Here is a 288358-nt window from a genome sequence, read left to right as displayed (position 1 = left end):
AAAATGACGTTTCGATTCCTAACATCACTGAAGAGACATTAATTTTCGAAGTCCGGATATGATGTACACATTTTTGCACCTAATGTTTGCGGTATACCATCTTTTCCGCAAGTTTATAGTTTTCTGTTTGGTATTAAATTGATAATTAAGATCCATTTTTTTTTTACATCTGGTGATCCGTTTATTTGGCAACCGCCATGGCAGTCAGCAGTATTTAAGAACATCCGTTGTTCAACCTGCTAGTCAAATGCGTTTTGTTAAAATATACTTTTTCACTTTTTTGGTCTTTTGGAAAATGTTGTTTGTGCTATATTTAGACCCCTCTACCAAGAAATTTGTTTTGCATGCACACTTATAAAAATTGCGGTTTTTATCCAACGCAATCATAGGTTTGAACGTTGTTTTCAATTTAGACTTGTCTATATTCTTTCGTTTGGGCTTGTATTATATTTGCCTTCGGGTTTATATAATCCGTTCATCCTATTTCGACTCTTCAACATTTAAGAGTCAATCCTAAATTGAGGTAAATTATATGGCCTTCCAAATAACGTTTCGATTCCTAACATCACTGAAGAGACATTATTTGTCGAAATCCGGATATGGTGTACAAATTTTTGCACCTCATGTTTGCGGTATACAATCTTTTCCGCAAGTTTATTGTTTTCTGTTTGGTATTAAATTAATAATTAAGATCCATTTTGTTACATATGGTGATCTGTTTATTTTGCAATCGCCATGGTAGTCAGCAGTGTTGAAGAACATCCGTTGTTCGACCTGCTAGTCAAATGAGTTTTGTTAAAATATACTTTTTCACTTTTTTGGTCTTTTGGAAAATGTTGTTTGTGCTGTATTTAGACCCCTCTACCAAGAAATTTGTTTTGCATGCACACTTATAAAAATTGCGGTTTTTATCCAACGCAATCATAGGTTTGAACGTTGTTTTCAATTTAGACTTGTTTATATTCTTTCGTTTGGGCTTGTATTATATTTGCCTTCGGGTTTATATAATCCGTTCATCCTATTTCGACTCTTCAAAATTTAAGAGTCAATCCTAAGTTGAGGTAAATTATATGGCCTTCCAAATAACGTTTCGATTCCTAACATCACTGAAGAGACATTATTTGTCGAAATCCGGATATGGTGTACAAATTTTTGCACCTCATGTTTGCGGTATACCATCTTTTCCGCAAGTTTATTGTTTTCTGTTTGGTATTAAATTAATAATTAAGATCCATTTTGTTACATATGGTGATCTGTTTATTTTGCAATCGCCATGGTAGTCAGCAGTGTTGAAGAACATCCGTTGTTCGACCTGCTAGTCAAATGCGTTTTGTTAAAATATACTTTTTCACTTTTTTGGTCTTTTGGAAAATGTTGTTTGTGCTGTATTTAGACCCCTCTACCAAGAAATTTGTTTTGCATGCACACGTATAAATATATATATATATGTGTTTTGATCTCACAATACCATGCTATCTTTATTCTGGTAGGTGTAAATTCTCTGGAAAATTTAATCGTAATAGAATGCTTTTTTATGGAGCAGGATCTTCTTACCCTTCCGAAGGACATGAGATAAACCCCGTCTTTTTGGTGGGTTTCATGTTGCCCAGTCTTTAGTTTTCAATGTTTTGTTTTGTATACTGTTATTTGTCTTTTGGTCATTTTTCTTTTTTTTGCCATGGCATTGTCAGTTTGTCTTTGGTACCTTTTGCTTCTCTTTTAGTGCGCATGACGTGCTCAGATGAATTAAACCTCTTTAGGTACGGTAAAGAAGAAAACACCAATGGGACATTCAACTCCCATTCGGCGCACCTCGGCAGATCTAATAATCTAATGTTTATGTACGATAGCGGAATATGCCGTGGTTTGTCGATTTGTTTAAGCTCGGTTACATTAGTCGGAGAAAGACAGGCAACTGCATGACTAAGGAAAAAAGACGAACAAACAAGATAACGCTAATAATAATAATGAACATATTCAATAATGTAAGCAAAAAAAATACACCAACATGGATCCAAACAGCACGATAAGGCACGATCACAACACAAAAGAATAAAAATCAGCATCAACATTTTTGCTTCTTTGGCGTTCATTTGTCGTTATGAAAGTAACTTAGGCTGGTCAGTTTTTAAACTAACATATCTTGATAATTAATTTTTTTGATAATGTTGATCATGACTTCCTGGTAACGTTTTCTCTCATCATTAAGACCATTTATACCATATTATGTAAATACCAACCTTGCAGAAAAGTTCACATGTTATTGTGATTTCAAACATTCTCCGTTTTATTAAATAAAATAATTTTGGTCATTTATGTATTTAAATATAAATACATAATTATATAACTTTACATAGTTAATAAAGCTAATAGAGAACTAAAATTACATAATATGTCATGCGTCAATATAATAAGTTATGACTAAAATGATGATAAATGTTAATGAGGCCTTCGTCTGGATCTAGCTGTGTTTAGACAATTGTTTTTTATTATAAGGAAATACTCGGTCAATAAAACTAAATTTACATAACAAAAACATATCAAAAGATACATCAAAGTGCAGCTGGACTCTAAATGAACGTCAAATCGTTCGTTATTTTAGTAGAAAATGAAAATCATATGGATCATATTTAGAGCTTATAATAACAAGTGTTGGCTATACTGAGAGCAATTGAAAGATTGAAATACCGTGTGTTGATGTAGAGATTGCCATACCGTGAGCTGTCTATATCTGGGGCGATTAAGAGCTTGTCATACCGTTTGCTGTTTGTATCCGGTGCGATTAAGAGCTTGTCATACCGTTTGCTGTTTGTATCCGATGCGATTAAGAGCTTGTCATACCGTTTGCTGTTTGTATCCGATGCGATTAAGAGTGTGTCATACCGTTTGCTGTCTGTATCCGATGCGATTTAGAGCTTGTCATACCGTTTGCTGTTTGTAATTGATGCTATTAAGAGCTTGTCATACCGTTTGCTGTTTGCTGTTTGTATCCGATGCGATTAAGAGCTTGTCATACCGTTTGCTGTTTGTATCCGATGCGATTAAGAGCTTGTCATACCGTTTGCTGTTTGTACCCGATGCGATTTAGAGCTTGTCATACCGTTTGCTGTTTGTATCCGATGCGATTAAGAGCTTGTCATATCGTTTGCTGTTTGTATCCGATGCGATTAAGAGCTTGTCATACCGTTTGCTGTTTGTATCCGATGCGATTAAGAGCTTGTCATACCGTTTGCTGTTTGTATCCGATGCGATTAAGAGCTTGTCATACCGTTTGCTGTTTGTATCCGATGCGATTAAGAGCTTGTCATACCGTTTGCTGTTTGCTGTTTGTATCCGATGCGATTAAGAGCTTGTCATACAGTTTGCTGTTTGTATCCGATGCGATTAAGAGCTTGTCATACCGTTTGCTGTTTGTATCCGGTGCGATTAAGAGCTTGTCATACCGTTTGCTGTTTGTATCCGATGCGATTAAGAGCTTGTCCTACCGTTTGCTGTTTGTATCCGATGCGATTAAGAGCTTGTCATACCGTTTGCTGTTTGTATCCGGTGCGATTAAGAGCTTGTCATATAGTTTGCTGTTTGTATCCTGTGCAATTAAGAGCTTGTCATACAGTTTGCTGTTTGTATCCGATGCGATTAAGAGCTTGTCATACCGTTTGATGTTTGTATCCGATGCGATTAAGAGCTTGTCATATAGTTTGCTGTTTGTATCCGATGCGAGTAAGAGCTTGTCATACCGTTTGCTGTTTGTATCCGATGCGATTAAGAGCTTGTCATACCGTTTGCTATTTGTATCCGATGCGATTAAGAGCTTGTCATACCGTTTGCTGTTTTATCCGATGCGATTAAGAGCTTGTCATACCGTTTGCTGTTTGTAATTGATGCGATTAAGAGCTTGTCATACCGTTTGCTGTTTGTATACGGTGCGATTAAGAGCTTGTCATACCGTTTGCTGTTTGTATCAGATGCGATTAAGAGCTTGTCATACAGTTTGCTGTTTGTATCCGATGCGATTAAGAGCTTGTCATACCGTTTGCTGTTTGTATCCGATGCTATTAAGAGCTTGTCATACCATTTGCTGTTTATTCACGGTGCGATTAAGAGCTTGTATTACCGTTTGCTGTTTGTATCCGATGCGATTAAGAGCTTGTCATACAGTTTGCTGTTTGTATCCGATGCGATTAAGACCTTGTCATATCGTTTGCTGTTTGTATCCGATGCGATTAAGAGCTTGTCATACCGTTTGCTGTTTGTATCCGATGCGATTAAGAGCTTGTCATACCGTTTGCTGTTTGTATCCGATGCGATTAAGAGCTTGTCATACCGTTTGCTGTTTGTATCCGGTGCGATTAAGAGCTTGTCATATAGTTTGCTGTTTGTATCCTGTGCAATTAAGAGATTGTCATACAGTTTGCTGTTTGTATCCGATGCGAGTAAGAGCTTGTCATACCGTTTGCTGTTTGTATCCGATGCGATTAAGAGCTTGTCATACCGTTTGCTGTTTGTATCCGATGCGATTAAGAGCTTGTCATACCGTTTGCTGTTTGTATCCGATGCGATTAAGAGCTCGTCATACCGTTTGCTGTTTGCTGTTTGTATCCGATGCGATTAAGAGCTTGTCATACACTTTGCTGTTTGTATCCGATGCAATTAAGAGCTTGTCATACCGTTTGCTGTTTGTATCCGATGCGATTAAGAGCTTGCCATACCGTTTGCTGTTTGTATCCGATGCGATTAAGACCTTGTCCTACCGTTTGCTGTTTGTATCCGATGCGATTAAGAGCTTGTCATACCGTTTGCTGTTTGTATCCGGTGCGATTAAGAGCTTGTCATATAGTTTGCTGTTTGTATCCTGTGCAATTAAGAGATTGTCATACAGTTTGCTGTTTGTATCCGATGCGAGTAAGAGCTTGTCATACCGTTTGCTGTTTGTATCCGATGCGATTAAGAGCTTGTCATATAGTTTGCTGTTTGTATCCGATGCGATTAAGAGCTTGTCATACCTTTTGCTGTTTGTATCCGATGCGATTAAGAGCTTGTCATACCGTTTGCTGTTTGTATCCGATGCGATTAAGAGCTTGTCATATCGTTTGCTGTTTTATTCGATGCGATTAAGAGCTTGTCATACCGTTTGCTGTTTGTAATTGATGCGATTAAGAGCTTGTCATACCGTTTGCTGTTTGTATACGGTGCGATTAAGAGCTTGTCATACCGTTTGCTATTTGTATCAGATGCGATTAAGAGCTTGTCATACAGTTTGCTGTTTGTATCCGATGCGATTAAGAGCTTGTCATACCGTTTGCTGTTTGTATCCGATGCGATTAAGAGCTTGTCATACCGTTTGCTGTTTGTATCCGATGCTATTAAGAGCTTGTCATACCGTTTGCTGTTTGTTCACGGTGCGATTAAGAGCTTGTATTACCGTTTGCTGTTTGTATCCGATGCGATTAAGAGCTTGTCATACAGTTAGCTGTTTGTATACGGTGCGATTTAAAGCTTGTCATGTTGATACTGTCCATATATGTATAAAGGCGGTCTATTTATAGTTTTTTATAATGATTCTTGTCTATACCTGTGGCCATTTAGAGGTTGTCATACCGTGAACTTTACATATCCGAGACGTTTTAGATATTTCGCGATTGCGAACTTGTCATCGACCGAAAAGAAAGCGTGCTGTTGCGTGCAAACCTAAGTATGATATCCTTGAAATGATTTTAAAAATAAAAGAATAACTCAAATAATATTGATAATAAATGCAGAATTCCTTATTTGTCTTGCAGATATAGTTTCCATTAATTGACTCAAAATAAACGTTGCTATAACAGTCACGTGGTTTATGTTACAATTTTGTATCTATATATAATTCTCTGTCGATGCATTCTTGGCTTTGTTTTCGCTGGAGAGTGGCGTATGATTTTGAATGCTAACAAAATACGAGAATGAATAAAAAAGTGCTGAACTTTAAAGTCTGTTAAAACATAATATCTTTATAGTAAGTATTGGCCTTGGAATATCGCTTCAAAAGCAAATCATTGGAACAATCTGCGATTGATCTTTATATTTCTTATCTTAAAATGCGCCCTTTGAAAATAATGATTGTTCTTATATATATATATACTGTTATGAATCACAGTTTATGGCCAAACTCAATAAAGATCCGTCTAAATTACATTTAATTGATTAATTTAAAAACATTTACCGTTACCTTGATAATATTTTTGCTTTAAATAATGGAAATTTGTTTTTGTTGCACTTCAGTGTTCCTGTTGTTCCTTTGTTTTCCTCTTTTAGTTGATGTGTTTCCCTCGGCTTTAGTTTGTAACCCGGATTTGTTTTCTCTCAATCGATTTATGACTTTTGAACACCGGTATACTACTGTTGTCTTTATTTAGATACGACCCATGTAAAATCATTGATCCTTTGAATGAACTTATTCTTAAAGGTTATCAATTTAACACCGTTACGGTAATAAAATCATTAAATATTGTGTTTTTCGATACTAGCCTTGATTTTCGTTTTTGAAAAATTGATGTGGTGTGTTCTATACAGTTTTATATCTAATGTTCTAAAGAAATAGCATTGTGTAAGCTACTCATATAGCAAGGTAAACCTGTCGACAAAAATGTCGTAACTTATCATGCTTATGTATATCAAACTGAAATTTCCTAAGATTTGACTGATCGGTGAAGAAATGAAAAGTTTTGTTACTTATAACAGGTGTGTATATAGTTTTGACTCGTATGTTCTAAAGAAATAGTAATAGTTGTGTTGTAACTCATAAAGCAAGATAAATTTTGCTTATTTTTTTAGAAATTAATTCATTGACCGATAAATACAATTAATAGATTTGCTACATGTACTCATGAATGATGTGTTCGTGATAGTTTTATATCTACTGCTCTGAAAAATACTTGTTGGTACTCATATAGCAGACTGAAATTTCCTTATTGTATTAAAACTGACCATCTGGTTAAGAAAATGAAAAGATTTGCTATTGCTACCTACATGTTGCAAGAATGTTGTATTCTATTGAATTATACTTCTAATGTTCAAAAGACATAGTAAAATTTTCGAGCTCTCAAACATGTTTATTACCGCCACATTCTTTATGTACCTGTCCCAAGTCAGGATCCTATAATTCAGTGGATGTCGTTGGTTCATGTCTGTCATATTTGTTTTCCGTAAATTGTATTGTTATAAATAAGGCCGTTAGTTTTCTCGTTTGAACTGTTTCACATATTTCATGTCGGGCCTTTTATAGCTGACTAAACGGAAGGGGTTTTTCTTATTGTTGAAGACCGTACGATGACCTATAAATACTTATAAACAGGTTATTTGAATTATCTCATTGAAAATCATACCACCTCTCCTCATGTTTATATATTATATGTTGAAGCTATCATGCGAGGTATAATTAACCACTTATATTATGTTTTAACAGACTTTAAAGTTCAGCAACTTTTTATTCATTTTCGTTTTTGTTAGCATTCAAAATTACACGCCACTCTCCAGCGAAAACACAACTAAGAATGCATTGACAGAGAGAATATTTAGATATGAAATTGTAACATTAACCACGTGACTGTCATAGCAACGTTGTTTTTTTTTTTATATCAAATACCGCAAACCCGGCTTTTTTAATACATTATTAATAAGTCCGTTTTACCCTGCAATATTAATAAAAGGACTTCAGCCTTTTATTATCCATATTATTTTGAGTTATTATTCTTTTACCGTTGTGATTAAAATCACTTCCAGCAAGTCATAAGTTTGCACGAACCAGCGCGCCTTATTTTCAGTTTATGACACGGTCGTAATCGACTGGGTATAGACAAGACACAGCTTGAAAAGCTCTAAAACGTTTTTGATTTTGACAACTACACGGTATGGAAACCTCTTAATAGCCGCGGGTATAGACAGTAAACGGTATAACAAAAACTAAATCGACCGCCTGTATACACGTATAGACAAAACAAGCTCTAAATTGCACCGGATACGGACAGCAAACATAATGACATGCTCTTTATCGCAACAGGTCAAGCTGCACTTTGACGTATTTTCGTTTGTGTTTTTATGTAAATTTTGCTTTATTGCACTAGTAAAATCCAGACGAAGGCCTCACTATTTATCATCTTTTTATTTATATTGTTTTAGTTCTCATTTAACATTATTAACTGCGTTATGTAATATAATTATGTTTTAATACTTCTTTACATAAATGAATAACAACTATTTCTAGATATTTAAACAGGATAATGTTTGAAATAACAATAATATAATTATGTACTTTCCCGAAAGGTTGGTATTTACATAATATGGTATAAATGGTCTTAATGATGAGAGAAAACGTTACCATAAATGAACAACAACTATTTCTAGATATTTAAACAGGATAATGTTTGAAATAACAATAATATAATTATGTACTTTCCCGAAAGGTTGGTATTTACATAATATGGTATAAATGGTCTTAATGATGAGAGAAAACGTTACCAGGATGTCATGATCAACATTACCATAAAATTAATTATCAAGATATGTTAGTATAAAAACTGACCAGCCTAAGTTACCCAACTAAGTTATTGTCATAACGACAAAAGTACACCAAAGAAGCAGAAATGTTGACATGGTTGATGCTGATTGTTTTTCCTGTGTGTTGTGATCGTGCCTTATCATGCTGTTTCGATCCAGGTAGGTGTAATGTTTTGCTTACATTTATATTATTATTATTATTATTATTATTAATATAAGCTTTGTGTAGTTAGTTTGTCTTTTTTTTCTTAGAAAAATAAGGTTGCCTGTCTTTCTCCTACTAACAGAGTTGAAGCAGTCGACAAATATCGCTACCATACATCTACGTTTGATAGGCAGATCTGCAAAGGTGTGCCGAATGGGAGTTGAATGTCCCCGTGGTATTTTCTTATTTAGCGCCGCACCCAAAGAGGTTTATATCAACAGAACGTGTCATGCGCACTAAAAGAATTCTATTACGATTAATTTTTCCAGAGAATTCACACCTACAAGAATAAAGACAGCATGATAATGCAAAATCACAACACACAATTATATATATACAATGTACCAGGATTTTTGTTTGATTTTTGATATTGGAAGGTTCATTATTTTTATCCATTTTGTTCCTTTTTAACTATTCAAAAGACTGATACCATGGAACACCTTGTACAACTAACAAAACATTGTCTTATGTGTATCACTCAAACAGTTATTGCAAGGCTTTTCGGACGTCCAAAGACCCTTGTAATATTGTCCAAACACGATGCATTCAATTTGGCTCAACCTTCAGTATGACAGAATATGGTTTCTCATTTGAACATCTCCCAGATGACATGTGAATATAGTTCTATACGTCAGTCATCATTGGGAACATTTTTGGAGGATGCTAGATATAGAACAAAACAAAAAATAAAGAAAAAAATAAAGATTAAAATTAGTTGCAGAAAAAAATCTTTGTAAATTAATTTGAAAAAAAAAGAAATCACTGTATGATACGAGTAAAAGATGCTACAAAAACAAAGGTACCAACAAAGTAGTACCAATATAACCTCAACAAAAAATGAATGCAGTTACAGATATATATAGAATAATGCCGTGTTTGTTTTTGATACTTACTTTATAAGCAAGATTATCAAGCGACCCCGCTAGGGTAAGCTGATGTTCGAGCTGATGAAATTAAAATGCCATTAATCTTTTTTCAGCAATCATATGTCTTTAAATACCTATTTCTAAACATGGTGTAGAATATGAAATACCATGATGTAGTTAGAAAAACTGTTTTTATGCGTACAAAATTGCGATAGTTGTTCAGTTGTGTGAATAAATGTCGCTTGCATTTCATGATAAATTGACGCGGGTTGACACGAAAACGTGACGTTGCTTCATTTTTACGTGGCGTTATTACTGAATATTTTCGAACATCACGTTCTATCCATGATCTAAAAACAGTTAGGTAGTAGGATGGAAAATGTACAAATTGCCGATCAATAAATTTTTCTGTGAATTTGCAGTACATTAAATTATAATAGTTCGATATGAATTAGTGCGTCGGATTAAACTTCACCAGGAACGCTCAAACGTTCAACATGTTCAACCCACCATTTTTTCTTAAAATGTCCAGTACCAAGTCAGGAATATGGCAGTTGTTATCAAATAGTCTGTTTCTATGTATGTTGGCGTTTGTTTTTTTAGCATTTCAGTGTTTCTGTTGTTCCGTTGTTTTCCTCTTATAGTTGATGTGTTTCCCTCGGTTTTGGTTTGTAACCCGGATTTGTTTTCGCTTAAACAGCGGTATATTACTGTTGCCTTTATATGTTTACATAATAACGTTATGTGGTACATGTGTAATATCTTTTTCGTTTTGTGCTTATATCTTTACGTTACATGGTTATATCTTTACTTAATGTGGTTATATCTTTACGGTATATGGATATATCATTATATCATATGGTTGCATCTTTACGTTATGTGATTGAAACTTTACTTTTGTGGTTGATGTGTACGTTCTTTTTATTGCTTTTACGATCTTTGGTAGACTGCATTTTATTACTATTAATGTTGAGTTATTTCAAACATTTCTATTTAGTTCCACCGACTCCAAGCAATTTACAGCTACTACTACGCAATCAAACTAGTATTGCGATCGGTTGGGATTCTTCAGATTTTGATATACCCGTTAAATTCAACATCTACTACGGGATTACTCCTTCAACGAATTACAAAAAAGTAGTCACAGCGCCTGGTAAAATCTTCAAAGCTCATGGGCTAAAGGCTGGCACTGAATACAAGTTCCAGTTATCTGCCAGTTCTGCAGATGGGGAAAGCCAACTTAGCGACCCATTATTCATAAGCACTCTGAAAGACCGTAAGTATAAACATCATTTTCTTTTTTTATAACATGCATTACCCATCGTGTATCGTACTTAACACATGGTAAAATCATAAAACATTGTTGAAAAGTCTTATAATGTGACACCTTTGGTTTTTTTTTAAAACACAATTACAGTAAGTTAAATGTGGACTAACACTAAGATAACTATACGGTTTATTTTTCCTGAAAGAAAGTTAACTATTTATACATTATAAATTCAGAACCTTTAATGAGCAAGCTCACATACCACACAAAAGGGGGAAAGACTTGTCTGATGGTTTTTTCCTGTTTAGTTAAGAAATTATTCATTTCTTACATAATTTATGACAATTATATTGTCTTTCACAATCTGTATAAAAAAAATAGTTTTGGTGACATTAGACCAAGACTTCAAAAATCAATCTTCTACTCATTACATAGATATAAGAAGATGTGGTATGAGTGCCAATGAGACAACTCTCCATCCAAGTAAAAATTTATAAAAGTAAACCATTATAGGTCACAGTACGGTCTTCAACACGGAGCCTTGGCTCACACCGAACAGTAAGCTATAAAGGGCCCCAAAAAATTACTAGTGTAAAACCATTCAAACGGGAAAACCAACGGTCTAATCTATATAAAATCGAGAAACGAGAAACATGTATATGTTACCACAAATCAAAGTAATGTACAGTGACACTAAGACCAAAGGAAAAAAGAAAACAAAACTACACAGAAAACGATTGAACAAGCAAAAACACATCATAAAAAGGGGTTTAATTCGGGTATTTAGGAGTTTAAAAACCAACATTTCCCTAAAATAAGCAGACATATATGATTAGCTATGAAATCGGCAAATAAAATTTACATTAGAAATAAACGTCCTTCTTATATGATAAAATCTTAGATAAATATAAATAGTTTATATACAGTATGAATTCCGTGATCACACCAGGTGTTTCATGGATAATCTCAACCAGATAGTACCATATTTTTGGATAGGCAAAAAAATAAAACGCCTGGGATCATAAAAACTAAGATGGTATTAACAGAATAGACATAAATTAAGGTCAACTTTACCTGGGGCATTCCATTGTGTTTTTTTGTATAATTATATATTCTATGTACAGAAAGTGTTCAGACAAAAGCTTGCATTTAAATCACAAGCCTTTACATTTTGGCCTAAGATCAAATATTTGGTAGGCCCAACCCCACCTACATTTGTACTATAATTGGAGAATAAAAATCAGAAGATCTAAACAGAAACGACATTCTATATAATGTTAACTCGATTATGGCATTGAATTCTATCATCACCTTCATCGGGAGCGCCAAGACCAAATGGGTTTAAAGCAAAACTTATAAAACTAAAACAGCATAAAACAAAAATGGTTTAATCAGAAAAAACCAAAGGTAAACTTTTCATTGGTTTGCAAACTTAGAAGAAAAACATAATTCTTGAAGTGGAATCTAATAAAAGAAAGGAAAAATTAAAATCATGTCATTTCGGAAGCAGCGCCGACTGCAAGCGGATAATTATGACCTTTCGAATTGATAGTCCACACCAACTTTTCAACCGATGAAATTCAAATCTGGGGCCAATAAAAATAAATAATAATTGCAATCGAAAACTTCCAGACTTTACACAGGAATATTTCAGAAAAACAACAATAAGTGAAAGCGAATTCACTAGGCCTGACAATGCAAGCAAAAAAAAAAGAACTTTAAGCTATATTTTCTATCATAATAGTTTAATAAAATTGAGAATGAAAACGGGGAATGTGTCTAGAAATTAGTTAATGTCATCTTTCGTAGCCACTTTATATTTTAATAACAAAAGGAATTGCCAAAAAGGGGGGGGGGGTCTTAAAGTTTTGCCCCTCACCTTTGCAAGTGTGTAATGCGGTTATGGTCCCCTTTCCCGGCTCTTACGCCCCTGCGTCTATATAAACCCCTCCACACCAAGAAAAAAAGCATACATACTTACAAACAAACAAAGTCGAAGAAATATGTTTCGCCTCCTCCATCCCCCATTTTGAAAGTGGGGGGGATTGCCTCTTTCCACGGTTTCATACTATGACGTCAATAGTTCAAGTGTCGCAAATTCTGAGGTCAAGTGTCGCAGGTTCCGAAATAGCGATAAGGTCTATACTTTTGGGGAATGGTTATCCTGAATATGGATGAACTCATGATTGTAAAAATTTGGAGGTGGGATAAAGGTGGGTTTAGTGTACACGGGGTGCTCATTTCCCAAATCCTGTTTTTCTTGTCAAATAGTAATTTTTTCCAATTTCCCAATTTTACCTTATTCTTCCCCCATCCAACTTTTGTTTACTCCCTATATCCCACATCCTAACTGTTTTTCCTCCTATAACCCACATCCCAAAAGCATGTCACCCCCTTTAAAGTGTATTGACAAAAATACAGAACTCCAAGGTAAACCAAAAAGGGGGTAGTCTTTTATCCTGATAAAAAAAACGCTCAGCTATATATAGATATTAACCAACAGAATGACGAAAAAACAACCGTCATATTCCCGATTTGGTACAGGCGTTTTTTCAGAGAAAAAAATGTTGGTGAAACTTAGTTTGATAGCTAGCTAACGTGAAGGTACCCAATGTTCACCTATTTCACAGTTTTTTTTAATCTTACTTTATTTATTCAGACAAAAGTTTCCTTTCTGCATTCATGTAGGAGTTGTATCCATATTTACATAACGTGCGGATACCTAAAATTACACCTATTTTGACCGTTTTTTTCCACCTTCGTTTATTTGTGAAACAGACACAACTTTACAATTAGTATGATTTGGGGTCAATCATTCACCTACATCCACCCAAGTCACGTGACAGCTTAATCCTCTTAACTATGACGTAATGTCCTGTCTTTAATCTCTTAATCCTCTTAACTGCTACTTAACATCCTGGTTATAATCATCTTAACTGAAGTGGATTAATCTATTAATCCTCTTAACTGCTACTTAACATCCTAGTTATAATCCTCTTAACTGAAGTGGATTAATCTCTTATTCCTCTTAACTGCATGCTACTTAACTATGGAAAGCCAACGGGGTCAAAATTCTTACTTCGTAACTTGTCAGTTTGTAACTTGTAACTGTGTGATTTGTCAATTTGTATATTGATGTTTTGTAACTTGTCGATTCGTAAATTGTCGATTTGTAAATTGTCAATTTGTATATTGATGTTTAGTAACTTGTAGATTCGTAAAATGTCGATTCGTAAATTGTCAATTTGTATATTGAAGTTTTGTAACTTGTCGATTCGTTAAATGTAGATTTGTAAATTGTCAATTTGTATAATGACGTTTTGTAACTTGTCGATTCGTTAAATGTCGATTTGTAAATTGTCATTGTTGTATTATACTAACGATCATTATGACGACAGATGGCGTTCGGTTTCTTCTTCGGTGAATCAGCCTTCTGTAAGTAGGAGCACCTCCATATGGAGTAAATATATATACCTAAGTAATTTAAATCAATCATATATGTACAGCAAATGCATCTAAAAGAACACATTAGAATAATAACATTTTTATTTGTATATGGCATGTACAATGTATACAGAACATTTTGTTTTCTGAAGACGACAGGTTGCCGTATCGTTCGAGAACGGAAACTATATAAAAATACAACCCAAATAGTTCATTCCTTCCACGTTAATCGATTTCTCCTACTTGCGAGGTTAATGGTGTAATTGTATATTAGCGGAACATAGCGAATGAATTATTCGGATAAATAGATATAAGGAGATGTGGTAATAAACAGAATGATTGTCAATGAGACAACTATCCACCAAAGTTCAAATATAGAAGTCGATGTAAGCAATTATAGGAAACGTACGGCCTTCAACAATGAAAAATAACCCAATCCATATAGTCGGCTATAAAAAGCTACATCAGTACGTAAAAATCCAGGTAAAAACGGTTTCTATTAATCCTAAAATGCTATTATCGGACCATTTTATTCTGACTGAGTCCTCAGGGGGAAGGGCTGACAGACATGTATATATATAATATATTAATATTCATTTGTACATGCCTTCTAAATTTTTTCTGGTCATGAAGCTAAGGATTGCCACAACCTGATTTTTCGTTCTATAAAAATTTACAAAACAAAAAGAACAAAATTTTCCCGATTCCCTCATTATCAACTGCTGTCGATCGGATCGTTAATTAACAGTTGATTCACGATGTTAATCAATAACGTTTGTATTATATAAGCTAAATATTTTGAAATTTGCATTTCATATGAAATTAAAAATAATTTTATGAATCATTCTAATATCCAATTGACGAAACCATGTTGTTGTATTCCGCCTGGCTCTTCTGTCGAACAGTGAGCCAGGATCCCAGGCTACCCCGTCTCACAGTTTGCCACCTTTTTACTCTTCAAAATATTCCATGACAGCCCTCCCCCGCAACCCCCAGCCAAAACCCCAAATCATGTTCAAAGATTTTCATGGGGAAATGAAATTAGGGTAAGCAGATTGGAGATAATTGCTTCGGTCATGCAAATGGCGAGATCTTCTATCTGACAAGTCAAAGCGGCAGGGTGTCACTTTGGTAAAAAGGTGTGTAAAAAAAAAGAAACTGTTTCATAGTTTTACGATCATGGTCATTGACAAAATATTCAGAGGAGACAACTCTAGTATATGTCGATCCAGTACCATGATCATTCTAGATCTGTATCTGTATCTGTAGGAATACGTTGTGGATGCCAATACTGGCTTTAATACAATGGTAATAAAAAAGAAACTGTTTCATAGTTTTACGATCATGGTCATTGACAAAATTTCCAGAGGAGACAGCTCCTAGTATATGTCGATCCAGTATCATGATCATTCTAGATCTGTATCTGTAGAAATACGTTCGGGATATCGATTCTGGCTTTAATACAATGGTAGAGAGAGCGCAGATGATTTATTGACGGTGCACGCGAGCAGTATCTAAAGCTGTCAACGCTCGGTGTGCTACAGTGTCTTCAAGGAGGTTCCACTCGATTACTGTTTTTACGAAAAATGAGTTGGAATGTGGGATTTTGATCGCTGAAATCTCAAAACACTTTGTGTAGTTCTTGATATCTTTTTCCACAATATTTATTGACTGATAATTGTCAAATCCCTTGGCAGCAATTGTTCTTTTTGGACGAGCTTTTTTTTTAAATTTGTCAGGTTCTATAGCAAGAACCAGTCCCTCAACCACTTCGTACAGAAATACTAGCTTCTGGCTTAAGCGTTTTGTCTGTTTGCCTTTGGTGAGCGTGTTTGAGACGCAACCCATCTTCTCTGGATTTGTGGCCTCCTCGTTATAAAACTCACAACTTGTCGCTGTATTCTTTCAAGCTTTTTGATGTTCGTAGGGGTCCCATATACTATTGCTTCATACTCAATTATTGACCAGTGAAATATATGCAGTTTTCTTGCATTCTGGTCGGCAATATCTCAAATTCCTTATCAGGAATCCTAGTCACGGTTGAGTTTGCATTCTCAGTTGGCTACGATTGAAATATGGGTAGTCCTGGTTATAATCCGGTGGAGTTTGGTGGAGCATTAACGGAAGTGGTTTCAATCCCCTACCCTCCTACGTATGATCTTGTAAACGTTGCATACACGTTGACCTATCCACGTTTACATCCTGTAGTATAATCTTGTAAACGTTGCATACACGTTGACCTATCCACGTTTACATCCCTTAGTATAGTCTTTACGAATATGAAATATCTTCACAAGGTTCACAACTCGTTTATTTTCAAAGAAAAGAAACCTAGATTATATATTTTATTACTTTCAATTGATAAACACACATTATTTCAAATAACACAACATTATGATAACAAAAGTTTTCATATTGAAAATTGGAAATTACACCTTCTTAATGAAATACTCCTAGAAAATATAATTATATAGTTTTGTGTATATGAAAAAAAAATCATTTTATTTAAAATGTTAGAGAGAATGAGCACAGAAAACTCTCAAATAAAGTGGTGTTTTTTCGGGCAGAATGTACCAAAAGCAGAGATCGTGTATTTTTGTCAGATGACAATAGTTTTCATAATTGTCATTGCAGCAGTTGTTAGTTTGTCAACACAAAATGGAAGTATAGAACTATGGGTTAGTTTGTTAAGTGGTTGTACGGGTTACATTTTACCAAACCCTTCTATAAATAAAATATAAATGAGATTCATATTAAAAAAAGGAGGAAAAAAGAGCGTTCTAGTGACCCCCCTCCCCCTCACGTGACTGAAACGTTTACCATACGTTTCGTTAATCTTTTTATGGATCATCATGAACAATTTAATCCGCGATCACAACTATAAAAGCACATAATTATATCAATGACACAGGCATAGGTTGATTTATCTAAGGGCCGGGGTGTACAGTTGTGACTTTGAACAGTTGTATACTGATTTGTTCAAGAAACAGGTTGAATGTTTAATTGATGAAACGACAAAAGTGGTGGTGAAGAAAAGAGGAAAACATACCCGATTACAGCTTGTTGTTAAACGGAAAAAGATTCTGCTCAGTAAAGAAAATTGGACGAAACTGTGTCATCTAAATGAAAGCATCTTATTTTTCCATTCATTTATAGACGAACACTGATAGTATAATGGTGGAAATTAAAGACGGTATGGAAAAAAAACTACTTTCAACTGTATTACTATATTCTTTTGCTGAATTATTAGAATAAATGGTGCAACAATTATCAAGGAAGTTCTGTCAGGGATGCTAAGTTGAACATGGATCACAACATAGACACGATTGTTAAATGGATAGTGAACTTGATAAACTTGAAACACATTTTGAACAGGCGTATTGCGAATTTAGATATTTTCACATACTAGGAAAAAACAGAGAAAATGTGAAGACATTGAACTTATCGTTTTCAATTTTTTCATTCTTCGTGTGTTGTTCCTGGATACACTTCGGTCAGAAAAAATGAAAGAGACTGTTTATAATTTAATGGAATGGAAAGTAAAACTTGAAGGACGTTTCACAAAATAAGATTGTATTATATATATATATATATTTCATTGAATAAATTTATATACTGATATTAAATCTTTCGTTGTGTTTTTTAAAAAAAAAGAATATCTTTCCGGCAATAGTCGGAAATGACTTCATGTTCGTTTATATCCGTATGTGTAATCATTTCGATAGTTTACGTAATCATTCGTTTATTTCCGTATGTATAATTATTTCCGGTAATAGTCCGAAACATTCGTTTATTTCCGAATAAAAAGTCATTTCCGATCATTTCCGGAGTCGTTCGTTAATAACCGCTTTTTTATTCCGGAATTATTAGGTTGCTTCCGTATTTTATTTCAGTTGTTGTATTTTATTGTGTACTTGATTCTTTTTTTCTGGTGATGTATTTTCTCTCTCTAAAAAAAAAAAAAACAAAATAAAAAACAAAAAACAAAACAAAACAAAAACAACCTAGAAATAGCAGTTTATAAAACAAACAAATGCATTGAAAAATAAACACTGTTCATAAGACAATTAAGGTATAGACAACAACAAAAAAAGTGTGAAGACCAGGAAAAAGTGCTTTTACCGTTTCAGTCACCGTGTTGTATACAAATAGTTGGACCTACTCAGTCAGGAAAAACCATGCTAACGTATAAAATCCTAGCTCAATCTGAATACCTGTTTACAAAAACACCAAAGAAAACCAGTTATTGCTACTCTGCATATCAGGATTTATTTTTTAGAGATGGAAACAAAAATATAAATTTTCATGAAGGTTTACCAACTAGTGAGGAAATTGATAAATGGTCAGAAAATAAAGAACATATGATTCTTTGTCTTGATGATTTACTATGTCAGGCTTCAAACTCTAGTGATGTATTAAATCTATTTACCGTCAAATTACATCATTGTAATGGAAAATGCATACGTACCATTTCGTTAAATGCAACATTCATAATCTGTCTTTAAAACCAACGTGACAAACACCAGTTATCAGTTTTAGGAAGACAGATGATCCCTGGTCAATTGAACTATTTCATGTCAGCTTATGGAAAGGCAGTTTCTTGTAGGTTTGGTTATTTGATAATTGATTTGTCAACACATGCAGATAAAACATATTTATTGAGAACAAATATTTTCAAAGGAGAAGATCCAGTTATTTTTGTTCCGAAATTAGTAAACAAGTTTTTGCCCATGTACATTTTTTGTCGCTTTTAATTACGTGTGACGACGAACAGAAAATTGCATTGTTGAAGACCATGAATGACAAATAATTTCAGATTTTAGTTGAGTGTTTTTCTAATGTATTATGCGGGATATTTCACGTTAGTCAAACAGTTAAAAAGAAATTCACGAAATATAAAAGTATCATTCGTAAAATAACAGATAGAGAGACATCACGTATTCAGAGAAAAAAGTTGTTTCTGAAATATCGTTACATTATTCCTATTATTGTAAAACCAATACTTAAACAGTTAAATGATGACAAGAGAAATGATTCTTCGTCCTAAACAAAGATATGAAAGTATTTTACAAACAACAGAAAACAATGAAACGAGTAAAAAAACTTGCTCTAAGGAAGAAATTTCACTCAAGGAGGATATTAAAACAGAAAAAGATAATTCAAAGCATGATTTGAACACTTTGATTGAGCTTACCATACCAGTGAAATAAAGAGAAAAGGCGAAAAAACTATCGAAATTTCTTCAGAGGCAGCCTATAATTAGTTGGAAGTAGCATGGAAAAGTTAAGATCAACAACGAATCTGTACAAACTCTCATATTGTTGACTTATTGCGGGATGTTGTCATTCTTTATGGATACAAACAACTACCGAATGGACATGAACATTTTTATGATTTTCTTAAAAATGTTTACATACCAATGGGATTAATTTCAGATAGAATGAGAAGACAACTGCTTCAATCTAATATACAAACAACAGAGGAAAATGAACCATTAGCTGAAAGTGAACCCGAGAAAAATAAGAAGAAGAAGATTAATAAACTTTTTGTTAGAAGGGAACTCTCGAGACTACTTGAAGAAAAACCTATACTTAAATGGAAAAGATTCAAACTATAACATCCTTTCTAATGAATAATTGATAAGATATGTTATTTTTTATGTCAAAATAAAGATGAAATTGTTTTTTTGATTTCATTTCCTTGCTACAATCTTAAATAGTCTGAACTATTACTCGACCAGTCTGAAACAGTCTTAACCCATTCTCGACCTGTACTCAACCATTTTTTTCAGTCTAAACCATACTCGACCAAAGGTCTGAACAATACTCGACCAGTCTGAACCATACTTGACCAAAAAACCTATACTTTTTTTTAATTTTAGCTGTTAAAATTAATTTCTTTTTTTCGGACATGACAACAGCCACAATAAAATAAAGATATATATAAAAACATATTTTTACATCCTTACATCATGTACATGATTCTCAGATTTATCAAATAGAGATAGTTAAATTAAATTATCTTATATAATAATTGAATCATATTAATTTTAAAGTTTTAGAGTTTTGTTAAAAAAAAGATTTTCTTTTAACTAAAAACCCCACCTTTACTGAGGATAATAAAACCTTATTAAGGTGCTTCTTGTTTGGCATGTGTGTTGTTTTTTTTTTAAACTTCATTTTCCTAAATTCCTAAAGAAAAACTATATAGGTTTCATGGTTACATACAATAGTTATATAATTATCTTTTTAATGAGGTAACAACAGCCAAAAAATCATTGAAATTGTTTAACCTTATATTAGAAATATATCTATTCTTATTATAATTTGGGATACATTATATATAATATATATCAAAAATGGATAAAAAAATTAAAGAAATAGATAAAATTTTTCTTCTGATTAGTGGTAAAGTATAAAGTAATACCTCCTGCTTGGGGCAAACTCATTAAAAGATCACACCTGGTCAGAGAGTATTAATTTCTAATTAACATTCATTAAAAATTGCCATATCCTGTAAAACTTAAATCGCAAGTCCTTTTGATTTCACTAGATAAGTAATACACGAGTTTAAGAAAAAAAGGGCTTTCTTTTTACCTGTAAAACACACATGTCCTGAGGTAAATAAACCTTATTAAAGTGCTTCTTGTATGCCATGTCTTTAATTTTGACAAAAGTTATTTGAGTTTAATTGAAATAAATTTTTTCTGCAACTTTGGAACACATTTATTTTTTTAAATGGTTATCAAGGATTGCTATGGAAGTTCTATTATCATGATTATATTAAATTCTTGGTTTTACAAAATAAGGTGTTATTTTTAAAATTTATTAAGTTGCTTTATATACTATTTTAAATATATTTTAATAAAAAAAAATGTTCACTGCATTATTAACTAAACTCAACTGACACCATAAATCTATACAAGGCTTAAGTAAATGGTGAAAATTGTCCAGTAACTATAAAATATATCTGAAACATTAAAAAAATTTGAATAACATTGAAAATATAAGTCACAATTCAGTTTTGAGATTATTTGATCAGCTTGTTTTATTTTTATTTTAAAGGTGATATATATATGTAAGTGTTGATAAATATGGTGTTGAATTTATATTATGTTTATTGTGAAATTTTGGTTTCAATGCCATATTGAATACATTTTAAATTTCAAATTGTTGTTCAAATTTCTAGCCAGGGGAAATAGCTGTTAAAAACAGTTCCTAAATTGATGAAATACAATAGATAGATACAAAAATAAGGTCTAGGTTGGTTAAGACTTAGTCGAGTATGGGTCAGACTAGGTCGAGTATGGTTCAGACTAGGTCGAGTATGGTTCAGACTAGGTCGAGCATGGTTCAGACTAGGTCGAGCATGGTTCAGACGAACATGAAATGGTTAAGTACTGGTCGAGTAAAGGTCGAGTACAAGTTCAGACTGTTAAGTATGGTTCAGACTACAGTCGAGTATTATCAGGTAAATTTCAGACCAATTCAGACTGGTCGAGTAAAAATTAGTACAGTCGAGTACAAATATAGGCCATTTCAGACTTTTACTGGTTTGTAGTGTATGCAGCAAAAAAAAAAATGGTATTCATCCTTAAACTAATTTGAGTTATATACTTTAATTTAAAAATAATGTTCACTATGTAAAAGAAAATTTGAAAAAAATGTATTTCATTTACACGCTATAATCTTAAAATTATTTTGATCATCATCAGAGTTGCTCGGTATACTTCAAAAAAAAAAAAAAAAAAGAAAAAAAAACAACAAAAATACTTTGACTACACAAAAAAACAAAAAAAAAAAAAAAAAAAAAAAAACACAATTAAAATACTGTCACTGTAAACAAAAACCAACCAAAAAATGTTTTTCATTTCCAGGCTACAACCTCAAAACTAATTTGAATTATATACTTTGATGTGAAAAAATTTATAAAAAACTAATCTTATTATTACTTTCAATACCATTCTTGTAATTGTAAGAAGTAACATCATATCAAAATAACCTCAGTATGAATGAGGACCTAGATTATCTCCTGAGTAAATACTATTATGATGTTGGAGGACCAGCTTCATATGCTTCTGCCGAAAAACTGTATCATATTGTAAATGCAGATGGCAAAAAAGTTGGCAGATATAAAATAAGACGGTGGTTAAATTCACAAGATAATTGCAGTTTACAAAAAACACCTCGTCGTTCTTTTAAAAGAATAAGAGTTTACACTACGGGAATGAATAATTTGTGGGATGCTGATTTAATGGACGTAAAACAATTTTCCAAAGAAAATGAAAATTTCAAATACGTGTTAGTTGTTGTTGATTGTTTTTCACGCTACCTTTGGTTACAACCATTGAAAAATAAAACGGGAGATGAAGTCACATCTGCATTTAAAAAGATTTTTACTGAGGTTAAACCGGATAAAATTCGAACAGATAAGGGACAAGAATTTCTAGCCAAAAAGATACAGTCTTATTTAAAAGTAACGGTGTCCGACATTTTTCGGCTCAAAATGAATTTCATGCAAATGATGCTGAAACGGTCTTGCAAACTATAAAAAATTTTTTTTTTCGCTTTTTCACAAAGAATAGAACTCACATATATATTAACAACTTGCAAAATTTTGCAAAAAGCTATAATGGTACTCCGCATAGAAGTTTACAAAACATTGCATCCAAAGATGTTAATTCAGACAACGAAAGTGATATCTGGGGGGAAATGTATTTAAGTAAAACAGAGAAGAAAACGAAAAAAATAAAAATACAAACAAACAAAAAGAAAGAAAGAAAAGGAGAAAAAACAATACAAATACAAAATCGGTTCTTTAGTTCGACTGTCAAATATTGCTCATATTTTTGATCGATCCTATAGCCAAAGATGGACAAACGAGATATTCAAAGTGGTGCAAAGATTCAGACAACAATATATTGATCTTTAAAGGCTTTCAAATATAAAAGGAGATGAATTTATAAGGGGGACCTTTTATGATAGCGAGCTTCAAAAGGTAGACAAATAGTCTCTGGTTAATTTAAAAAATTTTAAAGAAGAGAAAAAGACGAGGAAAAAGTGAATACTTAGTTCGTTTTCAAGGGTGGCCTCCTTCGTATGACGAATACATACCAGAAGAACGGATTCAATCTTTATCATAATGGAACATATAATTTTCATTCGAAATGATCAATCAGATGCATATTACCCTAATAATTCACCGTTCAAGTTCGAAGTGTATTTAAATGAAGTTTTACAATTACAAGGTGAATGGAAACTAGGAATATAAGATTTTTACTCTGATCAAAAAGTTACAAAAAAGAACAATCATCAATAATACTTGCTTTGTGATGCATGCAGTGGAGTAAATGAAGAATTTTTCCCACGGATATGAATACATGGAATTATTTGTTTTCTTTTCCAATTTATTTACCGGTAAAGAAAAACGAAATTAAAGTCTTAGAATTCGTGAACACGGAGAAAACGCATCATTTTTGAAAAATAATTTGTATTTTACACTACAATTTATACCAAGCTTATTTTAGAGTAGAGAAATACTGATCAAATGTACATTCCTAATGTGAATCAATGGACACGATATTATCAGAATGTAATTACTGGTCAATAAAATGCTTACGTAGCACATATGAAATCTGGATATGACAAAGGATCGCAATCGGGATCATTTAGTATGATTCCGATTTCGAATAAATCTTACCCAATTCGTGCAGAAAAAGAAAACAACTGTAGCGCGTTTAGTGTCACCTAGTGAACAAATTGTTAATCAAGCAAAAGAAGAGATAAAAAATGAGGGTGAGAATAAAAAATAAAACGGATAGAAAGAGAAAGTATCATCATTCTTCACAAAGCAGAAGAGGTGAAAAGAAGACGAAAAAAAAAGAAAAAAAAAAGATAAAACTGTTAAAAAACATAAAAGGGATATATTTTCAACATAATGTCCTTGTAAACTAAAGAAAATTTTATTGAAGCACAACCGTCAGAGTAACAGATTTTTGAGATACCTCCATATCAAGTAGGTGTTGAAAGTATAACATACGAGTAATGCAGACCTGATAGTCAAATAACAGCTTACAATCCTATAGAATTTGATCTATGTGCAAACAATGGTATAGATTATATAGATCTTAAAAGATCGAAACTATACGTTAAAATAAAAGTGAAAAAAGCAAATGGTGAAGATTTACAAGATGGAGATACGGTAGGACCTGTGAACTTATTTTTACAGTCGCTTTGGTCACAACTGGATGTTTATATACAAGGACAAATGGTAACGTCTAGTAATACGTATTACCCATATAAATGTATGATGAAAACATTACTGCAGTATGGACAGGACGCAAAGAGTACACAATTATCTTCCAGTCTGTATTTGAAAGACAGATATGGTCACATGGATGAAATATCGACTAACACTGAACTCTATGAACGCAGAAAATTTATTTCTAATTCGAAAACATTAGAAATGGAGGGACCAATTTTTTCAGATATTTTTGAGATGGATAGATATTTGCTAAATATGCTATCCCTTAAACTAAAACTATACCGCAATGATCCAAGATTTTGTTTTATGTCTGGAGAAATTGATACTAACTATCATATTTCTTTGGAAGATGTCGTTGTAAAGCTTTGTAAGATCAGACCTAACCCAGCTATACATGTAATCTGGCGCAATAACCTACAGGGTAGTCGTTATTAACCCAAATTAGAACTGAATTAGAATTAGAATTAGAACTGAATTAGAATTAGAATTAGAACTGAATGTTGGTGAGGTCGTAGGTGTTTCTCGTTTCTCGTTTTTTTTATATATATTAGACCGTTGATTTTCCTGTTTGAATTGTTTTACAATTGTCATTTTGGGGCCCTTTATAGCTTGCTGTTCGGTGTTAGCCAAGACTCAGTTTTTTTTTTAATACCAATTATCAATATTGGAATTTCTTCATTTATCAGTACAAAAAAAAAAAAGAAAAAAAAAAAACACAATAGACAACACAAGCCGACCGATACACAAAAAAAACAAAATAAAAAAAAAAACAAAAAGCTATTTTACATGTTTTTTCTGGTGAAAAGTTTTCATTTTGTCTTAAATATGATTGAAATACACAAAACAATGGTTTTTGTGCCTAATATTTACTTATTTATTCACGGATTTGACAAATATATTTGGACATTTTATTTGAAAATCATCATTTGTATCGACTTACTTTGCTGCAACGAATGAAGACTTAAGGAGACCTTTTATGTTCAAGGTCGTATGAACAATATTCTTCAACTGCTATAAATGTCAAGGATTTTTACTTGCGAACTAACGAAATATTAACAAAAATTTGTGCTTTATATTTTTACAGAGATCGAATACAAATTCCCGCCATTATGGGACATAATCTTTAATGATATAATTTACCAAAAAGAAGTAAAAAACATTAAATATTTTATGTAAAAGTCATTTTTGATCATGAATAAATCTTTCTATGAGAAAACTTGCTATATTTTTTATGAATGCAAAATAGTACATTCGATATCAAAACATGAACAAATCTATCTTTTTGAATATTTAAAATTGCCAAACGGATGCCGAAATCGTACCACATGACTGAAAAACTTTGCGCACAGCACCTAGGCTGTCGTCCATCCTCTGGTCTGATTGATAGACGAGGAAAGCTCACATTTAGTTATCTATGGCATGAAAATCTTCTATTTTACAAAAAATTCAGAGATTGACAATAAATTGACGTACTCTATCTATAGTTTTGATATTTTATACCCGAAAATCTCAACAGGAAGTCCAAGTAAAGTTTTTTTTTTCTCGCTTAACCATTTCGTTGTGATTCGATGGTTTACCAGGCGTGTATAATGTCGTACATTGCTTTATCATTTATGCAGTCAAGTAATAAGGAAAGTTATCCTTTTTAACGATAGTAGTGGTAATTCATGTTTTTTTAAAAGAGTTATTTTACGTTCACTGGCTCTCTTAAGTAATTTAGAAAAAAAAATGTTCCAGTCTATGGAAGATTTTCGAAGCATCTTGCCCTCATAAACAAGAAATATGCCAAAATAGAAACTCAGGTATTATTTTCAAAAAAGGATACATGTCCTGAATGTGACACACATGCAGTATGAAATAGTACACTTATAGTTTATGACCCATCCGGTGGTAAAACCCATGCTAATTTAAGAAGATAAAGTAAGACTTTATTGGTGTAAAAGCCAGACAATAAGATTGTTGCTAAATGAAAAAAAACCTTATTCTTGACGTGTTGTCTATAAGTGTAGTCGACAATCGTGTCAAGTTTCTAGTAATTACAATAAAGCAAAGTACTCAAGATACAGATCGGATAAGATTGTTGCACACAGTAAACGAACAAGTAAATGATTTCATGGTCCCTCAAGATATTTCCCATATCGCAGTCAAATAAATATCAATTTCATACATGCGATGAGAAATATAATAATGACAGGGTTTTTTTTTCAATATTACCCTGCGCGACCGCGTGTGGTTGTGCGTGTGTGCGTGAAACATTTTGATTTTTATCTGGAAAAAAATATTACAAACACCTTTGTGTACCAAAACTATCCGGGTTGTTTGCACCTGTAATATTAATTTTGTTGACTAGACTGGCCTATTATAATTTTTAGTTTTCACTTGTTACAGTATATAGAATTAATCTTTTCAGTAAGGTTTCGTTTCGTAATTGAGCACAGTTTGGCCATTTTTTTTTATCTTCGGGATAGATAAGATTTTCGAATGTAAGTGATTTTTTGTTTTCAATTTACTTTTTCCCTTATGTTAATAAAAAGTTTTTCAAATTTAAATTTTGATTTGAAATTATTATATATTGACTATTTGAAAAATTGGATTAGACTTGGCACCAATTTTGTACTTAAATGAGCAACACGACGGGTGCCACATGTAGAGCAGGATCAGCTTACCATTCCGGAGCACGTGAGATCACCCCCGGTTTTTGATGGGTTTGTGTTGCTCAGCCTTTATGATCTATATTGTGTTTAGTGTAATGTTGTTTGTCGTTTTACAGAGATCGAATACATGGCATTGTCAGTTTGTTTTCGACTTATGAATTTGAATATCCCTTTGATATCTTTCGCCTATCTCTTCGATAAGTTCACTTTGTGGAATTATATGAGTGACGATCGATTATTAAATTTCCTTAATTGTTCTCCTTAATTTGAATGTCTTAATTATTGTCTTACTGGACTGGTTTTCAAGACTTTTCATCATACATTGGAGGATCCAACATCAGCTTTAGCCCTGTTGTTTTTCCTGATTGTCATTGACACTTAAGTTTTAATTCCTAATGATTTTTTTTCCAGGTTAACTTCTCATGGCATTAAACGATCAACTCTTTTGTGAACCATGCTCGAGAAGTGATACTGTCTCAACAGGTGTTATCTGGTGTTCTGACTGTGAAGAAATATTATGTGCTGTTTGCGACAAATCTCATCGAGTAGGTAAGCTAACACTGTCACACCATGTTACCGAGATACACGACTTAACGTTTATTCCGAAAGAAACTTTCATCAAATTACGTTTCTGTGATATTCATTCAGAAAAGATCGTTGTATTTTATTGCTCAATCCATGACGTAGTTTGTTGTCAGACATGCATTCTTCAAAGACACCGGGCTTGTGAACAGATTTAATTAATTGATGACGTGTCTGGTGGAATTAAATCGTCGGTTTTAGTTGAAGATGTATCGAAAGCAATTGATTCGTTATTGCAAACATTCGACTCACTAATAAAAAACCGCAAAAATAACAAAGAATCAATATACTCGCAAGAACCAATTATTAAAGCATCAATTGTTAAGCTAAAACAAAGTTTACTGCAATCTATTGCTTCTCTTGAAAAATCTCTCCTCTCTGAGTTAGCAAAACTAAAAGACGAAACTTTATCACAGCTTGATATTGAGATAACAGAGGCAAACTCAATGCATGAATATATGCAGAAGACTAAGCAAGATCTTGACTTCATTATAAAACATGGTTCTAATAGCCAATTGTTTCGTTTAGTTGAACAATCGAAAAATAAAATATCAGAAATTGAAGCGAGACTGCAAGACGACTTAATAAAAACGATGAATGTTGCTCTGAGATACATTGTCAAAACAGACGTGTCCAACATTATTTCAGCTCTTGCTTCAATAAGTAAACATAACCAGTCGTGTGATATCAGACCTGTCTCTCAGTTGCAAAAGAAAGCTCAGTTTGTACCTGTCGTCTTATCATTTACGTTTAATGAACCTATTGATTTAGTGTTACACGAAACTGGTTCAATATCGGGAATCGAAGTGACAAGCGACAATTTATTACTCTTATGTAGATATTTTGAAAACACAATTCTTCAGTATAATGATGATGGAACTTTTATACAGAAAAAGGACTTAGATAACCATCCATATCAAATAAAAATTATGACCAATTATGCACAAGCCGCAGTAACAATGCCATTAAAGAGTAGCATTTTGATCGTCGATGCTGTCAGTATCCATTCGGGAAATACATACTGAGAAAAAATATTGTGCTATAGAAACACTCAATAACGCATTTATTGTCGGTGGAGATCGTATTTTGGACATGATTACAATGGACGGTAAAGTTAATCGCACGATTGAAGTGCTCGAAAATGGCACCAGAGCGTTTGAATACAACATGACAAAAGAAGCACGTGGAATAGCTGAAGATAAATATGGATGTATATATGTTGCAGACAAACTAAGCAAGAAATTACATCGGCTTGTACCAGATGGTTCATTCATTGACTTTGTTGTAAACGACAATGAAGAAGATATTGGTTCCCCGCTTGCCTTGCGATTTAATCCAGATTTAAGTAAATTGTATGTTGGATTGAACGAAAATAATATGTTATTGGTTTATAAGTGCAAATAGTTATTGGAATATGGAGTTGCTTTTGTTTCTAAGAACAGGTTGTATAACCAGGTAGAATAATCTGTGTAAAGATATTTGATTTGTTCAGTTTTAATCTTATCGCAACTTGTAAAGACCAGGACACTTTAGAGCTTGGCATATTGTATAGACACCTGTGAATTGATGAAGAATATAGCATGCCCTCTAGATATATTTTGGATGTGATCTTGTAGTTGGCATACCGTTTCATTGTCGTTTACCTCAAAACTCTTGTTATTCATTAAAAAAGTCCTCTTTCATCTGACCTAGCTTAAAGGCGTTAATGTTAGATGTACAATAACTATCACTTAACGTTATCCCAATCGTTCGTTTATGTTTAAAGAATAAGAACAGAGAGCATTGTTGTAAAAAAAAAAGAAAAAAAAAACAAGAAATAAAATACTTATTAACCATTACGCAGAAAACTAAACAAACAAAAGTCACTTATAAAAACTACACACAAAACCGATAAAACCCGAGGATGTCGAACTCATATGCTCTGGAAGAATAAGGCTTTTAAAAGTTCAGGACCATCATACAAATAAGGATATGTGGTATGATTGCCAACGAGACAACTATCCACCAAATGATGAGCATGTAAATAAACTCATCATAGATACCAGCAACTATAGACCGTCGTCACAACATGTAACCTTTGTTATCAGCTTTCATTGCTGATATTGTAGTTGCTTTACAGTGTAATCATATATAAATGTTAGTGACAGATTACATCTAAGTTTCGTTCTAATGTCTTGATTCAATTGTTAGTACGATCGTAGCAGTCGACATTTTTCTGCTAAAGTTTTTTTTACCATCCTTGCGAAGTTTTTGTCTTATTTTATGTAGCTGAATGAGTAATTATGAAATTATTAAGAAACTAATGTTCAACTAAACTTTCGGTCATATAGCTACGAACATTTCTACGTTATTAAACGTCCATGGCTTTTAAATGTTCAGGTTTGAGATTTTCTGATGAATATAAATCCAGAAAATCGCTTTCATTTAATAACAGATCTTATTTAAGTTTTGTTCATTGCCTAAAACACTGTACAGACAATTTGAGATTGGTCAACATGAACCCTATTTTAAAAAACCATTAAAATCCTAGTGTTAACTCGGGTGTTCCGGAAGGGTAGACAGTTACTGTTTCACTGGTGCATTCTCGTGTTGCTCGTGGAACGCTTATATCTGATAATAAGTCGCATCCTGTAATGTCATATACGATGACAGGAGAAAAGAAAGACAGGAATTTTCGTAATTAATTTTTATAATATACTATAGTTAAATTAATTAAGTTCAAAATTGTCATTTGTTATGTCGTTGTGGCGTCATACACATATTCCACTTTTCGACTTTTAATAAAAACGTCTGACAGACTATGAACATTTGAAGGTCATATGATTGATATATTGTTTTTTTTAGCTTCGATTTCATGTGGCAAACAATGTCCTTACCATACCTTATCATTTGCTATATGTGTTTTTTTCTTCAATAATACTATTGATCGAGTACTAAAGGCAAATTATAAGAAGTTTAAAACATTCAACAGCTTGAAATTAACTTGACTACATTGGCACAAAGGTTTACAGTGTAAACATTGGCTTTTGCCAGTTGAGAGATTATGAGATATACATGTAAAAAAGATATTTCGAATTTGGAAATTGATAAAAATAGAACTTCATAAATTTCGTGCTTCTTATCTAAAGCACTTGTCTGGATATACCTTCATCAGGAACACTAATGTACAAATATTTGAAAGCTAAAAAAGTATAAATACGTAGAAACGTAAGGAGCTGTATGACCAAAATGTGCATAAAAAGGATAAACAAATTCATCAAAGGTCGGAGTTGCACTGGAACCTTTACCTTAACTTTGAAGTCTCTAAAACGGAGTCAACAAAGCGAGACATATAAGTGTTATTTTATTCTTAGTCGCTGTACGGATGACATCATCGAATCAAGTGTCAAGTTTTGTGATTATGTCTATTACAGATTTTAAAAGTACTTCTGATAGATATTATGTTATTGGTATACTGCTGCATAACTTTCCATTATTCCTAGCTGCATGCAGAATATGAGGTCACAGTGTCTGAGTTTTTGAAACAATAAATTTTCTGAATAGGCATATTTATAAATTATTTACATTTGGATCTACATTTAGTATTTTCTATGTAGATGCGTAAAGCTGAAAATGTATGTTAACTTTAATATATAGGCGTTTAAAAAAAACCCAACACTAAGTCTTGTATTATGCCATTGATATTTGGCATGTTGCACCATCAGCAACACTAAATTTTAATTTAATGAAGCATTTTAGGCTTCAACTCCTTATCAATGCATTAAAATTCTTCCATCATTGCTTTCTATATAGATTCTAATTAGAATTAAAACGATTATTTCACGTACACTACAGCCTGAGCCATTATGGATTTTACATGGCTACTCTTCATTGTGAGTTCAATTGCACATCCCACTCATATTACCGTATTTTAAAAAAAATAATGGGAAACCGCGTAAGTTTGAAGAGAAGCGAAAGATACCAAAGGGATATCCAAACTCATCAGTCGAAAATAAACTGACAACGCCATGGCAAAAAAAGGAAAAGACCAAGAGACAGTATAAAAAACATAACATAGAACGTTAAAGACTGCGCAACACGAACCTCACCAAAAACTCGGGATGTCTCTCAGGTGCTCCCGAAGGGTAAGCAGATGTTGAAGCTACATATCTACTAAACAATGATTTAATCAAATAAGCGTTTTGAAAATAAAAACAAGTATATATCAAAAAACAACATTCAAACTCCAGTACCGATAGTTGGCAAGAAGGAAATGCAGATTCTATATTGACTTTATAGTGTATGTAAAAAATAATTCACAGTGCTAGTATTTTTTTGATGCATCAGCATATGCACATCAATATTTCAAATCCAGTATGCCCAAAGTCAATACACACCATAAGACCCTATTCGTTGTTGAGAAAAAAAAATATGTATCCTACATTGAAGTTTTGATGTGGTCCCTAACCCAAAATAAATAATCATAAGGGAAGATAAAAAAAAATACAGTTTGCATACCACCTTTAGGGTAGATAGCCATATTGATCGATTTGATCGGGAAGACGCAAAAGCGACACACAGAAACGGGTCTCCCCATTAAGTATCCTACATGGTGTCCGTCGTATATTTTTTGGTTTGATAACCCGTTAGCCTGTTTTTTTTGTATGTCAATCCATAATATGAGTGGTTTACGCAACTCCTATTTACTGATACATGTCATTTTTTAGCCAAACACATACCATGTCTTGCATGAGTAGGTACTTGTGCATGTATAAGGGTCTATTTAGTTAAAGAGAAAAAGGGAACGGGGCTGGATATTTGAGAGCCCCGGGTTACCGGATTCTAGTTTTCTCTAAATCATTGCTAAAATTGGTACCACTGCTCAATGAATATAAATGACCGATTCAATATGAAAATATCAACTTTTGATTCCTACGAAGTCGTTTCTGAATAAATCCTCATTTGGAACGCTGAAACCCCAAAATTTCAAAGCCCCAATTATACAATTGCTTGAATACATTTGGAACTAAATGATCAAAGAAGACCTACAAATAATTGCAAAATGCACTTTAATTTGGTGTGTACGAAGCACAAAGTTGCCCACTGATCGATAGGGGCTGTTTGCAGACAGTAGTATAAAAAGCTCTATATATACATATTCAAGTTAGATAATACTTTGTCATATTTTATGAATACCTCAAGGGACAGCCGAGGGTATTTCAAAAATGTGCATGAAATAGGACTAATTATGTTGGACCAATTTAAAAAGTATTCCATTATTAAGCAACATAATATTGAGTTTCTTTGTAATTTATCAAGCCTGAATAGGAGTTTACATGGGCGTATTTCTAAAAGAATTTAAATTGCCATTATTAGTTTGATGGAATGAAGTGGTACTTACATATTTTAAACAAGTACAATGAATGCTATATTAAAAATAAGGAGATGTATGGTATGATTCCAAAATGAAACTACTTTCCACCAGAGTAAAAATGACGTGGATGTGAGCAATTGTATGTCAACAATTAGCAAAAACCATACCGTACAGTCAGATATTAAAGGGCCTACATGACGAAATGTGAAACAGTTCAAACGAAAAACAACGACCTAGTTTATGACAAAACAATATTAAAATGAAAAACAAAATTGAGAGCAACATTCACTACAAAAGTCAAAAAGTCTGAAAAGACCAGTTTTTGTCTGAATTTGCATGAATTTTTACTCGACATTCTTAATTTGTCTGAATAATTTTTTAAAATTCTTGACATAGTATGAATTTGTCTAATAAGGTTCTTGATTTTTCTTGACAAGTGTCTTGACAGTATGAACATTGTCTTAAAATTTCTCGACACTTCCTGTATCATCTGATAAGAGTCTGGATTAGTCTCGACCAATTCTTGACTGTCTTAAATTTGTCTCGATCTGTCTTGACATATTCTTGACATTCTTAATAATGTCTGAATATGTCTCGACATATTCTTGACATTCTAAATAATGTCTGAATATGTCTCGACACATTCTTGACAGTCTTAAATATGTCTTGACATTATCTCAACAGTATAAATTTCGCCTGAAATGTGAACAGACTTATTCTGCACTGTTTATGACATTCTATTGCTGTTATATACTCCTTTTTATTATGGCTAAACTAAACTTTGAAGAATCAAGGATTAATTTGGTATATATAGTAAGATACCCTTTTGGTGCAACTAAGTTGTAATACCCTGAATAATCCCCCATGTAGTTTAATTTTGATTTATTTTTATTAAACATTTAAGTAATTGTTTTCATTTGGAATATAAGTAGAAGGTATTGACAAACAGCATTTAGATTTTTGCCGTTCGCAAAACTGCCAGTCAAATTTGCTTTACTAAAATAGGTGTCTTGTATCTCTTTTGGACCCCACAATTCATCTTTTGGGTTTGTGTAGCTAAAAAAAGACGGGGGGGGGGGGGGGGGGGGGGGGGGGGGGGGGGGCTTTCGTTTAGGTCAAAGAATTTGTTCCCATCTTGATTCAAAAACCTTATTAATTTTTTAGAACAACCCAAAAACATATTTTATTCAAATTTGAGTGTTGAATTTTATAATTTTTTATCAAAAATAAATATTAATAAATAATAAAAAAAACTCCTTCCTGAAAAGAAAAAAATGTTTAGATCTATATTATGCATGTCTGTTTGAGAACCATTTCTATAGAAATCATTGATGGGACCCATTATAAATACATTTTTTTTATTATTCCTGGAGTAGATAATAATTTTCTTTTAATCTTCGGGAATTATTCAATTTGTTTTTATGTTAAAATAATTAACTTCATAATTTTGATGAAGAAAATCCATTTCAATTCAATTTTTTTTCATCAAAATGATGATTTTCATTTTCATCTATCAACAAACTTTTTAAATTGTAGTGGCATGGTCGGTCAACTGATAAGTTGTATGGCTGATTACAGGTAAAGCAATAACTTCTATTTGACAGTTGTGTGTACTCTGGGGTGTGGAATACCTTAATTTTATGGGGAACATCCTGTCAATGTTTAATACTTAATGTATTCCAACAGATGACATTACACAAATTTTTCTTCTGTTAAATGAATGATTTGTATATCATCATAATTTGCTATTTATATAAACCACATTTTGGTATAATAATTATTTACCATATCAACATTGAATATTATGAATGTAGAATGAAATATGTCTACAGTATGATTGGTTTGAATCATTTAATGTATAAGATTTAGGAATCAAAATTTGTAATTATTTAAAAACCCACATTGAAATTGTTTTATATCAACACAACCACATTTGAATTATTTAATACTTTAGATTTCATAGCCATATTTGCATTTGTAAAAATATTTATATACCCAAATTTTCAATTATTTTACATGCCCAACTTTTATTTTTGTTGTAAAGAAGTGTAACTTGAAACAACAGTATATCTTATAAAGAGAAATAAAGATTAAAGTTATATCATGAATATTGGTCATGATTTGTAAAACTCAGAACTGTCAAGTAAATTTAAGACACGATTCAAAATGTTCAGAATATGTCAAGCCATACTGAGAAAAAATAAGAATGTCGAGAATATGTCGAGAAATTTCAAGACAGTATTCAAATGTCAAGAATTTGTCAAGAAATTTTAAGACCATATTCAGAATGTCGAGAATATGTCGAGTAAATTTCATACAAATTTAATATAAATGAGAATTTGTCAAGAAAAATTAAGACACAAGTCATACTTTTGGAGAATGTCGAGTAAAAGTTCATGCAAATTAAGACAAAAACTGGTCTTTTCAGACTTTTAGACTTTTGTAGGGATTGCAAGGACAAATTTTTTATATCTTTTAATTTTTTTCTTGAAAATTGCATTTATTTTATACTTTAAAAGTTCGTTATTCCTTACATAGTTTATTTTATTGGGGACTATGATGGATTGATTTGTGAATGTTGAATGCTAAGTGGCAACTATTACATGCAACTTCAGAACATTCACATGCTTATTGAATCTGAATATGCCTAGCTTTAACAAGACCGATCAAATTAATGTCAAAACTGACATATTTCTGATGTTTTTTTCACACAAACAAATCTGACCTTTTTACAACAACATAAACCCACGCCAATGAGACGAAATACAACAACAAAACTAATAAAACATTTAAAAGACATCAAAGGGTAACATACATTATCCAACAACAGACAGGTGTCTATGCAATAAGTCAATTTCTTAATCATCCCTAGTGTATACAAATAATGTTGAAAATAAATTAAACAGAAACAATAAAAAAATTCTTCCATCAACACCAAACTCTCTAAAAATGACATTAAGATAAGACAACTCCTGGCGGGGTTCCTGACTTGGGAGAGGTGTATGAATGTGTGGCCGGGATGAACTAGTTTTTATTAGTTCTCAATCCTCTCCGTTTTCAATATCCATCAGTTGACTACACGAAAGAACATGCAATACAAACAATTAGTACAGGAAAGGCACTTAGCAGATTTTATTAAGTCCAGAATTAAAGTTCATTCTGCAATTTAAATATCTTCGTTTGCGACGTTGTCACTTCAGTTTTATATCATTGTTTTTTTTTATATAGTTTCCTGTTAAATTTTGCGACATAAAATGGAAAACGGAAAAAAGGAGTCTGAAGGTCGAACTGGAGATAAATGATACTACAGATACAGTTAAGTCTGCCTCATATCTTGACTTACATCTAGAAATTGACAATGAGGGTCGGTTGAAAACAAAACTTTACGAAAAAAGAGATGATTTCAGCTTCCCAATTGTGAACTTTCCATTTCTATGTAGCAACATTCCAGCAGCGCCTGCATACGGAGTATATATCTCCCAATTGATACAATATTCCCGGGCTTGTGTTTCCTATCATGATTTCCTTGATAGAGGATTGCTGCTCACAAGGAAGCTATTAAACCAAGAGTTCCAAATGGTGAAGTTGAAGTCATCCCTTCGTAAATTTTACGGACGCCATCACGAGTTGGTTGACCGTTATGGAATAACCGTTTCACAGATGATATCGGATATGTTCCTTATGTCGTAACTACAATACCCTCCCTTTTCACGAATGTGACTTACCGAATTAGACTATTTACCGGATTTGTAATAACATAAGCAACACGACGGGTGCCACATGTGGAGCAGGATCTGCTTACCCTTCCGGAGCACCTGAGATCACCCCCAGTTTTTGGTGGGGTTCGTGTTTCTTAGTCTTTGGTTTTCTATGTTGTGTCATCTGTACTATTATTTGTCTGTTTGTCTTTTTATTTTTGGCCATGGCGTTGTCAGTTTGTTTTCGATCTATGAGTTTGAATGTCCCTCTGGTATCTTTCGTCCCTCTTCTCGAATAATATCTCATTTGATAAATTGGAGTATTAAGTGCGAAAAGTTTTAAATCAGAATCTTAATTGTTGAATAGATCAAAGATTATTGTCATTTGTTTATGCAATGCGCGTTTGAATACGTTTTAGTCAATTTTAAGTTTGAACTTCCCTATAACAAGACGATAAACATTCATGGAAATAAATATGAAATAAAATACCCAAATCGCGTGCGCTTAATTTTTCTTGTTCATGATTTAAAAGTATTGAATCGATTTAGTAGTTTACTTCATACATAAGAGTATAAAGGAATTTCGAAACCAAACCGATCATCTATCAATCAGTTTTTTTCTCTCACAAATTATGATAGAGGGATATGGAATTTCAACAATTGCTAATGTGTGAAGATTTTGTGCTTTTAAATAAGATAACAGCAGACTATTACATGACAGTTTTCATATCATATGTATAATCAGCCCTAAGTCATGATACACTATTAAGCTCAAGAACCGAAGGCTCGAGGGCTGATATTGACGGAAGGCTGATAATTAATCTGATTTATAAAATGTCATGTTATAATCTCTTTATCATATTCTTCCACGTGGAAAAATATCTAATTACATTTTAGATATATTGAACTGTATAATCAAACATCCTTATATTTTCTATGGATTTCATACTGATTGTTTTGTACGATAAAAATGTATTTAGACATTTTAGACACACCTTAATTTGTGAAATAGTTCGGAACTTTGATACACTTTCATAGAGAATATAAAAATATTAAAACTTGCTATATCAAATCATTTGAAGATTTTTTTTATCAATCTAGAAATAACTTTTTCATAATCACCCTTAAACACTAAACCAAAGTAATAATCTAAATATGAAAAGTGTGATTAATTCAAGATAATTTCTGACTTGTTTTCCTCATAAAGTTACAACGAAGCACATAAGCCATTCTATCGGAGAAACGAAACACATAATTACCATAGCCTTCGTGAAATAAAGGAAGGGGTTATTAGGGACCAGAGAGGTAAGACTGATTGATAAACATGGAAAATATTACATACCTAGCTTTACTTTAGATATATATATATATAGCTTTGGATAAGAATTTCTTTTCTTTTCCGAGATCAACCCCGGTTTCGTGTCGCTCAGTCTTAATATCTCTGAATAGTGTTTTTATATTGATGTTTATCTATTCGTCGTTTACCTTTTTTGTCATGGATGTTTTTATCTGAATTTCTTTAACTAATTATTTTTTTAATGAGCCCTTAGTATCTACCGCCACTTTTAATTCACAACTTGTTGTATGTTAAGAAATACGTCCAAATGTAGTTTTACCCCCCCCCCCCCCCCCCCCACCCCCCCAAAAAAAAAAAAAACAAAAAACACAAAGTGTGAGACAGAACATTGTAGTTAAGAGTGAGATATGTTAGATTTCCTACCTCTTTAATCTCAAAAGATTTTATGAACGCCCTTACACCAATCTTGAATTTTGAAAAGACGATTCACCAAAGTTGTCAAAGTGGTTAACAGTTTTTCTCGTACAGTTTTTAATTCTAAAACCGCATAATTATATGCGAAGTTCGTTTCATTCAACATTTCGAAATTCGGTACTATCACTTGTACCTGTTCAGTGGGTACTTTTAAGATATTTGGTATTCTTTATCAGATATATTTTCGATAAGTAACCCTCTCGCCCATCCCTAATTTAATTGTGTGTTAATGCATATACCTTTTAACTTCATATATCTCTTCAATGTCCTTTTGTTTTTTGCTGTGTATTATACAGGAATTATACATTAAGCTTACAGTTCCGAAGGATGATGACAATGTTTTCAATATTTTTCAGTATGGTTATATGTTCACCGTTTGGTGTAAACTATGGAATGAACAAATATGAAAAGGATGGCAATAAAGTAGGGAAACGATGTGATCGCTTAAGAAATCCTGATCATTACATATCAGGATTGTCATTTGCTATTGCTTTTGCGGTTTATGTATTTTTCGTCGTGCTGACCCTTTGCATTCTTTATGGAATGATAGGGTTGAAGGTGTTGAACCATATCAGAGTAAAGAAACCGACCCTTTCTGTAACATCTGCCGACATAGTGGACGAGGTTGAGGATGAAGAAACTTGTAATACAATTATTAGAGAAACTATACCGGATAGTCAAATGATTTCGTATGTAATGGATGGAAAAAGTACGAATAAAGACTCTTCCCGTAAAACTGTAGAAGCTAAAATTCAAGGAGAAGAAAAAGAAATGATAATACCAAGTGGTATGACCAAGTCACTGTTATTCAGAAAGGAAAAGCAATGCGTCTTGGAAAGCCAAGCATACGAAGCATCTACCAATGCTGTTTGTTCTCTATCAAAACCTTCCAATGAGGACAATCATCTTTCGAAAACAACAGTAACTTGCATTTACCAATCTAACGAGAGAAATAAGCGCATTAAACGGAATTTCTCCCTTATGTTTATAGCCATCACTCTTGTGGCTATTATATGCTATTGTCCAATAGGAGCGGGTGTTCTTTTGGAAGGAATATTTCCAGATTTTTGGGAAAATTTAACATCAACAGAAAGTCATGTTATTTTATGGTTTTATCGAACATTTATTATAAACAGTATCGTTAATCCTTTTATCTATGCTTTCTTGGATACAGAGTTTTATAAAGCTTGCAAACGTCTTTTCAAGAAATGAACAATACATTGACATGTTAGAATGGAAACTGAAATCTACAAAAGGATTATGATGAACACCCTAACATTTGCACGATCGAAGAAGCTTTCAAACATCCTAATGGATGATTAACAAATTTGAATGTAAATATAGGAGGTAAATGCCATAATACATGTATATCAGGATTTACTTCCGTAAATCGAAACATGACCGAGTGCTAAAATAATTATCATTATGGTGTACCATTTGGTTCAAAATGTATTTTTATCGGTTAACCGCTATCTATATATCGGTTTACCGCTATTTTTATCGGTTAATCGCTATTTATATATCGGTTAACCGTTATTTTTATCGGTTAACCGCAATTTTTAATTGTTAATCACTTCTAATTTATCGTCTATGCACAAAACAACTTATTATTTGAAATGAGTAAGTGATTGATGGATGAAGTTTATCGCTTAACCTGTTAAAACAGTAATTTGGAATGCTTACTCCTCCCCTATATTTATTGTTGATCAATCAATCCCACCCTAGTTAAAAATTGTTTGAAAAACGCCCACATGTTTCAAGTATTGAACAAGTGGCAATTCTATAGCACATTATACTATTGCACGACAGCAATCTTTATTTTATTTATGACAAAATCTATTGGTTTGCATGAATTAAACACCAAGCATGGATTCATCTACCTCTCGGCTTCCCCTCTTTTCCCACCCTCATCTCTTTTTTTATATTTACGCGACATAATCACGCGGTAGACGCTTTCCCTGATAGTAGAAAAAAACGATGGTTGCGTTGTCGAAGTTACAATTTTACCCACTTTATTCCTAAAAAAATCCAGCTTAATTTTCATATCATATTGTATTTAATCGATTTATGAATTATTGTTTGTTTTGTACATTCTTTTTAAAAAATCATTAAAAAAAATATCATGCACTGGTTGTTATTTTGGCTTTTCAAGCGTTTTGAACACTTCATCTGTGATTTGCGTAGCTGTGTGCTCATCTTGAATATTAGGGAGTTCGTGAATATGATCCTCTATCGATCAAACCAAATATGTACTGTGAAATTGATATGTTCTTCATTTTCGCTATAACCAATGATGTATGAGAAAAATCACCCCAGAGAACTTCTGAGAATATTAATTTTGGTTGCTCAGGGTAAGTAATTGGAGACTGATAAATTTCTGTGGACTATTATATTGTCAGCCCGTAAAATATTCTTGTATATATTCGTGCGACTTTATTGCCCTTTATATGCACATAATATTAGTCGCTGGACGTTCACCATATATCAATCAATCAATCATTAATTCAACTTCTTTAACGTTTGCAATTCGCGCGATCGAAGCTGAAATTTATATTACTTAACCAACTTAGATATGTTTGATATAATCCAATGTTTGTAACCATAAGCTTTGTTTAAAATAAGACAAACAAGTATTAAAGATATGATGTGTTTTATTAGTTGTTATTGGCTTTGAACTAGCTGTCAGTAACTGCAAGTACTCTCAGATCTGTACTTAGTGTCTTTTTTTTGTTTTTGGGATGTATAAGTACCCGTCCACGTCCATTCACGTTTTTGTTAGATGTATTCCTATTTGTATCGATCTGATGAGTCAAGCCTTTTTCAACTGATTTTTATAGTTTGTTCTTATGTTGTACTGTTACACCACTGTTCAAGTTTAGAGGGAGGGTTGAGCGCTCACAAACATGTTAACCCCGACACATTCTTTATGTGCTGTCCCCAATCAGGAGCCTGTAGTTCAGTGGTTGTCGTTGGTTCATGTCTGTCATATTTGCTTTTCGTATACTGTTTTGTTATGAATTATGCCGTTAGTTTTCAAATTGAAATGTTTCAGATTTTTCATGTCGGGGCCTTGTTATGATATTATAACTATCATGTTTATTTAGTTGGCCTAATTTGTTTTGTGTGGCATTATAGTTGTTTACAAAATAATATTGTAACTGTGCAGTTTAGAAATCACTAGAACAATCATAGAGACTGATGGAATGATTAGAACTTTCTATTTGACTTCCATAACTATTCCAGAATGATCATAATAAAAGATGCGTAATTTAAACTTCCTATATTGTTCTAGAAGTTTCCGTTCTACAGTTTTCAAGGAGTTTCCTTTCTACAGTGTTCTAGAAGTTTCCGTGACAACTATATATACAGATACCGAAATTACAGATCAGGCATCAATATTCTCAGAAGTTCTCTGGAGTTTTTTTTACATTGACATTTTTATTCACGTTAACTACATCATACTAGATTGTGACCTATTTGACGTAATATTCTGTTTGGATTTCTGCGAAGAATTCTGGATAAAATTAGACAAAAGATCGGACATATATTTTGACAGTTAAGTTGACATTTTCTATTTGTGTAATGCTTCTTGTAAACTTGTGTATAATAAATCTTGTTGAATTTTATTATTGATTTGTGTCTTTTGTTGACTACAATTTAAAGGTGATTTCTAGCCGTAACAGCCTTTTTTAGCCGAACATACGGTATGGGTTTTTCTCATTGTTGAAGGCCGTACGGTTGCCTTTAATTGCTTACATCCACTACACTTTGGTGGATAATTGTCTCATTGGCAATCATACCACATCTCATTATTTTTATATTCACACTTTGTTGTACTTTTCATTCACTTAAATGTATTTACTTTATAACAATAACTATATTTGTGATAAAACTTGATAAAACCTTTGTTAAATTTGTATCTCAACTGTAATTTTGGTTAGCTAAAATAATAATTTCCTTCAAATCTTTGAAATTATAGCAACACGTGCATATCGCACCAATGATATACTCTGAAAAATAATAATAATAATAAAAATAATAATAATAATAATAATAATAATAATTTATGGAAAAGTGTAACAATTTTGCATGAAGATTTCGGTGAGGAATTCTACTATGAAAGTAAAAAAACGATAAGGATGACGGGTTTGGTAGTTTCAGAAAGTCCAAAAGGGAATATTTCATTTAAGTATTTAGAAAAAAAATCTGGATTTTTTAAAGACAATAAACTATTTTAATCTCTGCCAGTATAAATGACAACGTCTATCAATCGGTATGTCCTTTGGCTTTTGTAAAAAACAAATCTACGGTTTTACAGTTTTAAGAGCAGCACAATCATGACAATTATACCTCAAATATAGAATTCTCTTAAAAAAAAGAAGAAGAAAGAGTTTCAAAAGTATATATATATATATAGTTACTCTAAATATCAGCACAACAATGTTAAATCTGCAAATCTGCGAAAGCAAATTTTTGTTCTTCCCTCGTCAGGATTCGAACTCATGCTATCGGGATATCGAGACAACACCTCCTGCTCTGTGTCCAGCGGTCTAGACCATTCGGCCACCTAGAACAAACTAAATTCATTAAAAAAGAAAAGCAACACGTGAACCAGAGACAGCCGACTGGTAAAAAAAAATTGTTCCTGAATGTTTTTGTTTTTTGATTTGAAATCTATGACTGTGAGTACAATGAGGTAATGGTGATGTTAAAACACATACGTTGAGAATATGTTATTGTGTGTGGATTCTTGCAAAAGTCAATTGAAAGCTTTGTTGGATTTTAGTTGTAAATAGAAAAGTGTATACAGATACAATTTGAATTTACCTTTTAAGACTTGACCATTTTATTTATTTCTTAAAAGTGTGTGTACTAGATATTTTTTTCTTCGTGTTTAATATACATAGACCTAGTAATCCTAATGCGATTCCCAGTTTCTGCAAACTGGATGTCTATAGCAAATTGCTATATAAATTTCAGCACTCAGTTTGCTTATTAATTTGGATGCATTTATTCTATCTTTTATATTATCATATTTGTTTCCTGTACGCCTTCAATTATTATTATACTCATATTGAAGCAGTCTATACTCATGATAGTAGTGGTATAGAGGAATTGAAAGTCCAATTTCATTGTGAAGTGTAATTCTGTGTCATACAACTTATAAGAAGGATTCGTATTTTTTTTCTTGAGAGTAACACACCAGCTTCGTTAGCACCTCATTTCTACCGACAATATTTTGGTCTTATAAAACATCTCAAATTTTAAGGAATTCCTGCAGTTACTTTAATCAATCCAAATAATTAACAGTAAACACTTAGTTTTGAAGAATTTCTTGTTTTCTATGTTTAATGGATACCTGGACATGCTCTCAATGGAACCAATTTATATAAAAAGATATGTTAGTAAAAGTCAATAAACTAATCATAGATACCAGGATTTAAATTTTGTACACCAGACGTGCGTTTCGTTTACAGAAGACTCCTCAATGACGCTTGAATGGAAAAAAAAAGTTTAAAAGGGTCAAATAAAGTACGAAGTTGAAAAGCATTGAGGACCCAAAATTCCGAAATTAAAAGTTTTCCCAATTACAGCTTAGGTAATTCCTGGGGTAGAAAACCCTAAATAATTTGAAAATTTCAAAGTTTATAATAGGAAAGTCACTCAAAACAAAAAAGAAAAAAACTGGAGGTCAGAATACCAGGCATGGGGCGAATTACACTGCAATGTAATGCATTATATTACAATTACTTTAACAAAACCATGCTTTAAATTACAATTACAATTACATGCATTTATCAAAGTTTAAAACTTATTTTAACTTAATGTTAACTTTACTTTTATAAATATACATTTGTTTTTTTTAATTTCAATCAAAATATTTACTGAGAATTTCTTTCCTAATTATATAATGAACACAGAGCTTAATTTATGACCAAGTGTCAAAATGGTGAAAAGATTGATTGTCAAACAAGCTAATTAGTGTTTTATGACAATGTTCAATTATCTATTATTTAATCATGATATTCATTGATCTGTTGACAACAATGGAATACAGTAATGCTTTTCAAATATCAATCTTTTTATGCAGGAAAAGTATGAAAATGTATGAAATAAAATGAAATAAAAAAAAAGAACTCAATCTGATCATGAACAATAGATATACTGTTCCCAGATCTGATATACAGTGTTGTGTTATTCATTTAGAATTGTAATTTCGTCATTCTAGTATTTATACCAATTTTTCTCAAGTTCTTCCTGGAGCAAGGCTTAATCTCCAAATTCCCTCTAGTGATTTATGTAAAGGGTGAAAAATAAAAATAAAATAGTAAAATCAATATTCAAATGATTATGTTCTTAGTTAATCAAGAAATTTTAAATTCTGCTTTAGTTAGTTATTCAAAAAAAACTTTTTGCTTAAGTAATGCATTAAATTACAATTACATGTAATGCAAAAATTGCTGCATTACACATTACATACAATTACTTGGAAAAATGTAATGCATTACCATGCATTACAATTATAAATTTGCATTTCCCCATGCCTGCAGAATACCTTAATGATAACCATGCTTCAAAGTCACATGTCAAGCTCTTACTGCCGTGTCCTGAATTTTGTTAAGAAAGGCGAAAATTCACATTCCGTGAGTGAAATTAATATTTATGCAAGCACATGGTTTTCTTGCGCAAGAAATAGTATTGCTTGATTGATTGACTATTGGTTGCTAAACGTCCAGTGGCAAATATTCATATATGTTCAGGACGAGAACAAATTAACAATAAATACAATATGTAGGTCCGTCATATATTGGATAGGGACACAAATTGTGCCTTGCAACATGTCACATACGGATTCTTTAAAGAATTTTTGCAAAGGTTTTTAACGTGCAATAAGCGTGGAATTTTCTTTACACAAAGCATCGTATTTAACGTTCAGTCATTCAGACGGGACGTGGCTGTGTACTTTTACATCCAGCACATACAAACGGACGCACCATTTTGGCAAGGGTTTTACTGCCGGTTGGAAGAAGATCAAGAGTGACCATATTTCTATTCTCCAGTCACCCTTGGGGATTAGAAAATTGAAATCGTACGCACTAACATTCTGGAATAAAGATAAAAATATGCATTTGCGTTATCACGTTTATTTATCCTAGGCTCAAATCTAATGAAACTTAGTTGAATTCGGATGTCAAACTATCTACCTCAAGTGGTTTGACTCTGGATTCTTTGTCATTTAATCCGGCATTTGTGTGAACGCAGACTGATATTGTTGTCAAATCGGTATTGTTGTGTTGTGGGAACAGGTTGCAATATCATTGAAATCAATGCATATAATTTTCAAAATTGCACCATTTTGCAAAAAATTAGAACCTGCAAAGTTGAACTATTAAAAACAAAACAAAAACAAAAAGAATTGAAATTTAATTAACATATAATCCTGCGAAGAAAAAATTTCCGAAAATTTTAATTTCAGTATCAATAAACACAAACGTCAAGTATTTTTTAATGATGGATATTTTCTGTCAACTTATTATCTTCATTAAGTCCAACTTTCCATTTCATGAATTTATTGCTACTAGTATACAAAATATGAGCAGAGATTTATAAAACCATACTTAAATTGTAAGAAATAATTAGCGTAGTAATTAATTAAATGATTATTGTAAAATAATTTAATTTTGGATGTAACGCGTCTTCTGATTGGCTGACGTTGTTTTGTTTATCAGCTCATAGACATAATTTTGTCATGTGACCGTGACGTCATCAACGTTTTTTCATGGTTTACTCCGGTTTAAAATGAAATTTAGAATTAAATTATAAGAAATGACTGTAATATTTTTTCTGTCTATGCGAAATAACATAAAAAATATGGTGCACACTTTAAAATAACCCGCTACGCGGGTTGTTCAGTGTGCACCACATTTTTGATGTTATTTCTTCATAGACAGAAAAAATATTACAGTCATTCCTTAAATATTAATTACGTCTTTAAACATCGTGTAATTTCTAGAACTGAAATGCAGGAGTGTCGTGAAATCAACAACGAATCTTGTTTCTTGATGCATGACTTACAAAGCGACAAACGATACAAAATGGTATTTACAGCATGTAATATATACTATTGAGGAATACAACAATATTTATATTGAATAATTAAATATATAATGCGTATTTAAAAAACGATTTTCATTAACATTGACGATCTCGAAAAACATAAAGTTAACGAGTCTTCTTTTTTTTTCATCTATATCCGCATACCCCTACAAAATATAAAAAAATAACAAAATTATTTGTATATTTGGCGATGTAATGTATGTAATAAAAACGCCAATGAGTCAGTTTTATTTGAGTATAATATTAAGCTGAGAGAAATAATCATTTATAGTATTATTTTGTATATTCTAACTAATCGGATTCTTCAGAATAAGTCACATGTTAAACTGTATTTTCAAAGGTAGACTGAAAACAGTAGACAGTGTAGAAACGAGATATTGCACAGTTATTTTTCGAATATCTATAAATTGAAATCTAAAAAATTCAAACCTTAATATAACACAATAAAAACAACCAATCAAATGAATCTCTATTTCAGGCGTATTGAAAATAATAATATAACAATTTAAGCCTTAGAATGACACGAGGCTACATCGACACGAAAGAAATATATCGACTGAAGACAGCCTCTGTATGAGGTCAATACCTACGAGGATATATCGACCTAAAGAAGTATATCGACCTAAAGAAATATATCACCCTAAAGAAGTATATCGACCTCGGACTTCGTCTACAGTCGAAATACTTCTTTCAGGTCGATATATCCTCGTATCTGCCCCATACAAAGACTATAATAGTATATGATTACTCAATTTCTACATATTTCTGGTAATGTAAACCACGATTATTCTTAATAGGTGTGTGCAAAGCCAGAAACCCATAGCCCCTAGCTGGTTGTCGCAATCTTAGTATTATATGGGTCATTTTAAAAAAATGTCGAATTTTCAGTACACCCATGCTAAATTTTTTATTTCTAATGGAAATTTCAGTTGTAATTGTTTAAATGAAAGCTTGTAGGATTTATGATTCAGAACATTAATAATAAACACGATTTACATCTATTTTCATAAGATTAAAATGTATTTAAGTCCGATTTTTGGGTAATTTGTGTGCGTACAGTTTCAGAAAAACACATTTCAAATGATTTTTTTCCGATTTTCTGATTGCCTTGATATCTGCAAAAGGGACTTTTTAAGAACGTTAATAATTACTCTAACGAAAAATCGTAGCTTCTTTATCATTATATGTAACATTTTATCTACAAACTTAATTCAATCCGCGTACATGAAGTTCATGTCCATCCTGTTACCGCTACTTAAATCAGCCGTTAGATTATTCTCCCTATGAATATTGAATTAGTCAGTGTTGATTTCAAAAGTGCAAAGTAACCTTTACATTTAACACAGCACGTTTCTTGAACGACAGTGTAGAGAAAAGAAATTTCAAGACATTTAGTGAAAAAAAATAGAGGGTACTTTTTTTCATGTCTATGCTGTTACCAACAATTTTGATTAATTACGCCAAAAGTATACTTGTAAAAAGTGCAATAACGTGTTGGAAACCAAATTCACAACAGAAAAACATTATCACCTCACCAAAGGGAGTAGTTCTTTCACAACAGCATTCGAAAATGAAGAAATTTGTCTATCCTGTTATGTCTATCCTGTTACTATGGTTGCTATGGTTACAGTAACAGGATAGACAACTGTAGACAGAAACGTCGTTAAAAAGTTTATCATAACATATAGTTGCAAACAGAATGAAATCTTTTGTTGTTTGAACTCATATTAAGGTTATAACGTCTTAATCTTCCCAATTTAGTATTTGCAGGTGCAATACTGATATCGGTAACAGGATAGACAAAAAGGTAACAGGATAGAACTTTATATAGCGATATATCATTAACGTACGTTCCTGTTACCGATAAAATAAAGACAAAAGTAAACTAGCATGTGAGGGATTTACTTGATGTTGGGTTTATTTGAAAAAGAGAAAAAATGCCGAACAATATGAATTGCTATCTTAGACTTGCATTACTGGTGGTAATTTTTACAACCTTTGAAAACCAATTTTTAGAGGCATTTTTCAGTACAACCTGGAAAATTTGCAAATAATCTATTATTTCACAAAATGAATATATATAGAAGTTTATTCTCTTGAAAACCATATAATTGGCTACGAAAAACAAGCTTAACATTTTATCTAAACCTTTTCTTAATAACCCAAAATTTCTTTTGAAAATGGTAACAGGAGAGACAAAATATTGTACTGACATTATTAAGATTGCATCTTTTAATATGTTGTTCTATAAGTACTGTTTGTTTTGATTTGCTTATGTAGAGGGTTGTTTGAATAAGTAACTTTTAGTAAATTTTTCAATTTCAAAATTCGACAGTTTTTGAAAATGACCCATATAGTGTTTGTAATATATAGTTTATACGATTGACTCCGTCACATAAGATCGTTAATTGTCTTTCTATATCAAACTTTAATACATAATTAAAATTTTAACATTATCTAAAATTTACCCTAGGTCTACCTCTTTAAAAGAAAAGAAAATATATACTTTATATATTGAGATTGATTGATTGATAGATTGCTATGTACGTCCATACATGTCATTGTCATATTTTTAATGAGCTGACGGAAAAAGGTAAATAACCTTTTTTTCTAATATTTAGGTACATGTAAAAATACCAAGATTTAAGATATATCATTTTTTTAGAGGTTAATTCATTCACTGGGTTTGATATTCCAGTATATGTATACGCTTACCATGTTTTTTTCTCTTCATATAAACATATATCCATGTTAATTACTTTTCATTTTGTGGGCCAAAATTTTATGACAACGATCGAATCATAGTATATCATGACTGGCAATCATTTGATATTGAAGTCTCATCTTTTTTCTCTCAATTTTGTCTCTTTATATATGTTTTTTGAAGCAGAAAAGTGATGAAACCTGTCAGGTCAAAATGCAATCTTCCAATATCAAATCGTCTTATATACTACAAAAAAAAACCAGAATGTCTCACCTTTATCACAAAAAAGGAACTTCAATAAAACCTGTTCCAATACATATATTTTACAAAATTGCTAACCTTTTTCACCAAACGGTGGTTCAATTATTCCTGTTCCAATACAATCTAATGGGTATCTACATGGACACCAACCAAGGAACACGACGTTTTTAGCATTTTGGTTTCTCACTGCACATTCTATAAATTAAAACATACTTATGTCAGAATACGGAGACTATACATTGAAATGTGGTCAAACATGTGTCATATTTTCACTTTTTATTTGAAGTGAATATAATATATGTATGGCAGCTGTAATTATGTTTAAAAATTAATTTGTAGGTTATGTATTTAACAGAAGTTCAGTTGCAACTCATTAAGGTTTTATTTACCTTATATGGTCTGAGTAAAGCCATTTCAATTGATATTTTATAGTGTGTCTTTCTATGTTTTGAGGATACACTATTGTTTCAGGAAGGATGAATGTTGGCGCCTATTAAAACGTTTAAACCCGCTGCATTTGTTTGCACCTGTTCTAAGTCAGGAACCTGATGTTCAGTGGTTGTCGTTTGTTGATGTGGTTCATAAGTGTTGCTCGTTTCTCGTTTTTTATATAGATTAGACCGTTGGTTTTCCTGTTTGATGGTTTTACACTAGCCATTTTTGAGGCCCTTTTTAGCTTGCTCTTCGGTGGAGCCAAGGCTCCGTGTTGAAGGCCATACTTTGACCTATAATGGTTTACTTTTACAAATTGTGACTAGGATGGAGAGTTGTCTCATTGGCACTCATACCACATCTTCTTATATCTATTGGATATACACTTGGTTCAATAGCTCCTGTCGCATGTTTCTACAGCCGCCTATCTAATTATTAAATGATTTTTACTAATTAACTTGTTTCAAACACAAACGTATCTGACCGTAACGGAAATTTGAAATATATTTTTTATGACCTCTTTAAACTAAATCCGTTGGATGTGTACTTCTTGATACTTGAATCCGGGAGAATATTTGGAGAACATGAGTTATTTTAGTTGGAATTGACTTGGAACTTGTTTTCAGTAACAGCAAGTACTCTCAGATTGGTACTTTGTAAATTTTGCCTTTATGTTAATTGTTTTTGTGATTCGTGCCAATCTGATAAATCAAGTCATTTCCAACTGATTTTAAGAGTCTGCCTTTATGTTATGCTGTTCCACTGTATCTAGCTGCGTGAGAGTTGAGTGCTCACACACATGTTAACCCTGTCCACACTTTTATGTGCCTGTCCTAACGTTGCTGCTACCCGGCATATTTTTTTTCGTTTTTATTGGTTTGTCATAAATCTGGTTGGTTTTCTCGTTTGAATTATTTCATATCTTTCAAGCCTTTCAATTACTAGACTTAAAAATACGTGACTAAACGGTCTGACAATTCGTGGAAACGATGTATAGTACTACCAAACACGTGCACTTTGAAGGTAAACAGAACAAAATGCTGTTCTATAGTTATATCACTTTCTATAAGATCTATGACTAAAGTATTTTTCAGCTACATCAGTGCACATATTTACATTTACTATATCTGGTTAGATTCAAATGCCATAACTGCTCTTATATTTTTTTGTTATTAAACTAGGTATGACATATAAGATAGAAAATTTTCATAAATTGATTTTAAACATGTATTGTGATAATGCAACTAACACAATTATACATCGATAGTTTACAAAAGAACGTAAAAATGTTGTACCTGATTTCCGTTGGCCATATGGTTTACAAATTCCAGCGAAACGCATGGATCTTTTCTTTCGTCCTCTAACTTGATCATTGGCACAGCATTGATTAAAGCCACATTCCTTTGAATTATTGCATTCTTTAGGCTGAAATGCGTATTTGTTTCATTAAACATAATTAAAAGACAAACAACAAAATTCGGTCGTGTAGGTGGTTGTACCAAAATGAAATTTATGACAACATTTAAAAATATCTTAAATGTTGGACATCACTATTATATAGCAAACCAGTTGCGTATGCAGTGACTGTTTCTTTCGGAATACTTTCCAAATGGTTTGTATAATGTATTGGTGAGAAAATCCAAAGTCTTTTAATTAGTCAAATTAGTCCTATCAGCTCTTGATATATTTTATAAACACTTGCATTGACGACTGTTTTCTATTTAAATGTTTATTAGCTATTTATTTTGGGATTGCTGCCGCGTTGACGTAAAGCCCTTATCTCCTTATATTCGTACCTATACAACTATTTTGGGATTTTCCTGCTGTATTTAGGGAGATTTTAAACAAGACATGAGATATGGAATATTAATATTTGAATGGCACTTCTACTATACTTGATATTATAAGTCATCCTTTTGGTTACTAATTCTAGTATCACAATTGAACATGGTATCTGGTTTTTTCGGTAGCAGTTAAACTAGTCTGTTTTGTTTTTGGGCGACCTCATCTAACGATATGTTGGAAAATGAATATTACATTGTTTTCTTTTTTAATTCAATGCAATAAATTTTAAATTAGCAGTACGTTTACCTTCTTTGTCCTTAATGCTTCGCCTGCAAAAAAGTTTCATAAATGTGAACTGTCAATATAAATTATTATAAGTTTGTTTTGCTATGAAAGAAACTCAATTATATGCACGTATAACATCAAAAAGCCAAAACAAAAATAAACAATCGAAAATATATACATTCACACAAATTAAACTAGGAGAGACATATTCTATAAATTCATAATTAAAAAAAAAATCACCAGAAAATAGTGGATACCAAGGTGACACGCCAGCTCATTATAAGTCGATGAGAAACTGACAACGCAATTACAAAAATTAACAAAAGGAGATGACGAAAAGACAAATAAAGTCCACAAATTAGTTTAACACTACATGCAAAACTGATGACTGATCAATATTGCTAAATTCATAACAACTTAAACATGTAATGTTATTTGTGCATTTTTATTTCATTATATAACTCATATTACCCGTTGAGATAAGATATACAAATAAAAATTCTATTTTGACCCTTTTTTGTTGTTCAGTTGCTGTCTTATGGATGTTTGAACACACTTTCAAATCAGATTGAATGAATCTGTATTGCAACAATATTACTGTAGCAAAATAAAAAAAGTAAATACATATATGACAGAATACAGAGAACAAACAGATATAACTTATTATAACAAACACAAAATAGTAACTGATTATCTGTGAATTTAAATTCCAATGCCGCCTTTAAAAAGTTACATAGATTCTTTGTTAAGCTTTTTGACCCAGCTTGTAACAAAAACTGTTGCGTTTGTGTTTTTTGCCATGAAATAATAATATTCTGGCAAAAAGATACATCTAAGGGTTGTATATACAGGACAAATCAACACAAATTGATATATTCTATATTGTTCATATTAAAATGTCTACAAAAACGATATTATATGCTTTAAATTTAAAAAAAATCTGAAATACTGATTTCTTTGTACTGACAATACGCATTAGAATTCATATATTTTTATCACAACAGATTCATTTTGAACATAAAATACATTTATTTTCATGTTGCGAAATTTGAATTATTTGTTGGATTATAGTTCGTCATAATTTTCTTACTATGATTTTAAAAAAACCCAAATAATTTGCATTACAAAAAGTCATTTCTAAATTAAACTTTTAAAAATCAAAGGCAAAATAGAAACTTCGGCATATCTAATGGCATAAATTTCAACAAAGTATACATGTTTGTGCATTTGCATATTAAGTACTTAACAATGTTCGTGACACCTTAAACCGTAAGAACATTTTCTGACTTTTGGAATATGCTTTATTTAGTGAGAAATTAGATTTTACATCGCGCCATTCGTGCGTTTCAAAAATGCAAATGAAATTGCTAGCTTGTCAATTTAAGTAACTAGACCGACTATTTTATATCAGTTTGTTGTAGATAAAAAGAAGGAAAATACTTGCCAATATATTATATTTTTGACTTCTTAAAATTCTTGTTTAATGACAATACCTAAATTCTAAATTAAAATGTATGCCATGATTAAAGAAATACATGTATACAGACAAATCAATTCATTTTTCAAACTAATGTACATTAAATTTCAAACTCACTTTTTCCTATTTGTTCGAAAAGGGTAATAGTCACACAGAAACAAAGTACCAGCAGTCCAATACGAGCTTCCATCTTGACAAACAAGTATAAAATATCAGTACTGCAATTATTTACCTTTTTATATATAATGTAATAACTATTTTTTCATGACATTCTACCTGAACAATGTCGTATAAGGATGTGTATGTTTATTTGTTATTTTTTTTAACAAATAAAAAAAAAACAACAGTAAACAGGATATGTTTTTATAACGTTTTTAATGTATTTGTAACATGGGGGAGATTACCTGAACGGTTATTAAAGTCAAGCGTATTTTTTTATTGTGCGATTAAGTAAAGTAAAATTGATGACGGGCTATCAATTCCAAAAACAGATGAATTCAACATGGATTTTGGTCACTTAATAGAGGGTTGCCTACGTGGCTATTACTAAATACTTTAGTATCAAGCATTGGATTAAAAAAAAAAGATAACTTAGTCTTTGGGGAATTGGCCAGAAAGAGTGCTAAGATTTGCATGGCGGGTGATGCATGCATCCTTTTGGAGTTCATGCGATTCCCTCATTTTTAGATTGTGACCTTAATTTGTCTTCTTAATTGATGAGATTTGAGCGGTAAACTACAGTCACCTAAATATACACCAACGATACTATTTCTAGAGACGACAAAGAGTAATAAAAAACCATGTACAATAGTTCATTCGACTTTTTTTGTGAAAGTGTGAAGATATCTACACTTACCCTATGTATATATTATAGTACTTCTGATTGGGTAGCTAATCATACAACAGATAACCACTACAGTTTTGAGTGCTGTAGTTGATTGGCTAACCAATCAAAATCATAATCTTCCGATATTCATTTATAGATAACCTCACAGTTTTGAATCTGAAATTATTCAAATACAAACGAAAAACAAAGTTGACGTAAGCATATTCCATTTCACACATAAACTGTGAATATCCATCTTGAATTTGAAATTAATTCTCAAATAATCCTTCACTATTTCATGTAAATGTATTCTTTTTCGTAGCTTCATTTGTATATCATCCATTACACTTAAAAACACTTCCTGACTCAAGAATGTTTGATATTTTGTTGAACGGGTCTTTCTAAATGTCTTGCTCTGGAATACCGGATTGGTACAGCTTCCTGACACTTGACTTTTTTTTTTTTAAATAACCTTCTATCATAGCCTCAGAATACATAGTTTTCTTTAACCATTGTTGACACTGTATTAATAATACAATAGTCGTGTTTTACGGGGTTCCATTAACGACAATTCGAGGTTTCTTTGACGTCACTTTATTACATATAAAGTAAACGTAGGAAAATAACCCTGCAATAACAATAGCATATGCTTATAACATTTATCAATATCATAGTCTTAAGAAAAGTCTTATACTACAACAATACAAATACTGTTGTAAATAACAATGTTACAAGATCGTATGTTTTTTTCATTTCATAACATGCAACAAACTTGCAATTATATTTCTACATACAATTACATGTATCTGATAAGTCGTATCAAATATCATAGGATTATAATCAACCAAGCGTATTAAAAACAAGTCGCATGTATCACTAGTGTCAAGCTATCCAGCAATTCGGCATCCTGCAATTGCGAAAGTACTTGAGCGACAATTTCATTTTTTTCACAATGATGGTTTTTAACTTTTTTGTTAAAAAAACCTCTTATATAGAGAATCAAAGATTGTTATATCCCATTAACAAAATTTATAACTTTTGTTTACAGATTTCTAACTCATATTTACGGTTTTGTAACTAGCATTTACAATAGAAAAAAAAATCATGATGACGATTCAAACTAATTGCTATCTGTTAATTCCATGATGTGATTCGTATTAACACCTATTTAATCCACATTTGCGATTCTAAACTCGTAGTAACGACTTTTAAATGTAGAATTTTGATCTAAAATTATTTTTTTCGTATAAAACCGCCAAGACAACTTCTATTTAAACCTTCATAACTAACATTTGCGATTATGTAACTCACATTTATGGTTTTACAACCTGCTATTTTAATAGAAAAATAGTGATGACGATTCCAATAAATTGCGATATATCTAGTCCATGATTATGTTCGTATTTACGCATATTAATCCCACATTTGCGATTTTCTTACTCATCTATTACCGACAATAAAATTTCTGTTCACATCAAAACTCATATTTGTGACCTTATGAAAATTATTAACGACTTCACAACTTACAATATTGAGTCGAAACAAAAACTTGCAACTTTTGAATATTCCGGCATACCTGACCAGTAATTCACATTAACGATGTGTAAAAAGCAATTTATTTCTCGGTGTAATACCACCAAATCATAGTATTTACTCAAACATACCGGAATAACAGTATTTTTAAATCTACCTAAATGTGAACAATTAATTTAATGGATTTTATATTATGGTAGGGGTAAGCATTTTAAAAGGCCGAAATATCTCGTCCGAAACATTGAAAAAGTCATATCCTATAAAATGGGCATTGGGGGGTACCCACTTTCTAACCCATTGTCTTGACAGATATTTATGACTAATTATTATAGACTTTGCTTTAATAAATAGCAATAGCTATCGGATAGTACTACAATGGGATGGTATCGTCTTTCTAGGGTTAGCATTTTTAAAGGCTGAAAAAAATCGTCCCGAACCACTGAAAAAGCCATATTCTATAAAATAGGCATTGAGGGTACGAACTTTCCAACCCATTATCTAGGCAGATATTCATGGTTAGGGATTACAGACTCTACTTAAATAGACAGCTTTTGAATAGTAGTACAGTGGGATGGTATCGAATATCTGGGGTATGCATTCTTAATATCCGAAAAAAAAAAATCGTCCGAAACATTGAAAAATGCCATATTGTATAAAATGGCCATTGGGGTTACCAATTTTCCAACCCATTTTGTCGCCAGATCTTTATGGCTAGGGATTATAGACTATGCTTTAATTAATAATTGTAGGATAGTTATACAATGTGGTAGTATCGAATTTTTTTAGTAAGCATTCTTAAAGGCTGAAAAATTTCGTCCGAAACATTGAAAAGGCCATATCCTGTAAAAAGGGCATTAGGGTACCCACTTTCCAACTCATTGTCTAGGCAGACCTTTATGGTTAGGGATTATAGACCCTGCTTTAATAAATAGCTATTAGATAGTTATACAGTAGGATGGTATCGATTTTCTTGGGTAAGTACTAGTTCTAAAGGGCCAAACAATTTCGTCTGAAACATTCAAAAAAGCCATATTCTATAAAATGGGCATTGGGGGTATCCACTTTTCCACACATTGTCTACGCAGATTCTTATAACTAGAGATTATATTAGACTCTGCTTTAACAAATAGCTTTTGTAAAGTACTACAGAGGGATTGTATCGAATTTCTGGGGTAAGCTTATCCAGAAAAAGAATCGTCCGAAACATTGAAAAATGCCATATTGTATGAAATGAGCATTTGGGGTACCCACTTTTTAACCCATTGTCTAGGCAGATCTTTTTATGGCAAGGGAGTATAGACTTTGCTTTAATAAATAACTATTGGATAGTATACAGTGGGATAGTATCGAACGTTTGGGTTAACAATTCTAAAAGGCTGAAAAATTTCGTATTAAAAATTGAAAAAAAAAACATAATCTATAAAATGGCCATTGGGGGTACCCACTTTCCCACCCATTGTCTAGGCAGATCTTTAAGGCTAGGGATTATAGACTCTGCTTTAAAAAATAGCTTTTGGATATTTGTACGATAGAATGGTATCGAATTTCTGGGGTAAGCATTTTTAAAGGCCGAAATATTTCGTTCAAAACATTGAAAAAGTCATATCCTATAAAACGGGCATTGCGGGTACCTACTTTCCAACCCATTGTCTTGACAGATATTTTTAACTAATTATTATAGACTTCGCGTAAATAAATAGCTGTTGGATAGTACTGTAATAGGATGGTATCGACTTTCTGTGGTGAGCATTCTTAAATGCTGAAAAAATACGTTCCGAAACATTGAAAGATGCCATATTGTATAAAATGGGGTTTTGGGGTACCCACTTTCCAATCCTTTGTCGGCTGATCCTTATGGCTAGGGATTATAGACGCTGCTTTAAATAAATAGCTTTTGGATAGAACTACAGTGGAATAGTATCGAATTTTTGGGGTAGGCATTCCTAAAAGGCCGAAAAAAATAAATATTTTTTTCCAGTCATACTGTGAAATGTTAAGTTTATGTCTATATTGACTGCGAAGATGATATCATCTATATTTTAACAAATGTGTTGTAAAACAATGCTGTACGAGTGAACTACGCCCGTTTTGTACCAGTGGCTTTCAGGTTTATGACCCCTTCTATAGCCATGTGTATAAAGAAATTTTCAAAGTGCAATAATATGAAAACAGCAAAGATAGTGAATTTATAGAATAATAGAGATATGCCATTTTTTACATTTACCAACACGGGAAACTTAGTTCAAAGCAATATTATTTATTGTTTAATTGCATTTAATAGAAAATGGGGATTTTGTGGCAAATAAAGACACGATTTTTGCAGAAAATGCACAGACTTTAATTCAGAGATTTTCGTTATAAAATTTTAAACATAGATTACGCAAATGTTTGCCCATGATGTGCTAGCGTTTATTGTTGACAAAAGGCTTGAACAACCGTTACATTCCAAAAAACCTCGACCTGAGTCACTTAAGTCGAGCGCACCCCAGAGGTGTATTTGAATTGGTCCATATTTATATACAAAAAAATAATAATATCTGTTCAGCAAAGATTAAGAGTCCAGTTCATGCAAGAACGGTCAACAGAAATGAACAATTCGCCCAAGGGGCTGTGTTATAGATTGTATAAAAATGTTTTTAAATTTGAGCACTATTCATCAGTTCTACCATTTAATTTATTAATAAACTTATATAAATTTAGATGTGGAAATAACCGTTTGCCCATTGAGACGGGAAGATGGCGCAACATTCCAAGACCTGAAAGATTGTGTCACCTTTGCGAGTGACGACTCAGCTGACATTGGTGACGAAAAATGAGCTTCCGATACATGGACGAGGTGACAGTGCAAAATTCCGCTCTTCAGAAAACGCAATATTTTGGTGCTTAAGCGCTTTTTTGTTTGTAGAAAACTTGCATGGATGCATCTGTTTGAACATTTCACGTATCACGTATCGGTAAGAAAAATTTTGCATAGAGAGCTCTTTTTCTAACAAATATAATATAATTTATCAACTTCGCTACACTTGTTACTGAGTGTTGCCTTAACGCAACGTCACAGATACTAAGAACAATAGAGAACAAAGGAGAACAGATAGCAAACGTTCAAAGAAAATAAAATGGACGATATCGGAATATTCGATCTACAAAAGATTAAATCAACGCTAGTAGGCAAAGCCGATCAGATCGAAACAAAAACTGTGCTGATCGGAATATTAAACACCCTACTCCATCTGAACGATATTATCATCAAATCGAAAAAATAGAGACAGATGTTAAGAAAATAGAGGACATTAACGCAAAAATATCATCAGTAGTGGCACGAGTACAAGAACACGAAGAGCTGCTAAATGACATAAAAATCAACAGCAAAGTAATAGAAGAAAGTGTTGAAAGTATAGGAAAAATTGTACATACTGCTTCAAACCATTGTATAAATAGGAACACGGACACAATTGAGAACATCGAAGATAGACTCCTGGCTATAGAAACCGATGACCGATCAGAACACAAGGAAAAGGAAACAATCAAACAAATGCAAGAAACAATCACAGATTTAAAATGCAGAAGCATGAAAAACAACCTAATCTTTTCTGGCTTAAATTTCCAACAGAATGAAATATGTGAAGTGAAAATTCAAAATTTGTTAGAATCGGAACTAGGGATAAATTATCGAGTATCATTTGGAAATGTTCACCGCTTCGGCAAACCAGGTCTAAATGGCGTCCGTCCTATAGTGGCACGTTTTATTTACAGAAGAGAACTCGAAAACGTCCTTAGCCAAACATATAGATTAAAAGGCAAACGATATGGTATTTGTGAACAGTTCCCACCAGAAATTGAAAATAAAAGAAAAGAACTCTATCCAGTTATGAAAAAGGCTAAGGCAGAGGGCAAAAAAGGAAGCTTGTCCGAGACAAGCTTTATATAAATTTAAAACCGTACAATAACACAACAGCATCCAACAAACAAACAACAGAATATAGAGATGTTCTTCTTAACAACAAATCTTCTTTGACAGTTAATGGATCCCTGCCAATACCACCACGTCGGTTTAAACGTTCGAGAAATGACTCTGTCGGTGATGAAAACGAGAAAAGTACTGTCAATATCAACCCATATGTAGGATGAATCGAGAGAATCCTTTCAAGAGGAAGTCCATATAGAAAATGAGCAGAACATTTTAAAAATACTATGTATTAACTGTTGTGGTCTAAAATCAAAAATCAACTACCCCGAATTTAATGAACTTATTTACAAAAATGACATTATTTGCTTTGTAGAAACTAAAACTGATGATTTAGATGACATTCGGCTAAAAGGGTATAAATTTATCTTGAAAAATAGGAAAAAAGTAAGTAGAATAAAGTCCGGGGGCATAGCTCTAGGTTTTAAAGAACACCTTCATGAAAATATTAAGGTTTAAAAAACTGATTGTAAATTTGTTTTGTGGTGTAAAATTTCAAAAATTATATGTTCTTACCAAGACGTGATCCTACGTATTATCTACTTGTTATATACCACCGGAATATACATCATACTCTTCGTCAAGTGCTCTAGATGAAATAGGAAATGAATATTTAGATCTCTCAAGCAAAGTTGAAAAGGTATTTTTAATCGGTGACTTAAATTCGCGAACAGCAGAAGACAGAGATTTTATTTATGTCAACGAAAATGAAATATGCACTGATGGTGAGGGTGTGACTGTAAACAGGGTGTGTGAATTAGACGCGAAAAACTTACCTCGGAAAAGGAACAATAAAGACAAATGCAATAACCGTTTTAGGAACCAGTTATTAGATTTTTGTAAAGGTAATAATCTTTTTATTATGAATGGCGGAACAACAAAAGATATGGAAGGTAAATTAACATGTCGAAATGCTAGCGTGGTCGATTACTGTATAAGTAATGTAGCTTTTGTAGTACAAAACTTTTTAAACTTAGAAATATTAGATTTTTCCCGTTTATATTCTGATGTTCACTCTCCTTTACTTATATCAATTAAGTGTTTAAATTCAGATAAGGAAACTGATGATGGAATTGATAATGTCAAAGATGAGAAAATTCAGAAATTGGACCCGGCAAAATTATTGCTTTTCCAAGAAAATATTGATACTGTAATGATCGCTAACTTATTAAAAGGAATTGAATACACTAAGAACTTGTCTCGATTTAGTATAAATTCAATTGTACATAAAATAGGAAATAGCCTATTAGATTCGGCTAAAAAGACTTTTGGTACTAAAAAACCCACCGAGGCACGCAAAACAAACCTTGGTTTGATTTTGGTTGCTCAAAGGCAAGACAACAATTCCGGAAATTTAAACGCAGAAAAAGCTTATCTGCACATTACTGCAACCTCGCAAAAGCAAGCGAAAAGCAATATAAAAAAGTTATGAATAAAGCGCAAAAGAAATATAGAAAAGAAGTCAGAAAAGAATGAAATCACTAAGAAATAATGATACAAAAGAATACTGGAAAATTTTGAATTACCCGTGATGGCACGATACAACCAAATATAGATTTTGAAAAATTTGCTTACATTTTTCAAGGAATTAAATACAGTGAAAGACAATATAACAGATACAATAGACACTTCTCAAGTTCATTGCGATTTCGTTAACACCAATGAAAGCCTTAATATGCCAATAACTGAAGATGAAATTTTAAAGTGCGTTTAAAAAAATAGAAAAACAACAAAGCCTGTTCAGATGATAAAATTATCAATGAATACAATAAAAACTTCTGTTGGTCAGTATATGGAGCTTTATGGCAAATTGTTCAATCTTATCATTGAATCGGGGAAAATTCCTGAATCATGGTTAATTGGGACCATTAAACCCTTTTACAAAAATAAAGGTGATAAATACAACCCTAAAAATTATCGTCCGATTACAATTGTTAGCTGTTTTGGAAAACTATTTACTTCAATCTTAAATGCAAGACTAAATAAATTTTCAGAAGAAACATTGTTGATTAAGGAAAATCAATGTGGTTTTCGTGAAGGTTATTCGACAACTGATTGCATGTTTGTTTTGCATTCATTTTTTGAAATTCTTAGAAATAAGAAAAAGAAGCTCTTTTGTGCATTTGTTGATTTCGAGAAGGCGTTCGATACTTTTCGACGGGATGCTCTGTGGTACAAAACGCTTTTAAGTAATATAAATGGCAAAATGTACAACATTATTTTTAATATGTATCAAAATATTAAATCATGTTTATTATATAATGGATAAAAATCAGATTTTTTTCCATGCGAAACTGGTGTTCGACAGGGAGAAATTCTATCCCCCTTCTTATTTTCTCTTTTTTTTTAAATGACTTAGCGATTTTCCTATGCAAAAAAAATGTTATTGGTCTAGAAACAATAAGCAAAGACATTGAAACAAAGTTAGATATTTATTTGAATCTATTTGCTATACTTTACGCTGATGGCACGATCATACTTGCAGAAACTGCGACTGATCTCCAGGCCTCCTTAGATAATTTTAATATGTATTGTAACATATGGGGACTCAAGGTAAATGTTGAAAAAACAAAGATAGTAGTTTTTACAAAGAGAAGATTACAAAAGAATTTGCTATTTAAATACAATAACTCAAATATCGATATTGTTAAAGACTTTAACTGGGAGTTTTAAAACGGGTAAAATTCATTTGGCAGAAAAGGCTACTAACGCAGGGTAACTGTAAAGTGCAAAACGAAATAGAAACGGAACGGAACAAAACAAAACAAAATAAAACGAAACGAAATAGCGCAAAACGAAACGAAATACAGCAAAACGAAACGAAATGAAACGAAATAGATATTTTGTTTTACAATTTCAACTAAAATGTCCGCGTTCAATGTCTTTATATGTACCAATATAGGGAAAGACGGTGTGTACTGGTATATTTGAAGTGGAATTTATCTTAGGTTTAAATCTCCTTTCCTCCGCCGAGTGTGCGTACACTAAGTAATCTTACTGTATATAGCTATAGTACAGTCTGCTGGTGAAGAAAAATGCGGTTTAGGAACATTTGAGTAGCCATAATCAACATTTCGTAATCATTTAACTGCATACTTTTTCTTTTCTCTTAAAAGAATGGTTACATTTTAATGAAATTTCATGTTGCGTTTCTGTTATATATGGTATACAGCATTTAGCAACGTGTCGACGTCACTAACGTACTTTTCAGTGATATTTTTCAATAAGGCAATAACGAGCAGGTCATCTTTACATATTCCATAGCTGATACAACCTCGGAGTTAAGTAAGATAGTAACTCTATAAGTGGTTGTTCTTTTTTTTTTTGGCATAGAATGCTAAATACGAATATAACTCTGTAGAGGAGATAGATGCACCAGATAAGTTTAATGAGAATTCTTCAGGTCAGAAAACAACAATGATGTAAACATACGTGATATGCACCTTTATAAATATATATATACGTTTCCCGGATATATTTGTTATGCAATGCTTTTGAACTTTTTTCGTATTTCCTGTCTATTTATATTACGATTTTTACATTGGTACGGACATATTCCATTGTGTTCTAGCAATGTGCAATGTAATATGCATGTCCTATACTGAAAAATCTAAGTTCATTGCCTCCTAGCAGTGGGCAATTTACTACCCATGTCCGTATACTGAAAAAAATCCTAGAATTTAGACATGGATAGTAAGTTGCGCATTGCTCGGAAATAATGAACTAGTATTTTCCGTTTACGGACATGGATTCACCGTTTATCTTTTTTATTTATTACAGGAGCGACATTTTAGTTGGTCGACGAAATCTAAGTTCATTCATAGTTTGTGTCACAAGTATGATAAGTTTCAACTGCATCGATGGTATTTTAAAGGTTACGGATGACGACGGACGAAAAGACGACTACAATAGCGACAATGCCTCCAACATCAACTTGATCTATGTACTTAGATATTGAAAAATAAAAAAAATACACTTACCGAACTATAATCAAAGATGATTATTTCATTAAAGTCAATCCGCGCCGTCATTTTTCAACTGAGGCTTTGAAATCAAATGAATAAAACTGGTCGCGCAATGGATTTTTATACGATCTTGCGAAATCGAATTGCACGAGATTTTTTTCGTACTGAAAACTTTTAAGTAACAAGAATCCTTTAAAGTCCTAGGAACTTTATAGTTCAAATAAATTTGTAGAAACTCATTGTTAAAACATCAAAGGAACTAATTATGCCGCATAGTGTATTAAAAAAAAAGGAAAATCCGGCTGGCACTTAACAGCTTACATTTTATGACACCATATGTTTGATCCTCCGGGGAGTGGAGGTCGATCTAAACATGGAATTTTGGGTACTGTAGTGCAGCTGGGAAAACACCAAAAATTTCACAAATTAAAACCTTGAGAAAAAATCAAGAACCTTAATATGTTTCCGATGGCAAAATCGTGACCCATTCATAGTTTTCTCAGTTATCACATATTATACAATATAGAGACAACTCTCCATCCAAGTACAAGTTTTGATATCTTAATTTGAATAAAAACTACAAAACAGCATTTAAACAAACATCTATTATAATTCGGAGGATGAAAATTACTGACCAAATGATATTTGACCTCAGTGAAATTCAGTGTATATGCCATTAATGTAATTTAAATATAAAAAGGAGACCCATTCCAACGGCACGTCTGTGAATACCTTCATTTAGTCATAGAACCCCAAATCTAGATTGAGATCCACGTGCGTGTCCTCAATATCCCAGTTCTGAAACATAGTCTCATTTATATTATTTATCTCAGGTGTACCACCCCTTTTTTCTTTCTAGGATAATATTTTACCGTAAAAACTGTTATCATTCAAAATGACGTGTAAAAACTTAACACTTAGGCAGTAAGCACCGGTATGTACGACCCCCCCCCCCCCCTCCCCTGAAAAAAAAACGTTCGCCCCTCTGTCGGTTTCATTTGATTTGTTCCAACTAAAACAATGAAATTCAGATGCATGCAAACTCTGCAGTACACAAACATATTGTATTATAAGACATTTGGCATATATTTAAGTTACAATTATAAAATAAATATTTTTTTCGTTTCATTTTGTTTCGTTTTGCTGTATTTCGTTTCGTATTGCGCTTTTTCGTTTCGTTTCGTTGCGTTTCATTTCGTTTCGCACTTTACAGGTACCCACTAACGGAATGTACGATGTGATACGAAAAAGAAATCTTTCTATTACATGTATTAGCTGTCAACTTAATCTTTTTGACAAACTTGTTAAACTAATTCTTTTATATGGCTGTGACATATGGGGATATGAAAACAATGACATCCTAGAAAAAGTTCCGTTCCGTTTCTATTTCGTTTCGCACTTTACAGGTACCCACTAACGGAATGTACGATGTAATACGAAAAAGAAATCTTTCTATTAGCTGTCAACTTAATCTTTTTGTTAAACCAATTCTTTTATATGGCTGTGACATATGGGGATATGAAAACAATGACATCCTAGAAAAAGTTCATTTAAAATTTTGTAAACTCCCTTTTCCATTTAAAATCCATTACACCTAACTATGCGGCCGATACCCTCTTAATATAGATATCAAAATCAGAATGATAGCATATTGGATAAGAACAGTAAAAGGCAAACAAGAAAAACTATGTTACATTTTGTATAATCTATAGCTGAAATTAGAAAGTGATACCACTTTAAGATCTGCCTGGCTCAATCATATTTCCAACATTTTTAATGAATGTGGTCTTTCTTTCATATTTTTCATATGGACTTGTCAAAACTTTAACAATTATGATTGGCTAAAATATGCGATTAAAACAAGCCTTCAAGATCAATTTATTCAAACTTGGAGTTTAAATATTAATAAAAGTCCCAAAACTGTTAACTATTGCATTTATAAAGAAAGTTTCGCTTTCGAGAACTATTTCAATAAACTAGACGATAAAGACGTTTTCACTCTTTGCAGATTTAGAACCGTAAATCACAAGTTTCCAATTGAATCTGGAAGATGGAAAAACATACCCAGAGAAAATCGAACATGTAACCTGTGTAATAGAAATGAAATTGGAGATGAATTGCACTATATTTTGGAATGTACATATTTTTTAGAAGAAAGGAAAGGATGTATAGATAGAAAATACTGTACCAACATTAACACCCTAAAGTTTAAAGCCGTAATGAATCAAAACTTAAAAAGTTGTGTAAGTTCATTAGAATCATGAATAAAAATATGGATTCTCTCTGATAAAAGTATGCCTTCAAACCTATGCATTCTTTTTTTCTCTTAGAAGTCTTTATTTGCTGCTACCTCACCACATGTACATGTATCATATGTCTTATAATATTATTATGTATGTCTATGTGTTTCTGTATACCATTGTATCAACAAAGGTTTTCTCAGAATAAATATATATATAGACGAATACCGTTATATCATGTCATGTAATTATTTCAAAGATGAAAGAAGCAAATACTTACCACAATATTGTAATAAAAATATAAATGTTATTTAATTCAAACAAGTATGTTCTGTTGATGATCAATTTAATGTATCAAGAAAGATAACTCTAGTGACTTTGTAAAGAACTCTTTTGTTTTAAAGATGCTGATAGCCTCTTCTATAAATAAAATGGTGTAACTAACATGTGTTAACAAATGGTAACAGAGCAAAACATGAATTTAAGAGTTAGTGTATCCAGTGCAGTTGTCAAGAGTGTAAAAGAACAATAATATAAGGTGTCAAAAGTGTATCTACCATAACAATCTGATTTCCTGAGGGTTTTATATGCATAGAATTTCCAGAAAAAAACAGAAAAAAAGGGGGAAAAGTAAAAGATATAATGGCAACAAGAATTAACCTGCCATCTTTCAGCAAATCAAAATCATATGAACTCTATAAGCAAGAATTAATAGCATGGAGTGAAATTACAGACTTAGATAAAAAGAAAAGAGGCATAGCTGTTGCACTCACTTTGCCAGAGGATGATGAAAGTAAAATTAGAGAAAAAGTATTTGATCAAATTGATCTTGAAGATCTGAAAAAAGACACAAGTTTTACTACATTGGTAGAATTTCTTGATAAGCATCTTGCTAAGGATGACCTGGGTGACAGCTTAGAAACGTTTGAAGATTTTGAATATTTTACAAGACCCGAAGGTCAGTCAATTCATGAGGATGTTGCAAATTTTGACAGCAAATATAGAAAAATTGAAAAGAAAATATGAAACTACCATCAGAAATCTTGGCTTTTAAATTGTTACATAAAGCAAATATCACAAAAGAGGAAAAAAATGCTAGTCTTGACGGGAATGAACTATGAAAATAAATTGACACTTTATGAAGAAGCAAAACGTTCATTGAAAAAATTCAAGGGAGAAGGAGGTCAAGTGAAAGATATAGGTCAGAGTACAAAAATTGAACCAACTTTTTTAGCTGAAAACGAGGAAGCTTTGTGGGCTGCAGGTTATGTAAAAAGGGGTAGCAGCTACTATTATAAGCGTGGAAGATTATAGTAGAGGTGGAGGACGTGGACAAGGATTTCAGTCATCACAAAGAGGGGCAAAGAATCTTAACCCTACAGGACAAGATGGAAAACCATTAACATGTAGATCTTGTGGTTCTTACAGGCATCTTGTTGCAAAATGTCCGGATAGCTGGGAAAATTTGTCAAAAGTTAATATTACAGAAGAGGAAGAACACGCTGTTTTATTCACTGGTTATCAAAAACAAGACATTAAACAGCTAGGAAATGATGCTCGTAATTGCGCAGTATTGGACACTGCATGTAGTAGTACAGTATGTGGAAAAACTTGGCTCAATAGTTACATTTCTTCACTGAATGAAGAAGAATGAGGAAAGGTTGTCAATCACAGCGGAATAAAGTATTTAAGTTTGGAGGAGGGACAAGACTAAAATCAGTTGGAGAGTATGATTTACCTATTTGTATGGTTGGTGAGCAAGTGAAGTTAAAAACAGATGTGGTTGACTCAGATATTCCTCTCTTGCTTTCAAGGTCAGCTATGAAAAAGGCAGGAGTCAAAATGGATTTAGAGAATGACACGGCAATATTAATGGGAAAGGAAGTATCATTAAACCTAACATCATCAGGGCATTATTGTATACCCATAGATAAGACAGAAACGTTGAAAGTAGAAGTAAATGCCGTCAGGTTAGTTGATCTGATTGTTGAAAAAAGGATATCAGTTTTATTGAAACTTCTTCGCCAGTTTGCACATCCACCAAAGAAACGTCTTGTAGCATTGCTGAAAGATGCTGGAATTTGGAAAGAAGAATATGACGAGGACCTATCAGAAATTCAATCTAAATGTGAACTTTGCAAAATGTATGCTGTGACACCACCAAGGCCAGTAGTCTCAATACCTATGGCAAAACAATTTAATGAAAAAATTACTATAGATTTGAAACAGTATAAGGACCGTTGGATTCTACATATGATAGACATGTGGTCAAGGTATACAGTGTCTGTCTTTATTAATAGAAAGAAACCTACTAATGTAATAGAGGCATTTATGAAGAACTGGGTAGGAATCTTTGGAGTAATGGGAGCACTCATGTCTGACAATGGAGGAGAATTTAGTTCTGATGAGATGAGGGAGGTAGCATCTATTTTAAATGTTAAAGTATGTACAACAGTTGGAATGAGTCAATATCAGAATGGACTTTGTGAACGTGTACATGCTATAACTGATATTATGTTGATTATACTTGAGGCTGAAAACAAAAATGTAGAATCAGGAACACTTTTATCATGGGTAAATATGGCACGGAATTCACTACAAATGTGGAATGGTTTCAGCAGTCACCAGTTAGTGTTTGGTAAAAATCCCAATTTGCCAAACTTGATGCAAGCACAACTACCAGCGTTAGAGTGAACAACTAGTAGTGAAGCATTTGCCAAACATTTAAATACTTTGCATGAGACACGGAAAGCATACATTCAGACTGAGGCAGATGAAAGAATCCGCAGAGCTTTGCGTTCAAAAGTAAGAGCAGCTGAACAAGTATATGAGAATGGTGACATGGTATTTTATAAAAGAGAAGGGAAAGAGCGTTGGCTTGGACCGGGAAAAGTGGTTTACCAAGATGGAAAAGTTGTTTTTGTCAGACATGGCGGAGTATTTGTCAGAGTATCCCCAAACAGATTGCGCAAAATTAATAATAATTTGGGAGAAAATACTGAACAAGATAACATAGCGATAAAGAATAGTGACACTTTTGTTGGCAAGAAACTTACAGAACCAAATATTGCACAAAAGAAGTCCCTTGACATTATTGCAGAAACTACAACAAGTACACAAGAGGATCTATCTCATGAAGCAACAACCGTCAATCATAACTTGAATCTCATAAAGAAATGTGATAACATTCGATATAAACTACCAGGCTCAGATAAATGGATAAGTGCAAGTGTGCTAGGAAGAGCTGGAAAAGCAACTGGAGGGAACAAAACATGGTACAATATGAAAGATCATGTAAGCGAAGAAAAAAAAAGTGTAGACTTGGGCAGTCTAGAATGGAATATTTTAGAAGACCAGATTAATGACACTGAAGTTCATACAACTGATGAAGTGGATCAGACAGATAGTGACATTGCAATGCAACTAGAATTAGAAAAGCTGAAGCAATTTAACACTTATGAGGAAGTTGAAGATGGTAGCCAAAAGACAATTTCTACTAGATGGGTGATTACAAATAAAAATGGAGACACTAGAGCTAGACTAGTAGCTCGGGGTTTTGAAGAACAATCTTTCATTTCTAAAGATAGTCCTACAATAGGAAAAGGATCTATTAGAATATTCCTTACATTTGCTGCAAGCAAGAAATGGACAATAAAAACTACCGACATAAAATCAGTATTTTTACAAGGAAACAAGTTAGAACGTGATGTACATATTAAACATCCAGTTGAAAGTGATACACCAAAAGGATTCATTTGGAAACTTAAACATGGATTGTACGGACTAAAGGATGGAGCTAGGCAGTTTTATATAAGTGTTAAAGATGAACTCATAAATTTAGGATGTAGACAATCAAAACTTGATCCTGCTATGTTTATCCTGACAGTTAATGGATCTGTGCAAGGTATTTTCTGTTGTCATGTTGATGATTTTCTTCATGCAGGAAATGAAGAATTTGAAAAACTAATGGAAAAATTAAGGAAAAGGTTCATAGCAGGAAAAATTGAAGAAGAGGATTTTCATTACATTGGTTTCGGTATAAAGCAAAACAATGAAGGTATACAACTAGATCATTCAATATACATGGAAAAACTAGATCACCAACACATAGAGCCACAGCGTGCGTTTCAGAAATTAAAACAACTTACACAAGAAGAACAAACAGATTATCGCAGAATAGTAGGGCAATTGAACTGGACAGTTCAAGGATCAAGACCAGATTTAGCCTTTGAACTTGTTGATTTAAGTACTAAACTGAAAAGTGCATTAGTATGCGATCTTCTACGTGCTATTAAAAACATTGGAAAGTTAAAGGACATAAGGCCTATTCAGTTTTTCCCATCATTATAAGGAAATGTGACAAAAGACTGGAAAATTTTTGTTTTTAGTGATGCAGCTTTAGGAAATATTAATGATGGTAAAGGAAGTACAGGAGCTCATATTGTTTGGATAAAAGATTGAATTGGAAAATGTTGTCCCATTTCATGGCAAGCCAATAAGATAAAAAGGGTAGTTCGGTCTACCATAGCAGCGGAAGCTTTAAGTTTGCAAGATGGTTTGGAAACTGCATTATATTTTCGGAAAATAATTGAAGACATTTGTGGAGTTGGGGAACGGATACCTATTACAGCTTTCATCGACAACAAAAGTGTCACTGAGGCACTAAAATCCACCAAATTGGTAGAAGATAAAAGACTAAGAATAGACATTGCAGCTATATGTGAAATGATTCAAAACAATAATGTGGAGGTAAAATGGTGTCCAGGAAAAGTTCAGCTTGCAAATTCTATGACCAAAAGAGGAGCTTCTGGATTTGAACTTTTAAATGTTCTGCAAAAAGGACAAATGCCAGAAGAATTTGTGTGAAACAATAATACAATTTTACTTTCGCATTTTTAATTCTTTGTTTTCGGAAAAGGGGCAGAATAATCCCCGTGATCTGAGGACAGTCTAATCCAATGACGATCACTTCAAAAATATTTTTTTACTTCTTTGTTTTCGGAAATGGGGCAGAATAATCCCCGTGACCTGAGGATAGTCTAATCCAATGACGGTCACTTCAAAAAAAAAAAAAAAAAAAAAAGAAATGTTGTTTTTTTGTCATGTTCATTCAGCTAGAGAAATATGATCTATCTTAAAGACTGATTCATGTTACAAAAGAAGACATTTTAATTAATGTTGATGATCAATTTAATGTATCATGAAAGATAACTCTAATGACTTTGTAAAGAACTCTTTTGTTTTAAAGATGCTGATAGCCTCTTATATAAATAGAATGGTGTAACTAACATGTGTTAACATGATCTAACATGTTCAACCCAAAATATTGTTGAGCTTGAGAAACTTTGTAGATTTATTAAATCTATTTCTGTGAGAGTCTATCCTCCTGGTTACGTAAAAACAACTATATGTTTATTTATCATCTTTTGTGTAAATATTTATCATATTAATTTGTATTTCACACATGCTATATTTAATATTTGTTATTATTGTAATATCTTCTCTGTAACTATGTATTTGGTTTATGAGAATAAAGATCATTCATTCATTCTTAATTTCAATTTTGCAATCAGCTATAACACTGAGACATATTACCACACTTTTGAATTGCAGTTTGCCAGTCACTATAAAAATCACCACACAATTATATATTAATGATTGTCTTTTATTGAGAACATCTGTATAATTTTTATTTTTTGATGTGTATCTTTTTTTGTTCATGAACATTAATAATTGGTTAACTGTCAATACATGTACACGTATTTGTAGTCTTCTTTTCGTGTGAATACCGATGTCACACTAATTTAATTATTGTCAGTTTATTGTCTCAACTTTTAACTGTATGCCATAACCACTTAATGTAAATGTGTTTGTGCAAATAAATATTGTCTATTGTCTATTTATATGTGTTTTAACCAATTTTCAATTTATAAACTTTGTTTAAGGAAATCATTGCTAGCACTGCATTGCAAATTCCAATAATCCTCTGTCTTTCAAGCACCGAATTGTCAAATATTAGAGTACAAGGGGAAAGGCTGTGGATTTTCTATAAATTTCCATATATTTAGCATTGAAACAACAAAAGGGTACATAATCCTTCACTTGATTTTTATTAGATGATGAGTTTAATTTTAGTTATCAAAGTATTAAAGGAAAGCAAGTCATAATTAAGTAAGTTTTTTACTTTTGGTGTAAAACTGTCTGACGAAATTTCCGGCCTATACAGAGAATGCTTACACCAGAAATTCGATGCCATCCCATTGTAGTACTGTTCAATAGCAATTATTTAACTTTTAATAATTTTTCTTAATAAAAAAAACCCCTGTCTTAGTCAATTCAGTTATTATATAGAATCACTGGCTTTGTTTTTAGTGATTATGCATAATTCCCGAAAGTTTCAGGGATTCTACATAATCCCCAATTATACAAATTTACTGCAACATGAAAAGGATAGGATCCTTCCATATGAGCCCCACAACGATCTTACAGGTATCTTACAAGTATGTATACTGACAGTCACACGCATGTACGGAACAGATATCGTATCTGTGACGGAGATTTTAACTTATATTATATTTACGGGTTACACTAAAGACCTGAACGTGGACCTGAAAAAACCTGAATAGACCTGAAAATATACTACTCGATTTATTCAAATTACAATAATTTCTTTATTTTACAATTGATTTTCTTCAAGTTAGAATTCTATTAAAGGTTAAGATCCACATTTTATAAGAAATAAAATGTTTTAAATAAAAAACAAATTTTTGATGCCAAAACCTGGACCTGAACGGAGAAATGAAAAGACCTGAACGGACCTGAAAATCTATAGTCGGACTTATTCAAACTTCAATAACTTTTTGAATATTCAATGGAATTCCTTCAACTTTAGATTTTGTAAGATAAAAGAAATAACATTGTGTTACAATTATAAATTTAATAATGAAAAATATGTTTTGGGTGCCAAAACTCGGACCTGAACGGATAATTAAAAACCTGAATGGACCTGAAATTCCAATAATATATTTTTCCAAACTCCATTTACTTTTTTTCAAGGAATTTCCTTGAAATATAAATTTTGTTAAAGTACAAATTAAATATTATACCAAAACGAAAAAAAAAAAACATTAACGAAAAATATTATTTTGGTTACAAGACTTGGACCTGAACGGAGAATTAAAAGACAAGAATAAACCTGAAAATACATTCTTGAAGGCCGTACGGCGTCCTATAGTTGTTAACTTCTATGTTATTTGCTCTTTTGTGGAGATTTGTCTCATTGAGACCAACCCACAACTTATTTTTATAATATTTTATCAAAAGAAAAAGTTTATAGTAAAATTAGTAACTTAGCAATGTTTAGGTCGTGTAACAAGATTAAATGATCAGATGATCCAATTAAAAAATTAAAATGATCAGATGATCCAATTAAAAAATTAAAATGAAATGTTTATTTAGACCAATGATCCAATTACCACTAATACAAGGTGCATGTGAATTACAGCTGCCACACGTTCATGTAATTAATGCATTCCAATCGACGAACATACGTCTATTAGATTACATGGTTTATGTGCAAAGGATACTTTTCAATATACACATGATATATAAATATAACAGTTTAAAACCTGTTTTATAAAAGTTTATATAAATACAATTAGTCTGAATAATTTTCTACGGACAATCCTGTGTTCCCTTCACGGTCCAGGTTTCAACATCAACATTTTACAAGGTGTTTGTCTCTGAGGTATTTGTTATTTAAAAATTTTCCTGTATACATAAAATCAGTCTTTCTCTTTAATATAATTTAATTTAAAAAAAAATCAATTGAAAAATAAAAAAAGTTCTGTCAGTTTAAAAACGTATTTTTCAGGTCCATTCAGGTCTTATTATTTTTCCCGTTAAGGTCCTATTTTTGGAACAAAAAAAATAGTTTTCATAAAATTCTTTATCATTTCAATAAAACATTTTACCTTTTCTATAACAAAGTTCAAATTACAAGGAGATTGATTGAAAAATAAAACAGTTATTGAAGTTTGAATAAACCTGATCGTAGAATTACAGGTCCGTTCAGCCGGGTCTTTTCATTTCTTCCTTCAGGTCCGAGTTTTGGCATCAAACATTTATTTTTTATTTAAAACATTTTATTTTTAATATCATGTGGATCTTTAACTTTAATAAAATTCTAACGAAGAAAATCCTTTAAAAAATAAAAAAGTCATTGAAATTTGAATAAATCGAGTAGTATATTTCGGTCCTACTAAAAAGCGCCCGGGAAAAGAAAAAGCGCCCGGGGAAAAGAAAAAGCGCCCGGGGAAGGAAAAATAGCGCCCGGGAGAATAAAATAATAATATTTTATAACAATAAATGTTTTCCTAATATAAATGGTGATATGCACGATGCTACATCTAAAGTGTGTAGATAGTGTTGGTGCACTTTTACATTTTAGATTTCAAAATTGTATATAGTAAGTAAGTAAGTATAAACAATAGTATATAGAAGAATCATGAACGATATTGTCCTCGATCAAAACGTATACTTCGTTATTTAAAAATAATCAGTGCCTGAGGTCTAATATTCGCAACTGCATGGCGAACACTTTTCAAAGTTTTGTATTTTATTAAACACACTTGAATTGACGGTGGAAGATCGTGGAAGGGTTTCAACATGCCTGCCACTAAGGAAAGAAAAGTTAAACCCACTGCTAAAGCTAAAGCTAATATGATATTCTGGCCTTGTGGAATATGCCGCAAAAACTGTAAAATTGCTAGCATCTGCTGCGACACTTGTGATACGTGGTACCATCTACGATGTGAAGAGCTGGAATTGGCAGACTTTGAGATGTTCCTCACAGACAAAAATGTGAATTATTCATGCAAAGGGTGTTTTTCCCATGACCAGTCAGATGAATACACATACACATCAGCTTTATTACGATTGACAGAGGTGAGATTTGAAATATATTTTATAAATAATAGAGAGAAAATAATATAACTTTTTGTTCAGCCAAAATGTACGCTTATGGAATTTTAATATTTCATTATTCTACCCCCGTTTTCATTTTTAACAATCATATATATGCTTAAAGTAATAAAGAATTGAAATGATATGTATATATATATAATAAGCTAAGACTAATTAACAATCGTTAACTGTACACACGACACGCTGATTACGGTAATCCGATAAACCACAATCATTAATATACAAAACCATTTGTGTGTATTTCATATCTGGTAATATAATAAGATACGACTAATTAACAATCGTTAACTGTACACACGACACGCTGATTACGGTAATCCGATTAACCACAATCGTTAATATACAAAACCATTTGTGTGCATTTCATATCTGGTATTTATAAAGAAATTGATTACTTTCAGGCTGGTGAAAAGGGATTTGATTACCTACGATTTTGCTGTAAAAGAGAAAAGGGAATGCTACCCACAATGACTGAAGCTGAGTACAGCGAAGAGAAGTTGGCGGTACACTTGGACCATGCTACATCCAAACTGCTGTTGGAACGATACAATATGAACGAGAATGGTGAGAGATTCTTGGTCCTATAAAGAAAATACCGGAAACCTATATTTATAATAACATTTTAGCTTTAAAATATATAATATAAGAAAAAGTGATGTCTGGTTCATATGAAGCATTTGAATTCACTGTCTCGTTTGTCATATAATAAAAGACAGCAAAATAACTGGACAATAGTGAAGTCACGTGCTTTCTAAACTTTTAGTCTATCGGTCACCGTACGGCCTTCAACAATGAGCAAAGCCCACACCGCATAGTCAGCTGTAAAAGGCTCCAAAATAAAAATGTAAAACAATTCAAACAAGAAAAATAGGGGCTAATTTATGTAAAAAATAAATGAACGAAAAAATAATATGTAACACAGCAACAAAGGACAACCACTGAATTACAGGCTCCTATTTTTGGACAGGCACATACATACATAATGTATGTTTAAAACATGTTAGCGGGATCCCAACCCTCCCCTAACCTGGGACAGTACAACATTGGAACGATCTATAAAACTCTATTATTTTGGTTTCAGGTGTCCCATTGACGTCTTTAACAGATGGGCGTTGTCTGTTCAGTTCTGCTTCCATGGCCCTCGTGGGTGACAACAGTCTTGTGACCGAACTCCGTGTCCGTACTTGCATTGAAATGTCATTAAACATTATGTTTTTGGCGTAGATGGTCTCCTCTCTTCTCCAGATGATGTTGAGTTTGACCTAAAGGTAATGGAGTTGGAAGCGAAGTATGAGCACAGTGTTCCCGCGTTTCAAAGTTATTTTAGCAGTAATACATCATCTCTGAAGAGCTATGTCTGGGAACCGGCACAAAAAGACATTGCCCCAATTAACTGGAAGCTTTTGAAAAAATAAATATTTTTTTTTTAAATTTATGTATTCAATGTTGAAATCTAATTAAATTTCAAATTTGAAACAAATCCTTCGAGAAATAAAAAAGTTATTAGCATTTTCATTTGGTCCTGTCATTCTCGATATTGGTCCTGTCATTGTCATCGTAGGTCAGGTCACGTTTTCGCAAGCTTCTGAAAAAAAAAATTTTTTTTTTTAAAATTTATATATTAAATGATGAAATCTTATTATATTTTAAATTTGAAATTAATCCTATGAAAAATAAAAAAGTTATTAGCATTTTTCATTTGGTCCTGTCATTCGGTCCTGTCATTCGGTCCAGTCATTATCCCGTCATTAGGGAAGGTCTATTAACAGGACAGATAAAACCAGGACAGTTATTTTCGATACGTTTTCATCTGTTACTTTTGTTTTAACAAACATATTGTTAAAATTTAAACTGTATAATAAAGAATTGGGTATATACTTACATTATTTGTAAAAAAAATTAAAATAAAAAATTAATAAGTTAAAAAAAATCTGCCAGGACAGTTAAATTTTAAGAAAAAAATGGCTGAAATTGCCGAGAAAAATTTACTTATAATTGAAATCATTTCTCCAAAACAACTGTCTGGCATAATATTTTTGTACGATTATAAAGTTTAGGGAATATTCATTCTAAAAATCTAGAAATTAATATAATTTTCGATTTTTAAAGGTAAAAAAATCTGCCAGGACAGTAGCCTATTACGTTAGAAATTTTGTTGAAATCAGCTCAAAATCAAAATATAAAGTTAAATATCTTCTTCAAAATGAATGTCTGGTAAGCAAATTTTGATTCATTGGAAAGTTTGAAATATAAGCTTTAAGAAAAAATAAAAAAATATGGACTTTTATTACATTAACACAAAAAAAATCTGCCAGGACAGTAGCCTTTTGCGTCAGAAATTTTGTTGAAATTCGCTTAAAATCAATGGATAAATTTGAATATTTTTTTCAAAATGCATGTCTGGCAAGAAAATGTGTGTTCATTGGAAAGTTTGTATTATCAGCTTTATGAAAATATAAAATTTTATGAACTTTTATTTTGTAAACGTAAAAAAAATCTGCCAGGACAGTAGCCAACTATGTTAAATGTTTGAATAAATGGCGGAAATCAACGTAATTTTTTAATTATAAATGAAATAGTAATTTTAGGTAAACGGACAGAAAGTCACAGGACAAAAAGTCACAGGACATAAAGTCACAAATTTGATAGGACAAAAAGTCTGGCATACTTTTTTGATATTATTAGGACCAAATCATTCAAAAAATCTATAAATTTATTTTTTAATCATTTCTTAAAGTAAAACAAATATGCTAGGACAGTACCTTGTTACATTGGAACTAGTGAAGAAATTTGTTTTAAATTTAAAATAATTCTCAAAGATTTTTTTGTTTTTTCTATTCAAAGTTTGCAGTTTAAGCTTTATCAGTGATATATTCATGAAAGTGAACATATTTAGAAAACATAATTATTGGTGTGTTCATTAAAAAAATATTTACTTATTTCGTTATGTTGATTAATTTGATCTCTTTTCAGTTTATTAAAGGTAGCAGACAGATCATTGAAAGGGCATGGGATTATATTTTATTAATCAAAAACATTTCATACACATACATGCATATATATAAATAATCATACAATACAATAAAAAAAAAAAAAACACAAAAATTAAAAACTGTAAAATCTCCTTTATATCGGAAGCAAACTCTTAACAAATTAAATTAAGTTTTGACAGTAATAAAAACTTCAAAGTCACTGATTGGTGTCAAATCCTCATAGGTGTTTATTCACTAATTAGTAATGTGTTTAGAGCACAGGAATGTGTCACCTTCTTTTATCCCCGTACACGAAACGTGTTTCCAAATGTTGCATTTTTTAACTCCTTTCTGCCATTCACACCCTAAAATGTCTTCTACTGAATCACATTTGCCACACTGACAGTTACATTCCACCACACTAGTTTTATATGTCGGTTTACCTTTCATGCCAATTTTTTTCTTTGGAAATGGAATAAATTCACCTTTTTCTAAACAAATCACAAGATGTTCTCTAAAAATTTCTGTGTCAAATTCTACATGTATTCCACCTGAAAAACTTGTAAAACAAAATTCTACAGCATTTGCAATTGCAAACAACCCACAATCTATGGAATTAGTCTGTTTCTGAACTTCTGGTATCTTGACCAACAGACGTTTTTTACCATGTGAATATATTTGTGAAAGTTGTATTTCTGAAGATGCTGTAAGTGTGTCGTACATGCTGTCCAATATATAAACTTCATTTGATTGTTTGGTTAAAGAAGTAACCCAGTGTGAATGTCCTGTATGATGAATTTGTACAGCCGGACCCTGTGTAGGTGTAAAACTTGTCTCAGAAAGCCATTTTTTTTGTTGATTACAGAAAACTGGAGCATAACATGTGTTCTGGAAACCCTGGATTAATGGAAACTGTTTTAAAAGAATGTTTTGTGCATAATTAACAATGTCGGAAGTTAAACACTTTCTATCTGAAATTATTTTTTTGTCTACTTGTGTAAGTGTACCTACCCATGGTTTTTTTTCCTGTTCAATTTCAATCGAAATCGGCGGAGTTGGAAATTCAAGTTTCATTTTTTTACTTGGTGGTGTCTCATCTAATGTAACTATGTTATCTTTTTTTTCGTCTGGTGAGATATGACATGAATCATTGTCGTCCTCGTTAACGGTCTCCAAATTGAAGTGTAGTTTCTTTTTAGAATGTGGTGTTTTTTATTTTGTTTTTAATGCGGATTTTTGTAGTGATTTTTGTGTTGAATGTCCTTGTGACGGTGTTTTTGGTGTGTTGACTAAATAAGCCGAGTCTGGTGCTGGTTCTACAACAGGATCGTAATCGTTCTGTCTAGGTTGTTCATGTTTGCTATTACCATGTGCCATAGGGGTATATATCGTCTCATCGCCAGTGTAATGTACCAAAACTAATGTAGGTCTATTTGTCAACCAATAGCCTACCTTTTTGAATTTTAATGAAAACCTCGGTCTTACACGTCCAGATTTGATCTCAGTACCTGAAATCCTTACTTTGTAAAAAACTTTACCTATTTCAACATCATTGGCCTTAATTGTTCTACCTCCATCACGAATCCACAAGTACTGATCACACTTCCAGTCCTCCGTGTTGATAGACTCAATAACAAAAACATCACCTGCTTTAGGTTTTATTGGTGGCAATGAAGTGACCTTACTCATGTCAGGATATGACAGAATACTTACGATTGTCTCCTTGCTTTTAAATATACAATCAATTAGTGTTTCGATGTGTTTTGTTTTCAATTGTATTCCTAGTAAATAATTAGAACATAAAAAACTAAATATCTTCTCATAGGTACTCATTACCACTCGCTCGGTTTACGGTTGACATAACAGAATACACAAATACACAGATTCAATGACAGGTCTTAAGTTTGGCACGTGCCAACCAATTATTTAATTAGCTATAGGACGACTGTTGGGCAGATTTTTGAGGTTTTATTATCAAATGAATATTTTTTTTTCTTTTCACAAAATTTATTGTTCATACTTTACAACGAATAACAAAAATAATAATATTCTATTCAACTTTCTATTTCGATTTGAAAAAAAATTCCTCACAAGTTAAGACAAATAAGTTACTATCCTGGCAGATTTTTATCTACTTTAAGAATGAAAATTGATCAATTTCTTTAGTTTTATATTATAATTGTGTCTGTTACTTTATGATAGTATCAAAATAGTATGTCAAACAATCGAAATAAAGAAAATATTTCATTTATAGTTAGAAATTGTGTTGTGAATTTCCGCCATTTATACAGAAATTTAACGGAGTAGGCTACTGTCCTGGCAGATTTTTTTTGTGTTAATGAAATAAATGTCCATATTTTTTTATATTTTCTTAAAGCTTATACTTTAAACTTTTCAATGAACCAACATTTGCTTACCAGACATTCATTTTGAAGAAGATATTTAACTTTATATTACGATTTTGAGGTAATTTCAACAAAATTTCTAACGTAATCGGCTACTGTCCTGGCAGATTTTTTTAGCTTTAAAAATCGAAAATTATATTAAATTTTAGATCTTTAGAATGATTATTCCCTTAACTTTATAATCGTACAAAAATATTATGCCAGACAGTTGTTTTGGAGAAATGATTTCAATTATAAGTAAATTTTTCTCGGTAATTTCAGCCATTTTTTTCTTAAAATTTAACTGTCCTGGCAGATTTTTTTTAACTTATTAATTTTTTATTTTAATTTTTTTTACAAATAACGTAAGTATATACCCTGTTCTTTATTATACAGTTTATATTTCAACAATATGTTGAGTAAAACAAAAGAAACAGATGAAAACGTATCAAAAATAACTGTCCTGGTTTTATCTGTCCTGTTTTTAGACCTTCCCCAGTCATTAGTGTAACCCACGTTCAGGTTTTTAGTGATACCCTGCCTTTATTTACACTTATAGGATACAAAAACAATTTCGTGCGAAATTTAAACTGAACATTGATTTCTCAACATTAGCGTCCATGGGTAAATTATTTGCTATTGCTAAATAGGCTATTCGGATCTCCTGTAGTCTGGTAGTTGGCGTTCCCAAATACTGTTATAACAATACTAGGCCTATAGAGATAGTTTACGACTTCTGTTATGAAGTTCTGAAAACAATTTTGTGGCTCCTTCTTCTTCCAAATTATACCAGTGCAGTATTTAGCATTGATGTTACACTGCTGGTTTGTTGGTAGTCGTTCATTACAATCAAGGCTGATCTTCTTTGTACACTTTCTAGTTTCTGTATATTATTATTATTAAGGTTGGTAAACGGGCCCCAAACTGAGCATGCATTCTCAAGCAACATGCAATGGTCTAACTAGTGTGTGTAGCATACAGCTTTTGTTTATTGTGGACAGTGGTGCAGGTTTCTTTGGATGAGCAGAGGGCCCTAGTTGAATTTGCCTTTTTAGTTATGCTTTGTCTGTACATGTGTTTGTTCCAATTAATGGTTTTATGGATTGTTACACCTAGGTATTTTGCGGTATCAGGTCTGTTCGCTCCCAATTCACTTTCGCACCCTACACATTGGCACCTCGCACGTTCGCCCTATAGGTCCATTCACACCCTATACGTTTGGCTTTCATGTCGATCCAGCCCCAAGTCGATCTGTCCCTAGTCGTTCCATCCAAAGTCGATCCGTCCCAAGTCAATCCGGCCCCATATTTATAGTCGATCCGTCCCCAATATAAAAAGATTTTTAAGGAATAAAAATAAAGATCTATAGGAATTCAGTCAGGCATTCATAAAATTGAGAATGGAAATTGGGAATGTGTCAAAGAGACAACAACCCGACCATAGGACAGACAACAGCAGAAGGTCACCAACAGGTCTTCAATGCAGCGAGAAATTCCCGCACCCGCAGGCGTCCTTCAGCTGGCCCCTAAACAAATATATATACTAGTTCAGTGATAATGAACGCCATACTAAACTCCAAATTGTACACAAGAAACTAAAATTAAAAATAATACAAGACTAACAAAGGCTAGAGGCTCCTGACTTGGGACAGGCGCAAAAATGCGGCGGGTTAAACATGTTTATGAGATCTCAACCCTCCCCCTATACCTCTAGCCAATGTAGAAAAGTAAACGCATAACAATACGCACATTAAAATTCAGTTCAAGAGAAGTCCGAGTCTGATGTCAGAAGATGTAACCAAAGAAAATAAACAAAATGACAATAATACATAAATAACAACAGACTACTAGCAGTTAACTGACATGCCAGCTCCAGACTTCAATTAAACTGATTGAAAAATTATGTCTTCATCATATGAATATCAGGCACAATCCTTCCCGTTAGGGGTTTAGTATCATACCATCATAACATATATGAGAAAAACATAACCCGTGTCATGCCAACAACTGGTTTTTTAATAAATGTGTTTAGTGCCGATGCAAAGACCCTATAAGTGAATCAATATTAACGCCAAAATATGCAATCTTTAATGACCTGACAACAGTATCGTACCTATATACAACCTATAAATGTTTATAAATTTAATTTTATAATAATACAAAAGGTGGACGGTAAAAAAATTGGCCTTTGACATTTGAGTATTAAATTTTCATGAGATGAGACATTTATTTAAATATTTTTTTTTGCCCCCGCCGTAGTGGTGGGGGCATTAAGTTTTACCCTTGTCCGTCTGTACGTACATTTGTATGTACGTCCCAAAATTGGTTTCCGTTCTCTCACTTGAGTTTGCCTCAACCAAATGTTATGAAACTTAAACATAATGCTTATTACCACAAACCACAGATCAAGTTTGAATTTTGGTGGCGTCACTTTAACCGTTCTAGAGTTATGCACCTTTATAAATGGAAAAATTGCAAAATGTTTAGTTTCCATTCTCTAACTTAGTTTGCCTCAAACAAATGTTATGAAACTTATACACAATGCTTATTACCACAAATACAGATCAGGTTTGAATTTTGGTGGCGTCACTTTAACCGTTCTAGAGTTATGCCCCTTTATAAATGGAAAAATTGCAAAACTTTTAGTTTCCATTCTCTAACTAACTTAAGTTTGCCTCAACTAAATGTTATGAAACTAATACACAATGCTTACTACCACAAAACACAGATCATGTTTGAATTTTGGTGGCGTCACTTTAACCGTTCAAGAGTTATGACCCTTTATACAATGTAAATGGAAAAATTGCAAAATTTTTATTTTCTTCTAAATATCAAGTAATTTTTAAAATTGGGTTTTATCTTCTTTTGTCCATGATTATAGTTGAATCAACTACAATCAATGCTTTATACAATGCAATGTTTAATTTTGACTTCCTCTGATAAAACACAGATCAAGTTGAATTTGGGTAATGTCACTTTAACCATTATTGAGTTATGCCCCTTTATAAATCGAAAGATTGCAAAATTTTTAGTTTCCATTCTGTAACTTAAGTTTGCCCCAACCAAACATTATGAAACCTATATACAATATTCATTACCACAAAACTAAGATCAAGTACAAATTTTTCATTTCTGTTCTCTTAACTTTAGTTTGTCTCAACCAAATGTTATAAAACTTATACACAACCGTTCTAGAGTTATGTGTGTTTACAAAAAATAAATTGCTGAATTTTATAGTTTCTGTTTTCTTATTAAGTTAGCCTCAACCAAATGTAATGTGACTTACACACAATGCTTATTACCACAAAACTCAGATCAAGTTCAAATTTGGGTAGCGTCACTTTTACCGTTCTTCAGTTATGTCCCTTTATAACTATATGATATGCAAGCGGGGGCATCATCTGTGTCCACATGTGGACACTATCCACATTTATTGAAATTTATATTAAGATTTCATATAGAAATATAATATTATTTTTATATAAAATATTTAAATTCAAATCAATTTATCACCTTTTAAAAATGAATATGGATGATTATGCAGTATAAAACAATTTTGTTGATTATGTTTGTATTACAAGTTTTCAAGACTATTGGGTATGCATAATTATCATAAAACATATATATATATAACAGAATTTAGTACCATCAACATTAATCATCAGTAATTAGCATTTTTTCAATTGATTGTGATTTTAACTGTCTTTCAACTGATGTAATAACAAATCATTACAAGCAGATCCCCAAGCTGATGCATATACAAATTTTTGTTTGTTTAAAGTTATAAAAACTTCTCAAATTGAGAATTGTTATTTGATTTGCCGAATCCTTGTTATAAAAGAGGAGACAGGATGGATTGTTCTTTTAATATCACAATTTGATGGTACAAAAAAAAAAAAAAAATAGAACACAGAGAAGACAGTGGCAAAAAGAAATAATAGTACATTTCTTCTTCATGTTACCTGAAAAAGAACTATAACAATTAATTATTAGAACTTCAAATAAAAGACATTGTTGTTAGCCATAAGTAAATTTTATCAATGATTTTATTTGAATTAAGTGATAACGACTGGCGTAAATTTGGTTCACGGTCATTAGACATTTGTTGAATAAACAAACCAAATATAGACTAATGATTTGATTTAAACAAGTCATTATGATGATTACATAATTATATGTTCCATTGGATTGTAAATATCTATTTATCTCTTCTATGTGTGAATTAAATAAAAACTTTTTTCCCCGTGATATTCCAAGTTATTATAGAAATAACTTCATATTTATATGCTGATGCTGCTTTTCAAACAGTACCAATCATACTAATTATCGTATCGATTTAAAATAATTCATCTGATGTTACTCAAATATTAGGCTTACTTCACTTACATGAACTGTCATTTAGCATCGATACTTTTTACAAATTCCATTTATCCCGATTCAAATATGTCACCAAATCCTCCGAGGTTAATATAAATTATCCATTATTTTATTATGGGGCCTGATCGACATTGGGCCGGATCGACTTGAGACTGATTGACTTTGGGCCGGATTGGTTTGGGGCCGCACCCAACTTTTATTCAAATTCCAGTTGAATTATTAGATATTTTTTATATGTATATATACCAAAATATTTATATTTTCCTGAATAAAAATTGGGGAGTTATTATATGAAATGTTTTTTTTATTAATTTGATGATTAATTACATGTATTAAATGTTAATTATGTATGATTACTGTTAATTGATGTTTACACAGCTAAATTTGGTATTATTGTTATTACTTGCTTTGATGTAAATACTGCAAGTAGTTAGCTTGGTATGAGTAAAAACAAAGAAGATTTTAAATGAAAAATATGAAAGATAATTGTTTTTAACTGCTTGGCCCCTTTGATCTCATGTGTTATGAAACAATGAAAAAAACGGACTCAGATTCGTATTTTGCTGAGTCAACCAATTCTAAATTATTCCCATGAATCTTGCAATGTGTGGGATGTGTTTTGCGCTTGTTGGTTACACATAGAAGTTAGCGTTTGCTGGGATGGAATTCCATTTGCCAATCATATTCCCATTTGAGCAAGTTATTCTTGGAGTAGTTTTGAGTCTGCATCATTTTGGATCCTTCTGTATTGTACGCAGTCATCTGCAAAGAAACGAACTGTTTATGACTGTACATTATCATAGTCTAGTACATGTAGGCTTTTGATAAACAGTAGTAACATGAGTGCACTGCCCTATGGTACTCTGGAGTCGGGATTGGACAGGTGTACTGCAGTGTGAGATGTTTTACCGTCCACAATGACTCTCTGGCTTCTAGAGCTTAGAAAATCCCTGATCCATTGAAGTGTTGGTCAGCTTATACCATAGTAATGGGCTTTCTAAAGTCATCTCTCATGATGGACTTTATCAAATGCCTTTGAAAAATCAAGCAAGATAATGTCAATTTGTTCACGGAGGTCTATGTTCTTAGCCAAGACCTTTATTGTAAGGATCAGTTGTGACTTGCAGGAAGGGTTCTTTTTAAATCCATGTTGAGTTTCACCACCATCCAAGCCACAGGTACTTGTCTATGGAAAAAAAATTATCTCTATACTTTAATAGTGAATATTAAAGTAGAATGGGTGGCCAATATTCGCCGTTGACACATTTTTGCCATTTTGCATTTTTCTCTGGATGCATGTCAAGTTAGGATGTGTATGCTATTTGTTAAACAGTGATCCATAGTATACGCATTTGATGTATTTTATCATTGGCATGATAAGTTTTCAGAAGTTTTCAGAGGAATATAAGGCCAAATAAAAATATATATGTGGTTCCGGTTACCCAACCGACCCTAGTTTTTTGTGGCCGTCTTGCTGACCCTAACATTTTTTTTGTGATTTTGGAAATATTTTCAACTTCCGGAAAAAAAATGGGTCCATTCCGATTACTACTGGGGTTTTATATTTATCAAAACGGCATGTTTTTTTTTAATTTATAAAGACATTCAGAGATACAGAAATTTATTTTTTTAGAAATTTGTTAAATCCATTGATTATGCAAACCAGAGACATATATATTTCTGTCTCTGTTCAAACTAATCAACATATTTTCTTTCACTTCTGGCACTGGTTACTTGAGCGTTGATCAAAAGATTCTAATTTTCACTAAAAAAATTGTTTCTTCATTAAAACATGATTGACATTGCCTTAAGCATTTGTTAAGTTAAAGTTTGAATCATTTATTGCATATTAAAAACATCATATCCCATTCCAAATCACTTACACAAGGTTGTTATTTTGCAATCTTTCTGCGGATGTCAAGTCGTATTTACATTCCGGAATTTAGGTTGCTCTTTTGTGTACCCTACTTAAGTCAATGTTTCTGAACAGTGTGTTTGGACAAAAAATACAGTTTCCACTGAACATACTTTCCCAAACTGAGGGATGAATAAGATGTAGAGAAATATGAAATAATTTTACATACACATGATACAGGTGAAAATGAATTTTTAAGAATTTTTTTAATTTTGTATTTACTGCATGATAAAAGACCTAAAAGCACTAGCGGACTTAGGTTTATAAAGATAGCAAAAAAAGAAAAAGGTCATTATACATATTCAAATTAATTTCTGTATATTATAATGAAAGTACTTCAGTTAACTGTGTATGTAGAATATTAGGCAGTGTTAAAAAGTCGTGAAAATTCAAAAAAGACTATCATTATCCCTATGGGCCAGGAAATACTACCGTGCCACCTTAACTGTTATATATATATATGATGTAACTTAATTAATTAAAGTAATTTTTACGTACTCAATTTGTAATTTTATCAATAAAAAGTTGATTAAGGGCAACAAGAATAAGAACAGCCCTTAAATTCCACCCCTGGGAGCGAAAATTGCTGATTCAGCAAATTTTGCCTTTAGAATCTGTTGGTAATAATGTCAAAATTTACCTAGAAAGTAGAACTTTTTAATTTAAATGTAACTTGCAATAGACTTGATTATAAATGATAGCTTTAACTTTTTGCAGTGTCAGACACATGTGCAACCACTTGAATTTGAGTCGCAACATATTTTTGTTGCCAAATTCTCTCATTTTCATGTATTTCACTGCTCATTTTTTTTGCACTCATGCAGGTTGTGTCTGTAATATACCTTATAGATTTTTTAGGGTGTAATCTAAGCCCCAGCTCCTGGATAGTTTATTTATTCATTTCAAATTTGTGCATGGGCTCTTTTGAACAAAAAAATGTTGCTCAGTATGTTTATATAATCTGATTAATGTACATGATAATATCTGGAATACATGTACTATGCATGCACAGTAAATAAGCAAATATTTTTGCCAGTTTTCGATTTCTATAATTTGTATATTGGTTTCGAGCAAATTTCACACATAAATATGAGGTTAAATATAAGAGGGTTAATGAATATTTTTGAGTCATAGATAACAGCGAAAATGTGTCCTCCATGGTCATGATGGTATGCAGAATGCTCGATTTCTTCTCGAGTTTGTGTTAATCCCAATATAAAAAATAATTACAAGTAATAAAAGTGATATATATGTATATTTGACTTGTAGTAAAATAAATGGGGAATGTGTCCATGGGACACAGATGATGCCCCCGCTTGCATATCATATAAAGTTATAAAGGAACATAAGTGAAGGACCGTAAAAGTGACACTACCCAAATTTGTACTTGATCTGAGTTTTGTGGTAATAAGTATTGTGAAAAAGTTTCATAACATTTGGTTGAGGCAAACTTCAGTTAGAGAACGAAAACGAAAAATTCAGCAATTTTTCCATTTGTAAACGGGCATAACTCTGGAACAGTTAAAGTGACGCCACCAAAATTCAAACTTGATCTGTATTTTGTGGTAATAAGTATTGTGTATAAGTTTCATAACATTTGGTCTAGGCAAACTAAAGTTAGAGAACGGAAACGAAAAATTCAGCAATTTTTCCATTTGTAAAGGGGCATAGCTCTAGAAAGGTTAAAGTGACGCCACCAAAATTCAAACCTGATCTGTGTTTTGTGGTAATAAGCATTGTTTGTAAGTTTCATAACATTTGGTTGAGGCAAACTAAAGTAATAGAACGGAAACCAACTTTGGGATGTACGGACAGATGTACAGACGTACAGACAGACAAGGGTAAAACTTAATGCCCCCTCCGCTACGGTGGGAGCATAAAAATGTTGATGCATTTGATTAATGATAGCAATGGTGGATGTAAAAAAATTGTGTCTTTGATGCACATTAAACATGTTAAAATTTATTATTTTCATTGTAGATGAGATTTTTTGAATTTTTATTGGGCTTCTGTTGGTTTTCAACCAGGGAATTACTTGAATTTTAAAATCACTTAATCATTCAGATTAAGTAAATATTACAAAATGGAGTTATCTACCTTTAATTTAAACAAGTCTAAAATCACTTTATTGAGTAGTACATTTATTGAACTAAAACAAGAGATTTTGTTACCTATTCTACAAGATTCAAAACTGAGCTGTTTTAAAGGATATTCTAGCTAACCCTGTTTGGAAAAATATGACGAACATTATTATGTCATAGTTGTAGCATTTGAAAATAAATTCAAACCAAAAAATGTATAAAACTGCTGAAAATGGAGTACATCAAATTTTTCTTTGAGTGTTTTATTTAAATAAACCTAAATCTGATTTATCATTTTAACAGTTTTTTCATAAAAAAATGTGAGACTTTTTATATAATTGTGAAGTCCAATTTATGTCTTATTTCTGGGAATGAAGAGATACTTCTTAACAAGTGAATAAAAGATCACTTATTTAAGTAATTCCTGTGACTGGTTCTGGATGATCTCTTTCTGCAATAACTCACTTCCTTTAAACTAGTTCTCAGTTTCAGTTTTTGTCTTTTTGTCTTAACTGTATGCTCTGTAGTCTACTAGATTCTGTAGAAGCAATTTGAACAGCCCTCTTACTTTCTTACATGGATGGGTAATGACGCCACAACTTAGAGGTCACATCTAGAGATCCTTTACTGAAGTTACCACCAGTGTAGTTTATTCTATATTCTAACATTCATGGAAATAATCTTTCATTTGTTATTATTTTTCATGTTCATTTGTATAATTTTTGTCAGTTAATTTTTTTTATAACTTTTGACTTCTGTAATTTCAGAGCACCAGCATAACAGCCAGATTGTGGAGCAGGAGGACATTGAAGATAATTTCCACAGAAGAGGTGCTGATTTAGCAGAAGAAAATGCTGGAAATGGTATAGTAACTATTATCACATATGACTTGTTCAGTTAGCTATTTGTAAATGCATCTGGTCATATATAAACTAAAAAATTCTTAATAATAGATAGTTATCTTTATTTTAACATTCAACTATCACTGTCTAAGGATAAACAGCATAATGGAAAATGTCAAGTTAATATTAACAATATTTTGAATAGAATGTATTAAAATAGTTTATAATCTGAATACCAGATATAAAGGGAGATAATAATATCACAAACCAAACATTCTACTATTTCCTTAACCTTATTGATGATATAGCCCTCTTGCCTCTTCTAAATGACTTGACAAATCAATATCAATGAAAACCAGAAATACATCAGTCCACTGACTAATATTTACAGTTGATGATTTTGGTTTAGATTGTAGGACACCATCTTTTATTATTAAAGTATTGGAATTATCATCAATTGGTACCAGTTTTGACAATAAACAACCCAAATCAACATATTCACCATATAAGATTTTTTGTCTAATATTGCTTGAAATATTATTACCCACATCATTGCTGATGCTGGGAATTTCATGTACAGAATTAACATTAGATTCAAATTTTGTTATGAACCTTGTCCATTGATGTTTTGTGAATGATACACAGGCACTACTTACTCTTCATTGATTGCCAAGTCCTCTGAACTGGTAGATGGTCCTGGTGCACTAGTTGTTAAAAGTTGCATCCAGGGCACTACATCATGTTCTGTTTGGGACGGTGATGCCGTCCTGTCATTCACAGCAAAATGTGCTGTTCTCCTTCTTTCAACTCCTTTTTCCCTTGTGACAGTTTTTTCCCTAGGCATCACTAAGCTTCCAATAAATGAACACAGTATAAGTAAAAATGATAATAGATGAAAATCTTAAAATAGATGTATAACTAAATTTAGAAACAAACAACCCAATAACTATGACAGAAAAGAATGGGTAATAAAGACAATTAATTAAATGTACGATGAATGTTTTCGTCAAAGTTTTCTTGGCATCTTGAAAAGGGAATCATTTTTTATTTGGTCAGCTGCATGACAATGTTAAGTTGTAGCATGTAAGCAGTTTTTACATCAGCTGTGCAGCCACTTCCGGTTTACTAATATTTTGAAAGTTTACAAAACTCAATTGTACAAAGAAAATTTTCTTCAGGGGAATAATTTTATATTTGGTCTTGTACTGTATAATGTTGCAGCTTCATGATAATTTTTGTAAATAATTATATAAAAAAATTGTTCTGAAGTAGTATATTGCTACATACATGGAAATAATCTTTTATTTGTTATAATTTTTCATATTCTTTTGTACAAATTATGTCAGTTCATTTTATTTACAATTATTGACCATTGTTGTTTCAGAGCACCAGCATAACAGCCAGATTGTGGAGCAGGAGGACATTGTAGATAGTTTCCTCAGAGAAGGTGCTGATCTAGCAGAAGATAATGCAGGTATAAGTATAGTATCTTTACCTACATATGACTTGTTCAGTTAGGTGTTTGTACATGTTGTAAATGCATATGGTCATATATACACTATAGACTTTCTTAATAATAGATATTTATCTTTATTTTAACTTGCAAATATCACTATTTAAGGAAAAATAGCTTGTAACGAAAATGTCAAGTTAATATTAACAATATTTTGAACTGAATTTATTAAAATAGTTTATAATCTGAATACCAGATATAAAGGGAGATAATAAAATCACAAGCCAAACATTCTACTATTTGCCTAAATTTAATCTACAGTATGATTTGTTCAGTTAGCTGTGTTTGTTAATTAATGCATCTGGTCACAAATAGCAATAGGTCAGCTATATTTAGTTTATGGAATAATTGTAAGATGTACATGTCTGTCTGGCAGGTATAATCTGACCTTGACCTCATTTTCATTGTTCATTGGTCAATGTTAAGTTTTTGTGTTATGGTCGATTTTTCAATTACCATAAGCATGATAAGCAATAGGTCAACTATATTTGGTGTATAAAAAAAAATATAAGGTGTATCCAGGGCTCACACTAGTAAGCGACTGGGGCGAAAAAGTCGCTTTCCCTTCCGTCACTTTGCTTTGCCCGACCGTCAAAAGCCATATCTAGTTGCCCTGTTGTTCACAATACTCGCTTTCAGTTGCTTTCATCATCGGCAATTTTCAATTTTTACCAAGTCGATGAAACAGCAATTTTTCATTTATAAGTAAAGAAATTAAAAGACATAAATGATTTATTTTCTGTAGAAAAGAGGTTAAAGCATCAACTTTACAGTTGGTTGCAAGTTATTTCATACAGACGTTTTTTTTTATCTCTTCTGATACTAGCTGTGGAACTGTAGCTCTTAGGTCCTTATGATATTTTTTGACTATTTGCGGATAGTCTGCAAATAGTCAAAGAATATCATAAGGACCTATGAGCTACGGTTCCCCAGCTATTCTGATACTTGTTACTCGAGAGCGTACCTCAAATCATTCTAACTTTAGGCAAAATAAGTTTGTTACTTATTAAGGATGTGATGAAAGTTGCCTTTAGTAAATGTTTAATCCATTTATTGCATTAAAAAACGTCATGTTCCTTTCCAAATAGCTTGTCAAACATCGTTTATTTTTGTAAATTTTCTTTGTCTGCCATTGAAATATTTGTACGAACTACGGATCGGAGACGGGATTCATGGGAAACAGACCAGATATGACCGAAATCCGTATATTTACTATAATAACTACAAACGCATGAATGGCACAGCTGACAGAAGAATATTGATCCCAAAAGGAAAAATTACGCATTACACACGCAATAACAGACTTTAAGTTAGATCTACTTGATTAATGTATATATTTCCATGTATATGCATTGTTTCAATTTATTGATTCAAGTTGTTTAACTCTGGACTATTATACTAATATCAATTTATTATGTCCCGGCAGCTTAACTTTGTTAAATTTATATATCTTTTTAATGAGAAACACTGAATTTTATAAACATGATAAACAGAATAGTTTTTAATTGAATTTGAATTGTGATATTATACTTTCTTTTCCTTTTTGATATATAAAAAAAGTGCTAGATATTTAGTTGTTAGTTTCTGAGAAGAGGACTAAGATATGATAAAACTTAAACAACTTTGAATTTGAACTGTTCCTTTAATTGTATACTCACTACTCATGTATGAATTGAACAATTAAAAAAAAAGATCCATATGGTCCTTTATATTATAATAAAAACCAAATAATGTAGCGCCTGCGGGCGAACGAGCACTTCTCTTTCAAATCTCACCACTTCTCCCTATCATTTTCAAAAAGAGAAGTCACTTCTCCCTATGATTCTAAAGTAGTGTGAGGCTGCCCTGTGTATCTGTGTCTGTCTGTCAGGATTTATATGAGGCCATAAAAAAGAACATGTTTGTTTGCCCTAAACCTACCTACCCAGAAAATAGCTGCCTACTCAAAATCTTTTATTATCCTTATGTGAAAAAGTTTTTTTTTTAATCAGATAGGCATGAAGACTAAAAAACATCTGACACTTCAATTTCTCTTTGCCAAAAAAAAAGAAGAAAATACCTACCTAACTACCCACTGTCTCTACCTTTGGATAGGGTTTGGGCAAACCAAAATATTTTTAAGTGTGGACTGACCTTGACCTCATTGTCATAGATCTTTAAAAATGTTAAGTTTATGTGATACTCTTAGTAAACCTTTATCATTAAGACTTTCAACATAAAATCATTGGCCAGTAAAGCAAGCGAGACATTTCAGCATATGCACTCTTGTTTTTTCTTGCAACTTTCAATATTTAAAGATAAATAGCTTGTTAGGAAAATGGTAAGTTAATATTAACAATATTTTAATAATTTATGCATTACTGTGACTTGACTGTAAGTGTTGCTCTCCACGTATTGCAATTTATTTAAAATTCTGACCAAATTGCAATTTGTGTTATAAAACCAAATTGTTCAACTGGTCAGAAATTTGAACAAACTGTGTGGATAACAAGTCAAGTTGTGAAAGTGCAAGGTGATAAAATAAAGCATACTTACAATCCTATAAGACTTAAATTCCACTTCAATGATATTATGAAAAATCAGTCTAACAAATTTTATTGTAATTGCCATGCAGCTAAAGGTAGTAATTTTGAATTGCTATTAAAATGTCCAAATTAAGCTTTCGTACAATTTTTCCTTAGAATAGTCTTCTAAATTCATAAGAAAATAGAATAGGATTGTAAGTATGCTTTATTTTATCACCTTGCACAGCAGTTTGTTCAAATTTCTGACCAGTTGAACAGTTTGGCTTTATAAAACAAATTGAAATTTGGTCAGTCAAGTCACAGTAAAATAATTACATGAATACATGTACCAGATATAAAGGGAGATAATAAAATCACAAACCAAACATTCTGCTATTTCCTTAATTTTATTGATGGCATTGTTTTGGATACTGAAAATATATGCAGTTCACTGATTTCTGCATTTATTTTACACCATATTCATAAGACACATTAGTTAAATGACCTGCAGAACAATTTGAACTTCAGCTTCTGTGCTATGTATGATAAAGTCTTAAGATATTTGTAACTTATAACATTACAGATAAAAGATGAAAATACATGAAAAAAATTTAAAAAATCATAGCGACAAATATTATATCTCAACAAATGGCCTTCATCAGTGTTAGTCCCTTTTCAAAATGGGATTAAATGCTCTTTGTGTGTTAAAAAAGCTGACTCATACAGGTAAACTTGTGTTTTGCTCTATAATCCTGCACTTTATCAATAAGATAAAATTCAATACTTAGTACAGTGAAGTAGGCCTGAATGCATATGTATACATCCCTATACTCTTAAGTAGATGTGAAAGTGGACCTGAAGCTGTCAAATGGAATAATTTTTTTAAGGATTTGCATCAATTGTTCTTCTGAAATGAATGTTAAAATTAACTGTGTTCTAGGATAAATATGTACTTTTGACATCCCAATATTTTTGTTCAATAGTTGTTCATATTGGTAAAGGTGGAAACAGTGGCGGATCCAGAAATTTTCAGAAGGGGGCCCACTGACTGCCTAAGAGGGGGCCCACTCCAGTCATGCTTCAGTGATTCCCTATATAATCAACCAAATTTTTCCCACAAAGGGGGGGGGGGGGGGGGGATGGGGGCAGGGCAAATTTTCAAAATTTTTTTGGGGGTATTTTTTTTTTTCAATTTTTTTTTGGGGGGGGGAGGTTCATACTCTTTTTCTTCAAGATTTTTCAAAATTTCAGATTTTTACAATTTTTTTTTTGGAGGGTACAAATGTTTTTGGGGATTTTTTTTTCCATAATTTTTTGTTTTTTTTTTCCCCAAAATTTTCCATTTTTACATAGATTATTTCTGATTTAAATATAAAAGCAACAAATACTGATATGGCAGGAGATGCACACCAAACAGGGTGTGTAAATTATTATATATAACAGATTAACTAAGTATTGTGCAACAGCACAGTATTGCGCAATAGCAAGAAATCTTCAAATGAAAATAGATACAAATCTTTTAACCAATTTCAATGGGATTAATTTAAAGTCTTTAATTTTTGGGGGTTCTAACCTTGTATTACTATTTTGGATATTGGGCCCCATTTTTAAATTGGTCTACATTGAGGTCCAAAAGGTCCAAAATTAAACTTTGTTTGATTTCATCATAAACTGAATTATTGCGGCTCTATGATATACTGGATCTTATTGTGCATTTAGATTTTTTATTTTGGGCCCTGTTTTCAAATTAGTTTATATTAAAGTTTAAAGGGTCCAAAATTAAACTTTATTTGATTTCAACTAAAATTAAATTTTTGGTGTTTTTTTATATGCTGAATCTAACCATGTTGATAGATTTTGGATATCAGACCATACTAGGTAAATTAAATGTCCCATTTCAAATTTTTACGATCTTTGACCACATTTATTTTGTGTCAGAAACCTATATTATGTCAAAAATTTGATCACAATCCAAATTCAGACAGTATCAAGCTTGAATATTGTGTCCAAACTTGCCCAAACTGTTCAGGGTTCGACCTTTGCGGTCGTGTTTAGGCTGCGCTTGTCGAAGCATTTTTTAAAACTTTTTTTTATAATTTTTTATGCGGCGCTATCCCTTGCCTATTGATATTTTTTGTTGAAAAGTAAAGAAAATTTTATATAGAGAATCAACAAAAATATTTGTGGGTGAGGGTTTGGGCAGCTGTTATTTTCAGAAAACTGTAAAAAATTTTGCCAAATTATGCACACAAGTATAATCAGGTTTTAACAAAATTCCCCTACATTTATGACCATATAAATACAACACCAATGAAGCCATTGGTGAACATCTTTTTTAACAGAAGCACTTGGACATATTAACATATGTTTTCATCAAATTATCAAAACAATATCGCAGTTACAAAAATTCAGATTTTAAGGGCCAAAATAATGAGTAAGAGAACCACCTCCTTTACCAGTAGTGCAGCAATCTTCAAAATACAATTAAAGCAACAAATTCAACTGTGATGTTAAGCACATGTACCCAATGTTTTCCTGAATTAAATCTTTGATAAAACAGCTACTAAATAATATACAGTACACAAAATCAAATGCTATTCAAATTGTCTGGAGATCAACATTTGGTCTGAAGCAATAGACAAGTGTCTATGGAATATGTCAAGGTATGAAAGCCTTGATTCTTGAAATGTTATGAATGAATTAATCAGAGAATATCGAAAGATCTGCCATAAATGCCAGATTTTCTGTCAGGAATGAAAATGATTGAAATACATCTACAGGCAACCATTGATGAGGTTCCTGACTTGGGACAGGAAAATGAACATGTGGTGAGATGATAAATTTGTTTTTTTCAGCACTCAGCTCAACCCCTACATCTTCATCAGTAGAATAATGAAAGGTACATTGATAAGAATGTTTAGGAATAATCCATTTGTTAGTGAAAGTGTGCTAAAGAAGTTTTATTGTATTTCAGGAAATGATGATATAGAATCTTCCTCAGATTATGAAACAGATGATGAGCAGTCATTTTATGAACAATTTAAAGGTGAGAATATAACATTTGCAATGCATGTATTTTGTTTAAATATATATTTGATTCACAAGAAATGATCACTGGTATGAAGGCATCAATAAATTCTTCATGTATGATGTCCTGTTGTATGTTCCATATTCAAATATTCAATAAACCTATAACTCCTGACAGACAAACAGACAGTAAAGATAAAGCCTGATAAATTTTAATGATGTTTGTCAATTGCAACAGTTCGGCTGGCAGCTAGCCTTATACTTTAACAGATAATTTTGGTCGATTGCTGTGAATTTAGAAATTATTGCGATGTTCTTATTAATGCAAAAAATGTGACTGCATGAGTATAGCAATATTAAGAACACGAATTATGATTTTGGATACATATATTCGTATGCAGATTTTCCTGGAATCCCAATAATTGATCTTAGATTTGTATCCTTTCTATAAAAATCGCAATAATAAATGCACACAATAATTTCTGAATTTACAGTATCTCAAGTTATTTCTGAAAAGTTTCTCATTAAATAGAGCTCTAATATATAGATAGATGTATTGAGGCTACTTTTAATAATTTCAATCTTGATACAATACATATAGAACAAATTTATAGGTATTACATTAATCATGTTAATTGTAACAGTTCTGGATGAATGTAACAAGATATTTGGTGTTACAGAGGTTTATTAGTATTGTCATATTCACTAATTTGCAAGAATATCAACAATTAGTTGGTTGAAAATAAAACAGTAGAAAAATTAGAAACAATAAGTGTTTTAAACAAAAAAAACATGATATGACTTTAAATTGTTAATGCTACTTCTCCATCAAGCACTCAATGTATCGTTTGGTAAGTTCTTAAAAACTTACTATTAAAGACCAAACAGCCTATTGTTCATGCACATCAACTAACGCAACTTGGTAGTGACATAAAAGCTCTATGACGTTGTTTCTAGCCATGAAAAAAAACGTCAAATTATAACGTCCTATTTCGCGTTTTTCACGGATTCCAACATGGTGTACGCTTAAAACTACGTCTTCCGAGAAAAGTGGAATTAAGCGTCGCACTGATACCTAGTGGAAATTAAACACAAATGGACACAAAAGATACTACACTATCTGTAACCTCCGTTCTAATAAAAATAATAATAAAAATATAAATTTTGAACTCGGCTTTTTGCATTTGCACCGATCTGCATTTCACTTTTTTCTTTCACTTGCACCGATTTTGTCTTTCATTTGTGCCGATTGTGTACAGGTAAATTATAGGTGAAAGTTATTTTTTTATTTATCATATAAACCTCTTCCGTTAGCCAGTTGTACATATGTTATGAATTGTCAATTATAACATGTATATAACTGTTGTCCCCTGCTCACAAAGGGGAGGTGGGAGTATAGTTTCGAGCAGGATAAGTCAATTTAAAAGATATTTGTACACTCTGTTTACATCTACTAAAATCACGAAGTAAAATTCTATTTACAGCATTTCAAAGCACCACAATAAAATCCTTAAAAATTTAATACTAGTACAATGAATTATTATCTTGCCGAGAATTTATATGCCACACATCTGATATATTCCTTTCTTGTCATTTTATCTTTTCTATACTTGTTGTACTTTCCCAATAACGAACGGAAGTCCATCTTTTCTTTCTCGTGTCAAAACGAAGTTCTCGAACAATATGACCAAAATTATCTTAAACATAAGGGAACACTATTTATATCCATATATTACCATGCAATATACATTCTAGGTTTACTACATGTACATGTATTTACTCTTATAGCAAATAAAGTATTGGGGCTAGTGATAAAAAAAATGAAATAGGCACTAATGAAAGAATCAAATCGGCGCAAATTAAAGATCGAAATTTTTTTTAAATCAGTGCAAATCTCGTACGCCCGTGTAACTTTACACTAGTAAATTTATATGACTTACGCTTAGAATTTTAACTTAATATGGGATTTTCAAAACTGAGTTTTCAGAAGGTTAGGCCGATAAACAATACTTTCTAGAAGTTTCGATATACTGGCATGTTGAGATTAACTTATTTCTTTAAGATTCTCGTAAAATAATGGTGATCTTGAAATGAAGTTAAATTTTATCTATACTGCTTAATTGACAAAATCTTATAGTAAAAATAAAAATGATAAAGGTTCAATGTCTTTTGTCATTTGTTTCATTTCAAATTGCCTCAAGGAGAAATGATAAAGATTTCGCCTGTTCTCACAGAAGCTTAAGGCAAAAAATATAAGAAATTTATATACTCAGTGAATGTGAATTAAAATAAAAATTTACGGTTTTTAAAACTAAATTTGTTGTAAATTTAACTTATGACAAAAAACAATTGCTTCAAGAATAAGATCCAACATCAAATTTCTCACTTTCAAAAAGCTACAATGACCGGAAAGATTGAAAACAAATTTCGATTTTCAATGCCAGCAATCTATACATACAACCTTGTCTTTGTTTTAATTTCCAAAATGAGCTATTTAGATTCATAATATTTCATCCTGTTTTGAGAAATACTTTATAGTTTTCAACGGAAAATTATTTCTTAGATTCTAAATCAATTTTTGAATTAAAAACTTATTTGTATTTTATATTTACTGTCTCGTTTATTCAAAACACGTGAGGTAGTAATAACAGGGATCGTATTTTATGATAGGTTAAATGGATGTAAAACGTTTTAGAATCAAAAACTTTAATTCATATATTATACCTATAATTTTAATTTTCTTATATTTTAAATATTCAGAAATAATGAATCCACAAACTAGATGGAATAATTTGTATACGCTCGTCTTAGTAGGGACACATAATGGTATAAAAAAGTCCATCCGTGCTAATGTGTGTACGTCTGTCAACAGTAGCGAAAGAGTGCGCTAGGGCAAAGTTCTGAAATTGATGCGACAAAAAAACCCACACATCTAGTCTAATATAGTCAAATAGTCTGTAAGTTAGCCAGTGTCATCTTTCATTTCTCTTTTTATTTTCAATGATTTTGCTAATGAGAGGGAGAGGACAAAAACAGACTTTCCTTTCTAAAGCGTCGTAAAAGGTTATTTCGAACAATTTTTCATTCCGATGGATGGTGTTTCTGAAGGTTAATTTTGTGCGGCAACAACATCATGAGATCTGATACTGATACATACATGTGATCTCTTGTATTATCGGATAATAAAGTAGGTGAAAATAGTTGTTATTCTTGATTCTTGAAAATTTAAATGTGAGTTTCAAACGTCCAATTTGCTATTTTTTCAAACAGTACGACAGCAAGGAAAACTTGTACTATGATGTCAGATTCAATGTTCTGAAGAAAGACAACTCTTTTCTTAAAAACGAACGAGAAAAAACGTGAAAATTAATCATAACTTTTTTGAAAGGTCGGTGACATATACATTTTTTTGCTTTATTTTGAAGAGTACACATGGCACTTTCCTTCTTGAAAATTTTATGAAAAAATCACTGGTAGATATTTTTTAATACTTGAAACGTTTTTCATTCTTGCGTTTTATTTTTGGCGGGAATGAAATAAATCATATTTTTAAAGATCAAAACAATAAGAGTCTTAAACTCTTGAACCTGTATTTGATAGACACAAATCTACTGTTTAACATGAAACAAGAATTATGCTTGTAGGTTTGATATAATGGGATTTTTTGAGAGTTTAAATAACAAGCAAATATCATGTTAATATTCGGGAAAACACGAAACTGAGGTTGCTATAGTGACAAAACTAAGTCGGTGACCCCCAAATTTTTTTTTATCATATTTTGTCCCTCAAATCATGAAATACCTTCACACAAAATTTTAAGGAAAAATCACTGGTAGAACTGAATAGGCTGTTTGGTCTTTAAGTACATTTTTCCTTTTAATGAACACGATTTAGTTTCGTTGTGAAAATTATGAATCTCTTTTTTTTAAAACAGAATGAGACAGGACAGTATTTTCAATTGTTTTAATGATAACTAGTTTTATGAAACATGTGTTTTGAATAGATTTTTTTTCCATTTTGTTTAAAAATTGATGATTATTTATCATTAAAGACCATGTAAATGCTCTTGTATTTTTAGATTGGCATGCTTTGACAGAGGAAGAGCAGAACAATGCAAAAAGGTTCCTTGAAGAAAATTATACAGTTGTAGAACTTAAAGAAACATTTGATATTTTTTATGCCAAAAGAGGTAATAAAAACATGAAAAATTGTAACCTTGTTCTTGCAGGTTAAGATATATAATTACACAGTCAGTAACTATGTAATTGCATTGTTTGATTTTTTTATATTTTAACACATATATATATATATATTGTTTATAACTTGACATATAAACATTTTTAAAGGTTAACATTAAACTTTTGGCAAAATAGATAATAGGCAGTTGAAATATACATGTATAATAAACCATGGTAATAATTTGATGCCCATCATATTGACGTTTATCCTGTTTTTCAAAAAATCTGGCCGTCAGCACTCAGCGTGCTTTGATTTTAGATTCTATACTCTTTAAAACTGTCATTATCTTTTCAGTTATGATCAATTAGTTTCACTGGACATCTGTTGGATAGTCAAAACAGATAACAATGGACTTGGAGAAACATCTTTGCCGTGATGTCTGTCATTTTTGAAGTGCTTTGTTTTTGTTGTCCCATTGGTTTATTCTTATTTATATTTCAAAAGTTATATCAGGAATAATGCCTTAGTTTGAGTATTAAATTTCAGTTTACCTGCATTTTAATATTACATTATGACTAAATTCATTTTTTTATTTAATCTAGGAAAACGATCAAAGATGTCACAATTTAGGAAGTTTATACTCAGACAACCAGGTATGCCACGGAAGAGAAACTCTTTAGGTAATCCCATGAGTTCCCAAAGAAAAAAAATCATCTTATTTTGGCCTGTTTTCATTGAGTTGCCTGTTCTGTGTGGAATTAATGGGCAGGTTGGAACACATAAGGGATTACATATTTTGCCTAATCAGGAACTCTTCCAACAGCTTTCATCTTAGAGCCTTCAAACTTCTATAATGTTTGTATGTATGGGACGATTATACTATTCATTTTAGTATGAAAAAAGGAGATATGGTATGATTGACAATGTGACAACTATCTACTGGTGTCCAAATGCAGTGGATGTAGCAACTATAGGTCACTGTATGGCATTCTACAATAGCAAAACCCATAAAGTATAGTAAGCGATAAAAGTCCCTGACATGAAAAAGTATGAAATCAACAGCCTGATTTATGAGAAAGCAATTAAAAGTACAAAAGTTACAGACAGCAACCAACAAAAACTACTTAGAATTGCAGGCTCCTGACTTTGCACATAAAGAATGTGATGGGGAAAACTTGTTTGTGGTTCCTCAACCTTCTCCTTACCTGGGATAGGATTGTAACAGTACAACATAAGAACAAACAGACTGTTAAAATAAATTTGAAATAGTTTGACTGATTTTAAGTTATTTCATCAACAAAAAATTGGAAATCTGTTAAAGGGGTAATAAGGATGTAAAGTATTGCCTGTTTTCACCAGGGAAATATTGTAGATCTAGGAAATTCTGATATCACAATAAATTAACATTTAAACATGTTAAACAAGGAATTATTTGAATTCTGGAAAATTGATAAGCATTGTATGATGAAAACTTACCCAAATATTGAGTTTAGCCATGCATGCATGGCTAAGGGGGTGTTAGTTAGTTCATATTGAAATATCAGTGAAAGTAACTTGAACCTTAGCCATGCATGCATGCATGGCTCACCCTCTTTAGTTTGATTACATTTCATCATAAATTTCTTATCAATTTTCTAGAATTCAAAATTATTCCAGATTCAAATCATTCATTGTTTTAAAATCAAATTTAGATGAAAAAAGTTTCAAAACCAAATCTTGAACTCTCCATTTATGTATGACAGTGTTCCAGCTAGGTCGTTTTCACAGGGCGGTCCGGCCGCCCTTTCCCGAGTGACGCACTGTGTCCTTTTTCTGACGCCTTGTGCCCTTTTTAAGACGCCTTGCCCTTTTTCTGAAGTCCATAGATATAAGAAGATGTGGTATGAGTGCCAATGAGACAACTCTCCATCCAAGTCAAAATTTATAAAAGTAAACCATTATAGGTCACAGTACGGTCTTCAACACGGAGCCTTGGCTCACACCGAACAGTAAGCTATAAAGGGCCCCAAAAAATGCCTTTATTGCCATAATATTTTGATGAAAATACAATTATTCTACCTGTCTTCATGTTTATGACAAGTTTATGACCCTCAGCTAATTAACATTTACAGCAGGTGTAATAAGTTGTGATTACAGATAATCCGCTTATTGACATGGGATGGGTCATTAATCCGTCAATTAAACTTCATAATTGATCATTGTAATAATTTTTCTCATTAAATTCGGTCAGTCAGCATTTCAATTTCAATATTGCTCAAAAGATGACAATTTGCGTTTGATGTATCCGTACATCGTCTGTTGTTTATATGTCAAAGATTTTTTTTTTTAAATTGATCTTTTAAACTATTTTTAATCCAGAAGAAAGTAAAAACAATGCTTGACTGTACCTTTCATTGAATATCTATATCCAAATTAAATTAATTAAAGCTGTAATCCATGACCACAAATTGACTGCTTTGTTTACATTTGTTGAAAGCCATGTGCTTTTTTGGTGGGAAAATTCGGAAAACCCCTTTAACAATGTTTAACAAGAAACAGTTACAATTCATTGTTATGTATTGACAGTAAGATTTTCATTTTGATTAACTGCTAAGATTATTTCCTTTAAGATGAATACTTTCTTGGGGTGAAACTGATAATAATTTGATACTCTACATTTAGGGGGTTGTAAAATGGAAAAGGGGGGGGGGATTTCTTTTTTATATATTTTTATATATAATATTACAAATATAAGTTTAACAGTCTGAAAAGACATGGTTGAATGGATTTTAATTCTGAAAAAAAATCAATGTGGTTTATTATAATTCTTTTATTATTTCTATCATAACCAGAAACACTGGGCTACATGTATTAGGCATTTCAAACATATATTATTGCCTTTATAAGTACATTCAAGACTATTAACAAGTATGTACCTGTAGTAAAAATACCCTGGTAGGGCCTTAAAATTTCTACTGGGCCCTTGGAAAAAAGTTTTGGGATCCAGGTTGGCCCCTGGAGAAAATGTAAGGTATTGTTCCTGACTTTATTGCAGATCTAGTGTAGTATTTTAACTGACATGCACAAATCATTTCACTAATGAAATACAAATAATTCTACAAAACACCACTGAACCCTGCATTGCAACTTAGACTTAGACCTACCATGCGTCAAAAAAGTTCTAGGGAAGACTGAGCTAGTAATATACGTCCTTGCATGGTCCCTTTAATACTGTTACCCAAAATAAGGTTGATTTTTATCTAACGTAAAAGTGACTAAACCCCTCAAAACTCCTAGCTGAAACCCCTGCAGTTAACATAAGACAATGTTTGACATGCCCTTTTTGAAATATCAATCATCGTGATAAAGTGCCCTTTTCATGGTTGGCTCCCTGCCCTTTTGAAATCCTAGCTGGCACACTGTATGAACCAATGTTGTTTCCCTAATTAGGTTACATTATACAAATTCAAATTGACACATGCTTTGGTAGAAAGAATGTCATACAGGACGAATGTTTATTTTTTTTTAAAATACTCATGTGCAAAAGAGACTTTAAAGTATTTAAATACTGCTTTAACTTTAAAATATTGAAACATTTTGTTGAGGTAAGCCTGTTGTCTTAACAATGATGGTGGCATCAATGATTGTTAAAGATTGCTCTCTGTACTACTTTCATGACTTAAAAGAAGATGTGCAATGAATTTTTAGGAAAGTCTATATTTGATGTGTTGTATGGCAGAGCTGTTACCTTACCAATTTTTGTCGTGTTATCAGTGGAAATGTACCTTTCTGCTAGAATAACCAGTTACAGATTGACCATTTGATATATTGTTAGATTATTCTTGTCCTAAATAGGCATGACATATTTGGTGACAAAATTAAGTGTATCTTTACACAGTTTTGGTTTATCTGTATATTTTTGTTTTACTAAAAAGTACTTTTCTCACAATTTTGCAGTAAAATGTATCATTGCCCTTTTTTCTTATTGAGCTTAATGATTGTATTCAATGTAATATACACCATTGTTAATGAATTTTGTCCTTTGATTTGAAGCAAACACATTAAATTTTAGTTTTATATTCTTTTATACAGATGAAATGAACAAGAAAATGGAGGAAAAAGTGGATGAAGCAGCTGATTTAAGGATGAAGTTAGATATAAATGAAAGAGAATTAAGTAGTTCAAAAAGGATGATTGATCAGCAGAAGTATTTTCTACAAAAATTTGCAAATTGGGATTATACATTGTTAAAAAAATGTGAAGATAATGACAAATTAAAAGATCAAAATCTGAAATTACTTGAATCATACAATCACATGAAGAAAACATACAGCCCTGTTGTTAGAGACAGCCAGATAATTCTTTCCCAATTAATAGGAAAGGATGAAAGCATTAAAAGCCTTTCAAAACAGAACAATGAGAAGGATGAAAGCTTTAAAAGCCTTTCAAAACAGAACAATGAGAAGGATGAAAGCATTAAAAGCCTTTCAAAACAGAACAATGAGAATGTTGAAAGCATTAAAAGCCTTTCAAAACAGAACAATGAGAAGGATGAAAGCATTAAAAGCCTTTCAAAACAGAACAATGAGAAGGATGAAAGCATTAAAAGCCTTTCAAAACAGAACAATGAGAAGGATGAAAGCATTAAAAGCCTTTCAAAACAGAACAATGAGAATGTTGAAAGCATTAAAAGCCTTTCAAAACAGAACAATGAGAAGGATGAAAGCATTAAAAGCCTTTCAAAACAGAACAATGAGAAGGATGAAAGCATTAAAAGCCTTTCAAAACAGAACAATGAGAAGGATGAAAGCATTAAAAGCCTTTCAAAACAGAACAATGAGAATGTTGAAAGTATTAAAAGCCTTTCAAAACAGAACAATGAGAATGTTGAAAGTATTAAAAGCCTTTCAAAACAGAACAATGAGAATGTTGAAAGCATTAAAAGCCTTTCAAAACAGAATAAAAAATTGAATGAATTGAAAGTGAAGCAGAACATAGAGCTTGAAGATATGGATAGAAAATTAAAGAAACAAATGCTAATTTATGATGAATTGAAATGGGACACAAATAATAGGTTAGAAATATTAGAAAAAGAACTAATGACCAAAAATTGTGAGATCAACTCAATAAAATCAAACCAAAAGGAAGAACATCTTGAAATGAAACAACTACAGGCTCAAGTAGCTGAACTGAAAGAAATGTAAGTATTATATATGTCTCATTATGTTGAATTAATGGAGAAAAAAAGCCTCAAATAAAAAAAATGTTATTTTATCAACAAAAATGAAGAAAGAAGTATGAATTTATATCATTATTATGAAAAAATTAGATATGGCATAACATGAATAAGACAGCAATCCAGTAACAAAACAAAACATAACAGAAGGCAGAAAGAGGTCATAATAAAGTCCTCTAGAATAGACAAGGGTATAAACAATATGACAAGCTTTAATCTACAAAGTTCTAAATATATAAACAGAGATGTATACTTTATCTCTCAGAAAGAAAATAAATATAATCAAGCAAACAACAACCATCATAATCATGTGACAATAAAAAACATAGAAAGTTACCTTTCAAAAAGTTGTTTTTTCAACTAAAACCTATAACTTGAATGTGGAGAAGAAACTTCTCTTTGCAAATTCAATGATCACTGATAATTCCTCAATAACAAATATTTTATTTTGATTATTTTTTTGTGCAATATTGTATATGTTCTACTTGCCAAAAAGATATGTTTTCTTTTAAGGTTAAACAGTAGAAATGCAGTAGCAGAAAATGGATGGTCAGCCTGTACCATTCTTTAGATACTCTCCTTACAACAGCATTAATATGCTGAGTATAAAGTGTACATATTCATTACCTTATGATTTTATTGGGGTAAAGATTGCATTTAATGCAATGGAAACCTGTAAGTCAATGGCTTGATAGCTACATCTGCAATACTTCATTCTACCTTTATGGGTTCAAACAACAGAGTGTAATGACATGAATGAGGTGAACATTCTTAAGATCATATCCATGTCCATGTCTAGCAATTTATATATGGTATGCATACTCATAAATTAAAGTTACCAAATGATGTGTATGTGTATAACCTCACTTGTCAAAAACAATTTTTGATTAAAAACTAAAAAAAGTTGTGCATGGTGAATGAATCTATCTGTTATAAAAATTGGTTCAAGTTTATCTACAGTTAAGACATGTAAGAAGAAATGAAAATAACCCAAATTCAAATATTGCCCAAATGTGTTCCATTCACCTAATTGCAATTTAATGTATAATATTTAACTTCACATTGCAAAATAAGAGCAATCTTTATCCTTGAGTACCAGTAGTGCTCACAACAGGGATGGGGTAATCTGTAATCTGTAATCGTAATCGATTGTAATTGATTACATTTTTTCCAGTAATCGACAGTAATCTGTAATCGAAGACATTTTCGATTACATGTAATCGTAATTTAATCGATTACAGCAAAAATCATGATGTAATCATCGATTACTTTCGATTACTTTAGTAAATTAGTTTGATGAAATATAACCTAGTATTTTAAATGAAAACATGTATGTATTCATCACTTTGAAGTACTGATATGACTTAGAGTTTATCAACTGCCTTTATATTTCTATCTATTGTCTCAAGCTGCATTATGATCAACCAGATCCCCTACCATAATTTACTTTATATCTAGCTTTTGAAACAAATGGATTTATGTGCTTGTCAATAAGTCAACACCTTTTACATTAAAATAAGAAAATAGATTTGAAATAAGAAAATAGATTTAAAATAAGAAATGTGTCTTAAGTTAAGTTCTGTACTTCCTTAAAGTAGTAAGCTTATTTGTATTAAATTTCCTAAAAGCATAATTTTCAATAAGATTTAAGCTTAGAATAGATAAAACAGTTGATTTCTTATAATGTTAAGATATACATGTATATAAAAAATAAGTACACAAAATCCTTTTAACAATGGACCAATGCCTATGCATTGAAATTCTTTTCAGAAAAAGATACATGTATCCCTCGTTGACACTATAAATATATACTGTTTATAATTTTATTATAGAATAAAAAAATCTTAACAAACTTGTCTTTACTAATCAGATGATCAAAGTCTTCTAATCACTATATAAGACACATACTTTGTTTTTATTTCAATTACTGTTTGTCTAATTAAGATGGAGATTTACATTATTTTGCCCCAGGTTATAAATTGTACTCCATTGGCAGTTTTATAACCTATAATTAATTTGTTTTTTTACAAAAGGATTAAATCATGTTTGTCATTATAATTATAAATTTTGATCCTTAAAATTAGCTGAACTAATTAATAATTCTACTTTTTTTATATTTTCTTCTGAGAAAACTTCCAACATTGTAAATAACTATGCTAAAATATACCTGCTTTTAATGAATAAAAACAAAAAAGCTAAGTTAAGTCAGTACGAAAGCAAAATTATTGAAAAAAAACTTTAAACATATATATAAGTGATTGATGGAATGCAATGTCATCTCTAATTCATGTTGAAAGTCAAATTTCAAGATTTTTTTAATAATTCTGATCCTCAGTAAGAGATTCCATCTAGATAACAACTGTCAACTTATAATTTGGAAACAATGATTTAAATGCTGTTTTTTTTTTGGTAAAGTTCTAAACATCTACTATACAAACGTTGACCAACATGATAGTGTTTAACTTAATTTTTTTTTTTTTTAAATTTTGAAGCATGTAATTGACAGTAATCGAAAAGTAATGTAATTACTTTTGATAAAGTAATCGATTGCAATCGATTACATACAAAAATCTGAGTAATCGATTATTAATCGATTGCACAAAATACCTTCATGTAATCGATTATTAATCGATTAAATTTGTCAGTAATCGTGCCCATCCCTGGCTCACAATCACTTTGATTTTTTTTTGTATGTAATTAAATCTTCAGTAAGTAATTAAAGAAGAAAGCTAAGCTAGAGGCTTTCAAAACAAATATTTGAAAACCTGGAAATAATTGAAATATTTTTAGATGAATTGTATATTTATAGGCATGTATATTTACAAAGATGTGCTATTTTGTATATTTGTATATTTGATACTATTACAATCTTCATAACATGTATATAGCATATTAACTCAGTTGTTAGATATACATTTCATAATGAAGGAGAAGGTATCAAAATGCCCCTTACTGGGAAAACTACAAAGTGTAGTAACTATCATTTTCAGATGATCATAGGAAATAACTTTATCAGTATTAACAATACTTTATATGCATTTCTTTTTTCACGTTCATCCCTTTTTTTACACATTGTTTATACAGGAATTTAACAACCAAAATTTTCATGGTCAATCATGTTCATCCCTCACTTACACTTAGAAATATGCAACAGTTTTACTGAGTTTTTTATATTTGAATGCAATGGGTTCCCAAAAAAAAAGTTGACAAAGAACGTAAAGTTTAAGATAAAACACTTCCCTGTAGGTCTAAGTAGAAAAATCTGTCATTCTTTTTCACAATTATGAAAATGATCATGGTAAGGAAACAGTGATTGCTATATAGTCTAGAAGTGTCATTTCTGATGTCCATGTTATGATGAAATTATGTCAAATAGGATATATTTGACAAACAGTGGTCCTTTTACTTATAATGTTTGATGAATTTAATATGAGCAACACTCTTACCCAAATAGATATTTGACTCATATTAACATTTTTATAAAAACAAATTTGTGGCAACATGATTTTGGATAAGGCTGTTGCTCAATAATGAGAAGGTTTCAAATTGAGATAGTGTTGGAAGCTTTATTAGATAATTGTTTAGTGCAAGTGCAAGAAGGCCTAAAATACATATGTTACAAGAACTTAAAGTATATTATTACTCATATCTGACAGACTAAAGTGTTATGCTCATCTGATGTATGTTATTGACAGTTTTTTTTTATACAATGTAATTTTTTTTATTAAAGGGACCAATAATTTTATGTTATTTCACCTTCTTTGCATTGTAGCCAAATGATATCTAGCCCAAATAAGTGTATCAATAGTGAAAACTATGTTTATATGTTATATTTTTATAAATTAAAATTAATTTTAAAATCAACCAAAATGTGATACAAATTTAAATATTACCCATAAGAACTGTGTTTATAAATATATTTTAAATCATGAATGTCGTATTTTTAGGGATTAGATGACAGTACACATGTTAAATTAATATTGGAAAAAAATGAAATAATAAGAACTTTTTCATTTGAACATAAACTTTGCATATAATAATAGACTGTCACAGAGTTGAATTTTGATTTTTACCAAGGATGCAAAGTATTCCTAAATGCATTCCTGAGATGTGGTTTATATTTAGATAGAATAGTCCTAACATAAAATATTTTATTGTATAAATTAAGACAATCATAGCATATTCAAACACGATCGTTTTGAAGGATCATTTAAAAATATGGATAGATTTGAACAACACACTAATGTAAAATCCATGAAAATTCTTAGGTAATGCTGTTTTATATACCGGTAATATTTTACAATGCTTCCATAACAAAAAATGACATTAAATTTTATTCATATCAAAAAACCCTGTAAAAACATATTTCTGTTATATTTTAAGATGAAATTTTTATCTTCAATGGCAGCTAAAACATCTTTATTTTGAAGATCTTCAACTCAGGAAATCATTTTAATTTTCTCATTTTTGTCTTTTTTAATTTTTTGAGTTAAAAATATTTTACCCAAATATAATTTTTTAGACAGAGCTTGTTAATGAAATTCTTAACCTTATTAAATTTTATTGACTATATTTTTATTTCACTCACTGGAGTCATAAAGATTGGTTCATGTCATGCATATGATTATATGGTTCTCATTAATTCATTTTTTTAGATAGAATAGTCCCAACTTAAAATTTTTTATGGAATGATATAAACACATTGTGTAAAATTTCAGTAAGCCTTTGGTAAGGCTATTTCATATTTTATTCTATGATGCTTCAGTAATAATAAATGGCATCAGAATTTATTCATAAAAATAAACCCAGGTAAAAACATTTGTCAGTTATTTTTTTTTTTTTTATATAGTTTTTACCTTCAATGGCAGTTGATAATTTCTTTATTTAAACCCGAATTCCTTTTACTCAACACATTTGTCTTTTGCTTTATACTTTTGGTTTTTAAAATATTTTTATCCAAAGACATATTTTTAGGCAGAGCTGGAGTATGAAATGCTAAAAAACCTTATAAACTAATAAAGATTGATTATCTGGTTTTCATTTATTTATTTAAAAAAAAAATCCCTGTGTATGTTTATGATGAGTTTTTATGTGCATATTTGACAAGTTAATTATCAGGACTGATTTGAATCTTAACCAATTTTTTTTTTCAATTGATCAAGTTTTTGTTTTCATTTTTATTTTCATGAAATAAGTCAAAAAACACATTCCAACTCATTTTTAAAATACAATTATTTAAATTTTTCGAACTTGATATGCTGAAAGCCTTTGGTTTGAAAAAGAATGGAGGATGTTAAGTTTTGGATGGATTCCTCATATTTTTAGAGCTGTAAAATCAAACATGAAGTTTATTTATAGTTAAAGAATTAAGACAATTTTTAAAGTAAGGACCCCACACAAATTAGTGCCATATTGTGAAATATATGAAAGAGTGAATAAAGGTTAGAAATAGGTTGTATTATAATATTAAGTATTTGTAGTAGGCAAGATAAGTAATTTTGTTTCATGCTTTATTTATTTTGATCTGTAAAATCAGACAACCATTTGTTCTGGTGCTTATAGATGCCCAAAATTTCAATGATTCTTTTCTAAATGCAAACAAATGTATGATTGTATAATTTGTGACCATTCTATTTATCTAAAACATTTAACATTTAAAGAATAGGCATGACATGTATAAAAGTTTAATTATTTGATTAATAAGATATTGTGTGAGTGGTTGTAAAATTGAGTACAGTATAACAAAGAATTATATATATTATCAGGTTAAGCAACTGGTTCATGCCAGATATATATTATCAGGTTAAGCAACTGGTTCATGCCAGATATATATTATCAGGTTAAGCAACTGGTTCATGTATTTTATTTATGAAACTACATTTACTCATAGTTTTAAAAACATCCAAACATTCAAAAAGAGTAGGAGATTTTGTTTGTAATGTCGTATTGCATAATATTTGTGATAATTAACTTGTAGGCAAACAACAATAGAATTAGTGAAAAAACATCCTTTCCAAAACCAATTTTGATTTTATTAATTATTAGAAGTTAGAAAGATTATTTTCTCTGTAATGTATAATTTGTTTTATGTGAAATGTGTGATGCGATTAGATTTTTTTTCATCACAGAATGAATTTTTTGAATTGTATATTAATATTAAAGGGTCATGTTTAAATTCAGAAATTAATTCAAACTTTTTAAATTAAGTGTAAATTATGACAAATATTCCAATAGTGTTGAATATTGCATTATATACTGCTCCAACCTAAAATTAACCACGTTAATAAATCTTGCATTATTGTCACTTGTTGAAGATACAATACAATAAATATATTGATAGATTTAGTTCAAAAAATTAAGGATGTTTGCTCCTTTTGTTTTTGAATTTTTGCCAGATATTCAGAATCCTCTGGTTTATCTATGTAGTGCCATTAAAAATTTTGCCAACAAACCCCTACTTTTCTTTCCATAATTTTATGACATATATTTTAAAAAGCCATTTTTGAAAATCTTCTAAAATCCTTGTTATTTTTTCATAGTTTTTGAAAGAAAAAAGGTTAAATGTATGAAAAAGCTAGAGAGAATCACTTCCCATCAAATTTTCAATGGCTTATATCTCGAAAACAAGCACATGAATCCTTCTATATTTTCTGCTTTTTAAATTCCTTTATTCATATACTTTCAATTTATAACAGTCTTTTCAAAAACTTTTTATTTTAAAACAGAGTAGCAAACATCCTTAAATTATATAGGCAGCATGATAATTTCAGCAGATTTCACCAAATTGTGTTCTTAATTGTTGATATGCAATAGTTGTAGGGAGATTTAAAGATTCATATGTTTGCACTGCCATTTAACAAAAACATGTTTCTATTTGTACACCCTTGTCATAAACAGGACCTTTTATGCTATACTGTTGTCCATCTGTCAGTCAGATGTCTACATGTCATATAATAGCTAGAAAAATTATGAAACTTGTATGGAATATTTGATTCATTTAAAAAAATTTTTTTTTTAGGTTAGTCTTTATAGAATTATTGGGTATTAACCGTCAGATTTAAGGTAATTTTTTGCAAATCAAGCTTTTACTTAGCTCTAAACTGAGTATTCTTGGGTGTATTATTTAGTAACTTTAAACTAAGCTGTTTGTTCTGTTTAGTGTTAGTAAGCAACTTTTTATTTGGAAAATTTTCTGGTTTGAGGTTTTTTTTGCAGGGCCATCTTAATGAATGGAGTAAATGCCTTCTAAAGTATTACATTTTATTCTTTCAACAATTTTAATATGCACAGGACAGGCGTATCTTGTTTGTTTGGCATAGTTGATTATTATTTTTGTTATAACACATAAAAAATGACTAATTTATTGGTCAACATATGGAATCTTATAAATGTCTTGTTTTAATTCGCTAGTAAACAGACAACAAATGGAATCTTTTATATGACTTGTTTTATTGGCTAGTCAACTTTTGACCAATGGAATATTTTATAAGACTTGCTTAAGAATCTGTTATGACTTGTTTTTATTTGCTAGTCTACAGTCAACAACTGGAATCTTTCATATGTCTTGTATTTTTATTACTTGTCAGTGATAGGTGAAGTATGAAAGTTTGTAAAAAAAATAAAAGAAATAATTCCATTTTGTGATTTATTTGATCATACTTAAATTTAAGTCGTGTAAAAGACCAAACAAAGAAATAAAGTTATTTCTACAGCAAAAACTCTTGCCAGTGTTATAGTCTAACAAAATGCTTTAGTTTCATTTTGTTGTTAATACTTTTTAAGAATGTAATTAAATTTAATTAAAGTCTATCCAAACTGAATAGGTGATTTCCTTCTTATGAAATTTTGGTGTGCGAGATTTGCTCTAGAACCTACTATATGTTGCTTTTTTTAAAATTATTTTATCAAACCTTTTGCTGTTAAATTATTATTTAAAAAAAACCCTTTAAACACTGTATTTTTTCAAATACATGTAGATCTAATTAAAAAAAGTATTAAACAACTAAAACAAAACTGCAGGTAACTTTGACACATTCTTTTTTTTAAATAATGTTTTAACAATGTCAGTTTTGTTTTAAGGAAATACAACTGCTTATCATCGAATGAACTAGGATATTTATTGTTCATGAGGAAAGATTTAACCTTTCTCTGAAGGGCATTATCTTAAGAAAGATATTTCCAAATTTATGCATATACAATAACCTGTTTTTTTTATTGAAAGGTGCAATATTGTTCTGATTTGTATATATATTATTATTTACAAAACTTTGGTTTGTAATTTATAAAATGTTGTTGTACATATTTACTTTAAAAACTATGTATTTGAAAAACTATTTTGATCTGCAACATTGTAGACATACATTAATTCTTTTTGTGTATAAGAATTTTGGCGCATGTCTGCGGTACAAAATTTGCATCCTGGTATCTATGATGAGTTTATTTTATAGCAGTATGTTGATTACATTTCTGCCATTTTAGGTTAAGGAGTCTAAAAAGGTTATAATTGATAATTTTGTAATTATTTAAGACTAACAGGTCTTATTATTTTCAGGACTCTTTGAGCCTCTAATTATGAATAAATAACTACCATCTATATAATATTTGGCAATAATGTAGTTTTATTCATAGATATGTTAACATGGTCTATTATGTAACTTCCCTTTTTTTCATTCTGTTGCTTTGTAAACATTTTGCATTTGTATCTTCTTCCTTCCTTTCATTCATTTCTATTCTATGATTTCTATCACTATGTTATGTATGTACCATTAAGAATGGTTCAAATAATGTTTGTTAACGATAAAGAAATACATTTGATTTTTCTGCATGTCATATTATTTTGTCCATAGTAATAAAAATTAAACACAGAAATGCTTGCAGTCTATTCACCAGAAATCATATTTAGATATTTATAATGATATAAATAGAAAAAGATCAAATGCTGTTTGTTCAAAGTCCAGTGGCAATTTTATTTTATTTTCAAGCCGTTAACAAATCAATATTTAATGCAATCTAGGTTTTGCAAAATGGGCAGATTTAGATGAAGGGAACATATCGACAGCGGCATGAAAAAAGTTGCACTCTCCCTGCAGGATGCATCCGATATTATATTCCTAATCTGGAAGTGGTTGCATATATTTATACATCTCACAAATCCATAGGGACACTCATTTTTAGCTTGAAGCTTCCTGCCAGTATGGAGAAGTCCTTGAGACCACATTTCTGCAGCCCATTTAACCTTTGGAAAAAGAATGCATATTTAGTTATGTCAGAAGTAAATATGATATGATTCTTTCATTAATGAAATTACAAAATAATTTTATCAACATCTTGATTATTAACAGGTTGGGACTACTAGCATCCTGACGTCATAATACTTCTGCATAGTTATTTCCCAAATACAAAATGTAAACATTGTCTGTGAGAAATTGACTAATAGACACAATGAACCACACTGCATTGTGGACTACTACGAGTGAACTATCACACATGAAAACGTGGAATTTGGTTGAAAGGTGTCTTTTTGTATTGTATCTCGGAATCTCTTGTTTATTGTTTTTTATTCATCTAAAGTTATAAATATAATGTTTATATCATAATCGTCAATTTGCATGCTCAGATTTAAAAACATTCATGTTTATTTTCGTCTTGTCAAAGTAGTAAAGAACAGGTTTTCTATATTGTTATGCACTGTAGCTGTGCATTCATTTCACGTGAAATTAATAAGTAACTGTCCATTGTCCAGTAAAACTCCAAGCTCTTTAAAACTAGTTAACATAATTTAAAGGAATGGGTTACATGATACTGATTGCTCTTGGAATTTTCGTATCAAATATTCTTAATTTTTCCCATTAAAAATGAATGCTATTTCATGAAGGACAGAGAATACGACACAGAAGTCCTACTTGGTATCGAGCATTACAGGCTGCAAAACACCATGGCTTTAACATGTTTAAAGACATGCGCATAATTCATGTGCACAGACTATATATGTATGTTATATCGACTGGGAAACCTGTCTATTGTTGAAGACTTTATGATTACCCTTAGTTGTTTTTTGGTTTATTTTTATGGTTTCGTTGCTGTCTCCTTGGCATAAAACCACACCTCATTTGATTCCTATTCCGTAGTTTTAAAAATGTCAAATGACCTCATATACTTGTACACGTGTATTTGGCACAAGTAAGGGATATTAAATGGGATGGTTTATTATTTAAAGACACAAAACGTGCAAAAGTTAATAAAATAAAATACTTGTTATTAATCTCAAGTCTGAAAACTATAAACTCATAAACTTATTACACAGTTACAAAGACAATTAGTATTTACAGTAAGACAATGGTAGTGCAATTTTCAGTGCATGTGGTAACACTAGAACACACTTTCTCATGAAAACACTTCCGGATCATCTCTAGCTTGCAGCACTCGTTTTTTGGACAATGGCCCTTGTGTTGACCTTTGCAATGATGTAGGTTATATATCATTAAATCTATTTGAATTTTGTTCAAAAAAGAAAAAAAATTGTGAGTGCGTCACACGGATACTTGACACTCGCTTTCCAAATTTTATGAGATCTGAAAAGTTAGGAGCCTCCCGTTTTCGAAATATGAATGCAAATACAACTGTTTCTAAATACTAGATATTTCAAATGTATTAAATTGTGAAAATTTATCTAAAAAAAAACATTGTTTAAACGAGGTACAACTTATCATCTTTTAAAGTTTGGTGTCGTTTGGTTGCTATAGTCCCATGAATGAATGTCTGAAATCTCAAATGTATAAATATATAGATAGATGATAATTATATAGATAGATGTTGATTATTTATAGTGGGAGTTTTTTTTCCGCATTTGCATTTCCCCGACAAATGAGACTTTAAAAATGTCTGAAACCTTTGTTTATCGATTCGAAATATAAATTGCTAATGTTCGAATATTTCAAACACTATTTTCTTAGGACTGAAACACTTATTCAATAATCTTAGCACAGCATTTATACTTTATATCATGGTCTGTAAATGCAATCACATAAGAAGAAAATATAACTTTTCCGGCATTCTGTGAAAAAAATCGTTGCATATTAGCAAGACACATGTAATCTCAACAAGTTGTAAGCACGTAGTAGTCCATCATGCATTGCAACTCATTACTTGGATTGGTCGTTGACCCAGCTAAAACAAGTTGAGTATTATGTAAACAAACAATTATATATTGGCGGAACATTAGTATTCTAAATTATGCATACCCGTATAAGGTAGTGTACACGACCTGATTAAGCATTGTTAAATTTTCCAGTTGCACTGACCCTTGAGTGCTAAAATATTTTTCTAAGAGCATTTATTAGATGAGGACACACAGAAGATGCAAAAAGATAATAATTATTTGCATTAGTTTATGTTTATTTCTGGCAATTAAGAATATCACAAGTAATATTATGCAATGGTAACAAACTGCATATAAGGCTTGAAAATATACACCAGATTACAATTGTCTTGTTTTGTTACCTTCCTTAGTCTAATGGTTACAAAGGGTCAAAGGAAAACAGATATGCATATTCTTGTGTTATTAAATGTTTTGTTATGCAATCTTTATTTTTACCATGGGAGCAGAAGAAAGAAGTACGCAGTTACAATGTATTTATAAATGTTGCTCTTGAACACGTGTATTTGTTTACTTGAAGCAAATGTGCTTAGTTCAAAGCTTGTTTATGTTTAATTTAATTGTATACACAGTTAGGTATTACCGGTTCAGGTAATACGTTTACTTGTCATGACAATTTCATGCTAGAATTTGTAAGTGCTAAATTATTGTATTGGAAGTATAGATTGTCATTCGAGGTTCGCCTTTACGATAATACAGTATCGTTTTTTGAACTAGTCGTAATTTGTCTGAATCGTCTTAAATGCTTAGAACTGAACAAAGAGCTTCTCCTTGCAGGAAATATATATCCCAACAAAAGGATTCTGCAGCAGCTAAAACTTATTTTATTTTCGTTGATACCTCATACCACTTCAAGACAATTTTATAGATCCGGACAGTCTCAAACGAAAGATTAAGGAAGACATCTCAAAAAAAAAATCAAGACACTCATAAACCTAAAACGAGGATGTATAAGAAACCTATTATAAGCAATGCAAAGTCATTCTATCTTCAAATACGCACGCCTTTAGAAATGTTCTTGAGCTTATAGACAAGTTAAAGGAGACATGACACGATTTTTTTTCTGAAAATAAATCAATACACATTTGTCTTAAAACACGTTTCATGTAATTTGGGTATGTCAAAACCTGACGAATCGGCATTTTGTAGGTTATAGAATCCAACGCGTGTCATAATCAATGATTTTTAATTACATAGCGATCACGTGGCCGTGATAAAGGCATTGGTACCGAAAAAATGTTTCAAACATGACAATGTCGATAAATTATCTGCACAATTACATGCTACACGGTGTTGACAGCAAAATTTCCGATTACTCCCAAACTTCAGACACTTGACATCATCAATTCAGCCATGTGTGTGAAAAAAAAAAACCCAAGAAAAAGACATTAATTTTTCATCCGACCTGTCCAACATCGACGATTTTTCAGCCAATACCGATTGGCTTGTGACCACACAGATTGGTTCGTATGATGATACATTTTATAAAGCTCATTATTGTTATAAAAAACTACCATAAGAATAGAAAGTATAAAAAAGAGGTGAATAAATTTCGAATTATTGATGATATCATATAATCCACAGAAAATAGGGTTACAGCAACGTTATACACCAGTAGCAGAAAAAACCCCAGATTTAAACTCATACAAGACGCGTGTTTTGTCTACAAAATATTAATCAAATGCCGCTCGAAAAAAAAAAAAGTTAAAAAGGTCAAATAAAGTAGGAAGTTGTAGAGCAATGAGGACCCAAAATTCCGAAAGGTTTTGCCAAATACAGCTTAGGTAATCTATTCCTGGTAGAAAATCCTTAGTATTTCAATCTGTGAACACTCGACAAGTGCAACTACTGCACACAACTTTAGATTCAATAGTTTATTAAAGTCTCACACAGCAAGATCATTGGTTTACCAACCTAATGAAATCCATAGCAGCTCCCTAACCTTTCAGAAGTCATCGTAATGCAGGTCTTGCACTTACTCTTCAACCGTTGTCATTGATAAGTTTTTGATTAACTACTACTACAATGTAGTAACTTTCAGTCTGTTATTATGATAATGATTTTATAGAAAATTTCTGATACAAGTTTCTTTTTAGACAATTGTCAGTCATAGGACTAATTTAAAACAGAAAATGTAGATTAGTTGTGCTGTAAATTATATGGAGAACGTACAATGTAGATGAGAGTCCTTTTGTTCTTGGCGCTTTCAAGGACGGTTATGTTATCCCTGTTATAGAGACACCTTTTAATATGTAGCATAAAAATAATAAATCAGCACTGCAGAATTCTGCGTTTGTCACAACGGCAAGCACACCGCTACTCAAAAGTTAGAAACGACTTATTTTAAATATGAGTCAATTGAACAAACACATTAAGTACTACAAAATTTTTTTCAAGGACTGGAAGATCACTTTACCATATTTTGACAAAAAATGTGTTTGACCTGAAGTCTGGTTATTTTCACATGAATATCTGCCCACAGCAACATACATTCTTAGGGTTTCAGTGGGAAGGTAAATTTTACTGTTATATCGTATAAGCTTTTGTAATTACAACTGATTCGTAAATTTTCAGCCAATTGTTTAAGGCCACTAGTAAAATTTGGCGTAAAAATGAAAAAAAAAGTTGTTTCGAATTTAGATGATGGATTCGGCATGGGTCTCTTTGGGAAAAAAAGGTAATGAGCAGTCGCCCTTTGTCAAAAGGTCCTTGGTGGGTCCTGGATTCCTTATAAACGAGGAGAAGATTATATACAACACTGCTACTGAGCTAGAATAATTAGTTATATTATGGAAACCAAAATAACTCAATTTATCTATCAATCAACACGTAGTTGACAATTTATTTTCTTCATTTAATGTTTTTTTGGCTAATTTCCCGTATATTACGGCTTGATATTTAGCTCAGCTTATAGGCAGAGATATTTCTATGACTCCAGTAATCGGAAATGTGGCAAGAATCGTTTTAAAATTTTATTATATCGAAATAGAAAATAGAACGGGATTTGATAAGCTCATTTCAGGATGCAAACCATAAGAAGTTTCATCAGAGTTCTGGTAAGAAAATATCACCGTGATTGATGGCTCTAAATAAGGTTATTACAGTGAATCAGCTGCTGTTATTCAAACAGATGCCATTGATATAGCCACTTCTGCATATACTGTTGAGATAGAAAGCAAGATTATAAATGAATTATGAAATTAGTGAAATGGAACAAAGCTCTACTTGGTGAAAGCTTAAAGCAATGGAGTATGCGATTATTTTCTTTCATCAGTTTTCCTCAGGAAAAACTGTAAAGTTGTTTATTGACATTAAAAAATGTGTCAAAATTGTTACTTCGGAAAGTATAAACAGAAAATGTTAGCATAATCGCAAAATCTTTTTTTTTTTTTTTCATTTTCAATCGCGAATGGGGTATCAATTGATATTCATGAATTCCTAGAGAAGAAAATGAATAAGATGATTACAGCATCAAATCAAGGCAACAACAGATAACTGGTGCTCAAATATCATGAATCGATCAAGAAGCAGTCAACCAATTCGTGACGGTGATCGTAAAACATATGTCGTGTCGATATCAGTCGTTCTTCTTCATGAATTTTTTAGGAGGCATATTTGTGTAAGGAACATACTCCTGAATATGAAATCAGTAGTGTGACATTGCACTGGCGTAACGTATTAACCGAGATATGTCAACGCCATTCGATGGAGCAAATTGTATATTACTGCTGAGGAATGGGAATTTAACAATTGAAAGTTGTAATCATTACGTGTGTAATAGATTCTACTTTGAAGTCATCCATTTGTGTCAATATCATGGCAAAAAAAAAATCAAAAAATAAAGCATCGATCGTATCATTAAATTCAAGTTCACTGGAATATATGAGAGGTAGGCACTTATTAACTTATTAAAATGTGGGAACTTGGGAGTAACATAAATATTTTTCAAATGTGGTATCCATTTTTGATTGACATATTTGCTAGGGATTTGAATTGAAATGTTTTTAAAATCAACTCATCATTTTGGTAACCTTAATCTGAAGCATTAGATGCGTTTTTCCCCAAGTATGGATCATTTCAAATAATTGGTTGTTTCCACCATCTGATAAACATGATAAACATTTGATGTTCTGAAAAGAATACGATATTCAACGGTTTGGTTCGCTGAATGTGGCTGTTTTGCTTGATGCGTCTTAGACAAGGCCTTTATATCTATAGAGATATTTAAATAAACATGAACTGTTTGGGATGTAACCTTAATATTTGTTTTTATATTGTAGCAGGCCGGTTTGGATGTTGACACGACACTAGTATCTATAATGTTATTATATCTGACACGGTCAGTTATTCAGTTGTTGGCTCTAGTTTCGGCAATGATATTGTACCTAATATTGTAACATTGAATATTATTAGATTTTACTATGTTTACACTAGTATAACATGTATATGTTTGAAATAGGCGAAGACTTTTTTGTACAAATAATATATTACAATTTAACTTTTTTCATATATATTTGCAGCGGGATAGTGGTCAAAATTAAATTATCAAGTCACCCCTTATAATGATCCGAACAGTTTGTTCAGTAAAGTTACCGGGTTTCCTCTTTCATCTCAGGCTGCGATTACTCAGAAGAAACGTAGATATTCCTTCCATTCATGGTGTATTAAAGTGGACTAGTCAATATTCCTTTTCATAGCTTCTGGCATCTCAATTGCACATTTCCTTATAGACAGGTTTATCCATGTCTTATCTCCAAAACATGTGCACTGCCATTAAGAGGTCACGTGGTACGTCGGCCATAGCACTCGTGAATGATAACGCACGTGCAATCAATAATCTATATAGTCTATATAATTATCGGTCATTTATAACGTTTTTCTTTCACATATTTCATGTACATATGACCATGGCAAATAACGATAAATATACGAAAGGGGGTGGAAATTCTTGTGCTGTTAATGGAAGTTCTAATAATCGTCGTAAATTAAATGATTGGAAAGTATCCTTTTGTGAATTACATGGACAAAATCACGAAGACTGTTCTTATTTGGTTCCATTTAAACTACATGTTATGTCTGCTAATGAGACAAAACGATTGCAGTGGATAAAAGCTTTAGATAGAAAAACACTTCTAAAACAAGTATTCGTATGCTCGGATCACTTTTAGACGGTGCTCCGACTGAACAAAATCCTTTTCCGAAATTAAATCTTGGGTATGAAAGCCAGAAACCCCCCGTAGACCTAAACTGTCGAGACAAGAACCCGAAAGTAGAAAAAGAAAACGTTTACCGGTGGAAAGCAGTAGTACCGAGATGTGTGTTGACATTAATCAGGCTGAAGGACCGTCTAATTCTGAACAGCTTCCAGAAATTTTTTGTGATTTTAATGTTGTTAATCCACCTACGGCATCAGTTGGAACACAATATGTCGATTCTGATTATATGATTTCACAAGATCACATGTATTCAAAACCCTGGACGGACACACAGAATACCTTTACCCAAACGAATACGGTGTTGACTGAAGAAAAGGGGGTTCAAGTCAAAATTGAAAGCAGCGCTATGTCCGCAAAAATAAGTATAGTAACGGACAGTGACTCTTTGTTATATACTGGTGTAAGTAAAGAAGTGTTCTTTACGTTAGCAGCGGTTATGTCAGAAGTAAATACATTTAACTTTCAACTTGAACTCGCCGACCAGTTACTCCTAGAGTTGATGAAACTTAAATTAAACTTGCTGTTTGATGACTTAGCTCGTAGATTTGGAATTTCTAAAAGTTTAGCTGTAAAATGTTAATGCTTGGATGCCAGTCCTTGCAGAAAAACTTAAGGATTTAGTCGCATGGTTGCCGAGGGAAACAATACGAGCATGTTGTCCCGAATCTTTCCGAGGAAATTAACCTCGCACCACTGTCATAATAGACTGTGCCGAAACATTTATACAACGAACTACGAACTTGAAAACTAGAAGTGAAACTTTCAGTAATTACAAGTCGCACAATACCGCAAAATATTTAGTTGGAATATCTCCACATTGACAAATCATGTTTATTTCCGAAGCTATTAGACGTATTGCACATGTACGAATACATGTAGAGCGTGCTATTAGGAGACTGAAAGTGTTTAAAATTTTAAGTGGAACTGTACGAGTGTCGTCTTTAAAGAATTTTGATGACATTCTTTTTGTTTGTGCCGCATTGGTAAATTTGAGATCAGATTTAATACGGGATGTCAATGTAGATACGGATTGAATCTAATTACATTGTAAATTGTGTTTTTCGTCCTTCGTTTGTTTTTTATTACATTTTTATTCAACCCTCAAAATGTTTTATTTTAATTAATTGATTTCCATAATTGACTTGAATGAAATAATTCAGGAAGTGTGATATATATCAATGAGACTGCAACCCAACAATAAAAGTTAAGATTAAATCATCAAACAGTCTTCAATGAACAATGGACCCAATCTCCTGTCTTGGAACAACATTAAATGTGAGTGTGTAAACTAGCTTGGAGACGATAATTCCTGGTCTTTCCTTATTATTATTATAATTATTATTATTGTTATGAACAAGTGAAAAATAAAAGATAATTGTATATTTAATCATATATACTGGTAATTCTAGACCTGTTCATAACTTTTTATTATTAAATTGTATCGAATTATAAGCATATGGACTTATCAAAGTCGGAATTGTGGGTCTCCTGAAGTGAAACACTGTTTGCCTTTCCAACTGTGATTATCCCTAGTAAATTACACACATGTCTATGAAGTCTTCTTGTTCAAACATCAACATTGCATACCAATGTGTTATCTCATTAATATGAGATAATTATTAACATAAGAAGAGAAATTTAATATTTTTTTTTTCAGAAGAGTGTTTACTAAATAAGCATTTAATTCAAAATGAATTATTTACTCACTAGTTTTATAACGTGTGTGATTGATTGAGCTATTATGCACTACAAGGTACATGTAAACCTAACCGTATACCAAAAACATAAGTATTCAAGTTCCAAGTTTTTCCTTTTTGTGTCATTAAGTTCAATATATTTGTTGAAAAAGGCATAACATTTCCTACATGCACTAACAGAAATATGTTCACCATGCTCCTCTTGAATAATCACATTTGACATAGGTGTACAAGTAAAACTTTTGTAAACAGTTGTTCCCTTCATATCGAACAGTTTCGACATAGCTGCTTTGAATTCCGCATCTGAGGAAAATAAAGGAGTTTCACGAATGTTTGGCACAGAATCTTCATTATTTTCCATGACAGTTTCACCAACCTTGGGCTTCTTAAATGTTATATTGGAAAGTGCCTTTGGTTCCACATTCCTGGTGGTCCCTTTATTCCATTGTGCACTTTCATCAGTGCAGGCAATCCCCGTAAGACTATTTCTCACAGCATGTTCCAATTTCCAAAGAAGAGCCCCAACATGACTACACGAATGACATCGGCCTGTCATACACGAACACCGTCCATTTATCACTGTGCCATCTTGTGTAGAATGTACATATACACTGTTCATTCTCGATACTGTTTGAGAAGAACGGACTTCTGCCCTCATTAAAAACGTATTGTCAGTATAAACATGGTGCATTATAGATCCGACATTTCAACTTTGAAAGTAATTATAACTGTGCAGGCTTTTGAAATTCTTAATTTCTTGACCATCGACAGCTTTTGACGAAATTAAAAAGTTGTACACATCACCGTCCATAACATTTGGCCATAACCTCATATCGTCTGCCCATGTTGTTATTTTATCTTAGCCTGGTGGATTCAGATCATTCATTTTGGTTGTATCAACAATAACATTGTGCGTGTTCAGATAGCGTGCTTTCTCTAATGTTTACAATGTTTCACGACCTTAATGGCGACCGGACACCGATGACCTCGTGCGGACACGTGCAATACTAAGGGGGATAATTAGAAAGACCCGTCTATATTTAAGTCATTTATCTGAATCTGCAAATTTGTGTTTGAACTAAATGATGCTTTTTATTCCATAAAAAATGGGCACAGAAATTAGCTGGCACTGATAACCCTTGTGAAAATAATATAGTTGCATCTGTTCTTGAAGAGGCTCATGGGTCATTCGATTGTTAAAAAGGAGCCTATAACACCACAAATTGAAAAAATAAATATTACATGGACAAATGCTTATACTAATTGTAATTTAAAACACGTCAGAATAGCGTGTGAAAAATTCTAATCAAAGACCTAACATTTTGTAGGCTAGACGCGCGTTTTTGTCTACAAGATGCACTAGTGACGTTCGAATCAAAAACTTTCAAAGGTCAAATATAGGTTTATTAGCTTGTGCAGATTTTTACAGATTATCCGGGTAAGTTATCTTGAGAAGGTCTGAAATACAGTTATCCTTACTTACTTATCATTTCATTTAGAGATGAGCAAAACTGATTTTTACAGGGATGTAAATATAGAGAATGTTACATGCCAGAAAGCTGTACTTCAGCGTTATTCAAAGTTGGCTATTATTATGGAAGAAGCTATGCATTTATTTGTAAATCAATTTGTTTATGTTAAACCATTGAGCATATTAAAACTTGAAAACGCTGGTAACATTTTTTACACTTGAGTCCGAGAGATTTTGTTTTTTTTTGTTTTGTTTTGTTTTTAAAATAAAAATAGAAATATAAATTCTTTTTTGAACCAATCATGGACCTTGCGGGTTTTAAATTTCGTACAATGATTTTTTTAATGACAATGAAATAATAAAATATAGCATTATAGAACAATGAATAGTCAGTGCATATACATGAGAGAAATGTTAATAGGGTAAGAGTGTTATTGTCATCAGCATTTGCAAGTTTATAGTTTTAAAAAAGACGATTTTAATTACACAATTTGAGGTCAGGTATGGCTACTGACGCGACAGAAAGTGTGGTAGATAATCGATTGTTTAAGAAACACGGGAGATGGAAAAGTGATAAAGCCAAATAGTGATAATTCAAAGACCCATGTTGTCTTTTCTTGAAATTAAGGCTTGTCAAATTTTTAATTTCAATACATCAATATTTTTTATCATTCGAACCTTCTGTGCTGTCCTGGCGAGCTGATAACCAAATTACGCGATTAAGTTTACTTAATATATGATTTGTGTTAGCTTAAAGATTTGAAAAAACATGTTTATTTTTAATTTGATTGGATAAACAGTTATTTATAACCTGTTCAGGTCATAAGGATCATGATAATTTCATAGTTTGAATTTATGTACCAGCCCGTATAAAAATCATGCAAAATTTGATTCGTTGTTGGAAAGCCTACTAATGATTTTTTTATATCTTATTTAGGATATAAAAACTCATTAAGGATAACCGGCTTATAATGCAGAAGACCAGACGCGCGTTTCGTCTACCTTAGACCAACCAGTGGGACTCAAACCAAAATATTTGTAAAGCCAAATGAAATATTACGAAGTATATTATATAAAAGGATTTATATTTTTATAACCGAAAATTGTGCGAAACACGGCTAGGGTAATCTAATTTTTTTTACGAACAGTAAAATTACAGAAAATGAGCATATTAATAATATTTCATGTCAGCACAAAAGTGTTGACTACTGGGCTGATGTTACAGGTACCCTCGGGTTTGATTTTGACAAGACTTAAATCTTATTTTGAATCTAACATTGCAAATTCAATAGAATTGGGCAAAGAATACTATTCAATTGGATTTGTGACACCTATCTTAACTTTGGACATCCATTTGACTGTTTCATTAGCCTTTTCATATAATCGAAATTACATATTACTTAAAAAGGTAAAAACTCCAACTTAACATCAGATGTAAACATATTAAATTAAAATATATGTATGCAGTTTAATCCTTTTGAAATTTATGATATTCCTTCAGTTTTTGTATGTTTTTTTAATTTTTCTTCTTAATCGATTTATGAGATTTGAACATCGGTAAACTATTTTTGTCTTTATTTACTAGACAACAAACTATTTTTAATGTTCTATCGAATCAGAATTATCACCAGGTGTGTACTTACACGAGCAACACGACGGGACCACATGTGGAGTTGGATCTGCTCAGCCTTCCAGATCACCTTCTATCACCTACGTTTTTGGTTGGGTTCATGTTGCTCAGTTTTAACTTTTCTATGTTGTGTTTTGTGTACAGTTGTTTGTCGTTAGGTCATTTTTTGTTTTGTCATGGTGTTGTCAGTTTATTTTCGATTTGAATGTCCTTTTGGTATCTTTCACATCTCTTTTAAAAGCTGTCCTAAAAACATAAGTCAAAACTACATCTAAAACGACATAAAACTTTTGTTCTTTTTTACTTTGATCTGTGTCTCATCTCACTAGAACTTTTCTTGGTATTAGATCTTTCTATGAAGGGGTCGCAGAATAAGCTATCCTATTGATGTAATCTGACTGTCGTTGCCTCTAATTAACCCTTACTATATACGTTTTCTCCAAGAAATGTCCTGTTAGAGAATGTTCTGTGCTGATGATTTGGTCCTGATCGGTGCCAGTTGGTCCTGATTCTGATGATTGCAGGAACGCTCACACCTTTGACCTTTTAAATGTTTTTTTTTTCGAGCGTCACTGATGAGTCGTTTGTAGACGAAACGTGCGTGTTGCGTACAAAGTTTTAAGCCTGGTATCTTTGACGAGTGTATTGACTAAACATCTAAAAGCCAGGGATGAGTAAAAACGCAGCAATTTTAAGATCTATATTACCTAAAAGGAACTTAACAGAATAACAGTATTATATCAAGGCAAACTTTCCCTGAAGGAGGATGAAGAGTGTAATAGACAGACAGAAACTGTAAACGGCAAAATGATCGACAATAAAAGATTATGAAAATGTCATAACATTTGAATGCAAGGCCGAAAATCAGTTTAAGAAATTCACTTATATAAACAAAAAAAAATTATTCATTAGGTCGATGTTAAAATTCAGATTCGAGAATAAATTTATATGATTCATAGTGTTTGCACATATAATAAAGGTATGAATATTTACCAGGAATAGAATACTTCCGTTCCAAAATTAACCTAGGTCATCAATAAAAGCTGTAAGCCAAATATGGCATTTACCATAATTCACCGAATAAGTACATTTATTAGCAACACAACAGGTTGCAATATATGGAGCAGGATCTTCTTACCCTTCCGGAGAATCTGATATCACCACCGTTTTTTGTGGGATTGGTGATGCACAGTCTTTTTTTTTCTATGTTGTGTTTTGTTTTTTTACTTATGAGTTTGAATATTCTTTTTACTCTACATTACTGAGCTGATGATATTCCATTGTGATAGCCGCAATCCCGTCATCTTTTATCACTTGATTGTGACCCCAACGAATTAAATTTATCACCAACTTTGTACTTTATTACTTTGTAAGACTGATTTTCTTTAAATTTCAACAAATGACAGGATGCGGAATTTTATTGGCAAATAGCAAAAACGGGATACATCGTTTGCCTGGTTTACTACTTCGACAGTTTTGAAGCTATACATTTTATAGTATACACAGTGTTTGAACTGATTAAAAAAGGTGTGCATATCTATCAGGAATAGATACTTTCGCTCCAAAGTAAACCAAGGTCACCAAGTATGACATTTACACTACATGTTTGTATTATTAAAATCACATTTTTATTATCTGCTAATTTGGATAAAAGGAATAACAACAAAACAATGTTCTTCATAATAGAACGAATTCTCACTGTAAAAATTAGAAATTTTTAATTGATGTTTATATTAGTGTTTCATGTTCTGTCCGACTCGGCTTCCGTCAAAATCCATTATTTATTTAGGTAGACGATACACATTTTATTACTAGATTTATGATGTCTGTGGTCGAGACGGCTATGTTTTCTTAACCGTCTCATGAACTTGGTGCACGTGTTAATTTTCAATCTTTGTCAGGCTTATTCAGTCAGTTGCATTAATTAGTTAGTAGCAGTAGCAGTGCAAAAAATTCCAATCAACCCTCCAGCCACCCCAACACCGCCGAATTTTTTACGAAGATGTTGTGCCTTTATGGTTCACGTTATGTTACTATTTTAAATGTTAAGGCCAGACATTTATGAACATTTTCTGAGTAGTTAGGGTGCCTACGTACCTTAACGAGGAATAGTCTCATCTTGATTGCTCAACAGCTCTATTTCACGTCGGTCTATGCCCACAAAGATTTACTCTTATGCGGTACCACGTGGAAAATCAAGTAAGGCTATACCGCTCGGGAACGGCTTGCTAAAGTACTCTGAGACAAGTAGACTGGTAGACGTACACACACGTGTATGCAAATACCCCTATGGTGACGCATTTCTGTCAAAGATATGTGGCTAGCTCAGGCACAGTATTTTAGCGGCACATTATCCTTAATTATCTGAGAACACACTATCATTTTATGTACATACTGTGTGCTTTGTGTCAACTGCAGGTAGCATGTAATTTGTTTTGTTCTTGATTTACAATATGACAGAACTGAGTGAATTACATGATACTAGAAAAAAATATCCTCAAGCATTCACACAGTGTGCCGCGCACACTGCTCGGATAGTTAAGTATAATGTTGGCGTCAGTTAGTTTACATTCATCGCTTTTTATTCAATGACGTCAAGGAAGTTTTCTGTAACATAACGTGTTGCCCTTAAACCCAAATATTTGCATAATAAAAATAATTATTTTATCATGTTTATATTTTTTGAGTACTTCTACAATATCAGACTGGGTATCTGAAATACTTCCTGCTGGACGTTTACAGGCTTTATATCAACAATAACTACTTTTGTAATTATGGTATAGTGTCTGTGATCGTTCTTATAAGAGTGGTCGTTAATAGCTATCAATTATCTGCGGTCAAGGTTTATTTATATTTAGTTGTATATCTCTAATCATTGTTCATGCAAGTAATTCTCTTATCAATTGGTCTATTAAGGTCAACGCATTGAGGTTTTATTAGTTAATTGGCTTTGGTCTGCTGTGTCGGTATTTACTTAGATCATACGCTTGATGTGTATTTTATTATGTTTGAAACATGTTATATAAACAAAACTTTATGAATTTCATGCGTTCAAAGTTCTCTTCTAGATTGACCTTCACCAGGATCGCTCTAAGCCGAATATTTTAAAACCAAAAGTGTATTTAAGACACACTAATTTCAAGTTGTACAAGACCATAATTGTTAAAGAACGTTAAATTGTCATCTCCTCTATATTCAACGACAGGGGGATCACGTTTGTCTAAATGATACACTTCATTTAATACTGTGGAAGATTATAGTGTTAACGCTAGGTCAAATATGCTATTTTCGGTTCAAACATTATGACCTGAGACTCGTTCATAATTCGAAGTCAATTGACTTTATTTATTCATACAAAAACTACTTAATTCAATAAATTTGGACCTGCTATGATATGACAATTGCACTTAAATTTTTTCTAGATAACATTTTTGTTCGCTATGGAGATACCGTATATCGCCAAGTTCTCGGAATTCCAATGGGGACTAACTGTGCACCACTTATTGCGGACCAGTTTCTGTGTTGTTATGAATTACAATTTACTAAAATCAGCAAAGACTCATCGAAACAACATCTGATACAAAAATTTAATAATACTTTTAGATATTTGGATGATATATAAGTTCTCCATAATGACGACTTCATTGTGTACACTAAAGAGATTTATCCTGCTGAACTTACTTTAAATAAAGCTAATACTAATAATGAACACTGCCCTTTCCTGGATCTTGATATCTATATAGCTTACTGTTCGGTGTGAGCTAAGGCTCCGTGTTGAAGACCGTACTGTGACCTATAATGGTTTACTTTTATAAATTTTGACTTGGATGGAGAGTTGTCTCGTTGGCACTCATACCACATCTTCTTATATCTCTTTAACGGGAAGTTTAATACTAAAATTTACGATAAAAGATATGATTTTTCATTTCCTAATGTTAATTATCAATTTTTAGATAGTGACGTTCCCTTTGCACCATCTTATGGTGTTTATATAGCTCAACTTGTTCAATTCCCTTGCGTAGGTTACAAAGTATTTTAACGAAATATATCTCTGTATGACTGATTTATTAATTCACGGTTTTCGATATCACAAACTTGTCAAAACTAGTACTAAATTTTATCATCGGTACAAGGACATTATTCGTAGATATAAATCAACGTGCATACATCTTATATTTTCAGGTATTTCACATCCCATCTTTTATGGTAATATTCTATACAAAGCACGTCAATGTCGTCATTCACCTCAAAAGCCAACCAAACCCTTTAATAGACTTATTCAGAAGGGATATAGATACAATACTGTTGTCAATTTATTAAAGATGGCATTTTTTTTAATTAATATTGATTAACTCATAGGGTCTTTGCATCGGAAATACACACATTTATAGGAATATGGCATTTGTTATCAGATAGTCCGTTTCTATATGTATGTTGGCGTTTGTTTTTGTTGTAGTTCAGTGTTTCAATTGTTCCGTTGTTTTTTCTCTTATAGTTGATGTGTTTCCCTCGGTTTTAGTTTGTTACCCGGATTTGTTTTTGCTTAATCGAATTATGACTATTGAACAGCCGTATACTACTGTTGCCTTTATTTATTATAAAACAAGTTGTTGGCATGCTACGGGTAATGTTCTTCTCGTATAATTTATGATGTCATGCTACTAAACCCCTAACAGGAGGTATTGTGCTTGATTTTTATATGATGAAGACATACTCTTTCGATCAGTTTAATTGAGGATGGAGCTAGCATGTCAGTAACTGCTAGTAGTCCTTTGTTAATTTATGTTTATCATTGTCATTTTGCTTAGTTCTTTCTATTATCTATTTATCGGACTCAGACTTCTTTTAAACTGAGTTTTACTGTGAGTATTACTGTGTGTCTGTTTATTCCACATTGGCAAGAGGTATAGGGGATGGTTGAGATCACACAAAACCTATTGAACCCCAACGCATTTATGCGCCTGTCCCAAGTCAGGAATCTCTAGCCTTTGTTAGTCTTGTGTGTTTTTTTAATTTTAGTTCATTTATATGTTTCGGTGTTTAGTGTGGCGTTTATGTCGATGAACTAGTATACATCATTGTCTCCCTGCGTTGAAGTCCCATTGTTGGCCTTTTTTATTCTCAATTCTAAGGTTGCAACATCCTCGAGCAAGGTAATCTGGAATAATTTTGCTACTCTGTTAAGGTCCTTTTTCGCTGTGATGATTATACACGTTTTATTTAAATGGCTACAGCATCTTTTACACTTTTGGTTATCAGCGAACCTGATGAAGGTTATTGTTGGGGGGGGGGGGGGGGGGGGGGGGGTAGACATTCTGAATTTAAGACTGCAACAATCAACATTTAAGATGTAATGAAGGTGAGATGCAGGTACACCCAGAATGCTAAAAGGAATAATACAGATAATTAAATAGATATTTAATGAAAATACATACTTTATCGTATATAAAAATCCATACAGTAATTGGAATTTTCTTGTTGAAAGGAAATACATCATAATGGATTTTTAAAAGGAAAGTTTCTTCACAATTTTCCTTGATATTTATGAGACCTGGAACAGTTAGTCAAATTTTCACAATCCACATTTCCCTACAAAATAAAAATATTTTTATTACCATATTGGCAAACAGTAATAAGACGGCAATGAGTCGGTTTATAATACCGTTATTACAATCTTAATAGAGATGATTTATTTATTTAAAGTATTGCTTATGTAATCAGTTTTATAAGGTACGTTGATCTTTAATTGTAAAGGAAAATGTAACATGAAGCCCATTTTAGCTCCTTGATTTGAATAGAAGAAATCTAAACAGCTTTAATTTATAATCTATCAAAAAACATGTTTCAGACTTCAGACTAATGAACCTTTTTGAATTAACTTTTGATCTTGATATTTTTGATAAATTTTTTTTATCTTTCAGAAGTTCACAAGACACAAGTAAGTCAGATTGTTTTATTCGAATTAGGCTTACCAACTTTTTGCGCGGAGGAAAATAATGTAAGAGCTACCAAAATTTGACTTATTTCATTTGAATAAACGTCATGTTTAGTTGTATTCTCTATCACTACATTCATCTTTAATATTTTTAAATGTAATATCCATGGTTATTTTAAACATGATAAATGATTGGGGAAAGACATCTTAGTTTTTACAGCCTTATTCTTTTGCCTTTTTGTGGATAATTGTCTTATTGACAATCATACCGCATCTCCTTTTTCATATTAGTAGAGAAGAAAAGTAAGGCGGTTTTATGATGAACATGTTAACATTCAATACAGTTATTTGCATACGGTCATTTGTTCCTATTACAATCGTAACGGTACAGAGTTATGAAGTAGGAAAAAAAATGAAATACGGAAGGAGAGGCGAAAAATACCAAAGGGACACTTAAACTCATCGAAAATAAACTGACAACGTCATGGCAAAACAAAAATGGAAAAAAAGGCCAAAAGACAAACAATGGTATACAAAACACAACATAGAAAACTAAACACCGAGCAACACGAACCCCAACAAAAACTAGGGGTAAGCTCAAGTGCTTCGGAAGGGTAAGCAGATCCTTCTCAAAATCGCCCTCCTTAAGTTCATAATTTTTCTTTATCTCTCAAATACATATTCTTCATATAATTTTCTTAGAGGTGTTGTTGTAGCGTGTTAACCTCGGGTGTGGTAGATCTAAAATTGACCCTCAAATTCAAGCTAAATCAAAATCTTAAATTGGTATTTAAGGCGTTTCTTGTAAGCATGTAATATCAAGACTGATTGTCTAAGAGTGAACAAAAAAAATGCGTCCGAGAAGGCTGGCATATCTTCCTACGGACCTCGTTGTAGCTCCAATCCCGTACAATTTTCTCGATTGTTACATAACAGAATTAGATGTATCACCACATTTGTACCAACCATAAGCACCACGACTGGTGCCGCATGTGTAGCAGGATTTCTAACCCTTTTGAAGCATTTAAGATCTACCTCGGTTATTGGGCACCTGTTGTGAAGTCTTAATATTTCTATAACATGTATAAAATTTTACAATAAGAAGATGTGATATGACTGTAAATGAAACAACTACCCACCAGAGTCCCGATGACATGGGTGCAACAATAGGTCACCGTTCGACTTTCAACAAAGAGCAAACTCCAAACCGTATAGACAGCCATTAAAGATCCAGGTATGACAAAGAGAAGCAACAGATACCATAGGGATTTTCAAACTTATAATATGACAAAACAAAAGTCAAAATGTGAAACAATCCAACCGAGTAAACTGATGGCCTGATTTTTAACAAAACAATAAGAAAAAAAAAAAAAAAGAAAAAAATAACTGGCAGGACCCAATGACAACCACTTGCTCCTGACTTGGGAAATGCATATATGCTTACTAAAAGCTAGTTCACATCCAGTTATGATTTATATATAATTCATTTTCTACCAGTCTTAAGCATCACTCAGTACACATGCAACGGTTGTTTTGTAAAGACGTAAAAAAACATGACTACGTACAAAGCCAAAATATAAGTACATATAAATAATATCAACAGAATGTAGGATAAAAAGTTTTCTTAAATGAATAAATGCTTGTAAACTGTCTGAAATGTTGACAGCCATTATATTATTAACACTGCGTTACATTCAACATATATCCAGAAAAAAGATGGAAGCTACTTGATAAGAATCCCAACAATTAGGGTATAATATACCCTACAAAAGTTACAAAATGTCTCACCTTTTTCACCAAACGGGTTTTCAATATTCCCTGTTCCAATACAATTAAATGGATCATTACATGGACACCAACCCGGAAACACGTCATCATTAGCATTTTGATTTTTCACTGCACATTCTACAATATAAAACATATTAATATGAGAATAAGGAGGCTTATGTTGTTTTGTAATTTCTGATAACAAAAGAACATTTATTTCGATCTGTAATATTCTAAAGGTGAATAAATGTTTAATCAATATATTATACTTATGTCGGAGCTTTGTGATTATGTAATATTCTAACATAAAAGAATAAAATATATGTTCGCTATAAAAAATCGTATTTGAAGATTATTACTTGTCCTATCAAAGTGAATATAAAGGACTTTAAGAAAAAGAAATGTACAGTATACAATTTTGCCTCTGTGTAATATTAATTAAACATTTAGACGGAACTTGCTTGTTATCTGTATATGTAGATTACTCCAATTTATCAGTACTAGAGTAGTTTTGTTTTAACACTTTCATCATATATGGCAAACATGGTACGATACTTGTTATATGAGATTAAGTATAACAGTTGCAAATTCCTTAGCAATAAGTGATTGAGTCTTTACGTTTAATATTATTTGCACATAACTTATAAAAGGTGTCATTGTACTTTTTTGTAAACATTTACTATGACTTGACTATAGGTGTTGCTGTTTACATTTAACTATTGTTCAACCAGATTGTAAAATTGACAATACAATTAGGACATTTAAATTGACCAGTTGGTATTGTTAGAGTTGATGAATACATGATCACTCATGCATTTAGTGTCTACCTGAATGCTGTCCAATCACTTCATCTGTTACTGTTGTAGTGTATCTGGGATAGGTCTTTCAAGTTATCCATGTGGCATTAAGGCTTCAATATTTATCTTTGTTACATAACATAACATGCATACAGTTTGAATTAGTATATATGGTATACTTAAAGCTAGAGTATGACCACATGATGCAAACTGGTTTCATGTTCTAATATTTGCTAAAAAAACTACTGATATTTAAAAAAAAATTATTTCCCCATGTTTTTTACTGGAGAATCCTAAAACAGGAAATACTCATTGTAGTTACTTTCTTTTTTCATTGAAAAGAATGTATTCTTTAAGTAACAGGCCATACAATTTCCAAAGAAACACGACATTTAGAAGGAAAAAAAGAGATATTTTTATTTTACCGTTATTTCAAATTTTATGAGTGAGCCAGAACAAGAATCTTTATATGTTTTTTCTTGCAGGGTATTTAATTGCATGTCGTATAATGCACTACATTTCGTCTTAATGTTTTCACAGCCAAATACTATGAACGCTCGGATTTCTTTTATATTGTTGAAAAGACCTCTTTCATCTTATTGGCTTTTTATAATGGGAGATAACTCAAAATATATATATTTTTTTTGTGGTAATCGTAATTATCTTATATTTTCAATAATTTTCCACGATTGATAAACACCAGAATAAATGTGTGCATTATTTAATTTAGACATTTGTTCAATATTTGGCATGAGTCTTGCACAAAGTGTTTACAGTATGCATAGTGAAATGTCAAAAATAATAGTTATGAATAAACTGTTTTATTTATTTACATATTTATTGACACTGATATTTGATATCCCATCTAGTATTCCAGTTTCACTATTTGAAATAATTTTGAACTTACTTTTCTAATTTTATCAACTTTTTGGAATATTTTCTTACATTTTTCACTTTATCACTAGATTTTTCTATATCCACAATATCCTGTTTAATTTCCAATGATATGTATCCCAATTAAATAGGTGCAGAGTCTTTATATTATATTCAGAATTTTGTAATTTTTGATTATTTCCAATAGCACATTCAAAATGATTATCCTCACTTTACAAATTTTTGGGAATATTGTATTTTTCCATTTTTCACTGTATCACTTGATTTTACTATATCCACAGTATTCAATTTTTTTATTTCATTTCCCATGATATATATCCCAATTAACAATTTTAGATCCAGAATTTTATTATGGTTACACTTTTCCAATATCACATTCAAAATTGTTATCCTCACGTTATATTTTTTGGAATATTTTACTTTAATTTTTCACGTTATCACTAGATTTGACTATATCCAATGTATTCACATTTTATTTCGTTTCCATGATATCCCTTTAACATGTTTAAACAAGTGAATCATCTTCATATTAGATCCAGAATTTTATAATGATCATTTTTAAAATCACATTTAAAGCCACAGAAACATGTTGGATAAACTAATTTCTCCTATTTGAATTCCAGTTTTGAATGTTTTTTTTACCTTTCAGATTAACTTAATCCCCTATTATAAAAAGTGAATTCCCTTGAGTGAACACAGTATTTTATGCACAAAATCGTAATAAATTTCAGAGAAAAACACTGCAAGGTATACTCCAAAAAAAATTTCGAATTTTACATGTATAGCATCATGTGAAAGCAATACAAAACATTTTGAATGCCTTTTTTGGGGGGGAATATTTCCTCCTTGATACATTTATGACAATCCATTCTTGGAAAAAAACAAAGCACATTTTTGAGAAGCAAAATTACATGGCATCTAAGGTTTGAATTCAAATAAAATAAATCCCAATATTTTATGAACATTAATTCCAATAGATTTCAAACACTGTGAATAATACTCCAAATGAAACATTTGAAGAGATAGATGAAGATATGCATAACATGTCCACCTGAAAACTGAAACTGAAAAAATCTGAATAGCTATTTTTTGTTTCACTTACAACTGGACAATACTATGTTTAAGGGTCAACTATTTAAAGAGTAATTTATTTTGTAAAAACGGTCTTCATTTCATACATATTAACATGCAGTTAAGAAAATCTTTTACTGATTTAGATTTTTGGGTAAAAATTAGATTAATCATCTATATTTGGGATTTAAAACAATGAAAACCAACAATATTTTCTTCCCTATCAATTTTATAATAGAATAACCATATGTGAAGAAACAATTCAGGACAAAAGCATGCTTTTAGGTGAATAAAAAAAGTAGAGGTAGCATCAAGGTAGACTCCACTCTAACAATACCAACTGGTCAATTTAAATGTCCAAATTGTATTGTCAATTTTACAATCTGGTTGAACAATAGGCAAGGGAAAACAGCAACACCTATAGTCAAGTCACAGTAAGTTTTGTTGATATTAGAAAATTTGCCTGTCCAAACATTTTACTTAGAGCGTTATCCTTAGCATTGAGATCCACATTGATGTCAAAGTTTTAAACGATGTACAGTTTTACAGCATCTGCTTACCATTCCGGATATCCTGAGATCACCCCCGGTTTTGGAGGGGTTTGTGTTGCTCAGTCTTTAGATTTCTGTGTTGTTTCTTTGCATATTTTTGTTTGTCTTTTAGTCTTTTTCTTTTAATGACTTGGCGTTGTCAGTTTATTTTCGACTTGTGAGTTTGTTTGTATGTCCCTTTTGCCTCTTTTTAGTCAATCCAAATTGATTATAAATGCATGGAATTGATACATTGTGTATTTTTATTTGTTTAAAGTTCAATCAATTTGAAGGAAATTAGCAAGCTTTGTTTTTTTTACTGATTTAACATTTTCCCTGGTTAAGATCAGCATCAGAGGTACACTTTTTTAATGTGTTATCACTTGATAAAAAAAAACTGCCATAACAGAACTGATTTTTGTTCTTATCAAATTATGTATGAACGTTTCAAATATAGGATTTTAAGCATGGACTAAATAAAGCAATCTTACTTCAGAAGGATCATAGAATTTATACAAGACGATTACTATTCATCATCGTTAAAAATGTATACGTAAGAAACGCTAGCTATACCTGAATCCAGTTGACCATTTGGTTTACAAACTCCAGCAAAACTAGGGGATCGTTTTTTTCGTCCTCTATCATTTTCATTGACACAACATCGGTTAAATCCACATTCGTTTGAATTATTACATGGTTGAGGCTGAAAAAATAAACTACTTGCTAAATTGCATTTGAAATGTGTCAACCTAGTGCATGTAAAACAAATTTCACAAGGGAAACAAAAAAAAAAGACCACCATAGATATTTTTATCAAATAAATTTTCAAAGAATTCAAATATAAAACAATATCAAACGTGTTACCAAAACAGCACATTAAAACATGAATACACGAATACGCACGAGTAAATTATCATTGTTTTTCGGTCACGAGTTTGTTCGATATTTGAATTCTTTCCGTAGTTTGCTTTTCATTACATTGTCTTTTAATGTAAATTTAGTAGAGCTAGAATGAAAGAAACTGCATATTTTTTCACTTGGTATCTCTTCGTTTAGGTACCCATCTTGAAATCAAGATCCAGATTTGTCATGTTTTCATTTTCCTAAGATATTGGATTTATTTTTCTATGGAACTAATGAGTTCGTTCTCTTTTTTGGAAAATGAGAAAATAAATCGACCATTTACATCAAAATAAGATATACAATATAGAAGGTCTTATTTTTGAGTGACAGTTAAACTGTTCTTTATTTTCGAGGGTCCTTCTCTTTTCAGACCTTATCGATCAATATTTTGTCTATTTACGTGTTGTTCTTCTTATTAGTAAAAACAAGTTTAAATCTATTTGAAATAAGTAGTATTTTTACCTTTTCTTCAGTTGCTTCGCCTGAAAATATATAATTAATGGTATAAATTAAAAGTGGGAGAAGACGACTTTGGGGCAAGTGTATTCAGCTACATAGAAACATATAAGATTTACAAGATTAGTATAACAAGATAACCTCACAATTTGTACAACCGAACAAAACATAGATATATTCACGACAAATTAACATTCATTATATCAATGGAGACATATTCTTTGAGTTCAAAGTTGAACAAAACCCACTGAACATATCAAAATAACTATAAAAAAATAAAACAACTTCATGTAATGTTATATGCATATTTCACAGATTATGTCATATTAAAAAAACTGTAATGGGCGGCTCTTTTTAATAGTTAAAAAATGAAAATTATACCCCATAGAAAAAGACGAATCAATGAAAAATATCTTTTTATTCACGTGCGTTTGTCAGTTGCTTCCTCACAGACGTTTACTCCATAGGTTTTATTGTATAGATGATTACTTGAAGTGAACGAAAACTAGTCTGAGCTTTATTGTAACACTGATTTCATTGAAAAACAGATATTTAAGACTGATCAGGTGTCTTCCGCCATCTTTGATTGTTAAATGCCAGAGAACCATCGGTCTGGTTCCTAAATAAAATATACAAGTTTTTGAAAGATAGATATAGGAAGATGTGGTATGAGTGCCAATGAGACAACTCTCCATCCAAGTTACAATTTATAAAAGTAAACCAATATAAGTCAAGGTACGGCCTTCAACACGGAGCATTGGCTCACACCGAACAGCAAGCTATAAAGGGCCCCAAAAAATTACTAGTGTAAAACCATTCAAACGGAAAAACCAACGGTCTAATCTATATAAAACTACATAAACAGACGACAACTACTGTAATCAGATTCCTGACTTAGGACAGGTGCCAACATTTGCAGCGGGATTAAACGTTTTAAAGGTACCAAACCTTCTCCCTTTTCTGAAACAATAGTATAACATCACAACATAGAAAAACACACTATAAAATATCAATTGGAAGGCTTAACTCAATAAAAAAACGTAAATTAACACACAATAAACGAATACATTTGACCTGTGACACCTGCATGCAAATACACAGTTAATAAAGAATTACAAGGGATAAATAATTAAAGTCAAAAGTAAATAAACAAGTTTAAACAAAGTTAAATGACGACTTCAGTATGTATACTAAAGAAATTTATCCTGTTAAACTTACTTTAAATAAAGCTAATACTAACGAGGACCACTGTCCTTTCCTCGATCTTGATATCTATATCATTAACGGGAAGCTTAATACAAAAATTTATGATAAAAGAGATGATTTTTCATTTCCTATCGTTAATTATCAATTTTTAGATGGTGACGTTCCCTTGTCACCTCTTACGGTGTTTATGTATCTCAACTTGTACGATTCCCTCGTGTATGTAACAACGTATTATATTTTAGCGAGAGAAAATTATGTATTACTGAAAAATTATTACACCAGGGTTTTCGATATCATAAACTAGTCAAAACGTTTACTAAATTTTATCATCGGTATAAGGACATCATTCGTAAATATAACTCAACATCCAGATATCTTATACGTTCGGGTATTTCACATCCAATCTTTTATGGTAATATTCTTTACAAAGCACAAAAATGTCAGTATTCACCTCAAAAGCTAACAAAACCTTTAAACAGACTAAAAAGAAGGGATATAGTTACGATACTGTTGTCAGTTCATTAAAGATTGCATATTTTGGCTCCAATATTAATTCACTTATAGGGTCTTTGCAACGGAATTAAACACATTTATTCTAAAACCAGTTGTTGGCATGACACGGGTTATGTTTTTCTCATATATTTTATGACGGTATAATACTAAACCCCTAACAGGAGGGATTGTGCCTGATATTCATATGATGAAGACATAATCTTTTAATCAGTTTAATTGATGCCTGAAGCTGGCATGTCAGTAACTGCTAGTAGTCTGTTGTTATTCATGTATCATTGTCATTTTGTTTATTTTTTTTGTTTCCTATTCTGACATCGGACTCTGACTTCTCTTATACTGAGTTTTACTGTACGTACTGTTGTGCGTTTGTTTTTTCTACATTGGCTAGAGGTATAGGGGGAGGGTTGCGATCTCAAAAAACATGTTTAACCCCGCCGCATTTTTGCGCCTGTCCCAAGTCAGGAGCCTCTGGCCTTTGTTAGTCTTGTATCATTTTTAATTTTAGTGTCCTGTGTATAATTTGGAGTTTAGTATGACGTCCATTATCACTGAACTAGTATACATATTTGTTAACGGGCCAGCTGAAGGACGCCTTTCTGTGCGGGAGTTTCTCGCTGCATTGAAGACCCATTGGTGGCCTTCGGCTGTTGTCTGCTCTATGGTCGGGTTGTTGTCTCTTTGACACATTCCCCATTTCCGTTCTCAATTTTATTAAAGTATGATATCACTGTGAAATGACAAACATTTTATAGAAAATTATCACTTTTGAAGAAACCTGCGTCATATTATACACAGGGTAAATGAAAATAATTTTGTTGTTAAGTATACTTCTTCTTCTGTGTGTATAAAATCTTCCGTTTAGGAATACCAAGAAATTTCTTTAATATCAATAAAACTAATCTAACACTTGGTACATATGGGGTGAATATCAACAATTAAACTATACAATTAGTACTAGATAACACTTCCTGCACAGGTCCAAGAACAGCATCTAAGGAAAAATGAAATAATTTTGATGCTCATAGTACGAAGAAGTGAAAATTTGTAGTAATACCAAATAATCAAAGCTGGTATATAGACAAGATCCATGTTAACATTAAAAAACAAAAAAGCATTACACATAGTATGAACAGGTCAAATTAAAAAGAAAGTACGATTTGAGAGTACTCGCAGTTACTGACAGCTAGTTAAAAGCCAAAACAATAATAATAAAAAATCATGCATCAGAGACTAGAGGAATGTAATTCAGTTTTTTTTAATCAAAATGAAGAAAATTGTGTTTTTCGTTTGGTTATAACGACTGATTTCAACATTTTTTCGTACGATTCAATGTTTTTCATCTCTGATAACCTTATTTTTATAAAAGGATGTGTAAGAAATTTACCTATTTTGTTTTGTAGTAAGAAAACGAGTCCCTTGACCCAAAGTTTTCTTTTCATTTTCTGAAAACACATTAAAAGAATGATCTTATCATATTTTATCTTAAAAAGCTATCGTTTAGTTAATTTCTATCATACACAATAGTTTTTCCATGAATAATATATAGGATTAAACTGTATACAGTAAATAAAAAAAAAACGGAAATACTTATTGCTAATTTTTGATAATCAGATACATTTCTTGTATTGCTAAAAATCACAAAATCAAACATCGATACGTGGCAAACGTAGTTTATGCTGAAAACAAAATAGATTTATTTTGCACTTTAAACAGGTTCATTGACCATGATTTCTTTTGTTACATGTGTTTTGGTTATGATTTTATCAACCATAATTTAAAAATATTTTTTTTTCTATTAGCAAATGTTATTTCTAAACAAAACTTTTATGAAACAAAGGCAGGCACAGAAAATATATTATATATAATGGCCCATCTAATGACACTGATGATACAAAGTGAGGCTTTTTATTCAATGGAAGCTGAATTTAAGTCGAATACATGTATAAAGTACTTTCAAATGTTCCTAACACATTTAACCCTTAGAAAAATTAAATATTTTTAAAAATGTTGACTTAATCTCACTTAAATTCTGTTAATGGGAAGTAGCACTATATGTCGCCGTTCTTGAGTAAGAGTTCTGCAGCAAGAAAAATTGTTTTGTTTGTCAATGCTTCTATATATATATATATAATCGATCAAACTAATGAAGAAAAACGTTTGTTGAATTCCTTATTACAAGAAAAACGCACTTCGTATTCATTATGTATTTTTTAATCAGTTTATAGGTCAGAAAACCATCGCAAACATATTATATGTTCGCAGTCCCTACCTCTGTTTTGGAATTCTGGTTTAATGAGAATAACATTTCAAATTGAAGTATACGATATAATTTAAAAAAAAATATACTATATCCAGCATTCAAGAAAAGCTCATTACAGTTCAAAACTCACTTTTTCCAATTGCATCAAAAAGGGTAATAGTCACACAGAAACAAAACACAAATAGTCCAATACGTGCTTCCATCTTGACAAACAAGAATATAAAACCTGTTATGCAATTCAGTCTTTTTCAATATATTCATTTACACCTGAAATATGTTGCTAAATCAGGATTTAAATGTTTATTAATTATTTCTTATATAATCAAAATGAAAGAGACAGCTGTCAATAGGAAATGTTATTTGTGTTATTAGAATATCAGTGTTATAAGTTTCTTCATTGTAAATTTTATTTTCACTAGAATAACTGAATGGTTAAATTAAATGTACAAGTCTTTCTTTGTACGATTATGTAAAATGATATTGATCAGAAACTGCTTGCATTGTCTGAAAAAACCCACGTTCGCCCTCAATCAACACTGCATTTTTTTTCTTTATAAAATTCACATTAAAACACTGGAAATGTAAATATCGCCTGAACCTGGACCTTAATGATGAGCATATGGTGACTTTCTCATTCAAATATGTTAGCCACAGTAGATTTAATGAAAACTATATTTTTTACAAAACTTTAGCCCGACAATGTAAGATTAGTAGTTTTGAGGTAGAAAATATTGGTCCTTTTTTTACATACACGTTACACGAAGTATATGTAATTTGTAGTGTCGTAGATTTATCTGTCGTAAAGGTGTTATATATTAGGACTTATATTTGTTATGAAACCATAATGTTAATTGTATGTTACCCTCTCTATACGTTTGTTAGATGTGTCGTAGACCTGCTGACTCATTGACGTATACCCAAAATATCTTTTTTGTTCAGATCTCTAGTTGTGTAGCGTTTTCTTGTAAATTATGAATATTGATAACACTTTAAACCAAATTACTGATGTAAAAATTTAGGTAAACTCTACCACAAATAAGGGAAAAGAGTAAAATAGTTTTTAGTTGGCCAATAGGTTTTGTCGAGTTTAAAAAGATAATTTCAGTAAACCTAAAAATTAAGTCGGAATGGAAAATAACTTTTATTAAGTTTTCAATTATCTTACATATCGCGTTTATTTTTAAATTTTTTTAATGAATTCTATTTAAAAAGGTGAGGCCATCTTCCTCTGCAAAGGTCAAAATCGGAGGATTCTTGATACCTACTGGTATTTGAATTTCTTTACGTACATAACCAGTATTTTACCAATATTAAAATCTCAGAAATCGATTAAGAAGACAGATCAAAGAATCAAACTGAGGGAAAAAGATTTTCTTAGAATTTTAGTAATTTTCATATAAAATTAGAAAAATACTAAGCCTATTAAAACAAGTGTTGCAAATTTAAATGTTTTGTAAAAAAAAAGCTGCAGCTGTTACTCTGAACAAAAAAGAGTTAAATTTGTATTTGAAAGATTATGCGTAGTTATCTTTCGATAGAAAATATGAGTTGTTAAAGATTGTCCTCATTATTTTTTTGTATGTGAATAATACTCAAAACTTTCTACGTTATATCAATATAACTGTTCTGATCCATTTTTCGGTGATAAACTCAACAATATGTTTTAAATTAAACTCATCATAGATACCTGGATTGAAATTTTGTATTTGCGCCAGACGCGCGTTTCGTCTACAAAATCATAATAGACCACTTTTGAATTATGTCCTTCACCGGAAAAGTTCGTCAATTATGCGCGCCTGTATGACGTCATTGACCAGACAGAGGGGACCGCCTGTATCCCTGCACAATTAAAGTTCATCAAGCGTCTTCGTGATCGTCATCATGTAGAATAAACTAGAAACAATGTTTGTTCCGATGGTACTTTATCACAATTCCCTAATGACAGCAGTGCCGATTATCAATTATAAGAATTTAATTTGCCGAATAGTTCGTGGAATATAACATCATATTTTTTCAACCGCTCGCTCAACACGGGAAGGAATGGCGATGCCCATAAACGCACGAATGATGTTCACTAAAACTAAAGTTTTTGGCGGAATGCAACGAACTCTAAAAGCCACTGCTAGGACGTCAACCTATCTATTGAGAGTGGCTGTTTTTTTGTAAAATCAGCTTAAGTGGGTCTTTAGACTGTCACTTAAATGAAGCTGTCAAATTATATTGAATTATTACCTTTGTTAATTTGAGTTTGCTTGTTTTCTAATTTCTGTTCATGTGGAATTACACACACATCGACAAAACCTGTCGGCTACCAATCGGAAGATATGCAAATGTCAATTTTACATATATCAATATGATACGGTACAATGTATACATAGGACTTTTGCCTTTGTGCAAAGAGAATGGACCTCAGTGTGAACACAGGTAAAACGACGTTATATTATGTAAAAGAGAGGCGGGGGATACCAAAGGGACATTCAAACTCATAAGTGAAAAATAAACTGACAAAGCCATGGCCCAAAAAGAAAAAGACAAACAGACAAACAACAGTACACAAAACAACATAGAAAACCAAAGACTGAGCAACACGAACCCCACAAAAAACTGATGGTGATCTCAGATGCTCCGGAAGGGTAAGCAGATCCTGCTCCACATGTGGCACCCGTCGTGTTGCTGTAAGTTGGTAGCTGCAAGGTAAGAATGAGTTGAAGAGGTAACACTTAGAGTAACACTTGTATACATAGTTCGAATCTCTGCTTTCCATTTTTTCCAATTTCTTGTGTGTCATTATTGATATTTTAGATAAAAGAAAGGATTATTTTTGTTTATTATCGACCATTTCATGTCATCAGTACGAAATTTTGATGTTTAAGGCAATTTCATCTGTTTCACTGCATATTTTGACATAATCGTTAAATATGAAATGTGTACTTTTAGAAGTGCATTTAATTTACTTTTCTAGTAACATTAGGATTTACTGAAAATTTAGTTCGATTCTGCTTTATTTTGTCAATAATGGACAAATTTCTGAATCATATTCCTTATACTGTTGTTTTCATACGTTTTTGTATCAATTTTCATCTATTAATAAAATCTTCAACGTTACTGTTTAGATCTAATTGAATGGTAATGTAGATAATCAATGCTTATTTAAACTTACAAATAATAGGGTCTAATTAAGAAGAGAATTGTAATGAGGAAAAAAACGTCACAACTATAGTTTAAGTAGAAGACAGAACGGATAAGCGTAAGTACGTTAAAAAGATACAATTCGCCTCCGGGCTCAATGTATCTTTTTAACGAACTTACGCCTATTTATTCCATCTCAAACGCAGAACACTCATGAAGCAGTGATTCGTTGCATTTGAGTAAAGATGGTAGGACTAAGAAAAGGACACTAGTGTGAAAAAAATTTTGGAAATATTATGCTCTTCCTAAAATAAGTTTGGCTGTATTGATATAAAAAAAACTGTTATATTACTTCCACCCAATTATTGTATTCAGGATCGCACATAAGACAAAACATAATTATTCATGCAGTGTTGTTTGTTTTGTGTCTATGAAGACTAAGAAAAACAAGACATAACTCTACTACTAGTAATGTCATATCAATAGTTATCAAAATATTCAACTTTAAACATGCTGAACTGTTTAAAAAATGGCCTTATTTTCCTTTTGCAAAGACATATAAATAAAGTGTATCTAGCTGATGTTTATTGATGACAATAAGGCCAAGATATGTGATCACATGTCGGAGTGGTCGGGTTGGCAGGATGAGAAGGCGGGAAATGGTAAGCCAAATGTTGTAACAGCTTGGTCCTCTGGTGAAAACAATATTTCGTCCTATTTATTGACTAGACTAATGGATGGTGTAAGGGGAAGATTTCCTTTTCATACTTATAGGTCGACTGCACGGCTAGTGAACTTTTTTTTCTATTCATTTTTTCGTTAATAGTTTTCTTTATAAATATGTGGGTAATTTGAATGAACAGAAATGCATGGAATAGTTTTGATGACTGGATAACGAAATCATTCGAAGTATTTGTGTGGCTTGATCGACAATGTTTATAACACTCTTTAATATATGTATAATTTGTTTAAAAGTTATTTACAAATATATGCATTTTACATGCCGACGAAAACGATGTAGCAACAAACCTTTTGTATGAATAATTTAGGTATTGTAAAATTGTCAAATGAGAGTAAACAAAAAGGCTGAAGATACCAAGGAACATTAAAAAATAATGTCGTAATAAAACTGACGACGCCATGGCAAAAAACAAAAGACGATGAAAAGACAAACAAGTCCACAACACATTACATAGTAAACTACAGACTGAGCAACACGAACCCCAACAAAAACTAGAGTCGATCTCAAGTAATCCGGAAGTGTAAAAAGATCCTGCTTCATTTGTGGTATTCTTCATATTGCTCATGGTAAACGATTTCGGTGATAAGTCTCATTCGTAGATGTCATAATCAGTGAAAAGAGGAAGGAATTGTAGTTACGACAATTGGAACATATCCGTGATCATCTGTGACACAGATACTTGTGATGGTGTCAGTAAAACCGTCGAAGGGGCGACTTTAACTTTTCCACATGGAGTCCTTTTATCTCAAATCATGATAGGAAACGCAAAGTAATATGATGAACATGGTTAAATCCACTAAACCATTCTTTAATAAGCTTTGGATTTTCAAATATTTTGGCCTCGAGCATCACTGAAGAGACATTGATTGTCGAAATGCGCACCTGGTGCAGAAAATTGGTACCGTTTATGTTATTATCTGACAGTTAAAAATAAAAGGATGAAAACAATTTTTGACTGTAACTATTATTTTTTCTCAAATATATGGTTAGGTAGAAAAAAATAATAATCGACATCCTTTGTGTTATTCATTTCTACAGTTGACATTTATTTTACTGTCAACAAACGTATGAATGACGCTAGAAAAAAAATCGATTTGTTTTGTTATTTTAACTAGAAAAATAATAAGATCGTATTAAGCAAACGACCGTGAATTTGGTCACAATGAAATTAAATGTAGCCAACTATGCAAAACCGATACTTAAGATATTTGAACAATTGTTTATGGCTATTTTAGTAAAGATTGAATGTTCTTGTGAAATATTAATGTCCTTGTATGCTACTAAAATGACACACGTAAGAGTAAATTCCATGTATCGGATTAAAACAAAAATCGGAAGAATTCAGAAATGAGCTTTTTTAAAAAAAATTCACTAATTTCGTGTTTTTACTACAGCATAACAGGTTAGTGTGTTACATATATACCCCTCGGGTGTTTAAATTAGTATAGAAAGCCCACAAAATATTCAAATTCATAATTGAATGTCAGGGAATACATTTGTGATATTCACCTCTCAATTTCTATATTTCTACACACCCCACTCTCTCAAAGACTTAAATACAGATATCAATGCAACTTTATACTTGTAGCATCTAAAATGTCTATTTTCATATGCCACATGTTCAACATTTATTCTACACATCACGCCCTGTTTCTATAGTCTCTGCTTGTTAATTTCAGGTGTTATTTATAAGTTCTCTGTTGCGTTGGTTTTCATTTTTGTTTTGTTATAATTCTGACAATTTCATGGGAGATTATTCTATAATGAACACGACATAAGTTTTCAATTGGCATGTCATTCATGCCAAATAAAACTTTCTTTTTCGTCACAAACCATATTTTTCTTTATTTCTGCCAAAGTATAAAATATTTCATTTGCACCAATAACTAAAATATTATATACAATAGTTATACATGTTTACTATTCAGTTTATATCATTTGCTTAAAAATTTATATCTTCCGTTCTCCATCATTACATATTATCCCTTGCCACTACTGGGAGTTTGAGGTATACTATCGAGCAGAGTACGTGTTTAAAATCTTTAAAAATAAAGTTAAAACACAATATCTACAGCTTTTGTTTCGATCATAAATCTATGTACTATGCCCCCTTTTGTTGTCACAGTGATTCGTTTTTGCATATATTTAAGACTTGAATCTATTCTCCAATACACTATATAATCTGTATGTTTTGTCGCCAAAAAACTGACTTATATCCTCATTTTGTCTGAGAACGATGTTTGTCTATGTTGTCACCTTGCACATGTGAACACTACACATTTCATGAGTAATGTATAAGAAATTAGGTCGTTGGTTATCCCTTTTGAACTTGTACATATTTTGTCATGTATGTGTCTTTTATAGCTGACTTTAGGGTATTGGTTTTGCTCATTGTTGAAAACCTTACGACCCATAGGAGCTACAACCACGTCATTTGGAGAATGGCAGATAGCTGTCTCATTGGCAATCACATTCCATCTTCTTACCTTTATATGAACGCACTTAAATTCTAAGTGGTGTACAACTTACACTAAAACTTTTATCTTCAGTTATTGAACCTGCATAATTGTTCAAAATAGATAACTGGTTTTGGTGCAATTGAAATATAACCTTGTGAAGCTAATGACATATTGCATTTTTCATTAACATATGCAATGCGCCCAACGCAATAAGTAATTGAGATCACTAAATAATCATTCTTTCGGATTAAGTATCCCTCTTTGCTCCAACAGTTTTGATAACACACATACAGCTGCCAACAAATTGAAGAATTATCAATAATATTTTTATAATTGTGCACTTCAATGTTCTCCAACGCCCCGTAACGCTGACATTTCATATGTATCTCATTTTCAGAAGATTTTACGGAAAGTGCTGATGCAGTTATGTACCCAGCTTCACCAGCTTACGCCGATCTTAACCAACCTTGTACATTGATGTGTAAGACAAATGTAACTACCCTCTGGAAAAGTACTTCAATTTATGACGAAACAAATTCAAATGGTGTCCCTAATGTATTATATTTTGAAAAATGCGGTCGATGGTACATGCCGAGTATCAATGTCAGATTCAAATGTATGCAATACATCTTGTGATTTAACTACCGGAGAGTTTAATGTGAATTTACGTTCCGTAGAGAGGAAATATCATATGATGTACATAAGATGTAGCGTAAAATTTTTCGACGGTGCATCAAAGTTAATTGAGAATGCAACAACGGTGATATCCATTAAAGGTAGGTTTGTTTTATTGAGTTATGTATTCTTTTTCGTAACTACATCAGACCTAAGATTTGTAGATTGGTTACTAGCTAAAACACGTCTTACAAGATACATTTATGACAAAGAGAGCGCAAAACAGTGTCTGGACATTTCGCATACAAATCCGTATCTTTCAAACCGATACACACTCATATATATATATATATATATATATATATATATATAAAACATCACCCGAAGTATTGCAATAATTTGTGGAATTTATTGCGCAATTGACTGAAACTGTAAGCACATAATTACTTAAAAATATTTCTCACTTACAGGTAAATCTGTTTGGTATTTAATGTCGATATATATGTAAACTAGGACTGATTATTTTTGCGAAACAAGCATATTGTCACACATTGTAGAATGCTTAAAAGTCAAAAAGCAAATAATTAGATAAAAAGATATATTATTATTTTCTCCATTATCAGTATGATAACTATTGTTTATCTTATCGGGTAATTTGTTTCTTTCAAAGCTGCCAAAAATCAATTAAAAGTGTTTTAGAGGCTCCGTCGTCTAATACAATTCTTATCAAGGCGAATCCTACAAGACCAATAAACTCTGGTGAGACATTACATGTAACTTGTTATATATCTGGTGGGAATCCACTAGTAATTCTAACCTGGAATTGTGGTGGCACTGCTATCAACATATCGACAGAGAAATCCGCTTTACTTGATACAGCATTCACAGTGGGACAACAGGACAATGGAACGATCTGCACATGCTTTGCTAGCCATCTTAATACGACGTACAACGTTACAGTGGAAAAAGTTGTAATACTAAAAGTGTATTGTAAGTTTAATCAACAAAAACTAAACAAATTAAAAACATGCCTATGTCGTATCAGCCGTTCAAATTCCAATTTCTAACGATTAAATCCACAGTAAGCGTAAAATCAAGGCCATATTAAGGTTGCAGTCTTGTAATTGACTGCTCCGTAGGCTTACATGCAAAACAGCTGATCTTTGAAAATGAAAAAATAAAAAATGCTACATAGAAAAAATTTTCATGTTCATATCATGTATGTGCTAATATGAAATTGTGATTTAATCGAGAAAAAAAATGGGTCATGCCACGAAAGTAAAAAGTTACGTAACCCTGAAGTCAAAACAATTATTTTTCTACTTTCTGTTTGCTGTTTTTACTAGGCCGCACCACTTCCAGTAAACATTATATCCTTCCACTTTTTTGGATTGATATCCCCAAAAAGATGCAAGATTTTTTTTCAAATCTACATATATGTTTCCATTCAGCATAAACTTTCAATCAAACAGAAAAAATTGAGTCCAGAAAAAAATTCAGAAAAAATGGACTATTTTATTTGCCTCCATGTTTTGACATGCACCGGAAATTGGAGTTGTAATACAAGACTGGTACCTATAACTATAATGACATGTCTTAAAATGATAAATCATTCACTTAGTTTCATTAAGTAGCCATATTTGAACATAAAATATGCCGTTAAAAGAATTGTTTAGTTGTATTAATAAATATATCCCACTATTAAAGGAGTACCCCTTTCTGAAAAAAAGCTAAATTTGGAAATAAGTCATGCCTATCAAATGATCTGTAAATCTCATTCTAGTCTATCCTTATGAATGTTTCTTATTATTTGGATACTGTGAAGCTAGAAGAGAATTCTTATTTATTATTTTTATTTTTTTCCTTCTATTTGATTGAACCACATTCAATAGTTCACCCCTCCCCCTTTTTTCCATGAAAACTACCCAAGTGGACCTCTTGTTTAAGTCAAATTGAAAACTACCCAAAACTTTTTCATATTGAAGAATTTGTTGCAATTCAACTATCTAAGGACGAGTATGACCATACCTTTCTCTTTTTTGACTATACATGTCTTTATACATGCCTACTATATGATGGTTTTTAGGCTGTACTTGACACCCCAATGCATATAGAATTTACAATAAAGTTCAAGTAAAAACAAAATGAATACTCAAGTTGGTGTTGTTGGTAAGAATATTGATAACTTGTCACATCTAATGACAAAAATCCTTGTCATGATGTATAGTTTTAGAAAAATTCTACTTTTTAAACAAATTTTTAACCCAAATATGGAATTTTCAATTAACCATACAGTGCCGCAGACAGGAAAAGAAGTCATAGACTCTTGTAAAGTGAACATTTTCTAAAAATCTTTTCACCAAAAGTTCATTTTATATATATTCTACCTATATGTCAACAATTGAGCCATAAAAATAATAACCCTAAAGAAAAAAATTACTTTTGTATGTAGCTGTCCCTTCAACTTTACACTGATTTTCAATGAAACTGCGCAACTAGAATTTTCATCACAAGAAGAAGATTTTATAGAGGAAAAAATCTTTCTATGTTTTTTTTAATTAAAAATCATGTATGTAATACTACCAGAATCTCAATTTACCTCAAACGGATGTGCTTTATATCTATTTATACTTTTGAATGGTGTCTTGTATAAAAATCATAATTATTACATAATTTCAGTTTTTTTCAATGTAACTTGATACCCCATGATTTGTTTTTCTTAAAAACTCCTTAAATCATGATGTTTTGTCATTCTGGGCACACTAAAGTCCACATGAGCTATTCCTGCAGTGAAGATAGGACAAAATTACCCTGTGCAGGTTGCAGTCTTGTAATTGACTGCTCCATAGGCTTACATGCAAAACAGCTGATCTTTGAAAATGAAAAAATAAAAAATGCTACATTGAAAAAAAATTTCATGTTCATATCATGTATGTACTAATGTGAAATTGTGATTTAATCGAAAAAAAAGTGGGTCATGCCACGAAGAATAAAAAGTTACATAACCCTGAAGTCAAAACAATTTTTTTTCTACTTTCTGTTTGCTGTTTTTACTAGGCCGCACCACTTCCAGTAACCATGATATCCTTCCACTTTCTTGGATTGATATCCCCAAAAAGATGCAAGATTTTTTTTAAATCTATAAATATGTTTCAATTCAGCATAAACTTTTAATCAAACAGAAAAAAATTGAGTCCAGAATTTTTTTTAGAAAAAATGGACTATTTTATTTAAAATGTTTTGACATGCACCGGAAACTGGAGTTGTAATACAAGACTGGTACCTTAAGCATACACAGTCCTTCTGAAAATGTTATAAAAATAACATTTAATTAAATGCAGGAACAAATATCGGTTTACACTTCTTGTCTACCAAAAGTCTTAAATATACCTAGGTGAGTTTACTGTTGTCAATTTACATGCATTTGAACAAAACGAACATACTTGAAGGCTTATTCTATATAAATAAAAAGAAGATATGGGGTATACTTTCAAAATAAGACATCAACGAAAGGACACAAATGACCAAAAAGATTTCTAGAGGTCAATGTAAGGTTCCGACACATGGTCTACTTTGGAAAAGAAAGCGATTTATGCGCAGGTCAAACTTGTTAAACTCCACCAAATTGTCTGCCTCTAACAATTCAAGTCACTTGATCACTTGTATGATGTTTGCTGTTATTTTTCATTTTTGTATATCTATGTTCTGAGAGGAGTTGGGTGTTGGTGGCTGATTAGGTTGTCCAATATATTTCGTATTTCTTTTTTTATTATTGTTATGTATCATTCAACAATAGACAGGTTTCTATACAGTTTGTCAGGCTCAAAATCGTCCCGCATCAAAGAAATTGAACTACCTAAGTTGGATTTTTAAAATCATCAATAGAATGTTCAAATCTAATATTCTTGACAAATGTCTGAAAACAAATATATATTCTAGATCATCCTGACGATTCAACGCCCATTACACAAGTTCCAGAAGGAAGTATCGATACTGGAGACGCTGTTCTTCTGAATTGTACTCTGAATGGAAGTGACCCTGTTGTCACTTTATCCTGGAAATGTAATGGTAACAATTTCATGACCAAATAAAGGAACACTGTAGTTAGTACAATTGAATTTAATGTTGACAGATCTTACCATCAAACAATGTGTACTTGTCTGGCGTCACAAAATACCATCGACAGTTAATCTGATAGTGCCAGTCATCTGTTGAACGTTTCCTGTGAGTACAATATACATAATAAATCAGTCCTCAATTAATAAGTAATCGATAAATTTAAGGTACAGTGTAAAACTCAGGCAGTTCCATTATAACACATTGATATAAAAACAGCCACATTTGATAATCATTGTGAAAGTCGGTCAAATAAGAATATAGGAAAACAAGAACAACTGTTCTAAAACCTATATTTCATGTAAGTTAATTCCAAAATAAAGAGAAGATTTATGATATATGTGAAGAATACATCAAATAAAACAGGTTGAAAAATGTGTAAAATTACACCCAGTAGAAAACTGGGAAGAAAATGCGCTGTTTTTAGATGAATATTCTTTGTCCTTATTACTTACATCATTGTTACTGAAGCCAACATATATTTATCGGTGCAGTCAGCAAGGAAAATCAGCGCTATACGTAGTTTACCGACGTTCAAACGATGTTAATCCTTCCGCAATATCTAAAATCGAACAAAAACTCTCCCCTAAAATATGGGAATCGCTTAAAATCAAAACAGAGCGTGACTCGGTTTTCTGAAAATTCAAGCATCTCCCGTTGTGCATGGCTTTTTATCATCATCTGTATCCACATGAAGTCAAAATGTCCAAACATAGTTATGGGATACAATCGGTAAATGTACAGATCAGTTACTTATCCTCAGATAACTTAATTATTTGTCATATAAATGTTTTAGATCTACCAGTCATCCTACAATACAGCAAGTCAAAACGTATAAAAAGAATGAGGTGAGGTCAAAGCGCTTTATCCTTCACTAACCCGAGACTGTGGTGTAACAACTCAACATATGAACAAACTGTGAAAATCAGTTGAAAAGGATTTGGCTTATCAGATCGTCACAAAGTACAAAATTAAACTATAAAAATTCAAAGAGACAATTAATACAAAGTAACAATCTAGCACTTCCGAATGTATTTTATTGCTTGGCCTTGAAGACTTCAGTAATTATTTGATAAATCCCCATGATGTTCATGACCATATATTTTTTTAATAAAATGAAAACGGTTAAAACTGGATAATAAGGTTAATTTCTGACTAAAAGATTTTACTGTAGAATCAGTCTTTTTACAACTTTTTTATTGTGAGAAACTAAAGCTCCTGTGTACATAGTTGAACACGCATTAATTTTTCAATGGTCTTAACTTATATCAACCTTATTCGAATTTAAATGGTATCGACTTTTTTATAACGATGGCGACAACACAGGGCATTACCTGTTGAAAGGGATACAGATTTGAGATAAGAAAGGAAATTTATTTGGGATGTCTATGACGCAATATAGGGTTGGACACATGTATGAGGAAAGGATTTACAGTCACTGTATATGAAACTAAAACACCAAACAGCAATGTGTTCTTGTTTGGATCTGATGAGCAATTGAGTAGTAAAAAAGTCTGCTATCAATCTGCACACTTAATAGAATCTTTTATTACACACAATTAAAGTTAAAAAAGAAAGTAGTGCAAGAAATGTGTCAACAATTCAGTAAATCGACTCATACTAATATGAGAGGCAATGCCAGGAATATGATAGTTATTGTCCATTCGTTTGATGTGTTTGAGCTTTTGATTTTGCCATTTGATAAAAGACTTTTCCGTTTAGAATTTTCCTTTGAGTTTGGAATATTTGTTATTTTACTTTTTTAGATGAAAAAAAAATGCTTCTGACTTCGAACGAGCACATACAGAATGTGGCGGAGTTGAACATATGTTTGTGAGCGCTCAACCCTTCCTTAACCTGGGAAAGTGGTATAACAGGACAACATAAGAACAAACTGTTAAAACTGGTTGTAATTGACTTAACTCAAACGATCGTACGAAGCATAAAACAGCAAACATAGTAGACACAATTCATCGAAATAAGAGTACTCGCAGTTGCTGAAAACTATTACAAAGCCAATTATAGATAATAAATAAAAAGTAAAATAACAAAAATAACGATTCCAAGGAAAATTCAAAACGGAAATTTCTTTATAAAATAGCAAAATCAAAAGCTCATACACATCAAACGAATGGAAAACAACTTTCATATTCCTGACTTGGTTCAGGCATTTCCTTATGTAGAAAATGGTGTATTGAACCTTGTTTTTATAGCTAGCTAAACCTCTCACTTTTATGACAGTCGTATAGACTTCCATCGTATTGGCAACAATGTGTGAGCAAAACAAACAGACATTATAGTTAAAAATGTCAAAAACTGGGGTACAGCAGTCAATATTGTGTTATAATCTTAATCACTATAAAAAAAAAAAAAATGCATATTGACACTCTATAGACAAAGTACATAAGCATAAATGAAAGACAAGAATACAAATTTGATTATTGCACAATAACAAAATAAAATCATGTTCTCCCAGACTAAATTTAAGGGATCACCAAGCGCCCTGAACTTAAATATTGCAATAATTCGCCGAAGACTCGGATGGTGACCGTATTGATCTTATTAGCAATCAACTGCTGATGTTATATGTGAAGAATTAGCATATGCACAATGATTGCTTTCTTAATCAGCGCAAATACACGACTACGTGAATTGTTACCATTTTGGTCCAAGCGACCTTGTGTCGAGAACCCCACAGGCCCAATAATTACTAATTGTTTTGCAAAAAGTCCTGCCTTTACTGCGTAAATAATATAAGCACGAATCATTTTCTCTATGGATCTTTCCTCGCTCTTCCACATACATTTACAGATGCACCTGGTGAACCAAAGTAACTAATAGGAGAATCATTTCCGTGCTATGCAGGACACAAAAGAACAGTTAATTGTTCAGCTGATGTTGGTAACCCAGAGTCTGATTACCAATAGCGATAGGCGGACAGAAACTGATGCAAAACAAATTACTTGTACAAATTGAACCGCTGTCAAAGGGCACACAATGGAAATAAGCTGGTCCGTCAATAACAATTACACATTGATAAACAACATTACATCGAAACCCGCATTATTGAAACTTAACGTTGAATGTAGGCTTTTATTTATCATGTACTTTACAGTTTCTGGAGTATCTAACATAAAATAAAGACTACATTCCTTACAGGAAACAACAGTTGCTAGCGATCACTTACGGGAGATTTACGTTTATAATCATTGGTAACACAGAGCTGCACGTGTCTTCGAAGGGATATATTGGGGAAAACTCGGTTGATGAAATACACACAGGGTAAAAAAGCTTATTATAGAGTTCCCATTGCCATTCTAGGATATATTTTTTTTACGAAACTTCATAGTAAAAGTGGCACAGTGTTAGCCGTAAAAGGAGTTCCTCCGGGAAATTGCCTTTTCTATATTTACAACGGGTGATACATGTGGAGCAGGATCTGCTTACTCTTCAGGAGCACCTGAGATCACCCCAAGTTTTTTGGTAGGGTTCGTGTTGCTTAGTCTTTAGTTTTCTATGATGTGTTTTGTGTATTATTGTTTGTCTGTTGTCTTTTTTCACATTGCCAATCAAAACCAGTCGGTATTATATCTAACCGACATCGATCGACTGGTTCAGGAAAGAACTTATAAATGCAAAGATATTTCCAAAAGTTCCAAATTTGACATATTGACAACAAATAAAGATCTGAATATAGTTGTGTTCTGTGAGTATGCAAGATTTGTTAGTTATGGCAAAAATGATAAAGTGTTAAGTATTGACACGACAACATTACAAGAGCATAATAATAAAAAATACAAAGCTAAAGAACAACGCTTTAATTGCTGTTTTTTTTCTTCATCCGAAAGTCACAGTAAGGTTGTCTATAATACCTTACAACAATGAAACATTTATTGCTCTTATTTGAGACTCATAAAGTTATAATCCTTGAAATCTTAACACTTACATAGTGTAAACCAAAAACCGAAAAAAAAAAAAAGTTATCAGCCTATTTTAAACATTTGTTTGCTACGACATTTAAGAGTTATCAGTTGTTGTATTTGTATATTACATTGCCTTTTCGAGAATGCTGAATACGAAACCCGAAAACGTTAGGGCTTTCTAGTGCTATAACATACTTTTCATTGCAAAGAATATGATTATTTCTGTATCTATAGACGATACATTTTACCGCTCTTTTTCCTTAAAGAGAAAACAAGACTTGCGACGAAACGTATACAAAATGTATGCGTAACATTAGTATTAGACGTATAATTCATTTGTAGTTGTAAATGGAACATGGTTCAGATTGAATCATATCCGGTTTTTAAGAATATATCTCAATTCCAAATTCACTGAACATTACATTGCATTATATATATCTGAGAAAAGTCTTATACTTAAGTAAGTTGAATTTTCCGAAAAGTAATGAGATGTGGTACGATTGCAAATGAGACAAATACCCATCCGAGTTAAAAACTAACGGTAGACAGCTCTTTCACAATCATTACAATACTATAACATATAAAGGCTTCCACAAACCATGCAATGAATATAAATTAAGGAGATTCGCTATGATTGCCAATGAGATGATAAAGTTTGATTTTGATCTTATTATAAGAAATCATACTTAGAGTCAGAAACTGTACTTATTAAGCAGTATGCAAAAAAAAAAAAAAAAAGCAAGAAATGTGATTATTTTTCAGATAACACGAGTGTAACTGAAGTTGAAGTTTTAAATGGTTCAACATTTTCTGAAAACCTAACAGCAATATTGCGATGTCAGGTAACTGGAAATCCACTACCTAATGTATTTGGTATTGCATATCTAATGAAACATAACAGATACTACAGAGTAAAGACGGGATTGTCAACAGCAGTTATACCACCAACACCGCTAACTGTCTCCATACAGGATTATACGAATGTACAATTCAAAATACATTAAATGGGACGAAAGTTACGGATAGTAAACAAACTGAACTGAAAGTCGCGTGTATGTACATTGAAAGTAGGATGTTTTTTATTAATGTTATTCTGTGAAATGCATAATGATAATAACATTGATAATCATATCAAAAAAACAAAACAATATAGCAATGATGAGCATGATGATGATTATGATGATGATGATAAAAAAACTGTTCAAAATAAATACACACTTTATTTCATAGCTTTCGTTTACATTTATCATACATCTAAGACCTCAATGAGACAAGAAGTAGTAACCCAACATTCTATAAAATCAATAAAGCATAAACGTTGTGTTGATTTTATTTCAGATCCACCCCGTTTAGGTAATCGTTACAGAGAAATTCCAGCCACAGTGACCACTGACATTGGCAATGATTTGAATCTAATAGAGCTTCTTGTTGCTTATCCACAACGTATAAAAAGCGAATACGGAACGAATAAGTTACGAATAAGTAACAAGGTATCAGTCGAGCGCTGAAACGGGAACATACGCGCTAATAGGGTTATGTCCATTCTACGAGCCCAAAACTAACACCATAGACAAACAAATAAAAGAAAAGAAAGCATCAAAAAGGTGCAACATATAAAACACTCAATAAGGAACGAATAAGTAGCGAATAAGTAACAGGGTATCAGTCGAGCGCTAAAACGGGTATGAAATTTTATAGTGTGTCTTTTTATGTTGTAATGTTACACTACTGTTTCAGTTAGGGTGAAGGTTGGCGCCTGTTAAAACGTTTAAACCCGCTGCATTTGTATGCACCTGTTCTAAGTCAGGAGCCTGTTGTTCAGTGGTTGTCGTTTGTTGATGTGGTGCACAAGTGTTTCTCGTTTCTCGTTTTTTATATAGATAAGACCGTTGGTTTTCCTGTTTGAATTGTTTTACACTGGTAATTTTGGGGCCTTTTATAGCTTGCTTGAAGGCCGTTCTTTGACCTATAATTGTTTACTTTTTACATATTGTAACTTGGATGGAGAGTTGTCTCATTTGCACTCATACCTCATCTTCTTATTTCTACATATGCGCTGATAGGGTTATTTCACGTCTACGAACCCTGATTTAACACCAAAGAAAAGAAAAACATTAAATTGTTGCAACGTTTAAAAAGTGAATAAGGAACGAATAAGTGAGGAATAAGTAACAGGGTATCAGTCGAGCGAGGAAACGGGAACATACGCGCTAATATGGTTATTTCACTTGTACGATCCCAGAACTTACAACAGAGACAAGAAAATAAAAGAAAAGAAAACATTAAAAAGGTACAACATATAAAAAGCGAATACGGAACGAATAAGTAGCGAAAATGTAACAGGTTATCAGTCGACCGCTAGCTGAAACGGGTACATGCGCGCTAACAGGGTAATGTCACCTTAACGAATCAATAATTAATACCAGAGGTTAAAAAGGAAACGAAAAAAAAACCTTAAAAGGGAGCAACATATTAAAAGCGAATAAGTAACAGGGTATCAATCGAGCGCTGAAGCGGGTACATTCGCGCTGACAGGGTACGTTTACCTGCTCGAACGTATATTTTACCTGATATTAAAAAGAAAAGAAAAGAAAAGAAAGTATTAAAGGCGGGCAACATATTAAAAAGCAAATGAGGAACGAATAAGGAATAAATAACGAATAAATAAGGAATAAGGAATAAGTAACGAATAGGTAAGGAATAAGGAATGAGGAATAAATAAGGAATAAGGAATAAGTAACGAATAGGGAATAAGGAATAAGTAACGAATAGGGAATAAGGAATAAGTAACGAATAAAGAATAAGGAATAAGTAACCAACTTGACGATCATCTGCAAAACATGGGTTAATGTTATTTTGTAGATATCCGAAAGGAGTCGATATTTATTAATTAAAGAGAAAATAATTTTCGTAAATTTATAAAACAAAACTTATTATGTACTAGCAAAACATAATTATTAATGCTCAAGATTTTATATTGTATCTATACACCGCAGCATGCTTAAGTCAAATGAATATATAAAACAAAATGACACATTTAAAGTGGGTAAAAACCTCAAAAATTCTATTCAAACCTATTTTCTGGAAATATTATGCCGTCACAGTACAATATACCTATCGACTCGTGGTGTTGGTTAAATATACGAACTATTAGCCGGTTTATGTTAAAAAGTATCAGTATAAGTACTGAGTATAATATTAAGCTAAATGTATATATATACTTGCAATAACACTTGTTAAACAGCGTAAAAATCAATTTAAGATTAATGGTTTTTTTTGACACAGAAAAAAGCTTGTTGTTATTATTAATATAGTACTTTGCTTAATTCTTCAAGACATAGCACATACGAAATGAATTGTAGAAAAGAGAGGCGATGGATATCGAAGGGACATTGATACTCATAAGTCGAAAATAAGCTGACAACGCAATGACAAATAGACAGACAACAGCACACAAAACACAACATGAAAAACCAAAGACTGATCGAAACGAACCCAACCAAAACTGGGGGTGATCACAGGTGCTCCGAAAGGGTAAGCAGATCCTGCTTTACATGTGGCACCCGTCGTATTGCTCGTGTTAGTACAAAACCGATTATAAGTCTAATTCGGTATGAACGACCGAAACATTCTTGAAGACTGCATGTGGATTAATCCTAAATGTAAATAAAACACCTCATATTGCGATATCTTAAACTTATAGGATTACTGCTATCATTGTAAATTTTGTGGTCTTGGTAGTGTATTGATACCAGATGCAAACAATCTCAGATGAAACATACCTTGCCCAGTAGTCAGCACTTCGGTGTTGACATGAATATCAGTTATATGGTCATTTAAAAAAAATTCCTGTTACAAACCATTACATTTTTCGAAAAACTAAGGATTTTCTTATCTCAGGAATAGATTACCTTAGCCGTATTTTGCACAACGTTTTGGAATTTTGGGTCCTCAATGCTCTTCAACTTTGTACTTGTTTGGCTTTATAACTATTTTGATCTGAGCGTCACTTATGAGTCTTATGTAGACGAAACGCGCGTCTGGCGTATTAAATTATAATCCTGGTACCTTTGATAACTAATTATCTCAATTTTGACTATTTTAGACGTTATGCGATCCGTCTTATGTTCGTCAGCAACTATTATTTGGGCTTCAATACGAAAACGTTTTTCTTTGTAATTGTACATTCATCTTTCCTCCATATTTCGCATCAATATCTTTCTTTGCTGTGTATCGCACTATAGACAGACTTTGAAGTTTGTAGTTTACAGGAACGACGCATGATGACAGTTCTGTTTAATTTTTTCAGTATGATTTTTGATTTACTGTTTGAGTTATACAATGTATAAATGAATATGAAAAGAAAAGCAATATGATAAGCAGGCAAAGCGATCGCTTAAGTGCCACAATTGAAGCAAGATCTGCTTACCCTTCCAGAGCACCTATTACTCCCCGTTTTTGGTAGGTTTCGTGTTACTCAGTCTTTTGGTAGTTTTTTGTTTCTTTTTTTGCAATGAACTTGTCAGTTTGTTTTCGATTAATGAGTTTGAATATCCCTTTAGTATCTTTTGCCTCTCTTTTAAGAAATACCAATTATTACAGATCAGTAATGCATATGCTATTGTATTTGCAGTAATTGTATATTGTGTCGTTCTTACCCTTTTAATTCTATATGGGATAATAGGATTGAACGTATTTAACCTTACCAGAAGCAATAACCGATCCATTTACATAAAGCTGCTGATACAGTAGAGCAGTTGGCTGATGAAGACACTATTAGAATAGTTAAGGTAAACACAACATCGAATAACCAAATGACTTGTATTGGAAAAAAGCAAAAATAAGAAGACGAAATGTTTGATGAAACCATTGTTTTTTTTTCAAAATAGATAAGCAACATGAAATTAAGAGCCAAGCATTCGATCGGGAGTCGTCTGCAGATTTATATTATAACACTTTTGGCAGACTCTTTTTAAAAATTTTGGCTCGTCTATATGTTTCTGAGTTTAGTGTGACGTCCATTTTCACCGAACTAGTATACATTATTGTTTAGGGGATAGCTGAAGCCCGTCCTCGTGTGCGGGATTTTTGTTCGCTGTGTTGAGGACCCATTGGTGGCCTTGGGCTGTTTTCTGCTCTTTGGTCGGGTTATTGTTTCTTCGACACATTCCCCGTTTCTGTTCTCATTTTTTTTTACTTGAACAGAAAGTCCTATTGTTTAATGGCCAATTATCATCAACAGTATCGTAAATTCCTTTATATATGTCTTCTTGAATACAGAGGTTTATGAAGCTTTTTAGCACATTTTCAAAAAATGATGAGCACATTCACATTTGAATATAGGAGCAGCAGGCTGATATCCATAAAAGATGATTATTCACTTACTTAACATTGTTAACAAGGACAGGCAACAAATGTTTTGATGTGTTGATGTAAATCGAGAAAGACAATGCAAATATTTGAATTTGGTTTTTCAAAATTAGTACGAATCTGGTTGATAAACACATAAAAAATTGAAAAATAGCCTTACAGAATCGATACCAAGATACATTGTTCGTTTCGTTTGTTGTAAGCTGTCTGATAGACATAAACTTACACATAAATCAATGGCATTCATTTAAAGAGAATTCTAGTTTTTAATCATTTTATTTTCAGTTTTCAGAAAATTATTGGTTTTATATTTTACACATTACAATTAGGTCCCCGACAAGTTAAAAGGGAAGAAATACCAAATTCATTAGCCAAGGTCAACTGTCAAAGTCATGGAATATAAAACGAAAGACAACGAAGACAAACATGAAAACTAGTCTGAGTAACAGAAACCCCGTCAAAAACTGGGGATGATCTCAGGAGATCTGGAAGAGTAAGCAGTTCATTCACTAGTAACACCTGTCTAGTGTTACTCATGCTAAGTACAAATTCGGTGACAAGTCTTATATATGCGATGATTTCATAATCGGGAACAGAGGACAGGGTTGTGCTACGACAGTTGTAACATATCCGTGGTCATCTGTGACTTATGAAGCCAATAATGGTCAAGCAACTCGTCATGCATGACATCCGTAAAACTTTCGAATGGGGTAACCTCAACTTTACCACTTGGAACCCTTGGTTCAATAGTTCTCAACTGGTTTATCAAATTTCAAAAGTTTAAAATCATGAATAGAACCCAAAAATTTCTACACATTGATTGTAGTATGGTTTGTAAAAATATTATACAACCAAGAAGAATATAATTATTCAAGAAAAATAAAAGCTATTGTTTTGATATGAAAGACGGAAAATGAGGCTGGTTTTACAAATGGAGTAAACATATGTTAATTTTCCATTTTCTTATCAAAGCTGTTATTGCATTGATAGTCATGCGATTGGGGAAACCCCCGAAACGATGACACATATATAGCTTACTTACAATTTATGTCAAGTCATGTTAAAGACAACATCAACTTCGAATATACGAACTAAGAGAAAAATCCCTGTCAATTTCAGTCAGTCTACAGCACAACTTTGCAAAATTGTCAAATAAAATCCTTAACATGGCGAGAAATTGTTACACTTCTAGTTTGTTTGAATCTGCAATAGTGTTTAAATGCATATGTTTACTATATTTTATTTTGATCTGTATTGTCACCTCTCATTACCGTTTAATAGTCTGCACGGTTATTTGTGTAAATAAAGAAATGACCTATACATTTTCCGTGAATATCAAATGATTCAAATTCCACACTTCTGTTTCAACATCTTGACAACGAACCAACTTAAAAGCTGCAACTCTCCAACACAAGAGACTCTCAATATGCATTGGTTTGATTTTGTTAACCAACAGCAAATTGAACCCACGACCATAATCGAATCTTGCATTCTTGCAGGTATTTTTAATTTGATAAAAATGCATTTCTTTTACATTTGCAATCAACTATATGTATATACTGTTTTATCCAATACCTCGGTACTGGCCTGCACTTTCAGATATTAATTTATTGAAATTAGTTGTTATTAGATTTCTGAAATCATTTTTTTTTAAATTATGAAATGTATTTCTCTATACATATCTTTGATTCGTGTCCATGTTGGGCTATACTTTTGGTCCTTTTTGGTTATTAGCTCTTCAACGTTTGTATTAGGTTTTGGATTTAAAATATAACCATTTTGGCCTCCATCATCACTAAAAATGTGAAAAGACATTAATTGTCAAAATACGCGTAGTAGCAATACAATTGCTTCTCTCGCTCTCGCTCCATATGGAATTTACTGACCCCGTATATATCGTATTAGGTCACTAGCATACGGTGTAGTTAATAATATTTGAATGTTAAAATGTATTTTAATAAGTCGATGTTTCATTATTTTGCTCAGTTCAGAATTTAGTAATATTATCAGAGTTTTGGTAATTTCTGCTGAATTCATTTGCAAACTGGTCTAGACTCGCGGCAATTTAGAATTTAATATGCGATCTGATCACAAGTCTATGTGATGAAAGACCGCATTTTGTTTTGCTAAAGCTTGTCTTTTGTTTTTGGTTTCGGTCTTATTGACGTTTCAGACGGCCACTTTAAGAATGTGTTAAGGTTAAAACAAGACTTGATTTGGTATCATATCTAATAACATTCATACATCAATTTAATTAAATGGAGGAGTACTATTATTGTCCACCTGACAAGTAAAAAGGTTCTGACTGTGTTTGCTAGGAAATGTTTTATTCTTTTCGGAACACGATTTATACAAGTAACTACTCAGAACTATGCAGCCATGTGACTTAAAAATACTTAATTTATAACATACAGTTATCAGATTTTACAATTTGTTGATATTCTGTTTACGATATTTGAATGTTTTACTTTACCGCGATGAAATCGTAAACATTCAATGACGTCATTTTTTCTTATGAAAAATACAAAAATGTAAGTATGAACAAATTTGATAAACATGATGTCAAAACCATTAACCGGGAAAATATTTTTTGAAACTTTTACAGGCAAATATTATGGAATGAAACACCAAATACATGTACACAACAAAAAACACACTAGCCTTCGATATAAAACCGTTTTTTCTCGGAAGTAGCATATAATAAGAAAATTTTGACAGAATATTTTTTATTGCAATCTGACCTGAACACCTCCGGGGGGTAAACTCAGTGACTCATTTCACAAAAACTCTTACGAGAAAAAATACTCGTAAGTCCGGAATATTTCAGTATAACTTGCGATAAATTTTTGTCGTAAGATGTTTTGTGAAAAGAGCCCCAATAGCAATACCCGTTACATATTCCTATATAAAATAGTCTGTGATAAGGTTTCATATCATGAATAGAGGATTGTTTGGTATCTCTTGTCGAAATTTAAGAACAATTCTGGAAATATTCAGATAGGATATATTACTTCAACAGTTTTGACTATGATATGACATTAATTAATTACGAGGAAGTTTCACGGTGTTTTTTTTACTCTATTGCTTAGTTTTTATATACTCTGTTCTATCTCTATTGTAGAAGCTTAACGTTACAAAAACGTATGGATAATATCTTTGGGTCAAGTAACAACGTCGTTGAAAAATCCCGGTTCGTCAGACTGACTACACATTTAAAGACTGAAGCTAACTCACAGTCAAGTATTTTGACAGTAAAAGGCGGGATACTATTTTTCCTTAATTTTGAGATCGATATCGATGGAGAAAGATTTAAGCAAAGTGCCACAGACGTAGGGGTAAACGATACATTATGGTATTAACAGCATGTAGTACTACATGTGGAGGAATACAAGACAATTTATTTTGAAATAATAAAATACGTAATGAGTATTTGAAAAATACTATTTTCATTAACATTGACGATTTCGAAAATAAAGTTAACGATTCTCCTTCTTCTTTTTTTTTTATCTATATCTGCATACCCCTACAAAATAAAAAAAATCTATATTTTGCAACGAAATATAGCATAGACCACAAAAACGCCAATCATGAATGAGTCGGTTTTGACTGAATATTATAATAATCTGAGTTCAATTTCTATATATTTCAAGTAATGAAAACCACAATTATTCTTAGTGTGTCTGTTCAAAACAAAAACACATAGCCATCTGGTTGTCATAATCTTATTATTATAGTGTTTGTATAGTATATATGATTGATTCAAATAAGTTCGTTGGTTGTCTGTGTACATTATCTGAAATGTAACATTGGTCTACCTCTATAAAAGAAAAGAAAACAAATACGGTCGGGTTGTAAGCATGACCTTGGACAGCTTATTGCAATATTGCAATATAATTGGTGGAAATAGATCGCATGAAGACCGTTGTTCGATTAAACGAAAATTAGTTTCTTAAATTTACGGTCAGTGGAATACGTACTTGTTATTCAGGCCATTTTGTTGAATAAATCCATGCACTATTTTAATAAGATTTCAAGATGTTGTTTTGGATATATTCACTACGAATCTTGTTTTCTTCTTCTTTAAAATAACTATAAATTCATGTCAATGTACAATCAATGCATCCGTCAAAGGTCCAAGAAATGCCTGTGTAGTATCTTGTTATTTTTTTGCGTTGACAATAACCTATGTTCTTGTGTGCTTTTAATTATATTCTCGTCGTTTCTGTGATGCTTTTGTTCGGCAAGCATTAGTATTAGCAAGAACAATACACTGATTAAATAAGCCACTCTATTTAAATTTAATGAGATTAAGTGTATGGACACTTTTTGAGGAAAATGAAACGGACAAATGCTGACGAAAAGTGTCTGAATTTGACCGTTTCTACCTACATTCAGGAACATGTTAAAATACGGAGATTTAAGATATATCGTTTTATAGAGGCTTTTGCATCTATTTGGTTTGATATACAAGAATATGTTTACGCTTAATTGTGTTTTTACTTACAAATACACATATTTCCAAGTTTATTACGTCATTTTAACTTTGTACCAGAGTGCCAAATTTTTATCACAACGAATCATAGTACAATCTACATTAAGAGACCACTAAACGGAGAGCAAAATCTTGGTCTCATCAGACAGGTTGTATTTCAATGCATGTTCTAAAATTAATGGTCTTATAACACAAGGTTTTGTTACTACAGGTGGTCACGTCAACAGGTTTGACTGTATATCATGACTGGCAATCATAAGATGTCTCACGTTTTTTTTCCGATTTGGTCTCGTCATATATATATATTGTTAAAGCAGAAAAGTGATGACAGCTTTCAGGTAAAAATCCAATCATCTAACTTCCAATCGTCCAAAATACTACAAAAAAAAACAACAAAAGAAACAGAATCTCTCACCTTTTTAACCGAATGGAACATACATTAACTTGTTCCAATAGAAACATGTTACAAAATTGCTAACCTTTTTCACCAAACGGTGGTTCAATACTCCCTGTTCCAACACAATCAAATCGTTTGCTACATGGACACCAACCAAGGAACACAACTGCATTAGCATTTTGATTGTTCACTGCACATTCTACAAAATATAACGTCCTTAAATGAAAATACGTAGATTTATTTTGGAAAGTTGTCTACCATGAGTCTCACTTTTGATTTTTTTTATATGAACTGAATATACCTATTGTTTAAAAATAATAATGTAAAGGGTGTATATTTTAAAGATAAACAAATGCTAAGTTTAGTTGCAACTTAGATAGTTTTAGCTGTATAATTGGTTCTAATATAAAAATAAGATGTGGTAGGGTTGCCAATGAAACAATTCTCTACAAGAGACCAAATGACGTAAAAGTTAACAAATATAGGTTACCTTACGGCCTTCAACAATGAGCAAAATTAATACCGCATAGTAATCTATAAAGGCCCCGAAATGACAAATGTAAAACAATTTAGACGAGAAAACTATGCAATTTCAAACTAATTTTAAGAGTTTGTCCTTATATTATGCCGTTCCAGTGTTCCAAGTTAGGGAGGGTCGAGTGCTCACACACATGTTTTTACCCTGTCCCAATCTTTTATATGCTGGTCCTAAAGTTGGTGCTATCCAGCATATTTGTTTTTCATTTATTTATTTGTCATAAATAAGGCCGTTGGTTTTCTGGTTTCAATTATTTCCTATCTTATCTCGTTTGGGCCTTTTTTGAAAAACAGACTAGACGGTAGGGTTTTTGCTTATTGTTAAGGTTAAGTGTGTCTATATGCTATATGTGCTTAATATTTTGTCTCTGGGACATCTCCTTATTCTATATTGAATACAAATTAATTAATAAAACCTTAGAAACGATTTCATCGTTTTAGAACAGTCCGAAGAGAGAGAGAGAGAGAGAGAGAGAGAGAGAGAGAGAGAGAGAGAGAATGAGAAAGAGTGCTTAATGTTTCATACATTTTATGTCTTTCAATAACTAGTTTTCAAAATTAAGCTTTTTTGTTGTTGTCGAATCGTTCTTTTTATCCTTTGAAACAATGACCAGTTCTTGCAAGCTGTTTGAAGGTAAACATAAGATCTAGAACTAAGTTTTTTTTTTTATAAAACTAACAATACTTAGTATTAAACTAGGAATGACATAAAGGAAGGAAACTGATTTTAAACATGCACTGTGACAAAGAAGCAACTACAATTATACATCATTAGTTTACAAAAGAACGTAAGAAACGTTGTCCATGTACCTGATTCCTTTTGGCCATATGGTTTACAAATCCCAGCAAAGCCCGTGGATCTTTTTTTCCGTCCTTTTACTTTGTCATTGGCACAGCATTGGTTAAATCCACATTCTTTTGAAGTATTGCATTCTATAGGCTGAAACGTTTTATTTTTTCATTAAACATAATTTAAAGGCAAACAACAAAATTTGGACGCTAGATATATATTGTATTCAAATAATCATTAAATTGAATTGTCATCTGATCAGAATCAAAATGTCGTTTAGGTGTCTGTACCACTATGAAATTTATGACAATACTATACAAGTATAGCCTTTGTATGAAGTCGATACGAGGTAATATTGACCAAAGGGAAGCATATTGACTGAGGACGAAGTCAGTGATCGATATGCTTCTCTAGGTCGATATAACATCGTATTGACCTCAACCAAAGGCTACAATTGATATATTATTAATCAACAACTATTGCATGAACAATGTAAATTGGTGATTTGTAGAATGTATTTTAGTAACATGCTAATATGCAGTTTTGACCTACGAAAAGCTGAACACAACAGTATTGGCATGCAAACTGAGCAAATACAAATGAACATGTGATCAAAATTTAACGAATCACAAAACCTTAAAAATATTCGATTAATTATGTAAAAAATAAAAGCAACAGTAGTATACCGCTGTTCGAAACTCATAAATCGATAGAGATAAAAACAAATCCGGGTTACAAACTAAAACTAAGGGAAACGCATCAAATATAAGAGGAGAACAACGACACAACAAAAACACAACATTAAAATGTAACACACAGAGAAACGAACTATAATGTAACAATGGCCATTTTCCTGACTTGGTACAGGACATTTTAAGAATAAAATGGTGGGTTGAACCTGGTTTTGTGGCATGCCAAACCTCCCGCTTTTATGGCAATGTTAAATATAACATTAATATGACAACATTACATGACATGACTACAATACAAATAAATGGGAGAACATATAGGACAAAGAAACACACGAATAATAGCTAACAAAAGGTACTAGGTTTAAAATTTAATACGTCAGACGTGCGTCTCGTCCACACAAGACTAACCAGTGACGCTAAGATGAAAAAAGTTTGAAAGCCAAAACAAGTACAAAGCTGAAGAGCACCGAGGACCAAAAAATATCTTAAATGTTTGACATCACTCAATATAGCAAACCAGTTACGTATTCAGTGATTGTTTCGTTTTGTATACTTTCCAAATAGTTTGTATAATGTTTTTGAGAAAATCAAAAGTATTATAATTAGTCAAATTAGTCATATTTGCTCTTGATATATTCTATAAACAATTGTTTTGAAGACTGTCCTCTAATTAAATGTATATTGGCTATTTTTATTGGGTTGCTGTCTCGTTGACGTAAAGTCCTTATCTCTCAGTCAGTGGTTTTCTATGTTGTGTTTTGTGTACTGTTCTTTGTCTGTTTGTCTTTTTCATTTTTAGCCATGGCGTTGTAAATTCATTTTCAACTTATGAATTTGAATGTGGCTTTGGTATCCTTGGCCTCTTTTCTCCATTCATTCATTCCTATATTTTTGGATTTTTCTGTTGTATTTTGGGAGATTTTAGACAAGACATGAAATATGGATTATTAAATTTGAATGGCATTTCTATTAGTCTTGATATCATAGGTCATCATTTTGGTTACTAATTCTGGTATTATAATTGAACATGATATCTGTTTTTTTTCGGTGGCAGTTAAAAAGTCTGTTTTTCAAAGGGCGACCTCATTTATTAATATATTGGAAAATTAATAATTAACATGGGTTTTTAATCAAATGTAATAATATTAAAATATCAGTACGTTTACCTTCTTTGTCACTGTTGCTTCGGCTGAAAAAAAATGTCATAGAATGTGAACTATCGATTTATTTAGCGCCGAAAGTATATGCACATATGACAAATTATAATGGATCTTGAGGCAAGAACATGTATATCTTATGGAAAAAAATGGGCTGTTATATTGGCCAGTGTTTTGAATTAAGGAGATCAGGTCTGAATAGTAATACTAGTAAATAATTGTATAACGAATGCAAATAATGTAATTTTATTATTTTATTGTGCATTCATAATTTATATGGTTGATGGATCTTATTCTGACCAGTGCTGATATACTAGATATACATGTACACTGTGATGTTTATTGTTGTGATTATCAATTATGTCAATCAATTGTAACTGATTTTAATTCGGGAAATTAAAAATTTTCTTTTCTATTCTATTCTATTCTATTTTATTTTTTCATGCCTTTTATGGGTCCTGTAATTCGAGAATTTAAAAATTTTCTATTCCATTCTAGTCTATAACATCAAAAAGCCAAAAAAATATAAACAACCGAAAAAAGTGAAGATTCACATGAACACATTCACACAAATTACACTAGTAGAGAATACTAAGTATTCTATAATTAATACTTAAAAAATAACACTGACAAATTGTGAATACCAAGGTGACGCCAACTCATAAGTCGATGAGAAACTGACAAAACAGTTACAAAAAAAAAAAGACACAATAGAAAGATGACGAAAAGACAAACAAAGTCCACAAGTTATATTAACACTATATTGAAAACTGAAGACTGAGCAACACGAAATATATCAATATTACTAAATTCCTAACAACCATGTCATGTTATACAAAAAATAATCATCATACAGCTCAAATTACCAGTTGAAATTAATGATATCAAAATATAAATTCTATTGTGACACGCTGCTGTCCCACGGACGTTACTTTGTTCCTGCGATTTGTACACATTTTTAAAGCAGATTGATTAATCTATATTGTATTAACAACACAATTGCTGTAGCAAAATAACAAGATACATTCTTATACTGTTAAATTTAAATCATTTTGTTAAATTCCATTTCTTAAGGTATTCTAAACAATGATTTACAAAATAAAATCAAGTAATGTGTATTACAAGAAATCATTTCTAAAGTAAACCTTTAATAATCAAAGACAAAATAGAAACTCTTAATTAACCTCGGCATATCTAATGGCATAAATGTTAACAAAGCGAAGTTATTTGTTATTAGTTGGAAGTGATTGTATGTCGTATATGTGCATTTGCGTATTAAGGACCCAACAATGTTCGTGACATCATTAACCCCAAGAAATATTTCGTAGTTTTGGGATATGCTTTATGTAGTGAGAAATGACATTTAACATGACACCATTCGTGCTTTTCAAAAAATACAAATGACATTGCTAGCTTGTCAGTTCAACTAACTAGGCCGATGATCAGTTAAATTCCCTCTAAAATATAAATGCTTAGTTTAGTTTGCAGATAAAAAGAAAAGAAAAATCCTTGGCAGTATGTTATATAATTGACGTCTGCAAATTCATCAATACCATTCTAAATTAAAATGCATGATATAATTAAAGAAATACATGTTTATAGACAAATCTGATCAATTCATTTAAAAACAATGTTCATTAAATTTCAAACTCACTTTTCCCTATTACTTCGAAAAGGGTAATTGTCACACAGAAACAACACACAAGTAGTCCAATACGCGCTTCCATCTTGACAAACCAGTATAAAATATCAGTAATGCAATTTTTAAGCTTTCTATTCATAAAGTAATTATTTATTCATTCTATATGAGAGATGTTGTTGTATAAGGATGTTTATGTTTATTTGTCATTTTTTTATCAAATCAAAATATAAAAAAACAACTGTAAACAGGATATGTTTTAATAACTTTTTAAATGTAATTTTTATTTTGGGGGAAATTACCTGTACGGTTATGTCAAATGTATATTTTTTCATTGTGCGATTTAGTAAAGTAAAATTGATGACGAGCTATCTATTCCAAAAACAGATGAAATTCAACACGGATTTTGGCTATTGAAAAGAGGTTTGCCTACGTGGCTGTTTTTAAATCTCATTCAATGGTTTTGAAAACTAGAGGAATTGTTCAGAAAAAGTGCTAAAATTCTCTTGACGGGTGATGAATTATGCATATCATGATACGCTTAACGTGTTGAAGAGTTAATGCGATTACCTAAGTTTTTTTGTGACCTGATCTGTCTTTCTAATCGATTTATGAGATTTGGGCGCTAAACAAGTACTGTAGTCTACGATATTATTTCTAGAGACGACAAAGTTATAGATAAATGAGTACGATTCATCATCATCATCATCATCATCATCATCATCATCATCATCATCATCATCATCATCATCATCATCATCATCATCATCATCATCATCATCATCATCATCATCATCATCATCATCATCATCATCATCATCATCATCATCATCATCATCATCATCATCATCATCATCATCATCATCATCATCATCATCATCATCATCATCATCATCATCATCATCATCATCATCATCATCATCATCATCATCATCATCATCATCATCATCGAGTTTAAAATGATATGCATATGAACCCTGCTTTGTTAAAGACAGAAACACTCAGCCGGACTTTTAACGTGCTTGAATTATCTCGATCACAAGGTAAACATCTGCAGTAAGCCATTTCACTATCCCCAAACACGCCATTTCGAAATTGGGTTGACCAGGACTTGTTCTTTCTTCTAAATACCACGTGCTTAGAGAGGAGCAGCAAATACTAATTGTTAAGTCTTTGGTTTAAACCGGCCGGCGATCGAACTCATAACATTACGCACTCAAAGCGAGCCAACCAAATGCAGTCATAGCTATAGGAAGCAAGTTAAGTTGCTGAGTGTGATGCAAAAACCAGTCCTTCTTACTCTTTACACTCGTGTGTCCTTATAGTTATAAAAACTTGTATTTTACTTTGTACTTCGTTCTTTCTTAAAATAAAAAAAAAAAAAATTTTGTTCCCAACATGCTTAACGAGTTTTGTTTTGAATACAAAAATACAATAAACACTTTTTGTGGACAGCATACATGTAAAAGGGTTTTAAAAATCAATATTCGAGAAAAGAGGAAAATGGGAGTAAACTGTGTGTTTTCTCTCAGTCAGCTTGCGATGAGGATCGGTCGAGAACAAACTTTACGAGATGATTTCAGCTTTCCAAATGTTAACATTCCTTTTTCTACGTACGGGAAGTGCTACATGTGGAGTAAATATCACTTAGTTGATACGATATTTTCAGAGTTTGCCTTTACGAGCACGATTTTCTTGATAGCGAATTGCTGCCTTTAATGAAGCTATTGAAACAAAGGTTCCAAATGGTAAGGTTGATGTCATCCCTTTAAAGGATTCTGGACACATTGATGAGTTGGTTGATTGTTAAGGAATATCTGTGTCACAAATAAAAACGAAAATTTTCCAATCGACGTAGTTTAAATCCCGTACGCTTTTCATAAAAAAAAGAATCAAGCCGACTGAGAGAAGACACACAGTCTACTCCTATCGAAATGCAGATTTGCTGTTCAAAACACAGGACCAAAAAATCTGTTTATCTGTTGATTGATGGATGTTCAACATATATTCAAATCAGACAGATATCTTATACGATTACTTGAAACTGGTACTTTGAAATACGTTGCTATGTACTGGAACGACTTATTCAGTCTTTTGCAATGTACTAGCTCAATGGGAAACAGTCCGTAGTAAGACAAGTTACCCTACCTTGACACATTTTCCCGACTCCTTGCTATCACATGTTTACTGGAGACGCATTAATAACCATTTAGGTCTTTGGTTTTGATAGATTTTAGGGTCGAAGTGAGACTTATAACTTACGAGGGCATGAACCTACAACAAGACATCGGAGGCAGTTCGTATGAAGTAGATATATACTATTTGGGAGAGAAAAATAAAATCCTTAAGATTGTTTAGGTTGGCATAATTTTTTTTATCATATTCTATTTTCCTTCTAATTCAAAACTCTGTAACGTTTACTCCATAGATTGCAGTAGGAACAATTGGCCTTTTGCAAATAACTGTCTTGAATGTTAACATGTTCATCATAAACCTTCCTTACTTTTCTATTCTAATAATATGAAAGTAAGGAGATGCTGTACGATTTTAAATGAGACAAATAATCACAAAAAGGTAAAAGAACAAGGATGTAAAAACTAAGATGTTTAGCCAAATAATTTTGAATTTTTAGAATGACCATAAATATTGCATTTAAACATTGTTAGAATGAATGTAAGGCCTAGGACAGGGAATACAACTAAACGGGTCGCTTATCAAAATAGAATAGGGCTATTGTGGCAGTTAATATATTATTTTTCTTCGTGCAAGAAGTCTGGAAGCCTTATTCAAATACGTAAGACAAAATTTAAACATATGAAAAAACGAAATACTGATTTCTAATAAACTAATGTCTTGTGAACTTGTGAATTACTAGTATGTTATTTGATAGATTAAAGGGGCATTAGCTACAAGATATAGAAAACAATGAAATCTGATTGTTTATGTTCAATCATTATTGAAAGTGAAATAGTGATATAATAATTTGGCTTTTAGCAGCCAGTTTGGTTCAGTTTTATCAAAATAAGCAATGAAAAATCGCTAATGAATTATTCACTTGCAAGTGAATAATTCGACCTCATTAAATCCGTATTCATGTGAACTTCAATTAAACCTCTAAGCTTTAGATGGTTTACGCATGAAATAAGCGTGTTCAGCTATAAAAAGAAAAGAATGTCAACATTGGAATGAAACAAGGGTAAACCATTTGGTTGACTGATTTGATCTACAAAAACTCGTTCTTATCCAGCTAAAATCGATTATTAACATATTTTTTAAACCTATAATATGAAATTAAACAGATCTAGAAAAATCCAATTGCACGAGTTCGATATCTATTTATACCTATGTTTATGTTTATATCGGGTTATATGACCGTCGGCAGTCTTCGGAGGTCTTCTCGATGGTTAATTAGATGGCGTATAGACTAAAATACGCTAAATTATTAGTTGTTGACGTTTTATTATTTGGATATACGTTTAAGTATGTTATAAATCAAATGTGAGAATATGAGTCAAATCGGTGAACATGAATATGACAGTTAATGCCCTTTTAAAAACTAAAAGCATTAATTTTTTTTTGATTTATTTTTATTTAATCAAGGAGCCAAATTTGACCTCATTTGACCTTTTTTCTTTACAATTACAGTTTATCATTTAAATCCACGAACCTTATAAAACTGATTACATAAACAAAATTCAAAAAATAAATAAATCTATATTGAAATTGATTGTATATAAACCGACTCATTGCCGTTTTATTACTGTCTGCCAATATGAATATAAAATACTTTTTTTAGTTTGTAGGAACATGTGGATAGGGCACAGTTGACGAATTGTTGCTGAAGGACTCGTAAATATCAAAGAAAATTGTGAAGAAACGCTTCTGTCAAATATCCAAATGCATTTATTTCTAAAAAAAATGGAAATTGTTATATTTGTAAGAATTTTTATATACAATAATAGAGATTAGCAAAATTTTATATTTTCAATAATCTGTTTAATTCAATCAAATATTTGTGTGTGTGTGTTGCACTGTTTAGATTTTTGCCATATATTGCATCGCCATGGGTGGCGCTTTCACATGGAATTTAAATTTTGGAATTCCCGTGTCTATCACTTGTTAATTTGGTGTTGACAACGAAGCAGGTGCTGCAGGATATAGTTTATTTAATTAAAACTAAAAGATGCCAAACAAAAGTAATGCCAGGGGATCGCCATCAAGGGCCATTGGAAAGAAGAGGAAGACGACCAGCAGGGAAGATGGACAAGGAGCTAGGACCGTGGACATGACACAAAAGAAGAACGAAGTTGGCCGTAAAAGAATGGACAGGAAAAGACAGGAGGCCGAGGTGGAACACGTGGGGAAACAAGGACAAGAAGAAGCTGACGTATTATCAGGTAATGAGTCGGAGGAGGATGCACGGGCATTCCCCCCTTTTATGCACGACCCGTCACACACAAATTTTGAAATGGGACATAATACAATTGATTTCACCCCGACACAAGAGGCTAGCATTCATGACACAGTGGGGGAACACGTGCCTTTTAAAATTAAGGAAAAGATTTGGGAGGGAAAGTTTATTGAGCTACATATTCTTTTGAGAACACAGAAAGAAATAGAGGATGTTGACGAGGGCGATTAACATTAAAAAGGGGGAAATTTGCATTGAAAAAGATCGTCGGGTTTTGATTTGTCAATAAACGAATGAACTTCAGCATTCATGGTATTTATGAGTGTTTTACATTGAGAAATACAGAACTCAGGCAAAGGAATTGTTAAACTTTATGCATGATATTAGATTAGCTGCAACGAGGTCAGAAAACTGAGCCACCTATGACGAGCAATTTAGGCTAAAAATAGAAAAGAATCCAAACTTATCTTGGGGAAACAAACACGGTGAATATTGGCTATTAAACATCACATCTCCAACAGTACGAAACAAGACTTCAATGCAACCACAGGGTTATAGCACAAATACACAAAATCGAAGTCATTATAATTCAAATGCAGCTATCCTTTCCAACACTTACACGAGAACAAATCAGCAATCACAGGTAACTAGTGGTAGTACAAATATGTCCTGTAAATACTACAATAATGGTACTGACTGTCCATACTTCCCTCGTTGTAAGTTTAAACATGTATGTGAAATATGCAGTGGAAAACACAGAAAGGCCTAATATAATAACTGGGCACAAGGAAGAAGTAACAAAAAGTATTAATTTTTATTCATTAGGAAATACTCTTGTTAAAGTATCTGTCTTGGAAAATTATTTAGAATTTTATCCACATTAAAATGTAGCACATGAAATTATATCTGGTTTCAAATATGGTTTTTCATTAAAATATTTTGGCTCCAGGGAACCAAGGAAACGTTCCAATTTAAAAAGTGCAATACAGCTACCCAACATTTTTAAAGAAAAATTAATGAAGGAAGTTAAACTTGGTTGTATTGCTGGTCCTTTCAGATTCCCGCCTTTTCCCACATTTCAGGTATCACCAATGGGGTTAATGCTAAAAAAGGATGGGGATTTTAGACTTATTCAACATTTATCCTATCCTGAGAATAAATCAATAAATGATTTAATTGATAAAAATTCAGTGCAGTACAGTTCAGTGGACGAACCAGCATGTTTGATTACTAGACACAAAATATTTGCCCGTTTAAGCCAGTGTGATGTAAAGGCTGCTTTTTGCTTATTGCCTATTGCCCTGCAGGATTTTGACTTGTTGGGGATAAAATGTCAGGGTGAATATTATCTTAATAAAATGCTTCCAATGGGAGCTTCAATCAGTTGCGCCCTTTAGGAGAAATTTGCAAAGGTTTTGCATTGGATGATACAGCAAAAAAGTGGAATGATAATATACTCCATTATTTAGATGATTTTCTTTTTGTCTAGTCGAGCGAAACATCAGAAATTGGCAATACTTTGAAGATATTTCAAGAGGTATGCGATAAAATAGGTATTCCTCTTGCTAGTGACAAGACTACTTTGCCTACTACAATATTCACTTTTTTGGGGTATAGAATTTGATACGCAAAATTTAATCATGAGGCTTCCAAATGAATAAATTGTCAAACTCACACAAAAAAAATCAGAGATACCTAAGACAGTTCTAAAACTACTCTAAAGGACATGCAATCTTTTCTTGGGCTCCTGAATTTTGCTTGCAAGGTGGTTGCACCAGGCCGCACCTTGTGCCGCAGACTCATCAATTCAACAATGGGGGTAAGGAAATCATATTACATAATTAGAGTAAACAAGCAGATGAAAGCTGATTTAGAAGTTTGGTTAGACTTTTTAAAACAATACAATGATGTCACTTTTATAACCGACAATGTATGGGTTTCAAACGAAAAAATTGAGTTGTTCACGGATAGTGCAGGGGGGTCCAAAGGTGGGTATGGAATCTTTTTCGCAGGTCAGTGGGCCCAAGGCATATTGCCAAAACATTGTGTTGAAACTGGATTACCCAGGGATATGACACTGTTAGAGTTGTTTCCAGTTGTAGCAGCACTTATATCCTGGGAATCATATTTTGTTAACAAAAAAGTTTCAATTTTTTTGATATGTTGATAATCAGGCGGTTGTTTAAATCATCAATATGAAAACTAGCAAATCAAGTAGAGTTATAACAAATTGTTTTAATGACCTTAAAAAATAATACGTCAGTTAAGGCAATTTATATCCCTTCAAAACAAAACCAAATTGCTGATTGTCTTTTTCGTTCTCAGTGGGGAAAGTTCAATTGCCTAGCTCCAGAAACAGACCAGTGGCCAACCAAAAATCCAATACAGATCTAGAACATTTAAGTCAGGTGGCGGATTATATTGTCAACCAAGGTGTGCCAAAAATTACACAAAAATCATACAATTTGGCTCTGTCAAAACTTTGTAATTTTTGATCATCTTAAAAATTGAAACAGCTATGGACAGTGCCAGTCAATAATTTGCTAAATTTTATAGCTTTTTGTCAGTAAAAGGTCTTTCAGGGGGGTACCATATCATCTTATATTTCAGGAGTTTCATATCATCATAAAATACAAGGCATACAGGATACTACAAAATTCTTTATAATTGGCAAGGCATTAGAGGGAATAAAAAGAATTCAAGGAGGAAAACGCAATGACATTAGAGCACCAATCACAGTGCAATTGTTATCCGATATGATAAGTTGTTTAGATAAAGTATGTAAGAATAAATACGAATCTGCTTTATTTTCAGCAGTTTTTTCAGTTGCCTTCTTTAGTTTGCTTAGGGTGGGGGAAATCACTACTTCAAAAATAAGTCTGTTATAAATGGCCCCAACTTAACAATTGCTGATATTTTAGTAAAGAAAAAAATCCTGGAGCTGAGAGTAAGATGGTAAAAAACTGACCAAAAGGGAAAGTCCGTTACTTTATTGATACCCGGGAACAGACAAACCTACTGTCCGCTACGACTCACTAACGACTACTTAAGGGTACTACCTGTAACAATAAAGATTTTTTTATACATTATAATGGTATGCCTCTAACTAGATACCAATTCAGCAGTATACTGAAAAAGGCTTTAAATTTCCTTCATATCAGTAAAGGTCATTTAGGTCACATAGTTTTAGAATTAGGGGTGCCACTGGACTGGCCAGGCAGGGGGTGTCAGAGGAGGTAATTATGAAATTAGGCAGATGGAAATCGCATGCTTATTCTCGCTATATCAGGTTGCAAATTTTCTAGTTACAAAAAGGGTAACAAACTACAAGTTTTCACAGGTCCCAAGATTTTATGGATTGTTGGAAGTTCCCTTGTTCATTGGGCCAATAAAGAGGCAAAGAAGTATGGTAGGACCAACCTTGGACTGGAGTCCAAAGGAGTCACAACATACTGGTTTGGTCAACCTGGTTTACAGTTAAAAAATTTGGACTCCCTACTGGATGCGAAAAGAAATTTTTACCTTCTCCTAATTTCATGATTATTCACTGTGGAACTAATGAATTGACAGATGTAGAATTGACAAGGAAGGGTTTGATTGAAAATGTAAAATGTTCTATCCTACGTTACCAGGTTTTATTCAAAAATATTATTATAATCTGGTCTTCAATGCTACAGCGCAGATACTGGCATTTTGCACCTTGAAATGCTGGTCCAATAATTGAACAGAAGAGAAAAAGAGTTAATTCAGTGGTCAAAAACTTTGTGATAGAAAATGGGGAGAAAGCTATTTTACATGAGAACATTAGGGCAAGGGAAGTGTCTTTATACAGAACAGATGGAACACATTTATCACAAACTGGAAATCAGGTTTTCTTAAATAATACACAAGGGTTGAGTCTTTTCTAAGCACAACACAATCAACTTTTCCACAATTAAAATTTTGTGGAAGTGAGAACCTAAGCCAGACCATTTGGTAGCTGACTTGGGCTCTCATGTGGCGGTCCAGGGAGACTGGTAGTGATTGGGGGATTATTTCACTCGGTCCTTGTTCTGGGCCTGACAAGGTCTACAATTTGCAGGTTTGGAAAATGTGGTGAGTGGTAACGGTTGGGTCCACAGATGGGTAACTCTGGGACCTCCTCCACCTCATCTTTTAGAGGGGAGGCCTACACCTGCCAACAGGTGGGGCACTTATAGCTGGAGCATTGGTAATACGAGTTTTTTTCCTGGTCACTTCCTATGGTAGGTGGCGGTGTAACCGTGTTTAACTACCAGTGGTTTTATGACACTTTGTCAACATAGGTCAGCTGATAGCCATTGTGTATAGGTAATCGATAGTCACCCTAGCACCTCAACAAAATATTATAGAATACTCTGTAGTCAAAGTAATGCCACAAAGTAAAAATGTACATTCTAGTCATGAAAATGTAAATACAAGTTAGTGTAATAAAATGTATGTTTAATTTCAATGATTGTTTTTTGTATAAGTGGTAAAGGTTATATTTGTAAGAATTTTTATATACGATAAAGTATATATTTGGACTTTATATACCTGCATCTATATCATTCTTCTCAGCTTTCTGAATATACATGTATCTCACCTTCATGACATCTAACATTTTCATTGTTGCAGTCTAATATTCATAATGTCTACATACCAGCCCAATTTTTAATGCGTACGACACGTTTTTCTTGAATAACCCTCATCAGTTGCGGTGAAAACCCGAAGTATAAATGATTTTGAAGCAATATGAATAAAACATATTCAGTCATCACATCTAAAAAGAACTTTAACAGAACAGCAAAGTTGTTCAAGATCACCTTGCTCGAGGCAGTTGCAACCGTAACAGTTTTGTATGATTAACAAAGTCAGTTGACTTCGAATTATGAAAGAGTCTCAGGTCATAATGTTTGATCCGACAATATCATGTTTGACCTGGCGTTGACACTGTAATCGTCCACAATATTACACAAACTGTATTTAGACAAACATGAGGCCCTGGTCGTTGAATATAGAGGTGCTAACTATTTAACATTTCGTAAACAATCATGTTCTTGTACAACTTGAAATGAGTGTGTATTAAATACACTTTTGGTTTTCAAATATTCGGCTTTGAGTGTTCCTGGTGAAAGCAAAACAATCAAGAAAAGCGCTTCGGACGCATGAAATTCATAAAGTGTTGTTCATTACAAAAGTAAAAACGTTAAAGTAGGTAGACAGGCACACGTTGTACCCTGCATGTTCTATTCAACAACAAAATACAAAACTCAAACCTATTATTTTATGAATTTATATAAAACCCATTCCTCATTATACGGGGTGTGTTAATAGTTTTGCTATAAATCTGGCTTGGTTGACACGTTTGAACTGTTTCACATTTTTTCTTGTCGGTGCCTTTTATAAGGTACGTATTTTATATTTTTTGAAGATCATGCAGTGACCTACAGTTGGTTATATTCACGTCATTAAGACTCTTGTGGATAGTTGTCTCATTGGTAAACATTCTACATTTTCCTATTTTTATACTACCAGCATATAGAAAAGAAAAGACTAAGAAACAGCCAAACAGGGGTGATCTCATGTGATCCTGAAGGGTGAGCAAATGTTTCTTCACAAGTGGCATCCGTCATATTACATGTATTATTCATGGTCAGAACAAAGTCGTTAAGAAGTCTAAATCTGTGAGGTCACAATCGAAAAATAAAAATTACGGGATTGCGATGTGAGATCGTCAGATCAGCAGTCAATGCTTCGGGACTTACATGCTTACTAATTTACTTAGCCTTGCATTCAAATGATCGCATATTCATCAGAATTTCTCTTTAAGTGTTTCGAGAAGGGAAAAACTAAGGCTAGAAATATGTTGATAATTTAGTAAAAATGTAATGCTGACCAAAGATGATTTTGGCTTTTCTATATAAACCTTTTCGTTCTTTATCTTCTGATACTGATTCATATTTTAGTCCAAGGTGATTATGAAGAACGAATATAAATTGGGTGTACACATGGTATGGTTTACTATTATCTACGACCCTCAAAAGATTAAATCTCCTAGGTTAAGAAAATGTTATGCAAGTTAGCCATATCTTTGTATAATTGTTTTTATATATATAAAAATGGATTTTATTCATATCTTGAAAAAAGTCGACTGACTCATCATAAAAATATCCTTTCAAGAAAGCATAAATGAAAGCATGCACAATAATGTCCGATACAAACACAAAAAAAAAGATACTTCATGCGAAAGGAAAAACTAAAAGTTTATCTGTTCAATACAACTATGTTGAAAGTAAATAAGTGTCAAAGATGTGGAGGTTTTTGAAAATATAAACAAAATCCCTGCCTAGAAGTCCAAACTTCTATGTTGAAATCGACAATAAGCAATCTAATACCGTATAGTAATCTATAAAAAGCTCTGTATAATTAAAAGGTAAAATAACAAAAATACAAAACTCCCCGAAAAATTCAAAACGGAAAGTCCCTTATCAAATGACAACATCAAAAGCTCAAACACATCAAACAACTGTCATATTCCCGACTTAGTACAGGTATTTCCTTATGCCGAAAATGGTGGATTCAACAATTCAAAAGAGAAAAACCAACGGCATGATTTAAGCTTAAAACAGTAAACGAAATACAAATATAACAGACAGTTCCAACGACAACCACTGAATTACTGGCTCCTGACAGCAAATTTGGAAAAATAACAGTTAAACTGTTTGCATGTAAGTATATTTTTACTATTAAGAACAGTTACCCTTTTCTGTTTTAGTTACATATACCACGTCTGTGGTTACTAAACTCGTTATTAAACTCAAAATTGCTGCTTACTATCAAATTAATATCTTTATAACATATATTTATTATATCAACTTAATATCCAAGTTGATACGAAATTTCGGAGCTTATATTTCCTATCATGATTTTCTTGATAGAGGGTTGCTGCCTATATGAAAGCTTTTAAACCATGAGTTCAAAATGGTGAAATTAAAATCATCATTTCGAAAGTTATACGGACGCCATGTTTAGTTGGTTGTTCGTTATGAAATATCTAATTCACAAATGACGACAGATATGTTCCCATTGTCGGAACACCATCGTCCTCTTTTCCTCGAATGTTACCAACCATATTAGACTTATCATCGGGTTTGTACTTACATGAGCACCACAAAATTACCACTTCGGGAGTACGATCTCCTTCGATCCACTTCCGGAGCAACTGAGATCACCACTTGTTTTTGGTGGAGTTCGTGTTTTTAGTCTATAGTTTTCTATGTCGTTTTTTGTATACTATTGTTTGTCTTTTGGTCGTTTTTCGTTTATAGCATTGTCAGTTCGTTTTCGACTGATGAGTTTGATTAGAGCTTTGGTATCTTTTGCATCTCTTTAAATTGCCAAATAGGCAAATTTTCATTAAAAGTTGAAATTCGTGCATCGGGTGCAGTAAAATTGCATTAATGGTATTCAAGGTATTGGACAGCATTACATAAGTTTGCCCTTGCAAGCTTTTTGATATTATAACGGTTGTGTTGGTAGAACATAAGGTCATCGAACATCACTTTTACTATAGCCTATAGCTGCCTTAAGATTGTGCAGTTTAATTTCAATTGACTCAGTGTTTGCAAAGAGGATTTTTTTTCTGTTTAAAGTTTATGACACCGATTGGTTTCAAGGGATTACTATAGTTCACACTGATGGTGATGATGGAAGACTTTATAACGTCCAATGTGAAATTAATTGTATACTCAGGACGAGAACATATTAATTTGATATCATAATGAACCCTGCTTGGTACTAAACCGACATGCCGAACCGGATTTTTAAGGTTATAACTTGCAAGGTAACAGTCCGCAAGAAGACTTGTTACCCTTCCCGGACACATTATTTTGATTCAAGCCGACCATTTTTTGCTCTTACTCCTAAATGCCGTATGCCTAGCAGAAGAGCAGCAAATACTCATTTTTAAGTCTTTGAATTTACATCAATTAAAAAAAGAGAAAACGAAAAACGATCCTTTCTTATTGCTTAAACATTAATGATGACACACACAATTCGAAAAAAGGAAAGTCTAAACTATGTCTAAAAGTTGTACTTTAAGTATATGCTCTTCAAGTCATCCTAACCTTACGGCTACCAACTTATACTTTCCAAAAATTTTTTTTTTACATCATACAAGGCACAAGTCCTATGTATACATTGTACGTATCATATTGATATATGTAAAAGCGACATTTGATTATCGTCCGGTTGGTAGTTGAGAGGTTTTGTCGATAAGTTTCTTTAACAGTGAAACATAATGTACTCCAAGGAGGGCATTTAAACCACTATCGCGGTAAATAAAACGTTGCTAGATTTAAAGGTAAGTTTTTAAAATAATTGCACTTGTGCACAAAATTTAAACTGAACAAAGGGAACAACTGAATATAATTTGATGACTTAATTTCAGTGACAGATTTAAGAAGAGTTCATTCTAGAAAAAAAAACCACGCTTAATAGATAGGTTGACGTATAAGGAGTGGTTTAATTATGTTTTAACAACATTTTGGTGTGTTTATAAACATATGACCATGTTATGAAGGCGGAAAAATGACTCAAAACTGTTATTTTTATATATTTGATATCATCCGCACACAAAAAAACGAGATCATTCCGTACCAACTCATCTATTCTATAGAAGGAAAACTATGCATTGTCTTTCAGATACAACTCGTTTTTTCTTCAGGGTGACATGAGCAGCATTTTATTTAAAACCCATATAAAATTGGCACTCTTGTTTTTAAATTGCCTTTAACAGCTATGTGTAAGGCTAAGTATTTTTCTTTTTCATTCTATAAAAAAACGTCAAATTATATTTTCCCTAATTTTTTGTTTGTTACTTTGATTTGTCTTCTTAATGGAAGTATGAGAATTTAACATCAGTAAGGTACTGCCTTCATGTACGTATAGTATATACACTCTATAATTCAAATACCTGTAGGTTTCAAGAATCTTCCTATGTTGACCTTTTGTAGGGGAAATTTGCCTTTTTAAATAGAATTCATTGCAAAATTTGACAGACGTTATGCAAGATAATATCCATTGGAAAATTAAGTAAAAGTTACTTTCCATTCTGATTTCATTATTGGGTGCACTGAAATTATCTTTTTTGAATCGACAAACCTATTGGTCAACAAAAAAATATTTTACTCTTTTCCGTGCATTTGTGGTAGACAAAAAAAAAAATTTATATCAGTTAACTGGTTTAAAGTGTTATCAATATTCATGATTTACAAGAAAACTTGCTCAATTTACTACCCAACTGTTCGAGACATAGTTGGGGTATGCGTTAATGAGACAGCAATTCGACCACACCAACGTATAGAGGATAACTTACAATCAACATCATGGTTTAATAATAAATATGTCTAAATACATGACACCTTTACGACACGACAGACGAATCTACGACACCACAAATTACATATACTTACGTAATGTCCATGTCACAGAAGGACAACTATTTGCTACAGGAAGACTGCTGATCTTATATTGTCGGGCTAAACTATTATGAAATGTATAGTTTTATTAATCTGCTGTGGCTACCACATTTGAATGAAAAAGTCACCATATGCTATTCATTAAGGTCCAGGCACAGGCTATGTGTACATTTCCCATGTTTTAATGTGATTTCAATTGGATAGAAACGATATTTTTGTAAAGTGTTTTATTTTTTTGTTTAAAATTTGCAATGTAGAATTAGGATGACCGTTGTTTTTTTCTTCAGAATAGCAATTTCTAAACTATATTTTAACTTTCGCACAAAGAAAGACATGTACATTTAATTTAACCATGCAGTTATTTCAGTGAAAATAAAAATCACAATGAAAAAACTTATAAAATTAATATTCCAATGACATTTCCTATTGACAGCTGTTCCTTTCATTTTGATTATATAAGAATTATCAAATAAACATTCACTTATTTAGCAACATATTTCAGGTATAAATGAATATATTGAAAAAGACTAAAGAATTGCTTAACTGGTTTTGTGTACTTGTTTGTCAAGATGACAGCCCGTATTGGACTACTTGTGTTTTGTTTCTGTGTGATACTTATATTCTTAAATTTCATACACTTTACGATTAAACTGTTTACATCAAATTATAAAAACCAGGAATACTTATTGATATCAGATATGTTTCTTTATTTCAAAAATCACAAAATAAAACAATGAGAGGTGAGAGATTGTTTTTGACTCACCGTGACTTTGTGATAAAGAACAGCAATGAAAGCGCTGTTACTATGCTTTTTGTGTGATTATGTTGTGCATATACTGATTTTGCATCATGGATGGATACCCGATATTCTTTGTTTTTCTATAATAATGATACGTGTCAAACATAGTTTTTTGTTGAACGCAAATATAGAGATTTATGTTGCACTTTTATCCTTTAGAAAAAAAATCGGTATCTTTAAAAAATGCTTGGCTTAATCTCACTGAAATTCTGTTCATGGGAAGTGGCACTATATGTCGCTGTTCTTTCTTTAGAGTTCTACGGCAACAACAAATTGTGCTTGTTTATCAATGCTACATTGTACTATACACAAAAAAAAATGCAAAAAGAAAACTAATTAAGAAAACCGTTGAATTCCTTATTACAAGAAAAATGCATTTCTTATTACATATGCATTTTATCAGTTTTATAGGTCAGAAGAAAACTCATCGCCAACATATACTGTGAAAGTACTATTCTCTTATGGTTGCGGCCTGTTATCTATTTATTTCATGAAGAGTGTGATACGAAAAAGTGAAATGAAAATCTGCCTTAATTTGATTGGCTTAAACCAGCATCATGAGACGATATTACGACATTTCCATTGACTATTCGTTAGATCAATGATGACTTTCAAAGGTTAAGACAATGTACATTTCATCGCGGCAACGGACATATTTGATTTCTTCAATAATATACAAAACTCTCACACTTTTCACCTGAAAATCTTCTTTTTGTCATATTCTTTAATTTTATATTCTGAAGCGTACAAAAAGTTTTAAAATGTCCGACGTTGAAGTTTGACACCGGAGCAAGACATATGACGTCATACTTGTATGTGCAAAAGACTAGATCAACTTTTCGCTGAATGTTTAATTTAACACAACGAGAGTGTTGATCAAAAGAGAAATAGGTTTAACAACTTGTGAGGATTAGATATCGCTTGATATCAACTCTTGTAATTTAATTTAAATAATAATAATATACTCGCCGAAGCCTCTTTCATTATTATATTGAAATTAAATAACTCGAGTTGATATCAAGCGATATCCAATTCTCACTCGTTAGGAAACCTATAATTATTCGTGGGATACCAATTTTCGTGGATTTTGTGGATGGCTTTATCCGCGAACTTAATTTTTCGAAATATAACAACTGTTGTCCAATTCCAGACATGCAAAGATCCCCATGTAGGTTTGACTACATGGATACGGGCATATAATCTAGAGAATACATCGAATATCAGCCAACGCATTATATACTAAATATACAACTTCAGACCGGGTTTTATCCATCTAATCTTTAAAAAAACTAAACTGTAAAACTTTTAACCTTTTGATTCCCATGACAATAAAGTTTGATCGATGAAAGTCAGATTTCCGGTGATGATATGCTATGATGAATTGTACATTTTATTTTTTCATAATTTTCATACGAAAAAAAAAAATTAACTGACGTTTGGGCTTGCTTTTCATTTCATAAGAATTAATTCTACAACTTAAAGTACATTTTGTAACATTTTCTTAGGTAATCGTTTTCGTTACGTGACATGTTCATGGCCCAATTAACACCTTTAATGATCGTTAATCTGTTTACCATTCGATCTCTAGTTAATAAGTGTCATCACTTGTGATTACACGTGTGCAACAACTAAAATGTTTACTTTGCAATTTCCCTCAATCGAGACAATTTGTAAGCAAAGATGAATCAGCTTATTTTGGCAAACAATTATTCTATCAAAATTATTATGAATGGTGCTAGTAATGAAAGACGAACAAGTAAGTGAAAATGAACACCTTATTTTGCAATGTCCCACAAATCATTATAAAACAAACATACATATATATATTCCCAAATACCGTTTCGATTCCTAACATCACTGAAGAGACATAAATTGTCGAAATCCGGATATGATGTACAAAAACCTTTGCATCTTTTGTTTGCGGTATACCATCTTTTCCGCAAGTTTATTGTTTTCTGTTTAGTATTAAATTTATAATTAAGATCCATTTATTACATCGGTGATCCGTTTATTTGGCAATCGCCAATGGCATTCAGCAGGGTTTAAGAACATTTGTTGTTCGACCTGTTAGTCAAATGCGTTTTGTAAAAATATACTTTTTCACTTTTTTGGTCTTTTAGAAAATGTTGTTTGTGCTGTATTTAGACTCCTCTAACAAGAAATTTGTTTTGCATGCACACGTATAAAAATTGCGGTTTTTATCCAACGCAATCATAGGTTTGGACGTTGTTTTCAATTTAGACTTGTTTATATATATATATATGATTGATTTCAAAGAATATTCGTTTCTGAAGCATTAAAATTCTTGACTAGATTTTTTTTCTTCAGAAAACTTAAATCCACGAATTAAAAACCCACGAACATGTAACTTTTGCTCAAACCATAAAAATTGATACCCACGAATAAAAGTACTTTCACAGTAATATATGTTCGCAGTCCAACCACCATTTTGAGATTCTGGATTAATGATAATAACATTTAAATATTAAAATATACGATATAAATTAAAAAAAAAAAATATACTATCTTGCATTCAAGAAAAACGCATTACAGTTAAAAACTCACTTTTTCCTATTACTTCGAGAAGGGTAATTGTCACACATAAACAAAACACAAGTAGTCCAATACGGGCTTCCATCTTGACAAACAAGTATACAAACCAGTTATGCAATTCTTTTTCAATATATTCATACATACCTGAAATATGTTGCTAACTCTGGATGCAAATGTTTATTTGTTAATTCTTATATAATCAAAATGAAAGGAACAGCTGTCAATAGGAATGTTAGAATATCAATTTTATAAGTTTCTTCATTGTAAATTTTATTTTCACTGAAATAACTGTATGGTTAAATCAAATGTACATGTCTTTTTTTGTGCGATTATGTAAAAATAATATTATGTGTCATGTATGATGATTAGAAACTGCTTGAATGTCTGAAAAAACCCACGTACGCCATCAATCAACACTGCAATTTTGTTTCAATTTATAAAATTCACATTAAAACTTTGGAAATGTAAATATCGCCTGTACCTGGACCTTAATGATGAGCATATGATGACTTGTTCATTTAAATATGGTAGCCACAGTAGATTAGTTTTTTAGAAGTTTTGCGTAATATACGAAGTTACACGAAGTATATGTAATTTGTATTGACATACATTTTTCCGTCGTAAAGGTGTCATATATTAGGAATTATATAGTGTTATTAACTGGCTGTTTATATATTTAATTGAAGAATTAAAATCAATTAATAAAAGTGTTATGAACTGTCTGTTTCTGTATTGGCCCTGTTATAGATTCTCGATCAGCTGTGTTGGCCCTCGACTCTTCGAGTCTCGGGTCCAATACAGCTAACCTCGAATCTACAACAGGGCCAATACAGAAACAGACAGTTCATAACACTTTTATTAAATGATTTTAATTCTTCAGTTAAACTAAGCAACTTACCTTAAAGAAGAAGAAGATACAGAAATTCATATCTGAAAATGTCTTTCCGCATTCACGATAAAATTTTTGGTCAACATTGGCAGATGTAATTTCGGATTTCTTGTATAAGTACTTATTCTTATGCTATTACAATTCATTTTATCTAGCAAATATAAAGTAGGTGGGAAGAATAAATCAGACAGTTTAACTATTCTTGCTCTAGAATCGTCTGCGTTCTGATGATTGATCAACGGAAATGAAACAGTAAAAATAATCGGAAGTGGTACTCGAAAAGGCTGAGAAATATTTCCGTTTCAAGACGTTTACAAAACACTGAACATCATTTTAACTTTTTTATGATATAAAGTTCAAATATATGAATACAAATGTATTTCATGCATAACAATACGTCCAAAGTTAACTGTTAAGTAAGCTTATGGGCAAGAAAATTGAAACCGGAAGTGAACGTCCCGTATAAGCCCACGGCTTTTTCCGTATTGGCCATGTCCGAAAACCAATATTAACTCCGGATTTGTATCGACAGGATAACGTCACCAGTATTGCACATGCTGATTTATCCGTATCAGGGTTGATTTACTCATATCATTTAATAATATGTGTTATGAAAACTTGATGTTGATTGTATGTTACCCTCTCTTTAATTTTGTTAGTTGTGTCGTTGACCTGCTGACTCATTGACATATACCCCAAATATCTTTTTTATTCAGATCTCTAGAACAGTTGTGTAGCGTTTTTCTTGTAAATTATAAATATTTATAACACTTTAAACCACTTACCTGATGTAAAAATTTAGGTAAAATCTACAACAAACAAGGGAAAAGAGTAAAATGTTTGTTTGGTTGGCCATTAGGTTTGTCGTATTTAAAAAGATAATTTCAGTGCACCTAAAAATTAAGTCGGAATGGAAAATGTTTTTTATTTGATTTTCGATTGGATATTATATAACTTAACGTCTGTTTTTTTGTGAATTCTATTTGAACAGGTAAGGCCACTTTCTTCTGCAAAGGCTAAAATCAGAAGATTCTTGATACCTATTGGTATTTGAATTATTTTACGGACATGAACAGTAATTTACCGATGTTTTAAAATCTCATAAATCGATTAAGAAGACAAATCAAAGAAACAAACAAAAACTGAGGGAAGGAGATTTTCCTAGAATTTTACGTATTTCCACAAAAAAATTAGACAAATACACATTGTTGTCAAAATTATATCAAGGGTGGCAATTTCAAATGTTTTGTAAAAAAATGCTGCAACTGTAACCTGAAAAAAAAGAGTTAATTTGTATTTGAAAGATTATAAAATTGAGAATGGAAAAGGGGAATGTGTCAAAGAGACAACAACCAGACCAAAGAGCAGAAAAACAGCCGAAGGCCACCAATGGGTCTTCAACACAGCGAGAAAATCCCGCACCCGGAGGCGGGCTTCAGCTGGTCCCTAAACAAAACTGTGTACAGGTTTAGTGAAAATGAACATCATACTAAACTCCAAAACATATAATTGAACTAAAATTAAAATTCATACAAGATGCATAGTTATCCTTCGATAGAAAATATGAGTTGGTAAAGAATGTCCTCGTTATTTTTTTTATGTGGATAATACTCAAACAATCAAACGTATCAATATAACAGTTCTGGGCAATTTTTCGGTGATAAACTCAACAACATGTTTTTTAAACATAATTAAACCACTGCTTGGACGCAAACCTTTCCATTAAGCGTTGTTTCTTTTTCTAGAATCAAAGGGTCTTTAGCCTGGCACTTACTCATAAATGAAGCTATTAAATAATATTCAATTATTCCCTTTGTTAAGTTTGAATTGGCTTGTTTTTTCTGATTTCTGTTCAAGTGGATTGACGTTAAAAACTTATCTTTGACTTTAGCAACCTTTGATTTACAGTGATTGGGATTTGAATGCGCTTTTTGAAGTAAATAAAATATGTTTTACTGTTACATATCAACAAAACCTCTCGGCTACCAATTGGATGATATGCAATGGTCGATTTTACGGTACAATGTATACATAGGACGTTCGCCTTAATACATAGAGAATGCACCTCAGTGTGAAAGCAGGCAAAACGACGAGTATATAATGTAAGTTGGTAGCCGCAAAGTTAGAATGAGTTGAAGAGGTAACACTTAGAGTAACACTTGTAGAATTGTAGACATAGTTTGAATCTCTTCTTTTCCTTTTTTCAAATTTTTGTATGTCATCATTGGTATTTTAGATATAAGAAAGAATTGTTTTTGTTTACTATCGACCATGTCATGTCATCCATAAGAAATTTTGATGTTTTAGGCATTTTCATCTGTTTCACTGCATATTTTGACATAAACGTTAAATACAAAAAAAAAAGTAAATTAAAAAAAAATACAGAACTTCAAGGGAAATTCAAAACGGAAAGTCCTTTATAAAATGGTAAAATCAAAAGCTCAAACACATCTAACGAATGGAAAACAACTGTCATGTTCCTGACTTGGTACAGGTTTTTCCTCATGTAGAAAATGTTGGATAAAACCTGGTTTTATAGCTAGCTAAAAAGTAAAATCACAAAAATACTGAACTCCGAGGAAAATAAAATCGAAAAGTCCCTAATCACATGGCAAAATCAAATGACAAAACACATCAAACGAATGGACAACAACTGTCATATTCCTGACTTGGTACAGGCATTTTCAAATGTAGAAAATGGTGGATTGAACCTGGTTTTATAGCGCCAAACCTCTCACTTGTACGACAGTCTCATCAAATTCCGTTATATTTACAACGATGCGTGAACAAAACAGACATTATGAATAAAATAGTCAAAATATGGGTACAGCAGTCATCACTGTGTTACAATATCAAAACAAACAATTCTTTACAAAAAAGCACAAAAGCATCTATCAAATTAAAAACCACATTCATTGCTTCGCGTGTCTGACGTCAGAAAATGTAAACGTCACATTAGAAGAAATTTTGTCATTCAATGTTTATTCAAAACAATTTTATAATTTCACATGGGGAATGTTGGTATACAAGGTTAAAAAATCAAAAGTTATGTTAGAATTAATTTCAGAAATTGACCGAGATTTAAAATTGTCCAGAAGTTCTTTAGAATTTTTAAGAATCCACATATGATTAGTACCACTACGTGAGTAAAATAAATTTGTCGTTTGTCGTTCAAAGTATTTTCAAATTTATAATGACATATAATTGAACAATAACATAATGACGGGATCTTTTAAAGTACAGAGTCACGTTATAAGAACCACAGAAACACAAAAAGTCGCATATACAAAACACACCAGCAAAAATGAAAGATAATACAAACACATTGACGGGATGTATAAGTACCTAGCCACGTCAAATGGATATCACAGAAAACAAACCAAACAGTAAAAGTAATATTAATAATAGAACAAAGACAAATGAAAGAACAATATAACACGTTGTTAAGATGATAAACAACGTCAGTATGCAGAATCTATACTTCAAGACCATCATGTATTATTTGTGAAGTTGATACGGAATATTTATCAACAAGGTCTTGGTACCTTCCGATGAACTTTTTTAGAAAAAGGACGAGACGTTCTTTGACATACCCCTGGTTCATCAACTTTCTGCTCAGACACTGGTGACGTTTTACAAGGTCTGAGTAGGAGCTGCAAGCTCTTGAATATCGAATAAGTTGGGAAATGTATATCTCATATGCAGGTGAAGTTGGTATATTGCTACTAAGGTGGGGGAAATTTATGATTTTAAAATTAAAATCGTCTCGTTTGTCATAGATCCTGGTACTGAGATGACTGTGTATGTCAAATTCGAGATATAAGTCTAAAAATGAGGCGGAGGAAGCCGTGTCTGTTGTTTCTTTAATTTCTAGTTCTAGGGGAAATATTAATGGAACCCAATCAGAAAAGTTCGGATTGCTAATGGAAAGAACATCATCAATATATCTAAAAGTGAAATTAAATAATCTGGCTTCTTTGATCTTCTTGTGTTTGACAAGTGTCTGAAGGAACTCCGATTCATATGAAAATAAGAAGAGGTCGGCAAGGAGAGGCGCACAGTTCGTTCCCATAGGAATGCCGACAATTTGTTGAAAAAGTCCACCTTCAAATTCAACAAATATGTTGTCGATAAGAAACTCCAGCATACTGATCACTTGTTCTTCTGTGTAGCATGTTTTACCCTTTTGTTCACTATTAACAAAATATGCCTTATGATATCCCAAAGTAATAAATTTATAGCGTATGCTACCATTTTTATGATGAAAGGCATTGTGGATTCTTTCTTTCCGGCGATTTTTCAATTTCACATGGGGAATGGTGGTTTACAGGGTTGAAAAATCAAAAGTTTTGATAGAACTTATTTCAGAAAAAGACCGAGATTTAAAATTATCTAGAAGTTCTTTAGAATTTTTAAGAATCCACATATGGTTAATACCACTACGCGAGTAAACAGTTTCACAGTATTTCTGAAGACCTTCTTTCACTGCGGACATAATCTCAGTCAATCTAATGGACAATTCTTTAGTGGAACATGCAGAAATTTTGTGGAGCTTAGGTATCCAATACAAACAAGGTAAGTCCTCCGATTTGGTGTTCAATGTAATGTTCATTGAAGCCATGAAGGACTTATGATTTGCTAAAATCTCATCCTTGTCAAATGATATGTCTTTGTATGTGGGATTACCTGAGTGCTCATTTATTCCTAATTCTTTTACAAGACGTTCGTAGTACTACGATTTACATATAAAGACAATATTATTTGAAGCTTCGTCTCACTTGTATGACAGTCGCATAGAATTACATTATATTGACAACAATGTGTGAGCAAAACAAACAGACATAATAGGTAAAAACGTCAAAAAATCGGGATACAGCGGTCAGCATTGTAATATAATCTTAATCACTATAAAAACAAAAAACTGTTTCAACAAAGAAACACAAAATGGCATATAGACAAAGTGTACTTTGAGAAGTGCATTTAAATGACTTTTCTTCTAATAACATTATGTTAAACTGGAAATTTAGTTCGATTCTGCTTATTTTGACCATAATGGACAAGTTTCTGCATCATATTCCTAATACTGTTGTTTTCATACTTTTTTGTATCAATTTTCATCTTTTAATAAAAATTTTAATCTAATTTAATAGCAGTGTAGATAATCAGGTGCTTAGTTCAACTTACAAATAATAGGGTTTAATTAAGAAAAAAATTGTAATAAGGAAAAACGTCACAACTATTCTTTAAGTACAAGACACAAAGAACAGACGTTAGTACGTTAAAAAACTACAATTCGCTCTCCTGGCTCAATGTATCTTTTTAACGAACTAACGCTTATTTTTTGCATCTCAAACACAGAAAACACACGAAGCCGTGATTCTTTGCATTTGAGTAAAGATAGTAGGACTTAAAGAAAAGACACTCGTGTGAAATAAATACAGAAATTATCATGCCCTTCTCAAAATTGTTCGGCTTGATTGATATAAGAATATGTAATTCATTGAACTATTGTATTCAGGATCTCACATAAGACAAGTCATCATTATGCACGCAGAGTTGTTTGTTTTGTGTCTATGAAGGATCAGAAGAATAAGACGACAACGATGATCAGCAGCCAACAGTGATGGTAATATTTCAATAACTTGTTATACTAGGTGATCTAGAAATAATGAAATTAAAGCAAAACAAAAGAGCAATAACTTAAAAGATATGGATTTATATGTCATTGATTTCTTATTGTTGTGTATTTACTAAATGTTGTAAAATTATTATTCAAATATTTTGTCGTGTTATACTCGACTTTTTTTGTTAACATAACATGCTTTCTTAGAGATGCTGTGAGTTGATATTTCAATTTCAACAACTCTCACTCTCAGTATATACTATAATTTACAAAAAAGAGCATAAAGACAAAGGAGTTCGTAAGTGGCCCTATGCAAGTCAGCATGTATGCTCCTGTCCAACATACATACCCTCTTCTGGCAGTGCAGTCTAAGTTTTCATCCGTTCATCACGGTTGGCCCAATTTGCAGTATCTAAATTTGACGTTTAGGAAAATGAACTTAATCAATCAATCAATCAATCAATCAATCAATCAATCAATCAAATTTCTGCACATGGTGTTGTCCGTCTTACTTTGACTTATAACACTAGTCTTCGTGCTTTCTTACTTTTTGCTAAAAGTTATTTCAACTGGAAACTAATATATGAAAAAAAATTAACAGTGATACTTTCTTTCGAAGCGGTTTTGTGAATTCACTTTTCACCAGAAACGACCAGAGTATTCATTTTTGAAAATCAACTTATTTTAAGCTTTATAAAAAAATGTTATTTATTTATTCCATAGGCTGTCTCATTTAACAGCAATTTTACAAATTGATATATACTCTATAAATAGCTTTTACTTATTTTTGTAAACTTTTAACGTTTTAATATAAATTGAGGTCTTATTGTAAATAGATTATTATAGCAGTAGATTTGCTGTACAAATCGTTTTAACAGCCTGTTCCGTTTTAAATTAGTGTTTACCGAATTTAACTTGTCAAATGGGTGTGCTCCAACTATCTTAGGATAAAAGAAGTTATTATTTGCTGTAGAAAATGACAGTGATTTGAATCGTTTTGTTGAACACCCTTATTCATTTTCAGTAGTGGTGTTAAATACAATTGAAAAATCCAAATCTTTTGTTGCCTTTGTTCATGCTTAATTTTGTTTTGCGGCAAAATCTAATTAAACAACAACCGTTAATTTTGTCACAATGAATTTAAATATACTGAACTGTATTAAAGAAAAATACATTGAAATATCTAAACAATCAGTTTTGGTAATTTAGCATTATGGATGTAATGTGAACCTAAACTATTAATTTCCTTATGTGTTTTAAAATTAACACACACGGAAGAGCAAATTCCAGGTATTCAAACCCCAAAAAAACGGAAATGATATGATGAGAAACTGAAATTGCAAGATGAACATTTATGGCATATTCTCATATATATTTTTGATATACTCCAGCATAACAGGTAGGTCGATTGATTACGAAAATATATTCAAATCCTTGATTAAATTATGTAAAGCTAATCCACGATAACGGCCGACGTTAATATTTATGAGAATACATCTCGATATGAGCCTCTCAAGTTCCAATTATTATGTTTTCTGTCTCTTCGCTCTAAAGATGCATGAACAGATATCGTTACTAACCAGTTTTACTATCGACATCAACATGTCCCGTTGTCGTTACTTTAGTCTGTCATAAATAAACGTTTTGAATGGGTATATGCCGAATTCCGAAACATAATATGAATATTTTTTAGTTGAAATAACTTCCTGTGGCTATAATCCAAAACATTATTTTTTCTTCGTTCGAATATTTCTTGCTTGGTTTATCTTTATTACCTCTTCTGTTAATTTCTTTGTTTAATTTTCTTATTCCCTTTCCTTTTAAAGAAAAAAATCTGTACTTGCAAATTTTTACGTTCGCTATCTAGAATTATTTAGCAAGTGCTCTCCTGGTTTATCAATTTACTACAGTCAAGTTTACGCTTTTTCTACATTCTATTAATCCGTTTATTTGAATGAGAGCATGGCTAATGTGCATTAATTCATGGCAAAACATCCAGACAATCAAGTTGTAAATCCAGAAGCAAATGAACAGCGTTTTTTTTTTACTGTTCTTTAACTCAAAGACACAGTGACTCCTTTAACACAGAGCAAAAGCTTGCAATATCACTGTAAGTAAAAGACGTTTCTTACAACCGTTTTACCAGATTTCACATATTTGTGGTTTTTCAACATAGCTGATACCAGGCATACAAAGGAGAACGATTCGCAATTGTTTACCTCATTGTGTGTTTGTTGCGTAATAAACCCAATGATATTAGAGTAAACACTACTATATAGAAAGCAGTAAGTTTGGCATTTTTATTGGTATTTACTAGTACGTGCATGTATCTCTTAAAAGCATTTGCAACTTCCAGTAATGGGTGTTTTATAGAAAACGAACATTCCATCTTATATTTTACCGATAGATATCACAAGAAAAAAATGTTTATAGAATATTTTTTTTATTCTCATTGAAAAAAAATCACATTGCAATACTTGAACAAACCTGAATCGTCCCCTTTTTAGAAATACAACATATTTCAAATTCCTGCATAAAAATGAATTCAGATTTAGTATTCCTACCCGACCAAGAGCTATGTTAATTATAACATCACTTGGCGTCCGTCATCAATACGTATACATTTTCACATTTTTATCTTCGTCTTAAAACAACTAAACAGAATTAGCACAGATTTTTCTCACAAGTGATCGTTTCTAATTTATGATTGGCTGAAGTACAAAATATGAGTAGGGCTTCATCTCAAGATCTTATACAGACATGGACACTTAATTTGTGAAAACTCCAATACGATTTAAAGGGTCCCAAAATGAAAACAATATCAGAAACCTTTTCTACAACCAACTGAAATCAAACTTGTCTGCTATGTTTCCGTGAAGGTCATCAATATGTGGTGTTACTTTGATGCTATTCTGAGAAATTTAGATTTCGCCAGCGACCAACGTCAAAATATCATTCTATTTGATATTTCAAAAATTACATTTTGCTTTACATTTCAAGAGCAAATGTAGTGAAGTGAAAACAATCCATTCAGAAATGTTTATAAGAAGCTCCTAATAAAAGGCCAATGTGGCTTAAATGGTCCAAACATGACCAATTACTTTGAGAATTGGATGCTGATGGCAGACCTTCATAACTCGTATAGAATTTGAACAATTTAGAGCTTAACGCATTGTATCTAGATACTTTTTTGTTGGTGAAGAATGTTAGTTGCCGTCTAGATAATTTTATGTAATTTTTTGTAGTTTGGTTGCTGTTTTTATTGACGTTTGCTCCCAATTTCCTTATTTTTACTCTGAACCAAATAAACCAGCTTGGTCATATAAGTTCAATATTATATTACTTTGTTTATTATTAAAATGTTATACAACGTATACAAGTAATGTATTTGCTTTTTTGGAATAACAAATCCAGGTAAGCGATTCAGGAAGCATGTGTTTTATTCTCTTTCTGTTTAATTTATCTCTCCAAAAGTGAAAGAATTGTAAATATATCGTAAGCCATTTTTATATCAGTGTACGACATCGTTTGCCAACTCTTCGTCAAATGACAATTGGTAACACATGCGAAAAATGGAAGACGATACAAAGGGGACAATTAGAAATAATTGGTCGCAGAAGAACAAATAATACCATGGCTAAAAAGTAAAATGACGAGCAAACAAATAGCAGTCCAAAATACTTCACAGAAATGTGAGCGTTACGAACGTTATCAAAAACCATGAGTGATCTCGTGTACTCCGTAAAGGTAAGCAGTAATATTGTGACTACATTTATATCGGTTCCTTAAACTTTAATGACAACGATTTATTTTTGCCCAATTTCAGATAAATTTACAGCGGATGCTAATGTTTTTCTGAATCCAGTTTCTCCAGCATACGCCGATCTTAATCAACCTATTACATTGTTATGTAAGACAAATGAAACTGACGTCTGGAAGAGTACTTCTATTTATGACGAAACAAATTCAAATGGAGTTCCAAATGTGTTATATTTTGAGAAAGCGGTTGATGGTACATGCCGCATATTAATTTCAGATTCACGATTGTACAATGCATCTTGTGATTTAACTATCGGAGAGTTCAATGTGACTTTAATTTCCGTAGAAAGAAGGTATCACAATAAGTTCATAAGATGTAGTGTAACCTTTGCCAGTGGAGCTTCATTACTAATTGAGACTGCAAGCACAGTGATATCCATCAAAGGTAGAATTGATTTTTCACAGTACATTTTTCGGTCTCACCGTATCGAAACAAAAACTGCATTTTTTACATATATGAATTCTTGAAGACTTTCTTCGGTATGTTGGTTTAAGTACACCATCGAATATGATATACATGCATAATTGTCAAAAACAATTTTGTAAAGCAAAATGTATGGTAGGGCTACTTTTTTTGCCCCTGAATTCGGAAATCAAAAGTATTGTAAATCAGCCAAATAGCATCCTTCATATGTTCATATGTTCATGAGTCATTAGTCTGTCAGACATTAGGATTATTACTTTTGAATTGTATGCTTTGCACTTTTGCATTTCTTCATCAAACTTCTTGCATTTAGTGCAAAATTGCAAAAACTGTATTATTAGTCGCATATTTTACCAAAATACTTAATTGTTTTCAATATCTCGTTGGGTAAGGTCTTGGTTCATATCTATTCGATCAAAAACTATGCGTTAAATGCAAAGTTAAAAAAACCAACAGTTTTGACATGCTAATTACGTCTTAGTTACGTAACAAGTCACCTTTCTGCTATACGTGTCCGCTATATATCAATCTGTTTATTCATGAATAAAATTAACATACTCACAGATAGTCTGTGTTAATTTGATTCACAACTATTTAGCCTCGGTGCAATTTAGACCTTGGCATATTGTATAGACACCTGTTTATTTGTGAATACATAATGGCTACCTCTTGATGTCTTTTGGTTATTTGCATCGTTGCGTTTCTGTTTCATTAAGTAAAAACAAAGCCTGATAGATTGCCTACCAAAGAACGTTTTTTAAGGTTTTCATTTAGCATTGTGAACTCATTACAAACGTTTGGATTGTTACTCAAAGAATTTGTTAAGGCACTGTGAAAGCAACTTTCTGCCATATTAATAGTATTTCTAAGAAAAGGTAATCCCTTAAAAGTGTATTTATTTCCTATTGCAGAGGCACCATCTGATACAATTTCTTTAACAGAAAATCCTAAAGGACCAATCAACACTGGTGAGACATTGCATGTAACGTGTTCTGTATCTGGTGGTAATCCATTAGCCACTATAACATGGAATTGTAGTGGCACTACTGTCAAAAAATCTTTCGACAAGGTCGCTTTGTTGAATATATCATTCACAGTTGGAAAACAAGACGATGGAGTTAGATGCACATGCTATGCCAGCCACATCATAGCGACGTATAACGCTACAGCTGAAAAAGTTATCATTATAGAAGTGTATTGTAAGTTTTATCAGCACAAATTGAAAAAAAAATGAAAAGCATGTTCAGGTCTTATCAGCCTTTAGAATATGAATTATTTATGTACACTTTATACATTGATACAATGTTAAGGCGAGTTGGAATTGCTGATATAAATTATTTTTTCAATTTAATGCAGTGTTTGCATATTTGCAGAATTAAAAAAAAAATAGTATTTAGGCTGTGCCAATATGTGACACTGAACGTATATGATAACAAAAAGTAAATTCAGAAATGATCGTCAAACGCAGTTTAATTACTTATTAGCAGGTAAAAGAGAGGCGAAAAATACCAAAAAGACAGTCAAACTGATAATTTGAAAACAAACTGACAATGCCATGGCAAAACACAAAAAACGACGAAAAGACAAACAATAGTACACAAAAAACAACATGAAAAACTAAAGACTGAGCAACACGAACCTTTCCAAAAACAATGACATACTAGTAATAGATTTTTGTCAATGGCACTGGTTGTTTCCTAGATCCACCAGACAGTCAGCCTACAATACAGCAAATAATACCTGGTCCAGTTGATTCAGGAAGCTCCGTATCACTGAATTACTCACTTTCCGGAGGTAATCCCTTAGCTTCACTCTCTTGGGACTGTAAAGGAACAACACACAATTCATCGTCCAGCACTAAAACAGAGTACATTGTAACGTTCACAGTAAACAAGAACTTTGATGGCAGAGTTTGCACCTGCTCTGCAACACATCCTATTGATTCTTATAGACCGATTGCACAGCACCAGTTGATTGTGTTTTGTAAGTAGTGAAACAAGCAAAATACTAATAGGGGAATTAATTCATTCATCGGATATCTTAACTGTCTATGGATAAATGAGAGATTTGTTATATTCCATAAACATATAAGTTCTACATGATCAATTTGATATTTTCTGAGTCGATTGTGATATTCATACGAAATATATTTCATACGTAAACTTTCTGAATACAAACAGAAATTCTAACAATTTCATTAATTTCACGTTCAGATATCTTGATGTTGTCCTGTTACGCAATAATCTGCATTGAAGCAAGTGCTGGCATGTCATATATATATTCCGGTAAACACGACATTATAATTCTACCGAAAAACGTAAAAGTCTGTTTCAAATCGGACTAATTTTGTTGAAATTGACACTAATGGACAACTTCAAAATAGGACCCATGGCAAATGGAACAATTTCAGTGTATTTCATTGTAATTTTCAATTCCTTAGCAATTGTTTACAAGCTTTATATCGCGATATAATTTATAAAGTGAACAAGAGTATTTAGATTGTATTAATAAAAAATGAAAAAAAAATTCCAAATTCATTTTAAAAAGAGTCCATAAAATCTGACAAAACCAAACGCTAGACTATAACAATCAACGGAACGACTGAAAGACAACCGTCATATTTCGAACTTGGTGTAGGCATTTTTCGTAGAAAATAGGGAGAAATGAGGGGGGGAAAGGGGGGTTAATCTGGTTTTATATCTAGCTATACCTCCTATTTGCGAGATTTATACGTGACAAACAATCGTTGAAACTTATAAAGGGAATTGAACATAATCATGTCTTCCTGCACTCAATTATACGAGGAACTTGGCAATCGCTGATATATGTTCCACTAAGCTGATCAAAGATACTAGGCTTAGACTTAAGTCTCCTGTGGTTGTATTCGTTTATATCTACATGTTTTTGTCCTGAACGGAATAGTTATTGGTGCCAGGATTTTTTTTTGGTTCAATTTATTTACAACTTTTAGAGCTGGATGTATCGTATAGACCTTGATGATCTAAATAATTATCATCTAAGTGATAGCGACGTGATATAGAAACTGATCTGGACCCGAGTCTAGTTTTCCTTATTTTTCTACCGCAAAATTTGCCTTTACTATGTTTCCACAAAGAAACACACCAAATATTCTCTTTGCATCTTCTTCCATTCGTATTATATATATTACAGATGAACCAGGTGAACCAAAGTTAATTTTAGGAGAAGGATTTCCGTGGTTTGTAGGAAACACAATAACAGTTAACTGTTCAGCTGATGCTGGTAATCCGTGGGAAGCAGTGTACAAATGGATGATAGGTGGACAGATACTGATGGAAAACAAGTGTATTATACAAATTGGACCAATGTCATTTGAACACAATAAGCAGGAACTAGGCTGTTCGGTTAACAACAATTACACATTGAGGAACGACATTACATTGAAACCTGCATTTTTGAAACTGAACATTGAATGTAAGTTGTTATAGTCTTGTTCTCCACCTTTACCTTTTCTGGAGTTTAATCCGTACATGAAATTCTAAACGATTTCTAGAGACCAAATAAGCTGCATTTATTGCATTTATTATTACGATCAATGATGAAAAAGAGCTAGACAAGTTTTTAAAGGAATTTATTTTGGTAATACTAGTACTCCTTTGATTAAATATACAACACTCATACCACATCTTCTTATATCTAAATGGTGAAATTTTGTGATTGCTAAGATAACGTTTCTATAACTAGACTTCATATGCTTCTCAATTGAATTGTTGTATATTTTGCATGTCGGGGCCTTTTATAGCCGACTATACGGTAAGGGTTTTTTCTCTCATTGTTGAAGGCCGTACAATTGCCTATAATTGCTTACATCCACTTGATTTGAACTTTGGTGGATAGTTGTCTCATTGGCAATCCTACCACATCTCCTTATTTTCATACTTATAATCAATTTAATTACAATAATGAATTGACAGAAGTTTAAAAATGTTCAAACAGCTATCACAGACCATTATCGAGAATTTGTATGGGCATACGTACCATAGAAAATGAAAGTTGAAATGGGATAAGCAAATTGATAGAAAAACATGAATAAGAAAAACCAAACAAGAGAAGTTCCTTCTGTTTCTAGATTATATGCTCCATTAACTCCCAAAAACCGACGTAAATGCTTTGTGTACTGTTGTTTGTCTTTTTGTCGTTTTTCGATTTTTGCCATGACATTGTGAGTTTGTTTTTGACTTATGAGTTTGAATACCCCTTTGGTATCTTTAGCCTCTCTTCTACAAAATTAATTCAAATTCATTGGAAATGTATTTCTTTACTTCTTTAATCATTTCACTTAAGAACTTTCTAGAGAGTGAACAATAAAATATTGGATATTGTCATAACAAAGAGAAAAACTGTTCAGATCATTAATGTTACTAGTAAAAGATTATTTTTGGAAGAATTTATTTTATTCAAGTAATAAGATGATGACGTACTCTTGAATTTTTAGCAAATTTTAATGTATTAAATAAATTGTAGATTATCCTGAGATTAAATTCGACAGATTCCCAGTATATGCAATAGAAGGCAAAAATACTTCGATTACTTGCAACACACACGGCAATCCTCTTTCGAACACTCAATGGGTAACCAATGGTATAGAAATGACACAACAACAGCAAAACCAGTCGGTATTATATCTATCCGACATCAATCGACTTGATGAGAAAAAAAATTATACATGTAGAGCTATTTCCAATAGTTCCAAATATGGCATATTGACAACAAATAAAGATTTAAGTATAGTTGTTTTCTGTAAGTATGCAATAATAAATAAATGATTTTCTGTATCATTGTATGACACAAAATCACTACACAAACATAAATTGAAATAGATGTAAAAAGAAAAAAAACCCACTCAAATCACCGTAATTGGAACATCTGCTCATAGCACATATATGAGCGGAACTATTTTAGATGTCGATTCTTTGAATTGAAGATCACATATACGTGCAATAAATGATCACATTATTGTAAAACATGTATTATGTAGTCACTTCATTAACATTGGTATGTGATGTTTTGCATACTTCAGAATATGTCTATTGGTTATTTGCTCAAAGAATGACAACACATAAAATTATGAAACGTAACGTTTTAAAACAAGTTTGCAACATGATCATATCACACGACTTTCAAGTTAAAAAAAGATAGAAAATGAAATTATATAGGGGTGACTGTTTTGCTAGTCTTTTCTCTCTCTTGTTTTGCACGCCCACAATGTTTTAAAAACATGTCTATCAAAGCAAACGAAAAGTTTTTAAAAATTTTTAAGGAACTAGTCTCGCAATATTGTAACATTCTTTGAAAATTCCAATACACACGGCTGCTGAGTATTCAAGGTCGCATTTTTTATGAAGTAAATATTGATATGTTGATATGTTTTGCCATATTAGATACATTATTTTCCAAAATCTTTTAGTCTATCGAAAGAATAAAATCAAAATAATTTGTATCAAGAACCATTAAAAAATCTAAATATGCATTTTTTCCTTCTCCGAAAGTGTCATTAAAGTGGAGTGACATATCCGTAATCTATTCGGATTGCAAATAAAATATGCCAGCTTTTGATCTAGCACTATAAAATCAAGCCATGGGTGTTCGCCTATTTTAAAACAGGAGTCATTTTTCATCGTCAAATATTACATTTTGCTGGTATTGCTGAAAAATGGCCGACTTAATATTAAAGAAAACATATTCAGTCGTCAAAGATTGAAACAGTAGTAAGTCATACACATTTTCATCTGGCCTCGAGCGCAATGCACAGGATGTAAGTTCAGGCTGAAATCCAGTTGAAATGACAAAAAAAAAAGGAAAACTTTATTAGAGAAGTTAATTAGGCCAAGTTATATTTGGTCTGTTTACTACAACTGTTTCTATAGCCATTTAAAATTTGAAGTAGGTAGATAATTTAGAATTTATCTCATAAACTTGTTTATACGCAAATTATTTATGTAGCTAAGAGATCTAAAAACAAACGTTTGAATTAAAGACAATTTTCAAAAAGTAGTCTATTATGTTAGGTTCAAATATCTTTGGATCTTAAAGATGCATAGGCAAAAAAAACTAAAATAACACTTTATAATTTTTTATTCGCACGAAGCGCTGTTTCTAGATTTACTTTCATCAGGAACACTCAAAGAAGATATTTGAAAACCAAGAACGTAAAAGAATCGAAACGGTTGAAGAGCTATATGACCAAAAAATACCTATCGCATAGTCAAATTCATATAAGATCAACTTTGTACCACACAATGAAATATATTGGTTAAGTGAAATACCTTTGTAGTTAGACACCCAAGATATTAGGTGTGTTTGAATAACAAATATGTTTCGTGCTTCTAAAAATGCTAAAACTTTAAGTGTATTTCCTACTGTTGTTTCTTTTATAAATTTTCGTTCACTCAATTTTTAATTAAAATTTAGTTATATTTATTAATTATTCCATTCTTACAATGTACTTAAAAAATTAAGAAAAGTCGGCCACACAGTTCACTAACAACCCCTTTCATTTTTACCAAAACCCATTGACGACAGACTACTTTAAGCAAAAAATCATTTTTATGTTATTTAGGGTAATGAGTCTTCAACCTCTGAAACTATTTGTAGTCTGTCCTTCCACGAAATATTTAAATAGTTTTTTTTAGTGGTGTTTTGTTTCAATTGAATATTCCCCCACCTGACAACCAATCAGACGATAAATTAAGTTGGCAAAATGCCTAAAAGTACAATAAATGATACTTAATAGTTAGTTGAATAATTTTTCTTAGACAAAAAAAAAACAAATTCCATATAAGGATCGTAAAGACCTATGTGAATTAACTTGACGATTTTCAAGAGTTAAATTAACAGCGTGTCATCCCAACTATAACTTCCATTTTCATAATTTAAAAATTAGGTGGTGTACTCAGTATTGAGAAGATAATTTTGACAAAGTAGAATTCTGACTGCGTTTTTGTAATTTCTTGAAATTTACTTTTTTTGTATTCATTCCATACACATGTAATAACGGAGAAAATATGTGATAACTACAATCTTTTTTGTAGTTATTATAGTAAAGAAAACATAAGAACCAATGAAATAATAGATTTGGAGTATCATTTACGAGAAAGAATTCGTTTAATTTTTGAAACCACTAAATCATTTGTATTTGTTGATAAAAATGATGCGCTCCATTTTACGTAAACAAACTTGTCTTGCTTTTTGTCTCGCCTTGACTTAGATATGTTGATTTTGTCGGCGTTGGTTGTGTCGGTGGCGTCAACAATTTGTTAAAGTTATAGTTTACATGTTAAAGTTTGTGATGGCGTCAGTTAAGGCAAAAATATATGGTATGCAGTTGATTAAACATTGGCACATCTCATTTCCATGGATATTATTTGGTCTTGCCCCTCATTCATAGTCTGTCGACTTTGAAACTTTTGCACAGTTTACATGTTGAAGTTTGTGATTATATTAGTTTGAGAAGAACACCTTATGATAAGTTAATGATATTTGGTGTGCCGTTGTATAAGCATTGGCACATCTCATTTCATGGAGATTTTTCGGTTAAAATTCCACAGTCATGGTCAATTGACGTTTAAAAAATTGCATAGTTCAAATATAAAGTGTTTTTTGAAAAGATGCACTCGATTCGACATAAATAAAATTAAACAATTTTTGAATATATGTGTTTGAAAACGGAGTTGGTATTGAAGTTATATCTTCTATTTAATATATGAAAAAAGTCATTAAAACACTCTGATTTAAGCTCTAAATCAAATTATCTATTTACATACTACAATGATAAAAAACGGCAAAAAGGTTCGTTTCGTCGAGTATCGTCAGTTTAAAAGAAAGCTCTATTACGACTTATTTAGTTCAGAAAGATACATAGTTGTTTTTGACATTATTTTTACAAAATAAACAGTGAGTCAGACATTGTACTAGTTATACAGAATATAATAAAGGTTACCAATGAGATTCCTTTTTTCAGATAACACAAGTGTAACCAAACTTGAAATTTTAAATGGTTCGACATTTTCTGAAAACCAAAGAGCAATATTGCGATGTCAGGTTACTGGAAATCCACTACCAAACGTAACTTGGTATTTCATATCAAATGAAACAAAAACGATACTACAAAGACAAGACGGGATTGTCGACAGCAGTTATACCATCAACACTACTAACTGTCTTCATACAGGAATATATGAATGCTCAACTCAAAATACAGTTCATTGGACGAAAGTAACGAATAGTAAACAATCCGAGCTTTATGTTACATGTAAGTACCTTGAAAATATGATTTTTCTCATTATGTTATTTTTGATCTGTGTGCTGCAAAAAATTAATATAATAATGATAATGATAATAATGATAATAGTGATAATAATAATAATAATAATAATGATGATAATGATGTTCAAATTTGATTAAAACTTGTTTTTCATATCTTCCATTCACAAATGCCCTACGTGTGAGACCTCAATGGTACAAGCAGAAGTATGATAACAATTTAGGATATCTTATTTCAGGTGCACCACGTTTAGATAATCGTTACAGAAACCTTCAAGCCATAGTGACCGCTGACATTGGTACTGATTTGAATCTAACAATATTTATTGTTGCCTATCCACCACCTGAGATTCGTTGGGTGTTTACCAATACAATAAAATATAAAAACTTCAAACGGACCACCAGAACATACACCTCTACCATGTATATTAATAATATTTCAAGCTCGGATTTGGGGATTTATACGATGCATGCATATAATAACAAGGGTGATTTATTCATTCATTCATCTGTTTCAGAAAAAGGTAAATTGATTTAGTCATTATTTAAAAAATCAAAATGACATTCATATCATGGATGATAAAAAATGCAAACAAAAAATTCATTAAAAAGATGAAGTTCCAGGTTTTTATTTTTCACTCGAAGGGCATGTTAAAAATCGCAGCTAATAATGTTTTCTTTGGCACACCATAAAAAGTGCTCACACTTTAGTAATCTATGTAGTGTATTATTTGACTTTTACTCGTTTTCCGTTTTTTGTTATGACGTTGTCCGTTTGTCTTCGACTTATTAATTTTGAATGTCCCCTTTGTATCTTCTGTCTCTTTTTTATGCATTAAATTCGTTGAAATGGAAATGTATGTCGTAGATGGTAGACACAGTTTACACTTGATTACGTTTAAAATTAGTACAATGTATATAGCTATAAGAAGATGTGGTATGAGTGCCAATGAGACAACTCTCAATCCAAGACACAATTTGTAAAAGTAAACGTTATTTGTTTGTACAGGTCAAACATTCATACACACACTTTAAGATTAATCTAAGAGTTTGCATTATTGACAACCGTTTTTAACTACAGTTGTATAAACACCACAAGCTCTTCGGCAGAGTATAATATGACAGTTATGCGGTCAATTTCGTCGTCAAACATTACAATCAATCAACATCAGTAACGTAATTAATTTTTGGAGCTTTCCCAAGACCGTCAATATATAGTACGAAAGTTGTATACAAATGTTCAACACATATCTCTTCAGTTCATGTATAAAACACATCAATAGGATGTTAAATAATGGAAACCACAAGAACATTAAACAAACTCAAACCGGTTAGCATCTCTAGGTAAACGTTTTTTACAAGTTGCATGATTTACAGTCATATCTCATCACACCTATGAGTAATTGTTCACGCAAAGAACATGCCTTTTGGAGTATTTCGTTATCCATGATATTCTAAAAGTCACTTATATTTCTAGAACAACAGATATTTTAACGATCAACTAATACATAAGGGGGACAAACTTATGATGTAAAAGTCCCCGCCTTTCGTCCTGGTAAAATGCTTGATGTGTAGATATATTCCAGAGTATAATTCTGTTTACGTTGTGAAAACTATCTCTTAAGGTTTCTTACCCACCTCCAAACAATTATGGGAGTGAAATCAAAATACTAGTAAACTAATCGGATGAACAAACATTATCTCGATTAACAGTGCCGTTCAATCTCCTGCTTTGCATCTATCATTCTTCTCACAATTCTTGTAAATTGACCTTGCAACTTACAGTAAAAATTACAGTCAATTGTTCTTATAACCTTACCTCTTTTAGTAAATTACCATAATAGAAACAAGCTGTGGTTGATCTATTGAACAAAGAATCTGTAACACCAAAGGGTTGAGTATATGATGTGTATCTACTCAATAGTGTAAAGGGAAGTCGAAGACGCATAATTTAGATGAACGTATCTTACCGAGGAAATTTTATTGTTGCTTTTAAATATTTTTATGTAGTATGCGGCTATAACAAAAATTGGTACCAAGGGTTCCTTTCAAATCTTATTTGAGAATGGTTTCCTTAAATCTATGGACAATGCTATATGTTTATCTCAATAATTTTTTTTTAAGGTAGATCGGGTTTTCTGAGCATACCCTCTGGTCATGTTGCAAAAATACTCTTTTGGTTTAAAAATATTTCACAAAGTATCATTCAATATACAACAAAAGCATCTAGAACTTAAAATTGAATGATTAAACTATCACAAAAATAAGTGTCGTTAAGTGAATTTGAAATTTTCAGAAAAAAATCCTATTAAAATCAATGGTAGATAATTATATTGAATGTGATAGGACAATATGAATTTTTTTTTATTTTTCAAAAAAAAAAAAACGACCTATGCTTCATAAAGAAATTTTAACTCAGTTCTTTACTTGAATGAGATTACTTTTTTAAAGGAACACCTACAGCACCTATAGATATTAATATCATATGTAAGGCAAAGTCTCTGCATATTTTATGGGTGTCTGAATTCAATGGTGGACGAGAACAAACATTCTTTGTCGAGTATTGGATTTCTCAAAAGGCAAAAAACGTCACTAAATCGGGACCAATAGTGGATCTTGGGAAATCAAAAACTGTTAAATACGTCGTAAAAGGAATATTGCCAGGAACAAATTACAGCGTTCGAATCTCAGCCTCTAATTTCAAAGGTAGATCGGTATCAGAAACGATGAATTGCATCACTGATTTTGAACGTAAGTTGTTTCTAATTTGTTTACCCTTGTATTTATATTTACTCAATTTTTACTTCATCAAGGTATGTACAATCAACGTCACAAACATTTTGTTGTTGACGTCATTGTCAAATATAATATCTACTCGTGTCTGGCGTACAAAATGTTTTACCCTTGTGTCTGGGATGAGTTTATCAGCACCTTGTTTGTTGGTGTCTTTGTTAGATTAATTTGTATGTTTGTTTGAATTTTGTAGCCAGTTTTGATTTCATGGTTCTAACTATTGTCACATTAACATATTAGGTTTGCTTGGGTTGCTCACCCAATTTTGTCAATATACCGAAACTATAAACAAATGTCATACAAGTGGTAGGTGTAGCTAGCTATAGACCCAGGTTAAACCCACAATTTTCTTCAGAAAATGCATGTACCAAGTCAGGAATATAGCAATTGGTTTACAGTTGTTCCGTTGATTGATAGCGTTTTGATTGGACAGTTTTTATAAATTTCCTCTTCTTGAATTTACCTTGGAGTTCAGTATTTTTGTTATACTCTTTTCATAGTTAATGAATATTTTTCTAGGAACACCTTCTTTCAAATCGGTATCTTACTTGCATCTACTACTATCATGACTACTGGATCCGTAATGCTTAAGTTACCGAGGGTATAATCCGAATAATGCTGTACAGTAATGGTATTTTGGAGAAAAAAAACGGGTTTGTCCTTAGAACTAAGACTTCGGTCGTTCTATTAAGGATCCCTTTTGTTGTAAGCTACCATATCATCTCTTGTATATGTTGCTTCCCAAATGTTTGGTCTCAAATGTATCTTACGAAGCTTTTTCAGGAGAAAACATACGAGTAGTGCGGTTCCAAATCGTTATCATGATTTTATTATACAAAACGACTTTAAAAGTAAAATTAGTTATATCATGAATGAATAGGCTTTACAATCGAGGTACTTATTCGAAAAAAGAAACTTGATTGCTATCAAATCTGAATAAGAATGAACCAGGTTAAAATATTTAGGAGCAATGTTTGAGATATCAAGGAGAAACCAATCGGCTGAAACACGTAAAAAAGTGAACCTAACTTTCTCTTTGTGATAAGAGTAACATGAGTAATGCCTGTTTCAGGATTTGTTCTCATACTACTATTGCTGGGCAAAGATTTTTAATACTTTTAAAAAATAAATCTTTTATCTTTCCATGGATTATGTTACAGTTGAATGTATGCTTATGCATATTCAAGATCCCAAAATATTTACGCCTACCGAATTTTCTGCTTTGTGAAAGCTTGCCCTTAGTTTGAAAGATTTCATATTTCCAGTAGCTCCATACTACAATTGGAGTATTAGATAAGTTCATAAGATGCAACAGATATTGAAATATATTTTTTTGAAGTCAACATTTTTTTACAGTCAACTTTAAAATAAAACAAGATGCAAGCAATGGTTTTGTGTATACTGGTATTGCCATGCTTAGTATTAGTACAACTCTTATTGTAGCCATCTCCATAATATTTTTTATACGTAAGTAGTAATAAATTAAGTAGCAAAATCTAATTTTCAAAACATATACATTATATACAAATAGGGAAATGTGGTATGATTGGCAATTATACCAATAACTAAGTACCACGATGTACATAAATATAGATAGCAAACAAAAATACACCCTGGCATGACAAAATGGGAAACAATTCACAAATTAAAACCAACGGCTTTATTTATACTAAAACGATACACAAGAAACAAATTAACCAACGGCAATCACATTTTAAGTACTTTAATATCCCCTTAATTGGGACAATGGTGTAACAGATCAATAGAAGAATAAACTGTAAAAATCATTAAGAAGGAGCTTGATTCATATGACCAGCACAAAAAAACACAAATACAAAGGTATTACAAGATAACTACCATCAACACAAAATATTACCATGTGACGTAAAACTATCAGTTACCAAACGCCAGTTCAAAGCATTTTTCGACTTATAAAGGTTTGAATGTAAAGACGTCATATTTTTTTTTAATTGTATAGCAAAACATATTTAGTCACATGTCAAAGCAAGCTGAACATTATTACCGATGTACTAAATATTTTAAGAGCGTATTACAAGGTTCACTTGATGAACTTTAAGAACTAAGTATATTCAATTGAAATATAAGAGAGCATGCACCGATAGAAAATAAAAATTTATAAAATCAGTCTTATATCATATTAAACAATAATCAATATATATCAATGATAATAAACTGTTGAAACATCGTTAGTGGGTGTTCTACGTCATATGGTAATATTACTTAAATGATTTGATTAATTTGATGTTGATGGTAAATATCTTATTCACGTTATCAATTGACTGATGGAGTTGCAACCATAGTGTTTGTAATATTTATAAGATTTATCGATTAAATAGACATGTATGTATACAAAAAAGAGCAATACAAGAAATGTTTAGAGTATGGGAAGTCTCAATTTAATGATAAACTCCAAGTAACAATAAGGAGTTCAACATTTCGCTAAAACTCAATTTATGTGAACTTTGCCGAATGATTAACAAGAAAGAAAACATGTATTTACTATTTATATATGATTCAGTGAATGGTTAAAGTGTTTTCCTTTATACATGTTTTCTTATTTTTATATTGTTTTAGGGTTTAAAAAAAATGCACTTAAATCAATGTAAGTATAACCAAAGTCTGTATTTATTTGTAAATATTAAAAATGTTCTGCTTATTAAATATATTACTCAATAAAAAAAAGGAAAACACCGGTGAAAACAAATATCCATTTCATTAAAATATTTATTCATGCTACTCAATTCTACATTTCCCTCCACTGGCTTCATTCGGAACACTAAACACTGAATTGCGTTTAAGACAGAATTCAGAAAGGAGGTATCATTATTGTGTATAGACTTTAAATTAATGCAAAGTTAAGAAAAGTAACACCTTGAAAGGAAAATAAATGTCTGTTATCGATGATATATCTCGTATTCACTACAGAGTCGTACTACTCAGTTAGAATACTTTCCTCTCTTAAGCTTCCCACAGATTTTTATACTGTATTTGGATTAACATTGAAATACTACCATCATACATTCCTATATGTCGGTGTCAGCCTTTAAAAAAACATATATTCACATACTTATCTTCGTTCCTAGCGTTTGTTTTGAATATTCGTAAAAGGACAAAAATATTTATAATTTTGTGCATCAGGATTACTTTTCTGTATTTACATTTATTTAACACTGAACACGAATCTGATGAAAATAAAATTAAATGAAAAGCAATGATGTATAAACAATTGAATTCGTGAGGAGGTTAATTACTAAATGAAACATGCAATAGTCAAATTTATCTGAGGTATACTTTGGCTGGATAATTGGAACTTTAGTTTCTTTTTAATTTCTAAATCTATTAAGGGAAAGGGTATGTTAATGTTGTACTTAAGGAATATTTTTTGAACATACCAGCATTGAGTCAGTAGTTTATGTCAATCTTATTGATTCATGTTAACAAGCATGTGACGTTTCACAATATGTAAGGGTGTTAAAAAGATGATGTAACTTTTATATACAGAACAACCGCGGCCATGCCTAACTTTATTGCATTTATCATCCTTTGTCATTTAGACAATAAGCAATTAAGTGGTTTTTCGTAAGCTTTCCAAACATGTCATACAAGCCACCCATTCCTTATGAGACAAACAATATAAAGATTAAATAATAATTATAAAAGTACTTCTTTTTTTTATTTTAAGAAGGAATAGTACAAATGACAAATCCTCAGGTCAAGAGAGACATGATTCACTTGAATCATTTGCACAAGGTAGGTAAAATGTAATTAAACCCTTCCACTCATTGGAAGTATTTTCGATTCTACTAATACATAATTCTGCGTATTTGATTGACACCGTCCCCCCTCCACCCAAATAAAAAAAGAAGAAAAAAACTTTGAAAAACTTTTGAGTCTATTTGGTTACTATTGTAATTATCGAGTGACTGAATATTCAATAGCTTAACTCTTTGACTCATTTGAGTTTTTAAATGTGTTCGTCATGTGAATTTCACTATCAACCAACTTATTAGGTAAATAAATGATATTTCGTTTACAGATGGCGTTGAAGAGACAACTACAGAAAGGTAAATAATAACAAATCTCGCAATGTCTTTGTTTAATTCTCTTGTTTTACCAAACGGTTATTTATTCATAAAAAACATTTTCTGCAGCAAATTACACGTAAAAAGTATATAATGACAAAGAAATTTTGAGAACGCGATTATCTTCAGTTAAGGTAGATTAACTGTATTCCGCCATCTTGGGTTGAAAAATAGCAGTACACAATCGGTCTAGTCCTTTGCTTAAATCTGCAAATTTTAAGACAGATTGACAATTAATGTGTAAGACTGTTTATTCAAATGAAGAAAAATAAGTGATTCATTGCATTTATTTGGACTGTTTTAATAAACATCAAATATTTGTTGTTGTTTGATTCAATTTTGCAACTTATGTGTGTTTACACAATATATGAAGCACATATTAAGTGATTCAAGTCTTCAAAAGAAGTTATTCAGTGGAAAATATTACATAACCGGAATGCAACCACACATTGAAAGTGTCAAAATCTGGAATTAGTGTAATGTGATATATTTAAAGAATAATAGAACCATGTACAAAGGAATTGCGATTTAAAATAATTTGGAATTGTGCAAAAAAGAAGATGAAAACATATATAAAAGTATTTCCATTATTGACTAATTAACAATCCGAGTAACATTTGATGAATAATTAATATAATATGCTTAAGTAACAGCTTTAGAATTTGTGATATATAAGTTTTGCATTTCTTGTACAAGATGAACAAAATAGGTTTACATGTATTCATTTGTATGATAACCAGTGTGTATCAAAAAAACATGTCCAATAGTCTTTGCCTTTATAAATATTATCAGTAAATGCAAGAAAAACTTTTATTAATTCTTTAAATTATATCAAAATTAAAAATTTTATTCTTTAAAATAATGGACTGCTAGACAAAAGATATGATACGTTGACTATTAAATGATTGGCCACGTATTGATAAATTGTTTGACTTTTCAATCGTAATACGTAAAACATATATTTTGCAGTACCCCCAATATCGGCGATACCGGGACAGGTAAATTTTACCTTTTTAAAATCAGAATTTTGTTCTTAATATTTGTCAGTAATTAATCAGCAAAGTAAGAGTAATCAGTTTTACCTATAAATAAAAGAGACAGACACGGATTGTAAAATACATGTAACATTTTCAAGCAGTAACAGGATCAAAAGAAAAGTGAGAGAGTTAAAATTGACTTATATAACTTGAAATATCATATGCAGTGTATCTATGATTCCCAGTGAAATACAATCCAATTTTGAATTTAACGAAGGATAAGAAAAACATTGACTACATTTGATAAAATTATACTCTTTTTCATTCTTGGAATGCATTATAGATATGGACAACGACTTAGTTGCACACAGGTAATACATACAATATTCTAAAAACTTTTGAAAGAAAAATCTATGTATAATTGCAATAAAAACATAGAAAAAACATCAAAATAAAAAAAAAAAGAAACAGAAAAAATTATTTCAAACAGTACTTTTGAAACTGACATCATCGAGATGTTTGTTTATCCTATTGGTAACATATTTAAAACGAGATCATGTTTTCATCAAACAATCGGCCTGCCTATGGGACCCAACTGTCGTCCGCTTCTTGCCGATTTGTTCCTTTATTCAAATGAAGCTGACTTTAAACAGCCGCTTCTCAGGAAGAAAAGAAGTTAGCATTGTCCTTTAACTTCGGTTCACGTAAATATGGATTATGTCTTTCCACGAACTAAGTTAAAGTATGGTGACTATGTTGAACGCATATATCCCATCGAACTTGAAATAAAGGATGCTACAGACACAGTAACGTCTTCCCTTAATATTTATCTAGAAATTGACAATGAAGGTCCGTTAAGAACAAGACTTTACGAAAAATTGGCCTTTTCATCTTCTCAATTGTGAATTTTTCATTTCTATGTAGCAATACTATCAAGAGTAACTGCATATAAAGTATATATATCTCCCTGTTGATACAATACTTCAGAGCTTGCGTTTCCAATCGTAATTTCCTTGAAAGAGAATTGCTGCGTATAAGGAAGCTATTGAACAAAAAGGTCCGATAGGTAAAGTTGAAATCACCCCTTTGGAAGTTTTAGGATTCAATCATTATTATGTTGACCGTTAAGGAATATCAATATTACAGGAGACCTCGGATTTATTTAAAAACATTCCTTCACTTTTTTCGATTGCGACATCACTGAATGATATTATCCCCAAATGTGTATTTACCATGAGGAAGATATGCGGATGGATTCGTCTACCCATTTGGAACACCTGATATCATCATAAGTATGCGATTTTAATATTTTTACTAACTAGTCAAAATTTAATTGAAAATTAAACTGCTTTTGGGAAATGATGATTTCGAATTGTATCGCAAAACAACAACATCAAGAATAAAGAATTAAAATCAAAATGCTCTTAAACAGTAACCGAACTTTAGTTAAACATATTTTTATTAAAATCTTTTATTTATTTCAATACAAGTTATGAAAGTCTTCGACAAGAAAATGGTGACACTGAATTAGGTTGGTATTTAAAAGATGCAATATATTCAAAAGATGATAAAAATAGTATGTTATCAAAGCTTTTACATTTGTGTAGTCATAAGGTCAATAATATCTAAAAAGTCATTGACAAATTTTGCATTGACATAAGCTTCCGTCTTGTACTTGTATGAAATCATGCAATCACTGATTTAGTTAGATAATTTTCGTTAAAAATTAATCTTTAATAAGTAATTTTGTATAGATTACTCGCACTGAAGGTCGTTCTAATAACATAAACAGTACCAAATATATTGCATAATATACAAAATTTTAATTTGATTTCTTTTCAGTGATGCTTGAGGCCACACTATTTTAAATCTAAAACCAAATGCATATGTTGAATAGCTAAGAAAAAAGGACCGATATAATATCAAAACTAAGACACCAAGAAAATAAAAGGAAAACATATTTTCTTTTTTTTTTATCTAAATTTTCTTATACTTCCATTTTATGGATACATGTAACATACGTAGAGGGTTACCAAAATACAATTAAAAAATAGTAATTAAAAAAGTAACATCACGACCGACAATGCCATGGTCAAAAGAAATAAAACAAAAAGATAAACAGTGGTTCACAACATATTATCATTAGAAATTCCAACAAATCGTTGGTTAACGCAGGTGATATAGATTGGTAAACAAATTATACCAAACTAGTGTAATCCATCGTCGTGCTAATGACAAATACAGATGATGATCATATTTGGGACAAAGAGGATAGCAATGTGGTTTTAAGCAAAAGAAATACTTTTTTATTATTCACTTTGTTTAACATCGCCGAAATTGTTGTTTTTATATTTAAATCGTTGATAATTTTAGATTATGTAAACAGACCGGGATTATGCAGGTAAGTTGGTCTTAATATTGTACTCTGAGAACTGTGATTATTGCAACACGAACCTTATTTTGACTGAGAGTAGAAATAATGGACGAAACCCTCTTCTTTTGTCACTAGTCCTTGTTGTTAACATTCAATCATTAATGCAAACAACATTTCCTTTAGCTTTTCTACATATGAATACATGGTTTGATAATTTTGTCTCATACTATAGCCCGAATTATACCAAAGCAGGCAGCAAAAGGGTATTTTTAAGGTTATTATTCCTTTTATAGCTTGTTCTTCATATGTATGTAGGTCCAGTTTACAAATAGTTTCCCTGGTATCGTTTCTAAAGGTGGATGTAATACTAACTCTTGCATTCACTATACCTATATTGCTCACTAATTTTTTGGGTACATACTTTTTTCTACCTCAGGAATAGATTACCTTAGTTGTATTTGGCAACACTTTTAGGAATTTTTGGTCCTCAATGCTCTTCAACTTCGTACCTTAATTGGCATTTTTAACCTTTTTTGATTCGAGCGTCACTGATGAGTCTTTTGTAGACGAAACGCGCGTCTGGCGCAAATACAAAATTTTAATCCTGGTATCTATGATGAGTTTATTTTAAACAGCGTTCATGTCTTGAAGCTTTAATTTATGTGTGTCGTATTTAACAATGTGTTATGATCGAAAAAATCTATGTTTTAAGGACAAATAAACCATGACAGGACACTTTCGAATATCTTTGAAAATTGCTTATTTAGTTTTGAAATTTAAATGATATATTTCCGTTGTTACGGAATGCCTTTTGTATTTAAACGTAACATATACAATTTAAACACGTGCATTTTCAGAAATGTTGATGAACACAAATATGAAGATTTCACTCCTCAGAGAACAGGTATATATAATAAATGTGTTTGGTAAGTACAAGTGTTGAAACCTAATTTTGTTAAAATGTTTGAGCTTGCTCTAATCAGATCGATGAATTCAAATAGCTGTTAACTTATAATAATCCGGTAACAACAGGGTATAACTCATTTTCTACGGAGAAGTTATCAGTTCAAGCTCTACTGGAGACTTCATTTGTAAAAGATTTATACGTTATGGTTGGCAATAAAACACCATACATGTACAAAGGTGAATGGGTATCTATATCTTTGTGTTTAATCCTTATATATGTACAAACTTGTAAACCATCTCTACCTGTAAAGTCGAAAAAAATAATATATAATGATGACCCTTAAAAAGAAGAAAAGAACACAGAAATGAAATTGATAATCATTTTAAACCTCGAATAAACCGGGATGACCTCAGGAAATCCGGCAGGAAAACACTACTTAAATCACTGGTTGCGCATTTTGCAAAAAAAACTTCAGTCAAATCTCATCTTACAGACAATTTGATTGATTAGGATAATTGCAATAAAAGTTTCGAACTTGAATACAAACTTGTGTTGTGGCCATATAAACGTTCGAGTAATGTTTGTTTCTTTTCCATTTTAATACACATAAGATACAGCAGATATTCGATGTGATCAAAGGTAAGTAGCATATTGTAGATCAACGCAATTAGAAAGGTATACAAATCAAAGAGAAATAAATTGAGAAAAATGTTGAGATAATAAATTATGTAGTAGCAAAACAAAGTTCTAAATGTGTTAGATTTGGTATTGTTTCTAAACACCGTAATAGGTATATATGTACACAAATGTACAAACAAATAGTGGGTTTAAATCATTTAAAATAAAATGTTCCTAGGAAGACATTAAACGAATTATAATACATAATTACTCCAAATCGTGACAGCGACCTCGATAAGATAACAAAAACTAGTGGCATTTTCAAACAGTTATACAGATAACGCAGTTTCACTGCATTTATATCACCTAGTTAATACGATATACAGGGCTTGCGTTTCTCAAAAGAAAGATATTTTACCAAGTGTTCTTAGTAAATGGTGATGTTGAAATTATACCATTCAAAGTTTAACGGACACCACCAAGTTTTGGTCGATCGTTTTAAAATAGTTCTCGTAACAATTTTTGTAGCTGTTTTTTAAAAGGAACAAAAACATTGTTTACAAACAAAAATTGATTTGTATTCGGCTCGAAACAGGATAAATTAGAGTAAGAATTTAGTACTTGCCTAAATTTGTAGGCCAACGACTCTTCAAACAGTTTTTTTTAACAAATTACAGATGGATATCCGTAATTCTTTTTTGGCAATGCCAGAAAACAACAACTCCTCTGTATATCATCTAATAATACGGTTGAGTGAACGACTGAAAAGTGTTTTCTAAAATTCAAAGTGCAGACATCTTATACGTTCAGGTTTTTCACATCCCATCTTTTATGGTAATATTCTATACGAAGCACAAAAATGTCGTCATTCAACTCAAAAGCTAACCAAACCTTTAAACAGACTTATTCACAAGGGACATAGTAACGATACTGTTGTCGAGTCATTAAAGCTGTCATTGGTTGGAATTAATATTGATTCACTCATAGGTTCTTTACATCGGAAATAAACACTATTTTAAAACCGTTGTTTGCATGATACAGGTTATGTTCTTCTTGTATAATTATTGATGGCATGATACTTAACCCCTAACGAGAGGAATTGTGCTTAATTTTCATATGATAAAGACATAATGTTTGATCAGTATAATTGAGATCTGGATCTGGCATGTCAGTAACTGCTGATACTTCTTTGCTAATTCATGTTGATCATTGTCATTTTGCTTATTTTCTTTTGCAACCTATTCTAACATTGGACTCGGACTTCTTTTAAACTGAGTTTTACTGTGCGTATTGCCTAGTGTTTGTTTATTCCACATTGGCTAGAAGTATAAGGGGGGGGGGGGGCACAAGGGACATAGTAACGGGGGGGGGGGGGGGGTGTTGAGATTTCAAAAAACATGTTTAACCCATCTGCATTTGTGCGCCTGTCCCAAGTCAGGGACCCCTAGCCTTTGATAGTCTTGTGTGATTTCTTTTTTATTTTGGTTCATTTATATGATTTGGAGTTTAGTGTAGCGTCCATTTTGCTGCACCAGTATTTATTATTGTTTAGGAGCCAGCTGAAGCCCGCCTCCGAATGCGGGATTTTTTTTGCTGTGACTTATTGGTGGCCTTGGGCTGTTCTTGGATCTTTGGTCGGGAAGTTGTCTCTTTGATACATTCCCTGTTACCGTTATAAACTCTATAAAGTAAAAACATTGCAAACCTATTATATGACCAAACCTTAAATGCAAGACATACAGGACGAGCATCTATACAGATTCCGCTGACCTAAAACATTCCACAGTTTGTTTTAGCATTAAGGCCATCACAAATACTGTATTCATTTCAAAGAAGCCGTCGCTCTAAGGAGTCAATACATTTAACGACTCGAATTAAAAGTATTTCAAATTTATTTGAAAAGGAATGCCACCAATGACGATTCCTCGACTCTGCTTAGTAGTGGTTTCTCGGAAATCGTCGAACAAAGTAAGTACACGTAAGCACATTTTCTTTTGCATTTGAAGTAGTTCTCAATGTTACAAATATTCTATTGTATTTAGATGTTTTTCTGATAGTCTCGTGGAAAAATAATTCATTTTTGGGTTTTTCCCGAATACTTTTATGTAGATGACTAAGATTTTTTTCGGAAAAGTTTTTGAATCACTTGATAAGCAGGTTTCGCACTTTCTTTTTACCAATGAATCATATTTCTATTACAGATAGAGAAGATACAGAAAGGTAAAAACAGTTTGTCAAGCATAAAAACAAATGTTTCATGCCATATGAAGTTTTATCGTTTAACCAGACAGCTATCAGAAAAATACTAATAATATGTTTTAATGAATAAGCTAGTCAAGTAGCGAGAAAACGAGTCTGTTCTGTCACATGTATCAGAACAAACAGCTTAAAGTCAAGCATTTCGAATGTTTTCACCTATGGAGAAAATAAACATTTTTAATATTTGTCCCACTCAAAAGACATAAACAATTCGAAAGTATTGTTTCATAGTGTTATTTTAGATCAACTGTAGGATAATATGACCTCTTCTTCAAATATAATATTATTCAATTTATATAGAGCAAGTTACATGGAGTATGTTTTAGGACAACATAAAGTTTGTGTGTGTGTGTTGATTTTAATTTGATAAATTATCGTAATTAAAGGTATGAAAAATTTCGTATTCCTTCAAAACATTTACATAATTTTAGTAATATTAATGAAAGGGAATCTGTGATATAGGTCAACGAGGCAACAACTACACGACACAAACATTCAAAGTTTTTGAAAAGTCTTTATTTAGTAAATAGTGTTATCTTATCGGAATGCAATTAACATATTTAAATAATACACAATTATGGCCCGTAGAGAAGGTGAATATCCACAATTGTCAACACAAAAAGGTTATTTGACTGAGGGCGCAGCCAGAAGTGAAATATTTTTTTAGGGTTGACAATTTTGGATATTCATCGCTTCTAAGGAGCCACAATTGCTTTACTATACCGAACTAACAGTGGAAAGGCCTTTTGAAACATTGAAAATACACTTTCCTTACTGTATCGTAACAAACACAAGTAAACGTTCAAAATAAATTGTGTCTTAGAATTTTTCGTATGTAAAACAAAGGTAGAATCTTTTTGCAAAATATTGATGGCCCTGAAAAGCACCGTTTATAAGAGATGTCCTTGGCACTAGATGCATTTCCAAAGACTTTTTTCCTGGTCACTTGATTACCTTCCTGTAGGCCTAACTTGAACGTTGCCATTTTGTTTACTTACGTCTGTGACGTCATTTTCATGGGAGATAACTCGGGTACAAATCAAGAAACTCACAAGGTTATTCATCCATGAATAATAGGGTTATTCACCGCTGGTGTAGATTTTAAGGGTTATTTCTCCTTCCTTGCAATTTAATGAAAATTAACTGAATTGTTTCATGTCACGTGATAACATGTTACCCAATATAATTGTTTATAATATATGTAAGGTATAGTAATACAACATAATCACCGCTTGGGAATGTAATAACCAGGATTTCCAAACATTTCAAAGGTAATTTGTAATAGGACTATGTAATCCGGAAAAGCGTTCATAAGAGATCACCCCCAGTTTGGTGGGGTTCGTGTTGCCTAGTCTTTAGTTTTCTATGTTGTGTATTCTGTACTATTATTTGTCTGTTTGTCTTTTTATTTTTTGCCATGACGTTGTCAGTTTGTTTTCGATCTATGAGTTTGACTGTCCCTCTGGTATCTTTCGTCCTTCTTTTATAAATTATGCAAAAGGTAGTCAACAATGTTACCTGTGATATCTTTTTGAGTGTATAAAAGTATAAGAGTTATTTATACAGGCTCTCTAAATTTTGTATCCCTGAAAATGACCAACAGATAAAAGGAGGTATGGGATTGTAGCTGATAGCTTATTTGCCATTACTATAAAGACTATATTACATCTTATTAACTTTTTTACAGCTTCCTTAATATTGGTTCTTCCGAAACAGGTAATTTACATTTTTTTCAAATTAAACTTAGTTTTATGCATTGTGAGACTTTATCTTTATGATCGAAGTATAGAAAAACATTAGTTATAAAGCATATGTCATGGTATTAGAGGTGTTAACAAATTAAAAGTCACCCAAAAAATTTATAAATGCAATGAGAAAGATCAAATCAAAAGCATCAACGTTTTTTTTTCGCCAGTTTTGTTTATGATTATTCAAAGAATAAAGATAAAGTAAAGTAATATCTCTCTTTTTTGAATAATTTAATATATTTCATTATCTAAATGCATTTTAGATATGGACATGGACTCAGCTGCACACAGGTAAACTATTTTTTTCACGAATGAGGAATACATCAGACTCTATGTTGTTTAAGTTATCATAAGAAAACCCTTAAACATGCTGAAAATACAACAACAGAATATAATAAAAATCATACAGAAAAAGAAATAAAATAAAGTTAACCCAATCTTTAAACTAGAAAAGTTTAAGATACAATTTATATGCTGTTATCCTGATCATAATTTCAACACAAAACACTTATTTATCAAAAGTTCTGATGAAAAATGAAATTAGTGTTATGATGATGCGGGCTGTATGATGTTTTACTTTGTTCGTCTGTCTGTCTGTTCGTTCGCCCCTGCTTTTGTCAACTAATTTATTAACGAAAACTCCTAATAGAATGAAAAGAACGTTGATAACATTTTGTAGAGTTATTGTGCAAATTGTGTAGATGTGCCTTTTTTTGGTGCAAATTAAAAAAAAAAAAGAACAAAATATATGAGAAATATCTTATCTAACGAAAGATATTAAAAAGTTTGAGTAGATTGTCACAAGGAGAACTTCTGTGTACGGTTGTTGCACTTTGATAATGTTTCGTGAAATTTGGACAATTTTTTTGAAAAAAAAACTTAGTGGTTAAAAATCACTAATTTTTAGAAAGAAATTTCGTGATCATATAGAAAAAAAAAAGAAAAAAATTGCACTGGAACATGTTTGGAACGCAAACTTGAACAAGTGTTGTGGTTTATATGTAGATTTGCAAATTAGTATTGTTCTAAAAATTGGAAAAAATAAATTGCGGCAAAAACTTAGTTCACAGATTTGAAAAATATCTGTTTGCACTTAGAAATGTATTATATTCTAAATTGATTCCCCAAATTGATTTTTTTAAATGGCCACCTATATACCCAAACATACATAGTGTTTTTTTTCCAGTTTTCCAGTTTATTGTATTTCGAATAAACTGATGACAAAATTTAAAACCACTAATCCGATACTCAATAGACATAACAACTTTTATTAATGGGTAACCCTTTTTAATAGAAAGATGACCTCGAACTCTTCAATAAAAACATTACCAAAAATTTGTTTTACTAATAGAAATCAATAGATCAAATGTTTCATAATTAACGATATTTTTTATGATTCCAATAACAAGGTATGAAAGTCTTCAACAAAGATACGATGCTTCTGAATTATGTAAGTATAATCTAAATAAAAGTCAATTATAAAAGTACCAAAGGGACATTAAAACTCATAAGTCAAACACATAGAGACAACGGCATGACAAAAACAAAAAGAAAAAGACCAAAACAAAACAACAGAACACAAAACACAACATAGAAAAAAAAAACGTGAGCAACACGAACCCCACAAATTCCGGGATGATCTCAGGTGATCCGAAAGTGTAAGCAGATATTGCTCTACTTGTGGCTACCACCATGTTGCTTATATAAGTAAAATCCCAGTAACAAGTTTAATTCGGTAGGTCACATTTGGGGAAAAGAGGACAGGATTGTAGTTATTAAAGATGCGAAAAAGTATGTCATCAAAACATGTTACGTTTTTTGCTACTATACGAGGAAATATCACATGTCACGTTTAAATCAATTTAAAAATTTGATTGAAAACATCTGTTTTACCATCATGACCATCCGTTATGGCAGCATACGCTATAAATTCATAACTTTGTGATACCATACGGCATGATTTGTTAATAATGACCAAAAAGGTAAAACATGCTACACAGAGGAACAAGTGATCTGTATGTTGGAGTTTCTGATTAACAACATATTTGTTGAATTTGGAGGTACACTGTTTCAACAAATTGTCGGCATTCCTATGGGAACGAACTGTGCACATCTCCTTGCCGACCTCTTCTTATTTTCATATAAGTCGGAGTTCCTTCAGACACTTGTCAAAAACAACTAGACCAAAGAAGCCAGATCATTTCACATTCAGATATATTGATGATGTTCTGTCCATTAACAATCCAAACTTTTCTGAATGGGTTCCATTAATATATCCTCCATAACTACAAATTAAAGAAATAACAGGCACGGCTTCTCCCGCCTTATTTTTAGACTTATTCCTCGAAATAACATGAGCGGTCATTTAAGTACCAGAATCTATTACAAACAAGACGATTTTAATTTTAAAATCATCAATTTCCTCCACCTTAGTAGCAGTATACCAACTTCACCTGCATATGGGATATACATTTCCAAACTCATTCGGTATTCAACAGCTTGCAGCTACTACTCAGACCGTATTGAACGTCACCAGTGTCTGAGCAGAAAGTTGATGAACCAGGGTTATGTTAAAGAACGTCTCGTCCTTTTTTTCTAAAATAGTTCATCGGACGATACCAAGACCTTGTTGATAAATATTCCGTATCAACTTCACAAATAATACATAATATGGTCTTTAAGTATAGATTCTAGGTACTGACGTTGTTTGTCATCTACATTATGTTTTGTAGTGTTCTTTTATTTTTGTATTTTGTAAATTTTTAACCTTTACTGTATAGTCCATTTTGGATAATATCCTTTTTGCGTGGCTCGGTACTTATACATCCCGCCATTGTGTTATTGTGCTATGGTCATTTTTTTTAATTCTTGTCTTTCATTTTTGCCTATGTTCTTTGTCTATATGCCATTTTGTTTTTCTTTGATGACATATTTATTTGTTTTTAAAGTGATTAAGATTATAACACAATGTTGACTGCTGTACCCCTATGTTTGACATTTTTGCCTATTATGTCTGTTTGTTTTGTTTACATACTGTTGTCAATATTTTCTACATAAAGAAATGTCTGTCCAAGTCAGGAATATGACAGTTGTTTTCCATTCGTTTGATGTGTCTGAGCTTTTGATTTTGCTATTTGATAAGGACTTTCCGTTTTGAACTTTTCTTGGAGTTCGGTAGTTTTGTTATTTTACTTTTTACTTGTCTGAAATCTAGTTATCAATGATTTTATGAGATATATTTCGATTCGATAAAACATAAAAAGAAAAACAGCCATCGACAAAATATAACATGTACAACTTAAGATTGATTAGATAAATACCACTATTTTAACTAAGATGATCAGGAATGGTAGAAAATTTATACACTACTAGTGGCAGATAATTAAGACGATCATGATTGACACATATGACGAGATTTAGATTTAAACAAAAGACACATAAAAGTTTACAAAGAAGCTACTTTATTCCAAATCGATGAGATTTGTGACTTTATATTTAAATGTTGACAATTTTAGATGAGGTAAACAGACCTGGAATAAGCAGGTAAAATTAAAACATAACTTACACGTAAGCGTCGTGATTATAAACTATTGCAGTTTGTGAATAAAACAACTGAGATGTCTTTTCCAATTAACTAGCTAATGGTGTATACTTTAAATATTTAAAGACAAATTCATTGCTTCTATAATTTTCATGTGCAAAGAGCTGTTATTTATACTTTGTCGAACTTAATGTTTCAAAGGAAAACCAGCTGGTTTTCAGACTGTGGTTCATTTATATCTCATTTTGTACAGTTTACGGAAACATATGATTATTGACCAATGCGACGTGGCTTTAACGGTAAGATATACTTCTACAAACGCTACAAACACATTGAGCATTTTTTGGGACTTTGTGAAACTGCGTTCATGTCTTCAAGTACGGTCGTTCACTATAACTAATATATTAGTTATATAAATTGACTTCAATGGACAAAACTAATATTTTATGGACACTGAATAATCACAAGTATAAACTTCTTCTGATGAATCATGAGGGTCGTGTACAAATTCAACATTGCAGTAATCGGTCATATTGTTGATATTTTTAATCAATATAAACCAAATGTCGACATTTGAGAAACTGAACTCTTGGATTATATATTTTGTATTAGCTTAGTCTATGGTGTGTTAAATTTTGACGCATGATGTTAAAAATATAAAAAATAGTTTTTTATCATTAAAAATTTTGATATTCGATTTTTTAAGCATACTGTTTAAACTCTATGAATGTTTTCTATTATGAAAAAATCAAAGAATTTCAATTGATTTCTTTACGTTTTCATCAGTATAGAATTTGTTTTTTTGTTTAGAATTTGGTATTTGTAAAAACAGTTGGTCGTCTTTATTGAAGTAATTGAATAAATGTCCTAACTCAGAACTATTGGTTGAAGTCAAATTGATACCTTTACTACGTATTTGGAAGTACCAATTAAGACTATCGGTCCAAGTGTTATTCGTTGCTGTTTGTTGTTGTTTTTACGTCTAATAGTAGGGACGTAGTCGTGTGATGGTAGTTGGAGTGGTCTTTTATACTGTTCAATATGTTTTGTATTCTCTATTATCCTTTTCATTATTTTTCTGCATCAAGGATACTATACTAGAAGGTATGTTTCATATCTAGATTCTCAGATTATGAATTCTGTTGTCCACTTTCAATCTCGCAGTAGTAACATACTTTCTACCACTTCATATTGCATTTACATACATGTATCTCAATTGTTACGTCACTCGCATACAGGTTCGTACTTTACGGATATGATTTTTCAGGATAAGCTCTTAAGGGAAATACTGCTTCAGATGCTTCTGAAGTTTAACAGACACCAACACGAACCACATGACCCTTACGACATTTATGTTTCTTATCTCACAGGATACATGTTTTTTGCGATCTTAGATCTTTTCGACAATTATTGTCTCTTAAAAGATGATCGAGGCCAAAATATTTGAAAATACAAAACCTTAAACAAACATTGAAGAGCTGAAAAAACCAAAAAGAACTTAGGGTATAACCAAATCCGAACAAGAAATCATAGTTTATCATGAATAAGACATATTCTTCTATTTAGAATGATTTCCAAAATTTTATAACCGTAAATTTCAACAGTACAGACTACTTGGCTGGTGATTACCTTGTGTCCTAAAGGCAAAAATCGTCTTATCTGCACATTTATCAATTGTGTTCTATTTCCTAACTTTACATTTTGACTCCGTCTTGATTTTCTTGGAACGTTATGAATAGACAGCATGAAATATTGTCTGCTTAATACGACGAATAAGGAGAGAAGACAAATGATTGCAAACAAATACAGCAAAATTGTCGTGAAGATAGGAAAAGAAAAAAAGATTTTTTGTTTTAAATTTTACAGCTTATACTGTTAAGTTCTCAGGGATGCCAATCTTTATGTTATTTCGTAATTTCTTATATGGATTTGGATTCAAAATTACTGGTATCTCATTTATAGCTCTGGGAATACATCCAACTGCTGAAATCGTTTTTCTGATAACTGCTTGCTAGTAAAGGATATTTGTGTGTATTAAAATAGCCGAAATTCATTTGCCTTAAAATAGATTATTCTTTTAAGGAATATTGTAAACGTTGGTGGAGATGAACACAAGTGTGAAGACCTTACCCCGTCAAGAACAGGTATAAACATATATTTGTTCAATTGTAAAGCTATTGAAACCCTATTCTGTTACACACTTTGAACTTACGTCAGTCTATATGATTTATTACAAAGATAATTACATTCGATGACAATATGTACGCACTTTAAAGAGATAACATATAAATAATGTGATAGAAAGCTATCCTGCTTTGTACAAGACGGTCATATTTGTTTTGACTCAAGGAGGTTACGAGATGCACGTAGAGTCCGCAGCAAGTCATTTCACCCTTCTCGATACATTATTCTGATTCCTAGCTGACCAGTCTTTCACCTTTCTTTAAAATCGTGCTTGTTTTGCGAAAAAAAATCAGAAATCAAAGTTTGAGTTTTTTGGTTAAATTCGATAGGGGATAAAACCCCCGTTCTCAAGTTCTAGAGATGATGATGCTACCACGAACTACTGACGGCTTAAAATAAGTAAGAAACACGAATCGCTTCAAAACCGATTGGTGACCTAATGTGTTTCAGAAAGATGAGTACTATATGATAAACTAGAAGCAAGTACAAATTCGGGGATAAATCACATTCGACGAAGTTATGTTCCTGAAGTTTTAGCATGAAGTATATTAGAAGTATAATTGTGAAAATTAAAAAGGCTTAATTTTTCTTTCTGCAGATGTTGTTATTTGAGATATTTTGTTGAATTTTCCAGTGTAGAACATAAGTTTTTATAATTATATAACAATACATTTTCAAATATGTTTTAATTTATCTCTGTTCAAATCAAAACAAAATATTTGATTTGATCATAAATCCGGTGTAAAACTCTAATAAATCAAAATTTTTTTCGCCCTTTGTACTTATACAGCTAGACGTCACATGTACGTATCCGGTTTAAAAGTAAACAGCACAATTTTAAAGATTTTGGACGCTTTAAAACTGAATACATGTTGACAAAAAGAATATTTGCAGATTACATTTACGACTATCTTGTATTAATCTTATAACAATGAATTAAAAAAAAACCCCGTTGTAAAAGAGATGTCATTTCTAATTTCCATGGATTTGAATATTTACTCAACTGACACGGTTACTATATACTTTCACAGTATAGTCGCAATCATTTGTATATATTCTGAGTCGAAAAAGTTTGATGCCAAAAAATGTTTGTACTGAAGCTAAATGAGAAATTATAAACTTTGCAGAGTTAAGACATTATCAGTACTATGCCGCGTATATACATTTTATTTTAGTTAGTTTGAAACAAAACAGTGGTACTCGACAAGCCCTGCATTTGCTACTTGTTTCTATGCAAAATTTCAAAAGTTTGTCACACCAAAGTTATGGTTATACCATATGTATTGTGTTACACACAAATTGTATCCCATTGTTTGTGCTACTGTTGTGCCTAATGAAACAAGTATGGAATTCACAATTTCATCTTCTAAGGCATGGGGAACAAATAAGTCGTATCAAATTTTATAAGCTGTGAATTTTTAAAAATGCATACATGAACAAAATTATTTCAATCCATGATTTATTCCTATATCTAATTTCAGACTTGCAGAATGAGATGAATGATACGACTAGAAGAGAAATCTATGAAAATACAGACTTCGTCAAATAATTATATCTGATTAAGATTATCTTAGGTTTAATATTGTAAAATTCTCTTATAAAATAAAAATAACACATTATAAGTTGTGTGCTGTCTAGCTAATTTACCTTAATTTGGAATTCTCAACCCTTTAGCATTGAAAGGCACGGATGTACCATTATAAGTGCTTGAAGGACCATCATGTATATGACCAAAGTGTCGTAAGAAGCATAAGTAAAACAACGCTCACAAGATATTAAAAGAGAGGCGAAAGATACTAAAGGGATATTCAAACTCATAAGTCGAAAACAAACTGACAAAACCATGGTTAAAAAAGAAAAAGACAAAATACAACAGTACACAATACACAACATAAAAAACTAAAGAGTGAGCAACACGTTCCGCATCAAAAACTGGGGGTGATCTCAGGTGTGCCAAAAGGGTAAGCAGACTCTGTTCTACATGTTGCACCCGTCGTTGTGCTCATGTTAGTACAAACCCGGTGATAAGTCTAATTTAGTAGGTCACATTCGAGGAAAAGGAGGCGGGATTGTAGCTACGACAATTGGAATTAAAACATTGTCAGCTGAACGGCCTACTTAAACTTTTCCCCGTAACATCAAAAGCAATTCATCAGATGTCATCCTGTTTCCAATTAAATCATACTCAGATTAGTTTACCCTTAATATAATTCATTTACAAAAAAAACTTTCACAAATTTTAGTTATTTTTTAAAACCAACTAATAAGTAAAAACCAAAACATAGTTCCGATCGCACAATATATTTTCCTCCATGATAGCACATTCCACTTTTCTCAATTGTGACATCCCTAATACCTACTGTAACGTATGCCGTTCAAATTTTAACCCCCCACAATACTCAAATATATCTTTTCAGAAATGCATTTTAGATTTTCCTATATATTTTATATGCACAGTAAGGTTGAGAACAATGCTAGACATTAAGACAAAATGGATATCTGGAAAGACATATGTCCTAAATGAGTTTATGGTTTTAAGGCAGTCAGCTCTGACAAATTTACAGAGAGGACACTAAATCTATCTAGATTTTGTTTCGAATTGCAATTTATCTATATTTCATCTGGGTATTGAAACGATTATATAATTCGTATATGCCATATTCTACACGATAAGATACTCTTTGGATAAACTAAATGATGACGTTTTATAATTTATCGATCTGACTTTGCATTTCATTCAATGAAAATGTAAATGATATGTATAACCTACATTTTTCAGAAATCGAGCAAGTTGGATAATGACACTTTGCCCATCTTAAAAAACCTCACTTTACACCAAACTATCAAGTCAATTTAATTTCTTTTCAATGTTGACTATATATTCAGTATTCATTTGGTATCCTTTGCCTTCCATTTACATACATTAATATTTAAGTACTTATTTCTTTGCTACAATGTTTTGTTGACCACATGGCTGTTCGTTTTATTTGCATTTGATCCTACTGCACCACCAATAATCATATTATAGGCACATTAAATCAGTAAACCAACTAGTAATTAACTCAAAATACATGTACCCGAAACTTTTTACACATATTTTCAATATATATTATCAAGGGTTTTTGAATTTTATTATATTCGTGTTATGTTATACTTTTTACATTTTAAATGATATGAATGTACTCTTTGCTTATTTCGAAAACAAAACATAAGACCATGATAACATGGTATAAAATTCAGTATTATATCGATATAGAAATACAAACACTAACATTCTTAGTATACACGTATTAAACATATGACAAAAGAAAAGAAGAACTTAAAAAAAAAGGAAAAGATGTTGCTCTCAACATTGTGAACAGTAACATTTATTATGATATCACATTATATGGATTATTTCTTGAGTTAAAATACACATAAGGTACATAATGTTATGTTCAGTTTTTTTGAGAAAAAAATAGGTGACAACGCGAAACATAGTAGAGGAAATTAAACTATCCACTCTAAATCATTCATTAAGAAGACACAGTTGTTGCTACTCATCAATAAAGATTACGCTTTAAACAATATAGCAAATAAACTTTGCATATACACATACATATTTGTTTCCGGATGACCTATTTAAACCTGGGTTTATAATTAACTCTGACGTATCATATTAAAATGCGACCAACATACGATTGAGACTTATTCGATTTATTACAAAATAGCTAAAACTTTCATATCACCATGATTTTCGTCGTAACACACGTTTGCTTTTTTTCCTATCTTTATAATATACGCGGTTTTCTATCACCTTTAGAGCCTGTTTGAACATAAGTCGTCAAATGAATATCACGCCAATTTCAACTGAAACTATCATAACATAATTATAAAATAACAGCTACAATTGTGAATTACTTCATCCATATTGCAAAATTATCACAATAAAGTTAAATAAAACAGATGTAAGGTTGAACATTTATCGTTTTATTATTCTGAACCAAACGCAAAAATCAATACAAAAAAAATCATGACTGTCGCTACCGTGCATTAAGTCGACAAATAATTTCAGGCTAATTTTGAAAGCCATTATATTGATTGATCTGTTTCAAATCAATGTTTGGGTTTTCATTATAGCCTGAATTTGTTGTTATTCTTAATAATTTAATATGAAAAACAGCTTTGACTGAATATACATCCACAAATACAGATTCCATTTGTTGGTGAATTCTGTCATTTTTAAGCAGAAGGCTTAGTTTTGTACCCTATTGGATTTGACATACGACGATTAGCCGAGATGTTTCACGTTTAAGGTCAAATCAGAAGGACATGTGAACCAATATAAGAAGTTGAATTATTAGTTTAGACGTTAGTCGTTGAATTTAGAATTCAATTGCTAAAATTGCATATCCTGATGTGAATCTCGATTCAAAAAAACAAATTGGTATGACATATGCTATTTCAAAATATGATTGCGTAAGCGCATAAATCGAAAATGTGTTACATTTTTCAGTAATTCAGTACTTTTTTTACTTTCTTGTAAAGTGTCATCTATATGCTAAGTGTGTTTATTATAGGTAATTTTGTAACTAAATATTTGATGTTGTAGACAATTGTTTTTCTTCCTTAAAAAATACATTTTTATTAAAGTTTACTTAAGATATGCTAATTCTTCATTAGGTTTAGTTAAATGTTACAATCACCATTTCAATCCCTTTTGCTAAAATGTCTGCTTGAGTTCATGTTTTTATTCAATTTCAAACATTGGTAAACTTATATAACCTCTTCTTTAAAGAAAACGTTAAGCACATGCGTTATAACATGATATTTGACAAGTTACACAGATTTCAGATTTCATTTCCGTCAGTATTGACTTTGAAGTGTATTTATAGAAACAGACATTTATTAGAATCTTCCGGATTTTCTTTTAGTTTTTCGTACACTCTTATGATTTGGAATGTCATTTTATTGTTTTGATTAACAATTATATCAAAGGTGGATGTCGATAAATTATCATTTATAAAGATGAATAACACAGTAGTTCTGAAAGTGAGACGCGGAAATAAATGTTATAAACATTATACTTCTATAAAGTAATTATATCAAATTAAACCGACTTCTTTCGATACCTTATTAGATAATAAGATACTTGTTATATGGGGAAATACTTAAAAAAAATATATGATATCTAGTTACACCTTAGTATTGTATTCAACGTCGATGTAATAAACATGTATGAAGGCTTTAGGTATTGTAAATCTATACCAACAAGGGCTTTCTTGTCTGCCATATCTAATGCAATATGATATATACATTACCTTAACTTCAATTGGATAACTTCTGTCGGTTGCTGGTCGGGGTCATTGGCAATAGGATGCATAATCACGGTTGATGATTCTGTGATAATTCAAATGTTTTATTTGAACATTTTACTAGCATTGCACAAAAATTGGAATAACAGTACTTTGTTTAAAGCGATATTACCATCATTTTTTTATCAAACGGTAAAAAATATCTTCTCCAAGACGCCAGTAAATCTGCTTTATGACAGTCAAATTCAGAATTGACGCTAATAATTATTCAAACACAATACTGTTATTCCTAAATAATTACGTCTTTCTGAATGAAAATATGTTCCGTTCTTAAAATTACTGTATAAAAACGTCAAAATTTCCATTTATCCTTCATCTACCATATCATAACCTATTTGCAAGTTTATTTCCTGACTTTTTTTCTATAACAGTTAATAACAAGACATAAATAGGTACTCCAAAAATGTTATTTTTCATTACTTTTACATCGTGTTATTCAGATTGCATATTGCCATATGTTTGAGGAAACATTTCTGTGATGTTTCTACAATTGTTACTTGATGCATCTTTCTTTGTTGTTGTAACAAGTATGTTTTTGGTACTGCTTTAACTATATCGACATCCTCCCTATATCAACTTATGTAAGAAAAGTTCAAGTGCAAAGAAAACGTAGAAGACTGTGAGACTGGCATCCTAAAGCAAGAAGAAATTAAATAAACACAAGCTATTTTTGTCAATGATTGACGATCCCTGAAATTAAACAAATGCGACAATTGTCAATCGTGACAACATCAACTAAAACATTGATTATTAAACGAAAATGATTGACGATTAAAAAAATCATTTTGATAATATTTTAGAAAAATTTCGTTTAAAAAAACAGCAGCTCACATTTTTATTCATCTTCATGTAGATGTAAATTTTACTCTAAACAATTATAGAACTTAATTAATTTACAGACCCATTGGAATTCTATCACGACAAATTTATCGACTAATATTTGGGTTACCTAATGAAATCCGCGAACGTATAAAAGTATTTAACTGTAAGCAGTTTTCAATATTTAAAAAATAATTTTTCGTAAGTCAACTTCACGGGAATGAAAGAAATAAAAGGCCTTATTTTTCATTAAAATAAAACACGTAATATCAACTTCCGGGACGTAAATGAAAATATAAACAGAAGTGTTATATTTGAAAACTCAAACAGTCTTTAAAAATGAACATATAAAAGAGATTGTCATTTTAATTCTGTATACACTACATCATAGCAGGTAGGTCACTTATCAACATAGTCTGAAACTAAATTCCTGATTAAAGTTGTCATTTTGGATCTAGCATTAACTACAACTGAAAAATCCAGATGACTTCATTTTTTTAGTGATTTTTGAAATAATTTGAATTAAGTTAACAGTTTATATTCTATTACACTATTATGTCATTTGGTTTCCTTTTGAATGTTCTGTGCATGTTTAATCCTTTCAAATTATTTGACTTTGTCACTGTCTGTATCATGGAAAAGCACGACTATCGTTACTTTTTATTATTCTTTTCAAAACAGCAGGGTACAAAATATATTTTGGCAAAGTATAGAATACTGTAAAACAACTTCGCGAATACTTTATTTCGCGTTTACCAATTTTCAGCCGACTTCGCGGCGATTTATTTTCGCGGTTTACTCATTTTCTTGATGTAATTATATGATAGAAGACCCAAGTGCTATATATTTGCGACAATTTATTTTTGCGTTATGTTTCTAGCGAAAGTCGCCAAAAATAAATCACTCGCGAAAATATGTTGGTTTACCATATTCTATCGTTTCTATTTATACTCAAATGATACCTTAAATTCTTGGAAATAATGTTCCATCCATCTTTCTGTGTTTTCTCACCCTCTCTTTCTTCCTTATGGATATACCGCTGTCACCACTAAAAAGTTTTACAGTTGTCATCACGACTCGATGAATTGTCATCTTGTGAATAAAAATTATCAGCCATGAATCATATAATGTTTCAAATTGTATCATTAACATGGTAATAAGACTGTCAGAAATCAATTTTTATATTTTCTACTTTGTTTTACACTTTACGTTTTTTGCCTTAAACATGTTAAAGCTTCTTACATTTAAGAATTGACAAATAATATATCTTGAGAGCATCTTGTTAGACTCTGATGTGTCAAATCCGTATTAAAAATATTTAGCTACATGCTGTTTTATACGAAAAAGATACTAAAGGGACATTCAAACTCATCAGTCGAAAAATAAACAGACAACGCCATGGCTAAAAAAGAAAAAGACCAACAGAAAAACAATAGTACACAAAACAATGTTGATGAGGTTGTTATAGTTGTTGCTTATATCTTATTTTGAATGTGTAAAACGAATGTGACACTCCATTGGATAAATACTTTGATATTTGACGACGCAAATTCAAATGTATTATATTTTGAGAAAGCGCTTGATGGATCATGCATAATCACAATTTCAAATGAAGCACATTTATACGTTGCAGTTTGTGATTTTACTACAGGAGAGTTTAATGTCACGTTACTCTCCTTAGAAAGAAATTATCACAACACTTTAATAAGTTGTAGTGTAAGATTTAACAATGAGCAATCGACGTTAATGGAAAATACAAGCACAGTCATATCCATTAAAGGTATATTTATAATTAAGACAATTCAAAATTAACTTTTTTTCGACTCCACATCGAAATTGAATTGAATAGATTGTATACGTTGAATTCAGTGCGAATAGAATGAGACTTCATATACATAACAATTTTCTAACTTTCAGTTATCATATTTATATTTGTCTTCTTTTATTATAAGGTTAAAGCTTTCTTTTGGTAAAATTTGTCTGATCAAAGCATTATTATGTGAGCTAAATTAAATATGAAATAAAAGAGTTTCAAATGTTTAAAACAATTAATCTTTTGCAAATCAAGGTCAATGCAACTGTTAGTGTAAATTTCGTTCCCGAGGGTATCCCAAGCCCATTTGTAAGCGCTGCTGAGTTAACCTAACATAAAATATCGTTGATGCGGTCATTTCTTTTGTAAATTCCTGTTCATCAAATGTTATAAAAAAAGGTTTGAAACGTTAGGCATTTTATATCCCCAGAAATACATGGCTTTAGTACATCTTTTTGAAGTTTTTTTGTCAACATCGTTATTAATCTAGCCTTCCAGTTCTCTCCGTTGAGTGTCACTTAACGAGTCATTTTTAGAAAAGCAAGTTTTTGACATACTAAATTGTACTAAATTGTAGGAATGATATCGTTGAACAGTTTTTTCAAAAGATTGTCAGTGAAACAAATGTTTTTGACTGGGTTTTTGACATGTCAATGTCCAATAATTATGAAGTTGACTACTTATAGAATTGTGAGCTGAATACAGGACTGGTTTAAATTATACCCATTGTTGTACAAGATGAATTATACAAAAGCTGTTTTCTGTTTATTTTAGAAGCTCCATCTTATACAATTCTTATAACATAAAATCCTAACAGAGCAATCAACACTGGTGAAACTCTGCATGTGACGTGTTCTGTATATTGTGGTAATCCACAGCCACTCTAACATGGAATTGTAGTGGCACTTCTGTTCACAAATCTTTAGACAAATCTGCTATTCTTGATATAAAAGTCACAGTTGGAAAACGAGACGACGGAATGATCTGCAAATGCTCGGCTAGCCATCTTATACCGACGTATAACGCTGAATCAGTTATTACATTGGAAGTTTACTGTAAGTTTTAGTCTTTAGTTTTCTTTGATTTGTTTTGTGTATTATTGTTTGTCTGTTGGTCTTTTTCTTTTATAGCCATAGCGTTGTCAGTTTATTTTCGACTTATGAGTTTGAATAGTCGTCTGGTATCTTTCGTCTGTCTTTTTTAATCCACCAATGAAATTAATAAAGAATAAAAATGCATAGCTTAGCTTTGTATTATAAGCAAAATACTGTTTATTGTCTAGTAGAGTGTGTGTACAGTTTATAGTAAACAGATATATTCGATTAAAAGTAAAACAAAAATCGACAAAGACTATTTTTGTTACTCAATTTCTAGCTTAAAAATACCCTGCTGATTTGAACTGATGCCCAATTCAATTCCTTTTTCGATGAATATACTTAAAAACATTTTCTATGCATTGCAAAGCTTATCTTGAGACGATGCAATGTTAAACAATTGAATACTATACATTCTCCGTTTCCATTCTCAATTCTATATGATGAATATATTTCAGTGGAGAGTTATAATAATGTAGATAAAAGTCTTTTTTGATTGCTTAAAAATCACAGGATATAAATATAAAATAAAGTCTACACATATTGTGGTTCATTGACAATGTCTATTAAGAATACAATTGCTGAAGTCAGAAAGTTGATAAAATTTATATTTCAAGATTAGAAAAATATAATCTACTGTTTTTTACAGATTATATACACATATATAAAGAGTTAATTATTTGTAACATGTGTAAGACACATATCTATTTTAGACCCTCCTGACGATTCACCAACCATTACACAAATTCCCGACGGAGATATCGACACTGGAGACGCTGTTCTTCTGAATTGTAGTCTAAAAGGAGGAAACCCTGTTGCTATCTTATCTTGGAACTGTAGTGAAAACTTTCACTTGACAAGAGTTGGAAATGCTGTAATATGTACACTTGAATTTAATGTTACCAAATTACACCACGAAACTGTTTGTACTTGTTTGGCATCACACAATACGATTAACAGTTATTCTGACAGTACTAGTCATTCTTTGCATGTATTATGTGAGTACAATATTCATCAAATATCATTCATCAAGTGAAGACACCAAGGCCGGATTCTAAAATCATAAGGCCAATAAAACCAGACAATAACATGGCCAAAAATAAAAACGAAGAAAAGACAAACTACAATTACAAAACATCACATAGAAAACTAAAGACTAACCAACACGAACCTCATCAAAACCGGGTCTAAAATTAGGTCTTCCGGAAGGGTAAGCAGTTCCTGCTCCACAGTAAAAGTCGATAATAAATTGCTTTTAGTAACGTCACAATTAAAAAGATTGGGATTGTGGTTACAATATATTCGTAGCCATATGTGACACAGCTATTCAATAACGGTAAATCCTACCATATTGACAATTGTTAGCGCTCAATCCTCCACTTAAATGAGATAGTGGTTTAACAGTACAACATAAGTACAGCTCTGTATCAGAGACCAATGGCATAGAAGTTAACAAACAAATAATATTATATGATATACAGCAACAAACGACAACTACTGAAATACAAGCTCCTGAAATAGACACATACAGAATGTGGCGGGGTTTAACATGCTTGGTGGCGCTAAACCCTCCCCCTATTCTTGGAAGTGTTGTAACAGTACAACATAAGAACAAATGATAAAAATTACTTGAACGGCTAAACATTTCTGATCGATACAAATCACACAAAAATACTTACAAAAACACAAAAGACACAAAGTACAGATCTAAGAGTACTTGCAGTTACTAACGCTAGTTCAAAGCCAAAAACATCAGTACACATCCAATATTTAATGGATTTAGTGTAAAGACGTCATTAACAGTCAGAAAAAAATGACCTTATGCAATGTGTGAAAGTGCAAAACAAAATACTTTTTGATTTATTGAAATAAGTTTCATGAACATTTCAAAACATGTCATGATCAGTAAAAATACTGGAGCCTTTTTATTATTCACATGATATAATTATTTGACAAGGAACCTTGATATTTTCTAGATCCACCAGACCATGATCCCACCATACAGCAGGATATCCCTGGTCCAGTTGATTCAGGGAGCTCTGTATCACAAATTTACTTAGTTTCTGGAGGTAACCCCTTGGCTTCTCTCTCATGGGACTGTAAGGGCATAACGCACAATTCATCTTCCAGCACTAAAACAGAGTATATTGTAACGTTCACAGTAAACAAGACTTTTGATGGAAGAGTTTGCACCTGCTCCGCTACACATCCTATTGTTTCGTACAGACGTTTAGCATTGTACCAGCTGATTGTGTATTGAAACAAAATAATTGATAACGGAATCATTTAGTCTCCAATCTATTCCAAGTCATATTGGTATCGAAACATTGATGAAATTCAAATACATTCAATGTCCTTAGATGTCATAAATAATCATTTAACTATTATAACCTTATTCTTGGAATGTATTATTTAGAAAGTTAATAGGTATGATAATTATTTTGTGTTGAACATAATTATAATGTAATGGTCTACAATCAATGGTGACTGCATAGAAGAGTCGTCTTTTACTTCCATAACCTCTTACTTAAAACAAAATGATATACAATAAATACAATCCGAAACTAATTGAAAGGTGTAAGCAAACAAACAAACAAAGTATTGATTTGTGTTCTTTGCATGCAATTAACGCGTTTGCGTGGTGTTCTTTGTAAGGCACACATCTAACGGGTTTTGTTTCGTAAAGAACACTAGAAATCAACAATTTAATTAATTTGCAAACACCAATCTATGTATTGATAATCATCAAGTAGATATATTTCTGCCTCTGTATATACTGTCAAACAGGAACGTATAACTGTTTTGTAATATTTCACCAATATATGTTCTGCAAACGCAACCTTTTTAAGCTTTTAAGGTTATTTGCTTTTGAAATTCAAAGATACTTGTTAGTCATTTGATAGATTGACTCTTCATATTAATAAACTTTCTATGTGAGAATTAATCATAATTGTTGCTCGTCGACTATCCTGTAGAATGTTATCCAGTAATGCTATTTTGAAATAATTATTCCTAAAATATATATTAGTGTACTTTCATTTATCATTTAGCCTTAATAATCCATCTACCTATAACTTATCTTGATATCTTTTTGAACGGAAACAATATCCTGCAAAATGTTTTTTGGCAAAGCGTGTTTAGCTTTATTGTTCGTTTTCACGTCTTTTCGTTGTTTTTCATTTTGTTTGTCATGGCGTTGTCAGTCTGTCTTCAAATGAAGAGTTTTTATATCCCTTTGGCATTTTCCGCCTCTCTCATTTTTTTTTTATTCAGTTACTGCGATCGTTCTTTGATACGAAATTGTATAAAAGGGTTGATTCGTGCTTTTTTGTACTCTCCCATTTTACCGTTGTGGAAAAGATAAGCGCTTTTCCCGAAATTATTCATTTTGTTGGCAATAATTTTTTCATGTTTTTGATGGTTCTTTCGACTATTTATGAAAAAAGGAGATGTGAAATATACGCCAATGAGATAAAAAAAAAAAGAAAAAAATGACCAGCTATTATACGACATGTCCGTAGTCTTTAAAAATTGTGAACAAAATTAACTTAAACAATCGTATATCTCCCATTAACAACAAATTTTACAAATAACAAAACACATTAAGGTAAGACATACGACAGCTATTGACCTCACTTCTGACTTTGAACATGACAATGAAATGTGGCGGGTTGAATCTACGTTTTTTTTTAGATCTCATCTCTTCTCTTTTCATCTCGATTAGTAGATTAAAAAACGTTCATAGAGAAGCACATAAAAAAAAGCAGTACAGGAAAAGCACTTCACTCTAATATAATGTATTTAACAAAATCTCTTGATCACACTTCCACGAAAAGTCCAGAAAGATATTCTTGAATACATTAATTCTTATCAAACATATTGACAGATGAACCAGGTAAACCAAAGTTACTTTTAGGAGAAGGATTTCCATGGTTTGTAGTAAACAAAACAACAGTAAACTGTTCAGCTATTGTGGTAACCCAGAGTCAATTTACAAATGGGTAATAGGAGGGTATATCCAGAGTGAAAACAGGTCATATATAAAAATTGGACCGCTATCAAAAGAAATCAGTGGCCAGGAAATAAGTGTTCGGGAAACAACAATTACTCATTGCGGAAAAAAATAATATTGCAACCAGCAATATTGAAACTGAACGTTGAATGTGAGTATCATTAGTATTACAATCCCGCCATTTGTGAATTTCAAAACATCTGCAAAAATGAAATAAAGATGTTACACTTTTCAGGAATAGTACCTAGCGATGTTATGTGTGGCATTGGAATTAAATGCATCAATGACAAAGCGGTATTTATGTCTTTAAAGGAACATATGGAGAGTTATAAAAAGGTTTGATTTATACGAATTTGTTAGAAAGTGTACCCTATAAAAGAAGAGTAGAAATTGGTGAAAAAAACAGTTGGAAAGTAACAAGATTAAAAACAACAATACAATAATACAATGTAGTTCTTTTCATATAAGTTATTTAAATTTCGAATAACTGCTTAGAGCTTACCCAAAATGTATCAAACATGAGTTCTCATTCACATGATTCCCTAAATTATTTTTTACGAGATGTTCATAAACAAAAAATAAAAATAAAACAAATGCATTTTGATAACCAGCAGTACTGCAGATCAGTAGAAGATAGATTTCGATATGACGCTTTTTGAGAATAAGTTATTTACCATGACAGCCTTGCTAGAGGTGTACATGGTCGATTTTGACTTGCTTAAATGCCAGACTTTTTTAAACACGTGGTACAACTAAGTCTGATAAGAAATAGTGATCAAATAAGCAAAGCTTTAAGAAATTTACATTGTTCAGAAAATAATGTCTAGCGGTCAGCATAACAAGTTGAATTGGGCTGATCAATTAAGGAATGTGTGCAAAGTAGTTGATGATATATTTTTATTTAGAATAGAACAAAGAACATGTTAAAAAAAAGATTTATTCTCTATATTAACATACACATTATAAAGAATCACAGTCATTAAGATATACTTGTATTAAAACAGTAGAAATCGAATGAGTCATAAACCGTATGCGTGTCGATGTGTCGACGCTAACCATATAAGCTCTTAATCAAATTCAAACGTCTGTCTAGTAGATATATCCAATGTCTTTTTTTACTTTCTACAAGATTTTATTGTGATAACATCCGCAGATAGATGCTAATTTTCGTGTTTATATTGCCTTTCAAAAATAATTCGACATTCTTTCTTTAGATAACGTTATAATATTTAGCTTAAGGTAAAATTTAGTAAATTAAAACTATTAAGTTTAGGCAATTGTCCATACATTTACATGAGAGAAATATTTTAAAACATTAAAGACGACTGACTTAAATGATATTTAGTTTAAGGTAACATTTAGTAAATTAAAACTATTAAATCCAGGCAATTGTCCATACATTTATGTGAGAGAAAAAATTTAAAACATTAAAAAAGACTTAAATGATACTTGATAGATTTTTTGAAAAATAAAATAAATAACCATTGTCTATAAATTAGCAACATGCTTGACAGTTAAAGCAAAGATTCATTATTTGCCCATTTTGAATATAAAAAAAAACTAGATATGTTGAAAATAAGCTGAATACTTAACAGATTATCACGACTGTAATTTGTAGATTATCCTGAGATAGAATTCGACATATTCCCAGTATATGTAGTAGAAGGAGAAAATATTTCAATTACTTGCAACACACGTGGAAATCCTCTTCCAAATACTCAATGGTTTATCAATGGTATAGAAAGGACCCAAAAACAGCAAAACAAGTCGATATTATATCTGTTCAATGTCAACCGGCTGTTTCAGTCACGAACGTATTCATGTAAAGCTATTTCGAAGAGTTTCAAATATGACATACTGATACAAAATAAAGATGTAAATGTTGTTGTTTCGTTAGTATAAAATATTTTGTATGGTACACTTGTATTGCGCATTCATTTCAATAGATCTACTTTATCGTGTTGGTGATCGCTCAAAATGTTGCATTAAATTTGTATATTGAAAAGTTTATTAATAAATGCTTACAAATATGTATGTATTAACATTTGACAAGGTTTATAAAAAAGAAAAGCATTGTTTTCGTGTGTTTCATACAGACGCTTTTATCAAGAAGAGGGCTGAAGCAGAATTTTAAGCATTTACGTTCAAGTTTGTATTAATTTGCTATATAGAAAAAAAAATGTAATAAAACAAAAGCGCAAAATGTGCAAACACAAATGCATCATCCACTTAATTATTTTCTTGTTTTGTTTGAAATGATTTGTTTTGACAATGAAAATAAGTAGAATTAAAAACCAATTGTTCAGAGAACAATTGAAGGTCTTTCCATCCGAAAAGATCTATTTTGATACAAAAATATTAAAATTAGGTTTAAAATGTTATTTTCAGCGTCAAATGATAGCTTATTGTACGCTGGTTTAAAAAAATATATGGTTTCTATACATTTTTTTTGAATAAGGAAGATAATTTGTTACTTCCGGTTTGAAAAATGTCACTTTTGGTATTATTTGATAGATAACCTGACACTGATTCCAAAAATATATGGTTCTATATACTTGTACATTACACAAGTACAAAAAATAGCTACTTCCGGTTTACACAAGGTCACTCCCGGTTGGCTTTTCCAAGGTCATATGGCTTGCAACCTAATGCATAAAGTCCCATGGCTTTATCATGTACCGGGTATACATATGAAGTAAAAGCAAAGGTCAAAATCTAGAACGTCAAATTTACCAATGACCTTGAGCTCAATTTGAAGGTCATAAATCAAGGACCTAAAATCAAACGACACTAGGTCTTTATTATATATGGTGAATGAGTTATATCATATATTATATGCACCCTAAAGATTAAATGAACAATTTGGAACAAAACCTTTGTCAATATCTTTTACAGGTTACAAAGAAAAAAAACAAGGAAGGGAGAACAATAGCAATAAGTCTTTGGTTACATAGTGTCAATTGTGAAACAGTTATAGATGTACGATATCATTCAATTAGTATTAAAATTAATAATGTCATCTTTGGTTTACCTTTTAAAAGCTCAAATGTCTACCAACCAAAGGCAAAATAACTTATCAATTTATAATGAACCAGTACAAATCATTAGGAAAGGTAAAATCTAGAACATTATATTATTGACCTTTGACTTTCAATTCAATTTCAAGGTCGTAAGTCAGTGATCTCAAATCGAAAGATTGCAGGTCATTGAATCACTTGTATGGTTGAGGCGGAATACTGATTTCAAATACATAAGGGGAGAAAACTCCAATAAAAGGGGGATGGAAACACTTCAACTTCAATGGGTTAAAGTACGCAATGTTGTAAATAATTATTTGTCAAAAACGTCATATCATTAATTTTAACTGTTTCTTTTGAATAAAGATAACAAGCAAAACTCAAAATTTAGAACATGACCTTAACCTTTGACCTTGAGCTTAATTTCCTCCAATTGGACCATGGACTTCATATCAAAAGACTTTAGGCTTCTATGACTTATAATTAGTGTTGTCAAATCGTACACTTTTGCCTAACCGGTTACTCAGATAATCGTTTGACCGATTAACCGGTTAACCGGTAGTTTAAGTTGATAGTACCATACACATAGATATAAGATGTGGTATGTGTGTCAATGTGATGAGTCCATCCAAGTCATAAATTTATGTTTTTACGATGAATCCATGTTTGTCCTTTGATATTATAAGGCTTGTTTTTGAGGATTATGGCGAAGTTTGACTTTTAATAATCATATACACAGTATCAACAGTGGCGTTTGTACTGCATGTAACTTCAGATTGAAAAATAAAAATAAAAAAGTCTTAATCTCGTAGAATTGAATATTTTTTTGGTTACACAGGGTAAATGGAAAAAAAATCATTATTGTACAACACCATTGGCCAAAAATCCTTTCGATTTGCCCTTAAATGAAAAAAAAACATTTTAGGCGACAGAAGAAAAAACTGTTTTCAGAAAACAATTGCAGGTTGTTACACCTAAACTTCGATGATAAAGAATAAAATTTTAAAGACGGTGTTAGAAGATGTCACCTCTACTTCCGGTTATAATGTCACTTGCAGTTAACATTTTAAAGGGTCAAATGTCTTCTGACAATATGCAAAAGACATTTGATTTTGTAATGAAGCAGTATAAATTTTAGTATAGGTGAAAATAAAGTACTCCAAATTGACCTTTGACCTTGACCTCAATTTCAAGGTTATAAGCCTGTGATCTCAATCATTCACTTGCATGGTTGAGGAGCAATACTGATTTTAAATACATGAGGAGAGAAAACTCAAATATAGGGTGACGGAAACACTTCTACTTAAATGGGTTGAAGTTTCGCTATATTGTTAACCTTTATATGGTAAAAAAAATCATATCATTAATTTTTACTGTTTCTTTTGAATAAAGATAACAAACAAAATTCAAAATTTGAAGCATGACCTTGACCTTTGACCGTGACCCCAATTCAAGGTCATAGGTCAGTGATCTCAAATCGAAAGACCGGAGGTCAATCACTTGTATGGTTGTGGAGTAATAATGATTTCAAATACATAAGGGGAAAAAACTGCTATAAGGGTTGACCAAAACACTTCAACTTAAATGGGTTGAAGTTGCGCCCCATCGTAAACAGTAATTTGGCAAACACATCATATCATTAACTGTTACAGTTTCTTTTGAATAAAGATTACAAGCAAAATTCAAAATTTAGAATATGACCTTGACCTTCGACCTTGTCCTCAATTTCAAGGTCATAGGTCAGTGAACTCAAATCAGAGACCTGAGGTCAATAACTTGTATGGTTGTGGAGAAATACTGATTTCAAATACATAAGGGGAGAAAACTCCTATAAGGGTTACCCAAAACACTTCGATTTAAATAGGTTGAAGTTGCGCCTTATTGTAAGCAGTTATTTGGCAAACACATCATATCATTAACTGTAACAGTTTCTTTTGAATAACGATAAAAAGCAAAATTCAAAATTTATAACATGACCTTAACCTTTGACCTTGACCTCAATTTCCTTCAAATGGACCGAGGACTTCATATCAAAAGATTGTAGGCCTCTACGACTTATAATGTATTATTTTATCCAACATATCGCCTATCTTAAATTTTCAAAGGGAAATAACTCCCATAAGATGTCTTCCGATCACTCAAGTCAAAATAAATCAAATCATTCTTAAGAGGAGACAAACAATTTGTTGAAAACAGCTTGTTAAAATCTTTGACGGTTTTAGAGATAAAGCGATAACAAGAAAAAGGGGACGTGAGGAGATAACTCCTATACGAATAAATGTTCGGTCACACAGGGTGAGTTATGAAACCCGCATTACTGTACAACATCATTGGCCAAAAATCTATTCGATATGTTGTAAAACAAAAAAGCATCTCAGACGGCAGAAGAAAAAAAAAATCAGAAGAAAAACAAAAGGTCTATCCACGAAAAGTGGAAAGACCTAATGATTAAAAGAAATAGTAATCATATGACAAATTTGACATTATCATGAACGGAAGAAATGACATACTAGTTCTGGAAATATTTTGGAATTTCAAGGCTCTTTTAATTCGTATTTGGTTTTGCATTCCAAATGTGTTGTTTGATTCGAACGCCACTGGCGATTTTATAAAGACGTGACGAGGGCCTGGCGCCACAAATTATAAGCAGGTATTTTGAATGAGTTTGAACTACATTATTCTGGATATAAAGAACTCGAACAAGTTAGCTTAAAGTTAACAAATACATCATGCATAACACAACCTGCATTGAAAACATGTGTTGGAGACACCTTAGACCCGGAAGGAAGAGGCGGTGGAAACAAAGTTTGCATTGAAAAAGCGTAAGGCGAAAAGAAAATAAAAACGCCATGGCTAAAATATTCTGACTATGGTAATCCATTCCTGGGGTAGGAAATCCTTAGTATTTCGAAATATTCAAAGTTTTGTAAACATTTTATCTATAGTTATAACCATATCAATGATAATTCAGGTCAACACAGAAGTACTGACTACTGGGTTGGTGATACCGCCGTGGAGAAAACCTCCACCAGCAGTTTTCGCAGGTCGAATTGCTTGTAAAGAAAATTCTGATGTATCCCCTCAAAAAGTTCTGAGGAAAATGATGTTTTTCTCTTACTCTGTTAGAACGTATATAGAATGGATGACTGATATGTTGTCTACTTTAGCAAAGTTTTTTTTTCAGATAACACTAGTGTTACTAAAGTTGAAGTATTAAATTGTCCAACATTTTCTGAAAATCGAACGGCAGTATTGCGATGTCAGGTAACCGGAAATCCACTGCCTAATGTCACTTGGTATTTTAAATCAAATGAAACAAAACAGATACTGCAGAGACATAACAGGATTATCGACAGCAGTTATACCATTAACACAACTAACTGTCTTTATACAGGAATATATGAGTGTTCAACTCAAAATACAGTAACATGTAAGTACGTTGAAACTATGATGATTTCATAAACTTGTATTGAACTGTGGAATGCATAATAATAACAATGATATTTATTACGATTATGAAATGAATTAAACGGATCGCATACCCTACATTAACTACATCTATCGGTTACTGAAAAAACACCATGGCAATACTACATAAAACACAATGATATGGCTAATTTCTTTTCAGGTTCACCCCGTTTAGATAATCGTCACAACGAACTTCCAGCGGTAATGACCTTTGACATTGGGAGTGATTTTAATCTAACTGTATTTATTGTTGCTTATCCACCTCCACCGATTCGTTGGTTGTTGTTGTCCAATACTTTAACCTCTTCCTACTCCAAAAGGGGCGACAGTGCTTATTTTCGACACTTTACATTTCTAATGCTACAAGTTCGGATTTTGGAAGATATACAGTGCACTCCTATAATAACATGGGTGATGTTTTCATTCATATTTCTGTGTGGAAAAAGGTAGGCTAATAACATTAGTTTTTAATGAATAATATGTCATGTATCTGGAGTACTTTTACGTGGCAAAGCCCGAGTAATACATATTTTTATATTAGATTCAATAAATTATAGACATGAGCAGATGGTGTGCTTCTTTGAAGAATATTAAGTTGACTGGAAACCGAAATCGTCAGGTTCGTCAAAGATCCCTCAGACTAGTTAATTGGAAAAGATCCATAACTGAAGTAAACAATTTTCTCCATTTATCATCCTTATCATCCCTTTGCACGGGATAAATGTATAGTTATGACTAACGACTCAATGATAATTCTTGTCACCAGAGGAGGGCTGACTACTGCGCTATCGGAACCTTCAGGGGAGAAAACCTCCACAAGCATTGGCATCGACCGAGTGGTTGTTTATTAACTCATCAAAGTTACCAGGATTGAAATTGAAATGAATATCCCTACTGCATGAAGCAAGTATCGCTCGCACCATAAACAATATCATCCGTTTACAAATGAATTATTGTCATATTGTTTTTTTAAATACAAATCACTTTCATTTCATAAAAATGTTTGCCAATTGTGCAGTAACCTTTTTAACTACACATCAATCTTAGATTCGTCATTAAGAAATTTTAGACTTTTTTAATAATATTTGCAAGTATGTTTTCTGTATTTTAAGAAAAACCAGCAATACCTGTGAATATTAATGTAATATGTAAGGAAACGTCAGTGCACATTTTATGGGTGTCTGAATTCAATGGTGGTTCGGAACAAACCTTCTTTGTTGAGTATTGGGATTCTCAAATGGATAGAAATATAACTAAATCAGCACCAATTATGGATTCTGGGGAGTCTAAAACTATACAATATGTCGCTAACGGACTATTGCCAGCAACTAATTACAGCTTTCATATATTAGCATCGAATTCCAACGGTATATCGATCTCAGAAACGGTCGAATGCATAACTGATTTAGAACGTAAGTTTATCTTTAGACGGAATGCACAAATGTTGGGTACATGGAACCTTATTTTACTATCAATTGGGTAGTTACACTGCTTATAGACCGACCATCCCCAGCTCCACACCAGGTAGTATTACAAATTTAACCATGATTGCAACTTGTTCATGTTTAGGTAACCCAAAATCCGTTCCGCTTCTATTTAGGACCATGTTGGTTTTGAACCTTTAACACAATATATGCATATGCTTTCTTAAACTTAAGAACTTAAGACAAACAGATTAAGAATATTTCAGGATAAACGTGTCACGCAGATCAAAATTGTAAGTTAATTGTCCAAGTCGATTTTTTTTAATGATTGACTTGTAACAAATTCATCATCATTTAAAGAAGAAGTAAATACATGTATCGCTTAAATTTCCTAAAACGAACAAGATGCATACAAGGTCAAATTAAAAGTTATAAATTTCATGCGTCCGAAGCGCTTTTCTGGATTCATCTTCATCAGGAACGCTCAAGGAAGTCATGGATGTATAAAAACTGAAACAGTTGAAGAGGTATATAACCGAAAAGGATCACAAACATAGCTAAATCCATATATGGTCAACTTTGCTAGAGGGAGTTGATATCAAGTTATCTTCAAAAATATGTGTACAGTCAATCAATTTAATGTTATCATTATTTCGATTGAAAAGACGATTTCACTTGTTTTATTCACCATGCTTAGATAAAATTGGATAATACCATGAATCCACGTAAAGATAAATCATTATTTTGCCAAACACATGAAATGTGAAATTCAAAACGTTGTATCCATTATGGATAGAATGTCTGTATGATGTTCTGGTGATTAGACTTTCCGATTCGAAAGTTTTTTTTTCAACTCAATTATGCCCTTAAAAGTGTTTTTTGCAGGAAATATCAAAACAAAATTGGAGGCAAACAATGGTTTAGTATATGCTGGTGTTACCCTTGCTAACTATAGGAACAATTCTTATTATAGTAATTTCCATAACTTTCCTTACACGTAAGTAGGAATAGAGAATTTGAATAATGTCTTTAGTTGCAAAAGCAACTTACATTTTATCTTAATAAGAGCAAACATTTAGATGTTTCAATGTACAAAACAATCTAGTAAGGGAACGTTCATGATTTATATAATAATGGCCTCACACATTCACAGTTGCTATATATATAAGAGTTATATATATCGTGTTTGATTTATTCACGGATGAAAAAATTATTAAAATATATACTGAATATGATATTTAAAAAGTAAAAACATACTAATATAGTAGATTCATTTTAGCTTAGTTTCAATGACACCATGAAACAATGATCAACTGGCCACATACGAAAGTAAATACATAAGATCGTCTATTGTTCCTGAGGTTCAGCATATATTTTAAATCAATTTGTGCACGTTTTAATGCATTGATGTGTACATCTGGATAAGTCTTCATGAGAGATTAATGGCGATGACAGCAAAATATACATTGATATTTTAATTATTGAAATAGTAGAAAACGGACACTAAAAGAATAACATGGAAGTCAAATTTGCCTAAACGAGTTTGTTTGTAAGATTCTCCTAAAGTAAAAAGTATGATGCGTCAAAGATATAAACTTATTGAGAAAATGTATTCGATACAAATATAAAATAAAAATTTGTTATGGTCATACATTTCACTTAGGTTAAGATTTTGGTTTGTACTGCGTAAATTACTTGACGTTTATATCATATACTCATTTGTTTTTATTGAATTACATTGAGTTTCTATTTTGCAGTTACACTAATACTGGCACGTCGTCGAGAACAGGTAAATTATACTTTTATCAAATAAGGATGTTCTGAGCATCAAAACTTACAAATTAGCATTATAAGATTGTATGATCGAACTGTAAATTAGACAAAAATATAGACATAATCATGATGTAAACACGAATGAAATATTTATAAACAACAAAATCTAAAATAAAAACAAAAATAACCAAAATTACCAGTGCCATAGGCATAATAAAGTGCAGAGAATCCAAAAAATAATACCTTGTTTTCCAAGAAAATAAGATGTTGTTTAGAAAACACATTTAAAAATAAAATTACTGTTATATTTATTTCATTATTTAAATGCATTATAGATATGGACAAAGAATATGCAGTACACAGGTAATAATTACTTTTTTCAAGACTGTGGATTATAAAAAAAACGTTATAAAATTATTATACAAAAGAAGAATCAAACATCACAAATGAAAAGTAAATGAATGATATCTACCATCCAAATAACTTACTCCGCAGACATTTAAATCAACCATCAAACATAACTTTTCAAACTGTTAATTCTGTAAGAAACCAGTAATGGGATACCATAAGAGTCAGTCCGATCAATTTTTCAATAAGACTATATTGCTTACATCATTACTAGTATATCAAAAAAGGTAACTACTCAAAATTTTCAAAAAATGACGATACAAATCCTAGTTTAAATGAAAAAAAAGTTATTGACCAGAAAAGAAGTGAAATTCGAAAAGCGATGACATGGAACTACATCCTAATATAAAACAAACAATATGAGAAAAAAGAAAACATAAAATCTGTTTAGTTTCATTTCAAAATAATTATCATAGATATTTTTTGTATTTTTTCAATAACAAGGTATGCGAGTCTTTAGCCAGGTTATGAACTAGTTAAGTGTTTTACAAACATGTGTCTGTGTCTAAACTAACTAATGAAATTTTTACCACGTCTTAGATTGTGGTTTAACATCTATGTCGTCTGTCTGCTAAGTACCAAACGTGACCTATTCCTGAATATGACTGTTATACCGAGAGTGAATTTACATTGTTATACGACGTGTCTCTGTATTTTGTACATCCAACATTCATGTATTTATTTTTGATGTTTTTGTTAAGGTTTCGGTTGAACAATGTGTTATGTCGTATCGTTTGTTTGACAAATAATTATAAAATTGCCTTTCAATACTATCACTGTCATATTCCTGAATATGACTGTTATACTGAATGTGAATTTGCATTGCTGTGCGGCGTGACTCGGTGTTTTGTACATCCAACATTAATGGATTTATTTTGATGTTTCTGTTATGGTTTCGGTTGGATAATCTGCTATGTCTTATCGTTTGTAGTCCAAATAATTATAAAATTGCCTTTCCATACCATCATTGTCATGAAAATTGTTTGGACGAATATTGTAAAAATAATTGTATAAAGTTCGAGATTGCATGTTAGTTACGTAAGTGCGTCACTGTTTTTGATATCCTGTGGTGTTTTTCGTTGTTTCGAATGTTTTTTAACATTGTCATAAAGCGGGAGGTTTGGCATGCCATGAAACCAGGTTCAACCCACCATTTTTTTCTTAAAATGTCATGTACCAAGTCAGGAATATAGCAGTTGTTAGCAATTAGATCGTTTCTATGTGTGTTGGCGTTTGTTTTTGTTACACTTCGGTGTTCCTGTTGTTCCTTTGTTTTCCTCTTATAGTTGATGTGTTTCCCTCGGTTTTGGTTTGTAACCCGGATTCGTTTTCTCTCAATTGATTTATGACTTTTGAACACGGTTATAGTCTACTGGTATCCTGCTTCTGTTTCAAGCTAACGGTTATAACCAGATTCAACCCACCATTTTTTTCTTTTCTTTAAATGTCCTGTACCAAGTCAGGAAAATGGCCATTGTTATATCATAGTTCGTTGCTGTGTGTGTTACATTTTAATGTTGTGTTTTTGTTGTGTCGTTGTTCTCCTCTTATATTTGATGCGTTTCCCTCAGTTTTAGTTTGTAACCCGGATTTGTTTTTATCTCTATCGATTTATGAGTTTCGAACAGCGGTATACTACTGTTGCCTTTATTTATGTACAAATTACTGTTTACGTAACAGTTCAACGTGAGTCCGCGTTTAACTCATATCGATTTAATTCACCAACAATTTAAATGGAAACATTATACGTTTAATAGTTAATAGTCGTACGGTGTAGGAAAATATTATCAAAGCTCGTCAAATACTAGTAAATTTTATATTTTCTTACTCTGTACAAATATTGTATATGTAATTGCATCCTTTTGGAAGGACCGAATGTTGATGTTTGATTTTCTTTGAGAAGTTATCTCAAATACCAAGGGTTGTTCAAAAATATAAAGCAAAATAAAGAAATGACAGAACATTTAATTAAAATGTATGAAAAGACAAATGACATGGTTCATTTAGAAGGTTATTGTGACCTAATTATTCACCTCATTTTCACACTTTAAATTTATGATTTCAATCCATATTGATTATTTATTGAGTCAAAATTAAAACCGAAAAGACATAGTAGGGGTAAGACACTTTCGGAAAAAAACCTAAATTTTTGGCAATTTTCCAACGTCTCTTTACCCCCAATGACAGCGCATGAAAGAACACCGAAATATTTTGATTTCTATATTTTCAAACTACGTGAAAAGAGCGGTAACATGCTGGTAAGTTTTTACTTTCAAGTTCTGTATATACTTCATTGTCATGTTTTCGGCTTGTTTTGATATGTGCATAATACATAGTTTCAAAGAAACATTATTTAACAATTGTAAGCCGTATTTAAGAATGATGGACGATATTTCGTTATTTAGAGAAACCTTAAAGTACCTAACCAGCTGATTTGATACCATGCCCTCTTACGCTGTAATATCAGCTCCTGTTCTTTTTACAAAATTTTAAACAGCAGCGTCATGAAAGTAGATGAATACACGATATTGTGTAATGTCAAGCCCAAAATGAACGGAACCTTAATGTATAAAACGTATAAACTTACTAAATAATGTGTATTCCCAAAAATATCATCCGCTTTTATTAAATAAAACCATCGTAATTTTAACCTTTATCAAATATATTAAACAAACATTATTATCTGAACGACAATTCCTAAACGTGTTAGCTTTTTAAATATCACTGCTGATGCAAAATACCACTATTTACTAGATTCTTGCTGGTGGTTACATACTTCCACAATCAATCTAAAACAAATAAAAATACCACTCTATTAATTTGGTGGATCCGAAGCGTTTTTCTAAATTACCTTTAATTAGAAACCATCAAAACCAAAAGATTTGACATGTTTATGACATTTATTTAACTGCTGTAAAAGTATTTTAGGAATGCAAATATATGGAACCAACAGAGAAATGTACAATTTAGAAGAGGGTCCAACGCAGATTGTTTTTTTTTCAAATTAAAATTATACAACTAGAAATAACATATACCTCTGATAAAGCGTCTTTACTAACGGACAGATAACTCTTTCCGAATGAATTAAGGCTGTGAGGTCGTTGATACAAATCCGAATTAAGAAACTAAATGGGTCTATCAATACCCACGCTACGTCAATTTTTAAAGACCCAAATGTTGAAAAACACTTGTCCTACCTCCATGACAAATATGTTGTTGTCCCCGCAGATACAACCCCAAACAACATCGTTTTTGTGTGTAAATATCATTACATAAACTGCTTGATAAATGAATTTGGTATTCACAATTAACTTGGAAACTCATCATATACCCTCACGACACTTACCAAAGAGGAAATTCTGGATAATCATAGGTCTGTTATATGTTCCTTTGGAATTTCAACCAAAGATGAAGAACTGGATCTTCCATCACTGTATTGGATACCTAAACTACATAAGTGTCCTTACAAACAACGGTATATTGCTGGGTCTTCCAAGTGCTCCGCGAAACCTCTCTCTAAATTATTAACATCTATTTTATCAGCAATCAAAGCTGGGCTCCTAAGTTATTGCGAAACTGAATATTCTAGAGGTGGCGTGAATCAGATGTGGATACTAAAAAATTCCAAAGATCTTTTAGAGTACATACAATCTCAGACTCTCTTATCTTGCAATAGTATTAACATTTTTGACTTTTCTACACTTTACACAAGTATTCCCTATTCCAAGCTAAAAGACAAACTGAAACAGTTGGTATTACTTTGTTTCATTAAAAAGAATGGCGAACGTAGATACAAATATCTTGTCTTGAGGAGGGATAAATCCTACATTGTAAAGAATCACTCTGATTCAAACAAAAAATTCACTGAAACTAACATTATCAAGATGCTTTGTTACGTTTGGAGGATGTGTTTTTCAACAAACTGTCGGAATTTCAATGGGAACCAATTGTGCTATTCTTCTTGCCGAGTTGTTTCTTTATTATTATGAGGCTGACTTTATACAGGAACTTCTTAGGAAGAAAGATAAGAAGTTAGCAATATCCTTTAACTTTACGATCCGCTATATAGATGATGTTCTCTCACTAAATAATACAAAAATTGGTGACTATGTTGAACGAATCTATTCCATCGAACTAGAGATAAAGGATAATACAGAAACAGTTAAGTCTGCCTCATATCTTGACTCACATCTAGAAATTGACAATGAGAGTCGGTTGAAAACAAAACTTTACGACAAAAGAGATGATTTCAGCTTTCCAATTGTGAACTTTCTATTTCTATGTAGCAACATTCCAGCAGCGCCTGCATACGGAGTATATATCTCCCAATTGATACGATATTCCTGAGCTTGTATTTCCTATCATGATTTCCTTGATAAAGAATTGCTGCTCACAAGGAAGCTATTAAACCAAGAGTTCCAAATGGTAGTGTTGATTTCATCCCTTTGTAAATTTTACGGACGCCATCACAAGTTGGTTGACCCTTATGGAATATCCGTTTCACAGATGATATCGGATATGTTCCTTATGTCGTAACTACAATACCCTTCCCTTTTCACGAATGTGACCTACCGAATTAGACTATTTACCGGATTTGTAATAAAATAAGCAACACGACGGGTACCACATGTGGAGCAGGATCTGCTTACGCTTCCGGAGCACCTGAGATCACCCCCAGTTTTTGGTAGGGTTCGTGTTGCTTAGTCTTTAGTTTTCTATGTTGTGTCATCTGTACTATTATTTGTCGGTTTTTCTTTTTATTTTTGGCCATCGCGTTGTCAGTTTGTTTTCGATCTATGACTTTCCCTCTGGTATCTTTCGTCCCTCTTTTATAAAACAATCTTTCGACACATATAAATAAAACATTATTTTTTAGGCAATTGATACCGATACCAATCATCACTGACAAAATACAACAATGAAATCTTAAGCAAAAAAGAGGGAAGACTATGTTTAGCTATATGTTGATGCCAAAACAAAAACACATATCATTGCACGAAGTTTTATTTATTATTGTTCGGTAAAATGTACTGTATTTGGATACTTGAGTCCATTGCTTTAGGTAATATCTGAACACACTATCCATGTAAGTTTTAGTAATTAGAAGAAAGAATAACAATGAGTTCCAGATATACATATGGAATTCCAAGAATTAAATACTATCTGTAGGTAAAAGTCAAAGCAAACAAATGATGTTTCCGTTTGTCTGAGTATCATATCGTTAATTTTTCAGCAAATGAAGAGGACGTCCGAACAGACAGGTAATTGAATCATTAACTATGATAAATAAGCATATAAATAACATTAATTTCCTTGACGTATACTCTTTGTATTTTCACCTTGTTCAATTGAAGACTTTTTTCTTCTTTCTCTTTAAAAATAACCAATACAAAATGAATTTCACTATTAGTAGTCTCGGTTGCACCCTAATGAAAATACACAGATTGACATATGTTTAAAATTTGTTATTAATAAAATGAAAACAAACTTATAAAAAGAATGAAATGACATGCACAATATAGCATTTTTTCAATAACTTAAAGAAGAGTGTGTATCAAGCATCAGTAAAGTTTCGAAACAAGACTGTAGATGTCTTTTAGATATTTTTGTCACCGGGTTGCTGTCTCATAGAACCAAAATCCACATCTTTATTTATTCATAAACACAGCACATTGCAAGTTTATTCAATATACTTTACGAAATATCTCTTGTTTCGTCATTACGTTCGTCATTCGTCGTTTTCCGTTAAGATCATGAAGATAAATATACAATAACATATCATTTACACATGTTTTCAAAATGTCGACTAAACTAACTGAACACAGTTGAAAATGCATATGCATAAAGATTGCGTACAATAAAATAAATGTTTTCAGTGTACGATTACTGAAAAATTATAATTGTACTTTTTGCCAAATACTTTTAACACCGTACAGATAAGTTGTATACTTCAGACAGTTCATGCTTATGAAAACAGAGAGATATAAGGAAATGTTATTTTCAAAATTATAAATGACATGCTTTATATTATTTTTCGCGAGAAAAAGAGTAATTGTCCTGGTCTCCTGCGTATTAAATTAAATCAAATATATTAATAAGGACATCAGGTACGATTTCCAATGAGTGCACGTGAAAAACTCTATAAAGACAAATATTGAGAAACTGAAGCGAGATTAGTGTTTTGTACATCTATGCATTCGACATATAAAATATATCAAAGTTTTTTGTTTTTTTTTTTATCTCTAAAACCCCAAAAGTTGCCTACATCTGTCAACTATAAATGACATCAATAAACAGCAACATCGTGATACGATTGAAATATAATTAAACGACAATATTAAGAAAATATGTTCTATCACAATCAAATAAAGTATAACTTACTAAACAAAACTTCTGATGATCTCAAAACATGACTGAAGTTAGTGACGTATTTTTTGTCAAGAATAGTTACATTTGCTGTTTGATTATCATGAATACATGGAATATGTGTATATATTCTTTTTCTAATGGTCACAAAAAGGCTAGCGTATCGAAAATAAAATAATATACATTAAATGCATGACCAATCCGTGTCGTACTTATTGAAATTAAGAATTTCTCAAGGTGCATGCATGGACAAAATACTTTTTTCCCAATAACTGAATATTATTTTTCTTTTCAGACCTGCAAAATGAGAATGATGATATCACTAAAAGACAAAAATACGAAAATATAGACCTCGGACGACACATCATAACTAAAAAAAAAATCAATTTGATTAAAAATGATCCTCTCCTGACTAATATTATACTAACAAACAAACAAACATCTTCATAAACTTTCAATTTAGATAATATGTTAATCTTTATTTTTTTCTGACAGCTTTGATACTTTAATATTGCTATTATGAAATTGAAAAATATGTTAATTTAAAATGTAGGATTACTGCAGTCCTATTAGTGAATTATGCCTCTTGGAGAATAGTTTATTGCACGAGCATGAGAGTGCAATAAACATCTACGGGAGATAATAGTCATCATTTTTTGTGGCAAACACCATTCTTTTTGAAGGCATATTTTAACAAAAAAAGGGAATAGTATTGATATCGATAACATCATCATTTTAAGCGATATTGAAGTGCCATATTCCGAGGAATGTTAATGTTTGGTCATGTTGATGTATAGAGATTGTATTTTTAGATCTCAGTTTGAATAATATTCTTATGATTGACAACAATTTCGTTCTTGGCGGTTATAAAAATGCATCGAAAGATAAAATAGACCACTGGTTTTTCATAGAAGAATGTTTCTTACTAGAATAATTGTTAAGGGTTGTCATAAAGTTTTGTATTATATTTCTTAATCTGTCGTAACATAACCATAACCATATATTGGTCTTAAATATGAAAAAGCAATTAAAACATTATAAGTAGTAGTTTATTTAACAAAAATATATATTTTACTAATCATGGGCACTTTTGTTTACTATCAAGGTAACTATATCAAGGGGATACTGTCATTTAAGATAACAATTGTGCTTCACAAGATAACTACGGACGAATAAAAGATAAAGTGCGCCGAAGGCCATACTTGGTATATCAATTTTTAATCTCCAACTTAATAGACAGTCTGTACAAACTTTGTCGAAATACAAGTAGCACATCAAAAAAGAATGAAGCATTATGATGCAACATTCGGATTTGAAAAATATGCAAATTCGAAAGTTAAAAAGAATATATTGAATTAAAATAAACAAGGAAAAATTATTCTATGCAATCACTTATAAACGTTTACTTTTATCTAAAAGGTGGGTTTGACCTCCTTAAATTTATTGCGTCATAATTTAAATTTAAAGTGTTTATCCCCATGACCAAATGCACCTTTGCACCTTTGTATCACATTTCTTAATATTCTTATTTCATTTCATAATCAATATTATAGTTATATCGCAGATTAAATATATCAATCATTTTTTGGTTATTTGAATAAGGTACAGCTGTGTATTTAAAGTCATTTGATTTTTCCCTGATCAAGTGAGGTTGTTAAAATTCATAGAAGCCCTGAGTGTATCGTCCGGAATACCTTGGTAATGTTATTGTTCGGAATTTAGCTTAAACAAATTTATTTTCAATGTCAATTGCTTAAGATAATATTTTTGTCGAATACTGCAGTTATGGAATAATATTGAAACAGTTTGTTTGATAAGTCCATTCATAGGAAAATTAAGTTTGTATTTATTATTTCTTCGTTCACGAACTATTCAAACAAAATCATCACTCAAATTCGGATTGTATATCCGTTTCTTATAAGTTTTCTCCGGGTATGGCAAAACGTCAAAACCAATTATTTGTATCATTGATAAAATAAGTAAAAGCTGTCATTACTTTTACCATCAAAAGTAACAGTCAGTGCATTTACACGTTTCTATGACATGTAAATTATACGGATCTTTATATGGTTTATTCAGTTTGGCCATGAATTATGGATACCATCAATATGGGAAGAAATCTACTTAAAGTTGTATTATTCGCTTTTTAACAATACCTACAATCTACAGATAATTATTATGCCAAATCGGCGTAGATATTATCAAGGAAAAACATACAGCTTGAATCAACTCATCATAGTAGATAAGAAAAACACGTATCTATCGTGTCCATTACTGTTAAGATTTATAAAGGTTGTGGAAAATTTATTTGCCATCAGTTTGTTTTAAAACTATTTGATTGAATAAGATAAACTGCTGTTTATACCTGCCAACGGATTGGTAAAGACCATTCAAGACATGTCATTTTATAAAACATGCTAAAATAGTTTTTACACACCAGCACTAGAGCGAAGTTATAAGCCGAATGTTTGATATTGTGTTTAATCTCTATTGTCATATATTCATAGATTATTTTCTTTCGTGGATTAAAGATTAAAGATTTGACAATAAGAAAAGCACTGTTAGGAAATGAATTGCTGATATGCATAGTAAACAAACACACATGTATACGATTTGAAATGTTTTGTCGGTTGTGTTTTTCATGAATTTTACATGATTTCCAACAGTATAATTTGATGATATAAACAAAAGTAACCATAAACACTACTAACTTATATACGTGTTATACAAATTTTATCACTCATCTATCTTATATTATATATCTTGTTTGCATTTTCGAATATGACCAACCGAATTAGACAAATTACCAAGTTTTTTCTTGCATGCACAACGCGGCGGATGCCAAATGTGGGGCAGATTCTGCTTACTTTAAGAAGCGCCTGATGCAAGTTTTGGTATGGTTCGTGTTGCTCGGTCTTTAGTTTTCTCTGTTATGTTTTGTATATTTTTGTTTGTCTATTGGTCTTTTTATTTGTCATGCAATGTCAAATAGTTTTCAACTTATGATTTGAATTTCTCTTAGGTTTCTTTCGCCTCTCTTTTCCATATATAAATATCGATTTGATATTAAATCTATAAGAGGCCTCGGTGGCCGAGTGGTCTAAGTAGCCGAACTGCTTAATGATGAAACAAAATAAGTAGTCGAACTGCTGTATCACTAGCCTGTCAACAATGAGGTTGTGCGTTTGAATTCAGCACGGGGCAGGTGCACTCGACTCCAATCTTAATTGACTAGGATTGTCAGTTTTCCTACCGAAGTTTGGTGGTTATCTCCGGGCACTCCGCCTTCCTCCACCAATAAAATATGATCGCCAAGAAATAGCACAATAGTGTTTAAAGTGGCGTTAAACATCAATCAATCAATCAATAATTAAATCTATAAACACGAACAGCCTTTGCATGTATTAAAATTGAACATAGTAAAACAAATAAATTGCTGATCGTATTAACTGTGGTCTGGTGCTTGCATTGTCTGAAATTGTACTTTAGTCATGAGATAGAACTGTTGGATTCAATTCTCGGTTCAGATATACTTGATTTTATAATAGTATCCCTTTTACCATTCCTCATCTTTCAAGTTAAACCACATAAATAAGAAAACAGAGAGCAAAAGCTAAGGATAAGACGATTACTTTATTCAAAAGTAAACATGTTAAATGAAAGTAACAGTAAAATAAATCAAAGTTTTAATACAAGCAGAAGGTATTTAATTTGAGAGAACCAACGAAAAACACAATAGCAAGATTGACAAGAATAAAGAGTTGAACAATTTGAAACACGTTAACGTTGCATAACAAAAGAAACGTTCAGATCAGCATTTAATTAATATTATATTCAAGATAAATCAAAGGCGATTAGATGACAAAACATTTCAGCAAACGTTTCGTGTCCTGCTCGCAGGACAATTCCAACTTCCATCACAGTTGCAGTCACAGTTAAACCGGTTACAGCCACTGGTATATTGGAAACGACTGTTTCCCGTGTACGTTTTTCCTCTTACTCGACAATTTCTGCAATTTGAATTGGAGCCACCATTACACACATTTGTTGTATCCTGATCAGGGCAATTCCAACTACCATTACAGTTACAAATGCAATTATAATGCAAACAGCCGCGTGTCATCTGAAATCGGGAATATCCCCTATATTTCTGTCCATTGACTGCACACTGTCTGCATCTGCTTGTCGTGGTGACGCCGCTAATTAGCATTAAGAGAAAAATAGCAGTTAAGGTGTGAACCATCTGAAATAAAATTCATTATATGAACATTTATTATCATCGAATGACCAATTTTGTAGTATGTATGCATATGACAATGTTCATAATAATATTATAAAAAGCGGAATTTAACTTTAAAAAAAATAAGATACAGACAAAAAACCAAAAGTTGTATAATAAACTTGCACCTGCTGTTATGATGCGCAGGCATTTGACATATTTTTGTTTAATTTATTCGCCATTCTATGTTACAATTGAAATAAATGTTTTGAATGCTTTGGATTAGGTCAGCATTTTTTTTCATATTGTTTTTCATCAACAACTACACGCTAAACTTGTAAAACAAATTATCTCAAAAATTTGATTCAAATACACGTTTGTCATTGCCCCAACATTTAGAACAATGACGTTCCCAATGTGAAACATAATCGCTGAATTAATGCATCAGAAATAATACAAGTACCAACACTGATCCAACTGTTCATGAACAACGATTGTAAAATAAAAACAAAAACAACATAAAGATACCGCTGAAGAAGTTCAAAGACTTTGAATTACATGATTGTGACTCTTCAAATTTCAAATAAAAATGCTAAAATTGAAATCTTTGATATAATTCATATAGTTGATTCAGTTGGTTGAAATGATAACGAACGAGCTTCTAACAAAGTTAAGTGAAAACAACTGCAATTAGAAGTATTTCATGTAGTTTTATCCTTTCCTACAAATATGAAGCCGTATTGCGAAATCAACGAAATTTATCGGATTTGTTTTCTGATATCGATTTCCGTTTGTCTGTTAACGAGTACTTTGTATCTATTAGCCTAAAGCTAAAGTGATATGGTTTATTAATTTAAGGTCTAGATATGGTTTACAGAATAGATAGTTATGGCCTATTAAATTAGAGAAATGAGCAAAACGAAAATAATACATAATTAAAGGCTGCTAAAGTATATAGAATAAGTGTTGACAATAAAATAATAAAATTACACAATACTAATTAACGAAATAAACGATGAACAGAATAAAGAAATGATTTAATTACAGAAAAATCTAGTACAACATCATTTTCATGAAAACTTTACAGAATAAGCGTTATTTGTAAAGATTCAGAAAAAAATCCTATAATTTAAAGAAAACAGAAATTGAAGATCCCCTTTCAGATCCCCGGTAATTCATTAATGAGAATCTTTTTCCACAATTGCGAAAACCCAAAGAAGCATTATTGTTGCTACGTTTGCCTTCTTAAACATGTCAAAAACACATTGAAAACCTCAAATCCGCAGTAAACATTCACACTTCACTGCAAACATCTTTATCGGAGCATTAGATAATCCCGCAATTATTTTCTATCATATGTTATATAAACTATAACATAAGAATAGTGAAGAATCTAACTCGCACAAATACACATGCGGATTGCAGTTTTAAGTATTTGGTGTGGGACCATGTCTTACGTTGGTAGGTCCACTATTTGATGTTGAATGAAATATGCATAAAATTGTCAAAAAGTAATGGTATAATTCAAAATGTAACTTACTTTGAACAAAAACTATAAAAAATATTTTATAACAAACGTTTGGATCAGCCTTCAACAAATGAATTAAACCTGGTTATATAGCTAGCTAAACCTCTCACTTGTATGACAGTCGAATGAAATTCCATTATATTGACAACAATGTGTGAACAAAACAAAGAGACATAATAGGTAAAATGTCAAAAATATGGGTAGAGTAGTCAACATTGTGTTATAATCTTTATCACTATAAAAACAAACAAATATGCAACAAAGAAAAAGAAAATGGCATTTAAACAAAGCACATTAGCAAAAATGAATGACAAGTATACAAAAATTGACCACAGCACAACAACACAATGACGAGATGCACTAATACCGAGCCACACCAAAAGGATATTACCAAAATTGATTCCACAGTAAAGATTAATAACATACAAAGAATAATAAAAGAACACTATAACACGTAATTAAGATGATAAACAACGTCATTACCTAGATTCTATAGTCCAAGACCATCATGTATTATTTGTGAAGTTGATACGGAATATTTATCAACAAGGTCTTTGTTTCTTCCGATGAACTATTTTTAGAAAAAGGACGACACGTTCTTTGACATAACCCTGGTTCATTAACCTTCTGCTCTAGTGACGTTTTATAAAGTCTGAATAGTAGCTGCAGGCTCTTGAATACCGAATGAGTTGGGAAATGTATATCCCATATGCAGGTGAAGTTGGTATATTTCTACTAAGATTGGGGAAATTAATAATTCAGAATTAAAATCGTCTCGAATATCATATATTCTGGTTCTAAAATGTCTGCGTATGTCAAATTCAAGGTAGTAGTCTAAAAATGAGGCGGAGGAAGCCGTGTCTGTTGTTTCATTAATTTCTAGTTCTGAAGAATATATTAATGGAACCCAATCAGAAAATTTGGACTGTTAATGGAAAGAACATCATCAATATATATGAATGTGAAATAAAATGATCTGGCTTCTTTAATCTTCTTGTTTTTGACAAGTGTCTGAAGGAACTCCGACTCATATGAAAATAAGAAGAGGTCGGCAAGGAAAGGCGCACAGTTCGTTCCCATTAAAATTGAGAATAGAAAAGGGGAATGTGTCAAGAAGACAACAACCCGTCTAAGGCGCAGAAAACAACTGAAAGCTAGCAATGGGTCTTCAACACAGTTGGAAAAATTTCGCACCCACAGTTGGGCTTTAGCTGGCCCCTAAACAAAAATGTATACTAGTTCAGAGAAAATGGACATCTTACTAAACTCCGAAACATATAATTTCACAATTTTAATATAGTTTAACGTATAAATAAACTCATCATATATAGATACCAGAATTAAAATTTTTATACTCCAGACGGGTGTTTTTTCTGTAAAAGATTCAACAGTGACGCTCGAATAAAAAAGTTAACAGACGAATGTTTATCTGTTTCAAATCAAGCATTTGGTCCAAACAATAATGATTAAAATTCCAGCTACGGAACGCCATCTTAAAATAAGTGATAAAAAAAATTATAAGGTACAATCTTTAAATTTGGATTTCGTCGAGTTTCCCTTAGCAATTTGTAAGTGTAAGTCTATGATACATGTAGTAGTCATTTATGAAAAAAAAATTAGATAAATAAATAAAAGTAAGATACCTTGCTTGTGTTCTGTGTTGATTACAACTCTGTCCAATTCTATGATAGTAGATATGATTTTTAAGGTTTAAATACAAATATTTGATGAAATGGTAATTGCTAATTTAGATATAACTACAAATTAAAGTAATAGAGGAGAAAAACTTGGTTATTATGGTTGGACAGGTTGTTCAAAATATAAATAATGCCAAGTACATTGTGAAATACAGACCATTTCACGTAATACTAATTATAGCGAGCTAATCATGAGTTGTTATCAACACGGTTTTGACATATTCTTGAACTGTTGCAATTTGAAAAATTAGCTAGATATTCAATACTGATGTTTTCAAAAACGTTTGGTATTGGAAGTCTCACAATAGTTTGCATTCAAGTAATGAACAATACATCAATTAAATGAAAACCATGAAAGTCTTATAATGTTTTTTCAACTCATTTATCTTTAATGTTTAGTACTTCGGGAACAATTTACTGAAGGATTAATCTATTAAACTGAATATCCTAATCAGATTCCGTCTATTTATTATGGTATTAAAATCGAATATGATAGGAGAAATCTTATCTCTGGTATTTTTTGTTACAGATTCAATTTCTAAAAAGCAAACATTTTCAGATGAGCTTATGGGTAAAACTAAACATTTAAATATTTCTACCGAAAAATTAAAACTAACTTACAATTTATTTTCAAAACTTGTTTAGGGGCTAGCTGAAAACCGCCTCCGTTTCGCTGCATTTAAGACCCATTGTTGGCTTTTGGCCGTTTCCTGCTCTTTTGTCAGGTTATTTTCACTTTGACACATTCACCGTTTCTATTCACCTTTCTACATTGATTTAGTAATCAAAATACATCTAAAACAAACGTTTACCTTATTAGAAATATTGTGCTATTTCCTACCTATGAATTGATACAATTCAGTACAAAAAGTAATAAAATTGATGAATACTAGTAGCAGAACAGTAAATAGGTTATAAACCCCCTTGCAAAAAAGACATGTCTGGCATATGAAAACAAAGCAGCGAGTAATATACCAGGTATCTTTATTAAGACACTAACCAGAATATAAACCAAAAATTACATTGAAAAATTAACATGAGATTTTCTAGAATAGACATTTAACATACTATTTATATCCCTGCAATGTATTAGTCAAAAATTTGATTTCGACATGAATTTCCCTCACCAAAAAATAAATGCGTTGTTGTCTAAACAAAGACACCACTGGCAAGGTTCTGGACTATATTGGCACAATAAACATATAAGAAAAAGTATAACAAAGATAGCGAACACCAAGGCATATTCCAAAAGGGGAAGTCTATATAAACTGACAGAATTAAACGTTATCAATTGAAGGAACAAGTGAAAACAACTGTAATATTCCTTGATGGTACATATGTAGGGCGTGCGCGAGCTAAACATTATTTTGCACGAAATTTAGTGTAAATATAGCAGAAAATGCAGGAAACTATAACCCGTTTCACGCGTTCTGACTTCATTTTGATGCAACGTCATTGACAATATCTTGACAACACAAATCGCTGTTTGAATGCACAGGAGTAACACCAGTATGACACATCCAATTAAATGCAATTTAACAATATTCCTTTTAAAATAGCCACATTTGTCGTCAAATGATTATAAATGTATGATCTTATAGCCGACCATACGGTATGGGTTTTTCTCATTGTTGAAGGCCGTACGGTTGCCTATAAGTGCTTAAATTGCACAAGTCTTTGACTGTCCATGACGTTAAAACACTAAATCCCTGGGATGTGTTTTTATTGATTTTAGTCTCTGATGCATGATTTTTTATTATTAATTCATTTTGGCATTTAACTAGCTTTCAGTAACTGCGAATACTCTCAAATCGTATTTTCGTATTAATTTGACCTGTTAACACAATTTGTAATGCATTTTTGTTATTCGATGTTTACTTAGTTTGTGTTATATCTCGTCTCACTACTTTTAATATGTACCACCTTTGATTATTAAGTATTTAGTATTACGATAAATTTTAACTTCTGTACTCGTACTGTGACACATTTGTTTGTTTTGTGAGGGATGTTTCCGTACTCCTAACAACACAATTATTATATTTAAATTTTCCTGTGTACGTTATTTCATTTAACTTCATTTTGTCCCAGGTTAGAGTTGTCTTTTTGACATTGTTTTACATTTTTTTTATTATTATTATTGTATTCATATTGTGTCATAGATAAAATTTATTCATTCAGTGTATGTTTACTTGGTTTTTTTTTTATATGTCTTTTTGATCGAGTAAAGCCATTTCAATTGATATTATATAGTATGTCTTTTTATGTTGAAATGTAACACTACTGTTTCAAGTTAAGTGAAGGTTGGCGCCTGTTAAAACGTTTAAACCCACTACATTTGTATGCACCTGTCCTAACTCAGGAGCCTGTTGTTCGGTGGTTGTCGTTTGTTGATGTGATTTTTAAGTGTTTCTCGCTTTTTATATAGATTAGACCGTTGGTTTTCCTGTTTGAATTGTTTTACTCTGGTCATTTTGGGGCCTATTATAGCTTGCTGTTCGGTGTGAGCCAAAGCTCCGTGTTGAAGGCCGTACTTTGACCTATAATTGTTTACTTTTTACACATTGTAACTTGGATGGAGAGTTGTCTCATTTGCACTCATACCACATCTTCTTATTTCTATTTACATCTACTTTAATTGCACTTTGGTAGATAGCTGTCTTATTGGCAATTATACCACATCTTCTTATTTTAATAGTCTTCAAACCAGTACATTTATCATTTTCTCGATATTCCGATACAGTTTTATCAGTTCCATGTGCGTTTCATAAAAACCCGAAATATCTCAATTATAAGCCTTAATATTATTATTAATCGGACAGTAATTTTTTATAATTATGTAATTCTACGTATATATCTACAATATATTTTGTCATTGAATTTGATAAATTGGTTTATTTATATTTTAAACAAAAAAAATCAGATTTTATGATAAAAATAAATGTCTTCACTACTTGGAAATAACAAAAACAGAGTAAAAAGAGTTAGAAATTCATTAAGTATTTTGCACATAAAGGGTAGAAATAATAACATGAATAATGGAAACAAGGAATGTGTCAAAGAGACAACAACCCGACCAAAGAGCAGAAAACAGCCCAAGGTGTTACTAGTCCAGCAGATATACACATATACTATGTACAATTTTTAAATGCATAATACAATATTTGGCGCAGACTATATTGGTTTCTTTCGAAGAATCATGAATATAGGCAACTGATTAAAACAAACCTATTTGATGTGCAAAAATGTAAATGTACCTTAAGCTATAACTGAAAATATTTTATTATTTAGTTGTAATTCAGTTTATTTATGCGGCGATCACAAGATTTAAAAATGGCATGAACACTTTTATAGAAAATGAATTAAAATAATTTTGCTTGCAATTATTCAGACTTAAAGATTTTTCTGAATTGCGTCTTTCAGATCCATATATCAATAATGTAGTTAATTTTATTATTTCTCAAAATTAGATATTATACATGTATTCACACCAAGGAAAGTGAACAAGATCACGATGTAGATATATATATATATATATATAATATATAAAATATATAAGTCTAAAGATTTGCACAACGGTAATAATATATGATGGTTATATACGAAGATGATGTAATAAAATCGTGTTGACAAATATATTTCGGTTTAACAAATAGCCTTCATCAGTGTCAATAATTGAAAGTATTAATACTTCAATAACATATGGAGAGTATTTAGTAAACTGGTAAATTGCTACTTAATCTCTTCTCTAAATGAAAAAAAATAAAGATAAACGGAAAATGTCAATTTAAACGATTGTGACTAAATTCATTAATTATCAATAATGTAGGTATCGTGTCATCATTGAGATTGAAGTGCAATAAATAATAAGTCCGTTAATAACATAGTAATTGATAATAATTGTATACATAGATATGATTTCAAATATGCTATTTATCAACATGGTAAAACAGTGAATTTTAAGTTCAGTTATTTGGTTGCTTTATCCTTAATCTTTTTTTTTAATATTGTTTTCGGTATTTCTTCAACATATATTTTTATTTTATATAAACCAATATAGTAGATATGTGATTGGTATATAAGTGCAATCAACAGCGAATTCACTACCGTGATTCACGATATGATAAAACGATGAATTAATAGGTGATTTGTTCAATGTTTTTTAAAATGATGCCCCAGGAAGATTTGGACCGGCAAATGATAAAACAAGGTAGATATAAAGATATTCATTATGAACAGTACCTTGAATTATTGACTTGTTTACTTTGTAAAGTGTCATGTTATATCTGATAACAGATTGATATAAAAAGATGTGGTATGAGTGCCAATGAGACAACTCTCCATCCATGTCACAATTTGTAAAATTAAACCATTATATATATTTTATAACAGGACACAAAACCATTGATATTTTTGTTATTCTAAATCTATTTTAAAAAATTAACGAGGAATCTAACAAATTATAAATTTCTGATAAAAGGTACAAAAAAAAATATAGAAAATATTGCAAAAAACATGATATATCTGCAACAACGATATGTGTTATCCCTTCGAAAATTTTACGGACACCAACCAAAGTTTGTTGATCATTATGGAATATCTGTAATACAGACGTCAACTTATATGTTCCAGTTTTCCCTTCCTCTTTTTATCGAATGTGACCTACCGAATTAGACTTACCACCAAGTTTGTACTTATATGAGCGACACGACGGGGGACAAATGTGTAGAAGGATCTGCTTACACTTCCGATTTCCTCAGGATTTTGGTTGGGTTCGTGTTGCTCAGTCTTAAGTTTTTTATGTTATGTTTTGTGCACAGTTGTTTGGGATTTTTTCTAATTTTGCCAAGGCGTAGTCAGTTTATTTTCTACTGTAAGTTTGAATGTCCTTCTCGTGTCTTTTAACGAACACAGTGAACTTTTAAGATCATTCACATACAAAGAGGTCAAAGATACCAAGGGGACATACATTAAAACTAATAAGTCAAAAAGAAACTGACGATCCTATAAATAAAAGTCCATCACTGCATTAAAAACAACGACTGAGCAACAACATACTTACCAAAAAACCTGATCGCAGGTTGTCCGGAATGGTAACAGATTCTGCTCTACATGTGGCACTCGTTGTACTACTCCAAAATGTATACTGATCAGTTATATTAAGTGATTAGGCATCACGAAATTGATGATTGGTAATATCTTCTTATATAATCCTAAGACATCAGAATTCGTTAAAAATATTTTCTAACCCAAAAAAACACATAAACAAATGGAGGTTTAGATCCATTGTAGCTAAACCACCAGGTTTAACCCACCATTTTCTTCGGGAAACTTATTCACCAAGTCAGGAATATAATAGTTATTTTCCATTCGTTAGGTCGGTTGCGAAATTCTTTAATTTTACTTTCAGATATATTGAAGATGTTCTATCTTTGAATAACCCATATTTCAGCCAATACTTACATCTCATATATCCCAGTGAACTTGAAATTAAGGATACTACTGATACTAGAAGGACTGCTTCATACCAAAATTAAAGTTATGAGGAGGACAGATTACAAATGACACTCCGTAAATTTTACGGACACCATCACGAATTGGTTGATCCATACGAGTCCTTGTCCAAACTAACTAAGGACATTTTTCCCTCGTGTTAGATTGTGGTTTGTCATTACGTCGTCTGATCTTTTAATTACCGAACGTGACTTATTCCCGATTGTGACTGATTTGCTGAGTGTGAAACCGCATTGCTATAAGACGTGTCACGGTATTTTTCTATCCCAAATTCATGTATTTAATTTTGATGTTATATTTGTTATTCTCGTCGGATTTTGTCAAATGTCTTAACGTCTTTTCTGTTATATTTGTGTGTTATGGTAAAGATAATTAATCACCCCATCATTTATTAGATTTAAGTTTGGTTCAACGAAATTTATACGATATATTTGGTTTACAGTTTGATTCAGAAGAAACACCGACATAGCTAGATAAAACAATTAATTATCTAATTACTTCCACAATTTGATATTAATAGTATTGTGATTTTCATTGTTATTAATAAATGTAATGTCAATATTACAGATCTAATCTTGAATCAATCCTAACTCTATCTTATTTTTGGGAAATTTTTTTACAAATTCAAATGTGACGTCACTTTGTGTGTTTTTTTAGAATTTCAAATGTGACGTCACTTTGTGCGTTGAGGCTTTGGCTAACTCGGCTGTGTATTTTTATGTGTTGGATTAAGTTATTTTATGTAATGTATCCGTTTTTATTCTGTAGTTAGTCCCCACTTCAGTTTTATCATGTATATCTATTATATAGTCATTTTATAAAATTTACTGTTTGCAAAAGTATATATTATTCTAAATAATAAGGATTTTCTTGTCCCAGGCAGAAAACCCTGGCCGTGTTAGGCGCAACTTTTTGGAAGTTTTGGTCCTCAGTGCTCTTCAGCTTTGTACTTGTTTTGGCTTTCAAACTTTTTTTTTAGTTTTTAATTTTAGTTTGTAACCCGGATTTGTTTTTATCTCTATCGATTTATGAGTTTCGAACAGCGGTATACTACTGTTGCCTTTATTCATACAGTCTATCGTTTGATTTTGTTAGATTGTAAGAACATTCCCCTTTTTGATTTACCTTGAGTTCGGTTTATTTGTAAATATTAATTTATAGCAATTTTCATACAATGACTTCTAAAAAAAAAAACCAGTAAAAACATCTTGCCAAATTCTAAAATTTCATGTTCAGATATATTGATGTGCCAACATTTCAGCAATTATGATCATATCTCATATATTCAAGTGATCTATAGATACTAGTAAAACTAGAAGGTATGCTTCATATTTCGATCTTTGTCTTAAAATGAACAGAAATGGACTACTAAAAACAAAAATATATGAAAGACATGAAAAACTTGATGATTTCAGATTTTCTACTATTAACTTCATATTTCTCAATAGTAGCATACATCTGAATCGATACGTTAAGTGTACACCAGTCTTAATATTTCTTAATAGTAATGTGTTTCAAACGCAGAAATTACTCAGCAGGGTTATGAGGAAGAATGACTGAATTCGACACTACTTGAATGTTACTGTCAACATCGAGAAATTAGAGGAGCGATCCGATGTGTCTGTATCTCAACTAATGAGAGATTACTTTCGTGGTCCTAGTTCTTAATGTACCAGTATAGTGGTTTGATTTGTAAATAGACCAATTGTGTACTATTTCCTATTTCGTGACATTTCATGATCGTGAGTTTGGAATCGCCTTAAGAGATGAAGCATACATAGAAAAAGATGCTTACCAGGGCTACCCCCTTTTTTATGTTTGCCTATAAGTGAAATAATGTTGCATCTGAATCACGTTTGCAAACATTTACACTAATGACATCAACAACTTTAAATCCAACTACATGTACCAATGGGCAGATATTCAAACAGATACATGTATATCCATTATAAGTTACCATGAATATTTAAACCGTTTCAATACAATTCACTTCAGACATTATTCTCACCACCATTTACAGTGAGATAGGAAGTTGCTACATAACTCTTTTATTTATTGCAAAGCTTGTGAGGAAAAAAAATTATTATTTTGTTATATCAAGTTGATATAGTTTTTTTTATTACTGAGATCAATCCTCCTTTGTAAGAAAACCGGCACTCTAGCTAATTTTATTGTGTTTTTTTACAGTGTTATTCTTCTACCACAAGTTATGCCAAAATATACCCGACTGGTACTTACGCGTACTTCCCAATTTCTCCTGTGGAACAGTAGAATCAGCTAATTTTAGAGTTTTTGGTGGAACACGTGGTACGTCTCGACATAAGTCAAGCATTTGTTTCTCTTGAAAACTGTAACGACATCAGATAAATTAATGACTGACTATTGTGAGTTATTTCTCAGCTATGACACGACGAGAACAAGTTACATTTGATAAAGCCAGATGGACCTTGCTTAGTACTATAGACCGACACGCTTAATTTTTTTTTATCGTACTTGAACACTCCATATAAAGACATGTCCTCCCACTCCAATCCATTTTACTTAATCTTAGCCATCCAGTCTATTTCTTTGGTTCCATACTGCTGCATGCTAGGAGGAGAATTAGAAAATTTAAGTTTTAAAGCCTTTGGTTTCACCTGACAAGAAATCAAAATCGACCTTCCAAATTCGAGGCTAGCACGCAAACCACTACACCAACACATTAAATGGGATTTTACTTTATACCATTGCACTTAAGCTAGTATACACCATCGCACTTCATCGTAACAATTAAGGTCGTAGTCACAGTTAGACCATCGAACTTCAGCGTAACCACCAACGCACTTCAGCCTAGCTATCAAAACATTTGCGTCACAATTTCACCTTCGTATTTCAGCATTTTAACCATTTCACTTCAGAGCGGACCGTCGCACTTCAGCGTGGCCATCGCGGTTCGGAGTCCTACATATATATGAGAAAATATAATTTATTATTTACGCTATTATCAAACAAATATGATTTACAAACTTAAATTTAATCACTTACGTATAATTATGTGGGCAATGTCAAATAATGTAAACGTTTCATAATTCATCCCTTACATAAACTTTTCGAACTGTACTTCATAATAAATGTGAATAAGACACTTTGTTGACCAGTAGAAGTTTTTCCTTGACTTATCGTCACATTATATTGTTCTATTTTTTATATAATACCCCATATAAACTTTTATGGAAATACTAAGTTTTTTAACGAAATGGTAAAACAAAAACATGGTTACATAATATGACAAAAGCGCATAACACTAAACAGCAAATCGATATTCAAAGTATCATTATTATGACTTGGATAGTTTCTAAGTCGTGTAGGCTGTATTAAAGTGTAAAACCTTACCACAGTCATGACAGTGGCAATCGAGAGTGAAAAAAACCACATCAGGGTTGTCCTTCTTTACGCTTGTTTTGTCTATGTGAAAATTATAAACCAATCATGTTGTCGGGCACGAATTTTTTTTAATTCAGCAGTACTTACGCATTTTACTTTGAAAATCAAAAGTGGTCAGCATATCCCTTTTTTCAAATCAAATGCAGACAGAAAAGAAAAAGGATTGGTTCAAATTTACCTCTAGTCTCGACTATAACCTCACGACTTTCAAAATCAAAATGATCCGTCTTAATTACGATGATTATATCTTGTTTCAGTATGATGACATAGATGGAATTTAAATCAATGGCGATCTAGATTACCTTCCATGCTGATTATCGATGAGTAGTCTATTTACAAGGTAGAATAATATTGACAAATAGTTTGCCTTATCGCGTTGAAAGAGTTTGATATCGACTTATGAATACGTTTTAACTTTAATTTCAAAATCAAACCTGACTGTCGCACAGTATCTACTCATTGATCTATGTTTGTACCACTTCAGAATAGACGATTGTAAATTGTAGGACATATAGTTACGAAATTTCTAGATCATGAACTTTCTTGCCATTGCAAATAAATTTTAATATACTTTGATTTAGTTAAGATATTCTATTGAAAATCTATCTGAACCATGCCACGATGTATAGATTATATACACTTTATAAAATCCTTTTATAAATGAAATACTTTTAGTCCAGTCGATCGATCGATCTATTGATTATTTAGCACGTGCCACGATGTATATAATGATTCATTATACATGTTGTATAAGGTTGTATAATGTCAGATAAACTCGGATATAAAACACGGATATAAATGACACAATCACAATGTAGGCTAAATATTTGACCTGCACATCCCCTAAGTATTCTTTGACCTTGTCTAGTATTTTTGATGATAATTACGTAAATGTAAGAAACACTGCTTTACAAGTATTACTATATTCTTATGAAAATTATTTTTATTACAAATTCATTATCAATATAGAGAAATATCAGAACTGTTACATACATACAATACTTTTAAAGACAGGCGCAGGATACCAAAGGGACATTCAAACTCATAAGTCGAAAATAAACTGGCAACGCCATGGCTAAAAAAGAAAACAGACAAAAAGTCAGACAATTATTATAGTACTCAAAACACAACAAAGAAAACCAAAGAATGAGCAACTATTGTTAACTTTTTTATCTAAAACACGACTTAAAGGGAAACTCTAGCTAGCGGTCTCTGCTCTATATCACGACTATAGAGCTGCTCTAATTTACATAGTTTTAAACTATTTGCCATAAAACTGGTCCTTACAGTTCTACTTCAAAACAGTTTTGAACAGTTCTATCCTATACTTGATTCTGACAGTTCAACCCTAGAACCGATGTTAACAGTTCTATTCAAGAATAGTTCTTCTTGATGAGAACTCTTAAAAGGAAAAAAAAAATGTTATTGTATTGTTTATAACAGTTTTACGACGGATTATTCCGACAGTTCGGAAAAGAATGCATAACTGATCCAAACTGTAAGTTAACAGGTTCATGCCAAGAAACTCGAATACACTATAAACAAGAGAGATTCAACATTATGTTTACCACAGAATTTCATAACAATTTACCAAAAAATAGTTCACAAACATGCATTTGTCAATTCGGGGCCTTTTATAGCTGATTATGAGGTATTGGTTTTGCTCATTGTTGAAGGCCATATGGTGACCTATAGTTGTTAACTTCTTCGTTGTATGTTCTCTTGTAAAGAGTTGTCTCATTGGCAATTATACCACATTTTCTTATTTTCATATATATATACCTTATATGATAACAATTGCATTCAGTATTCTTAAGAGAAAAAAAAACCAACAATACAGTCCTTTTACCAAAAAAAAGATTTAAACAGTACAATCCCACATATTTCCAAAATATTAGAAAAATATCCGTCTCTCGTAAAAGAGGGACGAAAGATACCAGAGGAACATTCAAACTCATAAATCTAAAATATACGGACAACGCCATGGCTAAAAAAAAAAAAAAAAAAAAAAAAAAAAAAACAGACAATCAATAGTAAACAAAACACATTATAGAAAACTAAAGACTAAGCAACACGAACCCCACCATAAACTGGGGTGATCTCAGGTGCTCCGAAAGGGTAAGCAGATCCTGCTCTACATGTGGCATCCGTCGTACCTCTAATCAAGACTGACAAAACACAATCAGGTAATGCATTATATATGATAAAAATGCCACTTAATTTTAAGTTGTATTTTAAAGATATAAATCGTGTGCAAATTAAGCTCAAATTAAGTGTCACAATAAAATATAGATGAATCACACATTTAGCTTCTAGTCATACGAAAAACAATGTTTCTTAGTAGTTCGTTTTCAATAATACATTCTTGCTAACAAGGAAGAGAGAGGCGAAAGATACCAAACAAACTGACAACGAATGGCAAATACAAAAACCCAAAACGACAAAAAGACAAACAGCAGTCTACAATACTAAACATAGAAAAAGACTGAGCTGCACAACGCTAACCAAAAACCGGCGGTGAACTCCAAATGGGTCAGTAATTCCTGTTCCTCATGTTGCACCGTCGTGTTGCTCATGAAAGTTCAAATTAAGTGATTGTTCTCATTCGGTGATGTCACATTTACGGAAAGAAGAACGGAAGTTTGATAACGACAATTGAAACATATCTATCGTGTACTGTGAAACAGGTGTTCCATAACAGTCAACTAACTCGTGATATTGTCCCTAAAATTTTCAAGGGATTGACTTCAACATTACCGCTTGAGAACCTTGGTTTACTAGCTGTCCTGAAAGCAGCGTATCTACGTGTATCATTAAATCATGATAGAAAATATAAATTTTCCGGTACAAAATACTTCTGTATTGTATTTTGTGCCAATTATCAGGAAATATGAGTAAACGATTCATTAAAAAGTATTTATATCACAAGCTTCACAAATCAAGTCCTAAATGAGGAAAAAAGTGCAGATCGAGACCACCAAAGAAAATATAAGAAAGATATCTTTGCAACGTGTACTCATAAATTGAAATAGCTTAAAGTAGCCAGTTCCACAGTTATCAAAACTTTTATGGTTAACTATTTAAAAAATATAGTTCATAAATTGTTGTTCACCTAACGTCTTGCGGTGGTATTTCATGCCAATTCAAGACGAGATGAAATAAATTAAAATCTGTCAGGTGGTTAAATGGGTAGGGGATCGAGTTTTGTAAACTTCTAATAAGAAGAAGAGTTTGCTGGGAAGGATTGACATTTTGCCTTGTAACAGGTCACATTTTGACTCAAGAAGAAACTTCTTTATTATGAGCTCCGAACTAATATGTCAAACACGACCTGATCTGGTTCGTCATTTAAATTTTGCACAGTAACAAACGGACTTTATCGCAGCATAAGTCTAAGGCGTATATGCTGATGAACCCTAATTCGCCTTTTCAGAATTTAAAGGATTGTGTGTAATTTCATTGTTCGTACCCCAAAATGAAAACAACGTCATTTCATTGGTTGAATTTCCATTGTTTAAACGTTCTTTCCCAATCAAAACGTTTTGGTGTACGCTTTTAAGAATAATACCCAGAATGCATTAGATTCTGAAACGGCGAATAAACATATTTCAATATCTGATTCACCTTTTGAGATTAAACAAGGAAACGTGATCATGTAGATAGACAGATGGACTATTGTAAATCATATATCAAATAATGTATAATAAGGAGATATGGTATACTTGCCATTGAGACAACTAACAAAAGGTGCAAAACATGAGGCAGATTTAAACATATATAGATCACCATACGACCTTCAATAATGAGCAAAATCCGTACTATATAGTCAGATATAAAAGACCACGAAACAATTCAAATGAAAATTAAACAGCCGGATTTATGAGAGAATAATTAACGAAAAACAAATATCACAGACACCAATCAACTACAACCACTGAAATTCAGATTCCTGATTTGGGACAGAGGCATATAAAATGTGGCGGGATTCAAAATGTTTGTGTGTGCTCAACCATTCCATAACAAGGAACAGTGGTATCACATCACAATTCGATAAGCAAACTGTACAAATCAGTTGGAAAGGGGTTGACTCATTCGAACTTTAAATCCAACTACATGTACCAATGGGCAGATATTCAAACAGATACATGTATATCCATTATAAGTTACCATGAATATTTAAACCGTTTCAATACAATTCACTTCAGACATTATTCTCACCACCATTTACAGTGAGATAGGAAGTTGCTACATAACTCTTTTATTTATTGCAAAGCTTGTGAGGAAAAAAAATTATTATTTTGTTATATCAAGTTGATATAGTTTTTTTTATTACTGAGATCAATCCTCCTTTGTAAGAAAACCGGCACTCTAGCTAATTTTATTGTGTTTTTTTACAGTGTTATTCTTCTACCACAAGTTATGCCAAAATATACCCGACTGGTACTTACGCGTACTTCCCAATTTCTCCTGTGGAACAGTAGAATCAGCTAATTTTAGAGTTTTTGGTGGAACACGTGGTACGTCTCGACATAAGTCAAGCATTTGTTTCTCTTGAAAACTGTAACGACATCAGATAAATTAATGACTGACTATTGTGAGTTATTTCTCAGCTATGACACGACGAGAACAAGTTACATTTGATAAAGCCAGATGGACCTTGCTTAGTACTATAGACCGACACGCTTAATTTTTTTTTATCGTACTTGAACACTCCATATAAAGACATGTCCTCCCACTCCAATCCATTTTACTTAATCTTAGCCATCCAGTCTATTTCTTTGGTTCCATACTGCTGCATGCTAGGAGGAGAATTAGAAAATTTAAGTTTTAAAGCCTTTGGTTTCACCTGACAAGAAATCAAAATCGACCTTCCAAATTCGAGGCTAGCACGCAAACCACTACACCAACACATTAAATGGGATTTTACTTTATACCATTGCACTTAAGCTAGTATACACCATCGCACTTCATCGTAACAATTAAGGTCGTAGTCACAGTTAGACCATCGAACTTCAGCGTAACCACCAACGCACTTCAGCCTAGCTATCAAAACATTTGCGTCACAATTTCACCTTCGTATTTCAGCATTTTAACCATTTCACTTCAGAGCGGACCGTCGCACTTCAGCGTGGCCATCGCGGTTCGGAGTCCTACATATATATGAGAAAATATAATTTATTATTTACGCTATTATCAAACAAATATGATTTACAAACTTAAATTTAATCACTTACGTATAATTATGTGGGCAATGTCAAATAATGTAAACGTTTCATAATTCATCCCTTACATAAACTTTTCGAACTGTACTTCATAATAAATGTGAATAAGACACTTTGTTGACCAGTAGAAGTTTTTCCTTGACTTATCGTCACATTATATTGTTCTATTTTTTATATAATACCCCATATAAACTTTTATGGAAATACTAAGTTTTTTAACGAAATGGTAAAACAAAAACATGGTTACATAATATGACAAAAGCGCATAACACTAAACAGCAAATCGATATTCAAAGTATCATTATTATGACTTGGATAGTTTCTAAGTCGTGTAGGCTGTATTAAAGTGTAAAACCTTACCACAGTCATGACAGTGGCAATCGAGAGTGAAAAAAACCACATCAGGGTTGTCCTTCTTTACGCTTGTTTTGTCTATGTGAAAATTATAAACCAATCATGTTGTCGGGCACGAATTTTTTTTAATTCAGCAGTACTTACGCATTTTACTTTGAAAATCAAAAGTGGTCAGCATATCCCTTTTTTCAAATCAAATGCAGACAGAAAAGAAAAAGGATTGGTTCAAATTTACCTCTAGTCTCGACTATAACCTCACGACTTTCAAAATCAAAATGATCCGTCTTAATTACGATGATTATATCTTGTTTCAGTATGATGACATAGATGGAATTTAAATCAATGGCGATCTAGATTACCTTCCATGCTGATTATCGATGAGTAGTCTATTTACAAGGTAGAATAATATTGACAAATAGTTTGCCTTATCGCGTTGAAAGAGTTTGATATCGACTTATGAATACGTTTTAACTTTAATTTCAAAATCAAACCTGACTGTCGCACAGTATCTACTCATTGATCTATGTTTGTACCACTTCAGAATAGACGATTGTAAATTGTAGGACATATAGTTACGAAATTTCTAGATCATGAACTTTCTTGCCATTGCAAATAAATTTTAATATACTTTGATTTAGTTAAGATATTCTATTGAAAATCTATCTGAACCATGCCACGATGTATAGATTATATACACTTTATAAAATCCTTTTATAAATGAAATACTTTTAGTCCAGTCGATCGATCGATCTATTGATTATTTAGCACGTGCCACGATGTATATAATGATTCATTATACATGTTGTATAAGGTTGTATAATGTCAGATAAACTCGGATATAAAACACGGATATAAATGACACAATCACAATGTAGGCTAAATATTTGACCTGCACATCCCCTAAGTATTCTTTGACCTTGTCTAGTATTTTTGATGATAATTACGTAAATGTAAGAAACACTGCTTTACAAGTATTACTATATTCTTATGAAAATTATTTTTATTACAAATTCATTATCAATATAGAGAAATATCAGAACTGTTACATACATACAATACTTTTAAAGACAGGCGCAGGATACCAAAGGGACATTCAAACTCATAAGTCGAAAATAAACTGGCAACGCCATGGCTAAAAAAGAAAACAGACAAAAAGTCAGACAATTATTATAGTACTCAAAACACAACAAAGAAAACCAAAGAATGAGCAACTATTGTTAACTTTTTTATCTAAAACACGACTTAAAGGGAAACTCTAGCTAGCGGTCTCTGCTCTATATCACGACTATAGAGCTGCTCTAATTTACATAGTTTTAAACTATTTGCCATAAAACTGGTCCTTACAGTTCTACTTCAAAACAGTTTTGAACAGTTCTATCCTATACTTGATTCTGACAGTTCAACCCTAGAACCGATGTTAACAGTTCTATTCAAGAATAGTTCTTCTTGATGAGAACTCTTAAAAGGAAAAAAAAAATGTTATTGTATTGTTTATAACAGTTTTACGACGGATTATTCCGACAGTTCGGAAAAGAATGCATAACTGATCCAAACTGTAAGTTAACAGGTTCATGCCAAGAAACTCGAATACACTATAAACAAGAGAGATTCAACATTATGTTTACCACAGAATTTCATAACAATTTACCAAAAAATAGTTCACAAACATGCATTTGTCAATTCGGGGCCTTTTATAGCTGATTATGAGGTATTGGTTTTGCTCATTGTTGAAGGCCATATGGTGACCTATAGTTGTTAACTTCTTCGTTGTATGTTCTCTTGTAAAGAGTTGTCTCATTGGCAATTATACCACATTTTCTTATTTTCATATATATATACCTTATATGATAACAATTGCATTCAGTATTCTTAAGAGAAAAAAAAACCAACAATACAGTCCTTTTACCAAAAAAAAGATTTAAACAGTACAATCCCACATATTTCCAAAATATTAGAAAAATATCCGTCTCTCGTAAAAGAGGGACGAAAGATACCAGAGGAACATTCAAACTCATAAATCTAAAATATACGGACAACGCCATGGCTAAAAAAAAAAAAAAAAAAAAAAAAAAAAAAACAGACAATCAATAGTAAACAAAACACATTATAGAAAACTAAAGACTAAGCAACACGAACCCCACCATAAACTGGGGTGATCTCAGGTGCTCCGAAAGGGTAAGCAGATCCTGCTCTACATGTGGCATCCGTCGTACCTCTAATCAAGACTGACAAAACACAATCAGGTAATGCATTATATATGATAAAAATGCCACTTAATTTTAAGTTGTATTTTAAAGATATAAATCGTGTGCAAATTAAGCTCAAATTAAGTGTCACAATAAAATATAGATGAATCACACATTTAGCTTCTAGTCATACGAAAAACAATGTTTCTTAGTAGTTCGTTTTCAATAATACATTCTTGCTAACAAGGAAGAGAGAGGCGAAAGATACCAAACAAACTGACAACGAATGGCAAATACAAAAACCCAAAACGACAAAAAGACAAACAGCAGTCTACAATACTAAACATAGAAAAAGACTGAGCTGCACAACGCTAACCAAAAACCGGCGGTGAACTCCAAATGGGTCAGTAATTCCTGTTCCTCATGTTGCACCGTCGTGTTGCTCATGAAAGTTCAAATTAAGTGATTGTTCTCATTCGGTGATGTCACATTTACGGAAAGAAGAACGGAAGTTTGATAACGACAATTGAAACATATCTATCGTGTACTGTGAAACAGGTGTTCCATAACAGTCAACTAACTCGTGATATTGTCCCTAAAATTTTCAAGGGATTGACTTCAACATTACCGCTTGAGAACCTTGGTTTACTAGCTGTCCTGAAAGCAGCGTATCTACGTGTATCATTAAATCATGATAGAAAATATAAATTTTCCGGTACAAAATACTTCTGTATTGTATTTTGTGCCAATTATCAGGAAATATGAGTAAACGATTCATTAAAAAGTATTTATATCACAAGCTTCACAAATCAAGTCCTAAATGAGGAAAAAAGTGCAGATCGAGACCACCAAAGAAAATATAAGAAAGATATCTTTGCAACGTGTACTCATAAATTGAAATAGCTTAAAGTAGCCAGTTCCACAGTTATCAAAACTTTTATGGTTAACTATTTAAAAAATATAGTTCATAAATTGTTGTTCACCTAACGTCTTGCGGTGGTATTTCATGCCAATTCAAGACGAGATGAAATAAATTAAAATCTGTCAGGTGGTTAAATGGGTAGGGGATCGAGTTTTGTAAACTTCTAATAAGAAGAAGAGTTTGCTGGGAAGGATTGACATTTTGCCTTGTAACAGGTCACATTTTGACTCAAGAAGAAACTTCTTTATTATGAGCTCCGAACTAATATGTCAAACACGACCTGATCTGGTTCGTCATTTAAATTTTGCACAGTAACAAACGGACTTTATCGCAGCATAAGTCTAAGGCGTATATGCTGATGAACCCTAATTCGCCTTTTCAGAATTTAAAGGATTGTGTGTAATTTCATTGTTCGTACCCCAAAATGAAAACAACGTCATTTCATTGGTTGAATTTCCATTGTTTAAACGTTCTTTCCCAATCAAAACGTTTTGGTGTACGCTTTTAAGAATAATACCCAGAATGCATTAGATTCTGAAACGGCGAATAAACATATTTCAATATCTGATTCACCTTTTGAGATTAAACAAGGAAACGTGATCATGTAGATAGACAGATGGACTATTGTAAATCATATATCAAATAATGTATAATAAGGAGATATGGTATACTTGCCATTGAGACAACTAACAAAAGGTGCAAAACATGAGGCAGATTTAAACATATATAGATCACCATACGACCTTCAATAATGAGCAAAATCCGTACTATATAGTCAGATATAAAAGACCACGAAACAATTCAAATGAAAATTAAACAGCCGGATTTATGAGAGAATAATTAACGAAAAACAAATATCACAGACACCAATCAACTACAACCACTGAAATTCAGATTCCTGATTTGGGACAGAGGCATATAAAATGTGGCGGGATTCAAAATGTTTGTGTGTGCTCAACCATTCCATAACAAGGAACAGTGGTATCACATCACAATTCGATAAGCAAACTGTACAAATCAGTTGGAAAGGGGTTGACTCATTCGATCGACACGAAACACAAAAAAACAACTAACATAAAGACAAAAGACACAAAAAGCCGAACTTAGATTACCCACATTTACTGAAAGCTAGTTCAAAGCAAATAACAATCATGTTCTTCAAGACTAAAGTATCAATGAGTCCCAATTCAACATCTTTAGTGTAAAGACTTCATAAACATTCTGAAAAGCAGGGTATTGAGCAAAATATAAGTACATTATATCGACAGGATGTAGGACCATACATTTAATTTTTATAAAAGTATGGCAACACAATGCAGTTATGTTTCAATTTGATGCCACGTGCACATTATGCCCATAACTGTAAATGAAAAAATCCAACATCGGACCCAGAAGGATAGGCTATCATAGCAACAGTCGGGACAGTTGCTGACAGAGTAAAGTGCTTGAATCAAAAGATGTTTAATAATCAAACTTTCTTACAGCATTCAATTGCAAGTAAAACGGGAATTCTTTGAATCAGTAATTATGTTTATCATTCGTGGGTTATGAAATATTGTGTTATTTCTTAAAGTACATTAAACATGAAGTTCTGATTAGGTAGAGTTAACTTCTAAATGTTTTATAGTTTATGCAACTATTTGCATCAATAAATATTCAATCTATCATTGTAATATAGTATTAAGTCGATGACATTGTACTGCTTAAAATAATTGGGCCGGGTTTGACGAATTCCAAAACCGACTTATAGTTTGGTGATGAGGGGGGATCGGGCAATCGGGAAAAAGTGGGTACATGATTAATTTGTGTAAGCAACTCCTACAGTTTTCAACCAAGATCCTTGAAACTTCACAGAAACATTGTACATGTGTTAAAGTTATGCAAATACTTATATTGCATTTTGTTGAGATTTTTTTTCTCATTTCATGTTAAAAAAGCATTCTGCTCCAACCTGCTATTTTAGTCTTTTTTTGCTTGATGTCCGGGATGGGGTATTTCTTTATACGGAAGTGGTTGTAGCTTAGAAATATCTATTAGAATTGTTATTTATATATTAATTAATTAGTATGGTGTATACTTGAAAGGCAAATGTTCATTAAAAAAATATACACAAAGACATCCGAAGGGTCAGGTGATACTTCAAAGGGACAGTTGAAAAAAAAAAGAATG

At 31.8% G+C, this 288358-nt stretch overlaps 3 protein-coding genes and 2 long non-coding RNA genes across 7 annotated transcripts; 3 read left to right on the top strand and 2 right to left on the bottom strand.

Annotated features, from left to right (window-relative positions):
- Positions 1–46187: 46187 nt before the first annotated feature.
- Positions 46188–53073, bottom strand: LOC127712660 (uncharacterized). The gene is made up of 3 exons (XR_007987231.1): positions 51446–53073; positions 49797–49913; positions 46188–46899 (listed from the first exon to the last, which is right to left on the bottom strand). It is a non-coding gene; the product is annotated as an uncharacterized LOC127712660 (long non-coding RNA).
- Positions 53074–81122: 28049 nt separating this feature from the next.
- LOC127712656 (protein PFC0760c-like) lies at positions 81123–106969 on the top strand. Its single transcript, XM_052219227.1, has 8 exons — positions 81123–81190; positions 89706–89801; positions 91165–91254; positions 96772–96843; positions 100903–101013; positions 101606–101683; positions 105075–106182; positions 106732–106969. Exons 1-8 carry the CDS (start codon positions 81187–81189, stop codon positions 106787–106789), a joined length of 1617 nt encoding a protein of 538 aa, XP_052075187.1. The 5' UTR covers positions 81123–81186; the 3' UTR covers positions 106790–106969.
- A 4255-nt stretch (positions 106970–111224) lies between these two features.
- Positions 111225–115037, top strand: LOC127712661 (uncharacterized). Its single transcript, XR_007987232.1, has 2 exons — positions 111225–111983; positions 112058–115037. It is a non-coding gene; the product is annotated as an uncharacterized LOC127712661 (long non-coding RNA).
- Positions 115038–132827: 17790 nt separating this feature from the next.
- LOC127712657 (uncharacterized) lies at positions 132828–191167 on the bottom strand. 3 transcript variants are annotated; one of them, XM_052219230.1, is made up of 5 exons: positions 143850–143953; positions 139747–139766; positions 138955–139084; positions 135111–135227; positions 132828–132976 (listed from the first exon to the last, which is right to left on the bottom strand). In XM_052219230.1, exons 1-5 carry the CDS (start codon positions 143920–143922, stop codon positions 132960–132962), a joined length of 357 nt encoding a protein of 118 aa, XP_052075190.1. In that variant the 5' UTR covers positions 143923–143953; the 3' UTR covers positions 132828–132959. The 3 variants fall into 3 exon arrangements, with proteins under 3 accessions (XP_052075190.1, XP_052075189.1, XP_052075188.1); XM_052219229.1 differs by lacking the exons at positions 138955–139084; positions 139747–139766; positions 143850–143953 and adding exons at positions 170310–170439; positions 172148–172170; positions 191032–191167 and having other exon boundaries at positions 132833–132976; XM_052219228.1 differs by lacking the exons at positions 132828–132976; positions 135111–135227; positions 138955–139084; positions 139747–139766; positions 143850–143953 and adding exons at positions 167450–167596; positions 169045–169161; positions 170310–170439; positions 172148–172170; positions 191032–191167.
- Positions 191168–201902: 10735 nt separating this feature from the next.
- Positions 201903–233192, top strand: LOC127712002 (hemicentin-1-like). The gene is made up of 26 exons (XM_052218159.1): positions 201903–201909; positions 202686–202973; positions 203476–203757; positions 204946–205227; positions 206278–206553; positions 209774–210064; positions 210315–210599; positions 212527–212826; positions 214225–214335; positions 215464–215491; positions 216572–216639; positions 216926–216953; positions 217941–217969; positions 218292–218319; positions 219439–219479; positions 220322–220349; positions 221180–221226; positions 221841–221868; positions 223751–223815; positions 224049–224067; positions 225794–225822; positions 226118–226145; positions 227264–227304; positions 229370–229397; positions 231478–231539; positions 233061–233192. The coding sequence occupies exons 1-26, from the start codon at positions 201903–201905 to the stop codon at positions 233126–233128; spliced, it is 2787 nt and encodes a 928-aa protein (XP_052074119.1). The 3' UTR covers positions 233129–233192.
- The last annotated feature ends 55166 nt before the right edge of the window (positions 233193–288358 follow it).

Source organism: Mytilus californianus, unplaced genomic scaffold (genome assembly GCF_021869535.1).
Source record: "Mytilus californianus isolate M0D057914Y unplaced genomic scaffold, xbMytCali1.0.p SCAF_8, whole genome shotgun sequence".
Classification (NCBI taxonomy): Eukaryota; Metazoa; Mollusca; class Bivalvia; order Mytilida; family Mytilidae; genus Mytilus; species Mytilus californianus.
The sequence above is the reverse complement of the archived record's forward strand: the minus strand, read 5'-3'. Positions and strand labels throughout refer to the sequence as shown.

Excerpts from the sequence above, each read along its gene's own strand:
- LOC127712657 (XM_052219228.1), bottom strand. The coding sequence starts at position 191,161 with ATGTATGAATATATTGAAAAAGAATTGCATAACTGGTTTGTATACTTG. Across the intron at positions 172,171-191,031 it reads TCTCGAAGTAATAGGAAAAA|CCGAAGCAACAGTGACAAAG; the intron begins GTGAGTTTTTAA and ends ATTTTTTTTCAG. Across the intron at positions 170,440-172,147 it reads AAGCAACAGTGACAAAGAAG|CCTATAGAATGCAATACTTC; the intron begins GTAAACGTACTG and ends AAAACGTTTCAG.
- LOC127712656 (XM_052219227.1), top strand. Across the intron at positions 101,684-105,074 it reads ACGGAAGAGAAACTCTTTAG|ATGAAATGAACAAGAAAATG; the intron begins GTAATCCCATGA and ends TCTTTTATACAG. Across the intron at positions 106,183-106,731 it reads GTAGCTGAACTGAAAGAAAT|GTTAAACAGTAGAAATGCAG; the intron begins GTAAGTATTATA and ends TTTTCTTTTAAG.
- LOC127712002 (XM_052218159.1), top strand. Across the intron at positions 205,228-206,277 it reads TTTGAAACTGAACATTGAAT|ATTATCCTGAGATTAAATTC; the intron begins GTAAGTTGTTAT and ends AATAAATTGTAG. Across the intron at positions 206,554-209,773 it reads TTTAAGTATAGTTGTTTTCT|ATAACACAAGTGTAACCAAA; the intron begins GTAAGTATGCAA and ends TCCTTTTTTCAG.